The 288,358-nt window shown below is 44.5% G+C and overlaps 2 protein-coding genes and 3 long non-coding RNA genes across 5 annotated transcripts; 1 reads left to right on the forward strand and 4 right to left on the reverse strand.

Annotated features, from left to right (window-relative positions):
• Positions 1 to 60,099: 60,099 nt before the first annotated feature.
• LOC309816151 (protein FAM170A-like) lies at positions 60,100 to 227,338 on the forward strand (the record flags this gene model as incomplete). Its single annotated transcript, XM_082646808.1, has 5 exons — positions 60,100 to 60,169; positions 61,284 to 61,424; positions 62,237 to 62,754; positions 219,975 to 220,149; positions 227,313 to 227,338. The coding sequence occupies 5 exons, from the start codon at positions 60,100 to 60,102 to the stop codon at positions 227,336 to 227,338; spliced, it is 930 nt and encodes a 309-aa protein (XP_082502934.1).
• LOC309816147 lies at positions 114,160 to 116,949 on the reverse strand. Its single transcript, XR_014295974.1, has 3 exons — positions 116,807 to 116,949; positions 116,282 to 116,332; positions 114,160 to 114,196 (listed from the first exon to the last, which is right to left on the reverse strand). It is a non-coding gene; the product is annotated as an uncharacterized lncRNA (long non-coding RNA).
• On the reverse strand, positions 133,190 to 135,989 carry LOC309816143. Its single transcript, XR_014295972.1, has 3 exons — positions 135,847 to 135,989; positions 135,322 to 135,372; positions 133,190 to 133,236 (listed from the first exon to the last, which is right to left on the reverse strand). It is a non-coding gene; the product is annotated as an uncharacterized lncRNA (long non-coding RNA).
• LOC309816145 (zinc finger protein-like) lies at positions 168,821 to 173,691 on the reverse strand (the record flags this gene model as incomplete). The annotated part of the gene is made up of 4 exons (XM_082646805.1): positions 173,521 to 173,691; positions 172,996 to 173,046; positions 170,865 to 170,910; positions 168,821 to 168,982 (listed from the first exon to the last, which is right to left on the reverse strand). The coding sequence occupies exons 1-4, from the start codon at positions 173,553 to 173,555 to the stop codon at positions 168,821 to 168,823; spliced, it is 294 nt and encodes a 97-aa protein (XP_082502931.1). The 5' UTR covers positions 173,556 to 173,691.
• On the reverse strand, positions 187,737 to 192,518 carry LOC309816146. The gene is made up of 4 exons (XR_014295973.1): positions 192,348 to 192,518; positions 191,823 to 191,873; positions 189,692 to 189,737; positions 187,737 to 187,809 (listed from the first exon to the last, which is right to left on the reverse strand). It is a non-coding gene; the product is annotated as an uncharacterized lncRNA (long non-coding RNA).
• Positions 227,339 to 288,358: the final 61,020 nt, after the last annotated feature.

The raw sequence follows: 288,358 nt of genomic DNA on the forward strand, positions 1-288,358 counted from the left end.
GTTACTCATCTTTAAGTACAGAAATAGCCGTGACAAAATTACACGTATTGAGGGAAAATTGAAGTGCAGAGATTAAAATGTCAATAATCCACAGGGAAACTGGAGACCATTTAAAATATTCATATTAAAACTCTCTAGAAAAGGCATTAAAAGATCTCCAATCATAATGTTCATTTTATAATAGATATGGTATGATACAACTTATAATAGATATGGTATGAACCTTTCCCTTTCACGGGAAAGCTTCGGCTGGGAAACAGGAATTGTTCTTGAAAATGGGGCCTGTGCTATTGCAGACACTGTGCTGAACTTAGGTCCACAGAATGTTCCGATGTCATCATTGAGGTCACAGAATCCTGCTGTGCGCCTGGCAACCTTGTAAACTGAACAGCCCTGGTGAGCACTAGGCAGTACTGCTGGTTCACTAAGTGGTACAAGTTTTTCAGCCATTTAGGAGACTTGACTATTTTTGTTTGTATTGAATCACTTGAACAGATTGCCCAAGAGGCAACAAGGGCCAACCTGTAGGGAAGAGGAGGAGTTGGACATCTCTTGAGGCATCTTCTAAGGGAGACTTCTAGTAGGTACCATGAAACGGCGACAAAAGAGGAAACATCTGGAAAATGAAGAGTCCCAGGAAACTTCCGAGAACGGAGGAGGTATGTGGGGGGCAACTTGCTGGGGCACATGGGTTTCTGCCAAACTAAACCTTCTCTAGGATGGGGGGGGGACTGAGAACGTGTCACCTGTGAAGCAGGGAGCGAGAGACCTCGTCTCACTGATGCTGCCGTATCCATCCGGAGGGTCCCTGTGGTGTGAGATGGCACAGAACGGCCAGATGCCCCCTGGGAGATGGGAGGTCAGCTCCGCTGGTCTGGGGACTCTCTCCTGGGGCTGCCGGGCCTGGAGCTTTGTCGGACTCACAGCAGGCTGCATCCTGCTTGCACAGACCTAGAGGTGCAGCTTTTCTCTGTCCCCGATTTCTCTCTTATGCTCTTGGATCTTTCCCTGGGGTCATGAGGTGGGGGATGTGAAGGATGCAAGGATGCTGAGAGAGACCCATGAGTTGCTTGGCCTCTTTTACCAAAGTGGAAAGAGTAGCCCCATGAGTTGAAGGCCCTGTTGAAAAGTATCTTGACAAGTGGAATGCAGTTCGAAAGAAGATTGTTTGTCTAGGGATGGTGTCATATTGAAAGCAAGGAGGTTTTATTCCTTCAACAGGAAGAATTTCCCAAAGGAGATCAAGGGAAGGGAAGGGTTTTCCAGAGACTGAGACCACGTGGGCGGGGGTGAGAAATGTCCTCAGGGTCCTACAGGGAGCTCTGAGAGCCACGGGCCACGGGGTGCCTGCGTGCATTAAATGTAGGCGAGTAGCTTGCCCTGGGCGGGGGTGGACACCCCAGAGTTCCAGCTAGACGTCTCTGCCCCAGATTAGAGCCCAGTAGCTCCTACCAGGCCCAGGACACTGGAGACTGTAGGGTGGGCCCTGGCAATGGAGGTCTAGACAGCAGGTAGATTTTCAGGCAGTGGCTGGGACAGGCTGGGGAAGGCAATGACTGCCCCTGACAATTCAGAATATTTTTCTCTATTTTCCTGTGTGTGTGTGTGTGACTGTGTCTGTGTGTGTGTGTGTGTTGTAGTGCAGAGATGAGCAGGATGAATGGGGATAGAGTGCTTATCAGATATAAAGTCTGCGTGGTAAAGTTCCTGTCACCCTGCCTGGACCTGGCTGACACTCGCTGTATGTAAGAGTGTATACAGAACTCTTGTTAGGGGTGTTTTATGAGACAGTAACTCATACACCCATGTGCACTCTGATACAGCAAAAATATCACACACCCCACATATAACTTCCTTAGTAAACCACACACAGCACATGGAGGTATATACACGCATACCTCCTGTACTACGTTCTCATACAACCCATCTGTACCACAATCCTGTCCTCCAACACCAAACGCTGGAGATGAGATATGTATATAGACACTCACACTATATATATAGGACACACAGACACACACACACTATATATATATATATATATATATATATATATATATATATATATATATATATATATATATATATATATATATATATATGTATCTCCACAACTCTCACACAAACACAGCTAACTTCAGCCATCGCTAAATACCTCTGTAAGAACCAGTCACGTGTCATACACACCACACTTGTAACACATTCTTGAGTAATGCCAGACCCGCTTTGTACAAACCACAGTAAACCACAGTCTCAGTAACCCATGTCAGGATTGCCAGAGAAAATATGGGCTATCCAGTTCAATTTGAATTCCAGATAAACAACAAGTAATTTTTCAGTATCAGTATGTCCCAAATATTGTATGGGCCATACTTACACTAAAACTAAGTAAGAACAAATACTGCATGGGAATACTTACACTAAAATATTATTCTGGGTTTATCTGAAACTGAAATTTAACTGGGTGCCTTGTATTCTTGTTCGCTAAGTCTGGCAACCCTTATATACTTACCACCAGCTGATGTATTATATATTTATTGTAGTTTTGTTTAGTGTGTGTCTTCCCCTACTAGAATGTGCAGCGTTACCAAAGACTACAACAATGGAAGAGTGCCGGATACACAGGAGTAGCTGCTTACTGAATCTTGGTGAATGAATGAATGAACACGCACCATAAATACAAGCCACACCATGTAATGAGGAAACGTTACATGTCCCAGAATTCCTGACTTGTGAACAGAAACCATGCACACAAAGGCCACAGACACAGATAGACACATCTGCACTGTGCTCCCCATGCCAACCCCACACATACCACAGACTTAACTGATACACATCACTCACTCTTCCCACACACTCACAGTCACCACCGAGGCCTACATTACCAACTAGACAGTGAGAGAATAAGTATTGATTGGAATTAAATCCTGGAGGATCCACTGGGAACCACACTCTCAACTGTGTGTATTCACTGCACCTGACACGTGTCACACACTCAGTAAATATTTGTGGACAGAGGACTGATGAACCCACCCTGAGCCTTTCATTACTCCCTCAGGAATCTCGAAGTCACAAGAGGATCCCCCTCGGCTTGGATCCACTGTGGTGGCCCAAGGCTGCAGCCCAGGGGCAGTGGAGGTCTCCTCTGCCCCTAAATACTTCTTCTGTACTTCTACTCCGCGCAAGCTCAGCTACGCTGGTAAGGGCGCGGGGCTCCTAAGGTGAGGGGGTGCTTGGCTGTGAGGCAGGAGGCACACAGATCCCAGGGAGGCTGAGAGGAAATCCAGGGTCATCAGAGGTGATGAGGGCTCTGTGGAGGAGCCTGTGCAGGATGGCTGAGCTGTTCCGAGGGCGTGGATGCCAGCTGAGTCTGGGGGGGCGGTGTGAATACTGCTACTACCATGGTGGGGAAGTCAAGGAGCAGGGGCCGGAAAGGTCTGGGCTTGAGGTGGAGGGAAGAGGGACCAGATTAAGCATCTTCAGAGGAAAATGTAGGCTTTGTCTTTGCCTTTGCTTCCAGAGAAGGACAGAGTTCTGCATCATACACCTCCAGACTGAGAGCAGGACCATCCAGCTCAGGTCCACACAGCTCACACATACACGCGCCCTCCAGGCACAGCCCTTCTCAGAGCACACATAAACCCCAAGCACCACAGCCCCATTCCACATGTAATGCACCACCGATATTACCAAAATCACACTCCTTGTCATACACGCATCCAGCCGCATCCCTCACATACCACAGCCCTCACCACCATACTCCACACCCCTGTATACAGACACCGCTCCATTATCCCCCCCACACACATGAAAAGCCCACAGATGACACCAGATACACCGCTCCATCCTACGGCCAACAGACACCAAGCTCACGACATAGCTACGTCATGCAAATGTCCCTCTCTCGTCTACCACACCTGCTCCCTCAGCTTCCGGCACGGCCCATGCATGTTATTATGGTTTTAATTTCCTTTTTCAGCAATGCGGAGATTTCGAGACACTGCCTGGCCTACAGCACCACTAGCCCAGGTTCAGGAAGAAGGGGAGACCGCTCCCCCATCACACTGTGTCTCCTCCTCACTCTCTTCACCCTGTAAGGACTATCTGCACACAGACAAAGAGGAAAGGGGCATGAAAATATACTACATGCAGGTACAAGTGAACAAGGGTGTCGCTGTCTCCTGGAAGACAAAGAAACCCTTGGAGTTGCCTGAAAAGCAGCTGACGATAGAAGAAGTGACCCTTCCTGAGGATGCGTGCACAGTAGGCACTTGCCCCTCTTATGTGTTCACCGAAAGCCTCCTGTCTGACAGTGAGCCCACTGGGGAGGAGAAAGAGTATGAGGAAAGGGCAGAGCCAGGCAGCCCATCAGGGTCACCTGCCGTCGAGGAGAGACCCAGGGCCAAGACACCGGACTGGATGGTGACCATGGAGACCGGCTTCAGGTGCATGGCCTGCTGCCGGGTCTTCCCCACCTTGGAGATCCTCCAGCAGCACGTGAAGGGCGGCGTCCTGCAGGGCTTCAGCTGCCGTGTCTTTCATCTCAACATGGCCCAGTGGATGGGCAATGTGGAATCCGAGAGCACACCTGAGGAGGAGGAGGAGGAGGAGGAAGAGAAGCAAGAAGAAAAGGAGAATGAGGGAGAGCAGCCCACGGGGGAAGGCCCCAGCCCAAAGAGACCCCGCAGGCAGGGTCTTTTCTCTCCTTTGAGTTCCAAACAGCAACTGAGATTCATGGGACAGAAGATCCTGGAGGACGGTGTGGCCGTCCCTTGGAAGAGGTAAGGCTTGAGGCTGGCAGTCTTCTGAGCCTATGTCACGAGGGCCCAGAGGAGTCTAAGGGAAGGGGCCGCACACATGTGCTGGTTTACCTAATGGCTCTGCAGTTGCATCAAATGGGACACACCCAGCACTAACAAAGGCATTGACCTCTGTTGACGTAAACAAGAAGGTGGAGCCTTTTCCTAGGAGTTTTCTCAGGGTCTGCACGATGGACCTCAACTCTTAGAGGACGTACTGCCAGCAGCTCCTTCTTGGCAGAGAGAGCCAGGAGTGGTCTCAAGAGAGGACAGGGGCCCTTGCAGGACCAGAACTTTGAGGTCTGAGAGCCTTGGGCCTGAGCCGAGATCTCACCGTGACCACTGGACCGAGCCTTCTGTGACAAAGGGGAATATGAAAGAGAGTCACGTGGAAATGAGGTCCCCCGAGATATGGAAATGTTCCAGAACCTTCGTTGCGTGGTAGTTGATCTGGAGCCAAGCTCACTGTGGTGTGTGTGGCTCTGAGCATTAAGGCAATGCTGGAGGGTAACCCTGACCAGCAGAGCTTGGAGTGCTTCTTGTCTCTTCCTGTCCTACCTCATTTGTTTTATCCCTTCCAGGGAGAAGAAAGGACCCTCGGGAGAGTAGCAGACAGAATGCCGTGGTCTGAAGGAGGATGAAGGGACCGGCACTCAGTCTAACATCATATGACAATAGAAGCGTCCTATGCAATAAAGGGCATTTTCCAAACCTTTCCTGGAGCTTTTATTTAAGGACATTTTTCTATCTATGCATCTATCTGTCATCTACATCTGTATCTTTCAAGGTTTGTGAACAAGCTTTCACATAAGCACTAGAGACGTCCGCCAGCATTTTCCAGAAGAGGCCTGCAAATTGCTGGGGACTCCTCACAAATAGGGAACGGCCACAACCCCTGCCACACAGACTATGCGCGTGGCCCTCCTGACGTACTCCCACTCTCTCTCTGAATTTCCCAACGTCTGAGATGAGGGTGCTGGCTGGAGGCAATGATCACGTGCAGGCTGAATCTTCTCCAGATTCTGATTCTCTTCCTGGGCATATCGTCCTCAAGCACAGTCTCCATGTCCCTGGCCACACTGATCTCTCTCCTTCAGTCCTTCCCTCCCTCCCTCTCCTGCCTCCCAGTGCAGAGAATACTTTTTTGCATTTGAGACGACATTTATTTTTGGTTCACAGAATTCTCACCTGTTCTACTGTGGCCTCCGTTGTGAACATTCCAAAGCTGAGACTTTTCTGTTTTTCTCCCTCATTTCTGCTGAGTCTTTACCTTCCTAATGCAGTGAACTCAGAGTGCCTAGCTGACTGGATGGGGAAAAAGATCCAGGGAGCAAAGAGAAATAATAAAAGAATATATCAGTTAATTTTTCATAGTGTTATCCAACTACATATTTTTAAAATTTTGGAATAATATTAGGAATCTTCTCTTTATAAAAAACTGAATTATCGGGCTTCCCTGGTGGAGCAGTTGTTAAGAATATGCCTGCGAATGCAGGGGACATGGGTTCGAGCCCTGGTCTGGGAAGATCCCACGTGCCACGGAATAACTAAGCCCGTGCGCCACAACTACTGAGCCTGCGCTCTAGAGCCCGTGTGCCATATCAACCGAGCCCACGTGCCACAACTACGGAAGCCTGCGTGCCTAGAGACCATGCTCCACAACAAGAGAAGCCACTGCAATGAGAAGCCCGTGCACCAGAGCCAAGAGGAGCCCCCGCTCACTGCAACTAGAGAACACCCGCTAGCAGCAACAAAGACACAATGCAGCCCAAAATAAATTAATTAATTTTAAAAAATTGAATTAGTTTCAAGGGTACAATGTATAAAAGTACAATAAAAGCCCCCCTTCATAACCCCCCAACCCCACTCTCAAGATGGAATCGATATGCTGTGATACAATTTATAGTCGTAGTACTACTCCTCCTCCCACCACATCCGAAATCCTCTGAGCCAGGTGCAGCAGCTTCCTTTCACAATGCTAGGACCCGCCACAAGACACATGATAATCCCTTTGGACATTTCAAGGAGCGGCACCAAGGGAACAGTACCGGGGAAATGCCACTGACAGCTCAGAATATCCATGGCATTTCTAGAGCCTCGGCACTGCTCTTGCTCTGGGAATGAAGGTCCAAAAAGCACATCGGAGAATGTTCATAGTTGTAAACAAGCTCCACCTTTGAAACACGATCTACATAGAACCACATATACAAGCCTGCACGATGGATGAAGCCAAGGTCTCCTCCATGATTTCCCTTCTGACCACCTTATTGTCTCCTCAACCATAAAAGGTGAACTTGAAACTCAGGACCTTGCCTTGTCACCAGAAACATCCAAGCTTGGATCAGTCTTTCTAAGACCAGATACCTGCTCTCTGAACTATTAGAGACTTGTCACAAACACACAGGTAGAACAGGATTATTTCTATCTACCTGGGGACATGGAGTCTTTCACATTGCTCCTGATAAAACTCTCACAACAGCAAAACTTTACCTACAAATGGTTCAAGCTATGACACTCCCAATTTCCACAAACCTCCTCAGCTCTTGTGAGTCACATGCAGCCAATTCCAGGAATTGGAAACATGGTTGTGAGGATGAAACTGACTTTGGGGCTCCCCTTGGATATGGTCTTCCAGACTTACCAAAAGGCCATTAAGAGGAAGGTTTACCCCACCTCAGGGAAACCCGAGGCAGTACTTGCAGTCAAGGGCTGGCCATGGCTTCTGAGCTACATCCAAAAAGAATTTCATACTGTACCTGGATCTGCTGAAGCCATTTCTGACTGTCCGAGAGCCAGCATGTACCGCTCCTCAACTGCCTCCATTGTGGATCATCAGTAGGGCTGTCAGATTTAGGACATAAAAATACAGGATACCCAGTTAACCTTGAACTTCACATGAATAATAAGTCATTATTTTTCGTATAAGTAGATCCTATGAACTATTTGGGGCATACTTATCTTCAAAATGTACTCGTTGTTTTTCAAACATTCATATTTAACTAAAAAGCCTATATTTTATCTGTCAACCCTACTCAGCAGAAATGATGGAGGCTCATAGAGATCCAGGGGACGCCTCAGCGCCTCCTCAGCTTTTATTTCTACGTCCTGGACAGCGAGCACGAACCTTCCACTCCCAGTCAGTGGCTAGAATGGAGGATATTCTCTGTTTTAGAGATTTTTCTACTTGTCATTGTTATTATCTTCCTTATTTTAAAGAGATGTTTATTTTTCCCCAAACTTAATAGCTCATCCAAAAGTATTTCAAAGTTCATTAGACAAGGGAAAAACAACATGGTTCTGAAAAGTGAAGGAAACCGCCTGGTGTTTAGTAAAGAAGTAGTAGGGAGACTGAAAAAGCCAAACTTAATAAGCAGATCTCTCCAAGGGTATTTTCAGAGCTTGATACCCTCCCACACCCTGAAAATATTATTACATCAAGAATGTAGAACTGCTAACCAAATGTAAGGCTCCCATATGATTCTATCAAACTGAGGATGCTTCTTTACTAAGCAGTGAGCACACTTGCTGCCCCAGGGACCTTGGCAGTTGCAACGTAGGGCTCTTCCCTTTGGGATGGAAACAGCAAGTTTTCCTGTGGTCTACACGCTGGCCCCAAAAATACTACACTCCCAATACTTGTCAACTTTAAGTATTTTCCTACATATCTCCATTTTTCTGTTACTATTTGGGCTACATCCTAGACTTGACACTACATAAATTGCATTCAAGAAGCTATTTTTAAAAGTTGGTAGGAAACCTTAAATCTATGGCTTGCAGTCCCTGGCTTACTTTCATCCAGGTGCATAAGGGTTTTCAAAAGTAGTCAGGTTAGTTACCCCGTATCTCAGCCCCACGCTTGTGTCACAGATATAAAAATGGAACATGATATTTAAGGTTTTAGTTGCCAAATCATCAAGCCTCCCAGACAGAGGCAATAGAGCAAAATGATTACAGAGGCATGGATTTTGATTTGCTCCAGCGTCTTGGGCAAGTCACTTGGCCTCTGTATTTATTTGTACTTATCTGCACTTATCTGTCACTTGGGGGTCATAATTGTACCTGGTCCATGGGTACGCTGTACAAATGATCTGTAAAGTAGTTACAAGAAACCGACACAGAGTAAGCACTCCACAGACATTGGCTATTAGCTATTGGAAATAGTTCTCCGTGAAACAGATGACTTTATCAGTGGATGACTCGGTGGGAGACAGTGAATCACAGAATCACAGCATGTTGAAAGTGACCTAGTTCACACTCTTATGTGAAAAAAAGAAAAGTGTGCATGGTTAGAAAATGTCTGAATCTTTACCTAACAAATAGTTCATCATGTTAGCATTGAGGATTAGAATCAATCAGGAAAGGAGGAAAGAAAAACTTGAGTGTAATTCAATTTCTCTATCATTTGTGTTTCTACACTGAGACTCTGAATACACTGGAAGTGCAATTTTTTTTAATGTGGCGGGATAAAGGTTTTCAAGTTTTCCTGATCCATCCATATTATTATCTCAGAATTGCTGGCAGTTCTTGCCATCTTCGGATCTACACCCATGTGAGTTCAGTGGGCCATTCTGGACGGAGGAGATAATAGAGCAGAAGTGAAGTGAGAGAAAAGGAGAGACAAGATTTTCTCTTTTCTCTTCAAAGAGGAAAGGTCTTTGGAATGGGAACAACTCACAACCAAACTTTGGGGAAAGGATGTGATGGAAAATGAGACAAACATCCTACCCCTGTGATGAGAAGGATTCCCTGGGCTCGATGGAGGGAGGTCACAGGTGGCTGGACAAGGAAACCAACTAGGGAGAAACACACACAAGTGCAGGGCAAACACCCTGAGGCCACTCAGCCTGACTCCATGCAAACATGTGTCCAGCAGCCAGCCCTTCACCTCTGGCTCCCCAGCAAGACAGGTACCTCGGGCGTGCCAACTCATTCTGAGTCCATTATGCCTGGCCATTCATAAACCGCTGTCTAACGTGTGAGGAATAAACTCTCAATGTTTATGAGGAAACTGGGGAAGGAGATTGAAAGGTTACTTAAACGGAAAAAAAAGAAGTTCAGCAAGGCAGGATGGTAGAGAGACAAGAAAAAGACCTTAAAAGATAGAAAGGATTTGCCAAAGAAGAGACAGAAAAAGAAATGATTCCAAATGGGTTAACCTGCAGCTAGGAAGTTAAGGAAGATTATTGATGGGTGAAGACTATGGAATAAAGCGAATAAAATTTATCCGAAATTGCTGAGAATATGGTAAGCAGCATGATTATCAAATTATGAATTGGCTGCAATGGCATTCTAGGGGGACACTAGGAGGGGGAAGCAAATGTTCCTGAGATGACAGTAGCAGGGGGAAAGTTGTTTCAGGGGAAGATCAGTCTTGCAGAGTGTGTATCAGAGGAGGGCAAGCGTGAGCAAGCAAGTAAATACTAAGTGTATACGGTTCCTTCACTGAGTGCACCCAGCCCCGCGGTCAGCCTTGAGAACAAGCAGGACTTCAGGTACTGGAGCTACATTTCAGTCATCAAGACTTGAGAAGACACCCTTAACTCAGGTCTTCTCTTCAAACTCCATCTTTCCTTCTTAACCTTCATTTGGCCTCTTCCCTTACCCTCCAGCTGTGGACTGAGGCCACAGAGCAAGATGGGTCACTAGTGTCCTCCATCCCCTGGCGACTGTGGTTCACATCAGTGGAGTACCAATGGCAATAACCAAGTAACAGACACAAGAGTGTATGAAGAAGAAGAGATTCTGATAAGGCTTTCTGTGACAGTGTGGGCCAAGTCGGCTCTATATGGCCGGTATCACGTGAATTATGAGCAGCCTTAGGGGAGAAGTTCTCAGAAGGCAGAGCCTGGCTCTCTAGAGGCTCTGCGTGCTCACAGCCCACTCCAAGACCTCAGTTACAGCTTCGGCCCCCAATATCCCTCCCTCTGCCTGCTCACAGTTTTTGAAGTCTTCTTTCCTCCACATTTCTCTTGAGAGGTGGAGGAGGAAGATGAGCTTCAGGCCAGCTCAGACTCCCCTGGGATCCCAGCAGGATGCCTATCATTAACCTCCCACCTTCTAGGAAGCTCCTAAGATCTTCACATTTGGGGCAGTTCTCATTTCAGCTGTGCTTCAAATTGCTGGCTGGAGACGGCCTGTTGGAAGGTGGCTAAAAGCAAGTAGCAATCCTTCGGGCAGCCTGGCCCTTCTCGACTGTCAGACATCTTCAGGGATATTCTAGGAAATGTTGTTTGTTCTAGAGAAGGGAGAGAAACAATCCAATTGTCCAATAATGCTTGAATGGAAAATAAATGATGCTATATGCATGTGATCAAATAATATCAAACAGTCAAAAATCAAAGACCTAGATCTATATGGATTCACATGGATAAATCTTGAAAACATAATATTGATTGAAAGAAAATAAGATAAAGAACGTTAGATTGTGATAACAGGTATGTAAGTATTTAAATATTTAAATCAATTCAACATATTGCTTCTATATATATAGATGCAAGAAAATAAACTTTATCCAAAGAACACACTATTTACATTTAATATGCTCATTTATCTAGGAGACCCAAAAGAACCCACAGATAAACTAGCAGGAACTAATAAGACGGTTCAACAAGGCACACACATACAAGATCAATAAATTTTAAAAATCAATCAGGCTCCTCTACACTGGCGATAACAAATTAGAAACAGTAAAAGAAAATAAGAAAAAAAGAAGATCTAAAAAGAGTCACAAGAGCCATATAAATTATTTAGAGCTAAGCATACATAGAAGGCAATATAACTAACAAACTGAGTACGAACAGTTAAACTCCGCCCAACCCAAGGTTAGGAAAAGACTGTTGTTACTTTATGAGAACAGACCCTCTTCTTAAGGAGCAGATCAGTAAGTGAGAGTGAAGCAAAGAAACACAGCATTTGAAAAGTCAGCTAGTCCAAGCCTCTTGATTGCACATACAGAAGCTGAAGCCCAGATAGGTTGAATTACTTGCTAAAGGGCCCAATGTCCTGACTCAAGGACTAGCATTTTTCACTCAGTCGCAAGACACAATCAAATGCAGTACCTTGGAGAGAGATGGGGAAAAAATGAAGAAATCAATTATATAGTTCCTCATCTTTAAGTACATAAATAGCTGTGACAAAATTACACGTATTGAGGGAAAATTGAAGTGCAGAGTTTAAAATGTCAATAATCCACAGGGAAACTGGAGACCATTTAAAATATTCATATTAAATCTCTCTAGAAAAGACATTAAAAGATGTCCAATCAAAATGTGAATTTTATAATAGACATGGTATGATACAATTTATAATAGATATGGTAGGAACCTTTCCCTTTCACGGGAAAGCATCGGCTGGGAAAAAGGAATTGTTCTTGAAAATGGGGCCTGTTCTACTGCAGACACTGTGCTCACCCTAGGTCCATCGAATGCACTGATGTCAGCACTGAGGTCACAGAATTCCGCTGTGCGCCTGGCAACCTTGCAAACATAACAGCCCTGGTGAGCACTAGGCAGTACTGCTGGTTCACTAAGTGGTACAAGTTTTTCAGCCATTTAGGAGACTTGACTATTTTTGTTTGTATTGAATCATTTCAACGGATTGCCCAAGAGCCAAGAAGGGCCAACCTGTAGGGAAGAGGAGGAGTTGGACATCTCTTGAGGCATCTTCTAAGGGAGACTTCTAGTTGGTACGATGGAACGGCGACAAAAGAGGAAACATCTGGAAAATGAAGAGTCCCAGGAAACTGCCGAGAACGGAGGAGGTATGTGGGGGGCAACTTGTCTGGGGCACATGGGTTTCTGCCAAACTGAAGCTTCTCTAGGAAGCGGGGGACTGAGAACGTGTCACCTGTGAAGCAGGGAGCGACAGACCTTGTCTCACTGATGCTGCCGTATCTATCTGGAGGGCCCCTGTGGTGTGAGACGGCACAGAACGGCCAGATGACCCCTGGGAGTTGGGAGGTCAGCTCCGCTGGTCTGAGGACTCTCTCCTGGGGCAGCCGGGCCTGGAGCTTTGTCGGACTCACAGCAGGCTGCATCCTGCTTGCACAGACCTAGAGGTGCAGCTTTTCTCAGTCCCCGATTTCTCTCTTATTCTCTTGGATCTTTCCCTGGGGTCATGAGGTGGGGGATGTGAAGGATGCAAGGATGCTGAGAGAGACCCATGAGTTGCTTGGCCTCTTTTACCAAAGTGGAAAGAGAAGCCCCATGAGTTGAAGGCCCTGTTGAAAAATATCTTGACAAGTGGAATGCACTTTGAAAGAAGATTGTTTGTCTAGGGATGGTGTCATATTGAAAGCAAGGAGGATTTATTCCTTCAACAGGAAGAATTTCCCAAAGGAGATCAAGGGAAGGAAAGGGTTTTCCAGAGACTGAGACTGCGTGAGCGGGGGTGAGAAATGGCCTCAGGGTCCTGCGGGGAGCTCTGAGAGCCACGGGCCACGTGGTGCCTGCGTGCATTAAATGTAGGCGAGTAGCTTGCCCTGGGAGAGGGGTGGTCACCCCAGAGCTCCAGCTAGAGGCCTCTGCCCCAGATTAGAGCCCAGTAGCTCCTACCAGGCCCAGGGCCCTGGAGACTGTAGGATGGGCCCTGGGAATGGAGCTCTAGACAGCAGGCAGATTTCCAGGCAGTGGCTGGGACAGGCTGGGGAAGGCAATGACTGCCCCTGACCATTCAGAATATTTTGCTCTATGTTCCTGTGTGTATGTGGGTGTGTGAGTGTGTGTGTGTGTGTGTGTGTGTGTGTGTGTGTGTGGTAGTGCAGAGAAGAGCGAGATGAATGGGGGTAGAGTGCTTACCAGATATAAAGTCTGCGTGGTAAAGTTCTTGTCACCCTGCCTGGACCTGGCTGACACTCGGTGTACGTAAGAGTGTATACAGAATTCTTGTTAGGGGTGTTTTATGAGACAGTAACTCATACACCCATGTACACTCTGATGCAGCAAAAATATCACACACCCCACATTTAACTTCCTTAGTAAACCACACACAGCACATGGAGGTATATACACGGATCCCTCCTGTACTACATTCTCATACAACCCACCTGTATCACAATCCTCTCCTCCAACACCAAACGCTGGAGATGAGATATGTATATAGACACTCACACTATATATATAGGACACACACACACACTCACACTATATATATATATATATATATATGTATCTCCACAACTCTCGCACAAACACAGCTAACTTCAGCCATCGCTAAATACCTCTGTAAGAACCAGTCACGTGTCATACACACCACACTTGTAACACATTCTTGAGTAATGCCAGACCCGCTTTGTACAAACCACAGTAAACCACAGTCTCAGTAACCCATGTCAGGATTGCCAGAGAAAATATGGGCTATCCAGTTCAATTTGAATTCCAGATAAAGAACAAGTAATTTTTCAGTATCAGTATGTCCCAAATATTGTATGGGCCATACTTACACTAAAACTAAGTAAGAACAAATACTGCATGGGAATACTTACACTAAAAAATTATTCTGGGTTTATCTGAAACTGAAATTTAACTGGGTGCCTTGTATTCTTGTTCGCTAAGTCTGGCAACCCTTATATACTTACCACCAGCTGATGTATTATATATTTATTGTAGTTTTGTTTAGTGTGTGTCTTCCCCTACTAGAATGTGCAGCGTTACCAAAGACTACAACAATGGAAGAGTGCCGGATACACAGGAGTAGCTGCTTACTGAATCTTGGTGAATGAATGAATGAACACGCACCATAAATACAAGCCACACCATGTAATGAGGAAACGTTACATGTCCCAGAATTCCTGACTTGTGAACAGAAACCATGCACATAAAGGCCACAGACACAGATAGACACGTCTGCACTGTGCTCCCCATGCCAACCCCACACTTACCACAGACTTAACTGATACACATCACTCACTCTTCCCACACACTCACAGTCACCACCGAGGCCTACATTACCAACTAGACAGTGAGAGAATAAGTATTGATTGGAATTAAATCCTGGAGGATGCACTGGGAATCACACTCTCAACTGTGTGTATTCACTGCACCTGACACGTGTCACACACTCAGTAAATATTTGTGGACAGAGGACTGATGAACCCACCCTGAGCCTTTCATTCCTCCCTCAGGAATCTCGAAGTCACAAGAGGATCCCCCTCGGCTTGGATCCACTGTGGTGGCCCAAGGCTGCAGCCCAGGGGCAGTGGAGGTCTCCTCCGCCCCTAAATACTTCTTCTGTACTTCTACTCCGCGCAAGCTCAGCTACGCTGGTAAGGGCGCGGGGCTCCTCAGGTGAGGGGGTGCTTGGCTGTGAGGCAGGAGGCACACAGATCCCAGGGAGGCTGAGAGGAAATCCAGGGTCATCAGAGGTGATGAGGGCTCTGTGGAGGAGCCTGGGCAGGATGGCTGAGCTGTTCCGAGGGCGTGGATGCCAGCTGAGTCTGGGGGGGCGGTGTGAATACTGGTAGTACCATGGTGGGGAAGTCAAGGAGCAGGGGCTGGAAAGGTCTGGGCTTGAGGTGGAGGGAAGAGGGACCAGATTAAGCATCTTCAGAGGAAAATGTAGGCTTTGTCTTTGCCTTTGCTTCCAGAGAAGGACAGAGTTCTGCATCATACACCTCCAGCCTGAGAGCAGGACCATCCAGCTCAGGTCCACACAGCTCACACATACAACTGCCCTCCAGGCACAGCCCTTCTCACAGCACACATAAACCCCAAGCACCACAGCCCCATTCCACATGTAATGCACCACCAATATTACCAAAATCACACTCCTTGTCATACACGCATCCAACCGCATCCCTCACATACCACAGCCCTCACCACCATACTCCACACCCCTGTATACAGACACCGCTCCAGTATCCCCCCCACGCACATGAAAAGCCCACAGATGACACCAGATACACCGCTCCATCCTACGGCCAACAGACACCAAGCTCACGACATAGCTACGTCATGCAAATGTCCCTCTCTCGTCTACCACACCTGCTCCCTCAGCTTCCGGCACGGCCCATGCATGTTATTATGGTTTTAATTTCCTTTTTCAGCAATGCGGAGATTTCGAGACACTGCCTGGCCTACAGCACCACTAGCCCAGGTTCAGGAAGAAGGGGAGACCGCTCCCCCATCACACTGTGTCTCCTCCTCACTCTCTTCACCCTGTAAGGACTATCTGCACCCAGACAAAGAGGAAAGGGGCATGAAAATATACTACATGCAGGTACAAGTGAACAAGGGTGTCGCTGTCTCCTGGAAGACAAAGAAACCCTTGGAGTTGCCTGAAAAGCAGCTGACGATAGAAGAAGTGACCCTTCCTGAGGATGCGTGCACAGTAGGCACTTGCCCCTCTGATGTGTTCACCGAAAGCCTCCTGTCTGACAGTGAGCCCACTGGGGAGGAGAAAGAGTATGAGGAAAGGGCAGAGCCAGGCAGCCCATCAGGGTCACCTGCCGTCGAGGAGAGACACAGGGCCAAGACACCGGACTGGATGGTGACCATGGAGAACGGCTTCAGGTGCATGGCCTGCTGCCGGGTCTTCCCCACATTGGAGATACTCCAGCAGCACGTGAAGGGCGGCGTCCTGCAGGTCTTCAGCTGCCGTGTCTTTCATCTCAACATGGCCCAGTGGATGGGCAATGTGGAATCCGAGAGCACACCTGAGGAGGAGGAGGAGGAGGAGGAAGAGAAGCAAGAAGAAAAGGAGAATGAGGGAGAGCAGCCCACGGGGGAAGGCCCCAGCCCAAAGAGACCCCGCAGGCAGGGTCTTTTCTCTCCTTTGAGTTCCAAACAGCAACTGAGATTCATGGGACAGAAGATCCTGGAAGACGGTGTGGCCGTCCCTTGGAAGAGGTAAGGCTTGAGGCTGGAAGTCTTCTGAGCCTATGTCACGGGGGCCCACAGGAGTCTAAGGGAAGGGGCCGCACACATGTGCTGGTTTACCTAATGGCTCTGCAGTTGCATCAAATGGGACACACCCAGCACTAACAAAGGCATTGACCTCTGTTGACGTAAACAAGAAGGTGGAGCCTTTTCCTAGGAGTTTTCTCAGGGTCTGCACGATGGACCTCAACTCTTAGAGGACGTACTGCCAGCAGCTCCTTCTCGGCAGAGAGAGCCAGGAGTGGTCTCAAGAGAGGACAGGGGCCCTTGCAGGACCAGAACTTTGAGGTCTGAGAGCCTTGGGCCTGAGCCGAGATCTCACCCGGACCACTGGACCTAGCCTTCTGTGACAAAGGGGAATATGAAAGAGAGTCACGTGGAAATGAGGTCCCCCGAGATATGGAAATGTTCCAGAACCTTCGTTGCGTGGTAGTTGATCTGGAGCCAAGCTCACTGTGGTGTGTGTGGCTCTGAGCATTAAGGCAATGCTGGAGGGTAACCCTGACCAGCAGAGCTTGGAGTGCTTCTTGTCTCTTCCTGTCCTACCTCATTTGTTTTATCCCTTCCAGGGAGAAGAAAGGACCCTCGGGAGAGTAGCAGACAGAATGCCGTGGTCTGAAGGAGGATGAAGGGACCGGCACTCAGTCTAACATCATATGACAATAGAAGCGTCCTATGCAATAAAGGGCATTTTCCAAACCTTTCCTGGAGCTTTTATTTAAGGACATTTTTCTATCTATGCATCTATCTGTCATCTACATCTGTATCTTTCAAGGTTTGTGAACAAGCTTTCACATAAGCACTAGAGACGTCCGCCAGCATTTTCCAGAAGAGGCCTGCAAATTGCTGGGGACTCCTCACAAATAGGGAACGGCCACAACCCCTGCCACACAGACTATGCGCGTGGCCCTCCTGACGTACTCCCACTCTCTCTCTGAATTTCCCAACGTCTGAGATGAGGGTGCTGGCTGGAGGCAATGATCACGTGCAGGCTGAATCTTCTCCAGATTCTGATTCTCTTCCTGGGCATATCGTCCTCAAGCACTGTCTCCATGTCCCTGGCCACACTGATCTCTCTCCTTCAGTCCTTCCCTCCCTCCCTCTCCTGCCTCCCAGTGCAAAGAATACTTTTTTGCATTTGAGACGACATTTATTTTTGGTTCACAGAATTCTCACCTGTTCTACTGTTGCCTCCGTTGTGAACATTCCTAAGCTGAGACTTTTCTGTTTTTCTCCCTCATTTCTGCTGAGTCTTTACCTTCCTAATGCAGTGAACTCAGAGTGCCTAGCTGACTGGATGGGCAAAAAGATCCAGGGGGCAAAGAGAAATAATAAAAGAATATATCAGTTAATTTTTCATAGTGTTATCCAACTACATATTTTTAAAATTTTGGAATAATATTAGGAATCTTCTCTTTATAAAAAACTGAATTATCGGGCTTCCCTGGTGGAGCAGTGGTTAAGAATATGCCTGCGAATGCAGGGGACATGGGTTCGAGCCCTGTTCTGGGAAGATCCCACGTGCCACGGAGTAACTAAGCCCGCGCGCCACAACTACTGAGCCTGCGCTCTAGAGCCCGTGCCACATCTACCGAGCCCACGTGCCACAACTACGGAAGCCTGCGTGCCTACAGCCCATGCTCCGCAACAAGAGAAGCCACTGCAATGAGAAGCCCGTGCACCACAGCCAAGAGGAGCCCCCGCTCACTGCAACCAGAGAACGCCCGCTAGCAGCAACAAAGACCCAATGCAGCCCCAAATAAATTAATTAATTTTAAAAAATTGAATTAGTTTCAAGGGTACAATGTATAAAAGTACAATAAAAGCCCCCCTTCAAACCCCCCAACCCCACTCTCAAGATGGAATAGATATGCTGTGATACAATTTATAGTCGTAGTACTACTCCTCCTCCCACCACATCCGAAATCCTCTGAGCCAGGTGCAGCAGCTTCCTTTCACAATGCTAGGACCCGCCACAAGACACATGATAATCCTTTTGGACATTTCAAGGAGCGGCACCAAGGGAACAGTACCGGGGAAATGCCACTGACAGCTCAGAATATCCATGGCATTTCTAGAGCCTCGGCACTGCTCTTGCTCTGGGAATGAAGGTCCAAAAAGCACATCGGAGAATGTTCATAGTTGTAAACAAGCTCCACCTTTGAAACACGATCTACATAGAACCATATATACAAGCCTGCACGATGGATGAAGCCAAGGTCTCCTCCATGATTTCCCTTCTGACCACCTTATTGTCTCCTCAACCATAAAAGGTGAACTTGAAACTCAGGACCTTGCCTTGTCACCAGAAACATCCAAGCTTGGATCAGTCTTTCTAAGACCAGATACTTGCTCTCTGAACTATTAGAGACTTGTCACATACACACAGGTAGAACAGGATTATTTCTATCTAACTGGGGACATGGAGTCTTTCACATTGCTCCTGTTGAAACTCTCACAACAGCAAAACTTTACCTACAAAGGGTTCAAGCTATGACACTCCCAATTTCCACAAACCTCCTCAGCTCTTGTGAGTCACATGCAGCCAATTCCAGGAATTGGAAACATGGTTGTGAGGATGAAACTGACTTTGGGGCTCCCCTTGGATATGGTCTTCCAGACTTACCAAAAGGCCATTAAGAGGAAGGTTTACCCCACCTCAGGGAAACCCGAGGCAGTACTTGCAGTCAAGGGCTGGCCATGGCTTCTGAGCTACATCCAAAAAGAATTTCATACTGTACCTGGATCTGCTGAAGCCATTTCTGACTGTCCAAGAGCCAGCATGTACCGCTCCTCAACTGCCTCCATTGTGGATCATCAGTAGGGCTGTCAGATTTAGGACATAAAAATACAGGATACCCAGTTAACCTTGAACTTCACATGAATAATAAGTCATTATTTTTAGTATAAGTAGATCCTATGAACTATTTGGGGCATACTTATCTTCAAAATGTACTCGTTGTTTTTCAAACATTCATATTTAACTAAACAGCCTATATTTCATCTGTCAACCCTACTCAGCAGAAATGATGGAGGCTCATAGAGATCCAGGAGACGCCTCAGCGCCTCCTCAGCTTTTATTTCTACGTTCTGGACAGCGAGCACGAACCTTCCACTCCGTCATTGGCTAGAATGGAGGATATTCTCTGTTTTAGAGCTTTTTCTACTTGTCATTGTTATTATCTTCCTTATTTTAAAGAGATGTTTATTTTTCCCCAAACTTAATAGCTCATCCAAAAGTATTTCAAAGTTCATTAGACAAGGGAAAAACAACATGGTTCTGAAAAGTGAAGGAAACCGCCTGGTGTTTAGTAAAGAAGTAGTAGGGAGATTGAAAAAGCCAAACTTAATAAGCAGATCTCTCCAAGGGTATTTTCAGAGCTTGATACCCTCCCACACCCTGAAAATATTATTACATCAAGAATGTAGAACTGCTAACCAAATGTAAGGCTCCCATATGATTCTATCAAACTGAGGATGCTTCTTTACTAAGCAGTGAGCACACTTGCTGCCCCAGGGACCTTGGCAGTTGCAACGTAGGGCTCTTCCCTTTGGGATGGAAACAGCAAGTTTTCCTGTGGTCTACACGCTGGCCCCAAAAATACTACACTCCCAATACTTGTCAACTTTAAGTATTTTCCTACATATCTCCATTTTTCTGTTACTATTTGGGCTACATCCTAGACTTGACACTACATAAATTGCATTCAAGAAGCTATTTTTAAAAGTTGGTAGGAAACCTTAAATCTATGGCTTGCAGTCCCTGGCTTAATTTCATCCAGGTGCATAAGGGTTTTCAAAAGTAGTCAGGTTAGTTACCCCGTATCACAGCCCCACGCTTGTGTCACAGATATAAAAATGGAACATGATATTTAAGGTTTTAGTTGCCAAATCATCAAGCCTCCCAGACAGAGGCAATAGAGCAAAATGATTACAGAGGCATGGATTTTGATTTGCTCCAGTGTCTTGGGCAAGTCACTTGGCCTCTGTATTTATTTGTACTTATCTGCACTTATCTGTCACTTGGGGGTCATAATTGTACCTGGTCCATGGGTACGCTGTACAAATGATCTGTAAAGTAGTTACAAGAAACCGACACAGAGTAAGCACTCCACAGACATTGGCGTTTAGCTATTGGAAATAGTTCTCCGTGAAACAGATGACTTTATCAGTGGATGACTCGGTGGGAGACAGTGAATCACAGAGTCACAGCATGTTGAAAGTGACCTAGTTCACACTCTTATGTGAAAAAAAGAAAAGTGTGCATGGGTAGAAAATGTCTGAAACTTTACCTAACAAAGAGTTCATCATGTTAGCATTGAGGATTAGAATAAATCAGGAAAGGAGGAAAGAAAAACTTGAGTGTAATTCAATTTCTCTATCATTTGTGTTTCTACACTGAGACTCTGAATACACTGGAAGTGCAATTTTTTTTAATGTGGCGGGATAAAGGTTTTCAAGTTTTCCTGATCCATCCATATTATTATCTCAGAATTGCTCGCAGTTCTTGCCATCTTCGGATCTACACCCATGTGAGTCAGTGGGCCATTCTGGACGGAGGAGATAATAGAGCAGAAGTGAAGTGAGAGGAAAGGGGAGACAAGATTTTCTCTTTTCTCTTCAAAGAGGAAAGGTCTTTGGAATGGGAACAACTCACAGCCAAACTTTGGGGAAAGGATGTGATGGAAAATGAGACAAACATCCTACCCCTGTGATGAGAAGGATTCCCTGGGCTGGATGGAGGGAGGTCACAGGTGGCTGGACAAGGAAACCAACTAGGGAGAAACACACACATGTGCAGGGCAAACACCCTGAGGCCACTCAGCCTGACTCCATGCAAACATGTGTCCAGCAGCCAGCCCTTCACCTGTGGCTCCCCAGCAAGACAGGTACCTCGGGGGTGCCAACTCATTCTGAGTTCATTATGCCTGGCCATTCATAAACCGCTGTCTAACGTGTGAGGAATAAACTCTCAATGTTTATGAGGAAACTGGGGAAGGATATTGAAAAGTTACTTAAACGGAAAAAAAAGAAGTTCAGCAAGGCAGGATGGTAGAGAGACAAGAAAAAGACCTTAAAAGATAGAAAGGATTTGCCAAAGAAGAGAAAGAAAAAGAACTGATTCCGAATGGGTTAACCTGCAGCTAGGAAGTTAAGGAAGATTATTGATGGGTGAAGACTATGGAATAAAGCGAATAAAATTTATCCAAAATTGCTGAGAATATGGTAAGCAGCATGATTATCAAATTATGAATTGGCTGCAATGGCATTCTAGGGGGACACTAGGAAGGGGAAGCAGATGTTCCTGAGATGACAGTAGCAGGCGGAAAGTTGTTTCAGGGGAAGATCAGTCTTGCAGAGGGTGTATCAGAGGAGGGCAAGTGTGAGCAAGCAAGGAAATACTAAGTGTATACGGTTCCTTCACTGAGTGCACCCAGCCCCGCGGTCAGCCTTGAGAACAAGCAGGACTTCAGGTACTGGAGCTACATTTCAGTCATCAAGACTTGAGAAGACACCCTTAACTCAGGTCTTCTCTTCAAACTCCATCTTTCCTTCTTAACCTTCATTTGGCCTCTTCCCTTACCCTCCAGCTGTGGACTGAGGCCACAGAGCAAGATGGGTCACTAGTGTCCTCCATCCCCTGGCGACTGTGGTTCACATCACTGGAGTACCAAAGGCAATAACCAAGTAACAGACACAAGAGTGTATGAAGAAGAAGAGATTCTGATAAGGCTTTCTGTGACAGTGTGGGCCAAGTCGGCTCTATATGGCTGGTATCACGTGAATTATGAGCAGCCTTAGGGGAGAAGTTCTCAGAAGGCAGAGCCTGGCTCTCGAGAGGCTCTGTGTGCTCACAGCCCACTCCAAGACCTCAGTTACAGCTTCGGCCCCCAATATCTCTCCCTCTGCCTGCTCACAGTTTTTGAAGTCTTCTTTCCTCCACATTTCTCTTGAGAGGTGGAGGAGGAAGATGAGCTTCAGGCCAGCTCAGACTCCCCTGCTATCCCAGCAGGATGCCTATCATTAACCTCCCACCTTCTAGGAAACTCCTAAGATCTTCACATTTGGGGCAGTTCTCATTTCAGCTGTGCTTCAAATTGCTGGCTGGAGACGGCCTGTTGGAAGGTGGCTAAAAGCAAGTAGCAATCCTTCGGGCAGCCTGGCCCTTCTCGACTGTCAGACATCTTCAGGGATATTCTAGGAAATGTTGTTTGTTCTAGAGAAGGGAGGGAAACAATCCAATTGTCCAATAATGCTTGAATGGAAAATAAATGATGCTATATGCATGTGATCAAATAATATCAAACAGTCAAAAATCAAAGACCTAGATCTCTATGGATTCACGTGGATAAATCTTGAAAACATAATATTGATTGAAAGAAAATAAGATAAAGAACGTTAGATTGTGATAACAGGTATGTAAGTATTTAAATATTTAAATCAATTCAACATATTGCTTCTATATATAGAGATGTAAGAAAATAAACTTTATCCAAAGAACACATTATTTACATTTAATATGCTCATTTATCTAGGAGACCCAAAAGAACCCACAGATAAACTAGCAGGAACTAATAAGACGGTTCAACAAGGCACACACATACAAGATCAATAAATTTTAAAAATCAATCAGGCTCCTCTACACTGGCGATAACAAATTAGAAACTGTAAAAGAAAATAAGGAAAAAAGAAGATCTAAAAATTGTCACAAGAACCATATAAATTATTTAGAGCTAAGCATACGTAGAAGGCAATATAACTAACAAACTGAGTACGAACAGTTAAACTCCGCCCAACCCAAGGTTAGGAAAAGACTGTTGTTACTTTATGAGAACAGACCCTCTTCTTAAGGAGCAGATCAGTAAGTGAGAGTGAATCAAAGAAACACAGCATTTGAAAAGTCAGCTAGTCCAAGCCTCTTGATCGCACATACAGAAGCTGAAGCCCAGATAGGTTGAGTTACTTGCTAAAGGGCCCAATGTCCTGACTCAAGGACTAGCATTTTTCACTCAGTCGCAAGACACAATCAAATGCAGTACCTTGGAAAGAGATGGGGAAAAAATGAAGAAATCAATTATATAGTTCCTCATCTTTAAGTACAGAAATAGCTGTGACAAAATTACACGTATTGAGGGAAAATTGAAGTGCAGAGTTTAAAATGTCAATAATCCACAGGGAAACTGGAGACCATTTAAAATATTCATATTAAATCTCTCTAAAAAAGACATTAAAAGATGTCCAATCAAAATGTGAATTTTATAATAGACATGGTATGATACAATTTATAATAGATATGGTAGGAACCTTTCCCTTTCACGGGAAAGCATCGGCTGGGAAAAAGGAATTGTTCTTGAAAATGGGGCCTGTGCTACTGCAGACACTGTGCTCACCCTAGGTCCACCGAATGCACTGATGTCAGCACTGAGGTCACAGAATTCCGCTGTGCGCCTGGCAACCTGGCAAACATAACAGCCCGGGTGAGCACTAGGCAGTACTGCTGGTTCACTAAGTGGTACAAGTTTTTCAGTCATTTAGGAGACTTGACTATTTTTGTTTGTATTGAATCATTTCAACGGATTGCCCAAGAGCCAAGAAGGGCCAACCTGTAGGGAAGAGGAGGAGTTGGACATCTCTTGAGGCATCTTCTAAGGGAGACTTCTAGTTGGTACGATGGAACGGCGACAAAAGAGGAAACATCTGGAAAATGAAGAGTCCCAGGAAACTGCCGAGAACGGAGGAGGTATGTGGGGGGCAACTTGTCTGGGGCACATGGGTTTCTGCCAAACTGAAGCTTCTCTAGGAAGCGGGGGACTGAGAACGTGTCACCTGTGAAGCAGGGAGCGAGAGACCTTGTCTCACTGATGCTGCCGTATCTATCTGGAGGGCCCCTGTGGTGTGAGACGGCACAGAACGGCCAGATGCCCCCTGGGAGATGGGAGGTCAGCTCCGCTGGTCTGAGGACTCTCTCCTGGGGCAGCCGGGCCTGGAGCTTTGTCGGACTCACAGCAGGCTGCATCCTGCTTGCACAGACCTAGAGGTGCAGCTTTTCTCAGTCCCCGATTTCTCTCTTATGCTCTTGGATCTTTCCCTGGGGTCATGAGGTGGGGGATGTGAAGGATGCAAGGATGCTGAGAGAGACCCATGAGTTGCTTGGCCTCTTTTACCAAAGTGGAAAGAGAAGCCCCATGAGTTGAAGGCCCTGTTGAAAAATATCTTGACAAGTGGAATGCACTTTGAAAGAAGATTGTTTGTCTAGGGATGGTGTCATATTGAAAGCAAGGAGGATTTATTCCTTCAACAGGAAGAATTTCCCAAAGGAGATCAAGGGAAGGGAAGGGTTTTCCAGAGACTGAGACCACGTGAGCGGGGGTGAGAAATGGCCTCAGGGTCCTGCGGGGAGCTCTGAGAGCCACGGGCCACGTGGTGCCTGCGTGCATTAAATGTAGGCGAGTAGCTTGCCCTGGGAGAGGGGTGGTCACCCCAGAGCTCCAGCTAGAGGCCTCTGCCCCAGATTAGAGCCCAGTAGCTCCTACCAGGCCCAGGGCCCTGGAGACTGTAGGATGGGCCCTGGGAATGGAGCTCTAGACAGCAGGCAGATTTCCAGGCAGTGGCTGGGACAGGCTGGGGAAGGCAATGACTGCCCCTGACCATTCAGAATATTTTGCTCTATGTTCCTGTGTGTGTGTGTGTGTGTGAGTGTGTGTGAGTGTGTGTGTGTGTGTGTGTGTGTGTGTGTGGTAGTGCAGAGAAGAGCGAGATGAATGGGGGTAGAGTGCTTACCAGATATAAAGTCTGCGTGGTAAAGTTCTTGTCACCCTGCCTGGACCTGGCTGACACTCGGTGTACGTAAGAGTGTATACAGAATTCTTGTTAGGGGTGTTTTATGAGACAGTAACTCATACACCCATGTACACTCTGATGCAGCAAAAATATCACACACCCCACATTTAACTTCCTTAGTAAACCACACACAGCACATGGAGGTATATACACGGATCCCTCCTGTACTACGTTCTCATACAACCCACCTGTATCACAATCCTCTCCTCCAACACCAAACGCTGGAGATGAGATATGTATATAGACACTCACACTATATATATAGGACACACACACACACACACACTATATATATATATATATATATATATATATATATATATATATCTCCACAACTCTCGCACAAACACAGCTAACTTCAGCCATCGCTAAATACCTCTGTAAGAACCAGTCACGTGTCATACACACCACACTTGTAACACATTCTTGAGTAATGCCAGACCCGCTTTGTACAAACCACAGTAAACCACAGTCTCAGTAACCCATGTCAGGATTGCCAGAGAAAATATGGGCTATCCAGTTCAATTTGAATTCCAGATAAAGAACAAGTAATTTTTCAGTATCAGTATGTCCCAAATATTGTATGGGCCATACTTACACTAAAACTAAGTAAGAACAAATACTGCATGGGAATACTTACACTAAAAAATTATTCTGGGTTTATCTGAAACTGAAATTTAACTGGGTGCCTTGTATTCTTGTTCGCTAAGTCTGGCAACCCTTATATACTTACCACCAGCTGATGTATTATATATTTATTGTAGTTTTGTTTAGTGTGTGTCTTCCCCTACTAGAATGTGCAGCGTTACCAAAGACTACAACAATGGAAGAGTGCCGGATACACAGGAGTAGCTGCTTACTGAATCTTGGTGAATGAATGAATGAACACGCACCATAAATACAAGCCACACCATGTAATGAGGAAACGTTACATGTCCCAGAATTCCTGACTTGTGAACAGAAAAAATGCACACAAAGGCCACAGACACAGATAGACACATCTGCACTGTGCTCCCCATGCCAACCCCACACTTACCACAGACTTAACTGATACACATCACTCACTCTTCCCACACACTCACAGTCACCACCGAGGCCTACATTACCAACTAGACAGTGAGAGAATAAGTATTGATTGGAATTAAATCCTGGAGGATCCACTGGGAACCACACTCTCAACTGTGTGTATTCACTGCACCTGACACGTGTCACACACTCAGTAAATATTTGTGAACAGAGGACTGATGAACCCACCCTGAGCCTTTCATTCCTCCCTCAGGAATCTCGAAGTCACAAGAGGATCCCCCTCGGCTTGGATCCACTGTGGTGGCCCAAGGCTGCAGCCCAGGGGCAGTGGAGGTCTCCTCCGCCCCTAAATACTTCTTCTGTACTTCTACTCCGCGCAAGCTCAGCTACGCTGGTAAGGGCGCGGGGCTCCTCAGGTGAGGGGGTGCTTGGCTGTGAGGCAGGAGGCAAACAGATCCCAGGGAGGCTGAGAGGAAATCCAGGGTCATCAGAGGTGATGAGGGCTCTGTGGAGGAGCCTGGGCAGGATGGCTGAGCTGTTCCGAGGGCGTGGATGCCAGCTGAGTCTGGGGGGGCGGTGTGAATACTGGTAGTACCATGGTGGGGAAGTCAAGGAGCAGGGGCCGGAAAGGTCTGGGCTTGAGGTGGAGGGAAGAGGGACCAGATTAAGCATCTTCAGAGGAAAATGTAGGCTTTGTCTTTGCCTTTGCTTCCAGAGAAGGACAGAGTTCTGCATCATACACCTCCAGCCTGAGAGCAGGACCATCCAGCTCAGGTCCACACAGCTCACACATACATCTGCCCTCCAGGCACAGCCCTTCTCACAGCACACATAAACCCCAAGCACCACAGCCCCATTCCACAAGTAACGCACCACCGATATTACCAAAATCACACTCCTTGTCATACACGCATCCAGCCGCATCCCTCACATACCACAGCCCTCACCACCATACTCCACACCCCTGTATACAAACACCGCTCCAGTATCCCCCCCACGCACATGAAAAGCCCACAGATGACACCAGATACACCGCTCCATCCTACGGCCAACAGACACCAAGCTCACGACATAGCTACGTCATGCAAATGTCCCTCTCTCGTCTACCACACCTGCTCCCTCAGCTTCCGGCACGGCCCATGCATGTTATTATGGTTTTAATTTCCTTTTACAGCAATGCGGAGATTTCGAGACACTGCCTGGCCTACAGCACACCTAGCCCAGGTTCAGGAAGAAGGGGAGACCGCTCCCCCATCACACTGTGTCTCCTCCTCACTCTCTTCACCCTGTAAGGACTATCTGCACGCAGACAAAGAGGAAAGGGGCATGAAAATATACTACATGCAGGTACAAGTGAACAAGGGTGTCGCTGTCTCCTGGAAGACAAAGAAACCCTTGGAGTTGCCTGAAAAGCAGCTGACGATAGAAGAAGTGACCCTTCCTGAGGATGCGTGCACAGTAGGCACTTGCCCCTCTGATGTGTTCACCGAAAGCCTCCTGTCTGACAGTGAGCCCACTGGGGAGGAGAAAGAGTATGAGGAAAGGGCAGAGCCAGGCAGCCCATCAGGGTCACCTGCCGTCGAGGAGAGACCCAGGGCCAAGACACTGGACTGGATGGTGACCATGGAGACCGGCTTCAGGTGCATGGCCTGCTGCCCGGTCTTCCCCACCTTGGAGATCCTCCAGCAGCACGTGTAGGGCGGTGTCCTGCAGGGCTTCAGCTGCCGTGTCTTTCATCTCAACATGGCCCAGTGGATGGGCAATGTGGAATCCGAGAGCACCCCTGAGGAGGAGGAGGAGGAGGAGGAAGAGAAGCAAGAAGAAAAGGAGAATGAGGGAGAGCAGCCCACGGGGGAAGGCCCCAGCCCAAAGAGACCCCGCAGGCAGGGTCTTTTCTCTCCTTTGAGTTCCAAACAGCAACTGAGATTCATGGGACAGAAGATCCTGGAAGACGGTGTGGCCGTCCCTTGGAAGAGGTAAGGCTTGAGGCTGGCAGTCTTCTGAGCCTATGTCACGAGGGCCCAGAGGAGTCTAAGGGAAGGGGCCGCACACATGTGCTGGTTGACCTAATGGCTCTGCAGTTGCATCAAATGGGACACACCCAGCACTAACAAAGGCATTGACCTCTGTTGACGTAAACAAGAAGGTGGAGCCTTTTCCTAGGAGTTTTCTCAGGGTCTGCACGATGGACCTCAACTCTTAGAGGACGTACTGCCAGCAGCTCCTTCTCGGCAGAGAGAGCCAGGAGTGGTCTCAAGAGAGGACAGGGGCCCTTGCAGGACCAGAACTTTGAGGTCTGAGAGCCTTGGGCCTGAGCCGAGATCTCACCCTGACCACTGGACCGAGCCTTCTGTGACAAAGGGGAATATGAAAGAGAGTCATGTGGAAATGAGGTCCCCCGAGATATGGAAATGTTCCAGAACCTTCGTTGCGTGGTAGTTGATCTGGAGCCAAGCTCACTGTGGTGTGTGTGGCTCTGAGCATTAAGGCAATGCTGGAGGGTAACCCTGACCAGCAGAGCTTGGAGTGCTTCTTGTCTCTTCCTGTCCTACCTCATTTGTTTTATCCCTTCCAGGGAGAAGAAAGGACCCTCGGGAGAGTAGCAGACAGAATGCCGTGGTCTGAAGGAGGATGAAGGGACCGGCACTCAGTCTAACATCATATGACAATAGAAGCGTCCTATGCAATAAAGGGCATTTTCCAAACCTTTCCTGGAGCTTTTATTTAAGGACATTTTTCTATCTATGCATCTATCTGTCATCTACATCTGTATCTTTCAAGGTTTGTGAACAAGCTTTCACATAAGCACTAGAGACGTCCGCCAGCATTTTCCAGAAGAGGCCTGCAAATTGCTGGGGACTCCTCACAAATAGGGAACGGCCACAACCCCTGCCACACAGACTATGCGCGTGGCCCTCCTGACGTACTCCCACTCTCTCTCTGAATTTCCCAACGTCTGAGATGAGGGTGCTGGCTGGAGGCAATGATCACGTGCAGGCTGAATCTTCTCCAGATTCTGATTCTCTTCCTGGGCATATCGTCCTCAAGCACAGTCTCCATGTCCCTGGCCACACTGATCTCTCTCCTTCAGTCCTTCCCTCCCTCCCTCCCCTGCCTCCCAGTGCAGAGAATACATTTTTGCATTTGAGACGACATTTATTTTTGGTTCACAGAATTCTCACCTGTTCTACTGTGGCCTCCGTTGTGAACATTCCAAAGCTGAGACTTTTCTGTTTTTCTCCCTCATTTCTGCTGAGTCTTTACCTTCCTAATGCAGTGAACTCAGAGTGCCTAGCTGACTGGATGGGGAAAAAGATCCAGGGGGCAAAGAGAAATAATAAAAGAATATATCAGTTAATTTTTCATAGTGTTATCCAACTACATATTTTTAAAATTTTGGAATAATATTAGGAATCTTCTCTTTATAAAAAAACTGAATTATCGGGCTTCCCTGGTGGAGCAGTGGTTAAGAATATGCCTGCGAATGCAGGGGACATGGGTTCGAGCCCTGTTCTGGGAAGATCCCACGTGCCACGGAGTAACTAAGCCCGCGCGCCACAACTACTGAGCCTGCGCTCTAGAGCCCGTGCCACATCTACCGAGCCCACGTGCCACAACTACGGAAGCCTGCGTGCCTAGAACCCATGCTCCGCAACAAGAGAAGCCACTGCAATGAGAAGCCCATGCACCACAGCCAAGAGGAGCCCCCGCTCACTGCAACTAGAGAATGCCCGCTAGCAGCAACAAAGACCCAATGCAGCCCCAAATAAATTAATTAATTTTAAAAAATTGAATTAGTTTCAAGGGTACAATGTATAAAAGTACAATAAAAGCCCCCCTTCAAACCCCCCAACCCCACTCTCAAGATGGAATAGATATGCTGTGATACAATTTATAGTCATAGTACTACTCCTCCTCCCACCACATCCGAAATCCTCTGAGCCAGGTGCAGCAGCTTCCTTTCACAATGCTAGGACCCGCCACAAGACACATGATAATCCCTTTGGACATTTCAAGGAGCGGCACCAAGGGAACAGTACCGGGGAAATGCCACTGACAGCTCAGAATATCCATGGCATTTCTAGAGCCTCGGCACTGCTCTCGCTCTGGGAATGAAGGTCCAAAAAGCACATCGGAGAATGTTCATAGTTGTAAACAAGCTCCACCTTTGAAACACAATCTACATAGAACCACATATACAAGCCTGCACGATGGATGAAGCCAAGGTCTCCTCCATGATTTCCCTTCTGACCACCTTATTGTCTCCTCAACCATAAAAGGTGAACTTGAAACTCAGGACCTTGCCTTGTCACCAGAAACATCCAAGCTTGGATCAGTCTTTCTAAGACCAGATACTTGCTCTCTGAACTATTAGAGACTTGTCACATACACACAGGTAGAACAGGATTATTTCTATCTACCTGGGGACTTGGAGTCTTTCACATTGCTCCTGTTAAAACTCTCACAACAGCAAAACTTTACCTACAAAGGGTTCAAGCTATGACACTCCCAATTTCCACAAACCTCCTCAGCTCTTGTGAGTCACATGCAGCCAATTCCAGGAATTGGAAACATGGTTGTGAGGATGAAACTGACTTTGGGGCTCCCCTTGGATATGGTCTTCCAGACTTACCAAAAGGCCATTAAGAGGAAGGTTTACCCCACCTCAGGGAAACCCGAGGCAGTACTTGCAGTCCAGGGCTGGCCATGGCTTCTGAGCTACATCCAAAAAGAATTTCATACTGTACCTGGATCTGCTGAAGCCATTTCTGACTGTCCGAGAGCCAGCATGTACCGCTCCTCAACTGCCTCCATTGTGGCCGCTCCTCAACTGCCTCCATTGTGGATCATCAGTAGGGCTGTCAGATTTAGTACATAAAAATACAGGATACCCAGTTAACCTTGAACTTCACATGAATAATAAGTCATTATTTTTAGTATAAGTAGATCCTATGAACTATTTGGGGCATACTTATCTTCAAAATGTACTCGTTGTTTTTCAAACATTCATATTTAACTAAACAGCCTATATTTCATCTGTCAACCCTACTCAGCAGAAATGATGGAGGCTCATAGAGATCCAGGAGACGCCTCAGCGCCTCCTCAGCTTTTATTTCTACGTCCTGGACAGCGAGCACGAACCTTCCACTCCGTCATTGGCTAGAATGGAAGATATTCTCTGTTTTAGAGCTTTTTCTACTTGTCATTGTTATTATCTTCCTTATTTTAAAGAGATGTTTATTTTTCCCCAAACTTAATAGCTCATCCAAAAGTATTTCAAAGTTCATTAGACAAGGGAAAAACAACATGGTTCTGAAAAGTGAAGGAAACCGCCTGGTGTTTAGTAAAGAAGTAGTAGGGAGATTGAAAAAGCCAAACTTAATAAGCAGATCTCTCCAAGGGTATTTTCAGAGCTTGATACCCTCCCACACCCTGAAAATATTATTACATCAAGAATGTAGAACTGCTAACCAAATGTAAGGCTCCCATATGATTCTATCAAACTGAGGATGCTTCTTTACTAAGCAGTGAGCACACTTGCTGCCCCAGGGACCTTGGCAGTTGCAACGTAGGGCTCTTCCCTTTGGGATGGAAACAGCAAGTTTTCCTGTGGTCTACACGCTGGCCCCAAAAATACTACACTCCCAATACTTGTCAACTTTAAGTATTTTCCTACATATCTCCATTTTTCTGTTACTATTTGGACTACATCGTAGACTTGACACTACATAAATTGCATTCAAGAAGCTATTTTTAAAAGTTGGTAGGAAACCCTAAATCTATGGCTTGCAGTCCCTGGCTTACTTTCATCCAGGTGCATAAGGGTTTTCAAAAGTAGTCAGGTTAGTTACCCCGTATCACAGCCCCACGCTTGTGTCACAGATATAAAAATGGAACATGATATTTAAGGTTTTAGTTGCCAAATCATCAAGCCTCCCAGACAGAGGCAATAGAGCAAAATGATTACAGAGGCATGGATTTTGATTTGCTCCAGTGTCTTGGGCAAGTCACTTGGCCTCTGTATTTATTTGTACTTATCTGCACTTATCTGTCACTTGGGGGTCATAATTGTACCTGGTCCATGGGTACGCTGTACAAATGATCTGTAAAGTAGTTACAAGAAACCGACACTGAGTAAGCACTCCACAGACATTGGTTATTAGCTATTGGAAATATTTCTCCGTGAAACAGATGACTTTATCCGTGGATGACTCGGTGGGAGACAGTGAATCACAGAATCACAGCATGTTGAAAGTGACCTAGTTCACACTCTTATGTGAAAAAAAGAAAAGTGTGCATGGGTAGAAAATGTCTGAAACTTTACCTAACAAAGAGTTCATCATGTTAGCATTGAGGATTAGAATAAATCAGGAAAGGAGGAAAGAAAAACTTGAGTGTAATTCAACTTCTCTATCATTTGTGTTTCTACACAGAGACTCTGAATACACTGGAAGTGCAATTTTTTTTAATGTGGCGGGATAAAGGTTTTCAAGTTTTCCTGATCCATCCATATTATTATCTCAGAATTGCTGGCAGTTCTTGCCATCTTCGGATCTACACCCATGTGAGTCAGTGGGCCATTCTGGACGGAGGAGATAATAGAGCAGAAGTGAAGTGAGAGGAAAGGAGAGACAAGATTTTCTCTTTTCTCTTCAAAGAGGAAAGGTCTTTGGAATGGGAACAACTCGCAGCCAAACTTTGGGGAAAGGATGTGATGGAAAATGAGACAAACATCCTACCCCTGTGATGAGAAGGATTCCCTGGGCTGGATGGAGGGAGGTCACAGGTGGCTGGACAAGGAAACCAACTAGGGAGAAACACACACAAGTGCAGGGCAAACACCCTGAGGCCACTCAGCCTGACTCCATGCAGACATGTTTCCAGCAGCCAGCCCTTCACCTGTGGCTCCCCAGCAAGACAGGTACCTCGGGGGTGCCAACTCATTCTGAGTCCATTATGCCTGGCCATTCATAAACCGCTGTCTAACGTGTGAGGAATAAACTCTCAATGTTTATGAGCAAACTGGGGAAGGAGATTGAAAGGTTACTTAAACGGAAAAAAAAGAAGTTCAGCAAGGCAAGATGGTAGAGACACAAGAAAAAAGACCTTAAAAGATAGAAAGGATTTGCCAAAGAATAGAAAGAAAAAGAAATGATTCCGGTTGGGTTAACCTGCAGCTAGGAAGTTAAGAAAGATTATTGATGGGTGAAGACTATGGAATAAAGTGAATAAAATTTATCCGAAATTGCTGAGAATATGGTAAGCAGCATGATTATCAAATTATGAATTGGCTGCAATGGCATTCTAGGGGGACACTAGGAAGGGGAAGCAAATGTTCCTGAGATGACAGTAGCAGGGGGAAAGTTGTTTCAGTGGAAGATCAGTCTTGCAGAGGGTGTATCAGAGGAGGGCAAGTGTGAGCAAGCAAGGAAATACTAAGTGTATACGGTTCCTTCACTGAGTGCACCCAGCCCCGCGGTCAGCCTTGAGAACAAGCAGGACTTCAGGTACTGGAGCTACATTTCAGTCATCAAGACTTGAGAAGACACCCTTAACTCAGGTCTTCTCTTCAAACTCCATCTTTCCTTCTTAACCTTCATTTGGCCTCTTCCCTTACCCTCCAGCTGTGGACTGAGGCCACAGAGCAAGATGGGTCACTAGTGTCCTCCATCCCCTGGCGACTGTGGTTCACATCACTGGAGTACCAAAGGCAATAACCAAGTAACAGACACAAGAGTGTATGAAGAAGAAGAGATTCTGATAAGGCTTTCTGTGACAGTGTGGGCCAAGTCGGCTCTATATGGCTGGTATCACGTGAATTATGAGCAGCCTTACGGGAGAAGTTCTCAGAAGGCAGAGCCTGGCTCTCGAGAGGCTCTGCGTGCTCACAGCCCACTCCAAGACCTCAGTTACAGCTTCGGCCCCCAATATCTCTCCCTCTGCCTGCTCACAGTTTTTGAAGTCTTCTTTCCTCCACATTTCTCTTGAGAGGTGGAGGAGGAAGATGAGCTTCAGGCCAGCTCAGACTCCCCTGGGATCCCAGCAGGATGCCTATCATTAACCTCCCACCTTCTAGGAAACTCCTAAGATCTTCACATTTGGGGCAGTTCTCATTTCAGCTGTGCTTCAAATTGCTGGCTGGAGACGGCCTGTTGGAAGGTGGCTAAAAGCAAGTAGCAATCCTTCGGGCAGCCTGGCCCTTCTCGACTGTCAGACATCTTCAGGGATATTCCAGGAAATGTTGTTTGTTCTAGAGAAGGGAGGGAAACAATCCAATTGTCCAATAATGCTTGAATGGAAAATAAATGATGCTATATGCATGTGATCACATAATATCAAACAGTCAAAAATCAAAGACCTAGATCTCTATGGATTCACGTGGATAAATCTTGAAAACATAATATTGATTGAAAGAAAATAAGATAAAGAACGTTAGATTGTGATAACAGGTATGTAAGTATTTAAATATTTAAATCAATTCAACATATTGCTTCTATATATAGAGATGCAAGAAAATAAACTTTATCCAAAGAACACATTATTTACATTTAATATGCTCATTTATCTAGGAGACCCAAAAGAACCCACAGATAAACTAGCAGGAACTAATAAGACGGTTCAACAAGGCACACACATACAAGATCAATAAATTTTAAAAATCAATCAGGCTCCTCTACACTGGCGATAACAAATTAGAAACTGTAAAAGAAAATAAGGAAAAAAGAAGATCTAAAAATTGTCACAAGAGCCATATAAATTATTTAGAGCTAAGCATACGTAGAAGGCAATATAACTAACAAACTGAGTACGAACAGTTAAACTCCGCCCAACCCAAGGTTAGGAAAAGACTGTTGTTACTTTATGAGAACAGACCCTCTTCTTAAGGAGCAGATCAGTAAGTGAGAGTGAATCAAAGAAACACAGCATTTGAAAAGTCAGCTAGTCCAAGCCTCTTGATCGCACATACAGAAGCTGAAGCCCAGATAGGTTGAGTTACTTGCTAAAGGGCCCAATGTCCTGACTCAAGGACTAGCATTTTTCACTCAGTCGCAAGACACAATCAAATGCAGTACCTTGGAAAGAGATGGGGAAAAAATGAAGAAATCAATTATATAGTTCCTCATCTTTAAGTACAGAAATAGCCGTGACAAAAGTACACGTATTGAGGGAAAATTGAAGTGCAGAGTTTAAAATGTCAATAATCCACAGGGAAACTGGAGACCATTTAAAACATTCATATTAAATCTCTCTAGAAAAGACATTAAAAGATGTCCAATCAAAATGTGAATTTTATAATAGACATGGTATGATACAATTTATAATAGATATGGTAGGAACCTTTCCCTTTCACGGGAAAGCATCGGCTGGGAAAAAGGAATTGTTCTTGAAAATGGGGCCTGTGCTACTGCAGACACTGTGCTCACCCTAGGTCCACCGAATGCACTGATGTCAGCACTGAGGTCACAGAATTCCGCTGTGCGCCTGGCAACCTTGCAAACATAACAGCCCGGGTGAGCACTAGGCAGTACTGCTGGTTCACTAAGTGGTACAAGTTTTTCAGCCATTTAGGAGACTTGACTATTTTTGTTTGTATTGAATCATTTCAACGGATTGCCCAAGAGCCAAGAAGGGCCAACCTGTAGGGAAGAGGAGGAGTTGGACATCTCTTGAGGCATCTTCTAAGGGAGACTTCTAGTTGGTACGATGGAACGGCGACAAAAGAGGAAACATCTGGAAAATGAAGAGTCCCAGGAAACTGCCGAGAACGGAGGAGGTATGTGGGGGGCAACTTGTCTGGGGCACATGGGTTTCTGCCAAACTGAAGCTTCTCTAGGAAGCGGGGGACTGAGAACGTGTCACCTGTGAAGCAGGGAGCGAGAGACCTTGTCTCACTGATGCTGCCGTATCTATCTGGAGGGCCCCTGTGGTGTGAGACGGCACAGAACGGCCAGATGCCCCCTGGGAGATGGGAGGTCAGCTCCGCTGGTCTGAGGACTCTCTCCTGGGGCAGCCGGGCCTGGAGCTTTGTCGGACTCACAGCAGGCTGCATCCTGCTTGCACAGACCTAGAGGTGCAGCTTTTCTCAGTCCCCGATTTCTCTCTTATGCTCTTGGATCTTTCCCTGGGGTCATGAGGTGGGGGATGTGAAGGATGCAAGGATGCTGAGAGAGACCCATGAGTTGCTTGGCCTCTTTTACCAAAGTGGAAAGAGAAGCCCCATGAGTTGAAGGCCCTGTTGAAAAATATCTTGACAAGTGGAATGCACTTTGAAAGAAGATTGTTTGTCTAGGGATGGTGTCATATTGAAAGCAAGGAGGATTTATTCCTTCAACAGGAAGAATTTCCCAAAGGAGATCAAGGGAAGGGAAGGGTTTTCCAGAGACTGAGACCACGTGAGCGGGGGTGAGAAATGGCCTCAGGGTCCTGCGGGGAGCTCTGAGAGCCACGGGCCACGTGGTGCCTGCGTGCATTAAATGTAGGCGAGTAGCTTGCCCTGGGAGAGGGGTGGTCACCCCAGAGCTCCAGCTAGAGGCCTCTGCCCCAGATTAGAGCCCAGTAGCTCCTACCAGGCCCAGGGCCCTGGAGACTGTAGGATGGGCCCTGGGAATGGAGCTCTAGACAGCAGGCAGAATTCCAGGCAGTGGCTGGGACAGGCTGGGGAAGGCAATGACTGCCCCTGACCATTCAGAATATTTTGCTCTATGTTCCTGTGTGTGTGTGTGTGTGTGAGTGTGTGTGTGTGTGTGTGTGTGTGTGTGTGTGTGTGTGTGTGTGTGTGTGTGTGTGTGGTAGTGCAGAGAAGAGCGAGATGAATGGGGTTAGAGTGCTTACCAGATATAAAGTCTGCGTGGTAAAGTTCTTGTCACCCTGCCTGGACCTGGCTGACACTCGGTGTACGTAAGAGTGTATACAGAATTCTTGTTAGGGGTGTTTTATGAGACAGTAACTCATACACCCATGTACACTCTGATGCAGCAAAAATATCACACACCCCACATTTAACTTCCTTAGTAAACCACACACAGCACATGGAGGTATATACACGGATCCCTCCTGTACTACGTTCTCATACAACCCACCTGTATCACAATCCTCTCCTCCAACACCAAACGCTGGAGATGAGATATGTATATAGACACTCACACTATATATATAGGACACACACACACACACACACTATATATATATATATATATATATATATATATATATATATATCTCCACAACTCTCGCACAAACACAGCTAACTTCAGCCATCGCTAAATACCTCTGTAAGAACCAGTCACGTGTCATACACACCACACTTGTAACACATTCTTGAGTAATGCCAGACCCGCTTTGTACAAACCACAGTAAACCACAGTCTCAGTAACCCATGTCAGGATTGCCAGAGAAAATATGGGCTATCCAGTTCAATTTGAATTCCAGATAAAGAACAAGTAATTTTTCAGTATCAGTATGTCCCAAATATTGTATGGGCCATACTTACACTAAAACTAAGTAAGAACAAATACTGCATGGGAATACTTACACTAAAAAATTATTCTGGGTTTATCTGAAACTGAAATTTAACTGGGTGCCTTGTATTCTTGTTCGCTAAGTCTGGCAACCCTTATATACTTACCACCAGCTGATGTATTATATATTTATTGTAGTTTTGTTTAGTGTGTGTCTTCCCCTACTAGAATGTGCAGCGTTACCAAAGACTACAACAATGGAAGAGTGCCGGATACACAGGAGTAGCTGCTTACTGAATCTTGGTGAATGAATGAATGAACACGCACCATAAATACAAGCCACACCATGTAATGAGGAAACGTTACATGTCCCAGAATTCCTGACTTGTGAACAGAAAAAATGCACACAAAGGCCACAGACACAGATAGACACATCTGCACTGTGCTCCCCATGCCAACCCCACACTTACCACAGACTTAACTGATACACATCACTCACTCTTCCCACACACTCACAGTCACCACCGAGGCCTACATTACCAACTAGACAGTGAGAGAATAAGTATTGATTGGAATTAAATCCTGGAGGATCCACTGGGAACCACACTCTCAACTGTGTGTATTCACTGCACCTGACACGTGTCACACACTCAGTAAATATTTGTGAACAGAGGACTGATGAACCCACCCTGAGCCTTTCATTCCTCCCTCAGGAATCTCGAAGTCACAAGAGGATCCCCCTCGGCTTGGATCCACTGTGGTGGCCCAAGGCTGCAGCCCAGGGGCAGTGGAGGTCTCCTCCGCCCCTAAATACTTCTTCTGTACTTCTACTCCGCGCAAGCTCAGCTACGCTGGTAAGGGCGCGGGGCTCCTCAGGTGAGGGGGTGCTTGGCTGTGAGGCAGGAGGCACACAGATCCCAGGGAGGCTGAGAGGAAATCCAGGGTCATCAGAGGTGATGAGGGCTCTGTGGAGGAGCCTGGGCAGGATGGCTGAGCTGTTCCGAGGGCGTGGATGCCAGCTGAGTCTGGGGGGGCGGTGTGAATACTGGTAGTACCATGGTGGGGAAGTCAAGGAGCAGGGGCCGGAAAGGTCTGGGCTTGAGGTGGAGGGAAGAGGGACCAGATTAAGCATCTTCAGAGGAAAATGTAGGCTTTGTCTTTGCCTTTGCTTCCAGAGAAGGACAGAGTTCTGCATCATACACCTCCAGCCTGAGAGCAGGACCATCCAGCTCAGGTCCACACAGCTCACACATACATCTGCCCTCCAGGCACAGCCCTTCTCACAGCACACATAAACCCCAAGCACCACAGCCCCATTCCACAAGTAACGCACCACCGATATTACCAAAATCACACTCCTTGTCATACACGCATCCAGCCGCATCCCTCACATACCACAGCCCTCACCACCATACTCCACACCCCTGTATACAAACACCGCTCCAGTATCCCCCCCACGCACATGAAAAGCCCACAGATGACACCAGATACACCGCTCCATCCTACGGCCAACAGACACCAAGCTCACGACATAGCTACGTCATGCAAATGTCCCTCTCTCGTCTACCACACCTGCTCCCTCAGCTTCCGGCACGGCCCATGCATGTTATTATGGTTTTAATTTCCTTTTACAGCAATGCGGAGATTTCGAGACACTGCCTGGCCTACAGCACCCCTAGCCCAGGTTCAGGAAGAAGGGGAGACCGCTCCCCCATCACACTGTGTCTCCTCCTCACTCTCTTCACCCTGTAAGGACTATCTGCACCCAGACAAAGAGGAAAGGGGCATGAAAATATACTACATGCAGGTACAAGTGAACAAGGGTGTCGCTGTCTCCTGGAAGACAAAGAAACCCTTGGAGTTGCCTGAAAAGCAGCTGACGATAGAAGAAGTGACCCTTCCTGAGGATGCGTGCACAGTAGGCACTTGCCCCTCTGATGTGTTCACCGAAAGCCTCCTGTCTGACAGTGAGCCCACTGGGGAGGAGAAAGAGTATGAGGAAAGGGCAGAGCCAGGCAGCCCATCAGGGTCACCTGCCGTCGAGGAGAGACCCAGGGCCAAGACACTGGACTGGATGGTGACCATGGAGACCGGCTTCAGGTGCATGGCCTGCTGCCGGGTCTTCCCCACCTTGGAGATCCTCCAGCAGCACGTGTAGGGCGGTGTCCTGCAGGGCTTCAGCTGCCGTGTCTTTCATCTCAACATGGCCCAGTGGATGGGCAATGTGGAATCCGAGAGCACCCCTGAGGAGGAGGAGGAGGAGGAGGAAGAGAAGCAAGAAGAAAAGGAGAATGAGGGAGAGCAGCCCACGGGGGAAGGCCCCAGCCCAAAGAGACCCCGCAGGCAGGGTCTTTTCTCTCCTTTGAGTTCCAAACAGCAACTGAGATTCATGGGACAGAAGATCCTGGAAGACGGTGTGGCCGTCCCTTGGAAGAGGTAAGGCTTGAGGCTGGCAGTCTTCTGAGCCTATGTCACGAGGGCCCAGAGGAGTCTAAGGGAAGGGGCCGCACACATGTGCTGGTTGACCTAATGGCTCTGCAGTTGCATCAAATGGGACACACCCAGCACTAACAAAGGCATTGACCTCTGTTGACGTAAACAAGAAGGTGGAGCCTTTTCCTAGGAGTTTTCTCAGGGTCTGCACGATGGACCTCAACTCTGAGAGGACGTACTGCCAGCAGCTCCTTCTCGGCAGAGAGAGCCAGGAGTGGTCTCAAGAGAGGACAGGGGCCCTTGCAGGACCAGAACTTTGAGGTCTGAGAGCCTTGGGCCTGAGCCGAGATCTCACCCTGACCACTGGACCGAGCCTTCTGTGACAAAGGGGAATATGAAAGAGAGTCACGTGGAAATGAGGTCCCCCGAGATATGGAAATGTTCCAGAAACTTCGTTGCGTGGTAGTTGATCTGGAGCCAAGCTCACTGTGGTGTGTGTGGCTCTGAGCATTAAGGCAATGCTGGAGGGTAACCCTGACCAGCAGAGCTTGGAGTGCTTCTTGTCTCTTCCTGTCCTACCTCATTTGTTTTATCCCTTCCAGGGAGAAGAAAGGACCCTCGGGAGAGTAGCAGACAGAATGCCGTGGTCTGAAGGAGGATGAAGGGACCGGCACTCAGTCTAACATCATATGACAATAGAAGCGTCCTATGCAATAAAGGGCATTTTCCAAACCTTTCCTGGAGCTTTTATTTAAGGACATTTTTCTATCTATGCATCTATCTGTCATCTACATCTGTATCTTTCAAGGTTTGTGAACAAGCTTTCACATAAGCACTAGAGACGTCCGCCAGCATTTTCCAGAAGAGGCCTGCAAATTGCTGGGGACTCCTCACAAATAGGGAACGGCCACAACCCCTGCCACACAGACTATGCGCGTGGCCCTCCTGACGTACTCCCACTCTCTCTCTGAATTTCCCAACGTCTGAGATGAGGGTGCTGGCTGGAGGCAATGATCACGTGCAGGCTGAATCTTCTCCAGATCCTGATTCTCTTCCTGGGCATATCGTCCTCAAGCACAGTCTCCATGTCCCTGGCCACACTGATCTCTCTCCTTCAGTCCTTCCCTCCCTCCCTCCCCTGCCTCCCAGTGCAGAGAATACATTTTTGCATTTGAGACGACATTTATTTTTGGTTCACAGAATTCTCACCTGTTCTACTGTGGCCTCCGTTGTGAACATTCCAAAGCTGAGACTTTTCTGTTTTTCTCCCTCATTTCTGCTGAGTCTTTACCTTCCTAATGCAGTGAACTCAGAGTGCCTAGCTGACTGGATGGGGAAAAAGATCCAGGGGGCAAAGAGAAATAATAAAAGAATATATCAGTTAATTTTTCATAGTGTTATCCAACTACATATTTTTAAAATTTTGTAATAATATTAGGAATCTTCTCTTTATAAAAAAACTGAATTATCGGGCTTCCCTGGTGGAGCAGTGGTTAAGAATATGCCTGCGAATGCAGGTGACATGGGTTCGAGCCCTGTTCTGGGAAGATCCCACGTGCCACGGAGTAACTAAGCCCGCGCGCCACAACTACTGAGCCTGCGCTCTAGAGCCCGTGCCACATCTACCGAGCCCACGTGCCACAACTACGGAAGCCTGCGTGCCTAGAGCCCATGCTCCGCAACAAGAGAAGCCACTGCAATGAGAAGCCCATGCACCACAGCCAAGAGGAGCCCCCGCTCACTGCAACTAGAGAATGCCCGCTAGCAGCAACAAAGACCCAATGCAGCCCCAAATAAATTAATTAATTTTAAAAAATTGAATTAGTTTCAAGGGTACAATGTATAAAAGTACAATAAAAGCCCCCCTTCAAACCCCCCAACCCCACTCTCAAGATGGAATAGATATGCTGTGATACAATTTATAGTCGTAGTACTACTCCTCCTCCCACCACATCCGAAATCCTCTGAGCCAGGTGCAGCAGCTTCCTTTCACAATGCTAGGACCCGCCACAAGACACATGATAATCCCTTTGGACATTTCAAGGAGCGGCACCAAGGGAACAGTACCGGGGAAATGCCACTGACAGCTCAGAATATCCATGGCATTTCTAGAGCCTCGGCACTGCTCTCGCTCTGGGAATGAAGGTCCAAAAAGCACATCGGAGAATGTTCATAGTTGTAAACAAGCTCCACCTTTGAAACACAATCTACATAGAACCACATATACAAGCCTGCACGATGGATGAAGCCAAGGTCTCCTCCATGATTTCCCTTCTGACCACCTTATTGTCTCCTCAACCATAAAAGGTGAACTTGAAACTCAGGACCTTGCCTTGTCACCAGAAACATCCAAGCTTGGATCAGTCTTTCTAAGACCAGATACTTGCTCTCTGAACTATTAGAGACTTGTCACATACACACAGGTAGAACAGGATTATTTCTATCTACCTGGGGACATGGAGTCTTTCACATTGCTCCTGTTAAAACTCTCACAACAGCAAAACTTTACCTACAAAGGGTTCAAGCTATGACACTCCCAATTTCCACAAACCTCCTCAGCTCTTGTGAGTCACATGCAGCCAATTCCAGGAATTGGAAACATGGTTGTGAGGATGAAACTGACTTTGGGGCTCCCCTTGGATATGGTCTTCCAGACTTACCAAAAGGCCATTAAGAGGAAGGTTTACCCCACCTCAGGGAAACCCGAGGCAGTACTTGCAGTCAAGGGCTGGCCATGGCTTCTGAGCTACATCCAAAAAGAATTTCATACTGTACCTGGATCTGCTGAAGCCATTTCTGACTGTCCGAGAGCCAGCATGTACCGCTCCTCAACTGCCTACATTGTGGCCGCTCCTCAACTGCCTCCATTGTGGATCATCAGTAGGGCTGTCAGATTTAGTACATAAAAATACAGGATACCCAGTTAACCTTGAACTTCACATGAATAATAAGTCATTATTTTTAGTATAAGTAGATCCTATGAACTATTTGGGGCATACTTATCTTCAAAATGTACTCGTTGTTTTTCAAACATTCATATTTAACTAAACAGCCTATATTTCATCTGTCAACCCTACTCAGCAGAAATGATGGAGGCTCATAGAGATCCAGGAGACGCCTCAGCGCCTCCTCAGCTTTTATTTCTACGTCCTGGACAGCGAGCACGAACCTTCCACTCCGTCATTGGCTAGAATGGAGGATATTCTCTGTTTTAGAGCTTTTTCTACTTGTCATTGTTATTATCTTCCTTATTTTAAAGAGATGTTTATTTTTCCCCAAACTTAATAGCTCATCCAAAAGTATTTCAAAGTTCATTAGACAAGGGAAAAACAACATGGTTCTGAAAAGTGAAGGAAACCGCCTGGTGTTTAGTAAAGAAGTAGTAGGGAGATTGAAAAAGCCAAACTTAATAAGCAGATCTCTCCAAGGGTATTTTCAGAGCTTGATACCCTCCCACACCCTGAAAATATTATTACATCAAGAATGTAGAACTGCTAACCAAATGTAAGGCTCCCATATGATTCTATCAAACTGAGGATGCTTCTTTACTAAGCAGTGAGCACACTTGCTGCCCCAGGGACCTTGGCAGTTGCAACGTAGGGCTCTTCCCTTTGGGATGGAAACAGCAAGTTTTCCTGTGGTCTACACGCTGGCCCCAAAAATACTACACTCTCAATACTTGTCAACTTTAAGTATTTTCCTACATATCTCCATTTTTCTGTTACTATTTGGACTACATCCTAGACTTGACACTACATAAATTGCATTCAAGAAGCTATTTTTAAAAGTTGGTAGGAAACCTTAAATCTATGGCTTGCAGTCCCTGGCTTACTTTCATCCAGGTGCATAAGGGTTTTCAAAAGTAGTCAGGTTAGTTACCCCGTATCACAGCCCCACGCTTGTGTCACAGATATAAAAATGGAACATGATATTTAAGGTTTTAGTTGCCAAATCATCAAGCCTCCCAGACAGAGGCAATAGAGCAAAATGATTACAGAGGCATGGATTTTGATTTGCTCCAGTGTCTTGGGCAAGTCACTTGGCCTCTGTATTTATTTGTACTTATCTGCACTTATCTGTCACTTGGGGGTCATAATTGTACCTGGTCCATGGGTACGCTGTACAAATGATCTGTAAAGTAGTTACAAGAAACCGACACTGAGTAAGCACTCCACAGACATTGGTTATTAGCTATTGGAAATATTTCTCCGTGAAACAGATGACTTTATCCGTGGATGACTCGGTGGGAGACAGTGAATCACAGAATCACAGCATGTTGAAAGTGACCTAGTTCACACTCTTATGTGAAAAAAAGAAAAGTGTGCATGGGTAGAAAATGTCTGAAACTTTACCTAACAAATAGTTCATCATGTTAGCATTGAGGATTAGAATAAATCAGGAAAGGAGGAAAGAAAAACTTGAGTGTAATTCAACTCCTCTATCATTTGTGTTTCTACACAGAGACTCTGAATACACTGGAAGTGCAATTTTTTTTAATGTGGCGGGATAAAGGTTTTCAAGTTTTCCTGATCCATCCATATTATTATCTCAGAATTGCTGGCAGTTCTTGCCATCTTCGGATCTACACCCATGTGAGTCAGTGGGCCATTCTGGACGGAGGAGATAATAGAGCAGAAGTGAAGTGAGAGGAAAGGAGAGACAAGATTTTCTCTTTTCTCTTCAAAGAGGAAAGGTCTTTGGAATGGGAACAACTCGCAGCCAAACTTTGGGGAAAGGATGTGATGGAAAATGAGACAAACATCCTACCCCTGTGATGAGAAGGATTCCCTGGGCTGGATGGAGGGAGGTCACAGGTGGCTGGACAAGGAAACCAACTAGGGAGAAACACACACAAGTGCAGGGCAAACACCCTGAGGCCACTCAGCCTGACTCCATGCAAACATGTTTCCAGCAGCCAGCCCTTCACCTGTGGCTCCCCAGCAAGACAGGTACCTCGGGGGTGCCAACTCATTCTGAGTCCATTATGCCTGGCCATTCATAAACCGCTGTCTAACGTGTGAGGAATAAACTCTCAATGTTTATGAGCAAACTGGGGAAGGAGATTGAAAGGTTACTTAAACGGAAAAAAAAGAAGTTCAGCAAGGCAAGATGGTAGAGACACAAGAAAAAGACCTTAAAAGATAGAAAGGATTTGCCAAAGAAGAGAAAGAAAAAGAAATGATTCCGGTTGGGTTAACCTGCAGCTAGGAAGTTAAGAAAGATTATTGATGGGTGAAGACTATGGGATAAAGTGAATAAAATTTATCCGAAATTGCTGAGAATATGGTAAGCAGCATGATTATCAAATTATGAATTGGCTGCAATGGCATTCTAGGGGGACACTAGGAAGGGGAAGCAAATGTTCCTGAGATGACAGTAGCAGGGGGAAAGTTGTTTCAGGGGAAGATCAGTCTTGCAGAGGGTGTATCAGAGGAGGGCAAGTGTGAGCAAGCAAGGAAATACTAAGTGTATACGGTTCCTTCACTGAGTGCACCCAGCCCCGCGGTCAGCCTTGAGAACAAGCAGGACTTCAGGTACTGGAGCTACATTTCAGTCATCAAGACTTGAGAAGACACCCTTAACTCAGGTCTTCTCTTCAAACTCCATCTTTCCTTCTTAACCTTCATTTGGCCTCTTCCCTTACCCTCCAGCTGTGGACTGAGGCCACAGAGCAAGATGGGTCACTAGTGTCCTCCATCCCCTGGCGACTGTGGTTCACATCACTGGAGTACCAAAGGCAATAACCAAGTAACAGACACAAGAGTGTATGAAGAAGAAGAGATTCTGATAAGGCTTTCTGTGACAGTGTGGGCCAAGTCGGCTCTATATGGCTGGTATCACGTGAATTATGAGCAGCCTTAGGGGAGAAGTTCTCAGAAGGCAGAGCCTGGCTCTCGAGAGGCTCTGCGTGCTCACAGCCCACTCCAAGACCTCAGTTACAGCTTCGGCCCCCAATATCTCTCCCTCTGCCTGCTCACAGTTTTTGAAGTCTTCTTTCCTCCACATTTCTCTTGAGAGGTGGAGGAGGAAGATGAGCTTCAGGCCAGCTCAGACTCCCCTGGGATCCCAGCAGGATGCCTATCATTAACCACCCACCTTCTAGGAAACTCCTAAGATCTTCACATTTGGGGCAGTTCTCATTTCAGCTGTGCTTCAAATTGCTGGCTGGAGACGGCCTGTTGGAAGGTGGCTAAAAGCAAGTAGCAATCCTTCGGGCAGCCTGGCCCTTCTCGACTGTCAGACATCTTCAGGGATATTCCAGGAAATGTTGTTTGTTCTAGAGAAGGGAGGGAAACAATCCAATTGTCCAATAATGCTTGAATGGAAAATAAATGATGCTATATGCATGTGATCACATAATATCAAACAGTCAAAAATCAAAGACCTAGATCTCTATGGATTCACGTGGATAAATCTTGAAAACATAATATTGATTGAAAGAAAATAAGATAAAGAACGTTAGATTGTGATAACAGGTATGTAAGTATTTAAATATTTAAATCAATTCAACATATTGCTTCTATATATAGAGATGCAAGAAAATAAACTTTATCCAAAGAACACATTATTTACATTTAATATGCTCATTTATCTAGGAGACCCAAAAGAACCCACAGATAAACTAGCAGGAACTAATAAGACGGTTCAACAAGGCACACACATACAAGATCAATAAATTTTAAAAATCAATCAGGCTCCTCTACACTGGCGATAACAAATTAGAAACTGTAAAAGAAAATAAGAAAAAAAGAAGATCTAAAAATTGTCACAAGAGCCATATAAATTATTTAGAGCTAAGCATACGTAGAAGGCAATATAACTAACAAACTGAGTACGAAAGACTGTTGTTACTTTATGAGAAGAGACCCTCTTCTTAAGGAGCAGATCAGTAAGTGAGAGTGAATCAAAGAAACACAGCATTTGAAAAGTCAGCTAGTCCAAGCCTCTTGATCGCACATACAGAAGCTGAAGCCCAGATAGGTTGAGTTACTTGCTAAAGGGCCCAATGTCCTGACTCAAGGACTAGCATTTTTCACTCAGTCGCAAGACACAATCAAATGCAGTACCTTGGAAAGAGATGGGGAAAAAATGAAGAAATCAATTATATAGTTCCTCATCTTTAAGTACAGAAATAGCTGTGACAAAATAACACGTATTGAGGGAAAATTGAAGTGCAGAGTTTAAAATGTCAATAATCCACAGGGAAACTGGAGACCATTTAAAATATATTAAATCTCTCTAGAAAAGACATTAAAAGATGTCCAATCAAAATGTGAATTTTATAATAGACATGGTATGATACAATTTATAATAGATATGGTAGGAACCTTTCCCTTTCACGGGAAAGCATCGGCTGGGAAAAAGGAATTGTTCTTGAAAATGGGGCCTGTGCTACTGCAGACACTGTGCTCACCCTAGGTCCACCGAATGCACTGATGTCAGCACTGAGGTCACAGAATTCCGCTGTGCGCCTGGCAACCTTGCAAACATAACAGCCCTGGTGAGCACTAGGCAGTACTGCTGGTTCACTAAGTGGTACAAGTTTTTCAGCCATTTAGGAGACTTGACTATTTTTGTTTGTATTGAATCATTTCAACGGATTGCCCAAGAGCCAAGAAGGGCCAACCTGTAGGGAAGAGGAGGAGTTGGACATCTCTTGAGGCATCTTCTAAGGGAGACTTCTAGTTGGTACGATGGAACGGCGACAAAAGAGGAAACATCTGGAAAATGAAGAGTCCCAGGAAACTGCCGAGAACGGAGGAGGTATGTGGGGGGCAACTTGTCTGGGGCACATGGGTTTCTGCCAAACTGAAGCTTCTCTAGGAAGCGGGGGACTGAGAACGTGTGACCTGTGAAGAAGGGAGCGAGAGACCTTGTCTCACTGATGCTGCCGTGTCTATCTGGAGGGCCCCTGTGTTGTGAGATGGCACAGAACGGCCAGATACCCCCTGGGAGATGGCAGGTCAGCTCCGCTGGTCTGAGGACTCTCTCCTGGGGCAGCCGGGCCTGGAGGTTTGTCGGACTCACAGCAGGCTGCATCCTGCTTGCACAGACCTAGAGGTGCAGCTTTTCTCAGTCCCCGATTTCTCTCTTATTCTCTTGGATCTTTCCCTGTGGCCATGAGGTGGGGGATGTGAAGGATGCAAGGATGCTGAGAGAGACCCATGAGTTGCTTGGCCTCTTTTACCAAAGTGGAAAGAGAAGCCCCATGAGTTGAAGGCCCTGTTGAAAAATATCTTGACAAGTGGAATGCACTTTAAAAGAAGATTGTTTGTCTAGGGATGGTGTCATATTGAAAGCAAGGAGGATTTATTCCTTCAACAGGAAGAATTTCCCAAAGGAGATCAAGGGAAGGGAAGGGTTTTCCAGAGACTGAGACCACGTGAGCGGGGGTGAGAAATGGCCTCAGGGTCCTGCGGGGAGCTCTGAGAGCCATGGGCCACGTGGTGCCTGCGTGCATTAAATGTAGGCGAGTAGCTTGCCCTGGGAGAGGGGTGGTCACCCCAGAGCTCCAGCTAGAGGCCTCTGCCCCAGATTAGAGCCCAGTAGCTCCTAACAGGCCCAGGGCCCTGGAGACTGTAGGATGGGCCCTGGGAATGGAGCTCTAGACAGCAGGCAGATTTCCAGGCAGTGGCTGGGACAGGCTGGGGAAGGCAATGACTGCCCCTGACCATTCAGAATATTTTGCTCTATGTTCCTGTGTGTGTGTGGGTGTGTGAGTGTGTGTGTGTGTGTGTGTGTGGGGGGGGGGGTAGTGCAGAGAAGAGCGAGATGAATGGGGTTAGAGTGCTTACCAGATATAAAGTCTGCGTGGTAAAGTTCTTGTCACCCTGCCTGGACCTGGCTGACACTCGGTGTACGTAAGAGTGTATACAGAATTCTTGTTAGGGGTGTTTTATGAGACAGTAACTCATACACCCATGTACTCTCTGATGCAGCAAAAATATCACACACCCCACATTTAACTTCCTTAGTAAACCACACACAGCACATGGAGGTATATACACGGATCCCTCCTGTACTACGTTCTCATACAACCCACCTGTATCGCAATCCTCTCCTCCAACACCAAACGCTGGAGATGAGATATGTATATAGACACTCACACTATATATATAGGACACACACACACACACACACACTGTATATATATATATATATATATATATATATATATATATATATATATATATATATGTATCTCCACAACTCTCGCACAAACACAGCTAACTTCAGCCATCGCTAAATACCTCTGTAAGAACCAGTCACGTGTCATACACACCACACTTGTAACACATTCTTGAGTAATGCCAGACCCGCTTTGTACAAACCACAGTAAACCACAGTCTCAGTAACCCATGTCAGGATTGCCAGAGAAAATATGGGCTATCCAGTTCAATTTGAATTCCAGATAACAAGTAATTTTTCAGTATCAGTATGTCCCAAATATTGTATGGGCCATACTTACACTAAAACTAAGTGAGAACAAATACTGCATGGGAATACTTACACTAAAAAATTATTCTGGGTTTATCTGAAACTGAAATTTAACTGGGTGCCTTGTATTCTTGTTCGCTAAGTCTGGCAACCCTTATATACTTACCACCAGCTGATGTATTATATATTTATTGTAGTTTTGTTTAGTGTGTGTCTTCCCCTACTAGAATGTGCAGCGTTACCAAAGACTACAACAATGGAAGAGTGCCGGATACACAGGAGTAGCTGCTTACTGAATCTTGGTGAATGAATGAATGAACACGCACCATAAATACAAGCCACACCATGTAATGAGGAAACGTTACATGTCCCAGAATTCCTGACTTGTGAACAGAAACCATGCACACAAAGGCCACAGACACAGATAGACACGTCTGCACTGTGCTCCCCATGCCAACCCCACACTTACCACAGACTTAACTGATACACATCACTCACTCTTCCCACACACTCACAGTCACCACCGAGGCCTACATTACCAACTAGACAGTGAGAGAATAAGTATTGATTGGAATTAAATCCTGGAGGATCCACTGGGAACCACACTCTCAACTGTGTGTATTCACTGCACCTGACACGTGTCACACACTCAGTAAATATTTGTGGACAGAGGACTGATGAACCCACCCTGAGCCTTTCATTCCTCCCTCAGGAATCTCGAAGTCACAAGAGGATCCCCCTCGGCTTGGATCCATTGTGGTGGCCCAAGGCTGCAGCCCAGGGGCAGTGGAGGTCTCCTCTGCCTCTAAATACTTCTTCTGTACTTCTACTCTGCGCAAGCTCAGCTACGCTGGTAAGGGCGTGGGGCTCCTCAGGTGACGGGGTGCTTGGCTGTGAAGCAGGAGGCACACAGATCCCAGGGAGGCTGAGAGGAAATCCAGGGTCATCAGAGGTGATGAGGGCTCTGTGGAGGAGCCTGGGCAGGATGGCTGAGCTGTTCCGAGGGCGTGGATGCCAGCTGAGTCTGGGGGTGTGTGTGTGAATACTGCTACTACCATGGTGGGGAAGTCAAGGAGCAGGGGCCGGAAAGGTCTGGGCTTGAGGTGGAGGGAAGAGGGACCAGATTAAGCATCTTCAGAGGAAAATGTAGGCTTTGTCTTTGCCTTTGCTTCCAGAGAAGGACAGAGTTCTGCATCATACACCTCCAGCCTGAGAGCAGGACCATCCAGCTCAGGTGCACACAGCTCACACATACACGCGCCCTCCAGGCACAGCCCTTCTCAGTGCACATCAACCCCAAGCACGTGCTCCACAGTACTCTCCTGCACCACAGCCCCATTCCACAAGGAATGCACCACCGATATTCCCAAACTCACACTCCTCATCGTACACGCATCCAGCCGCATCCCTCACATACTACAGCCCTCACCACCATACTCCACACCCCTGTATACAGACACCGCTCCAGTATACCCCCCCACGCACATGAAAAGCCCACAGATGACACCACATACACCACTCCGTCCTACGGCCAATGGACACCAAGCTCACGACATTGCTATGTCGTGCCAATGTCCCTCTCTCGTCTACCACACCTGCTCCCTCAGCTTCCGGCATGGCCCATGCATGTTATTATGATTTTAATTTCCTTTTTCAGGAATCCGGAGATTTCATCGAGACACTGCCCAGCCTAGACCACCCCTAGCCCAGGATCAGGAAGAAGGAGAGACCGCTTCCCCATCACACTGTGTCTCCTCCTCACCCTCTTCACCCTGTAAGAACTATCTGCACCCAGACAAAGAGGAAAGGGGCATGAAAATATACTACATGCAGGTACAAGTGAACAAGGGTGTCGCTGTCTCCTGGAAGACAAAGAAACCCTTGGAGTTGCCTGAAAAGCAGCTGAGGATAGAAGAAGTGACCCTTCCTGAGGATGTGTGCGCAGTAGCCACTGACCCCTCTTCTGATGTGTGCACCGAAAGCCTCCTGTCTGACAGTGAGCCCACTGGGTAGGAGAAAGAGTATGAGGAAAGGGCAGAGCCAGGCAGCCCATCAGGGCCACCTGCCGTCGAGGAGAGACCCAGCGCCAAGACAGCGGACTGGATGCTGACCATGGAGACCGGCTTCAGGTGCATGGCCTGCTGCCGGGTCTTCCCCACCTTGGAGATCCTCCAGCAGCACGTGAAGGGCGGCATCCTGCAGGGCTTCAGCTGCCGTGCCTTTCATCTCACCATGGCCCAGCGGATGGGCAATGTGGAATCCGAGAGCACCCCAGAGGAAGAGGACGAGGAGGAGGAGGAGGAGAACGAGGAGGAGGAGGAGGAGGAGGAGGAGGAAGAGGAGGAGAAGGAGGTAGAGAAGCAAGAAGAAAAGGAGAATGAGGGAGAGCAGCCCACGGGGGAAGGCCCCAGCCCAAAGAGACCCCGCAGGCAGGGTCTTTTCTCTCCTTTGAGTTCCAAACAGCAACTGAGATTCATGGGACAGAAGATCCTGGAAGACGGTGTGGCCGTCCCTTGGAAGAGGTAAGCCTTGAGGCTGGCAGTCTTCTGAGCCTATGTCACGAGGGCCCAGAGGAGTCTAAGGGAAGGGGCCGCACACATGTGCTGGTTGACCTAATGGCTCTGCAGTTGCATCAAATGGGACACACCCAGCACTAACAAAGGCATTGACCTCTGTTGACGTAAACAAGAAGGTGGAGCCTTTTCCTAGGAGTTTTCTCAGGGTCTGCACGATGGACCTCAACTCTTAGAGGACGTACTGCCAGCAGCTCCTTCTCGGCAGAGAGAGCCAGGAGTGGTCTCAAGAGAGGACAGGGGCCCTTGCAGGACCAGAACTTTGAGGTCTGAGAGCCTTGGGCCTGAGCCGAGATCTCACCCGGACCACTGGACCTAGCCTTCTGTGACAAAGGGGAATATGAAAGAGAGTCACGTGGAAATGAGGTCCCCCGAGATATGGAAATGTTCCAGAACCTTCGTTGCGTGGTAGTTGATCTGGAGCCAAGCTCACTGTGGTGTGTGTGGCTCTGAGCATTAAGGCAATGCTGGAGGGTAACCCTGACCAGCAGAGCTTGGAGTGCTTCTTGTCTCTTCCTGTTCTACCTCATTTGTTTTATCCCTTCCAGGGAGAAGAAAGGACCCTCGGGAGAGTAGCAGACAGAATGCCGTGGTCTGAAGGAGGATGAAGGGACCGGCACTCAGTCTAACATCATATGACAATAGAAGCGTCCTATGCAATAAAGGGCATTTTCCAAACCTTTCCTGGAGCTTTTATTTAAGGACATTTTTCTATCTATGCATCTATCTGTCATCTACATCTGTATCTTTCAAGGTTTGTGAACAAGCTTTCACATAAGCACTAGAGACGTCCGCCAGCATTTTCCAGAAGAGGCCTGCAAATTGCTGGGGACTCCTCACAAATAGGGAACGGCCACAACCCCTGCCACACAGACTATGCGTGTGGCCCTCCTGACGTACTCCCACTCTCTCTCTGAATTTCCCAACGTCTGAGATGAGGGTGCTGGCTGGAGGCAATGATCACGTGCAGGCTGAATCTTCTCCAGATTCTGATTCTCTTCCTGGGCATATCGTCCTTAAGCACAGTCTCCATGTCCCTGGCCACACTGATCTCTCTCCTTCAGTCCTTCCCTCCCTCCCTCTCCTGCCTCCCAGTGCAGAGAATACTTTTTTGCATTTGAGACGACATTTATTTTTGGTTCACAGAATTCTCACCTGTTCTACTGTGGCCTCCGTTGTGAACATTCCAAAGCTGAGACTTTTCTGTTTTTCTCCCTCATTTCTGCTGAGTCTTTACCTTCCTAATGCAGTGAACTCACAGTGCCTAGCTGACTGGATGGGGAAAAAGATCCAGGGAGCAAAGAGAAATAATAAAAGAATATATCAGTTAATTTTTCATAGTGTTATCCAACTACATATTTTTTAAATTTTGGAATAATATTAGGAATCTTCTCTTTATAAAAAACTGAATTATCGGGCTTCCCTGGTGGAGCAGTGGTTAAGAATATGCCTGCGAATGCAGGGGTCATGGGTTCGAGCCCTGGTCTGGGAACATCCCACGTGCCACGGAGTAACTAAGCCCGCGCGCCACAACTACTGAGCCTGCGCTCTAGAGCCCGTGTGCCACATCAACGGAGCCCACGTGCCACAACTACGGAAGCCTGCGTGCCTAGAGACCATGCTCTGCAACAAGAGAAGCCACTGCAATGAGAAGCCCGTGCACCACAGCCAAGAGGAGCCCCCGCTCACTGCAACTAGAGAACGCCCGCTAGCAGCGACAAAGACCCAATGCAGCCCCAAATAAATTAATTAATTTTTAAAAATTGAATTAGTTTCAAGGGTACAATGTATAAAAGTACAATAAAAGCCCCCCTTCATAACCCCCCAACCCCACTCTCAAGATGGAATCGATATGCTGTGATACAATTTATAGTCGTAGTACTACTCCTCCTCCCACCACATCCGAAATCCTCTGAGCCCGGTGCAGCAGCTTCCTTTCACAATGCTAGGACCCTCCACAAGACACATGATAATCCCTTTGGACATTTCAAGGAGCGGCACCAAGGGAACAGTACCGGGGAAATGCCACTGACAGCTCAGAATATCCATGGCATTTCTAGAGCCTCGGCACTGCTCTCGCTCTGGGAATGAAGGTCCAAAAAGCACATCGGAGAATGTTCATAGTTGTAAACAAGCTCCACCTTTGAAACACAATCTGCATAGAACCACATATACAAGCCTGCACGATGGATGAAGCCAAGGTCTCCTCCATGATTTCCCTTCTGACCACCTTATTGTCTCCTCAACCATAAAAGGTGAACTTGAAACTCAGGACCTTGCCTTGTCACCAGAAACATCCAAGCTTGGATCAGTCTTTCTAAGACCAGATACTTGCTCTCTGAACTATTAGAGACTTGTCACATACACACAGGTAGAACAGGATTATTTCTATCTACCTGGGGACTTGGAGTCTTTCACATTGCTCCTGTTAAAACTCTCACAACAGCAAAACTTTACCTACAAAGGGTTCAAGCTATGACACTCCCAACTTCCACAAACCTCCTCAGCTCTTGTGAGTCACATGCAGCCAATTCCAGGAATTGGAAACATGGTTGTGAGGATGAAACTGACTTTGGGGCTCCCCTTGGATATGGTCTTCCAGACTTACCAAAAGGCCATTAAGAGGAAGGTTTACCCCACCTCAGGGAAACCCGAGGCAGTACTTGCAGTCAAGGGCTGGCCATGGCTTCTGAGCTACATCCAAAAAGAATTTCATACTGTACCTGGATCTGCTGAAGCCATTTCTGACTGTCCGAGAGCCAGCATGTACCGTTCCTCAACTGCCTCCATTGTGGATCATCAGTAGGGCTGTCAGATTTAGGACATAAAAATACAGGATACCCAGTTAAACTTGAACTTCACATGAATAATAAGTCATTATTTTTAGTATAAGTAGATCCTATGAACTATTTGGGGCATACTTATCTTCAAAATGTACTCGTTGTTTTTCAAACATTCATATTTAACTAAACAGTCTATATTTTATCTGTCAACCCTACTCAGCAGAAATGATGGAGGCTCATAGAGATCCAGGAGACGCCTCAGCGCCTCCTCAGCTTTTATTTCTACGTCCTGGACAGCGAGCACGAACCTTCCACTCCCAGTCAGTGGCTAGAATGGAGGATATTCTCTGTTTTAGAGCTTTTTCTACTTGTCATTGTTATTATCTTCCTTATTTTAAAGAGATGTTTATTTTTTCCCAATCTCAATAGCTCATCCAAAAGTATTTCAAAGTTCGTTAGAGAAGGGAAAAACAATATGGTTCTGAAAAGTGAAGGAAACCGCCTGGTGTTTAGTAAAGAAGTAGTAGGGAGACTGAAAAAGCCAAACTTAATAAGCAGATCTCTCCAAGGGTATTTTCAGAGCTTGATACCCTCCCACACCCTGAAAATATTATTACATCAAGAATGTAGAACTGCTAACCAAATGTAAGGCTCCCATATGATTCTATCAAACTGAGGATGCTTCTTTACTAAGCAGTGAGCACACTTGCTGTCCCAGGGACCTTGGCAGTTGCAACGTAGGGCTCTTCCCTTTGGGATGGAAACAGCAAGTTTTCCTGTGGTCTACACGCTGGCCCCAAAAATACTACACTCCCAATACTTGTCAACTTTAAGTATTTTTCTACATATCTCCATTTTTCTGTTACTATTTGGACTACATCCTAGACTTGACACTACATAAATTGCACTCAAGAAGCTATTTTTAAAAGTTGGTAGGAAACCTTAAATCTATGGCTTGCAGTCCCTGGCTTACTTTCATCCAGGTGCATAAGGGTTTTCAAAAGTAGTCAGGTTCCTTACCCCGTATCACAGCCCCACGCTTGTGTCACAGATATAAAAATGGAACATGATATTTAAGGTTTTAGTAGCCAAATCATCAAGCCTCCCAGACAGAGGCAATAGAGCAAAATGATTACAGAGGCATGGATTTTGATTTGCTCCAGTGTCTTGGGCAAGTCACTTGGCCTCTGTATTTATTTGTATTTATCTGCACTTATCTGTCACTTGGGGGTCATAATTGTACCTGGTCCATGGGTACGCTGTACAAATGATCTGTAAAGTAGTTACAAGAAACCGACACAGAGTAAGCACTCCACAGACATTGGCTATTAGCTATTGGAAATAGTTCTCCGTGAAACAGATGACTTTATCCGTGGATGACTCGGTGGGAGACAGTGAATCACAGAATCACAGCATGTTGAAAGTGACCTAGTTCACACTCTAATGTGAAAAGAAGAAAAGTGTGCATGGGTAGAAAATGTCTGAAACTTTACACAACAAAGAGTTCATCATGTTAACTTGGAGGATTAGAATAAATCAGGAAAGGAGGAAAGAAAAACTTGAGTGTAATTCAATTTCTCTATCATTTGTGTTTCTACACTGAGACTCTGAATACACTGGAAGTGCAATTTTTTTTAATGTGGCGGGATAAAGGTTTTCAAGTTTTCCTGATCCATCCGTATTATTATCTCAGAATTGCTGGCATTTCTTGCCATCTTTGGATCTACACCCATCTGAGTCAGTGGGCCATTCTGGACGGAGGAGATAATAGAGCAGAAGTGAAGTGAGAGAAAAGGAGAGACAAGATTTTCTCTTTTCTCTTCAAAGAGGAAAGGTCTTTGGAATGGGAACAACTCACAACCAAACTTTGCGGAAAGGATGTGATGGAAAATGAGACAAACATCCTACCCCTGTGATGAGAAGGATTCCCTGGGCTGGATGGAGGGAGGTCACAGGTGGCTGGACAAGGAAACCAACTAGGGAGAAACACACACAAGTGCAGAGCAAACACCCTGAGGCCACTCAGCCTGACTCCATGCAAACATGTGTCCAGCAGACAGCCCTTCACCTGTGGCTCCCCAGCAAGACAGGTACCTCGGGGGTGCCAACTCATTCTGAGTCCATTATGCCTGGCCATTCATAAACCGCTGTCTAACGTGTGAGGAATAAACTCTCAATGTGTATGAGGAAATTGGGGAAGGAGATTGAAAGGTTACTTAAACGGAAAAAAAAGAAGTTCAGGAAGGCAAGATGGTAGAGAGACAAGAAAAAGACCTTAAAAGATAGAAAGGATTTGCCAAAGAAGAGAAAGCAAAAGAAATGATTCCGAATGGGTTAACCTGCAGCTAGGAAGTTAAGGAAGATTATTGATGGGTGAAGACTATGGAATAAAGCGAATAAAATTTCTCAGAAGTTGCTGAGAATATGGTAAGCAGCATGATTATCAAATTATGAATTGGCTGCAATGGCATTCTAGGGGGACACTAGGAAGGGGAAGCAAACGTTCATGAGATGACAGTGGCAGGTGGAAATTTGTTTCAGGGGAAGATCAGTCTTGCAGAGGGTGTATCAGAGGAGGGCAAGTGTGAGAAAGCAAGCAAGGAAATACTAAGTGTATACGGTTCCTTCACTGAGTGCACCCAGCCCCGCGGTCAGCCTTGAGAACAAGCAGGACTTCAGGTACTGGAGCTACATTTCAGTCATCAAGACTTGAGAAGACACCCTTAACTCAGGTCTTCTCTTCAAACTCCATCTTTCCTTCTTAACCTTCATTTGGCCTCTTCTCTTACCCTCCAGCTGTGGACTGAGGCCACAGAGCAAGATGGGTCACTAGTGTCCTCCATCCCCTGGCGACTGTGGTTCACATCAGTGGAGTACCAATGGCAATAACCAAGTAACAGACACAAGAGTGTATGAAGAAGAGATCCTGATAAGGCTTTCTGTGACAGTGTGGGCCAAGTCGGCTCTATATGGCTGGTATCACGTGAATTATGAGCAGCCTTAGGGGAGAAGTTCTCAGAAGGCAGAGCCTGGCTCTCGAGAGGCTCTGTGTGCTCACAGCCCACTCCAAGACCTCAGTTACAGCTTCGGCCCCCAATATCTCTCCCTCTGCCTGCTCACAGTTTTTGAAGTCTTCTTTCCTCCACATTTCTCTTGAGAGGTGGAGGAGGAAGATGAGCTTCAGGCCAGCTCAGACTCCCCTGGGATCCCAGCAGGATGCCTATCATTAACCTCCCACCTTCTAGGAAGCTCCTAAGATCTTCACATTTGGGGCAGTTCTCATTTCAGCTGTGCTTCAAATTGCTGGCTGGAGACGGCCTGTTGGAAGGTGGCTAAAAGCAAGTAGCAATCCTTCGGGCAGCCTGGCCCTTCTCGACTGTCAGACATCTTCTGGGATATTCTAGGAAATGTTGTTTGTTCTAGAGAAGGGAGGGAAACAATCCAATTGTCCAATAATGCTTGAATGGAAAATAAATGATGCTATATGCATGTGATGAAATAATATCAAACAGTCAAAAATCAAAGACCTAGATCTATATGATTTCACGTGGATAAATCTTGAAAACATAATATTGATTGAAAGAAAATAAGATAAAGAATGTTAGAATGTGATAACAGGTATGTAAGTATTTAAATATTTAAATCAATTCAACATATTGCTTCTATATAGAGAGATGCAAGAAGATGAACTTTATCCAATGAACACATTATTTACATTTAATATGTTCATTTATCTAGGAAACCCAAAAGAACCCACAGATAAACTAGCAGGAACTAATAAGACGGTTCAACAAGGCACACACATACAAGATCAATAAATTTTAAAAGTCAATCAGGCTCCTCTACACTGGCGATAACAAATTAGAAACTATAAAAGAAAATAAGAAAAAAAGAAGATCTAAAAATTGTCACAAGAGCCGTATAAATTATTTAGAGCTAAGCATACGTAGAAGGCAATATAACTAACGAACTGAGTACGACCACTTAAACTCCGCCGAAACAAAGGATTAAAAAACGACTGTTCTTACTTTATGAGAACACGCCCTCTTTCTAAGTAGCAGATCAGTACGTGAGAGTGAATCAAAGAAACACAGCATTTGAAAAGTCAACTAGGCCAAGCCTCTCGATCGCACAGACAGAAGCTGAAGCCCAGATAGGTTGAGTTACTTGCTAAAGGGCCCAATGTCCTGACTCACGGACTTGCATTTTTCACTCATTCGTAAGACACAATCAAATTCAGTACCTTGGAAAGAGATGGGAAAAAAATGAAGAAATCAATTATATAGTTACTCATCTTTAAGTACAGAAATAGCTGTGACAAAATTACACGTATTGAGGGAAAATTGAAGTGCAGAGTTTAAAATGTCAATAATCCACAGGGAAACTGGAGACCATTTAAAATATTCATATTAAATCTCTCTAGAAAAGATATTAAAAGATCTCCAATCAAAATGTTCATTTTATAATAGATATGGTATGATACAACTTATAATAGATATGGTATGAACCTTTCCCTTTCATGGGAAAGCTTCGGCTGGGAAACAGGAATTGTTCTTGAAAACGGGGCCTGTGCTATTGCAGTGACTGTGCTGAACCTAGGTCCACAGAATGCTCTGATGTCATCATTGAGGTCACAGAATCCTGCTGTGCGCCTGGCAACCTTGGAAACTGAACAGCCCTGGTGAGCACTAGGCAGTACTCCTGGTTCACTAAGTGGTACAAGTTTTTCAGCAATTTACGAGACTTGACTATTTTTGTTTGTATTGAATCATTTCAACGGATTGCCCAAGAGCCAAGAAGGGCCAACCTGTAGGGAAGAGGAGGAGTTGGACATCTCTTGAGGCATCTTCTAAGGGAGACTTCTAGTTAGTACCATGAAACGGCGACAAAAGAGGAAACATCTGGAAAATGAAGAGTCCCAGGAAACTGCCGAGAACGGAGGAGGTATGTGGGGGGCAACTTGCTGGGGCACATGGGTTTCTGCCAAACTGAAGCTTCTCTAGGAAGCGGGGGACTGAGAACGTGTCACCTGTGAAGCAGGGAGCGAGAGACCTCGTCTCACTGATGCTGCCGTATCCATCCGGAGGGTCCCTGTGGTGTGAGATGGCACAGAACGGCCAGATGCCCCCTGGGAGATGGGAGGTCAGCTCCGCTGGTCTGGGGACTCTCTCCTGGGGCTGCCGGGCCTGGAGCTTTGTCGGACTCACAGCAGGCTGCATCCTGCTTGCACAGACCTAGAGGTGCAGCTTTTCTCAGTCCCCGATTTCTCTCTTATGCTCTTGGATCTTTCCCTGTGGACATGAGGTGGGGGATGTGAAGGATGCAAGGATGCTGAGAGAGACCCATGGGTTGCTTGGCCTCTTTTACCAAAGTGGAAAGAGAAGCCCCATGAGTTGAAGGCCCTGTTGAAAAGTATCTTGACAAGTGGAATGCAGTTCGAAAGAAGATTGTTTGTCTAGGGTTGGTGTCATATTGAAAGCAAGGAGGTTTTATTCCTTCAACAGGAAGAATTGCCCAAAGGAGATCAAGGGAAAGGAAGGGATTTCCAGAGACTGAGACCACGTGGGCGGGGGTGAGAAATGTCCTCAGGGTCCTGCGGGGAGCTCTGAGAGCCACGGGCCACGGGGTGCCGGCGTGCATTAAATGTAGGCGAGTAGCTTGCCCTGGGCGGGGGTGGTCACCCCAAAGTTCCAGCGAGACGTCTCTGCCCCAGATTAGAGCCCAGTAGCTCCTTCCAGGCCCAGGACACTGGAGACTGTAGGGTTGGCCCTGGCAATGGAGGTCTAGACAGCAGGCAGATTTTCAGGCAGTGGCTGGGACAGGCTGGGGAAGGCAAGGACTGCCCCTAACCATTCAGAATATTTTTCTCTATGTTCCTGTGTGTGTGTGTGTGTGACTGTGTCTGTGTGTGTGTGTGTGTGTCGTAGTGCAGAGATGAGCAGGATGAACCACACTCTCAACTGTGTGTATTCACTGCACCTGAGACGTGTCACTCTCAGTAAATATTTGTGGACAGAGGACTGATGAACCCACCCTGAGCCTTTCATTCCTCCCTCAGGAATCTCGAAGTCACAAGAGGATCCCCCTCGGCTTGGATCCACTGTGGTGGCCCAAGGCTGCAGCCCAGGGGCAGGGGAGGTCTCCTCTGCCCCTAAACACTTCTCCTGTGCTTCTTCTCCATGCAAGCTCATCTACGCCGGTAAGGGCGCGGGGCTCCTCAGGTGAGGGGGTGCTTGGCTGTGAGGCAGGAGGCACACAGATCCCAGGGAGGCTGAGAGGAAACCCAGGGTCATCAGAGGTGATGAGGGCTCTGTGGAGGAGCCTGGGCCGGATGGCTGAGCTGTTACGAGGGCGTGGATCCCAGCTGAGTCAGGGGTGGTGGTGCGGTGAGAATACTGGTAGTACCATGGTGGGGAAGTCAAGGAGCAGGGGCCGGAAAGGTCTGGGCTTGAGGTGGAGGGAAGAGGGACCAGATTAAGCATCTTCAGAGGAAAATGTAGGGTTTCTCTTTGCCTTTGCTTCCAGAGAAGGACATAGTTCTGCATCACAAACCTCCAGCCTGAGAGCAGCACCATCCAGCTCAGGTCCACACAGCTCACACACACATGCGCCCTCCAGGCACAGCCCTTCTCAGTGCACACAAGAACCCCAAGCACGTGATCCACAGTACTCTCCTCCTGCACCACCGCCCCATTCCACAAGGAATGCACCACCGGTATTCCCAAACTCACACTCCTCGTCATACACGCATCCATCCGCATCCCTGACATACCACAGTCCTCACCACTGTACTCCACACCCGTGTATACAGACACCGCTCCAGTATCCCCCAACACGCAGAAAAAAGCCCACAGATGACACCAGATACACCACTGCCTCCTACGGCCAACAGACACCAAGCTCACGACATAGCTACGTCATGCAAATGTCCCTCTCTCGTCTACCACACTTGCTCCCTCAGCTTCTGGCATGGCCCATGCATGTTATTATGTTTTTAATTTCCTTTTTCAGGAATCCGGCGATCACATCGAGACACTGCCCAGCCTACCGCACCCCTAGCCCAGGTTCAGGAAAAAGGGGAGACCGCTCCCCCATCACACTGTGTCTCCTCCTCACCCTCTTCACCCTGTAAGAACAATCTGCACACAGACAAAGAGGAAAGGGGCATGAAAATATACTACATGCAGGTACAAGTGAACAAGGGTGTCGCTGTCTCCTGGAAGACAAAGAAACCCTTGGAGTTGCCTGAAAAGCAGCTGAGGATAGAAGAAGTGACCCTTCCTGTGGATGCATGCACAGTAGACACTTACCCCTCTGATGTGTCCACCGAAAACCTCCTGTCTGACAGTGAGCCCACTGGGGAGGAGAAAGAGTATGAGGAAAGGGCAGAGCCAGGCAGCCCATCAGGGTCACCTGCCGTCGAGGAGACACCCAGGGCCAAGACACCGGACTGGATGGTGACCATGGAGACTGGCTTCAGGTGCATGGCCTGCTGCCGGGTCTTCCCCACCTTGGAGGTCCTCCAGCAGCACGTGAAGGGCGGCGTCCTGGAGGGCTTCAGCTGCCGTATCTTTCATCTCAACATGGCCCAGTGGATGGGCAATGTGGAATCCGAAATCACCCCGAGGAGGAGGACAAGGAGGACAAGGAGGACGACGAGGAGGAGGAAGAGAAGCAAGAAGGCCCCAGCCCAAAGAGACCCCGTAGGCAGGCTCTTTCCTCTCTTTTGATTTCCACACAGCAACTGAGATTCATGGGACAGAAGATCCTGGAGACGGTGTGGTCTTGGAAGAGGTAAGGCTTGAGGCTGGCAGTCTTCTGAGCCTATGTCATGAGGGCCCAGAGGAGTCTAAGGGAAGGAGCCGCACACATGTGCTGGTTGACCTAATGGCTCTGAAGTTGCATCAACTTGGGACACACCCAGCACTTCCAAAGGAATTGAGCTCTGTTGACTTCAATAAGAATGTGGAGCCTTTTCCTAGGAGTTTTCTCAGGGTCTGCACGATGGACCTCAACTCTTAGAGGACGTACTGCCAGCAGCTCCTTCTCGGCAGAGAGAGCCAGGAGTGGTCTCAAGAGAGGACAGGGGCCCTTGCAGGACCAGAACTTTGAGGTCTGAGAGCCTTGGGCCTGAGCTGAGATCTCACCCGGACCACTGGACCTAGCCTTCTGTAACAAAGGGGAATATGAAAGAGAGTCACGTGGAAATGAGGTCCCCCGAGATATGGAAATGTTCCAGAACCTTCGTTGCGTGGTAGTTGATCTGGAGCCAAGCTCACTGTGGTGTGTGTGGCTCTGAGCATTAAGGCAATGCTGGAGGGTAACCCTGACCAGCAGAGCTTGGAGTGCTTCTTGTCTCTTCCTGTTCTACCTCAGTTGTTTTATCCCTTCCAGGGAGAAGAAAGCACCCTCGGGATAGTTGGTAGTAAACCAGGGTATATCCTCCCTCAAGGGGACCTGGCCTGCCCTTCATTCAAGATGCTCTGGAAATGGGAACTGACTCATGTTATCGAATTGGCTGAGGGAGCACAACTCCCATGTTGATTCCGGTCAGACATGTTCATCAGACCTAGAGCTTTTCTCCTGATTCAAATCAAGTAAGGTATTAGTAGACTTCCCATTTCTTTCAGCCCTAGAGATAGCACATGAGCAAATATAAAAAATCTCTGTGTATCAAAGCATTCTAATGAGCCCTTTCATTTTGCTGTTCATTGTGAAAAACACGCTCACTTTATCTCTGCCAATGAAGTGTTTCCACTTGACCAATGATGCCACACGATCCCATTAGCCTCACTGAATTTAGGTAGCCCATTATGATGACATAATTTCCCTCTCATTCCTGGCCTGCAGAGAAGAGCAGCTATAGAGCATTCCAAGACTGCTAACGCTCCCCTCACCAATATGTTTCTTAAACCTCTGGCAAAGCAAGTGTCCTCTGAGCCCTCCCAGGGCACATACGGGGTTTGCGTGAGCAGATCTTATGTGATAAATCCACTCCAGTGGTCTGGCATTCCTATGCCTTTGTAAACCTTCTACAGTGGTGGTTCTCAGCTGGGGACACTTTTGGTCCCCCCTCCCAGGATATATGTGGCAGTGTCTTGAGAATTTTTTTTTTCTTTTGTGGTACGCGGGCCTCTCACTGTTGTGGCCTCTCCTGTTGTGGAGCACAAGCTCTGGACGCACAGGCTCAGTGGCCATGGCTCACGGGCCTAGCTGCTCCATGGCATGTGGGATCTTCCCAGGCCCTGGCATGGACCCATGTCCCCTGCATCGGCAGGCGGACTCTCAACCACTGTGCCACCAGGGATGCCCCTTGAGACTTTTTTCTTTAAGGAGCTGTGTTATGAATGAGCCCCACGTGGCTGGTGCACACGGATGTATCAAGGCACTTTTTTTTTTTTTTTTTGGTACGCGGGCCTCTCACTGTTGTGGTCTCTCCCGTTGCGGAGCACAGGCTCTGGACGCGCAGGCTCAGCGGCCATGGCTCACGGGCCCAGCTGCCCCGCGGCATGTGGGATCTTCCCGGACCGGGGCACAAACCCGTGTCCCCTGCATCGGCAGGCGGACTCTCCATCACTGCGCCACCAGGGAAGCCCTCAAGGCACTTTTGATTGTTACAACTAGGGTGGCAGGGAAGAGTATGTGCCACTGGCCCATCTTACATTGCACAGGACAGCTCCCAACAACAAAGAGCTATCCAGTTCAAAATGTCAGTCATGCCAACGCCAAGAAATTTTGCTACAACATACTTAGAAAGTCCTGGCATTTTGACTTTAGCATACGCTCACTTTGGGTACAGGTTTCAGTCATTTGAGCAAACTGTTGAAGGCATTCCCAGGTAGCCAAGCTAACACGCTGAGTCTGGAATGGGTGTTGAATGCACTCGTATCAACAAATCCAGCCTAACCCAATATTACATTACTCCCACCTGCTTCAATACCTACAAAATCCACACACATTATTTCTCAGGTTTCTATTGATATAAATTATAAAATTCCTTATTTTAGCAGATAGTGTCTCCTCATGGTCATCCTTTATACCCGGTGGGTACCCACCCCTTCCCTGCTCCCGTCCCCATTTCAAGGACTCTAGTCTGATTACTAGGTCTGGAAAAACGAGAGGTAGTGGAGGCAAGTCTTGAGGATCCACAGACCCCTGCAAGGAAACTATCTCAGAGTAGAGGCAGACTTCCTTCTAATAGCACAGCAGGCTCAACTAAGAGGTCACAGGTCAGAGGTCACAGGCCTCAGCTTTGTTGGAATCTGCCCATGTATTTCCACCTCAAATTTCCAGGATTCTACTCCTTCCCACTGATGCCCTAGGACATAAGAGAATCTACAAGGTTGTGAATCAATGTGTTGTCATTCAGCCACTGACTGAATTTGACTTTGGATCCACTTAAAAAAATAAATAAATAAAAAGGAAGGAAAGAAAGATAGAAATGCTGATTATAACAAGTCCCCCAAAGTGTTGCTTATGTAGCCAAGCTCAAAGCTAAGACAGAAAATCCCCAACGCTAAAAAGAGATTTCGAGCTCAAGCTATCAACTGGGAGTTGAAACTGAAGGCCCTACAAAGGCCAATGGAACCGGATACAAAGCTAAAGACTTAGTCTTTAGCATAGGTGGGAGTCAAGGTTAGAGGAAGCCATGCACTGGGAGTGAGTTGTGAACTACTCAACACTAAGAATGGAAGAGCAGCTCTTTCATTGAATGTGAAGAAAGAAACAGGTAGTCCCTAGTTGCTACCACTGTCTTTGAACCAAACTAAAGAACAAGGTCAACCAGAAGGGCAGATATGAGAATCAAAAAGGAAACCTCTCTGGAATCCTCACTGAACCAAGTCTAAGTTCTGCTCTACTTGTGGTCTTTCACTTACAGAGACAAACCTTTTGGGCTTACAACAGGGATCAACAGACTTTTTCTCTCAAGGGCCAGAAAGTAAATATTTTAGGTTTTGTGGGCCATCAGTGCTCGTCACAACCACTGAACACTGTCAGCACAATGGGAAACACTCAAAGATGGTAAATAAATGGATGGGCCAATAAAGAGCTTTTATGTTCCAATAAAGCTTTAAAGGCAATGAGCCAGGTTGGGCTCACAGGAGGTAGTTTTCCAGCCCTTGACTTAACTCACTAAACTACAAATTACCTTGAGAGTTGGTGGTTTGATAGCTACCAAACCAAACCAAACAAGAAAGCCCTAGGATTTCTGACATCTAATGCAATGCAATTTGAGGTAGCATGGACTTCACATACACATGTGAAGGTGTGGTCTAGGAAACCAATCTTGGAAACCTGCCTCTCACATTAAATACATCTTTTGCTGAGTAAAGCCCTTTAACCAAGTAAGTGTTAAACATCAGTGAAATGACTAAGAAGTAGGAAATGGTATGCAAACCTCCTCCTTAACAACTTGTTCCCATCAGTCGAGGTTTCTTCCCTATGCACATTTTTCCTTAGGGAACCGTTGATAAATTTTACCTCTAAAACTTACCTATTTCCACTCTCTATCTTCAGGATTTGCCCAATCACTGTTACTTTGTAAACAATTTAAAAAAGTTTTTTGGGGGGTAAATTCCTTTTTTCCCACAGCTAATGGTTCTCTGTGTCATAGTGTCTGGAACGACCCAGCTACTTCTCCAGTCAGACCAAGCACTTGAAAGGACAAGCCGGTACCCCGAGCTATCCATCCATTCACCCAGTAAGGAAGCCTGATGAGGAGAACTAGGATGTGTAAATTTCTACTATTGGAATTAAAACAGAATATTCTGGGCTGCATGGATTTATCCTAAACTTCAAATGCATTAATTATAAATATACCGTTACACTGACTACTATTCTGTATCTTTGAATAACCATATACATTTTTTCTTTTTATAACTGATTTCTAGAGGTCTATTCCTTAATTTTGGCCATATATATGTATACCTCATGATGATAGGATTTCTCACTGTGAGGGATTAATATGTTCTTAGTAATTTTTAATATTATATTTTACATTATTTTACTACCTATGTTACTATAAAAATAACAGTATTTTACTGGAAAATTGATGCTCAATGAAAAAGTTAAAATATGGAAGTTACGTGTGGAAAAAATCCCTGAAAATCTTGCCACTGTTTACATAAGGGTGAATATCCCTTTACAGATGATAGGATGCATTAACACATACACATACATGTTTGATTAAGGTATGTGATGTACCTACCTAAAATACATTAAACTGTTACATGCTTCTGTCATTAAGTTTAAGCCATCATTTTAACAGACCTGTTATTACATAACTATCTTAAAATATAAAGACATTCCTATTGAATATTTCACTTTTACAAAATTTAGTAACATTGACATGCTACTCACCTTTTCTATTTGAATTTCCTAATTATAAGGTCCTATTCTGTGATTTCTATATCAAAGGGACGCACGTTCTATGTTTTGATATGTACTCAGCAACTTCACTTTGAAAATCAATTTTTCAATCCACCGCTAGGAAAAAGTGTGCAAGTCAGTCGTTGAATAAATATGTTTGATGAAATTACCAAATTTCAACAAATAATTTTTTTCTTTTTATCTCAGGCCAGAGAGGAGTAAGGAGATAGAGAACTTGACAAAAGTAATCTACTTCAAACAGCCTCTTTTCTCTACTTAAGAAGTCTTGATGAAAGTAATGCTAAAACCCTTGGGAGACAATCACATCAAAACCTAGACGGAAATGTAGTGAATAAGAAACCAACGATCAGTTCATTTACTAAGAAATGTTTGTCCTCTGTCACTGTCATTAGTAACTCTTTCTGACACTTAAACCTCTGCCTTGACATTCTTGAAAAAAGGGTCAACAGTATGTTTTCTGTATTGCAAGATGAACAATCCATTTTCAGTAAGTCTATACTGTCACAAAAGATAACTACATTTGTACTGTATAAGATTCACAGAATATTAGATAGACAAAGTCCAAGATAAGATCCAACTTGAAGCGAGGCTGGGGGGAGACAAATGGAGCTCATCGTAACAGGACGATGCCACATTAATATTACAAATTGCAATACTGAGTGGTTTTCTAACACTTCAAATTTTTGTCTCCCTGAATTACTTTTAAGGCCAGATTTAGGTTAACTGCTCTGAATACAAATTTTTATGAAATTTTGGAGGGGATTGCAACATAATTTTCAAAAAGTTTTTCCTCATTCATTAACTGAACAAATATCGAGCACCTACAAAGTAGCTGACAATGTTCAGACTGTAGATTCAGAACAAACGTCGCTGCGTTCGTGGAATTTACGTTGTAATGGGCATACATTTTGGCATGTTCATCATACTTTTGTACAAGGCCTGCTAAAACTCACACTAAGGCTTCTCCCCTAATATTTAATAGAGGTCAAGGTTCAAACTTACTACACCATTTACCAGAGTTCTCTGCCGTGTGGCCTCCTGACTACTGGGACATGTTGAGCTATGGCTGAAACACTGACTTTAATGAAAGAAATGATTTTTTTTTCTTTTGAACTTGATGACTGGAAGAATTCACATGACACCTGAGTTGTTTTTGTTTTTGTTTTAATCATTTTATGGAACTTTCTTCGTGTGTGGGCTCTCTGATGGTCTTACCACTCCTATCACTTTTATAGGATTTATCAGCAGCATGGATTCTGTGATGAACTGTTAGACTGGAGCGCCAACTGAAGCTCTTACCACAGGTCTCACACTTGTAAGGCTTCTCCCCTGTGTGCACTCTTTGATGAGACTGTAGCTGTGAAGGCCGACTGAAGACCTTACTGCATCTGTCACATCTGTACGGCTTCTCTCCAGTGTGGACGCTTTGATGAAGCTGAAGACTTGAGGCCTGAATGAAGTGCTTCCCACACTCCCCACACTTATATGGTTTCTCTCCTGTGTGGACCCTCTGATGCATGTCGAGGTTCAGGCTCCACTTGAAGCCCTTCCCACACTCCTCACATTTGTATGGCTTTTCTCCAGTGTGGACTTTTTGATGGGCTTGAAGGTGTGAACTCCAACCAAAGCTCTTCCCACACTCTTCACATTTGAATGGTTTTTCTCTGCTGTGGACTCTCTCATGGGCCAGAAGATTTGAGGCCTGCCTGAAGACTTTCCCACACTCCTCACAATTATACGGTTTCTCTCCGGTGTGGATTCTGCAATGAATTTTAAGATCTGCTCTACGACTGAATCCCTTCCCACACTCTTCACATTTGTATGGTTTCTCACCGGTATGGATCAGCTGGTGGATCTGAAGTCGTGAACTCTGATTGAAGCCCTGCCCACACTCCTCACACTTGTAAGGTTTCTCTACACTGTGGGCCTTCTGATGGATTTGAAGATATGAACTCTGACGGAAGCCCTTCCCACATACCTCACATTTATAGGGCTTCTCCCCTGTGTGGACAACCAGATGAACTTGATAATGGGAGTTCCTCCTGAAGCTCTTCCCACACTCCTTACAGTTGTATGGTTTCTCTCCTGTATGGACTCTTTGATGTGCCTGAAGGTTTGAACTCAGAGTAAAGCCTTTACCACACACATTACGTATGTATGATTTCTCTCCAGTGTGGACTCCCTGATGGGCCTGAAGACTTGAAGGCCGACTAAAGCCTTTCCCACATTCCTCACATTTGTAGGGTTTTTCTCCTGTGTGGACCCTCTGATGAATGTATAGATTTGAGCTACAAATGAAGCCCTTCCCACACTCCTCACATTTGTACGGTTTCTCTCCCGTATGGACTCTCTGATGGGACTGAAGGTGTGAATTCCGACTGAAGCTCTTATCACATGTGTCACATTTGAATGCTTTCTCCCCAGTGTGGACTCTCTGATGGTCCTGAAGGTGAGAGGCCTGACTGAAGGCCCTCCCACACTCCTCACAATTATAAGGTTTCTCTCCCGTGTGGACTTTACAATGAATAGTTAAGTGCTGACCTACGACTGAAGCCTTTCCCACATTCCCCACATTTGAATGGTTTCTCTACAGTGTGGACTTTCTGAGGAGTCTGCAGCTGGGAGCTCTGACTGAACTCCTTGCCACACTCATCACACTCACTGTGTTCTCCTCCCACGTGAACTCTCTGATGAATATGAAGAACCGAGCTGTAACGGAAGCCTTTTCCACACTCACTGCACGTATGAGACTTCTCTTTTGAGTGTAATTGCTGGTGAAGATCAAAGGTGGAGAGATCGGTGAAGGTTTCTTTACATTCATTACACTGGTAAGGTTTTTGTCCCGTGTGAATCATAGTATTCTGATCCAGTGTTGAAACCCTCGTGCTATCTTTTCTATAATCACTGTAGCCGTAAGGTTTTTGACCCTTGTGTACTCCATGAGCATCAAGGTGATGTGAAATCCAACTGATGGTGTCAACATCCTCTTTACACTGACACAGTTTATTTTTCATGGAAATTTGCTGGTGTCTATTCTGATAATTCTGTGACTCAGCCAATGAAGTTTTCCTCCAAGAATCCTGGGCTCTCAAAGTTGCAAACCTTGGATTTCCAGGACTACTGGGATCACCTGCTTTATCATTTAATATACGGTTCTCATCTTCAGAAATTTGAATAGAGTCCTGCCCCAATCTGGCAGGGGGAATCACCTTGTTTGTGGAACTGACAACTATTTATCATGGAGTCTTGGCATCTGGTTAAGTCATTTGCAATTTGTTGCCAGATTTGCCAGCAGGAAAGCTCTTCACGTGATCCTCTGTCTTGAACGGCCCTCAACTCACTTTGATTGTTTTCTTCTAGAGGGACAGAGAATTCAGAGATGTGGACACGTGAAAGCTTTGTTCAAAGATTCAAGATTTTACACTTAAGACACAGTATGGGACTTTAATGAACCTCAGGATGGTTCAGCTTATCTTTCGCACGACAAATGAAGTTCTCTGGTTTATATACTAACAGAAACCAAGAGATGGTCTGTTAAACTCCCAAATACTTAGCATTAATGAAACCCATTTAAAACCAAATGACTACTCTGACATACTATTTCAATCATCCTTCAAAAATTACATGTCATTCCTACCATAACACAGTATCAATAAAGACAAGCATTTTGCTGTGCTCACAGCTTTAACAGTGCCTAGCAGTTAGTCAGGGCTCAAGAAATGCATGCACAGGTGAACTCAGTTTGATTTCTAGGATTCTCTACAATTCTGAATCCCAGGTTAAGTTTGAACCAAGTCAGAGAAGCGAAACAGCTTTTACAAGTCAGGTATCAGATACAGGAAAAGGACTGGAAAGTACAGTTTGGCTTAAGTTGAAAGGCTGCACCCGAGGCGGCAGCACACCAAGGGGGTTAGTGCTGAGGAGGATATGAAAGGGGCTAAAAACCGGGACTGCCCCGGTGGCACAGTGGTTAATAATCTGCCTGCCAGTGCAGGGGACACAGGTTCGAGCCCTGGTCCGGGAAGATCCCACATGCCGCAGAGCAACTAAGCCCGTGAGCCACAACTACTGAGCCCACGTGCCACAACTACTGAAGCCCGCGTTCCTAGAGACCGTGCTCTGAAACAAGAGAAGCCACTGCACTGAGAAGCCTGCGCACCACAACGAAGAGCTGCTCCCACTCACCACGACGAGAGAAAAGCCCATATGCAGCAACCAAGACCCAATGCAACCAACAATTAATTAATTTTAAAAAAGGGTCTAAGAATCAGTGGGGTTAAAAAAAAGCATGAAGACCTATGCACTGGATCCTTCTCAGGCATTTGTGCTGCCTAATATGTTCCTCCACTCCCCCTGCCAAGCAGGAGTCAAAATGTAGAGGCTAGGGAAGAATGCTGTCTCTTTAAAAACAGCATGGAAAATTTTTGGACACAGATACATTGGTCTTTAACAAGAATGAGTTCCAAAGTGAAGAATGGGCTTTATGAGTGAGCTGGGAATAAATTCCATAGCCTGTGATAAGTATTGAGAAGAAACAGACTAGAAACTATTAAAGAATGATCAAAGCACTCAAGGTGACATTATCTAAAATGCCTTCTACAAGATACATACAAATGCACACACACACACACACACAAAATGTTTGTACAGCTAACAAAGATCGATTTCTTATTAGTGAGGTGGGCTTTGGAGGAGGCAAATGGGACGCAGCGGGGCAAATCTTTTAAGGGAAAGGCTAACTCACCAGCTGGCTGTTTTCTGAGACCTGTTCTCCCCTGGTATAAGGGATAAGGAAGTAGAAATTTCTTTCCTTCTATGGGAGGGTTACCTAAGAAGTAGACATAAGAATCCTCATTCAAAACAGTATTTCCTCCCCAAATGAATTTGCTCTGCTACTGAGAGCTCAAGGAAAGTCACAGGGAAAGCATTTTACTCAGTTTGGTTATAATTACAGGTTCTGTACATATTTTTTGTGCAAGTTGATGAGGGCCAACTTGTACAGAAAGGCAAACACACACATACACACATCATGGGCACCTGAGAAGTTAGAATTAGGCTAGGAATTCATTTGAAGACAAAAAAACATTTAGCAATATCCCTTATTCACTCGGATTTGTTCACCGCCTACTAGCTATTTTCATGGAAGGCTAATTTCTCTATCCATTAACTCATTCGTTTATTCAAGAAATATTTAAGAGTTCCTGTCATGTACCAAGACTATGCTAAGCACTGAGGCTAGTGAGCAATAAACATATAACAGACCGAATTCCTCCTGCACTCCTGGATTACCCTCCAGTGGAAGAAAGAGAGGTGAGAAACAGGTGAACAAAATGTACATGAGTGAAACGCTTAGAGACAAAACAAGGCAGGGCAGAGAGAGTAAGAAAGAGAGGACTGTATTTTCCATAGGGTGGTCAGAGGACAGCCACCTCCTCATCTTTAAGGCGACTGACTGAAAGAAGTAGAGGCCTAAAAGATTACAGGTGAAAGAGTATTCCAGGCAGAGAGAAGGACCAGGAAAAGGCTCTGTGGCAGAAGCATCCTTTGCAGGTCTGGAAAAGATAGGGTAAGAGGGAGGAGAGGTGGTGTATTCAGGGAGGTGGTGGAGAACGAACAGCAGCCCACAGAAGGCTCTAGAAGCCACTTTAAGTGGTTTTTATTCTAAGTAAAAGAAGCCACAAGAGAATTCTGAAACAAGAACATAACCTGACTTAAAGTTACAAAAGATCACTTTGCCACCTAAAGAACAAACTGTGGGAGGAGAAGGGTGGCAACAGGTGACCAGTACAAAGACTATGCAATAATCCTGGAAAGAGATTTCCAACTGGGACCAGGTGATGGACAGCACAGGGCTGGTGAGAAGCAAAACAGATAGAGAGCTAACCACAGGAACTCACGGCTGCTTGGTTCTCACCTAAATTTCTATCTGGGTTGCTGAATTCATCAACCAAAGCCTCTCTTCTCTTTCTGTATGTTTTGTATCTCGTTTGAAGAATGAGAACATGCAAAGTCACAAGTTAACATGAACGGGCTAGAGCGAAAGTTTACTAGAAATTTGAGTTCCAACTGCATAGTCAAGGTATTGAAAGCTGTGTTTTTCAAACTTTGTATCACGACCCACTGAAGAAACAGCATTTATTTCACAACCTAGATACACAGGTAGAAAAGTATACATTACTAAAACGAAGCTTGAATGACCTATATCTAACCAATGTCTCTTTTCATGAAATCTGTTCCCACTGGCTCTCACACCACTCATGCCATCGCCCAGAGTTTCTGCTGCAATGTGTTGTACTCTTCCTAAGAAACTCTGATATTTTCTATACTATTTTATTTCATTAAAAAGTCACACGTAGGGCTCAATAAATTGGCTTTATGATCCACTAATGGCAGGGAGGGAAATCTGAAGAAGAATACACAAGGTACAGCAAGATACTGCCGATTTACAGTTCTTTTACAAAATAATTGAAAAGGACCTGAAACACACTGTTTGGAAAGACCAGAGACATCCTCTCGTGTCCCACAGGAATTGCAAAAGTCTGGTCCCCAAACTCAGGGAACCACCTCAAGAGGCCCAAAGCCTTGAAACACCAAGGTCACAAAGACACTCGCAGAGAAAGGCTGTCCTCACCCACTGAGACCAGGTTCCCGAAGTGTTCCACCATCACATCCTGGTACAGCTTCCTCTGGGCCGAGTCCAGCAGCCCCAGCTCCTCCTCTGTGAAGGCCACGGCCACGTCCTTGAAGGTCTCCGCCTCCTACGGCAAACAACACCACCTCAATCTTATACCCAGTGGTCAGTGGAAGAGGGGCAGCCCCGAGGAGACGAGGAGGATGGGAAGTTGCTCCGGCTCCTGTGAGGTGTGCAGACTTCCCAGCACCCCCTCCTTCCATCCTGCCAATGCCACACACTGACTTTCCTCAGCCTCACTGGACGTGCAGCTATGAAAGAGAAAGCTTTGTGTGTTTACCTGGGGCTCTCAGACAACTCATAAGTAAACTCCCTAGAATTCTAACCACTGGATCCTGAACTAAAAAGCTTTCACTGTTTAATTATTATTGCCAAGTGCCCCAGAAACAGTTACCAATTTAGTCCTGGCAGTATTTGATGGCACCTGCTTTCTCACTGAGGTGGGAACCAGCTGAGAAGGAGTGTTATATGTGGAAACTAACCAAAAGGCCATGCCAGGTCTCTGAATGAAAACTCTCTCTTTCCCCGTTTCTGTCTTTCGCTTGAATGCAATACTCTGACTCCAGACCCTTGGTTTTCTGGGTGAGTCTGAGTTGGTTCCTCCTTTTTTCACAACCCCGATTCTTTATATTTAAAACAAAGATGAAACCAAGCACCTCTTTATACAATTGTTCTGAGCTGTCTATGCAGTGACAAGTGCTTTAAGTACCACTGGACTTTTTAAACTAAGGTCATGCATTACTCTGATTAGAAAAAAATATAAGATGGAAAAAGAAACAAACCGGTAAATAAAATACACAAAGGGTCTGACTCAAGCATGGGGAAGACTGAATCTAACTCTGGTCGTGAGAAAACTTCTAACAATACCTGATTTTTTCTGCGTGAAGCAGCAGTTTGATCCTGCTGTGCTCTGCCGTATTTGGATATTCTACCAAAAAACATCCAAGGCACCACATGTAAAACATACCTCTTAAATTCTGAATACCTAGACCTACTATGTTAAGGGCAAAAAGGGGCAATATTCTTCAGAACAGATATTTTGAGAAAAAGGTTAAATCAGGAACACTGTCACTGTAGTGCTCCTAAAACAGGAGAAGTCTTTAAACTAAATGTCTGTGCATAAAGAATAGTTTAAAGAATAGGTGCAGGGCTCCCCTGGTGGCGCAGTGGTTGAGAGTCCGCCTGCCGATGCAGGGGACACGGGTTCGCGCCCCGGTCCGGGAAGATCCCACATGCCGCGGAGCAGCTGGGCCCGTGAGCCATGGCCGCTGAGCCTGCGCGTCCGGAGCCTGTGCCCCGCAATGGGAGAGGCCACAACAGTGAGAGGCCCGCATACCAGAAAAAAAAAAAAATAGGTGCATAAGTTTGCAGGAACATGATAAAGCAATTAAAAGTGAATGTTAGCTAGTATTAAATGAAAAAAACAATTTAAAACTGTATCTATGTTATAAATACAAATACACATCCATGAATACATATGATGAAGAGATTACAGAAATATAAAAGCAGCTAATTTGTAAGCAGGTAAGCAGTAGACTGGAAGATGTCCTTCATTTCCCTTAATTTTTCTTTTACTTGTAAAATAAAAAAAAAATGATGAAATAAAACAAAAATTAAAACCGAAACCAATTAAATTTAACAGGAATTTTAAAAAAAGCACACATGGCACACTCAGGTCCTCATATGCTTAGACTCTCCTTGAAGGAGAAAACCCATATGGAACTATACCCAATATTTCGTAATAACCTATAAGGGAAAAGAATCTGAAAATATATGTATATATATGTATAACTGAATCACTTTGCTGTACACCTGAAATTAATACATTGTAAATCAACTATACTCCAATCAAAAAAAAAAAAGAAAAAGAAAAAAAAGAGGAAAACCTGTGTCCAACCTGAGTACAAAAATGGCGTTTTTAACAGCAAGAAAGGCAAGCTCTACTCACCTGGAATGTGCTCATTTTCTCTCTCCTTCTGGGGCAGTGCAGAGTCCTAGCAAGACAGACAGGGAAAGAAGAAGTCAAACTGGAAACTGGTTTAAAGAAAAAGAAGTCACTAACCCACGTGGTGCTCATTGTGAATTACCAAGGCTCCCAGTCCTCGGGGTGGCTACAGCTGATTATGCTTGATGAGCAGAGCCCCACGCAGATACCAGATGCCCCCGTGAACCCCCTCAGTGGCTGTGTGAGGAATGACCTGCCCAGCCATACACAGTGGCCCCCTCACAGTGTGCCTGCAGCTTCCACAGGGGTCATTCTTATTCTGGGTATGGGGTAAACAGAGACCATGTAAGTCAGAGTAGGTTTTGGAGTCAATATGCATGGGCTCTGATCAGGCTACGCCATTCACTAGCAGTGTCACCCTGGGCAAATTATTCACATCTCTTCGCCTCAGTTCTGTCTTCTGCCAGTAGGGGAGAACACGGGCATCCACCTCGTGAGATCGTCATAAGGTAGGAAGCTCTGAGAACACCACTGTCAGGGTTTCTTATTTCTTAGCAACTGCGGTAAAGCAGATGATATTTTAGTTAGAAATTATCCTTAGAGATGTGATTTCTACCAACAGAAGACTGTCAGACATGTGGAGGTCGTACGTTGTTGCCCTGTTATGTGAGAGTCTTTATAGACTTCTGAAAATCTCTGCTTGTCTTCCTAAAGATTTTGTGACTGCAACAATAATATTTAAATTGACATGGACAACTTTTTACAAAAGGTATAAAAATACGTTAAGTTTCTTTTTAAACAGGAAGTACCCTTTTGACAATTATGCACAGAGGTAAAGAGAACTAATAAAAGCCAGGATTCTGCAACAACAATAAAAAATAGTTTGACAGTCCATACCTAATTCAAATGAAAAAAAGACAGGAATCTGAATTGTAATTATATCATTATAAATATAGGAAAGTTTAAGAAATAAATGGGAGACTTCCCTGGTGGTGCAGTGGATAAGACGCCACATTCCCAATGCAGGGGGCCCGGGTTCGATCTAGTACAAAAGATGGCAATGATTCCACTCCCCAAAGCTTGGGAGAGAGATATCTTCACAACTTCTAACGACCTCCATTTTGACTCTACGCTTGCTAGCTGTCTTCTGCTCAATTCAGGATTCTGAAAGGGGCCCTGACAGTTGACAATAATTAGTGGGGGAATAAAATCATTGGACTAAGTAGGCCTTTGGTGAAGCCAGCTCAGTTTTATCTGTGACATCCAGCAGGGTCAATTTCCTCGGCCTCAGTTTCCAGAAAAGACCCTCTCTTGAGCTTCTCGAATTTTCACGTGCATGTGAATTACTGCGGGATCTTGTTGGAATGCAGCCTCCTGGACCCCCTACGCAGAAATTATAAATCAGGAGGTCTCGAATGGGGCTCAAGGCTGGGCATTTCTATCCAAGTGATGCCAATGCCGCTGGTTTGTGGAACACAATTTGAGTAGCACTGCAGTGTAACATCAGTCCCACAAAAAACAGCCTCCACTACACAGAAACATACACAAAGAGTAACCAGACAAAAAGGCACTAAAACATTAACAACTGTTATCTTTACATCCTAAAGTTACAGATAATTAAAATTGTTCTTTATGTATATATCTGCATTTTTCCATAATGATTATGCTACTTCTATGATATACATATTATTTGAAATAAAATAAATGACCCAGTTGAGAAAACTATCTTAAACACTCATAAAATAGCCTAAACCTTGCTCTCAAGGTCCCCACAATTAAGTCCCAACCTCCTTTCATGATATGATTCTAGCCAGTACCCTATGCTCAAAGAGAATATACCAAAGGGATTAGCAAACTCAGCTGCTGGACTCAAACTGCCTGGGTCCCAACCCCAGCTCTGCCTCCTACCATCTGGGTGAGGATGGGCCAACAGGGTTGTGTTCCCTGCCTTAAAGTAGAGAAAACAGCAGTACCAATTCACAGAGCCACCGCCTGATGGAAATGTGTTCATTTGCATAAAGCTTTTAGAATGGAAATTAGCGACCAAGGCTCAGTTATCATCCTTACCCATGTCTCATACGTTCTACAATTTATAGGAATATCTTAAGTAGGAAGAATGCCAAGTCCTACTCACGTGGGGCTCTGCTGCCTCTTCCTCCGTGCAGTGCTTTTTGAGAAGCCAGGGCTGGGGAAGGAAAGGAGACTGTGAAATACCAGGGCTGTGTTTCCATCCCCACTAATTCATACCGCACCCCCTTCCGCCCCCGTACCAGCTAGAAGTCCTCTCCTTCCAGAACAGGCCAGGAGTCCAGGACAATTCAGCTTCCTGGGCTCACAGAATCCCGCTGCGAAATGGGTGCCTCCCGAATTAGCGTAGTATTAATACCAACAATGTATCAGGCAGTTGTAGACCTTTTACTTGTGCTATCTCGTTTCTCCTCACAACACTATATTAACAAGGCATTCCTTTTTCCCCCCTTTTACCGAACAGCAACGGAGGCACAGAGGAGTTAAGCAACTCACCCAGTGTGACGCCGTATGAAGCGGTAGGGCTAGCTCATAGGTGGGGGACGGGGTCAGGTTAGGGGTGAAGAAAACCGGGGAGACCCTCAAACCCCAGGAGGCACGACCTGAGCCCACCCCATCCCGGCTACGTTACCAAACGCAAAGAAGCTCCGCCCGCGGGACGTACATCACCACTCCAGGCCCTCAAACCTCCGCTTTTAGCCGCTCCTCCTCTTTCTCCCCAAATGAAAGGTCTGCAAAGGGGAAGCTTGAATGGGTCGTGAAGAGCGGACCTGAAACACCGTCACCAGGCAGAACATGGCTGCTACGTGTCCTCCTGGGGCGGAAGTGCCTGCGACTAACCCGGAACTCCTGGACCATATTTCCCAGAATTCCGCGGGTAAACCTTTACAGCGAGGCGTTACTGTAGCTGCAGTATATGGGACTACACGAGTTTACGAGCTCTGGACTACATGTCCCAGAATGCAAGGGTGGGTGCGGGGGTGTCTACCGGCACGAGCTCTGGACTACATGTTTTCACTCTGGTTTTCACTCTCCGGAATCCCTGAGAAGGTCTCAGGCCGTCTTGCCGTTCTACTGTGTAGGCCTCAGAAGAGTGTAGATTCTGTTCATTGAAAGGCGTACAAACTCAGTCGAATTTTGGACGTCTTCAAGAGGCTAAGCGACATAAAAGCATTAACAGCCACGAAGGCTTCCTGGTAAACCCCAAAGAGTTTCACCATTGGAATAAGGGGAGAAGGAAACTGGGCTTTCTTTGGCAGGGACTGAAGCCAAACGCCAAAACACCTCATTCCCTGAAATTGTGTAAAGGTGAACGTGTTTTGTTAGCATCTTACAACCCGTGCAGAAGCAAGGGAAAATCCTTTCTAGAGACAGACATCAACATCCTAGGTCTCAAGTTATTTCTGTAATTATAAAATCTGTGACATTGCTATTTGACCAAGTGAACTTTAAGGGGAAGGAAAAAGCATTACTTGACATACGGAGGGACACTTCACAGTCTTATATAAAAGTTTCAAATTCTCAGAAACTAATAACTTCAGCTGATACTTTATAAAGCAAACATTGACAGAACCATGAAGAGAAACATTCAAATTCATAATTGGATCTGGAGATTGGAACACATACATAGAGGGAAATGTTGAGCCTTAAAAGCATATATTAAAGTAGCAAGGGGGGCTTCCCTGGTGGCGCAGTGGTTGAGAGTCCGCCTGCCGATGCAGGGGACACGGGTTCGTGCCCTGGTCCGGGAAGATCCCACATACCACGGAGTGGCTGGGCCCGTGAGCCATGGCCGCTGAGCCTGGGCGTCCGGAGCCTGTGCTCCGCAACGGGAGAGGCCACAACAGTGAGAGGCCCGCGTACAGCAAGGAAAACAAAAACAAAACAAAACAAAACAAATAAAGTAGAAAGGAAGTTGAAAATTGATTCAGAAAACATCCATTTCAGGAAATTAATAAATGAATAATAAAACTGAAGAAGGCAGATGGAAAAATATAAGATCAGATGAATGAAATACAAAAATAAAGTAGATCCCACACACACCCACAAAACAGAAATTAAAGAAACAAACAAAACAAACAAAAAAAGATCATCCATAGTATAAACAAAGATTTTTTCAAAAATGTGTTCCAAATTCTTTCAGGAAAATATCCTCCAAGAACTATTCCTGACTTAAGCCAACATAGCACACAGGATTTCTTTCCACTACAAGGAAAGTGAAATCTTGGATATAGCATGATGAAATACGGTAACATGATTAAGTTTTATTTATTCACCTCCTGTTCCCTATGGCACCCTCCACTCCCTTCTCTACCCCGTAAGCTACCATTCTAATTTGTTTGATGTGTTTTCTTTTGGGTGTGTTCTTGTGCAAAATGTGCACTTGTGTATATTTTCAATTCATATAAATAATATTGTGTCATAAAATTCATTCTGGTGTTTATTTCCTTCATTCAGGAGTATATTTTTAAGATTCACCCATCCAGGCTTCCCTGGTGGCACAGTGGTTGAGAGTCTGCCTGCCGATGCAGGGGACGCGGGTTCATGCCCCAGTCTGGGAAAATCCCACATGCCGTGGAGCGGCTGGGCCCGTGAGCCATGGCTGCTGAGCCTGCACGTCCGGAGCCTGTGCTCCGCAGCGGGAGAGGCCACAACAGCGAGAGGCCCACGTACCGCAGAAAAACAAACAAAAAAAAACGTTCACCCCTCTATCTAATTTGTTTCATAGAGTTCCATTTTCTGCACCCACATTTTACCTGTACTCTTCCAACTGCCATGCCAATGATAATAAAATAAACATCTTCTTACATTTGTTTATAGACGTATCTGAGAATTTCTTTGGAACACATACCCGAGTGAAATTATTTCATAGCAAATATGTATACTTTAATAATATAGCCAGATTGACTTCCTGAACGGCTACACCAGTCCAGATTACCAAAGAGTTGCACGTCAGGTTTTTGTGCAACCACTTACCTTCATTTGGACGACTCATCACCGTTTTGCTAGTGTATTAAATGTATAGTAGTATCTTGTTTTAGTTAAATTTCTCTGATTTCTAATAAGTTTGATCTTTTTTTCAAATGCTTGGTAGCTTCATCTATAAGTGTCTACTTAAAACTTTTGCCCCATTTTCTAATGTGGATGCTATCTTTTTCTTCCTCATTTCTATTACATATTCTGATTATTAATACCTTTTCAGTTTTACCAATTACAAGTATCCTTTCCTAATTGGGCACGTGTTTCTAAAATTTTTCTATTGTGTTCTTCATGGAATAGAAATCTTTAATTATAAGATAATAAACCAATAATTTCTTAACATCTGTGCTTCTGAAACTCCTCAGGTGAAAAAATATATTTCTACCTTTTAAAAATTAACTTTCTAGACTTATCTTTCACATGTAGGTCCTTTAAATATTTTGGAGTCTATTTATGTACATTTTATTACATGGGATCCACTTTTATTTTTCTCCAAGAGAAATTCTTAAAAATAGTGATATTCATGGCTTGAAGATTCAATATTACAAAGATATCCGTAATCCTCAAAATGATCTATAGGCTCAATCAAACCCCAATAAAAACATCAGCATTTTTTCCCTTGGAAATTGATGAGATGTTTACAAATATTATGTGGGAAAGCAAAGAGCTACAAGAAGAGCTGGGGGCTTCCCTGGTGGCGCAGTGGTTGAGAATCTGCCTGCTAATGCAGGGGACACGGGTTTGAGCCCTGGTCTGGGAAGATCCCACATGCCACGGAGCAACTAGGCCCGTGAGCCACGTACTGAGCCTGCGCGTCTGGAGCCTGTGCTCCCCAACAAGAGGCCGTGATAGTGAGGCCCACGCACCACGATGAGGAGTGGCCCCCGCTTGCCACAACTAAAGAAAGCCCTCGCACAGAAACGAAGACCCAACACAGCAAAAATAAGTAAATAAACTCCTACCCCCAACATCTAAAAAAACATAAAAATAAAAAATAAAAGAAGAGCTGGGACAATCTGAAAGAAGAATGAAAAGAAAGATATTAGTCACATTAAACCTTACTATAAATCTACAATATAAGATAGTCTGGTGTTTGCTCAAGGATAGACAAGATAATAGACATCAAAATCCATGTTGAAACAGACATTATAACAACGTGTAAAAAGAAAACACTGCAGGGAGCTCCCTGGTGGTCTAGTGGTAAGGATTTGGCGCTTTCACTGTGGTGACCCTGGTTCAATCCCTGGTCAGGGAACTGAGATCCTGCAAGCCACGCAGCACGGCCAAAAGAAAAAAGAAAGAAAAGAAAACACTGCAGCAGAGAGGGGGAAGAACTCTTGTTAATACAGTTGATCCTTGAACTAGGGTTCAAGGGGGTTAGGGGTGCCAACCCTCTGCTAAGTTGAAAATCCAAGTATAACTTATAGCCAGTCCTCTGTACGTACATGGTTTCTCCATAATCGGCAATTCTGCATCTGAGGATTGAACCAACCTTGGATCGTGTAGTAGTGCAGTATTTACTATTCAAAAAAATCCTCGTATAAGTGCACTTGTGTAGTTTAAACCCATGTTGTCCAAGGGTCAACTATTGGTTCTCAGTCAGCTGGATATCCATATGGGAAAAATATTAATCATTACTGCATAGGATATAAAAATATAAATTCCAGAAGATCTGCAGACTTAAATTTGAAAAGTAAACAATGATGCTTTAGGAAAGAAACGTAAGATAACAGCCTTTTTGCCTTGGAGTAGGAAGAATTTCTTAAGACCAAAAAAATCACCAACTGTGAAAGAAAAAATTGAAAAATTGGACTATTTCAAAGTTAAGAAACACCGTAAACCCAAACGCAGCACTCTTGGGCCAAAAGTGAGAGAGATTTTAAAAACATCTATGGAATAAAAGACTCAGATGCATCCCTCATGCCCATGCATTCTTCAAGGGTCAACTGTATCTACCAAAGTTGAACATATACCCTATAACCCTTTGGTTCCACCCATAGAAATATCCCTCAAACAAGTGCACAAGGCACATTCTAGATTGCTCACATCACCACTAACTGTGATAGCCAAGAATGGGGAAGTACCCAATACCCACCAATAATGGGATTAATAAATAGATTTTGATATGTTTACACACTGCAATAATATCCACCAATGAAAATGAATCAACGGTATCCACTCCCATCAATATGGATAAATGTCATGGATATACTGTGGAGCAAATGAAGCCAACACAAAATAGCACCTATTACATGACTCCATTTATATCAAGTACAAAATAGGCTAAGTGAATCTACACCATTACAAATTAGTGGCTACCATATGGAAAGGAAGGTTACTAGAAAGAGCCAAAAAGGGATGCTTCTAGGGTTTGGGGTTTGTCCTGGTCCTCCAAGAACTAGACGGCAAAGTGCTGAGAAAGACTTTAATGAACAAATATTTCATTAGGGGAAACATCGGAGAGAAAATGGCAGGGAGCTCTGGAAGGCTGGCAGAACTATCAGCGCATAGTGCAAGTCTGACCCTGAGTGAAGATTTGGAAGAAAGATTTGGTAAATCATCCGAGACTGCCTTGTCATCTACGTAAAATCCTTCAAGGCTGTCAGAGTCCTTGAAAAAAGGTCACTGGACAGAGGAATCCTGGTCTCCAAGAAATGGCCTGCCTTAGGATCCCTGCTGTGCTGACTAGGAGCAATCAGGGGCAAGGCCGGCCTCCAGGCAAACGTGGTGATGGATTTAAGAGCAGCAGCTGGGACCTTTGGCCAGTTATGCTCCCTGTGGTCATAACTGTGAAACAGGAGACTCTCAACGTGGATGCTTCCTTGTGATAAGATCTGGCTGTTTATTTCTCTCAGAAATAATCCTGAAGCAACGTTGCGTCCTTCTCAGTATATCATACCCCAGAGATCTAAAACGTTCGTTTGTTCTGTTATTGATAATGTTCACCTCTTGGCTAAGGTAGTGTTCACCAAATTTATACCTACTGTATTTCTTGTTGTGATCAATACTTTGTGGAGAGATATTTGGGGTTTTGTAGCATCCTGCTCCTTGTAAACTTTCAACCAGTAGTTTTATAATTCATTGATTACTCTTGCCAGAACCTATCATTACTATGATGGTTGTAAATAATGATTTTTACATTACGTCATTCCTTCTATATGTTTATGGTTTGGCATTCTATTATGAGAGCCCTTCCTTCCCTCCCTTCCTCTTTTTTTATTCATATTCTGTATGATAATTATTTATTTTAGGGTCAAATTGCTCAGATTTACCCAGTGTGAGTCTCTTCAAGCTGGATCTTTTTACACGTCCCACCACTCTTTCCTACTTTCTGGCACAGTAAATTTTCTCCAGGATCATTCTACACTTTCCTTGCTCCAGCCCTGAAATAGAAACGTGGATATACATGCTTATATACATCACATAAACGTGTGTGTTTGTATATCCTCGCACTTCCATATCTACTTCTGTAAATACCTAGCACGTGCACTCACTCCCTCTCTCTCTCTACAGATGGGTGGACGGATGGATGGATGGGTAGACAGATCTGTATAAATAACTTATGGTCAGACTTCCATATCCGTGGTTCCTCTGTATCTGCAATTCTGCAACCATGGGTTCAACCAACCACAGATCATGTAGTACTGTAGTAATTACTATTAAAAAAAAAAAACCCTGCATATAAGTGGACCTGCCCAGTTCAAACCCATATTGTTCAAGGGTCAACTGTAACTTGCTAAATAAAGCCCTTTAACCAACTATATTAAAAATACCACCATTGGTCTGCGTATGGCATGCCATCCAAACCTGCTTTGTCCTTACTGGTGCCACATCCAGACGGTCCTCTGCTATTATGCTCAGTTCTCTCCTCATGTGCATCTTTTCAACAAGAGAAACTTTTTTTTTTAAACCTCCACAATGTAGGTATATCCACTTTTGTTTCTAGCTCCAGGATTTTCCCTCTCCCTATAATGGATCTGTAGTTAAAGCACAGCATAAATAATAAAGCTTCAACTGTTGAAACTCATGAATTTTTCTGTGTATGCAAAATAATCTGAGAACTGTTTTGTTTTTGAAATTGGCTTCCAGAGTTCATACCATAATTTTGATCTTATATGCCTTATGACAATATAGAACAATCATATGAGGTCTTAACTGCAAGGGATAATTATTTAATACTTTTTCAAATTCTATTAAAATAATTTCCTGCTTTGGCAATACCCACTATTCAATGAAAAAAATATAACATGAAGTTATAAAATGGAAAAATATCACAAAGTGCTCCTTGCCTAGGAAAACCACTCTGGAAGAGTATCCCTTTACACATGATCTTATGCATGTACACATACATGTGTGCACATGCACACATACACAAACACTAACAAAGATTTATGGTTGATTATACTATGAAGGCTACAATCTGTGACCTCTCAAAGCCCATATTGTGTATCTCCTGCGATTATGATATGTCATAAATTTTAAAATAAACTTTTTATTTAATTTATTTATTTTGGGCTGCATTGGGTCTTCGTTGCTGTGTGCGGGCTTTCTCTAGTTGCAGTGAGTGTGGGCTACTCTTCGTTGCGGCGCGCGGGCTTCTCATTGCAGTGGCTTCTCTTGTTGCGGAGCACAGGCTCTAAGCACGTAGGCTTCAGTTGTTGTGGCACACAGCCTCAGTAGTTGTGGCACACGGGCTTAGTTGCTCCACAGCATGTGGGATCTTCCTGGACCAGGGCTCGAACCCGTGTCCCCTGCATTGGCAGGCGAATTCTTAGCCACTGTACCACCAGGGAAGTCCCTGTCATCATTTCACCGGCTTCAGATTAATATAGGAATCTATCAAAACTCAAATTCTTACAGCTGTACACTAATTTCCATTAAAAAATTTAGTGACATCATTGATGTGGTGTTCATCTTTTTGGTATTTTAATCTCACAATCAATAACTTCCAATTATATGATTTCTAAATCAAAGAGATCTAATATATTCTGATATATATACTCCTTTCCTGGAACCATGCTTTACTGCAACCAATAGGGAAAAGCACATAAATGTCACTCTTGTCTCAATAATACACTGGATAATTTTATCAGATTCCTACAAGTTTTCTGGGTATTTGCCTCATGGATGTGGGGGAAGAATATGGCATAGCCCCTACCTGAGAACTTTAGAAGAAATGCTACAATAATTAGAAGGCAAACATTCCAAAGTCTGGATGAAAATGCAGAGAATTAGAAATCAGTAAGTTCAAGGTCAACTAAAAATTTTTTTTTCTAGGGACAAACAATTTTTGTGACACTTTCAAAGTGTTACAGTAAACCCTGCCTTAATATTGACAGACAAAAAATCAATTGTATACTATGCAGTTACTGTTGTTGCAAAGTTAATCATGTTTTTTCACTCTGTACCAGCAGAAAAAAAAAATCACAAGGTAGTTCAATTTCTACTGAACACAGTCCTTGGAAAACTAGACGGGGTCTCAAATAACCACCCAACTTGAGAACAGAGGCTGCGGGAGGCAAGGAGCCAGTTGCGATAGGCTAATAGCATATTAATATTGAAGATTGGGGGGCTTCCCTTCCCTGGTGGCGTAGTGGTTAAGAATCTGCCTGCCAATGCAGGGGACACGGGTTTGAGCCCTGGTCCAGGAAGATCCCACATGCTGCACAGCAGCTCAGCCGCGTGCCACAACTACTGAAGCCTGCACACCTAGAGCCCGTGCTCCACAAAGAGAAGCCACTGCAATGAGAAGCCCACACACTGCAATGAAAAGTAGCCCCCACTCACTGCAACTAGAGAAAGCCTGCGTGCAGCAATAAAGACCCAAGGCAGCCAAAAATAAATTAAAAAAATATATATTGCAGATTGGTTTTCTGCAGTGGTTTTCAGTATTTCAACAAAAGTTCATGTCCTGAATTAATTTTATTTTGCAGGTTTCCCCATCTGGATACAACTTTCATATATTATACATTTCCCCCTTTTGGTTTATTTAAAACACAAGTACTGAGCACACCTAAAAGCACTAGTCAATGATAAGGTTGTGTACATTCAGCAGCCAAGTCCCTGCCCTCATGGAGCGCACATTCTCATGGACATCAATTTTGACTAGCTCATCCTTACACTTTTGTTAAAGCCCAGACCAAACTCTTTTCCTTTCTAAGTGCTATCTCCTAAGTGACATCTGATAAATGTCAAAGTTCTGAATGCAGCCCTTACTGCACCACTCAGAAGGGATCTCTGCTGTGTGCTCTGCTGAACACTAGGATCTGTTTAGCTACTGCTTCAACACCAACTAAGTTAAAATACTTTCTCTCCTATGAGACCTGACGCTTGCAAGAATTCACGTTGCACGTGAGTTTTTTGAAAACAACATTTTGTAGAACTTCTATCCTCTGACAGTTCCTTGATGTTCTTACCACTCTCGCTGCTTTCATAAAATGTGTCCCCAGTATGCATTTTGTGATGACTTATAAGATTGGAGCGCCAACTGAAGCTCTTACCACAGGTCTCACACTTGTAAGCCTTCTCCCCTGTGTGCACTCTTTGATGAGACTGTAGCTGTGAAGGCCGACTGAAGACCTTACTGCATCTGTCACATCTGTACGGCTTCTCTCCAGTGTGGACGCTTTGATGAAGCTGAAGACTTGAGGCCTGAATGAAGTGCTTCCCACACTCCCCACACTTATATGGTTTCTCTCCTGTGTGGACCCTCTGATGCATGTCGAGGTTCAGGCTCCACTTGAAGCCCTTCCCACACTCCTCACATTTGTATGGCTTTTCTCCAGTGTGGACTTTTTGATGGGCTTGAAGGTGTGAACTCCGACCAAAGCTCTTCCCACACTCTTCACATTTGAATGGTTTTTCTCTGCTGTGGACTCTCTCATGGGCCAGAAGATTTGAGGCCTGCCTGAAGACTTTCCCACACTCCTCACAATTATACGGTTTCTCTCCGGTGTGGATTCTGCAATGAATTTTAAGATCTGCTCTACGACTGAATCCCTTCCCACACTCTTCACATTTGTATGGTTTCTCACCGGTATGGATCAGCTGGTGGATCTGAAGTCGTGAACTCTGATTGAAGCCCTGCCCACACTCCTCACACTTGTAAGGTTTCTCTACACTGTGGGCCTTCTGATGGATTTGAAGATATGAACTCTGACGGAAGCCCTTCCCACATACCTCACATTTATAGGGCTTCTCCCCTGTGTGGACAACCAGATGAACTTGATAATGGGAGTTCCTCCTGAAGCTCTTCCCACACTCCTTACAGTTGTATGGTTTCTCTCCTGTATGGACTCTTTGATGTGCCTGAAGGTTTGAACTCAGAGTAAAGCCTTTACCACACACATTACGTATGTATGATTTCTCTCCAGTGTGGACTCCCTGATGGGCCTGAAGACTTGAAGGCCGACTAAAGCCTTTCCCACATTCCTCACATTTGTAGGGTTTTTCTCCTGTGTGGACCCTCTGATGAATGTATAGATTTGAGCTACAAATGAAGCCCTTCCCACACTCCTCACATTTGTACGGTTTCTCTCCCGTATGGACTCTCTGATGGGACTGAAGGTGTGAATTCCGACTGAAGCTCTTATCACATGTGTCACATTTGAATGCTTTCTCCCCAGTGTGGACTCTCTGATGGTCCTGAAGGTGAGAGGCCTGACTGAAGGCCCTCCCACACTCCTCACAATTATAAGGTTTCTCTCCCGTGTGGACTTTACAATGAATAGTTAAGTGCTGACCTACGACTGAAGCCTTTCCCACATTCCCCACATTTGAATGGTTTCTCTACAGTGTGGACTTTCTGAGGAGTCTGCAGCTGGGAGCTCTGACTGAACTCCTTGCCACACTCATCACACTCACTGTGTTCTCCTCCCACGTGAACTCTCTGATGAATATGAAGAACCGAGCTGTAACGGAAGCCTTTTCCACACTCACTGCACGTATGAGACTTCTCTTTTGAGTGTAATTGCTGGTGAAGATCAAAGGTGGAGAGATCGGTGAAGGTTTCTTTACATTCATTACACTGGTAAGGTTTTTGTCCCGTGTGAATCATAGTATTCTGATCCAGTGTTGAAACCCTCGTGCTATCTTTTCTATAATCACTGTAGCCGTAAGGTTTTTGACCCTTGTGTACTCCATGAGCATCAAGGTGATGTGAAATCCAACTGATGGTGTCAACATCCTCTTTACACTGACACAGTTTATTTTTCATGGAAATTTGCTGGTGTCTATTCTGATAATTCTGTGACTCAGCCAATGAAGTTTTCCTCCAAGAATCCTGGGCTCTCAAAGTTGCAAACCTTGGATTTCCAGGACTACTGGGATCACCTGCTTTATCATTTAATATACGGTTCTCATCTTCAGAAATTTGAATAGAGTCCTGCCCCAATCTGGCAGGGGGAATCACCTTGTTTGTGGAACTGACAACTATTTATCATGGAGTCTTGGCATCTGGTTAAGTCATTTGCAATTTGTTGCCAGATTTGCCAGCAGGAAAGCTCTTCACGTGATCCTCTGTCTTGAACGGCCCTCAACTCACTTTGATTGTTTTCTTCTAGAGGGACAGAGAATTCAGAGATGTGGACACGTGAAAGCTTTGTTCAAAGATTCAAGATTTTACACTTAAGACACAGTATGGGACTTTAATGAACCTCAGGATGGTTCAGCTTATCTTTCGCACGACAAATGAAGTTCTCTGGTTTATATACTAACAGAAACCAAGAGATGGTCTGTTAAACTCCCAAATACTTAGCATTAATGAAACCCATTTAAAACCAAATGACTACTCTGACATACTATTTCAATCATCCTTCAAAAATTACATGTCATTCCTACCATAACACAGTATCAATAAAGACAAGCATTTTGCTGTGCTCACAGCTTTAACAGTGCCTAGCAGTTAGTCAGGGCTCAAGAAATGCATGCACAGGTGAACTCAGTTTGATTTCTAGGATTCTCTACAATTCTGAATCCCAGGTTAAGTTTGAACCAAGTCAGAGAAGCGAAACAGCTTTTACAAGTCAGGTATCAGATACAGGAAAAGGACTGGAAAGTACAGTTTGGCTTAAGTTGAAAGGCTGCACCCGAGGCGGCAGCACACCAAGGGGGTTAGTGCTGAGGAGGATATGAAAGGGGCTAAAAACCGGGACTGCCCCGGTGGCACAGTGGTTAATAATCTGCCTGCCAGTGCAGGGGACACAGGTTCGAGCCCTGGTCCGGGAAGATCCCACATGCCGCAGAGCAACTAAGCCCGTGAGCCACAACTACTGAGCCCACGTGCCACAACTACTGAAGCCCGCGTTCCTAGAGACCGTGCTCTGAAACAAGAGAAGCCACTGCACTGAGAAGCCTGCGCACCACAACGAAGAGCTGCTCCCACTCACCACGACGAGAGAAAAGCCCATATGCAGCAACCAAGACCCAATGCAACCAACAATTAATTAATTTTAAAAAAGGGTCTAAGAATCAGTGGGGTTAAAAAAAAGCATGAAGACCTATGCACTGGATCCTTCTCAGGCATTTGTGCTGCCTAATATGTTCCTCCACTCCCCCTGCCAAGCAGGAGTCAAAATGTAGAGGCTAGGGAAGAATGCTGTCTCTTTAAAAACAGCATGGAAAATTTTTGGACACAGATACATTGGTCTTTAACAAGAATGAGTTCCAAAGTGAAGAATGGGCTTTATGAGTGAGCTGGGAATAAATTCCATAGCCTGTGATAAGTATTGAGAAGAAACAGACTAGAAACTATTAAAGAATGATCAAAGCACTCAAGGTGACATTATCTAAAATGCCTTCTACAAGATACATACAAATGCACACACACACACACACACAAAATGTTTGTACAGCTAACAAAGATCGATTTCTTATTAGTGAGGTGGGCTTTGGAGGAGGCAAATGGGACGCAGCGGGGCAAATCTTTTAAGGGAAAGGCTAACTCACCAGCTGGCTGTTTTCTGAGACCTGTTCTCCCCTGGTATAAGGGATAAGGAAGTAGAAATTTCTTTCCTTCTATGGGAGGGTTACCTAAGAAGTAGACATAAGAATCCTCATTCAAAACAGTATTTCCTCCCCAAATGAATTTGCTCTGCTACTGAGAGCTCAAGGAAAGTCACAGGGAAAGCATTTTACTCAGTTTGGTTATAATTACAGGTTCTGTACATATTTTTTGTGCAAGTTGATGAGGGCCAACTTGTACAGAAAGGCAAACACACACATACACACATCATGGGCACCTGAGAAGTTAGAATTAGGCTAGGAATTCATTTGAAGACAAAAAAACATTTAGCAATATCCCTTATTCACTCGGATTTGTTCACCGCCTACTAGCTATTTTCATGGAAGGCTAATTTCTCTATCCATTAACTCATTCGTTTATTCAAGAAATATTTAAGAGTTCCTGTCATGTACCAAGACTATGCTAAGCACTGAGGCTAGTGAGCAATAAACATATAACAGACCGAATTCCTCCTGCACTCCTGGATTACCCTCCAGTGGAAGAAAGAGAGGTGAGAAACAGGTGAACAAAATGTACATGAGTGAAACGCTTAGAGACAAAACAAGGCAGGGCAGAGAGAGTAAGAAAGAGAGGACTGTATTTTCCATAGGGTGGTCAGAGGACAGCCACCTCCTCATCTTTAAGGCGACTGACTGAAAGAAGTAGAGGCCTAAAAGATTACAGGTGAAAGAGTATTCCAGGCAGAGAGAAGGACCAGGAAAAGGCTCTGTGGCAGAAGCATCCTTTGCAGGTCTGGAAAAGATAGGGTAAGAGGGAGGAGAGGTGGTGTATTCAGGGAGGTGGTGGAGAACGAACAGCAGCCCACAGAAGGCTCTAGAAGCCACTTTAAGTGGTTTTTATTCTAAGTAAAAGAAGCCACAAGAGAATTCTGAAACAAGAACATAACCTGACTTAAAGTTACAAAAGATCACTTTGCCACCTAAAGAACAAACTGTGGGAGGAGAAGGGTGGCAACAGGTGACCAGTACAAAGACTATGCAATAATCCTGGAAAGAGATTTCCAACTGGGACCAGGTGATGGACAGCACAGGGCTGGTGAGAAGCAAAACAGATAGAGAGCTAACCACAGGAACTCACGGCTGCTTGGTTCTCACCTAAATTTCTATCTGGGTTGCTGAATTCATCAACCAAAGCCTCTCTTCTCTTTCTGTATGTTTTGTATCTCGTTTGAAGAATGAGAACATGCAAAGTCACAAGTTAACATGAACGGGCTAGAGCGAAAGTTTACTAGAAATTTGAGTTCCAACTGCATAGTCAAGGTATTGAAAGCTGTGTTTTTCAAACTTTGTATCACGACCCACTGAAGAAACAGCATTTATTTCACAACCTAGATACACAGGTAGAAAAGTATACATTACTAAAACGAAGCTTGAATGACCTATATCTAACCAATGTCTCTTTTCATGAAATCTGTTCCCACTGGCTCTCACACCACTCATGCCATCGCCCAGAGTTTCTGCTGCAATGTGTTGTACTCTTCCTAAGAAACTCTGATATTTTCTATACTATTTTATTTCATTAAAAAGTCACACGTAGGGCTCAATAAATTGGCTTTATGATCCACTAATGGCAGGGAGGGAAATCTGAAGAAGAATACACAAGGTACAGCAAGATACTGCCGATTTACAGTTCTTTTACAAAATAATTGAAAAGGACCTGAAACACACTGTTTGGAAAGACCAGAGACATCCTCTCGTGTCCCACAGGAATTGCAAAAGTCTGGTCCCCAAACTCAGGGAACCACCTCAAGAGGCCCAAAGCCTTGAAACACCAAGGTCACAAAGACACTCGCAGAGAAAGGCTGTCCTCACCCACTGAGACCAGGTTCCCGAAGTGTTCCACCATCACATCCTGGTACAGCTTCCTCTGGGCCGAGTCCAGCAGCCCCAGCTCCTCCTCTGTGAAGGCCACGGCCACGTCCTTGAAGGTCTCCGCCTCCTACGGCAAACAACACCACCTCAATCTTATACCCAGTGGTCAGTGGAAGAGGGGCAGCCCCGAGGAGACGAGGAGGATGGGAAGTTGCTCCGGCTCCTGTGAGGTGTGCAGACTTCCCAGCACCCCCTCCTTCCATCCTGCCAATGCCACACACTGACTTTCCTCAGCCTCACTGGACGTGCAGCTATGAAAGAGAAAGCTTTGTGTGTTTACCTGGGGCTCTCAGACAACTCATAAGTAAACTCCCTAGAATTCTAACCACTGGATCCTGAACTAAAAAGCTTTCACTGTTTAATTATTATTGCCAAGTGCCCCAGAAACAGTTACCAATTTAGTCCTGGCAGTATTTGATGGCACCTGCTTTCTCACTGAGGTGGGAACCAGCTGAGAAGGAGTGTTATATGTGGAAACTAACCAAAAGGCCATGCCAGGTCTCTGAATGAAAACTCTCTCTTTCCCCGTTTCTGTCTTTCGCTTGAATGCAATACTCTGACTCCAGACCCTTGGTTTTCTGGGTGAGTCTGAGTTGGTTCCTCCTTTTTTCACAACCCCGATTCTTTATATTTAAAACAAAGATGAAACCAAGCACCTCTTTATACAATTGTTCTGAGCTGTCTATGCAGTGACAAGTGCTTTAAGTACCACTGGACTTTTTAAACTAAGGTCATGCATTACTCTGATTAGAAAAAAATATAAGATGGAAAAAGAAACAAACCGGTAAATAAAATACACAAAGGGTCTGACTCAAGCATGGGGAAGACTGAATCTAACTCTGGTCGTGAGAAAACTTCTAACAATACCTGATTTTTTCTGCGTGAAGCAGCAGTTTGATCCTGCTGTGCTCTGCCGTATTTGGATATTCTACCAAAAAACATCCAAGGCACCACATGTAAAACATACCTCTTAAATTCTGAATACCTAGACCTACTATGTTAAGGGCAAAAAGGGGCAATATTCTTCAGAACAGATATTTTGAGAAAAAGGTTAAATCAGGAACACTGTCACTGTAGTGCTCCTAAAACAGGAGAAGTCTTTAAACTAAATGTCTGTGCATAAAGAATAGTTTAAAGAATAGGTGCAGGGCTCCCCTGGTGGCGCAGTGGTTGAGAGTCCGCCTGCCGATGCAGGGGACACGGGTTCGCGCCCCGGTCCGGGAAGATCCCACATGCCGCGGAGCAGCTGGGCCCGTGAGCCATGGCCGCTGAGCCTGCGCGTCCGGAGCCTGTGCCCCGCAATGGGAGAGGCCACAACAGTGAGAGGCCCGCATACCAGAAAAAAAAAAAAATAGGTGCATAAGTTTGCAGGAACATGATAAAGCAATTAAAAGTGAATGTTAGCTAGTATTAAATGAAAAAAACAATTTAAAACTGTATCTATGTTATAAATACAAATACACATCCATGAATACATATGATGAAGAGATTACAGAAATATAAAAGCAGCTAATTTGTAAGCAGGTAAGCAGTAGACTGGAAGATGTCCTTCATTTCCCTTAATTTTTCTTTTACTTGTAAAATAAAAAAAAAATGATGAAATAAAACAAAAATTAAAACCGAAACCAATTAAATTTAACAGGAATTTTAAAAAAAGCACACATGGCACACTCAGGTCCTCATATGCTTAGACTCTCCTTGAAGGAGAAAACCCATATGGAACTATACCCAATATTTCGTAATAACCTATAAGGGAAAAGAATCTGAAAATATATGTATATATATGTATAACTGAATCACTTTGCTGTACACCTGAAATTAATACATTGTAAATCAACTATACTCCAATCAAAAAAAAAAAAGAAAAAGAAAAAAAAGAGGAAAACCTGTGTCCAACCTGAGTACAAAAATGGCGTTTTTAACAGCAAGAAAGGCAAGCTCTACTCACCTGGAATGTGCTCATTTTCTCTCTCCTTCTGGGGCAGTGCAGAGTCCTAGCAAGACAGACAGGGAAAGAAGAAGTCAAACTGGAAACTGGTTTAAAGAAAAAGAAGTCACTAACCCACGTGGTGCTCATTGTGAATTACCAAGGCTCCCAGTCCTCGGGGTGGCTACAGCTGATTATGCTTGATGAGCAGAGCCCCACGCAGATACCAGATGCCCCCGTGAACCCCCTCAGTGGCTGTGTGAGGAATGACCTGCCCAGCCATACACAGTGGCCCCCTCACAGTGTGCCTGCAGCTTCCACAGGGGTCATTCTTATTCTGGGTATGGGGTAAACAGAGACCATGTAAGTCAGAGTAGGTTTTGGAGTCAATATGCATGGGCTCTGATCAGGCTACGCCATTCACTAGCAGTGTCACCCTGGGCAAATTATTCACATCTCTTCGCCTCAGTTCTGTCTTCTGCCAGTAGGGGAGAACACGGGCATCCACCTCGTGAGATCGTCATAAGGTAGGAAGCTCTGAGAACACCACTGTCAGGGTTTCTTATTTCTTAGCAACTGCGGTAAAGCAGATGATATTTTAGTTAGAAATTATCCTTAGAGATGTGATTTCTACCAACAGAAGACTGTCAGACATGTGGAGGTCGTACGTTGTTGCCCTGTTATGTGAGAGTCTTTATAGACTTCTGAAAATCTCTGCTTGTCTTCCTAAAGATTTTGTGACTGCAACAATAATATTTAAATTGACATGGACAACTTTTTACAAAAGGTATAAAAATACGTTAAGTTTCTTTTTAAACAGGAAGTACCCTTTTGACAATTATGCACAGAGGTAAAGAGAACTAATAAAAGCCAGGATTCTGCAACAACAATAAAAAATAGTTTGACAGTCCATACCTAATTCAAATGAAAAAAAGACAGGAATCTGAATTGTAATTATATCATTATAAATATAGGAAAGTTTAAGAAATAAATGGGAGACTTCCCTGGTGGTGCAGTGGATAAGACGCCACATTCCCAATGCAGGGGGCCCGGGTTCGATCTAGTACAAAAGATGGCAATGATTCCACTCCCCAAAGCTTGGGAGAGAGATATCTTCACAACTTCTAACGACCTCCATTTTGACTCTACGCTTGCTAGCTGTCTTCTGCTCAATTCAGGATTCTGAAAGGGGCCCTGACAGTTGACAATAATTAGTGGGGGAATAAAATCATTGGACTAAGTAGGCCTTTGGTGAAGCCAGCTCAGTTTTATCTGTGACATCCAGCAGGGTCAATTTCCTCGGCCTCAGTTTCCAGAAAAGACCCTCTCTTGAGCTTCTCGAATTTTCACGTGCATGTGAATTACTGCGGGATCTTGTTGGAATGCAGCCTCCTGGACCCCCTACGCAGAAATTATAAATCAGGAGGTCTCGAATGGGGCTCAAGGCTGGGCATTTCTATCCAAGTGATGCCAATGCCGCTGGTTTGTGGAACACAATTTGAGTAGCACTGCAGTGTAACATCAGTCCCACAAAAAACAGCCTCCACTACACAGAAACATACACAAAGAGTAACCAGACAAAAAGGCACTAAAACATTAACAACTGTTATCTTTACATCCTAAAGTTACAGATAATTAAAATTGTTCTTTATGTATATATCTGCATTTTTCCATAATGATTATGCTACTTCTATGATATACATATTATTTGAAATAAAATAAATGACCCAGTTGAGAAAACTATCTTAAACACTCATAAAATAGCCTAAACCTTGCTCTCAAGGTCCCCACAATTAAGTCCCAACCTCCTTTCATGATATGATTCTAGCCAGTACCCTATGCTCAAAGAGAATATACCAAAGGGATTAGCAAACTCAGCTGCTGGACTCAAACTGCCTGGGTCCCAACCCCAGCTCTGCCTCCTACCATCTGGGTGAGGATGGGCCAACAGGGTTGTGTTCCCTGCCTTAAAGTAGAGAAAACAGCAGTACCAATTCACAGAGCCACCGCCTGATGGAAATGTGTTCATTTGCATAAAGCTTTTAGAATGGAAATTAGCGACCAAGGCTCAGTTATCATCCTTACCCATGTCTCATACGTTCTACAATTTATAGGAATATCTTAAGTAGGAAGAATGCCAAGTCCTACTCACGTGGGGCTCTGCTGCCTCTTCCTCCGTGCAGTGCTTTTTGAGAAGCCAGGGCTGGGGAAGGAAAGGAGACTGTGAAATACCAGGGCTGTGTTTCCATCCCCACTAATTCATACCGCACCCCCTTCCGCCCCCGTACCAGCTAGAAGTCCTCTCCTTCCAGAACAGGCCAGGAGTCCAGGACAATTCAGCTTCCTGGGCTCACAGAATCCCGCTGCGAAATGGGTGCCTCCCGAATTAGCGTAGTATTAATACCAACAATGTATCAGGCAGTTGTAGACCTTTTACTTGTGCTATCTCGTTTCTCCTCACAACACTATATTAACAAGGCATTCCTTTTTCCCCCCTTTTACCGAACAGCAACGGAGGCACAGAGGAGTTAAGCAACTCACCCAGTGTGACGCCGTATGAAGCGGTAGGGCTAGCTCATAGGTGGGGGACGGGGTCAGGTTAGGGGTGAAGAAAACCGGGGAGACCCTCAAACCCCAGGAGGCACGACCTGAGCCCACCCCATCCCGGCTACGTTACCAAACGCAAAGAAGCTCCGCCCGCGGGACGTACATCACCACTCCAGGCCCTCAAACCTCCGCTTTTAGCCGCTCCTCCTCTTTCTCCCCAAATGAAAGGTCTGCAAAGGGGAAGCTTGAATGGGTCGTGAAGAGCGGACCTGAAACACCGTCACCAGGCAGAACATGGCTGCTACGTGTCCTCCTGGGGCGGAAGTGCCTGCGACTAACCCGGAACTCCTGGACCATATTTCCCAGAATTCCGCGGGTAAACCTTTACAGCGAGGCGTTACTGTAGCTGCAGTATATGGGGCTACACGAGTTTACGAGCTCTGGACTACATGTCCCAGAATGCAAGGGTGGGTGCGGGGGTGTCTACCGGCACGAGCTCTGGACTACATGTTTTCACTCTGGTTTTCACTCTCCGGAATCCCTGAGAAGGTCTCAGGCCGTCTTGCCGTTCTACTGTGTAGGCCTCAGAAGAGTGTAGATTCTGTTCATTGAAAGGCGTACAAACTCAGTCGAATTTTGGACGTCTTCAAGAGGCTAAGCGACATAAAAGCATTAACAGCCACGAAGGCTTCCTGGTAAACCCCAAAGAGTTTCACCATTGGAATAAGGGGAGAAGGAAACTGGGCTTTCTTTGGCAGGGACTGAAGCCAAACGCCAAAACACCTCATTCCCTGAAATTGTGTAAAGGTGAACGTGTTTTGTTAGCATCTTACAACCCGTGCAGAAGCAAGGGAAAATCCTTTCTAGAGACAGACATCAACATCCTAGGTCTCAAGTTATTTCTGTAATTATAAAATCTGTGACATTGCTATTTGACCAAGTGAACTTTAAGGGGAAGGAAAAAGCATTACTTGACATACGGAGGGACACTTCACAGTCTTATATAAAAGTTTCAAATTCTCAGAAACTAATAACTTCAGCTGATACTTTATAAAGCAAACATTGACAGAACCATGAAGAGAAACATTCAAATTCATAATTGGATCTGGAGATTGGAACACATACATAGAGGGAAATGTTGAGCCTTAAAAGCATATATTAAAGTAGCAAGGGGGGCTTCCCTGGTGGCGCAGTGGTTGAGAGTCCGCCTGCCGATGCAGGGGACACGGGTTCGTGCCCTGGTCCGGGAAGATCCCACATACCACGGAGTGGCTGGGCCCGTGAGCCATGGCCGCTGAGCCTGGGCGTCCGGAGCCTGTGCTCCGCAACGGGAGAGGCCACAACAGTGAGAGGCCCGCGTACAGCAAGGAAAACAAAAACAAAACAAAACAAAACAAATAAAGTAGAAAGGAAGTTGAAAATTGATTCAGAAAACATCCATTTCAGGAAATTAATAAATGAATAATAAAACTGAAGAAGGCAGATGGAAAAATATAAGATCAGATGAATGAAATACAAAAATAAAGTAGATCCCACACACACCCACAAAACAGAAATTAAAGAAACAAACAAAACAAACAAAAAAAGATCATCCATAGTATAAACAAAGATTTTTTCAAAAATGTGTTCCAAATTCTTTCAGGAAAATATCCTCCAAGAACTATTCCTGACTTAAGCCAACATAGCACACAGGATTTCTTTCCACTACAAGGAAAGTGAAATCTTGGATATAGCATGATGAAATACGGTAACATGATTAAGTTTTATTTATTCACCTCCTGTTCCCTATGGCACCCTCCACTCCCTTCTCTACCCCGTAAGCTACCATTCTAATTTGTTTGATGTGTTTTCTTTTGGGTGTGTTCTTGTGCAAAATGTGCACTTGTGTATATTTTCAATTCATATAAATAATATTGTGTCATAAAATTCATTCTGGTGTTTATTTCCTTCATTCAGGAGTATATTTTTAAGATTCACCCATCCAGGCTTCCCTGGTGGCACAGTGGTTGAGAGTCTGCCTGCCGATGCAGGGGACGCGGGTTCATGCCCCAGTCTGGGAAAATCCCACATGCCGTGGAGCGGCTGGGCCCGTGAGCCATGGCTGCTGAGCCTGCACGTCCGGAGCCTGTGCTCCGCAGCGGGAGAGGCCACAACAGCGAGAGGCCCACGTACCGCAGAAAAACAAACAAAAAAAAACGTTCACCCCTCTATCTAATTTGTTTCATAGAGTTCCATTTTCTGCACCCACATTTTACCTGTACTCTTCCAACTGCCATGCCAATGATAATAAAATAAACATCTTCTTACATTTGTTTATAGACGTATCTGAGAATTTCTTTGGAACACATACCCGAGTGAAATTATTTCATAGCAAATATGTATACTTTAATAATATAGCCAGATTGACTTCCTGAACGGCTACACCAGTCCAGATTACCAAAGAGTTGCACGTCAGGTTTTTGTGCAACCACTTACCTTCATTTGGACGACTCATCACCGTTTTGCTAGTGTATTAAATGTATAGTAGTATCTTGTTTTAGTTAAATTTCTCTGATTTCTAATAAGTTTGATCTTTTTTTCAAATGCTTGGTAGCTTCATCTATAAGTGTCTACTTAAAACTTTTGCCCCATTTTCTAATGTGGATGCTATCTTTTTCTTCCTCATTTCTATTACATATTCTGATTATTAATACCTTTTCAGTTTTACCAATTACAAGTATCCTTTCCTAATTGGGCACGTGTTTCTAAAATTTTTCTATTGTGTTCTTCATGGAATAGAAATCTTTAATTATAAGATAATAAACCAATAATTTCTTAACATCTGTGCTTCTGAAACTCCTCAGGTGAAAAAATATATTTCTACCTTTTAAAAATTAACTTTCTAGACTTATCTTTCACATGTAGGTCCTTTAAATATTTTGGAGTCTATTTATGTACATTTTATTACATGGGATCCACTTTTATTTTTCTCCAAGAGAAATTCTTAAAAATAGTGATATTCATGGCTTGAAGATTCAATATTACAAAGATATCCGTAATCCTCAAAATGATCTATAGGCTCAATCAAACCCCAATAAAAACATCAGCATTTTTTCCCTTGGAAATTGATGAGATGTTTACAAATATTATGTGGGAAAGCAAAGAGCTACAAGAAGAGCTGGGGGCTTCCCTGGTGGCGCAGTGGTTGAGAATCTGCCTGCTAATGCAGGGGACACGGGTTTGAGCCCTGGTCTGGGAAGATCCCACATGCCACGGAGCAACTAGGCCCGTGAGCCACGTACTGAGCCTGCGCGTCTGGAGCCTGTGCTCCCCAACAAGAGGCCGTGATAGTGAGGCCCACGCACCACGATGAGGAGTGGCCCCCGCTTGCCACAACTAAAGAAAGCCCTCGCACAGAAACGAAGACCCAACACAGCAAAAATAAGTAAATAAACTCCTACCCCCAACATCTAAAAAAACATAAAAATAAAAAATAAAAGAAGAGCTGGGACAATCTGAAAGAAGAATGAAAAGAAAGATATTAGTCACATTAAACCTTACTATAAATCTACAATATAAGATAGTCTGGTGTTTGCTCAAGGATAGACAAGATAATAGACATCAAAATCCATGTTGAAACAGACATTATAACAACGTGTAAAAAGAAAACACTGCAGGGAGCTCCCTGGTGGTCTAGTGGTAAGGATTTGGCGCTTTCACTGTGGTGACCCTGGTTCAATCCCTGGTCAGGGAACTGAGATCCTGCAAGCCACGCAGCACGGCCAAAAGAAAAAAGAAAGAAAAGAAAACACTGCAGCAGAGAGGGGAAAGAACTCTTGTTAATACAGTTGATCCTTGAACTAGGGTTCAAGGGGGTTAGGGGTGCCAACCCTCTGCTAAGTTGAAAATCCAAGTATAACTTATAGCCAGTCCTCTGTACGTACATGGTTTCTCCATAATCGGCAATTCTGCATCTGAGGATTGAACCAACCTTGGATCGTGTAGTAGTGCAGTATTTACTATTCAAAAAAATCCTCGTATAAGTGCACTTGTGTAGTTTAAACCCATGTTGTCCAAGGGTCAACTATTGGTTCTCAGTCAGCTGGATATCCATATGGGAAAAATATTAATCATTACTGCATAGGATATAAAAATATAAATTCCAGAAGATCTGCAGACGTAAATTTGAAAAGTAAACAATGATGCTTTAGGAAAGAAACGTAAGATAACAGCCTTTTTGCCTTGGAGTAGGAAGAATTTCTTAAGACCAAAAAAATCACCAACTGTGAAAGAAAAAATTGAAAAATTGGACTATTTCAAAGTTAAGAAACACCGTAAACCCAAACGCAGCACTCCTGGGCCAAAAGTGAGAGAGATTTTAAAAACATCTATGGAATAAAAGACTCAGATGCATCCCTCATGCCCATGCATTCTTCAAGGGTCAACTGTATCTACCAAAGTTGAACATATACCCTATAACCCTTTGGTTCCACCCATAGAAATATCCCTCAAACAAGTGCACAAGGCACATTCTAGATTGCTCACATCACCACTAACTGTGATAGCCAAGAATGGGGAAGTACCCAATACCCACCAATAATGGGATTAATAAATAGATTTTGATATGTTTACACACTGCAATAATATCCACCAATGAAAATGAATCAACGGTATCCACTCCCATCAATATGGATAAATGTCATGGATATACTGTGGAGCAAATGAAGCCAACACAAAATAGCACCTATTACATGACTCCATTTATATCAAGTACAAAATAGGCTAAGTGAATCTACACCATTACAAATTAGTGGCTACCATATGGAAAGGAAGGTTACTAGAAAGAGCCAAAAAGGGATGCTTCTAGGGTTTGGGGTTTGTCCTGGTCCTCCAAGAACTAGACGGCAAAGTGCTGAGAAAGACTTTAATGAACAAATATTTCATTAGGGGAAACATCGGAGAGAAAATGGCAGGGAGCTCTGGAAGGCTGGCAGAACTATCAGCGCATAGTGCAAGTCTGACCCTGAGTGAAGATTTGGAAGAAAGATTTGGTAAATCATCCGAGACTGCCTTGTCATCTACGTAAAATCCTTCAAGGCTGTCAGAGTCCTTGAAAAAAGGTCACTGGACAGAGGAATCCTGGTCTCCAAGAAATGGCCTGCCTTAGGATCCCTGCTGTGCTGACTAGGAGCAATCAGGGGCAAGGCCGGCCTCCAGGCAAACGTGGTGATGGATTTAAGAGCAGCAGCTGGGACCTTTGGCCAGTTATGCTCCCTGTGGTCATAACTGTGAAACAGGAGACTCTCAACGTGGATGCTTCCTTGTGATAAGATCTGGCTGTTTATTTCTGTCAGAAATAATCCTGAAGCAACGTTGCGTCCTTCTCAGTATATCATACCCCAGAGATCTAAAACGTTCGTTTGTTCTGTTATTGATAATGTTCACCTCTTGGCTAAGGTAGTGTTCACCAAATTTATACCTACTGTATTTCTTGTTGTGATCAATACTTTGTGGAGAGATATTTGGGGTTTTGTAGCATCCTGCTCCTTGTAAACTTTCAACCAGTAGTTTTATAATTCATTGATTACTCTTGCCAGAACCTATCATTACTATGATGGTTGTAAATAATGATTTTTACATTACGTCATTCCTTCTATATGTTTATGGTTTGGCATTCTATTATGAGAGCCCTTCCTTCCCTCCCTTCCTCTTTTTTTTATTCATATTCTGTATGATAATTATTTATTTTAGGGTCAAATTGCTCAGATTTACCCAGTGTGAGTCTCTTCAAGCTGGATCTTTTTACACGTCCCACCACTCTTTCCTACTTTCTGGCACAGTAAATTTTCTCCAGGATCATTCTACACTTTCCTTGCTCCAGCCCTGAAATAGAAACGTGGATATACATGCTTATATACATCACATACACGTGTGTGTTTGTATATCCTCTCACTTCCATATCTACTTCTGTAAATACCTAGCACGTGCACTCACTCCCTCTCTCTCTCTACAGATGGGTGGACGGATGGATGGATGGGTAGACAGATCTGTATAAATAACTTATGGTCAGACTTCCATATCCGTGGTTCCTCTGTATCTGCAATTCTGCAACCATGGGTTCAACCAACCACAGATCATGTAGTACTGTAGTAATTACTATTAAAAAAAAAAAACCCTGCATATAAGTGGACCTGCCCAGTTCAAACCCATATTGTTCAAGGGTCAACTGTAACTTGCTAAATAAAGCCCTTTAACCAACTATATTAAAAATACCACCATTGGTCTGCGTATGGAATGCCATCCAAACCTGCTTTGTCCTTACTGGTGCCACATCCAGAGGGTCCTCTGCTATTATGCTCAGTTCTCTCCTCATGTGCATCTTTTCAACAAGAGAAACTTTTTTTTTTAAACCTCCACAATGTAGGTATATCCACTTTTGTTTCTAGCTCCAGGATTTTCCCTCTCCCTATAATGGATCTGTAGTTAAAGCACAGCATAAATAATAAAGCTTCAACTGTTGAAACTCATGAATTTTTCTGTGTATGCAAAATAATCTGAGAACTGTTTTGTTTTTGAAATTGGCTTCCAGAGTTCATACCATAATTTTGATCTTATATGCCTTATGACAATATAGAACAATCATATGAGGTCTTAACTGCAAGGGATAATTATTTAATACTTTTTCAAATTCTATTAAAATAATTTCCTGCTTTGGCAATACCCACTATTCAATGAAAAAAATATAACATGAAGTTATAAAATGGAAAAATATCACAAAGTGCTCCTTGCCTAGGAAAACCACTCTGGAAGAGTATCCCTTTACACATGATCTTATGCATGTACACATACATGTGTGCACATGCACACATACACAAACACTAACAAAGATTTATGGTTGATTATACTATGAAGGCTACAATCTGTGACCTCTCAAAGCCCATATTGTGTATCTCCTGCGATTATGATATGTCATATATTTTTAAAATAAACTTTTTATTTAATTTATTTATTTTGGGCTGCATTGGGTCTTCGTTGCTGCGTGCGGGCTTTCTCTAGTTGCAGTGAGTGTGGGCTACTCTTCGTTGCGGCGCGCGGGCTTCTCATTGCAGTGGCTTCTCTTGTTGCGGAGCACAGGCTCTAAGCACGTAGGCTTCAGTTGTTGTGGCACACAGCCTCAGTAGTTGTGGCACACGGGCTTAGTTGCTCCACAGCATGTGGGATCTTCCTGGACCAGGGCTCGAACCCGTGTCCCCTGCATTGGCAGGCGAATTCTTAGCCACTGTACCACCAGGGAAGTCCCTGTCATCATTTCACCGGCTTCAGATTAATATAGGAATCTATCAAAACTCAAATTCTTACAGCTGTACACTAATTTCCATTAAAAAATTTAGTGACATCATTGATGTGGTGTTCATCTTTTTGGTATTTTAATCTCACAATCAATAACTTCCAATTATATGATTTCTAAATCAAAGAGATCTAATATATTCTGATATATATACTCCTTTCCTGAAACCATGCTTTACTGCAACCAATAGGGAAAAGCACATAAATGTCAGTCTTGTCTCAATAATACACTGGATAATTTTATCAGATTCCTACAAGTTTTCTGGGTATTTGCCTCATGGATGTGGGGGAAGAATATGGCATAGCCCCTACCTGAGAACTTTAGAAGAAATGCTACAATAATTAGAAGGCAAACATTCCAAAGTCTGGATGAAAATGCAGAGAATTAGAAATCAGTAAGTTCAAGGTCAACTAAAAATTTTTTTTTCTAGGGACAAACAATTTTTGTGACACTTTCAAAGTGTTACAGTAAACCCTGCCTTAATATTGACAGACAAAAAATCAATTGTATACTATGCAGTTACTGTTGTTGCAAAGTTAATCATGTTTTTTCACTCTGTACCAGCAGAAAAAAAAAATCACAAGGTAGTTCAATTTCTACTGAACACAGTCCTTGGAAAACTAGACGGGGTCTCAAATAACCACCCAACTTGAGAACAGAGGCTGCGGGAGGCAAGGAGCCAGTTGCGATAGGCTAATAGCATATTAATATTGAAGATTGGGGGGCTTCCCTTCCCTGGTGGCGTAGTGGTTAAGAATCTGCCTGCCAATGCAGGGGACACGGGTTTGAGCCCTGGTCCAGGAAGATCCCACATGCTGCACAGCAGCTCAGCCGCGTGCCACAACTACTGAAGCCTGCACACCTAGAGCCCGTGCTCCACAAAGAGAAGCCACTGCAATGAGAAGCCCACACACTGCAATGAAAAGTAGCCCCCACTCACTGCAACTAGAGAAAGCCTGCGTGCAGCAATAAAGACCCAAGGCAGCCAAAAATAAATTAAAAAAATATATATTGCAGATTGGTTTTCTGCAGTGGTTTTCAGTATTTCAACAAAAGTTCATGTCCTGAATTAATTTTATTTTGCAGGTTTCCCCATCTGGATACAACTTTCATATATTATACATTTCCCCCTTTTGGTTTATTTAAAACACAAGTACTGAGCACACCTAAAAGCACTAGTCAATGATAAGGTTGTGTACATTCAGCAGCCAAGTCCCTGCCCTCATGGAGCGCACATTCTCATGGACATCAATTTTGACTAGCTCATCCTTACACTTTTGTTAAAGCCCAGACCAAACTCTTTTCCTTTCTAAGTGCTATCTCCTAAGTGACATCTGATAAATGTCAAAGTTCTGAATGCAGCCCTTACTGCACCACTCAGAAGGGATCTCTGCTGTGTGCTCTGCTGAACACTAGGATCTGTTTAGCTACTGCTTCAACACCAACTAAGTTAAAATACTTTCTCTCCTATGAGACCTGACGCTTGCAAGAATTCACGTTGCACGTGAGTTTTTTGAAAACAACATTTTGTAGAACTTCTATCCTCTGACAGTTCCTTGATGTTCTTACCACTCTCGCTGCTTTCATAAAATGTGTCCCCAGTATGCATTTTGTGATGACTTATAAGATTGGAGCGCCAACTGAAGCTCTTACCACAGGTCTCACACTTGTAAGCCTTCTCCCCTGTGTGCACTCTTTGATGAGACTGTAGCTGTGAAGGCCGACTGAAGACCTTACTGCATCTGTCACATCTGTACGGCTTCTCTCCAGTGTGGACGCTTTGATGAAGCTGAAGACTTGAGGCCTGAATGAAGTGCTTCCCACACTCCCCACACTTATATGGTTTCTCTCCTGTGTGGACCCTCTGATGCATGTCGAGGTTCAGGCTCCACTTGAAGCCCTTCCCACACTCCTCACATTTGTATGGCTTTTCTCCAGTGTGGACTTTTTGATGGGCTTGAAGGTGTGAACTCCGACCAAAGCTCTTCCCACACTCTTCACATTTGAATGGTTTTTCTCTGCTGTGGACTCTCTCATGGGCCAGAAGATTTGAGGCCTGCCTGAAGACTTTCCCACACTCCTCACAATTATACGGTTTCTCTCCGGTGTGGATTCTGCAATGAATTTTAAGATCTGCTCTACGACTGAATCCCTTCCCACACTCTTCACATTTGTATGGTTTCTCACCGGTATGGATCAGCTGGTGGATCTGAAGTCGTGAACTCTGATTGAAGCCCTGCCCACACTCCTCACACTTGTAAGGTTTCTCTACACTGTGGGCCTTCTGATGGATTTGAAGATATGAACTCTGACGGAAGCCCTTCCCACATACCTCACATTTATAGGGCTTCTCCCCTGTGTGGACAACCAGATGAACTTGATAATGGGAGTTCCTCCTGAAGCTCTTCCCACACTCCTTACAGTTGTATGGTTTCTCTCCTGTATGGACTCTTTGATGTGCCTGAAGGTTTGAACTCAGAGTAAAGCCTTTACCACACACATTACGTATGTATGATTTCTCTCCAGTGTGGACTCCCTGATGGGCCTGAAGACTTGAAGGCCGACTAAAGCCTTTCCCACATTCCTCACATTTGTAGGGTTTTTCTCCTGTGTGGACCCTCTGATGAATGTATAGATTTGAGCTACAAATGAAGCCCTTCCCACACTCCTCACATTTGTACGGTTTCTCTCCCGTATGGACTCTCTGATGGGACTGAAGGTGTGAATTCCGACTGAAGCTCTTATCACATGTGTCACATTTGAATGCTTTCTCCCCAGTGTGGACTCTCTGATGGTCCTGAAGGTGAGAGGCCTGACTGAAGGCCCTCCCACACTCCTCACAATTATAAGGTTTCTCTCCCGTGTGGACTTTACAATGAATAGTTAAGTGCTGACCTACGACTGAAGCCTTTCCCACATTCCCCACATTTGAATGGTTTCTCTACAGTGTGGACTTTCTGAGGAGTCTGCAGCTGGGAGCTCTGACTGAACTCCTTGCCACACTCATCACACTCACTGTGTTCTCCTCCCACGTGAACTCTCTGATGAATATGAAGAACCGAGCTGTAACGGAAGCCTTTTCCACACTCACTGCACGTATGAGACTTCTCTTTTGAGTGTAATTGCTGGTGAAGATCAAAGGTGGAGAGATCGGTGAAGGTTTCTTTACATTCATTACACTGGTAAGGTTTTTGTCCCGTGTGAATCATAGTATTCTGATCCAGTGTTGAAACCCTCGTGCTATCTTTTCTATAATCACTGTAGCCGTAAGGTTTTTGACCCTTGTGTACTCCATGAGCATCAAGGTGATGTGAAATCCAACTGATGGTGTCAACATCCTCTTTACACTGACACAGTTTATTTTTCATGGAAATTTGCTGGTGTCTATTCTGATAATTCTGTGACTCAGCCAATGAAGTTTTCCTCCAAGAATCCTGGGCTCTCAAAGTTGCAAACCTTGGATTTCCAGGACTACTGGGATCACCTGCTTTATCATTTAATATACGGTTCTCATCTTCAGAAATTTGAATAGAGTCCTGCCCCAATCTGGCAGGGGGAATCACCTTGTTTGTGGAACTGACAACTATTTATCATGGAGTCTTGGCATCTGGTTAAGTCATTTGCAATTTGTTGCCAGATTTGCCAGCAGGAAAGCTCTTCACGTGATCCTCTGTCTTGAACGGCCCTCAACTCACTTTGATTGTTTTCTTCTAGAGGGACAGAGAATTCAGAGATGTGGACACGTGAAAGCTTTGTTCAAAGATTCAAGATTTTACACTTAAGACACAGTATGGGACTTTAATGAACCTCAGGATGGTTCAGCTTATCTTTCGCACGACAAATGAAGTTCTCTGGTTTATATACTAACAGAAACCAAGAGATGGTCTGTTAAACTCCCAAATACTTAGCATTAATGAAACCCATTTAAAACCAAATGACTACTCTGACATACTATTTCAATCATCCTTCAAAAATTACATGTCATTCCTACCATAACACAGTATCAATAAAGACAAGCATTTTGCTGTGCTCACAGCTTTAACAGTGCCTAGCAGTTAGTCAGGGCTCAAGAAATGCATGCACAGGTGAACTCAGTTTGATTTCTAGGATTCTCTACAATTCTGAATCCCAGGTTAAGTTTGAACCAAGTCAGAGAAGCGAAACAGCTTTTACAAGTCAGGTATCAGATACAGGAAAAGGACTGGAAAGTACAGTTTGGCTTAAGTTGAAAGGCTGCACCCGAGGCGGCAGCACACCAAGGGGGTTATTGCTGAGGAGGATATGAAAGGGGCTAAAAACCGGGACTGCCCCGGTGGCACAGTGGTTAATAATCTGCCTGCCAGTGCAGGGGACACAGGTTCGAGCCCTGGTCCGGGAAGATCCCACATGCCGCAGAGCAACTAAGCCCGTGAGCCACAACTACTGAGCCCACGTGCCACAACTACTGAAGCCCGCGTTCCTAGAGACCGTGCTCTGAAACAAGAGAAGCCACTGCACTGAGAAGCCTGCGCACCACAACGAAGAGCTGCTCCCACTCACCACAACGAGAGAAAAGCCCATATGCAGCAACCAAGACCCAATGCAACCAACAATTAATTAATTTTAAAAAAGGGTCGGCCTCCCTGGTGGCGCAGTGTTTGAGAGTCCGCCTGCCGATGCAGGGGATGCGTGTTCGTGCCCCGGTCTGGGAGGATCCCATATGCCGCGGAGCGGCTGGGCCCGTGAGCCATGGCCGCTGAGCCTGCGCGTCCGGAGCCTGTGCTCCGCAACGGGAGAGGCCACAACAGTGAGAGGCCCGCGTACGGGGAAAAAAAAAAAAAAGGGTCTAAGAATCAGTGGGGTTAAAAAAAAGCATGAAGACCTATGCACTGGATCCTTCTCAGGCATTTGTGCTGCCTAATATGTTCCTCCACTCCCCCTGCCAAGCAGGAGTCAAAATGTAGAGGCTAGGGAAGAATGCTGTCTCTTTAAAAACAGCATGGAAAATTTTTGGACACAGATACATTGGTCTTTAACAAGAATGAGTTCCAAAGTGAAGAATGGTCTTTATGAGTGAGCTGGGAATAAATTCCATAGCCTGTGATAAGTATTGAGAAGAAACAGACTAGAAGCTATTAAAGAATGATCAAAGCACTCAAGGTGACATTATCTAAAATGCCTTCTACAAGATACATACAAATGCACACACACACACACACAAAATGTTTGTACAGCTAACAAAGATCAATTTCTTATTAGTGAGGTGGGCTTTGGAGGAGGCAAATGGGACGCAGCGGGGCAAATCTTTTAAGGGAAAGGCTAACTCACCAGCTGGCTGTTTTCTGAGACCTGTTCTCCCCTGGTATAAGGGATAAGGAAATAGAAATTTCTTTCCTTCTATGGGAGGGTTACCTAAGAAGTAGACATAAGAATCCTCATTCAAAACAGTATTTCCTCCCCAAATGAATTTGCTCTGCTACTGAGAGCTCAAGGAAAGTCACAGGGAAAGCATTTTACTCAGTTTGGTTATAATTACAGGTTCTGTACATATTTTTTGTGCAAGTTGATGAGGGCCAACTTGTACAGAAAGGCAAACACACACATACACACATCATGGGCACCTGAGAAGTTAGAATTAGGCTAGGAATTCATTTGAAGACAAAAAAACATTTAGCAATATCCCTTATTCACTCGGATTTGTTCACCGCCTACTAGCTATTTTCATGGAAGGCTAATTTCTCTATCCATTAACTCATTCGTTTATTCAAGAAATATTTAAGAGTTCCTGTCATGTACCAAGACTATGCTAAGCACTGAGGCTAGTGAGCAATAAACATATAACAGACCGAATTCCTCCTGCACTCCTGGATTACCCTCCAGTGGAAGAAAGAGAGGTGAGAAACAGGTGAACAAAATGTACATGAGTGAAACGCTTAGAGACAAAACAAGGCAGGGCAGAGAGAGTAAGAAAGAGAGGACTGTATTTTCCATAGGGTGGTCAGAGGACAGCCACCTCCTCATCTTTAAGGCGACTGACTGAAAGAAGTAGAGGCCTAAAAGATTACAGGTGAAAGAGTATTCCAGGCAGAGAGAAGGACCAGGAAAAGGCTCTGTGGCAGAAGCATCCTTTGCAGGTCTGGAAAAGATAGGGTAAGAGGGAGGAGAGGTGGTGTATTCAGGGAGGTGGTGGAGAACGAACAGCAGCCCACAGAAGGCTCTAGAAGCCACTTTAAGTGGTTTTTATTCTAAGTAAAAGAAGCCACAAGAGAATTCTGAAACAAGAACATAACCTGACTTAAAGTTACAAAAGATCACTTTGCCACCTAAAGAACAAACTGTGGGAGGAGAAGGGTGGCAACAGGTGACCAGTACAAAGACTATGCAATAATCCTGGAAAGAGATTTCCAACTGGGACCAGGTGATGGACAGCACAGGGCTGGTGAGAAGCAAAACAGATAGAGAGCTAACCACAGGAACTCACGGCTGCTTGGTTCTCACCTAAATTTCTATCTGGGTTGCTGAATTCATCAACCAAAGCCTCTCTTCTCTTTCTGTATGTTTTGTATCTCGTTTGAAGAATGAGAACATGCAAAGTCACAAGTTAACATGAACGGGCTAGAGCGAAAGTTTACTAGAAATTTGAGTTCCAACTGCATAGTCAAGGTATTGAAAGCTGTGTTTTTCAAACTTTGTATCACGACCCACTGAAGAAACAGCATTTATTTCACAACCTAGATACACAGGTAGAAAAGTATACATTACTAAAACGAAGCTTGAATGACCTATATCTAACCAATGTCTCTTTTCATGAAATCTGTTCCCACTGGCTCTCACACCACTCATGCCATCGCCCAGAGTTTCTGCTGCAATGTGTTGTACTCTTCCTAAGAAACTCTGATATTTTCTATACTATTTTATTTCATTAAAAAGTCACACGTAGGGCTCAATAAATTGGCTTTATGATCCACTAATGGCAGGGAGGGAAATCTGAAGAAGAATACACAAGGTACAGCAAGATACTGCCGATTTACAGTTCTTTTACAAAATAATTGAAAAGGACCTGAAACACACTGTTTGGAAAGACCAGAGACATCCTCTCGTGTCCCACAGGAATTGCAAAAGTCTGGTCCCCAAACTCAGGGAACCACCTCAAGAGGCCCAAAGCCTTGAAACACCAAGGTCACAAAGACACTCGCAGAGAAAGGCTGTCCTCACCCACTGAGACCAGGTTCCCGAAGTGTTCCACCATCACATCCTGGTACAGCTTCCTCTGGGCCGAGTCCAGCAGCCCCAGCTCCTCCTCTGTGAAGGCCACGGCCACGTCCTTGAAGGTCACCGCCTCCTACGGCAAACAACACCACCTCAATCTTATACCCAGTGGCCAGTGGAAGAGGGGCAGCCCCGAGGAGACGAGGAGGATGGGAAGTTGCTCCGGCTCCTGTGAGGTGTGCAGACTTCCCAGCACCCCCTCCTTCCATCCTGCCAATGCCACACACTGACTTTCCTCAGCCTCACTGGACGTGCAGCTATGAAAGAGAAAGCTTTGTGTGTTTACCTGGGGCTCTCAGACAACTCATAAGTAAACTCCCTAGAATTCTAACCACTGGATCCTGAACTAAAAAGCTTTCACTGTTTAATTATTATTGCCAAGTGCCCCAGAAACAGTTACCAATTTAGTCCTGGCAGTATTTGATGGCACCTGCTTTCTCACTGAGGTGGGAACCAGCTGAGAAGGAGTGTTATATGTGGAAACTAACCAAAAGGCCATGCCAGGTCTCTGAATGAAAACTCTCTCTTTCCCCGTTTCTGTCTTTCGCTTGAATGCAATACTCTGACTCCAGACCCTTGGTTTTCTGGGTGAGTCTGAGTTGGTTCCTCCTTTTTTCACAACCCCGATTCTTTATATTTAAAACAAAGATGAAACCAAGCACCTCTTTATACAATTGTTCTGAGCTGTCTATGCAGTGACAAGTGCTTTAAGTACCACTGGACTTTTTAAACTAAGGTCATGCATTACTCTGATTAGAAAAAAATATAAGATGGAAAAAGAAACAAATCGGTAAATAAAATACACAAAGGGTCTGACTCAAGCATGGGGAAGACTGAATCTAACTCTGGTCGTGAGAAAACTTCTAACAATACCTGATTTTTTCTGCGTGAAGCAGCAGTTTGATCCTGCTGTGCTCTGCCGTATTTGGATATTCTACCAAAAAACATCCAAGGCACCACATGTAAAACATACCTCTTAAATTCTGAATACCTAAACCTACTATGTTAAGGGCAAAAAGGGGCAATATTCTTCAGAACAGATATTTTGAGAAAAAGGTTAAATCAGGAACACTGTCACTGTAGTGCTCCTAAAACAGGAGAAGTCTTTAAACTAAATGTCTGTGCATAAAGAATAGTTTAAAGAATAGGTGCAGGGCTCCCCTGGTGGCGCAGTGGTTGAGAGTCCGCCTGCCGATGCAGGGGACACGGGTTCGTGCCCCGGTCCGGGAAGATCCCACATGCCGCGGAGCAGCTGGGCCCGTGAGCCATGGCCGCTGAGCCTGCGCGTCCGGAGCCTGTGCCCCGCAACGGGAGAGGCCACAACAGTGAGAGGCCCGCATACCAGAAAAAAAAAAAAATAGGTGCATAAGTTTGCAGGAACATGATAAAGCAATTAAAAGTGAATGTTAGCTAGTATTAAATGAAAAAAACAATTTAAAACTGTATCTATGTTATAAATACGAATACACATCCATGAATACATATGATGAAGAGATTACAGAAATATAAAAGCAGCTAATTTGTAAGCAGGTAAGCAGTAGACTGGAAGATGTCCTTCATTTCCCTTAATTTTTCTTTTACTTGTAAAATAAAAAAAATGATGAAATAAAACAAAAATTAAAACCGAAACCAATTAAATTTAACAGGAATTTTAAAAAAAGCACACATGGCACACTCAGGTCCTCATATGCTTAGACTCTCCTTGAAAGAGAAAACCCATATGGAACTATACCCAATATTTTGTAATAACCTATAAGGGAAAAGAATCTGAAAATATATGTATATATATGTATAACTGAATCACTTTGCTGTACACCTGAAATTAATACATTGTAAATCAACTATACTCCAATCAAAAAAAAAAAAGAAAAAGAAAAAAAGAGGAAAACCTGTGTCCAACCTGAGTACAAAAATGGCGTTTTTAACAGCAAGAAAGGCAAGCTCTACTCACCTGGAATGTGCTCATTTTCTCTCTCCTTCTGGGGCAGTGCAGAGTCCTAGCAAGACAGACAGGGAAAGAAGTCGTCAAACTGGAAACTGGTTTAAAGAAAAAGAAGTCACTAACCCACGTGGTGCTCATTGTGAATTACCAAGGCTCCCAGTCCTCGGGGTGGCTACAGCTGATTATGCTTGATGAGCAGAGCCCCACGCAGATACCAGATGCCCCCGTGAACCCCCTCAGTGGCTGTGTGAGGAATGACCTGCCCAGCCATACACAGTGGCCCCCTCACAGTGTGCCTGCAGCTTCCACAGGGGTCATTCTTATTCTGGGTATGGGGTAAACAGAGACCATGTAAGTCAGAGTAGGTTTTGGAGTCAATATGCATGGGCTCTGATCAGGCTACGCCATTCACTAGCAGTGTCACCCTGGGCAAATTATTCACATCTCTTTGCCTCAGTTCAGTCTTCTGCCAGTAGGGGAGAACACGGGCATCCACCTCGTGAGATCGTCATAAGGTAGGAAGCTCTGAGAACACCACTGTCAGGGTTTCTTATTTCTTAGCAACTGCGGTAAAGCAGATGATATTTTAGTTAGAAATTATCCTTAGAGATGTGATTTCTACCAACAGAAGACTGTCAGACATGTGGAGGTCGTACGTTGTTGCCCTGTTATGTGAGAGTCTTTATAGACTTCTGAAAATCTCTGCTTGTCTTCCTAAAGATTTTGTGACTGCAACAATAATATTTAAATTGACATGGACAACTTTTTACAAAAGGTATAAAAATACGTTAAGTTTCTTCTTAAACAGGAAGTACCCTTTTGACAATTATGCACAGAGGTAAAGAGAACTAATAAAAGCCAGGATTCTGCAACAACAATAAAAAATAGTTTGACAGCCCATACCTAATTCAAATGAAAAAAAGACAGGAATCTGAATTGTAATTATATCATTATAAATATAGGAAAGTTTAAGAAATAAATGGGAGACTTCCCTGGTGGTGCAGTGGATAAGACGCCACATTCCCAATGCAGGGGGCCCGGGTTCGATCTAGTACAAAAGATGGCAATGATTCCACTCCCCAAAGCTTGGGAGAGAGATATCTTCACAACTTCTAACGACCTCCATTTTGACTCTACACTTGCTAGCTGTCTTCTGCTCAATTCAGGATTCTGAAAGGGGCCCTGACAGTTGACAATAATTAGTGGGGGAATAAAATCATTGGACTAAGTAGGCCTTTGGTGAAGCCAGCTCAGTTTTATCTGTGACATCCAGCAGGGTCAATTTCCTCGGCCTCAGTTTCCAGAAAAGACCCTCTCTTGAGCTTCTCGAATTTTCACGTGCATGTGAATTACTGCGGGATCTTGTTGGAATGCAGCCTCCTGGACCCCCTACGCAGAAATTATAAATCAGAACGTCTCGAATGGGGCTCAAGGCTGGGCATTTCTATCCAAGTGATGCCAATGCCGCTGGTTTGTGGAACACAATTTGAGTAGCACTGCAGTGTAACATCAGTCCCACAAAAAAACAGCCTCCACTACACAGAAACATACACAAAGAGTAACCAGACAAAAAGGCACTAAAACATTAACAACTGTTATCTTTACATCCTAAAGTTACAGATAATTAAAATTTTTCTTTATGTATATATCTGCATTTTTCCGTAATGATTATGCTACTTCTATGATATACATATTATTTGAAATAAAATAAATGACCCAGTTGAGAAAACTATCTTAAACACTCATAAAATAGCCTAAACCTTGCTCTCAAGGTCCCCACAATTAAGTCCCAACCTCCTTTCATGATATGATCCTAGCCAGTACCCTATGCTCAAAGAGAATATACCAAAGGGATTAGCAAACTCAGCTGCTGGACTCAAACTGCCTGGGTCCCAACCCCAGCTCTGCCTCCTACCATCTGGGTGAGGATGGGCCAACAGGGTTGTGTTCCCTGCCTTAAAGTAGAGAAAACAGCAGTACCAATTCACAGAGCCACCGCCTGATGGAAATGTGTTCATTTGCATAAAGCTTTTAGAATGGAAATTAGTGACCAAGGCTCAGTTATCATCCTTACCCATGTCTCATACGTTCTACAATTTATAGGAATATCTTAAGTAGAAGAATGCCAAGTCCTACTCACGTGGGGCTCTGCTGCCTCTTCCTCCGTGCAGTGCTTTTTGAGAAGCCAGGGCTGGGGAAGGAAAGGAGACTGTGAAATACCAGGGCTGTGTTTCCATCCCCACTAATTCATACCGCACCCCCTTCCGCCCCCGTACCAGCTAGAAGTCCTCTCCTTCCAAAACAGGCCAGGAGTCCAGGACAATTCAGCTTCCTGGGCTCACAGAATCCCGCTGCGAAATGGGTGCCTCCCGAATTAGCGTAGTATTAATACCAACAATGTATCAGGCAGTTGTAGACCTTTTACTTGTGCTATCTCGTTTCTCCTCACAACACTATATTAACAAGGCATTCCTTTTTCCCCCCTTTTACCGAACAGCAACGGAGGCACAGAGGAGTTAAGCAACTCACCCAGTGTGACGCCGTATGAAGCGGTAGGGCTAGCTCATAGGTGGGGGACGGGGTCAGGTTAGGGGTGAAGAAAACCGGGGAGACCCTCAAACCCCAGGAGGCACGACCTGAGCCCACCCCATCCCGGCTACGTTACCAAACGCAAAGAAGCTCCGCCCGCGGGACGTACATCACCACTCCAGGCCCTCAAACCTCCGCTTTTAGCCGCTCCTCCTCTTTCTCCCCAAATGAAAGGTCTGCAAAGGGGAAGCTTGAATGGGTCGTGAAGAGCGGACCTGAAACACCGTCACCAGGCAGAACATGGCTGCTACGTGTCCTCCTGGGGCGGAAGTGCCTGCGACTAACCCGGAACTCCTGGACCATATTTCCCAGAATTCCGCGGGTAAACCTTTACAGCGAGGTGTTACTGTAGCTGCAGTATATGGGACTACACGAGTTTACGAGCTCTGGACTACATGTCCCAGAATGCAAGGGTGGGTGCGGGGGTGTCTACCGGCACGAGCTCTGGACTACATGTTTTCACTTTCCGGAATCCCTGAGAAGGTCTCAGGCCGTCTTGCCGTTCTACTGTGTAGGCCTCAGAAGAGTGTAGATTCTGTTCATTGAAAGGCGTACAAACTCAGTCGAATTTTGGACGTCTTCAAGAGGCTAAGCGACGTAAAAGCATTAACAGCCACGAAGGCTTCCTGGTAAACCCCAAAGAGTTTCACCATTGGAATAAGGGGAGAAGGAAACTGGGCTTTCTTTGGCAGGGACTGAAGCCAAACGCCAAAACACCTCATTCCCTGAAATTGTGTAAAGGTGAACGTGTTTTGTTAGCATCTTACAACCCGTGCAGAAGCAAGGGAAAATCCTTTCTAGAGACAGACATCAACATCCTAGGTCTCAAGTTATTTCTGTAATTATAAAATCTGTGACATTGCTATTTGACCAAGTGAACTTTAAGGGGAAGGAAAAAGCATTACTTGACATACGGAGGGACACTTCACAGTCATAAAAGTTTCAAATTCTCAGAAACTAATAACTTCAGCTGATACTTTATAAAGCAAACATTGACAGAACCATGAAGAGAAACATTCAAATTCATAATTGGATCTGGAGATTGGAACACATACATAGAGGGAAATGTTGAGCCTTAAAAGCATATATTAAAGTAGCAAGGGGGGCTTCCCTGGTGGCGCAGTGGTTGAGAGTCCGCCTGCCGATGCAGGGGACATGGGTTCGTGCCCTGGTCCGGGAAGATCCCACATACCACGGAGCGGCTGGGCCCGTGAGCCATGGCCGCTGAGCCTGGGCGTCCGGAGCCTGTGCTCCGCAACGGGAGAGGCCACAACAGTGAGAGGCCCGCGTACAGCAAGGAAAACAAAAACAAAACAAAACAAAACAAATAAAGTAGAAAGGAAGTTGAAAATTGATTCAGAAAACATCCATTTCAGGAAATTAATAAATGAATAATAAAACTGAAGAAGGCAGATGGAAAAATATAAGATCAGATGAATGAAATACAAAAATAAAGTAGATCCCACACACACCCACAAAACAGAAATTAAAGAAACAAACAAAACAAACAAAAAAAGATCATCCATAGTATAAACAAAGATTTTTTCAAAAATGTGTTCCAAATTCTTTCAGGAAAATATCCTCCAAGAACTATTCCTGACTTAAGCCAACATAGCACACAGGATTTCTTTCCACTACAAGGAAAGTGAAATCTTGGATATAGCATGATGAAATACGGTAACATGATTAAGTTTTATTTATTCACCTCCTGTTCCCTATGGCACCCTCCACTCCCTTCTCTACCCCGTAAGCTACCATTCTAATTTGTTTGATGTGTTTTCTTTTGGGTGTGTTCTTGTGCAAAATGTGCACTTGTGTATATTTTCAATTCATATAAATAATATTGTGTCATAAAATTCATTCTGGTGTTTATTTCCTTCATTCAGGAGTATATTTTTAAGATTCACCCATCCAGGCTTCCCTGGTGGCACAGTGGTTGAGAGTCTGCCTGCCGATGCAGGGGACGCGGGTTCATGCCCCAGTCTGGGAAAATCCCACATGCCGTGGAGCGGCTGGGCCCGTGAGCCATGGCTGCTGAGCCTGCACGTCCGGAGCCTGTGCTCCGCAGCGGGAGAGGCCACAACAGCGAGAGGCCCACGTACCGCAGAAAAACAAACAAACAAAAAAAACATTCACCCCTCTATCTAATTTGTTTCTTAGAGTTCCATTTTCTGCACCCATATTTTACCTGTACTCTTCCAACTGCCATGCCAATGATAATAAAATAAACATCTTCTTACATTTGTTTATAGACGTATCTGAGAATTTCTTTGGAACACATACCCGAGTGAAATTATTTCATAGCAAATATGTATACTTTAATAATATAGCCAGATTGACTTCCTGAACGGCTACACCAGTCCAGATTACCAAAGAGTTGCACGTCAGGTTTTTATGCAACCACTTACCTTCATTTGGACGACTCATCACCGTTTTGCTAGTGTATTAAATGTATAGTAGTATCTTGTTTTAGTTAAATTTCTCTGATTTCTAATAAGTTTGATCTTTTTTTCAAATGCTTGGTAGCTTCATCTATAAGTGTCTACTTACAACTTTTGCCCCATTTTCTAATGTGGATGCTATCTTTTTCTTCCTCATTTCTATTACATATTCTGATTATTAATACCTTTTCAGTTTTACCAATTACAAGTATCCTTTCCTAATTGGGCACGTGTTTCTAAAATTTTTCTATTGTGTTCTTCATGGAATAGAAATCTTTAATTATAAGATAATAAACCAATAATTTCTTAATATCTGTGCTTCTGAAACTCCTCAGGTGAAAAAATATATTTCTACCTTTTAAAAATTAACTTTCTAGACTTATCTTTCACATGTAGGTCCTTTAAATATTTTGGAGTCTATTTATGTACATTTTATTACAGGGGATCCACTTTTATTTTTCTCCAAGAGAAGTTCTTAAAAATAGTGATATTCATGGCTTGAAGATTCAATATTACAAAGATATCAGTAATCCTCAAAATGATCTATAGGCTCAATCAAACCCCAATAAAAACATCAGCATTTTTTCCCTTGGAAATTGATGAGATGTTTACAAATATTATGTGGGAAAGCAAAGAGCTACAAGAAGAGCTGGGGGCTTCCCTGGTGGCGCAGTGGTTGAGAATCTGCCTGCTAATGCAGGGGACACGGGTTTGAGCCCTGGTCTGGGAAGATCCCACATGCCACGGAGCAACTAGGCCCGTGAGCCACGTACTGAGCCTGCGCGTCTGGAGCCTGTGCTCCCCAACAAGAGGCCGTGATAGTGAGGCCCACGCACCACGATGAGGAGTGGCCCCCGCTTGCCACAACTAAAGAAAGCCCTCGCACAGAAACGAAGACCCAACACAGCAAAAATAAGTAAATAAACTCCTACCCCCAACATCTAAAAAAACATAAAAATAAAAAATAAAAGAAGAGCTGGGACAATCTGAAAGAAGAATGAAAAGAAAGATATTAGTCACATTAAACCTTACTATAAATCTACAATATAAGATAGTCTGGTGTTTGCTCAAGGATAGACAAGATAATAGACATCAAAATCCATGTTGAAACAGACATTATAACAACGTGTAAAAAGAAAACACTGCAGGGAGTTCCCTGGTGGTCTAGTGGTAAGGATTTGGCGCTTTCACTGTGGTGACCCTGGTTCAATCCCTGGTCAGGGAACTGAGATCCTGCAAGCCACGCAGCACGGCCAAAAGAAAAAAGAAAGAAAAGAAAACACTGCAGCAGAGAGGGGAAAGAACTCTTGTTAATACAGTTGATCCTTGAACTAGGGTTCAAGGGGGTTAGGGGTGCCAACCCTCTGCTAAGTTGAAAATCCAAGTATAACTTATAGCCAGTCCTCTGTACGTACATGGTTTCTCCATAATCGGCAATTCTGCATCTGAGGATTGAACCAACCTTGGATCGTGTAGTAGTGCAGTATTTACTATTCAAAAAAATCCTCGTATAAGTGCACTTGTGTAGTTTAAACCCATGTTGTCCAAGGGTCAACTATTGGTTCTCAGTCAGCTGGATATCCATATGGGAAAAATATTAATCATTACTGCATAGGATATAAAAATATAAATTCCAGAAGATCTGCAGACGTAAATTTGAAAAGTAAACAATGATGCTTTAGGAAAGAAACGTAAGATAACAGCCTTTTTGCCTTGGAGTAGGAAGAATTTCTTAAGACCAAAAAAATCACCAACTGTGAAAGAAAAAATTGAAAAATTGGACTATTTCAAAGTTAAGAAACACCGTAAACCCAAACGCAGCACTCCTGGGCCAAAAGTGAGAGAGATTTTAAAAACATCTATGGAATAAAAGACTCAGATGCATCCCTCATGCCCATGCATTCTTCAAGGGTCAACTGTATCTACCAAAGTTGAACATATACCCTATAACCCTTTGGTTCCACCCATAGAAATATCCCTCAAACAAGTGCACAAGGCACATTCTAGATTGCTCACATCACCACTAACTGTGATAGCCAAGAATGGGGAAGTACCCAATACCCACCAATAATGGGATTAATAAATAGATTTTGATATGTTTACACACTGCAATAATATCCACCAATGAAAATGAATCAACGGTATCCACTCCCATCAATATGGATAAATGTCATGGATATACTGTGGAGCAAATGAAGCCAACACAAAATAGCACCTATTACATGACTCCATTTATATCAAGTACAAAATAGGCTAAGTGAATCTACACCATTACAAATTAGTGGCTACCATATGGAAAGGAAGGTTACTAGAAAGAGCCAAAAAGGGATGCTTCTAGGGTTTGGGGTTTGTCCTGGTCCTCCAAGAACTAGACGGCAAAGTGCTGAGAAAGACTTTAATGAACAAATATTTCATTAGGGGAAACATCGGAGAGAAAATGGCAGGGAGCTCTGGAAGGCTGGCAGAACTATCAGCGCATAGTGCAAGTCTGACCCTGAGTGAAGATTTGGAAGAAAGATTTGGTAAATCATCCGAGACTGCCTTGTCATCTACGTAAAATCCTTCAAGGCTGTCAGAGTCCTTGAAAAAAGGTCACTGGACAGAGGAATCCTGGTCTCCAAGAAATGGCCTGCCTTAGGATCCCTGCTGTGCTGACTAGGAGCAATCAGGGGCAAGGCCGGCCTCCAGGCAAACGTGGTGATGGATTTAAGAGCAGCAGCTGGGACCTTTGGCCAGTTATGCTCCCTGTGGTCATAACTGTGAAACAGGAGACTCTCAACGTGGATGCTTCCTTGTGATAAGATCTGGCTGTTTATTTCTGTCAGAAATAATCCTGAAGCAACGTTGCGTCCTTCTCAGTATATCATACCCCAGAGATCTAAAACGTTCGTTTGTTCTGTTATTGATAATGTTCACCTCTTGGCTAAGGTAGTGTTCACCAAATTTATACCTACTGTATTTCTTGTTGTGATCAATACTTTGTGGAGAGATATTTGGGGTTTTGTAGCATCCTGCTCCTTGTAAACTTTCAACCAGTAGTTTTATAATTCATTGATTACTCTTGCCAGAACCTATCATTACTATGATGGTTGTAAATAATGATTTTTACATTACGTCATTCCTTCTATATGTTTATGGTTTGGCATTCTATTATGAGAGCCCTTCCTTCCCTCCCTTCCTCTTTTTTTTATTCATATTCTGTATGATAATTATTTATTTTAGGGTCAAATTGCTCAGATTTACCCAGTGTGAGTCTCTTCAAGCTGGATCTTTTTACACGTCCCACCACTCTTTCCTACTTTCTGGCACAGTAAATTTTCTCCAGGATCATTCTACACTTTCCTTGCTCCAGCCCTGAAATAGAAACGTGGATATACATGCTTATATACATCACATACACGTGTGTGTTTGTATATCCTCTCACTTCCATATCTACTTCTGTAAATACCTAGCACGTGCACTCACTCCCTCTCTCTCTCTACAGATGGGTGGACGGATGGATGGATGGGTAGACAGATCTGTATAAATAACTTATGGTCAGACTTCCATATCCGTGGTTCCTCTGTATCTGCAATTCTGCAACCATGGGTTCAACCAACCACAGATCATGTAGTACTGTAGTAATTACTATTAAAAAAAAAAAACCCTGCATATAAGTGGACCTGCCCAGTTCAAACCCATATTGTTCAAGGGTCAACTGTAACTTGCTAAATAAAGCCCTTTAACCAACTATATTAAAAATACCACCATTGGTCTGCGTATGGAATGCCATCCAAACCTGCTTTGTCCTTACTGGTGCCACATCCAGAGGGTCCTCTGCTATTATGCTCAGTTCTCTCCTCATGTGCATCTTTTCAACAAGAGAAACTTTTTTTTTTAAACCTCCACAATGTAGGTATATCCACTTTTGTTTCTAGCTCCAGGATTTTCCCTCTCCCTATAATGGATCTGTAGTTAAAGCACAGCATAAATAATAAAGCTTCAACTGTTGAAACTCATGAATTTTTCTGTGTATGCAAAATAATCTGAGAACTGTTTTGTTTTTGAAATTGGCTTCCAGAGTTCATACCATAATTTTGATCTTATATGCCTTATGACAATATAGAACAATCATATGAGGTCTTAACTGCAAGGGATAATTATTTAATACTTTTTCAAATTCTATTAAAATAATTTCCTGCTTTGGCAATACCCACTATTCAATGAAAAAAATATAACATGAAGTTATAAAATGGAAAAATATCACAAAGTGCTCCTTGCCTAGGAAAACCACTCTGGAAGAGTATCCCTTTACACATGATCTTATGCATGTACACATACATGTGTGCACATGCACACATACACAAACACTAACAAAGATTTATGGTTGATTATACTATGAAGGCTACAATCTGTGACCTCTCAAAGCCCATATTGTGTATCTCCTGCGATTATGATATGTCATATATTTTTAAAATAAACTTTTTATTTAATTTATTTATTTTGGGCTGCATTGGGTCTTCGTTGCTGCGTGCGGGCTTTCTCTAGTTGCAGTGAGTGTGGGCTACTCTTCGTTGCGGCGCGCGGGCTTCTCATTGCAGTGGCTTCTCTTGTTGCGGAGCACAGGCTCTAAGCACGTAGGCTTCAGTTGTTGTGGCACACAGCCTCAGTAGTTGTGGCACACGGGCTTAGTTGCTCCACAGCATGTGGGATCTTCCTGGACCAGGGCTCGAACCCGTGTCCCCTGCATTGGCAGGCGAATTCTTAGCCACTGTACCACCAGGGAAGTCCCTGTCATCATTTCACCGGCTTCAGATTAATATAGGAATCTATCAAAACTCAAATTCTTACAGCTGTACACTAATTTCCATTAAAAAATTTAGTGACATCATTGATGTGGTGTTCATCTTTTTGGTATTTTAATCTCACAATCAATAACTTCCAATTATATGATTTCTAAATCAAAGAGATCTAATATATTCTGATATATATACTCCTTTCCTGAAACCATGCTTTACTGCAACCAATAGGGAAAAGCACATAAATGTCAGTCTTGTCTCAATAATACACTGGATAATTTTATCAGATTCCTACAAGTTTTCTGGGTATTTGCCTCATGGATGTGGGGGAAGAATATGGCATAGCCCCTACCTGAGAACTTTAGAAGAAATGCTACAATAATTAGAAGGCAAACATTTCAAAGTCTGGATGAAAATGCAGAGAATTAGAAATCAGTAAGTTCAAGGTCAACTAAAAATTTTTTTTTCTAGGGACAAACAATTTTTGTGACACTTTCAAAGTGTTACAGTAAACCCTGCCTTAATATTGACAGACAAAAAATCAATTGTATACTATGCAGTTACTGTTGTTGCAAAGTTAATCATGTTTTTTCACTCTGTACCATCAGAAAAAAAAAATCACAAGGTAGTTCAATTTCTACTGAACACAGTCCTTGGAAAACTAGACGGGGTCTCAAATAACCACCCAACTTGAGAACAGAGGCTGCGGGAGGCAAGGAGCCAGTTGCGATAGGCTAATAGCATATTAATATTGAAGATTGGGGGGCTTCCCTTCCCTGGTGGCGTAGTGGTTAAGAATCTGCCTGCCAATGCAGGGGACACGGGTTTGAGCCCTGGTCCAGGAAGATCCCACATGCTGCACAGCAGCTCAGCCGCGTGCCACAACTACTGAAGCCTGCACACCTAGAGCCCGTGCTCCACAAAGAGAAGCCACTGCAATGAGAAGCCCACACACTGCAATGAAAAGTAGCCCCCACTCACTGCAACTAGAGAAAGCCTGCGTGCAGCAATAAAGACCCAAGGCAGCCAAAAATAAATTAAAAAAATATATATTGCAGATTGGTTTTCTGCAGTGGTTTTCAGTATTTCAACAAAAGTTCATGTCCTGAATTAATTTTATTTTGCAGGTTTCCCCATCTGGATACAACTTTCATATATTATACATTTCCCCCTTTTGGTTTATTTAAAACACAAGTACTGAGCACACCTAAAAGCACTAGTCAATGATAAGGTTGTGTACATTCAGCAGCCAAGTCCCTGCCCTCATGGAGCGCACATTCTCATGGACATCAATTTTGACTAGCTCATCCTTACACTTTTGTTAAAGCCCAGACCAAACTCTTTTCCTTTCTAAGTGCTATCTCCTAAGTGACATCTGATAAATGTCAAAGTTCTGAATGCAGCCCTTACTGCACCACTCAGAAGGGATCTCTGCTGTGTGCTCTGCTGAACACTAGGATCTGTTTAGCTACTGCTTCAACACCAACTAAGTTAAAATACTTTCTCTCCTATGAGACCTGACGCTTGCAAGAATTCACGTTGCACGTGAGTTTTTTGAAAACAACATTTTGTAGAACTTCTATCCTCTGACAGTTCCTTGATGTTCTTACCACTCTCGCTGCTTTCATAAAATGTGTCCCCAGTATGCATTTTGTGATGACTTATAAGATTGGAGCGCCAACTGAAGCTCTTACCACAGGTCTCACACTTGTAAGCCTTCTCCCCTGTGTGCACTCTTTGATGAGACTGTAGCTGTGAAGGCCGACTGAAGACCTTACTGCATCTGTCACATCTGTACGGCTTCTCTCCAGTGTGGACGCTTTGATGAAGCTGAAGACTTGAGGCCTGAATGAAGTGCTTCCCACACTCCCCACACTTATATGGTTTCTCTCCTGTGTGGACCCTCTGATGCATGTCGAGGTTCAGGCTCCACTTGAAGCCCTTCCCACACTCCTCACATTTGTATGGCTTTTCTCCAGTGTGGACTTTTTGATGGGCTTGAAGGTGTGAACTCCGACCAAAGCTCTTCCCACACTCTTCACATTTGAATGGTTTTTCTCTGCTGTGGACTCTCTCATGGGCCAGAAGATTTGAGGCCTGCCTGAAGACTTTCCCACACTCCTCACAATTATACGGTTTCTCTCCGGTGTGGATTCTGCAATGAATTTTAAGATCTGCTCTACGACTGAATCCCTTCCCACACTCTTCACATTTGTATGGTTTCTCACCGGTATGGATCAGCTGGTGGATCTGAAGTCGTGAACTCTGATTGAAGCCCTGCCCACACTCCTCACACTTGTAAGGTTTCTCTACACTGTGGGCCTTCTGATGGATTTGAAGATATGAACTCTGACGGAAGCCCTTCCCACATACCTCACATTTATAGGGCTTCTCCCCTGTGTGGACAACCAGATGAACTTGATAATGGGAGTTCCTCCTGAAGCTCTTCCCACACTCCTTACAGTTGTATGGTTTCTCTCCTGTATGGACTCTTTGATGTGCCTGAAGGTTTGAACTCAGAGTAAAGCCTTTACCACACACATTACGTATGTATGATTTCTCTCCAGTGTGGACTCCCTGATGGGCCTGAAGACTTGAAGGCCGACTAAAGCCTTTCCCACATTCCTCACATTTGTAGGGTTTTTCTCCTGTGTGGACCCTCTGATGAATGTATAGATTTGAGCTACAAATGAAGCCCTTCCCACACTCCTCACATTTGTACGGTTTCTCTCCCGTATGGACTCTCTGATGGGACTGAAGGTGTGAATTCCGACTGAAGCTCTTATCACATGTGTCACATTTGAATGCTTTCTCCCCAGTGTGGACTCTCTGATGGTCCTGAAGGTGAGAGGCCTGACTGAAGGCCCTCCCACACTCCTCACAATTATAAGGTTTCTTTCCCGTGTGGACTTTACAATGAATAGTTAAGTGCTGACCTACGACTGAAGCCTTTCCCACATTCCCCACATTTGAATGGTTTCTCTACAGTGTGGACTTTCTGAGGAGTCTGCAGCTGGGAGCTCTGACTGAACTCCTTGCCACACTCATCACACTCACTGTGTTCTCCTCCCACGTGAACTCTCTGATGAATATGAAGAACCGAGCTGTAATGGAAGCCTTTTCCACACTCACTGCACGTATGAGACTTCTCTTTTGAGTGTAATTGCTGGTGAAGATCAAAGGTGGAGAGATCGGTGAAGGTTTCTTTACATTCATTACACTGGTAAGGTTTTTGTCCCGTGTGAATCATAGTATTCTGATCCAGTGTTGAAACCCTCGTGCTATCTTTTCTATAATCACTGTAGCCGTAAGGTTTTTGACCCTTGTGTACTCCATGAGCATCAAGGTGATGTGAAATCCAACTGATGGTGTCAACATCCTCTTTACACTGACACAGTTTATTTTTCATGGAAATTTGCTGGTGTCTATTCTGATAATTCTGTGACTCAGCCAATGAAGTTTTCCTCCAAGAATCCTGGGCTCTCAAAGTTGCAAACCTTGGATTTCCAGGACTACTGGGATCACCTGCTTTATCATTTAATATACGGTTCTCATCTTCAGAAATTTGAATAGAGTCCTGCCCCAATCTGGCAGGGGGAATCACCTTGTTTGTGGAACTGACAACTATTTATCATGGAGTCTTGGCATCTGGTTAAGTCATTTGCAATTTGTTGCCAGATTTGCCAGCAGGAAAGCTCTTCACGTGATCCTCTGTCTTGAACGGCCCTCAACTCACTTTGATTGTTTTCTTCTAGAGGGACAGAGAATTCAGAGATGTGGACACGTGAAAGCTTTGTTCAAAGATTCAAGATTTTACACTTAAGACACAGTATGGGACTTTAATGAACCTCAGGATGGTTCAGCTTATCTTTCGCACGACAAATGAAGTTCTCTGGTTTATATACTAACAGAAACCAAGAGATGGTCTGTTAAACTCCCAAATACTTAGCATTAATGAAACCCATTTAAAACCAAATGACTACTCTGACATACTATTTCAATCATCCTTCAAAAATTACATGTCATTCCTACCATAACACAGTATCAATAAAGACAAGCATTTTGCTGTGCTCACAGCTTTAACAGTGCCTAGCAGTTAGTCAGGGCTCAAGAAATGCATGCACAGGTGAACTCAGTTTGATTTCTAGGATTCTCTACAATTCTGAATCCCAGGTTAAGTTTGAACCAAGTCAGAGAAGCGAAACAGCTTTTACAAGTCAGGTATCAGATACAGGAAAAGGACTGGAAAGTACAGTTTGGCTTAAGTTGAAAGGCTGCACCCGAGGCGGCAGCACACCAAGGGGGTTATTGCTGAGGAGGATATGAAAGGGGCTAAAAACCGGGACTGCCCCGGTGGCACAGTGGTTAATAATCTGCCTGCCAGTGCAGGGGACACAGGTTCGAGCCCTGGTCCGGGAAGATCCCACATGCCGCAGAGCAACTAAGCCCGTGAGCCACAACTACTGAGCCCACGTGCCACAACTACTGAAGCCCGCGTTCCTAGAGACCGTGCTCTGAAACAAGAGAAGCCACTGCACTGAGAAGCCTGCGCACCACAACGAAGAGCTGCTCCCACTCACCACAACGAGAGAAAAGCCCATATGCAGCAACCAAGACCCAATGCAACCAACAATTAATTAATTTTAAAAAAGGGTCGGCCTCCCTGATGGCGCAGTGTTTGAGAGTCCGCCTGCCGATGCAGGGGATGCGGGTTCGTGCCCCGGTCTGGGAGGATCCCATATGCCGCGGAGCGGCTGGGCCCGTGAGCCATGGCCGCTGAGCCTGCGCGTCCGGAGCCTGTGCTCCGCAACGGGAGAGGCCACAACAGTGAGAGGCCCGCGTACGGGGAAAAAAAAAAAAAAGGGTCTAAGAATCAGTGGGGTTAAAAAAAAGCATGAAGACCTATGCACTGGATCCTTCTCAGGCATTTGTGCTGCCTAATATGTTCCTCCACTCCCCCTGCCAAGCAGGAGTCAAAATGTAGAGGCTAGGGAAGAATGCTGTCTCTTTAAAAACAGCATGGAAAATTTTTGGACACAGATACATTGGTCTTTAACAAGAATGAGTTCCAAAGTGAAGAATGGTCTTTATGAGTGAGCTGGGAATAAATTCCATAGCCTGTGATAAGTATTGAGAAGAAACAGACTAGAAGCTATTAAAGAATGATCAAAGCACTCAAGGTGACATTATCTAAAATGCCTTCTACAAGATACATACAAATGCACACACACACACACACAAAATGTTTGTACAGCTAACAAAGATCAATTTCTTATTAGTGAGGTGGGCTTTGGAGGAGGCAAATGGGACGCAGCGGGGCAAATCTTTTAAGGGAAAGGCTAACTCACCAGCTGGCTGTTTTCTGAGACCTGTTCTCCCCTGGTATAAGGGATAAGGAAATAGAAATTTCTTTCCTTCTATGGGAGGGTTACCTAAGAAGTAGACATAAGAATCCTCATTCAAAACAGTATTTCCTCCCCAAATGAATTTGCTCTGCTACTGAGAGCTCAAGGAAAGTCACAGGGAAAGCATTTTACTCAGTTTGGTTATAATTACAGGTTCTGTACATATTTTTTGTGCAAGTTGATGAGGGCCAACTTGTACAGAAAGGCAAACACACACATACACACATCATGGGCACCTGAGAAGTTAGAATTAGGCTAGGAATTCATTTGAAGACAAAAAAACATTTAGCAATATCCCTTATTCACTCGGATTTGTTCACCGCCTACTAGCTATTTTCATGGAAGGCTAATTTCTCTATCCATTAACTCATTCGTTTATTCAAGAAATATTTAAGAGTTCCTGTCATGTACCAAGACTATGCTAAGCACTGAGGCTAGTGAGCAATAAACATATAACAGACCGAATTCCTCCTGCACTCCTGGATTACCCTCCAGTGGAAGAAAGAGAGGTGAGAAACAGGTGAACAAAATGTACATGAGTGAAACGCTTAGAGACAAAACAAGGCAGGGCAGAGAGAGTAAGAAAGAGAGGACTGTATTTTCCATAGGGTGGTCAGAGGACAGCCACCTCCTCATCTTTAAGGCGACTGACTGAAAGAAGTAGAGGCCTAAAAGATTACAGGTGAAAGAGTATTCCAGGCAGAGAGAAGGACCAGGAAAAGGCTCTGTGGCAGAAGCATCCTTTGCAGGTCTGGAAAAGATAGGGTAAGAGGGAGGAGAGGTGGTGTATTCAGGGAGGTGGTGGAGAACGAACAGCAGCCCACAGAAGGCTCTAGAAGCCACTTTAAGTGGTTTTTATTCTAAGTAAAAGAAGCCACAAGAGAATTCTGAAACAAGAACATAACCTGACTTAAAGTTACAAAAGATCACTTTGCCACCTAAAGAACAAACTGTGGGAGGAGAAGGGTGGCAACAGGTGACCAGTACAAAGACTATGCAATAATCCTGGAAAGAGATTTCCAACTGGGACCAGGTGATGGACAGCACAGGGCTGGTGAGAAGCAAAACAGATAGAGAGCTAACCACAGGAACTCACGGCTGCTTGGTTCTCACCTAAATTTCTATCTGGGTTGCTGAATTCATCAACCAAAGCCTCTCTTCTCTTTCTGTATGTTTTGTATCTCGTTTGAAGAATGAGAACATGCAAAGTCACAAGTTAACATGAACGGGCTAGAGCGAAAGTTTACTAGAAATTTGAGTTCCAACTGCATAGTCAAGGTATTGAAAGCTGTGTTTTTCAAACTTTGTATCACGACCCACTGAAGAAACAGCATTTATTTCACAACCTAGATACACAGGTAGAAAAGTATACATTACTAAAACGAAGCTTGAATGACCTATATCTAACCAATGTCTCTTTTCATGAAATCTGTTCCCACTGGCTCTCACACCACTCATGCCATCGCCCAGAGTTTCTGCTGCAATGTGTTGTACTCTTCCTAAGAAACTCTGATATTTTCTATACTATTTTATTTCATTAAAAAGTCACACGTAGGGCTCAATAAATTGGCTTTATGATCCACTAATGGCAGGGAGGGAAATCTGAAGAAGAATACACAAGGTACAGCAAGATACTGCCGATTTACAGTTCTTTTACAAAATAATTGAAAAGGACCTGAAACACACTGTTTGGAAAGACCAGAGACATCCTCTCGTGTCCCACAGGAATTGCAAAAGTCTGGTCCCCAAACTCAGGGAACCACCTCAAGAGGCCCAAAGCCTTGAAACACCAAGGTCACAAAGACACTCGCAGAGAAAGGCTGTCCTCACCCACTGAGACCAGGTTCCCGAAGTGTTCCACCATCACATCCTGGTACAGCTTCCTCTGGGCCGAGTCCAGCAGCCCCAGCTCCTCCTCTGTGAAGGCCACGGCCACGTCCTTGAAGGTCACCGCCTCCTACGGCAAACAACACCACCTCAATCTTATACCCAGTGGCCAGTGGAAGAGGGGCAGCCCCGAGGAGACGAGGAGGATGGGAAGTTGCTCCGGCTCCTGTGAGGTGTGCAGACTTCCCAGCACCCCCTCCTTCCATCCTGCCAATGCCACACACTGACTTTCCTCAGCCTCACTGGACGTGCAGCTATGAAAGAGAAAGCTTTGTGTGTTTACCTGGGGCTCTCAGACAACTCATAAGTAAACTCCCTAGAATTCTAACCACTGGATCCTGAACTAAAAAGCTTTCACTGTTTAATTATTATTGCCAAGTGCCCCAGAAACAGTTACCAATTTAGTCCTGGCAGTATTTGATGGCACCTGCTTTCTCACTGAGGTCGGAACCAGCTGAGAAGGAGTGTTATATGTGGAAACTAACCAAAAGGCCATGCCAGGTCTCTGAATGAAAACTCTCTCTTTCCCCGTTTCTGTCTTTCGCTTGAATGCAATACTCTGACTCCAGACCCTTGGTTTTCTGGGTGAGTCTGAGTTGGTTCCTCCTTTTTTCACAACCCCGATTCTTTATATTTAAAACAAAGATGAAACCAAGCACCTCTTTATACAATTGTTCTGAGCTGTCTATGCAGTGACAAGTGCTTTAAGTACCACTGGACTTTTTAAACTAAGGTCATGCATTACTCTGATTAGAAAAAAATATAAGATGGAAAAAGAAACAAATCGGTAAATAAAATACACAAAGGGTCTGACTCAAGCATGGGGAAGACTGAATCTAACTCTGGTCGTGAGAAAACTTCTAACAATACCTGATTTTTTCTGCGTGAAGCAGCAGTTTGATCCTGCTGTGCTCTGCCGTATTTGGATATTCTACCAAAAAACATCCAAGGCACCACATGTAAAACATACCTCTTAAATTCTGAATACCTAGACCTACTATGTTAAGGGCAAAAAGGGGCAATATTCTTCAGAACAGATATTTTGAGAAAAAGGTTAAATCAGGAACACTGTCACTGTAGTGCTCCTAAAACAGGAGAAGTCTTTAAACTAAATGTCTGTGCATAAAGAATAGTTTAAAGAATAGGTGCAGGGCTCCCCTGGTGGCGCAGTGGTTGAGAGTCCGCCTGCCGATGCAGGGGACACGGGTTCGTGCCCCGGTCCGGGAAGATCCCACATGCCGCGGAGCAGCTGGGCCCGTGAGCCATGGCCGCTGAGCCTGCGCGTCCGGAGCCTGTGCCCCGCAACGGGAGAGGCCACAACAGTGAGAGGCCCGCATACCAGAAAAAAAAAAAAAATAGGTGCATAAGTTTGCAGGAACATGATAAAGCAATTAAAAGTGAATGTTAGCTAGTATTAAATGAAAAAAACAATTTAAAACTGTATCTATGTTATAAATACAAATACACATCCATGAATACATATGATGAAGAGATTACAGAAATATAAAAGCAGCTAATTTGTAAGCAGGTAAGCAGTAGACTGGAAGATGTCCTTCATTTCCCTTAATTTTTCTTTTACTTGTAAAATAAAAAAAATGATGAAATAAAACAAAAATTAAAACCGAAACCAATTAAATTTAACAGGAATTTTAAAAAAAGCACACATGGCACACTCAGGTCCTCATATGCTTAGACTCTCCTTGAAAGAGAAAACCCATATGGAACTATACCCAATATTTTGTAATAACCTATAAGGGAAAAGAATCTGAAAATATATGTATATATATGTATAACTGAATCACTTTGCTGTACACCTGAAATTAATACATTGTAAATCAACTATACTCCAATCAAAAAAAAAAAAGAAAAAGAAAAAAAGAGGAAAACCTGTGTCCAACCTGAGTACAAAAATGGCGTTTTTAACAGCAAGAAAGGCAAGCTCTACTCACCTGGAATGTGCTCATTTTCTCTCTCCTTCTGGGGCAGTGCAGAGTCCTAGCAAGACAGACAGGGAAAGAAGAAGTCAAACTGGAAACTGGTTTAAAGAAAAAGAAGTCACTAACCCACGTGGTGCTCATTGTGAATTACCAAGGCTCCCAGTCCTCGGGGTGGCTACAGCTGATTATGCTTGATGAGCAGAGCCCCACGCAGATACCAGATGCCCCCGTGAACCCCCTCAGTGGCTGTGTGAGGAATGACCTGCCCAGCCATACACAGTGGCCCCCTCACAGTGTGCCTGCAGCTTCCACAGGGGTCATTCTTATTCTGGGTATGGGGTAAACAGAGACCATGTAAGTCAGAGTAGGTTTTGGAGTCAATATGCATGGGCTCTGATCAGGCTACGCCATTCACTAGCAGTGTCACCCTGGGCAAATTATTCACATCTCTTTGCCTCAGTTCAGTCTTCTGCCAGTAGGGGAGAACACGGGCATCCACCTCGTGAGATCGTCATAAGGTAGGAAGCTCTGAGAACACCACTGTCAGGGTTTCTTATTTCTTAGCAACTGCGGTAAAGCAGATGATATTTTAGTTAGAAATTATCGTTAGAGATGTGATTTCTACCAACAGAAGACTGTCAGACATGTGGAGGTCGTACGTTGTTGCCCTGTTATGTGAGAGTCTTTATAGACTTCTGAAAATCTCTGCTTGTCTTCCTAAAGATTTTGTGACTGCAACAATAATATTTAAATTGACATGGACAACTTTTTACAAAAGGTATAAAAATACGTTAAGTTTCTTCTTAAACAGGAAGTACCCTTTTGACAATTATGCACAGAGGTAAAGAGAACTAATAAAAGCCAGGATTCTGCAACAACAATAAAAAATAGTTTGACAGCCCATACCTAATTCAAATGAAAAAAAGACAGGAATCTGAATTGTAATTATATCATTATAAATATAGGAAAGTTTAAGAAATAAATGGGAGACTTCCCTGGTGGTGCAGTGGATAAGACGCCACATTCCCAATGCAGGGGGCCCGGGTTCGATCTAGTACAAAAGATGGCAATGATTCCACTCCCCAAAGCTTGGGAGAGAGATATCTTCACAACTTCTAACGACCTCCATTTTGACTCTACAGTTGCTAGCTGTCTTCTGCTCAATTCAGGATTCTGAAAGGGGCCCTGACAGTTGACAATAATTAGTGGGGGAATAAAATCATTGGACTAAGTAGGCCTTTGGTGAAGCCAGCTCAGTTTTATCTGTGACATCCAGCAGGGTCAATTTCCTCGGCCTCAGTTTCCAGAAAAGACCCTCTCTTGAGCTTCTCGAATTTTCACGTGCATGTGAATTACTGCGGGATCTTGTTGGAATGCAGCCTCCTGGACCCCCTACGCAGAAATTATAAATCAGAACGTCTCGAATGGGGCTCAAGGCTGGGCATTTCTATCCAAGTGATGCCAATGCCGCTGGTTTGTGGAACACAATTTGAGTAGCACTGCAGTGTAACATCAGTCCCACAAAAAAACAGCCTCCACTACACAGAAACATACACAAAGAGTAACCAGACAAAAAGGCACTAAAACATTAACAACTGTTATCTTTACATCCTAAAGTTACAGATAATTAAAATTTTTCTTTATGTATATATCTGCATTTTTCCGTAATGATTATGCTACTTCTATGATATACATATTATTTGAAATAAAATAAATGACCCAGTTGAGAAAACTATCTTAAACACTCATAAAATAGCCTAAACCTTGCTCTCAAGGTCCCCACAATTAAGTCCCAACCTCCTTTCATGATATGATCCTAGCCAGTACCCTATGCTCAAAGAGAATATACCAAAGGGATTAGCAAACTCAGCTGCTGGACTCAAACTGCCTGGGTCCCAACCCCAGCTCTGCCTCCTACCATCTGGGTGAGGATGGGCCAACAGGGTTGTGTTCCCTGCCTTAAAGTAGAGAAAACAGCAGTACCAATTCACAGAGCCACCGCCTGATGGAAATGTGTTCATTTGCATAAAGCTTTTAGAATGGAAATTAGTGACCAAGGCTCAGTTATCATCCTTACCCATGTCTCATACGTTCTACAATTTATAGGAATATCTTAAGTAGAAGAATGCCAAGTCCTACTCACGTGGGGCTCTGCTGCCTCTTCCTCCGTGCAGTGCTTTTTGAGAAGCCAGGGCTGGGGAAGGAAAGGAGACTGTGAAATACCAGGGCTGTGTTTCCATCCCCACTAATTCATACCGCACCCCCTTCCGCCCCCGTACCAGCTAGAAGTCCTCTCCTTCCAAAACAGGCCAGGAGTCCAGGACAATTCAGCTTCCTGGGCTCACAGAATCCCGCTGCGAAATGGGTGCCTCCCGAATTAGCGTAGTATTAATACCAACAATGTATCAGGCAGTTGTAGACCTTTTACTTGTGCTATCTCGTTTCTCCTCACAACACTATATTAACAAGGCATTCCTTTTTCCCCCCTTTTACCGAACAGCAACGGAGGCACAGAGGAGTTAAGCAACTCACCCAGTGTGACGCCGTATGAAGCGGTAGGGCTAGCTCATAGGTGGGGGACGGGGTCAGGTTAGGGGTGAAGAAAACCGGGGAGACCCTCAAACCCCAGGAGGCACGACCTGAGCCCACCCCATCCCGGCTACGTTACCAAACGCAAAGAAGCTCCGCCCGCGGGACGTACATCACCACTCCAGGCCCTCAAACCTCCGCTTTTAGCCGCTCCTCCTCTTTCTCCCCAAATGAAAGGTCTGCAAAGGGGAAGCTTGAATGGGTCGTGAAGAGCGGACCTGAAACACCGTCACCAGGCAGAACATGGCTGCTACGTGTCCTCCTGGGGCGGAAGTGCCTGCGACTAACCCGGAACTCCTGGACCATATTTCCCAGAATTCCGCGGGTAAACCTTTACAGCGAGGTGTTACTGTAGCTGCAGTATATGGGACTACACGAGTTTACGAGCTCTGGACTACATGTCCCAGAATGCAAGGGTGGGTGCGGGGGTGTCTACCGGCACGAGCTCTGGACTACATGTTTTCACTTTCCGGAATCCCTGAGAAGGTCTCAGGCCGTCTTGCCGTTCTACTGTGTAGGCCTCAGAAGAGTGTAGATTCTGTTCATTGAAAGGCGTACAAACTCAGTCGAATTTTGGACGTCTTCAAGAGGCTAAGCGACGTAAAAGCATTAACAGCCACGAAGGCTTCCTGGTAAACCCCAAAGAGTTTCACCATTGGAATAAGGGGAGAAGGAAACTGGGCTTTCTTTGGCAGGGACTGAAGCCAAACGCCAAAACACCTCATTCCCTGAAATTGTGTAAAGGTGAACGTGTTTTGTTAGCATCTTACAACCCGTGCAGAAGCAAGGGAAAATCCTTTCTAGAGACAGACATCAACATCCTAGGTCTCAAGTTATTTCTGTAATTATAAAATCTGTGACATTGCTATTTGACCAAGTGAACTTTAAGGGGAAGGAAAAAGCATTACTTGACATACGGAGGGACACTTCACAGTCATAAAAGTTTCAAATTCTCAGAAACTAATAACTTCAGCTGATACTTTATAAAGCAAACATTGACAGAACCATGAAGAGAAACATTCAAATTCATAATTGGATCTGGAGATTGGAACACATACATAGAGGGAAATGTTGAGCCTTAAAAGCATATATTAAAGTAGCAAGGGGGGCTTCCCTGGTGGCGCAGTGGTTGAGAGTCCGCCTGCCGATGCAGGGGACATGGGTTCGTGCCCTGGTCCGGGAAGATCCCACATACCACGGAGCGGCTGGGCCCGTGAGCCATGGCCGCTGAGCCTGGGCGTCCGGAGCCTGTGCTCCGCAACGGGAGAGGCCACAACAGTGAGAGGCCCGCGTACAGCAAGGAAAACAAAAACAAAACAAAACAAAACAAATAAAGTAGAAAGGAAGTTGAAAATTGATTCAGAAAACATCCATTTCAGGAAATTAATAAATGAATAATAAAACTGAAGAAGGCAGATGGAAAAATATAAGATCAGATGAATGAAATACAAAAATAAAGTAGATCCCACACACACCCACAAAACAGAAATTAAAGAAACAAACAAAACAAACAAAAAAAGATCATCCATAGTATAAACAAAGATTTTTTCAAAAATGTGTTCCAAATTCTTTCAGGAAAATATCCTCCAAGAACTATTCCTGACTTAAGCCAACATAGCACACAGGATTTCTTTCCACTACAAGGAAAGTGAAATCTTGGATATAGCATGATGAAATACGGTAACATGATTAAGTTTTATTTATTCACCTCCTGTTCCCTATGGCACCCTCCACTCCCTTCTCTACCCCGTAAGCTACCATTCTAATTTGTTTGATGTGTTTTCTTTTGGGTGTGTTCTTGTGCAAAATGTGCACTTGTGTATATTTTCAATTCATATAAATAATATTGTGTCATAAAATTCATTCTGGTGTTTATTTCCTTCATTCAGGAGTATATTTTTAAGATTCACCCATCCAGGCTTCCCTGGTGGCACAGTGGTTGAGAGTCTGCCTGCCGATGCAGGGGACGCGGGTTCATGCCCCAGTCTGGGAAAATCCCACATGCCGTGGAGCGGCTGGGCCCGTGAGCCATGGCTGCTGAGCCTGCACGTCCGGAGCCTGTGCTCCGCAGCGGGAGAGGCCACAACAGCGAGAGGCCCACGTACCGCAGAAAAACAAACAAACAAAAAAAACATTCACCCCTCTATCTAATTTGTTTCTTAGAGTTCCATTTTCTGCACCCATATTTTACCTGTACTCTTCCAACTGCCATGCCAATGATAATAAAATAAACATCTTCTTACATTTGTTTATAGACGTATCTGAGAATTTCTTTGGAACACATACCCGAGTGAAATTATTTCATAGCAAATATGTATACTTTAATAATATAGCCAGATTGACTTCCTGAACGGCTACACCAGTCCAGATTACCAAAGAGTTGCACGTCAGGTTTTTATGCAACCACTTACCTTCATTTGGACGACTCATCACCGTTTTGCTAGTGTATTAAATGTATAGTAGTATCTTGTTTTAGTTAAATTTCTCTGATTTCTAATAAGTTTGATCTTTTTTTCAAATGCTTGGTAGCTTCATCTATAAGTGTCTACTTACAACTTTTGCCCCATTTTCTAATGTGGATGCTATCTTTTTCTTCCTCATTTCTATTACATATTCTGATTATTAATACCTTTTCAGTTTTACCAATTACAAGTATCCTTTCCTAATTGGGCACGTGTTTCTAAAATTTTTCTATTGTGTTCTTCATGGAATAGAAATCTTTAATTATAAGATAATAAACCAATAATTTCTTAATATCTGTGCTTCTGAAACTCCTCAGGTGAAAAAATATATTTCTACCTTTTAAAAATTAACTTTCTAGACTTATCTTTCACATGTAGGTCCTTTAAATATTTTGGAGTCTATTTATGTACATTTTATTACAGGGGATCCACTTTTATTTTTCTCCAAGAGAAGTTCTTAAAAATAGTGATATTCATGGCTTGAAGATTCAATATTACAAAGATATCAGTAATCCTCAAAATGATCTATAGGCTCAATCAAACCCCAATAAAAACATCAGCATTTTTTCCCTTGGAAATTGATGAGATGTTTACAAATATTATGTGGGAAAGCAAAGAGCTACAAGAAGAGCTGGGGGCTTCCCTGGTGGCGCAGTGGTTGAGAATCTGCCTGCTAATGCAGGGGACACGGGTTTGAGCCCTGGTCTGGGAAGATCCCACATGCCACGGAGCAACTAGGCCCGTGAGCCACGTACTGAGCCTGCGCGTCTGGAGCCTGTGCTCCCCAACAAGAGGCCGTGATAGTGAGGCCCACGCACCACGATGAGGAGTGGCCCCCGCTTGCCACAACTAAAGAAAGCCCTCGCACAGAAACGAAGACCCAACACAGCAAAAATAAGTAAATAAACTCCTACCCCCAACATCTAAAAAAACATAAAAATAAAAAATAAAAGAAGAGCTGGGACAATCTGAAAGAAGAATGAAAAGAAAGATATTAGTCACATTAAACCTTACTATAAATCTACAATATAAGATAGTCTGGTGTTTGCTCAAGGATAGACAAGATAATAGACATCAAAATCCATGTTGAAACAGACATTATAACAACGTGTAAAAAGAAAACACTGCAGGGAGTTCCCTGGTGGTCTAGTGGTAAGGATTTGGCGCTTTCACTGTGGTGACCCTGGTTCAATCCCTGGTCAGGGAACTGAGATCCTGCAAGCCACGCAGCACGGCCAAAAGAAAAAAGAAAGAAAAGAAAACACTGCAGCAGAGAGGGGAAAGAACTCTTGTTAATACAGTTGATCCTTGAACTAGGGTTCAAGGGGGTTAGGGGTGCCAACCCTCTGCTAAGTTGAAAATCCAAGTATAACTTATAGCCAGTCCTCTGTACGTACATGGTTTCTCCATAATCGGCAATTCTGCATCTGAGGATTGAACCAACCTTGGATCGTGTAGTAGTGCAGTATTTACTATTCAAAAAAATCCTCGTATAAGTGCACTTGTGTAGTTTAAACCCATGTTGTCCAAGGGTCAACTATTGGTTCTCAGTCAGCTGGATATCCATATGGGAAAAATATTAATCATTACTGCATAGGATATAAAAATATAAATTCCAGAAGATCTGCAGACGTAAATTTGAAAAGTAAACAATGATGCTTTAGGAAAGAAACGTAAGATAACAGCCTTTTTGCCTTGGAGTAGGAAGAATTTCTTAAGACCAAAAAAATCACCAACTGTGAAAGAAAAAATTGAAAAATTGGACTATTTCAAAGTTAAGAAACACCGTAAACCCAAACGCAGCACTCCTGGGCCAAAAGTGAGAGAGATTTTAAAAACATCTATGGAATAAAAGACTCAGATGCATCCCTCATGCCCATGCATTCTTCAAGGGTCAACTGTATCTACCAAAGTTGAACATATACCCTATAACCCTTTGGTTCCACCCATAGAAATATCCCTCAAACAAGTGCACAAGGCACATTCTAGATTGCTCACATCACCACTAACTGTGATAGCCAAGAATGGGGAAGTACCCAATACCCACCAATAATGGGATTAATAAATAGATTTTGATATGTTTACACACTGCAATAATATCCACCAATGAAAATGAATCAACGGTATCCACTCCCATCAATATGGATAAATGTCATGGATATACTGTGGAGCAAATGAAGCCAACACAAAATAGCACCTATTACATGACTCCATTTATATCAAGTACAAAATAGGCTAAGTGAATCTACACCATTACAAATTAGTGGCTACCATATGGAAAGGAAGGTTACTAGAAAGAGCCAAAAAGGGATGCTTCTAGGGTTTGGGGTTTGTCCTGGTCCTCCAAGAACTAGACGGCAAAGTGCTGAGAAAGACTTTAATGAACAAATATTTCATTAGGGGAAACATCGGAGAGAAAATGGCAGGGAGCTCTGGAAGGCTGGCAGAACTATCAGCGCATAGTGCAAGTCTGACCCTGAGTGAAGATTTGGAAGAAAGATTTGGTAAATCATCCGAGACTGCCTTGTCATCTACGTAAAATCCTTCAAGGCTGTCAGAGTCCTTGAAAAAAGGTCACTGGACAGAGGAATCCTGGTCTCCAAGAAATGGCCTGCCTTAGGATCCCTGCTGTGCTGACTAGGAGCAATCAGGGGCAAGGCCGGCCTCCAGGCAAACGTGGTGATGGATTTAAGAGCAGCAGCTGGGACCTTTGGCCAGTTATGCTCCCTGTGGTCATAACTGTGAAACAGGAGACTCTCAACGTGGATGCTTCCTTGTGATAAGATCTGGCTGTTTATTTCTGTCAGAAATAATCCTGAAGCAACGTTGCGTCCTTCTCAGTATATCATACCCCAGAGATCTAAAACGTTCGTTTGTTCTGTTATTGATAATGTTCACCTCTTGGCTAAGGTAGTGTTCACCAAATTTATACCTACTGTATTTCTTGTTGTGATCAATACTTTGTGGAGAGATATTTGGGGTTTTGTAGCATCCTGCTCCTTGTAAACTTTCAACCAGTAGTTTTATAATTCATTGATTACTCTTGCCAGAACCTATCATTACTATGATGGTTGTAAATAATGATTTTTACATTACGTCATTCCTTCTATATGTTTATGGTTTGGCATTCTATTATGAGAGCCCTTCCTTCCCTCCCTTCCTCTTTTTTTTATTCATATTCTGTATGATAATTATTTATTTTAGGGTCAAATTGCTCAGATTTACCCAGTGTGAGTCTCTTCAAGCTGGATCTTTTTACACGTCCCACCACTCTTTCCTACTTTCTGGCACAGTAAATTTTCTCCAGGATCATTCTACACTTTCCTTGCTCCAGCCCTGAAATAGAAACGTGGATATACATGCTTATATACATCACATACACGTGTGTGTTTGTATATCCTCTCACTTCCATATCTACTTCTGTAAATACCTAGCACGTGCACTCACTCCCTCTCTCTCTCTACAGATGGGTGGACGGATGGATGGATGGGTAGACAGATCTGTATAAATAACTTATGGTCAGACTTCCATATCCGTGGTTCCTCTGTATCTGCAATTCTGCAACCATGGGTTCAACCAACCACAGATCATGTAGTACTGTAGTAATTACTATTAAAAAAAAAAAACCCTGCATATAAGTGGACCTGCCCAGTTCAAACCCATATTGTTCAAGGGTCAACTGTAACTTGCTAAATAAAGCCCTTTAACCAACTATATTAAAAATACCACCATTGGTCTGCGTATGGAATGCCATCCAAACCTGCTTTGTCCTTACTGGTGCCACATCCAGAGGGTCCTCTGCTATTATGCTCAGTTCTCTCCTCATGTGCATCTTTTCAACAAGAGAAACTTTTTTTTTTAAACCTCCACAATGTAGGTATATCCACTTTTGTTTCTAGCTCCAGGATTTTCCCTCTCCCTATAATGGATCTGTAGTTAAAGCACAGCATAAATAATAAAGCTTCAACTGTTGAAACTCATGAATTTTTCTGTGTATGCAAAATAATCTGAGAACTGTTTTGTTTTTGAAATTGGCTTCCAGAGTTCATACCATAATTTTGATCTTATATGCCTTATGACAATATAGAACAATCATATGAGGTCTTAACTGCAAGGGATAATTATTTAATACTTTTTCAAATTCTATTAAAATAATTTCCTGCTTTGGCAATACCCACTATTCAATGAAAAAAATATAACATGAAGTTATAAAATGGAAAAATATCACAAAGTGCTCCTTGCCTAGGAAAACCACTCTGGAAGAGTATCCCTTTACACATGATCTTATGCATGTACACATACATGTGTGCACATGCACACATACACAAACACTAACAAAGATTTATGGTTGATTATACTATGAAGGCTACAATCTGTGACCTCTCAAAGCCCATATTGTGTATCTCCTGCGATTATGATATGTCATATATTTTTAAAATAAACTTTTTATTTAATTTATTTATTTTGGGCTGCATTGGGTCTTCGTTGCTGCGTGCGGGCTTTCTCTAGTTGCAGTGAGTGTGGGCTACTCTTCGTTGCGGCGCGCGGGCTTCTCATTGCAGTGGCTTCTCTTGTTGCGGAGCACAGGCTCTAAGCACGTAGGCTTCAGTTGTTGTGGCACACAGCCTCAGTAGTTGTGGCACACGGGCTTAGTTGCTCCACAGCATGTGGGATCTTCCTGGACCAGGGCTCGAACCCGTGTCCCCTGCATTGGCAGGCGAATTCTTAGCCACTGTACCACCAGGGAAGTCCCTGTCATCATTTCACCGGCTTCAGATTAATATAGGAATCTATCAAAACTCAAATTCTTACAGCTGTACACTAATTTCCATTAAAAAATTTAGTGACATCATTGATGTGGTGTTCATCTTTTTGGTATTTTAATCTCACAATCAATAACTTCCAATTATATGATTTCTAAATCAAAGAGATCTAATATATTCTGATATATATACTCCTTTCCTGAAACCATGCTTTACTGCAACCAATAGGGAAAAGCACATAAATGTCAGTCTTGTCTCAATAATACACTGGATAATTTTATCAGATTCCTACAAGTTTTCTGGGTATTTGCCTCATGGATGTGGGGGAAGAATATGGCATAGCCCCTACCTGAGAACTTTAGAAGAAATGCTACAATAATTAGAAGGCAAACATTTCAAAGTCTGGATGAAAATGCAGAGAATTAGAAATCAGTAAGTTCAAGGTCAACTAAAAATTTTTTTTTCTAGGGACAAACAATTTTTGTGACACTTTCAAAGTGTTACAGTAAACCCTGCCTTAATATTGACAGACAAAAAATCAATTGTATACTATGCAGTTACTGTTGTTGCAAAGTTAATCATGTTTTTTCACTCTGTACCATCAGAAAAAAAAAATCACAAGGTAGTTCAATTTCTACTGAACACAGTCCTTGGAAAACTAGACGGGGTCTCAAATAACCACCCAACTTGAGAACAGAGGCTGCGGGAGGCAAGGAGCCAGTTGCGATAGGCTAATAGCATATTAATATTGAAGATTGGGGGGCTTCCCTTCCCTGGTGGCGTAGTGGTTAAGAATCTGCCTGCCAATGCAGGGGACACGGGTTTGAGCCCTGGTCCAGGAAGATCCCACATGCTGCACAGCAGCTCAGCCGCGTGCCACAACTACTGAAGCCTGCACACCTAGAGCCCGTGCTCCACAAAGAGAAGCCACTGCAATGAGAAGCCCACACACTGCAATGAAAAGTAGCCCCCACTCACTGCAACTAGAGAAAGCCTGCGTGCAGCAATAAAGACCCAAGGCAGCCAAAAATAAATTAAAAAAATATATATTGCAGATTGGTTTTCTGCAGTGGTTTTCAGTATTTCAACAAAAGTTCATGTCCTGAATTAATTTTATTTTGCAGGTTTCCCCATCTGGATACAACTTTCATATATTATACATTTCCCCCTTTTGGTTTATTTAAAACACAAGTACTGAGCACACCTAAAAGCACTAGTCAATGATAAGGTTGTGTACATTCAGCAGCCAAGTCCCTGCCCTCATGGAGCGCACATTCTCATGGACATCAATTTTGACTAGCTCATCCTTACACTTTTGTTAAAGCCCAGACCAAACTCTTTTCCTTTCTAAGTGCTATCTCCTAAGTGACATCTGATAAATGTCAAAGTTCTGAATGCAGCCCTTACTGCACCACTCAGAAGGGATCTCTGCTGTGTGCTCTGCTGAACACTAGGATCTGTTTAGCTACTGCTTCAACACCAACTAAGTTAAAATACTTTCTCTCCTATGAGACCTGACGCTTGCAAGAATTCACGTTGCACGTGAGTTTTTTGAAAACAACATTTTGTAGAACTTCTATCCTCTGACAGTTCCTTGATGTTCTTACCACTCTCGCTGCTTTCATAAAATGTGTCCCCAGTATGCATTTTGTGATGACTTATAAGATTGGAGCGCCAACTGAAGCTCTTACCACAGGTCTCACACTTGTAAGCCTTCTCCCCTGTGTGCACTCTTTGATGAGACTGTAGCTGTGAAGGCCGACTGAAGACCTTACTGCATCTGTCACATCTGTACGGCTTCTCTCCAGTGTGGACGCTTTGATGAAGCTGAAGACTTGAGGCCTGAATGAAGTGCTTCCCACACTCCCCACACTTATATGGTTTCTCTCCTGTGTGGACCCTCTGATGCATGTCGAGGTTCAGGCTCCACTTGAAGCCCTTCCCACACTCCTCACATTTGTATGGCTTTTCTCCAGTGTGGACTTTTTGATGGGCTTGAAGGTGTGAACTCCGACCAAAGCTCTTCCCACACTCTTCACATTTGAATGGTTTTTCTCTGCTGTGGACTCTCTCATGGGCCAGAAGATTTGAGGCCTGCCTGAAGACTTTCCCACACTCCTCACAATTATACGGTTTCTCTCCGGTGTGGATTCTGCAATGAATTTTAAGATCTGCTCTACGACTGAATCCCTTCCCACACTCTTCACATTTGTATGGTTTCTCACCGGTATGGATCAGCTGGTGGATCTGAAGTCGTGAACTCTGATTGAAGCCCTGCCCACACTCCTCACACTTGTAAGGTTTCTCTACACTGTGGGCCTTCTGATGGATTTGAAGATATGAACTCTGACGGAAGCCCTTCCCACATACCTCACATTTATAGGGCTTCTCCCCTGTGTGGACAACCAGATGAACTTGATAATGGGAGTTCCTCCTGAAGCTCTTCCCACACTCCTTACAGTTGTATGGTTTCTCTCCTGTATGGACTCTTTGATGTGCCTGAAGGTTTGAACTCAGAGTAAAGCCTTTACCACACACATTACGTATGTATGATTTCTCTCCAGTGTGGACTCCCTGATGGGCCTGAAGACTTGAAGGCCGACTAAAGCCTTTCCCACATTCCTCACATTTGTAGGGTTTTTCTCCTGTGTGGACCCTCTGATGAATGTATAGATTTGAGCTACAAATGAAGCCCTTCCCACACTCCTCACATTTGTACGGTTTCTCTCCCGTATGGACTCTCTGATGGGACTGAAGGTGTGAATTCCGACTGAAGCTCTTATCACATGTGTCACATTTGAATGCTTTCTCCCCAGTGTGGACTCTCTGATGGTCCTGAAGGTGAGAGGCCTGACTGAAGGCCCTCCCACACTCCTCACAATTATAAGGTTTCTCTCCCGTGTGGACTTTACAATGAATAGTTAAGTGCTGACCTACGACTGAAGCCTTTCCCACATTCCCCACATTTGAATGGTTTCTCTACAGTGTGGACTTTCTGAGGAGTCTGCAGCTGGGAGCTCTGACTGAACTCCTTGCCACACTCATCACACTCACTGTGTTCTCCTCCCACGTGAACTCTCTGATGAATATGAAGAACCGAGCTGTAACGGAAGCCTTTTCCACACTCACTGCACGTATGAGACTTCTCTTTTGAGTGTAATTGCTGGTGAAGATCAAAGGTGGAGAGATCGGTGAAGGTTTCTTTACATTCATTACACTGGTAAGGTTTTTGTCCCGTGTGAATCATAGTATTCTGATCCAGTGTTGAAACCCTCGTGCTATCTTTTCTATAATCACTGTAGCCGTAAGGTTTTTGACCCTTGTGTACTCCATGAGCATCAAGGTGATGTGAAATCCAACTGATGGTGTCAACATCCTCTTTACACTGACACAGTTTATTTTTCATGGAAATTTGCTGGTGTCTATTCTGATAATTCTGTGACTCAGCCAATGAAGTTTTCCTCCAAGAATCCTGGGCTCTCAAAGTTGCAAACCTTGGATTTCCAGGACTACTGGGATCACCTGCTTTATCATTTAATATACGGTTCTCATCTTCAGAAATTTGAATAGAGTCCTGCCCCAATCTGGCAGGGGGAATCACCTTGTTTGTGGAACTGACAACTATTTATCATGGAGTCTTGGCATCTGGTTAAGTCATTTGCAATTTGTTGCCAGATTTGCCAGCAGGAAAGCTCTTCACGTGATCCTCTGTCTTGAACGGCCCTCAACTCACTTTGATTGTTTTCTTCTAGAGGGACAGAGAATTCAGAGATGTGGACACGTGAAAGCTTTGTTCAAAGATTCAAGATTTTACACTTAAGACACAGTATGGGACTTTAATGAACCTCAGGATGGTTCAGCTTATCTTTCGCACGACAAATGAAGTTCTCTGGTTTATATACTAACAGAAACCAAGAGATGGTCTGTTAAACTCCCAAATACTTAGCATTAATGAAACCCATTTAAAACCAAATGACTACTCTGACATACTATTTCAATCATCTTTCAAAAATTACATGTCATTCCTACCATAACACAGTATCAATAAAGACAAGCATTTTGCTGTGCTCACAGCTTTAACAGTGCCTAGCAGTTAGTCAGGGCTCAAGAAATGCATGCACAGGTGAACTCAGTTTGATTTCTAGGATTCTCTACAATTCTGAATCCCAGGTTAAGTTTGAACCAAGTCAGAGAAGCGAAACAGCTTTTACAAGTCAGGTATCAGATACAGGAAAAGGACTGGAAAGTACAGTTTGGCTTAAGTTGAAAGGCTGTACCCGAGGCGGCAGCACACCAAGGGGGTTAGTGCTGAGGAGGATATGAAAGGGGCTAAAACCCGGGACTGCCCCGGTGGCACAGTGGTTAATAATCTGCCTGCCAGTGCAGGGGACACAGGTTCGAGCCCTGGTCCGGGAAGATCCCACATGCCGCAGAGCAACTAAGCCCGTGAGCCACAACTACTGAGCCCACGTGCCACAACTACTGAAGCCCGCGTTCCTAGAGACCGTGCTCTGAAACAAGAGAAGCCACTGCACTGAGAAGCCTGCGCACCACAACGAAGAGCTGCTCCCACTCACCACAACGAGAGAAAAGCCCATATGCAGCAACCAAGACCCAATGCAACCAACAATTAATTAATTTTAAAAAAGGGTCTAAGAATCAGTGGGGTTAAAAAAAAGCATGAAGACCTATGCACTGGATCCTTCTCAGGCATTTGTGCTGCCTAATATGTTCCTCCACTCCCCCTGCCAAGCAGGAGTCAAAATGTAGAGGCTAGGGAAGAATGCTGTCTCTTTAAAAACAGCATGGAAAATTTTTGGACACAGATACATTGGTCTTTAACAAGAATGAGTTCCAAAGTGAAGAATGGGCTTTATGAGTGAGCTGGGAATAAATTCCATAGCCTGTGATAAGTATTGAGAAGAAACAGACTAGAAACTATTAAAGAATGATCAAAGCACTCAAGGTGACATTATCTAAAATGCCTTCTACAAGATACATACAAATGCACACACACACACACACACAAAATGTTTGTACAGCTAACAAAGATCGATTTCTTATTAGTGAGGTGGGCTTTGGAGGAGGCAAATGGGATGCAGCGGGGCAAATCTTTTAAGGGAAAGGCTAACTCACCAGCTGGCTGTTTTCTGAGACCTGTTCTCCCCTGGTATAAGGGATAAGGAAGTAGAAATTTCTTTCCTTCTATAGGAGGGTTACCTAAGAAGTAGACATAAGAATCCTCATTCAAAACAGTATTTCCTCCCCAAATGAATTTGCTCTGCTACTGAGAGCTCAAGGAAAGTCACAGGGAAAGCATTTTACTCAGTTTGGTTATAATTACAGGTTCTGTACATATTTTTTGTGCAAGTTGATGAGGGCCAACTTGTACAGAAAGGCAAACACACACATACACACATCATGGGCACCTGAGAAGTTAGAATTAGGCTAGGAATTCATTTGAAGACAAAAAAACATTTAGCAATATCCCTTATTCACTCGGATTTGTTCACCGCCTACTAGCTATTTTCATGGAAGGCTAATTTCTCTATCCATTAACTCATTCGTTTATTCAAGAAATATTTAAGAGTTCCTGTCATGTACCAAGACTATGCTAAGCACTGAGGCTAGTGAGCAATAAACATATAACAGACCGAATTCCTCCTGCACTCCTGGATTACCCTCCAGTGGAAGAAAGAGAGGTGAGAAACAGGTGAACAAAATGTACATGAGTGAAACGCTTAGAGACAAAACAAGGCAGGGCAGAGAGAGTAAGAAAGAGAGGACTGTATTTTCCATAGGGTGGTCAGAGGACAGCCACCTCCTCATCTTTAAGGCGACTGACTGAAAGAAGTAGAGGCCTAAAAGATTACAGGTGAAAGAGTATTCCAGGCAGAGAGAAGGACCAGGAAAAGGCTCTGTGGCAGAAGCATCCTTTGCAGGTCTGGAAAAGATAGGGTAAGAGGGAGGAGAGGTGGTGTATTCAGGGAGGTGGTGGAGAACGAACAGCAGCCCACAGAAGGCTCTAGAAGCCACTTTAAGTGGTTTTTATTCTAAGTAAAAGAAGCCACAAGAGAATTCTGAAACAAGAACATAACCTGACTTAAAGTTACAAAAGATCACTTTGCCACCTAAAGAACAAACTGTGGGAGGAGAAGGGTGGCAACAGGTGACCAGTACAAAGACTATGCAATAATCCTGGAAAGAGATTTCCAACTGGGACCAGGTGATGGACAGCACAGGGCTGGTGAGAAGCAAAACAGATAGAGAGCTAACCACAGGAACTCACGGCTGCTTGGTTCTCACCTAAATTTCTATCTGGGTTGCTGAATTCATCAACCAAAGCCTCTCTTCTCTTTCTGTATGTTTTGTATCTCGTTTGAAGAATGAGAACATGCAAAGTCACAAGTTAACATGAACGGGCTAGAGCGAAAGTTTACTAGAAATTTGAGTTCCAACTGCATAGTCAAGGTATTGAAAGCTGTGTTTTTCAAACTTTGTATCACGACCCACTGAAGAAACAGCATTTATTTCACAACCTAGATACACAGGTAGAAAAGTATACATTACTAAAACGAAGCTTGAATGACCTATATCTAACCAATGTCTCTTTTCATGAAATCTGTTCCCACTGGCTCTCACACCACTCATGCCATCGCCCAGAGTTTCTGCTGCAATGTGTTGTACTCTTCCTAAGAAACTCTGATATTTTCTATACTATTTTATTTCATTAAAAAGTCACACGTAGGGCTCAATAAATTGGCTTTATGATCCACTAATGGCAGGGAGGGAAATCTGAAGAAGAATACACAAGGTACAGCAAGATACTGCCGATTTACAGTTCTTTTACAAAATAATTGAAAAGGACCTGAAACACACTGTTTGGAAAGACCAGAGACATCCTCTCGTGTCCCACAGGAATTGCAAAAGTCTGGTCCCCAAACTCAGGGAACCACCTCAAGAGGCCCAAAGCCTTGAAACACCAAGGTCACAAAGACACTCGCAGAGAAAGGCTGTCCTCACCCACTGAGACCAGGTTCCCGAAGTGTTCCACCATCACATCCTGGTACAGCTTCCTCTGGGCCGAGTCCAGCAGCCCCAGCTCCTCCTCTGTGAAGGCCACGGCCACGTCCTTGAAGGTCACCGCCTCCTACGACAAACAACACCACCTCAATCTTATACCCAGTGGCCAGTGGAAGAGGGGCAGCCCCGAGGAGACGAGGAGGATGGGAAGTTGCTCCGGCTCCTGTGAGGTGTGCAGACTTCCCAGCACCCCCTCCTTCCATCCTGCCAATGCCACACACTGACTTTCCTCAGCCTCACTGGACGTGCAGCTATGAAAGAGAAAGCTTTGTGTGTTTACCTGGGGCTCTCAGACAACTCATAAGTAAACTCCCTAGAATTCTAACCACTGGATCCTGAACTAAAAAGCTTTCACTGTTTAATTATTATTGCCAAGTGCCCCAGAAACAGTTACCAATTTAGTCCTGGCAGTATTTGATGGCACCTGCTTTCTCACTGAGGTCGGAACCAGCTGAGAAGGAGTGTTATATGTGGAAACTAACCAAAAGGCCATGCCAGGTCTCTGAATGAAAACTCTCTCTTTCCCCGTTTCTGTCTTTCGCTTGAATGCAATACTCTGACTCCAGACCCTTGGTTTTCTGGGTGAGTCTGAGTTGGTTCCTCCTTTTTTCACAACCCCGATTCTTTATATTTAAAACAAAGATGAAACCAAGCACCTCTTTATACAATTGTTCTGAGCTGTCTATGCAGTGACAAGTGCTTTAAGTACCACTGGACTTTTTAAACTAAGGTCATGCATTACTCTGATTAGAAAAAAATATAAGATGGAAAAAGAAACAAATCGGTAAATAAAATACACAAAGGGTCTGACTCAAGCATGGGGAAGACTGAATCTAACTCTGGTCGTGAGAAAACTTCCAACAATACCTGATTTTTTCTGCATGAAGCAGCAGTTTGATCCTGCTGTGCTCTGCCGTATTTGGATATTCTACCAAAAAACATCCAAGGCACCACATGTAAAACATACCTCTTAAATTCTGAATACCTAAACCTACTATGTTAAGGGCAAAAAGGGGCAATATTCTTCAGAACAGATATTTTGAGAAAAAGGTTAAATCAGGAACACTGTCACTGTAGTGCTCCTAAAACAGGAGAAGTCTTTAAACTAAATGTCTGTGCATAAAGAATAGTTTAAAGAATAGGTGCAGGGCTCCCCTGGTGGCGCAGTGGTTGAGAGTCCGCCTGCCGATGCAGGGGACACGGGTTCGTGCCCCAGTCTGGGAAAATCCCACATGCCGCGGAGCAGCTGGGCCCGTGAGCCATGGCCACTGAGCCTGCGCGTCCGGAGCCTGTGCCCCGCAACGGGAGAGGCCACAACAGTGAGAGGCCCGCATACCAGAAAAAAAAAAAATAGGTGCATAAGTTTGCAGGAACATGATAAAGCAATTAAAAGTGAATGTTAGCTAGTATTAAATGAAAAAAACAATTTAAAACTGTATCTATGTTATAAATACGAATACACATCCATGAATACATATGATGAAGAGATTACAGAAATATAAAAGCAGCTAATTTGTAAGCAGGTAAGCAGTAGACTGGAAGATGTCCTTCATTTCCCTTAATTTTTCTTTTACTTGTAAAATAAAAAAAATGATGAAATAAAACAAAAATTAAAACCGAAACCAATTAAATTTAACAGGAATTTTAAAAAAAGCACACATGGCACACTCAGGTCCTCATATGCTTAGACTCTCCTTGAAAGAGAAAACCCATATGGAACTATACCCAATATTTTGTAATAACCTATAAGGGAAAAGAATCTGAAAATATATGTATATATATGTATAACTGAATCACTTTGCTGTACACCTGAAATTAATACATTGTAAATCAACTATACTCCAATCAAAAAAAAAAAAAGAAAAAGAAAAAAAGAGGAAAACCTGTGTCCAACCTGAGTACAAAAATGGCGTTTTTAACAGCAAGAAAGGCAAGCTCTACTCACCTGGAATGTGCTCATTTTCTCTCTCCTTCTGGGGCAGTGCAGAGTCCTAGCAAGACAGACAGGGAAAGAAGAAGTCAAACTGGAAACTGGTTTAAAGAAAAAGAAGTCACTAACCCACGTGGTGCTCATTGTGAATTACCAAGGCTCCCAGTCCTCGGGGTGGCTACAGCTGATTATGCTTGATGAGCAGAGCCCCACGCAGATACCAGATGCCCCCGTGAACCCCCTCAGTGGCTGTGTGAGGAATGACCTGCCCAGCCATACACAGTGGCCCCCTCACAGTGTGCCTGCAGCTTCCACAGGGGTCATTCTTATTCTGGGTATGGGGTAAACAGAGACCATGTAAGTCAGAGTAGGTTTTGGAGTCAATATGCATGGGCTCTGATCAGGCTACGCCATTCACTAGCAGTGTCACCCTGGGCAAATTATTCACATCTCTTCGCCTCAGTTCTGTCTTCTGCCAGTAGGGGAGAACACGGGCATCCACCTCGTGAGATCGTCATAAGGTAGGAAGTTCTGAGAACACCACTGTCAGGGTTTCTTATTTCTTAGCAACTGCGGTAAAGCAGATGATATTTTAGTTAGAAATTATCCTTAGAGATGTGATTTCTACCAACAGAAGACTGTCAGACATGTGGAGGTCGTACGTTGTTGCCCTGTTATGTGAGAGTCTTTATAGACTTCTGAAAATCTCTGCTTGTCTTCCTAAAGATTTTGTGACTGCAACAATAATATTTAAATTGACATGGACAACTTTTTACAAAAGGTATAAAAATACGTTAAGTTTCTTCTTAAACAGGAAGTACCCTTTTGACAATTATGCACAGAGGTAAAGAGAACTAATAAAAGCCAGGATTCTGCAACAACAATAAAAAATAGTTTGACAGCCCATACCTAATTCAAATGAAAAAAAGACAGGAATCTGAATTGTAATTATATCATTATAAATATAGGAACGTTTAAGAAATAAATGGGAGACTTCCCTGGTGGTGCAGTGGATAAGACGCCACATTCCCAATGCAGGGGGCCCGGGTTCGATCTAGTACAAAAGATGGCAATGATTCCACTCCCCAAAGCTTGGGAGAGAGATATCTTCACAACTTCTAACGACCTCCATTTTGACTCTACACTTGCTAGCTGTCTTCTGCTCAATTCAGGATTCTGAAAGGGGCCCTGACAGTTGACAATAATTAGTGGGGGAATAAAATCATTGGACTAAGTAGGCCTTTGGTGAAGCCAGCTCAGTTTTATCTGTGACATCCAGCAGGGTCAATTTCCTCGGCCTCAGTTTCCAGAAAAGACCCTCTCTTGAGCTTCTCGAATTTTCACGTGCATGTGAATTACTGCGGGATCTTGTTGGAATGCAGCCTCCTGGACCCCCTACGCAGAAATTATAAATCAGAAGGTCTCGAATGGGGCTCAAGGCTGGGCATTTCTATCCAAGTGATGCCAATGCCGCTGGTTTGTGGAACACAATTTGAGTAGCACTGCAGTGTAACATCAGTCCCACAAAAAAACAGCCTCCACTACACAGAAACATACACAAAGAGTAACCAGACAAAAAGGCACTAAAACATTAACAACTGTTATCTTTACATCCTAAAGTTACAGATAATTAAAATTTTTCTTTATGTATATATCTGCATTTTTCCGTAATGATTATGCTACTTCTATGATATACATATTATTTGAAATAAAATAAATGACCCAGTTGAGAAAACTATCTTAAACACTCATAAAATAGCCTAAACCTTGCTCTCAAGGTCCCCACAATTAAGTCCCAACCTCCTTTCATGATATGATCCTAGCCAGTACCCTATGCTCAAAGAGAATATACCAAAGGGATTAGCAAACTCAGCTGCTGGACTCAAACTGCCTGGGTCCCAACCCCAGCTCTGCCTCCTACCATCTGGGTGAGGATGGGCCAACAGGGTTGTGTTCCCTGCCTTAAAGTAGAGAAAACAGCAGTACCAATTCACAGAGCCACCGCCTGATGGAAATGTGTTCATTTGCATAAAGCTTTTAGAATGGAAATTAGTGACCAAGGCTCAGTTATCATCCTTACCCATGTCTCATACGTTCTACAATTTATAGGAATATCTTAAGTAGGAAGAATGCCAAGTCCTACTCACGTGGGGCTCTGCTGCCTCTTCCTCCGCGCAGTGCTTTTTGAGAAGCCAGGGCTGGGGAAGGAAAGGAGACTGTGAAATACCAGGGCTGTGTTTCCATCCCCACTAATTCATACCGCACCCCCTTCCGCCCCCGTACCAGCTAGAAGTCCTCTCCTTCCAAAACAGGCCAGGAGTCCAGGACAATTCAGCTTCCTGGGCTCACAGAATCCCGCTGCGAAATGGGTGCCTCCCGAATTAGCGTAGTATTAATACCAACAATGTATCAGGCAGTTGTAGACCTTTTACTTGTGCTATCTCGTTTCTCCTCACAACACTATATTAACAAGGCATTCCTTTTTCCCCCCTTTTACCGAACAGCAACGGAGGCACAGAGGAGTTAAGCAACCCACCCAGTGTGACGCCGTATGAAGCGGTAGGGCTAGCTCATAGGTGGGGGACGGGGTCAGGTTAGGGGTGAAGAAAACCGGGGAGACCCTCAAACCCCAGGAGGCACGACCTGAGCCCACCCCATCCCGGCTACGTTACCAAACGCAAAGAAGCTCCGCCCGCGGGACGTACATCACCACTCCAGGCCCTCAAACCTCCGCTTTTAGCCGCTCCTCCTCTTTCTCCCCAAATGAAAGGTCTGCAAAGGGGAAGCTTGAATGGGTCGTGAAGAGCGGACCTGAAACACCGTCACCAGGCAGAACATGGCTGCTACGTGTCCTCCTGGGGCGGAAGTGCCTGCGACTAACCCGGAACTCCTGGACCATATTTCCCAGAATTCCGCGGGTAAACCTTTACAGCGAGGCGTTACTGTAGCTGCAGTATATGGGGCTACACGAGTTTACGAGCTCTGGACTACATGTCCCAGAATGCAAGGGTGGGTGCGGGGGTGTCTACCGGCACGAGCTCTGGACTACATGTTTTCACTCTGGTTTTCACTCTCCGGAATCCCTGAGAAGGTCTCAGGCCGTCTTGCCGTTCTACTGTGTAGGCCTCAGAAGAGTGTAGATTCTGTTCATTGAAAGGCGTACAAACTCAGTCGAATTTTGGACGTCTTCAAGAGGCTAAGTGACATAAAAGCATTAACAGCCACGAAGGCTACCTGGTAAACCCCAAAGAGTTTCACCATTGGAATAAGGGGAGAAGGAAACTGGGCTTTCTTTGGCAGGGACTGAAGCCAAACGCCAAAACACCTCATTCCCTGAAATTGTGTAAAGGTGAACGTGTTTTGTTAGCATCTTACAACCCGTGCAGAAGCAAGGGAAAATCCTTTCTAGAGACAGACATCAACATCCTAGGTCTCAAGTTATTTCTGTAATTATAAAATCTGTGACATTGCTATTTGACCAAGTGAACTTTAAGGGGAAGGAAAAAGCATTACTTGACATACGGAGGGACACTTCACAGTCATAAAAGTTTCAAATTCTCAGAAACTAATAACTTCAGCTGATACTTTATAAAGCAAACATTGACAGAACCATGAAGAGAAACATTCAAATTCATAATTGGATCTGGAGATTGGAACACATACATAGAGGGAAATGTTGAGCCTTAAAAGCATATATTAAAGTAGCAAGGGGGGCTTCCCTGGTGGCGCAGTGGTTGAGAGTCCGCCTGCCGATGCAGGGGACATGGGTTCGTGCCCTGGTCCGGGAAGATCCCACATACCACGGAGCGGCTGGGCCCCTGAGCCATGGACGCTGAGCCTGGGCGTCCGGAGCCTGTGCTCCGCAACGGGAGAGGCCACAACAGTGAGAGGCCCGCGTACAGCAAGGAAAACAAAAACAAAACAAAACAAAACAAATAAAGTAGAAAGGAAGTTGAAAATTGATTCAGAAAACATCCATTTCAGGAAATTAATAAATGAATAATAAAACTGAAGAAGGCAGATGGAAAAATATAAGATCAGATGAATGAAATACAAAAATAAAGTAGATCCCACACACACCCACAAAACAGAAATTAAAGAAACAAACAAAACAAACAAAAAAAGATCATCCATAGTATAAACAAAGATTTTTTCAAAAATGTGTTCCAAATTCTTTCAGGAAAATATCCTCCAAGAACTATTCCTGACTTAAGCCAACATAGCACACAGGATTTCTTTCCACTACAAGGAAAGTGAAATCTTGGATATAGCATGATGAAATACGGTAACATGATTAAGTTTTATTTATTCACCTCCTGTTCCCTATGGCACCCTCCACTCCCTTCTCTACCCCGTAAGCTACCATTCTAATTTGTTTGATGTGTTTTCTTTTGGGTGTGTTCTTGTGCAAAATGTGCACTTGTGTATATTTTCAATTCATATAAATAATATTGTGTCATAAAATTCATTCTGGTGTTTATTTCCTTCATTCAGGAGTATATTTTTAAGATTCACCCATCCAGGCTTCCCTGGTGGCACAGTGGTTGAGAGTCTGCCTGCCGATGCAGGGGACGCGGGTTCATGCCCCAGTCTGGGAAAATCCCACATGCCGTGGAGCGGCTGGGCCCGTGAGCCATGGCTGCTGAGCCTGCACGTCCGGAGCCTGTGCTCCGCAGCGGGAGAGGCCACAACAGCGAGAGGCCCACGTACCGCAGAAAAACAAACAAACAAAAACATTCACCCTTCTATCTAATTTGTTTCATAGAGTTCCATTTTCTGCACCCACATTTTACCTGTACTCTTCCAACTGCCATGCCAATGATAATAAAATAAACATCTTCTTACATTTGTTTATAGACGTATCTGAGAATTTCTTTGGAATACATACCCGAGTGAAATTATTTCATAGCAAATATGTATACTTTAATAATATAACCAGATTGACTTCCTGAACGGCTACACCAGTCCAGATTACCAAAGAGTTGCACGTCAGGTTTTTGTGCAACCACTTACCTTCATTTGGACGACTCATCACCGTTTTGCTAGTGTATTAAATGTATAGTAGTATCTTGTTTTAGTTAAATTTCTCTGATTTCTAATAAGTTTGATCTTTTTTTCAAATGCTTGGTAGCTTCATCTATAAGTGTCTACTTAAAACTTTTGCCCCATTTTCTAATGTGGATGCTATCTTTTTCTTCCTCATTTCTATTACATATTCTGATTATTAATACCTTTTCAGTTTTACCAATTACAAGTATCCTTTCCTAATTGGGCACGTGTTTCTAAAATTTTTCTATTGTGTTCTTCATGGAATAGAAATCTTTAATTATAAGATAATAAACCAATAATTTCTTAATATCTGTGCTTCTGAAACTCCTCAGGTGAAAAAATATATTTCTACCTTTTAAAAATTAACTTTCTAGACTTATCTTTCACATGTAGGTCCTTTAAATATTTTGGAGTCTATTTATGTACATTTTATTTCAGGGGATCCACTTTTATTTTTCTCCAAGAGAAATTCTTAAAAATAGTGATATTCATGGCTTGAAGATTCAATATTACAAAGATATCAGTAATCCTCAAAATGATCTATAGGCTCAATCAAACCCCAATAAAAACATCAGCATTTTTTCCCTTGGAAATTGATGAGATGTTTACAAATATTATGTGGGAAAGCAAAGAGCTACAAGAAGAGCTGGGGGCTTCCCTGGTGGCGCAGTGGTTGAGAATCTGCCTGCTAATGCAGGGGACACGGGTTTGAGCCCTGGTCTGGGAAGATCCCACATGCCACGGAGCAACTAGGCCCGTGAGCCACGTACTGAGCCTGCGCGTCTGGAGCCTGTGCTCCCCAACAAGAGGCCGTGATAGTGAGGCCCACGCACCACGATGAGGAGTGGCCCCCGCTTGCCACAACTAAAGAAAGCCCTCGCACAGAAACGAAGACCCAACACAGCAAAAATAAGTAAATAAACTCCTACCCCCAACATCTAAAAAAACATAAAAATAAAAAATAAAAGAAGAGCTGGGACAATCTGAAAGAAGAATGAAAAGAAAGATATTAGTCACATTAAACCTTACTATAAATCTACAATATAAGATAGTCTGGTGTTTGCTCAAGGATAGACAAGATAATAGACATCAAAATCCATGTTGAAACAGACATTATAACAACGTGTAAAAAGAAAACACTGCAGGGAGTTCCCTGGTGGTCTAGTGGTAAGGATTTGGCGCTTTCACTGTGGTGACCCTGGTTCAATCCCTGGTCAGGGAACTGAGATCCTGCAAGCCACGCAGCACGGCCAAAAGAAAAAAGAAAGAAAAGAAAACACTGCAGCAGAGAGGGGAAAGAACTCTTGTTAATACAGTTGATCCTTGAACTAGGGTTCAAGGGGGTTAGGGGTGCCAACCCTCTGCTAAGTTGAAAATCCAAGTATAACTTATAGCCAGTCCTCTGTACGTACATGGTTTCTCCATAATCGGCAATTCTGCATCTGAGGATTGAACCAACCTTGGATCGTGTAGTAGTGCAGTATTTACTATTCAAAAAAATCCTCGTATAAGTGCACTTGTGTAGTTTAAACCCATGTTGTCCAAGGGTCAACTATTGGTTCTCAGTCAGCTGGATATCCATATGGGAAAAATATTAATCATTACTGCATAGGATATAAAAATATAAATTCCAGAAGATCTGCAGACGTAAATTTGAAAAGTAAACAATGATGCTTTAGGAAAGAAACGTAAGATAACAGCCTTTTTGCCTTGGAGTAGGAAGAATTTCTTAAGACCAAAAAAATCACCAACTGTGAAAGAAAAAATTGAAAAATTGGACTATTTCAAAGTTAAGAAACACCGTAAACCCAAACGCAGCACTCTTGGGCCAAAAGTGAGAGAGATTTTAAAAACATCTATGGAATAAAAGACTCAGATGCATCCCTCATGCCCATGCATTCTTCAAGGGTCAACTGTATCTACCAAAGTTGAACATATACCCTATAACCCTTTGGTTCCACCCATAGAAATATCCCTCAAACAAGTGCACAAGGCACATTCTAGATTGCTCACATCACCACTAACTGTGATAGCCAAGAATGGGGAAGTACCCAATACCCACCAATAATGGGATTAATAAATAGATTTTGATATGTTTACACACTGCAATAATATCCACCAATGAAAATGAATCAACGGTATCCACTCCCATCAATATGGATAAATGTCATGGATATACTGTGGAGCAAATGAAGCCAACACAAAATAGCACCTATTACATGACTCCATTTATATCAAGTACAAAATAGGCTAAGTGAATCTACACCATTACAAATTAGTGGCTACCATATGGAAAGGAAGGTTACTAGAAAGAGCCAAAAAGGGATGCTTCTAGGGTTTGGGGTTTGTCCTGGTCCTCCAAGAACTAGACGGCAAAGTGCTGAGAAAGACTTTAATGAACAAATATTTCATTAGGGGAAACATCGGAGAGAAAATGGCAGGGAGCTCTGGAAGGCTGGCAGAACTATCAGCGCATAGTGCAAGTCTGACCCTGAGTGAAGATTTGGAAGAAAGATTTGGTAAATCATCCGAGACTGCCTTGTCATCTACGTAAAATCCTTCAAGGCTGTCAGAGTCCTTGAAAAAAGGTCACTGGACAGAGGAATCCTGGTCTCCAAGAAATGGCCTGCCTTAGGATCCCTGCTGTGCTGACTAGGAGCAATCAGGGGCAAGGCCGGCCTCCAGGCAAACGTGGTGATGGATTTAAGAGCAGCAGCTGGGACCTTTGGCCAGTTATGCTCCCTGTGGTCATAACTGTGAAACAGGAGACTCTCAACGTGGATGCTTCCTTGTGATAAGATCTGGTTGTTTATTTCTGTCAGAAATAATCCTGAAGCAACGTTGCGTCCTTCTCAGTATATCATACCCCAGAGATCTAAAACGTTCGTTTGTTCTGTTATTGATAATGTTCACCTCTTGGCTAAGGTAGTGTTCACCAAATTTATACCTACTGTATTTCTTGTTGTGATCAATACTTTGTGGAGAGATATTTGGGGTTTTGTAGCATCCTGCTCCTTGTAAACTTTCAACCAGTAGTTTTATAATTCATTGATTACTCTTGCCAGAACCTATCATTACTATGATGGTTGTAAATAATGATTTTTACATTACGTCATTCCTTCTATATGTTTATGGTTTGGCATTCTATTATGAGAGCCCTTCCTTCCCTCCCTTCCTCTTTTTTTATTCATATTCTGTATGATAATTATTTATTTTAGGGTCAAATTGCTCAGATTTACCCAGTGTGAGTCTCTTCAAGCTGGATCTTTTTACACGTCCCACCACTCTTTCCTACTTTCTGGCACAGTAAATTTTCTCCAGGATCATTCTACACTTTCCTTGCTCCAGCCCTGAAATAGAAACGTGGATATACATGCTTATATACATCACATAAACGTGTGTGTTTGTATATCCTCTCACTTCCATATCTACTTCTGTAAATACCTAGCACGTGCACTCACTCCCTCTCTCTCTCTACAGATGGGTGGACGGATGGATGGATGGGTAGACAGATCTGTATAAATAACTTATGGTCAGACTTCCATATCCGTGGTTCCTCTGTATCTGCAATTCTGCAACCATGGGTTCAACCAACCACAGATCATGTAGTACTGTAGTAATTACTATTAAAAAAAAAAAAACCCTGCATATAAGTGGACCTGCCCAGTTCAAACCCATATTGTTCAAGGGTCAACTGTAACTTGCTAAATAAAGCCCTTTAACCAACTATATTAAAAATACCACCATTGGTCTGCGTATGGCATGCCATCCAAACCTGCTTTGTCCTTACTGGTGCCACATCCAGAGGGTCCTCTGCTATTATGCTCAGTTCTCTCCTCATGTGCATCTTTTCAACAAGAGAAACTTTTTTTTTTAAACCTCCACAATGTAGGTATATCCACTTTTGTTTCTAGCTCCAGGATTTTCCCTCTCCCTATAATGGATCTGTAGTTAAAGCACAGCATAAATAATAAAGCTTCAACTGTTGAAACTCATGAATTTTTCTGTGTATGCAAAATAATCTGAGAACTGTTTTGTTTTTGAAATTGGCTTCCAGAGTTCATACCATAATTTTGATCTTATATGCCTTATGACAATATAGAACAATCATATGAGGTCTTAACTGCAAGGGATAATTATTTAATACTTTTTCAAATTCTATTAAAATAATTTCCTGCTTTGGCAATACCCACTATTCAATGAAAAAAATATAACATGAAGTTATAAAATGGAAAAATATCACAAAGTGCTCCTTGCCTAGGAAAACCACTCTGGAAGAGTATCCCTTTACACATGATCTTATGCATGTACACATACATGTGTGCACATGCACACATACACAAACACTAACAAAGATTTATGGTTGATTATACTATGAAGGCTACAATCTGTGACCTCTCAAAGCCCATATTGTGTATCTCCTGCGATTATGATATGTCATAAATTTTTAAAATAAACTTTTTATTTAATTTATTTATTTTGGGCTGCATTGGGTCTTCGTTGCTGCGTGCGGGCTTTCTCTAGTTGCAGTGAGTGTGGGCTACTCTTCGTTGCGGCGCGCGGGCTTCTCATTGCAGTGGCTTCTCTTGTTGCGGAGCACAGGCTCTAAGCACGTAGGCTTCAGTTGTTGTGGCACACAGCCTCAGTAGTTGTGGCACACGGGCTTAGTTGCTCCACAGCATGTGGGATCTTCCTGGACCAGGGCTCGAACCCGTGTCCCCTGCATTGGCAGGCGAATTCTTAGCCACTGTACCACCAGGGAAGTCCCTGTCATCATTTCACCGGCTTCAGATTAATATAGGAATCTATCAAAACTCAAATTCTTACAGCTGTACACTAATTTCCATTAAAAAATTTAGTGACATCATTGATGTGGTGTTCATCTTTTTGGTATTTTAATCTCACAATCAATAACTTCCAATTATATGATTTCTAAATCAAAGAGATCTAATATATTCTGATATATATACTCCTTTCCTGAAACCATGCTTTACTGCAACCAATAGGGAAAAGCACATAAATGTCAGTCTTGTCTCAATAATACACTGGATAATTTTATCAGATTCCTACAAGTTTTCTGGGTATTTGCCTCATGGATGTGGGGGAAGAATATGGCATAGCCCCTACCTGAGAACTTTAGAAGAAATGCTACAATAATTAGAAGGCAAACATTCCAAAGTCTGGATGAAAATGCAGAGAATTAGAAATCAGTAAGTTCAAGGTCAACTAAAAATTTTTTTTTCTAGGGACAAACAATTTTTGTGACACTTTCAAAGTGTTACAGTAAACCCTGCCTTAATATTGACAGACAAAAAATCAATTGTATACTATGCAGTTACTGTTGTTGCAAAGTTAATCATGTTTTTTCACTCTGTACCATCAGAAAAAAAAAATCACAAGGTAGTTCAATTTCTACTGAACACAGTCCTTGGAAAACTAGACGGGGTCTCAAATAACCACCCAACTTGAGAACAGAGGCTGCGGGAGGCAAGGAGCCAGTTGCGATAGGCTAATAGCATATTAATATTGAAGATTGGGGGGCTTCCCTTCCCTGGTGGCGTAGTGGTTAAGAATCTGCCTGCCAATGCAGGGGACACGGGTTTGAGCCCTGGTCCAGGAAGATCCCACATGCTGCACAGCAGCTCAGCCGCGTGCCACAACTACTGAAGCCTGCACACCTAGAGCCCGTGCTCCACAAAGAGAAGCCACTGCAATGAGAAGCCCACACACTGCAATGAAAAGTAGCCCCCACTCACTGCAACTAGAGAAAGCCTGCGTGCAGCAATAAAGACCCAAGGCAGCCAAAAATAAATTAAAAAAATATATATTGCAGATTGGTTTTCTGCAGTGGTTTTCAGTATTTCAACAAAAGTTCATGTCCTGAATTAATTTTATTTTGCAGGTTTCCCCATCTGGATACAACTTTCATATATTATACATTTCCCCCTTTTGGTTTATTTAAAACACAAGTACTGAGCACACCTAAAAGCACTAGTCAATGATAAGGTTGTGTACATTCAGCAGCCAAGTCCCTGCCCTCATGGAGCGCACATTCTCATGGACATCAATTTTGACTAGCTCATCCTTACACTTTTGTTAAAGCCCAGACCAAACTCTTTTCCTTTCTAAGTGCTATCTCCTAAGTGACATCTGATAAATGTCAAAGTTCTGAATGCAGCCCTTACTGCACCACTCAGAAGGGATCTCTGCTGTGTGCTCTGCTGAACACTAGGATCTGTTTAGCTACTGCTTCAACACCAACTAAGTTAAAATACTTTCTCTCCTATGAGACCTGACGCTTGCAAGAATTCACGTTGCACGTGAGTTTTTTGAAAACAACATTTTGTAGAACTTCTATCCTCTGACAGTTCCTTGATGTTCTTACCACTCTCGCTGCTTTCATAAAATGTGTCCCCAGTATGCATTTTGTGATGACTTATAAGATTGGAGCGCCAACTGAAGCTCTTACCACAGGTCTCACACTTGTAAGGCTTCTCCCCTGTGTGCACTCTTTGATGAGACTGTAGCTGTGAAGGCCGACTGAAGACCTTACTGCATCTGTCACATCTGTACGGCTTCTCTCCAGTGTGGACGCTTTGATGAAGCTGAAGACTTGAGGCCTGAATGAAGTGCTTCCCACACTCCCCACACTTATATGGTTTCTCTCCTGTGTGGACCCTCTGATGCATGTCGAGGTTCAGGCTCCACTTGAAGCCCTTCCCACACTCCTCACATTTGTATGGCTTTTCTCCAGTGTGGACTTTTTGATGGGCTTGAAGGTGTGAACTCCGACCAAAGCTCTTCCCACACTCTTCACATTTGAATGGTTTTTCTCTGCTGTGGACTCTCTCATGGGCCAGAAGATTTGAGGCCTGCCTGAAGACTTTCCCACACTCCTCACAATTATACGGTTTCTCTCCGGTGTGGATTCTGCAATGAATTTTAAGATCTGCTCTACGACTGAATCCCTTCCCACACTCTTCACATTTGTATGGTTTCTCACCGGTATGGATCAGCTGGTGGATCTGAAGTCGTGAACTCTGATTGAAGCCCTGCCCACACTCCTCACACTTGTAAGGTTTCTCTACACTGTGGGCCTTCTGATGGATTTGAAGATATGAACTCTGACGGAAGCCCTTCCCACATACCTCACATTTATAGGGCTTCTCCCCTGTGTGGACAACCAGATGAACTTGATAATGGGAGTTCCTCCTGAAGCTCTTCCCACACTCCTTACAGTTGTACGGTTTCTCTCCTGTATGGACTCTTTGATGTGCCTGAAGGTTTGAACTCAGAGTAAAGCCTTTACCACACACATTACGTATGTATGATTTCTCTCCAGTGTGGACTCCCTGATGGGCCTGAAGACTTGAAGGCCGACTAAAGCCTTTCCCACATTCCTCACATTTGTAGGGTTTTTCTCCTGTGTGGACCCTCTGATGAATGTATAGATTTGAGCTACAAATGAAGCCCTTCCCACACTCCTCACATTTGTACGGTTTCTCTCCCGTATGGACTCTCTGATGGGACTGAAGGTGTGAATTCCGACTGAAGCTCTTATCACATGTGTCACATTTGAATGCTTTCTCCCCAGTGTGGACTCTCTGATGGTCCTGAAGGTGAGAGGCCTGACTGAAGGCCCTCCCACACTCCTCACAATTATAAGGTTTCTCTCCCGTGTGGACTTTACAATGAATAGTTAAGTGCTGACCTACGACTGAAGCCTTTCCCACATTCCCCACATTTGAATGGTTTCTCTACAGTGTGGACTTTCTGAGGAGTCTGCAGCTGGGAGCTCTGACTGAACTCCTTGCCACACTCATCACACTCACTGTGTTCTCCTCCCACGTGAACTCTCTGATGAATATGAAGAACCGAGCTGTAACGGAAGCCTTTTCCACACTCACTGCACGTATGAGACTTCTCTTTTGAGTGTAATTGCTGGTGAAGATCAAAGGTGGAGAGATCGGTGAAGGTTTCTTTACATTCATTACACTGGTAAGGTTTTTGTCCCGTGTGAATCATAGTATTCTGATCCAGTGTTGAAACCCTCGTGCTATCTTTTCTATAATCACTGTAGCCGTAAGGTTTTTGACCCTTGTGTACTCCATGAGCATCAAGGTGATGTGAAATCCAACTGATGGTGTCAACATCCTCTTTACACTGACACAGTTTATTTTTCATGGAAATTTGCTGGTGTCTATTCTGATAATTCTGTGACTCAGCCAATGAAGTTTTCCTCCAAGAATCCTGGGCTCTCAAAGTTGCAAACCTTGGATTTCCAGGACTACTGGGATCACCTGCTTTATCATTTAATATACGGTTCTCATCTTCAGAAATTTGAATAGAGTCCTGCCCCAATCTGGCAGGGGGAATCACCTTGTTTGTGGAACTGACAACTATTTATCATGGAGTCTTGGCATCTGGTTAAGTCATTTGCAATTTGTTGCCAGATTTGCCAGCAGGAAAGCTCTTCACGTGATCCTCTGTCTTGAACGGCCCTCAACTCACTTTGATTGTTTTCTTCTAGAGGGACAGAGAATTCAGAGATGTGGACACGTGAAAGCTTTGTTCAAAGATTCAAGATTTTACACTTAAGACACAGTATGGGACTTTAATGAACCTCAGGATGGTTCAGCTTATCTTTCGCACGACAAATGAAGTTCTCTGGTTTATATACTAACAGAAACCAAGAGATGGTCTGTTAAACTCCCAAATACTTAGCATTAATGAAACCCATTTAAAACCAAATGACTACTCTGACATACTATTTCAATCATCTTTCAAAAATTACATGTCATTCCTACCATAACACAGTATCAATAAAGACAAGCATTTTGCTGTGCTCACAGCTTTAACAGTGCCTAGCAGTTAGTCAGGGCTCAAGAAATGCATGCACAGGTGAACTCAGTTTGATTTCTAGGATTCTCTACAATTCTGAATCCCAGGTTAAGTTTGAACCAAGTCAGAGAAGCGAAACAGCTTTTACAAGTCAGGTATCAGATACAGGAAAAGGACTGGAAAGTACAGTTTGGCTTAAGTTGAAAGGCTGCACCCGAGGCGGCAGCACACCAAGGGGGTTAGTGCTGAGGAGGATATGAAAGGGGCTAAAAACCGGGACTGCCCCGGTGGCACAGTGGTTAATAATCTGCCTGCCAGTGCAGGGGACACAGGTTCGAGCCCTGGTCCGGGAAGATCCCACATGCCGCAGAGCAACTAAGCCCGTGAGCCACAACTACTGAGCCCACGTGCCACAACTACTGAAGCCCGCGTTCCTAGAGACCGTGCTCTGAAACAAGAGAAGCCACTGCACTGAGAAGCCTGCGCACCACAACGAAGAGCTGCTCCCACTCACCACGACGAGAGAAAAGCCCATATGCAGCAACCAAGACCCAATGCAACCAACAATTAATTAATTTTAAAAAAGGGTCTAAGAATCAGTGGGGTTAAAAAAAAGCATGAAGACCTATGCACTGGATCCTTCTCAGGCATTTGTGCTGCCTAATATGTTCCTCCACTCCCCCTGCCAAGCAGGAGTCAAAATGTAGAGGCTAGGGAAGAATGCTGTCTCTTTAAAAACAGCATGGAAAATTTTTGGACACAGATACATTGGTCTTTAACAAGAATGAGTTCCAAAGTGAAGAATGGGCTTTATGAGTGAGCTGGGAATAAATTCCATAGCCTGTGATAAGTATTGAGAAGAAACAGACTAGAAACTATTAAAGAATGATCAAAGCACTCAAGGTGACATTATCTAAAATGCCTTCTACAAGATACATACAAATGCACACACACACACACACACAAAATGTTTGTACAGCTAACAAAGATCGATTTCTTATTAGTGAGGTGGGCTTTGGAGGAGGCAAATGGGACGCAGCGGGGCAAATCTTTTAAGGGAAAGGCTAACTCACCAGCTGGCTGTTTTCTGAGACCTGTTCTCCCCTGGTATAAGGGATAAGGAAGTAGAAATTTCTTTCCTTCTATGGGAGGGTTACCTAAGAAGTAGACATAAGAATCCTCATTCACAACAGTATTTCCTCCCCAAATGAATTTGCTCTGCTACTGAGAGCTCAAGGAAAGTCACAGGGAAAGCATTTTACTCAGTTTGGTTATAATTACAGGTTCTGTACATATTTTTTGTGCAAGTTGATGAGGGCCAACTTGTACAGAAAGGCAAACACACACATACACACATCATGGGCACCTGAGAAGTTAGAATTAGGCTAGGAATTCATTTGAAGACAAAAAAACATTTAGCAATATCCCTTATTCACTCGGATTTGTTCACCGCCTACTAGCTATTTTCATGGAAGGCTAATTTCTCTATCCATTAACTCATTCGTTTATTCAAGAAATATTTAAGAGTTCCTGTCATGTACCAAGACTATGCTAAGCACTGAGGCTAGTGAGCAATAAACATATAACAGACCGAATTCCTCCTGCACTCCTGGATTACCCTCCAGTGGAAGAAAGAGAGGTGAGAAACAGGTGAACAAAATGTACATGAGTGAAACACTTAGAGACAAAACAAGGCAGGGCAGAGAGAGTAAGAAAGAGAGGACTGTATTTTCCATAGGGTGGTCAGAGGACAGCCACCTCCTCATCTTTAAGGCGACTGACTGAAAGAAGTAGAGGCCTAAAAGATTACAGGTGAAAGAGTATTCCAGGCAGAGAGAAGGACCAGGAAAAGGCTCTGTGGCAGAAGCATCCTTTGCAGGTCTGGAAAAGATAGGGTAAGAGGGAGGAGAGGTGGTGTATTCAGGGAGGTGGTGGAGAACGAACAGCAGCCCACAGAAGGCTCTAGAAGCCACTTTAAGTGGTTTTTATTCTAAGTAAAAGAAGCCACAAGAGAATTTTGAAACAAGAACATAACCTGACTTAAAGTTACAAAAGATCACTTTGCCACCTAAAGAACAAACTGTGGGAGGAGAAGGGTGGCAACAGGTGACCAGTACAAAGACTATGCAATAATCCTGGAAAGAGATTTCCAACTGGGACCAGGTGATGGACAGCACAGGGCTGGTGAGAAGCAAAACAGATAGAGAGCTAACCACAGGAACTCACGGCTGCTTGGTTCTCACCTAAATTTCTATCTGGGTTGCTGAATTCATCAACCAAAGCCTCTCTTCTCTTTCTGTATGTTTTGTATCTCGTTTGAAGAATGAGAACATGCAAAGTCACAAGTTAACATGAACGGGCTAGAGCGAAAGTTTACTAGAAATTTGAGTTCCAACTGCATAGTCAAGGTATTGAAAGCTGTGTTTTTCAAACTTTGTATCACGACCCACTGAAGAAACAGCATTTATTTCACAACCTAGATACACAGGTAGAAAAGTATACATTACTAAAACGAAGCTTGAATGACCTATATCTAACCAATGTCTCTTTTCATGAAATCTGTTCCCACTGGCTCTCACACCACTCATGCCATCGCCCAGAGTTTCTGCTGCAATGTGTTGTACTCTTCCTAAGAAACTCTGATATTTTCTATACTATTTTATTTCATTAAAAAGTCACACGTAGGGCTCAATAAATTGGCTTTATGATCCACTAATGGCAGGGAGGGAAATCTGAAGAAGAATACACAAGGTACAGCAAGATACTGCCGATTTACAGTTCTTTTACAAAATAATTGAAAAGGACCTGAAACACACTGTTTGGAAAGACCAGAGACATCCTCTCGTGTCCCACAGGAATTGCAAAAGTCTGGTCCCCAAACTCAGGGAACCACCTCAAGAGGCCCAAAGCCTTGAAACACCAAGGTCACAAAGACACTCGCAGAGAAAGGCTGTCCTCACCCACTGAGACCAGGTTCCCGAAGTGTTCCACCATCACATCCTGGTACAGCTTCCTCTGGGCCGAGTCCAGCAGCCCCAGCTCCTCCTCTGTGAAGGCCACGGCCACGTCCTTGAAGGTCACCGCCTCCTACGACAAACAACACCACCTCAATCTTATACCCAGTGGCCAGTGGAAGAGGGGCAGCCCCGAGGAGACGAGGAGGATGGGAAGTTGCTCCGGCTCCTGTGAGGTGTGCAGACTTCCCAGCACCCCCTCCTTCCATCCTGCCAATGCCACACACTGACTTTCCTCAGCCTCACTGGACGTGCAGCTATGAAAGAGAAAGCTTTGTGTGTTTACCTGGGGCTCTCAGACAACTCATAAGTAAACTCCCTAGAATTCTAACCACTGGATCCTGAACTAAAAAGCTTTCACTGTTTAATTATTATTGCCAAGTGCCCCAGAAACAGTTACCAATTTAGTCCTGGCAGTATTTGATGGCACCTGCTTTCTCACTGAGGTGGGAACCAGCTGAGAAGGAGTGTTATATGTGGAAACTAACCAAAAGGCCATGCCAGGTCTCTGAATGAAAACTCTCTCTTTCCCCGTTTCTGTCTTTCGCTTGAATGCAATACTCTGACTCCAGACCCTTGGTTTTCTGGGTGAGTCTGAGTTGGTTCCTCCTTTTTTCACAACCCCGATTCTTTATATTTAAAACAAAGATGAAACCAAGCACCTCTTTATACAATTGTTCTGAGCTGTCTATGCAGTGACAAGTGCTTTAAGTACCACTGGACTTTTTAAACTAAGGTCATGCATTACTCTGATTAGAAAAAAATATAAGATGGAAAAAGAAACAAACCAGTAAATAAAATACACAAAGGGTCTGACTCAAGCATGGGGAAGACTGAATCTAACTCTGGTCGTGAGAAAACTTCCAACAATACCTGATTTTTTCTGCGTGAAGCAGCAGTTTGATCCTGCTGTGCTCTGCCGTATTTGGATATTCTACCAAAAAACATCCAAGGCACCACATGTAAAACATACCTCTTAAATTCTGAATACCTAAACCTACTATGTTAAGGGCAAAAAGGGGCAATATTCTTCAGAACAGATATTTTGAGAAAAAGGTTAAATCAGGAACACTGTCACTGTAGTGCTCCTAAAACAGGAGAAGTCTTTAAACTAAATGTCTGTGCATAAAGAATAGTTTAAAGAATAGGTGCAGGGCTCCCCTGGTGGCGCAGTGGTTGAGAGTCCGCCTGCCGATGCAGGGGACACGGGTTCGTGCCCCGGTCCGGGAAGATCCCACATGCCGCGGAGCAGCTGGGCCCGTGAGCCATGGCCGCTGAGCCTGCGCGTCCGGAGCCTGTGCCCCGCAACGGGAGAGGCCACAACAGTGAGAGGCCCGCATACCAGAAAAAAAAAAAAAAAGGTGCATAAGTTTGCAGGAACATGATAAAGCAATTAAAAGTGAATGTTAGCTAGTATTAAATGAAAAAAACAATTTAAAACTGTATCTATGTTATAAATACGAATACACATCCATGAATACATATGATGAAGAGATTACAGAAATATAAAAGCAGCTAATTTGTAAGCAGGTAAGCAGTAGACTGGAAGATGTCCTTCATTTCCCTTAATTTTTCTTTTACTTGTAAAATAAAAAAAAATGATGAAATAAAACAAAAATTAAAACCGAAACCAATTAAATTTAACAGGAATTTTAAAAAAAGCACACATGGCACACTCAGGTCCTCATATGCTTAGACTCTCCTTGAAAGAGAAAACCCATATGGAACTATACCCAATATTTTGTAATAACCTATAAGGGAAAAGAATCTGAAAATATATGTATATATATGTATAACTGAATCACTTTGCTGTACACCTGAAATTAATACATTGTAAATCAACTATACTCCAATCAAAAAAAAAAAAAAAGAAAAAGAAAAAAAGAGGAAAACCTGTGTCCAACCTGAGTACAAAAATGGCGTTTTTAACAGCAAGAAAGGCAAGCTCTACTCACCTGGAATGTGCTCATTTTCTCTCTCCTTCTGGGGCAGTGCAGAGTCCTAGCAAGACAGACAGGGAAAGAAGAAGTCAAACTGGAAACTGGTTTAAAGAAAAAGAAGTCACTAACCCACGTGGTGCTCATTGTGAATTACCAAGGCTCCCAGTCCTCGGGGTGGCTACAGCTGATTATGCTTGATGAGCAGAGCCCCACGCAGATACCAGATGCCCCCGTGAACCCCCTCAGTGGCTGTGTGAGGAATGACCTGCCCAGCCATACACAGTGGCCCCCTCACAGTGTGCCTGCAGCTTCCACAGGGGTCATTCTTATTCTGGGTATGGGGTAAACAGAGACCATGTAAGTCAGAGTAGGTTTTGGAGTCAATATGCATGGGCTCTGATCAGGCTACGCCATTCACTAGCAGTGTCACCCTGGGCAAATTATTCACATCTCTTCGCCTCAGTTCTGTCTTCTGCCAGTAGGGGAGAACACGGGCATCCACCTCGTGAGATCGTCATAAGGTAGGAAGCTCTGAGAACACCACTGTCAGGGTTTCTTATTTCTTAGCAACTGCGGTAAAGCAGATGATATTTTAGTTAGAAATTATCCTTAGAGATGTGATTTCTACCAACAGAAGACTGTCAGACATGTGGAGGTCGTACGTTGTTGCCCTGTTATGTGAGAGTCTTTATAGACTTCTGAAAATCTCTGCTTGTCTTCCTAAAGATTTTGTGACTGCAACAATAATATTTAAATTGACATGGACAACTTTTTACAAAAGGTATAAAAATACGTTAAGTTTCTTTTTAAACAGGAAGTACCCTTTTGACAATTATGCACAGAGGTAAAGAGAACTAATAAAAGCCAGGATTCTGCAACAACAATAAAAAATACTTTGACAGTCCATACCTAATTCAAATGAAAAAAAGACAGGAATCTGAATTGTAATTATATCATTATAAATATAGGAACGTTTAAGAAATAAATGGGAGACTTCCCTGGTGGTGCAGTGGATAAGACGCCACATTCCCAATGCAGGGGGCCCGGGTTCGATCTAGTACAAAAGATGGCAATGATTCCACTCCCCAAAGCTTGGGAGAGAGATATCTTCACAACTTCTAACGACCTCCATTTTGACTCTACACTTGCTAGCTGTCTTCTGCTCAATTCAGGATTCTGAAAGGGGCCCTGACAGTTGACAATAATTAGTGGGGGAATAAAATCATTGGACTAAGTAGGCCTTTGGTGAAGCCAGCTCAGTTTTATCTGTGACATCCAGCAGGGTCAATTTCCTTGGCCTCAGTTTCCAGAAAAGACCCTCTCTTGAGCTTCTCGAATTTTCACGTGCATGTGAATTACTGCGGGATCTTGTTGGAATGCAGCCTCCTGGACCCCCTACGCAGAAATTATAAATCAGAAGGTCTCGAATGGGGCTCAAGGCTGGGCATTTCTATCCAAGTGATGCCAATGCCGCTGGTTTGTGGAACACAATTTGAGTAGCACTGCAGTGTAACATCAGTCCCACAAAAAACAGCCTCCACTACACAGAAACATACACAAAGAGTAACCAGACAAAAAGGCACTAAAACATTAACAACTGTTATCTTTACATCCTAAAGTTACAGATAATTAAAATTTTTCTTTATGTATATATCTGCATTTTTCCATAATGATTATGCTACTTCTATGATATACATATTATTTGAAATAAAATAAATGACCCAGTTGAGAAAACTATCTTAAACACTCATAAAATAGCCTAAACCTTGCTCTCAAGGTCCCCACAATTAAGTCCCAACCTCCTTTCATGATATGATCCTAGCCAGTACCCTATGCTCAAAGAGAATATACCAAAGGGATTAGCAAACTCAGCTGCTGGACTCAAACTGCCTGGGTCCCAACCCCAGCTCTGCCTCCTACCATCTGGGTGAGGATGGGCCAACAGGGTTGTGTTCCCTGCCTTAAAGTAGAGAAAACAGCAGTACCAATTCACAGAGCCACCGCCTGATGGAAATGTGTTCATTTGCATAAAGCTTTTAGAATGGAAATTAGTGACCAAGGCTCAGTTATCATCCTTACCCATGTCTCATACGTTCTACAATTTATAGGAATATCTTAAGTAGGAAGAATGCCAAGTCCTACTCACGTGGGGCTCTGCTGCCTCTTCCTCCGCGCAGTGCTTTTGGAGAAGCCAGGGCTGGGGAAGGAAAGGAGACTGTGAAATACCAGGGCTGTGTTTCCATCCCCACTAATTCATACCGCACCCCCTTCCGCCCCCGTACCAGCTAGAAGTCCTCTCCTTCCAAAACAGGCCAGGAGTCCAGGACAATTCAGCTTCCTGGGCTCACAGAATCCCGCTGCGAAATGGGTGCCTCCCGAATTAGCGTAGTATTAATACCAACAATGTATCAGGCAGTTGTAGACCTTTTACTTGTGCTATCTCGTTTCTCCTCACAACACTATATTAACAAGGCATTCCTTTTTCCCCCCTTTTACCGAACAGCAACGGAGGCACAGAGGAGTTAAGCAACTCACCCAGTGTGACGCCGTATGAAGCGGTAGGGCTAGCTCATAGGTGGGGGACGGGGTCAGGTTAGGGGTGAAGAAAACCGGGGAGACCCTCAAACCCCAGGAGGCACGACCTGAGCCCACCCCATCCCGGCTACGTTACCAAACGCAAAGAAGCTCCGCCCGCGGGACGTACATCACCACTCCAGGCCCTCAAACCTCCGCTTTTAGCCGCTCCTCCTCTTTCTCCCCAAATGAAAGGTCTGCAAAGGGGAAGCTTGAATGGGTCGTGAAGAGCGGACCTGAAACACCGTCACCAGGCAGAACATGGCTGCTACGTGTCCTCCTGGGGCGGAAGTGCCTGCGACTAACCCGGAACTCCTGGACCATATTTCCCAGAATTCCGCGGGTAAACCTTTACAGCGAGGCGTTACTGTAGCTGCAGTATATGGGGCTACACGAGTTTACGAGCTCTGGACTACATGTCCCAGAATGCAAGGGTGGGTGCGGGGGTGTCTACCGGCACGAGCTCTGGACTACATATTTTCACTCTGGTTTTCACTTTCCGGAATCCCTGAGAAGGTCTCAGGCCGTCTTGCCGTTCTACTGTGTAGGCCTCAGAAGAGTGTAGATTCTGTTCATTGAAAGGCGTACAAACTCAGTCGAATTTTGGACGTCTTCAAGAGGCTAAGCGACATAAAAGCATTAACAGCCACGAAGGCTACCTGGTAAACCCCAAAGAGTTTCACCATTGGAATAAGGGGAGAAGGAAACTGGGCTTTCTTTGGCAGGGACTGAAGCCAAACGCCAAAACACCTCATTCCCTGACATTGTGTAAAGGTGAACGTGTTTTGTTAGCATCTTACAACCCGTGCAGAAGCAAGGGAAAATCCTTTCTAGAGACAGACATCAACATCCTAGGTCTCAAGTTATTTCTGTAATTATAAAATCTGTGACATTGCTATTTGACCAAGTGAACTTTAAGGGGAAGGAAAAAGCATTACTTGACATACGGAGGGACACTTCACAGTCATAAAAGTTTCAAATTCTCAGAAACTAATAACTTCAGCTGATACTTTATAAAGCAAACATTGACAGAACCATGAAGAGAAACATTCAAATTCATAATTGGATCTGGAGATTGGAACACATACATAGAGGGAAATGTTGAGCCTTAAAAGCATATATTAAAGTAGCAAGGGGGGCTTCCCTGGTGGCGCAGTGGTTGAGAGTCCGCCTGCCGATGCAGGGGACATGGGTTCGTGCCCTGGTCCGGGAAGATCCCACATACCACGGAGCGGCTGGGCCCCTGAGCCATGGCCGCTGAGCCTGGGCGTCCGGAGCCTGTGCTCCGCAACGGGAGAGGCCACAACAGTGAGAGGCCCGCGTACAGCAAGGAAAACAAAAACAAAACAAAACAAAACAAATAAAGTAGAAAGGAAGTTGAAAATTGATTCAGAAAACATCCATTTCAGGAAATTAATAAATGAATAATAAAACTGAAGAAGGCAGATGGAAAAATATAAGATCAGATGAATGAAATACAAAAATAAAGTAGATCCCACACACACCCACAAAACAGAAATTAAAGAAAAAAACAAAACAAACAAAAAAAGATCATCCATAGTATAAACAAAGATTTTTTCAAAAATGTGTTCCAAATTCTTTCAGGAAAATATCCTCCAAGAACTATTCCTGACTTAAGCCAACATAGCACACAGGATTTCTTTCCACTACAAGGAAAGTGAAATCTTGGATATAGCATGATGAAATACGGTAACATGATTAAGTTTTATTTATTCACCTCCTGTTCCCTATGGCACCCTCCACTCCCTTCTCTACCCCGTAAGCTACCATTCTAATTTGTTTGATGTGTTTTCTTTTGGGTGTGTTCTTGTGCAAAATGTGCACTTGTGTATATTTTCAATTCATATAAATAATATTGTGTCATAAAATTCATTCTGGTGTTTATTTCCTTCATTCAGGAGTATATTTTTAAGATTCACCCATCCAGGCTTCCCTGGTGGCACAGTGGTTGAGAGTCTGCCTGCCGATGCAGGGGACGTGGGTTCATGCCCCAGTCTGGGAAAATCCCACATGCCGTGGAGCGGCTGGGCCCGTGAGCCATGGCTGCTGAGCCTGCACGTCCGGAGCCTGTGCTCCGCAGCGGGAGAGGCCACAACAGCGAGAGGCCCACGTACCGCAGAAAAACAAACAAACAAAAAAACATTCACCCCTCTATCTAATTTGTTTCATAGAGTTCCATTTTCTGCACCCATATTTTACCTGTACTCTTCCAACTGCCATGCCAATGATAATAAAATAAACATCTTCTTACATTTGTTTATAGACGTATCTGAGAATTTCTTTGGAACACATACCCGAGTGAAATTATTTCATAGCAAATATGTATACTTTAATAATATAGCCAGATTGACTTCCTGAACGGCTACACCAGTCCAGATTACCAAAGAGTTGCACGTCAGGTTTTTGTGCAACCACTTACCTTCATTTGGACGACTCATCACCGTTTTGCTAGTGTATTAAATGTATAGTAGTATCTTGTTTTAGTTAAATTTCTCTGATTTCTAATAAGTTTGATCTTTTTTTCAAATGCTTGGTAGCTTCATCTATAAGTGTCTACTTAAAACTTTTGCCCCATTTTCTAATGTGGATGCTATCTTTTTCTTCCTCATTTCTATTACATATTCTGATTATTAATACCTTTTCAGTTTTACCAATTACAAGTATCCTTTCCTAATTGGGCACGTGTTTCTAAAATTTTTCTATTGTGTTCTTCATGGAATAGAAATCTTTAATTATAAGATAATAAACCAATAATTTCTTAACATCTGTGCTTCTGAAACTCCTCAGGTGAAAAAATATATTTCTACCTTTTAAAAATTAACTTTCTAGACTTATCTTTCACATGTAGGTCCTTTAAATATTTTGGAGTCTATTTATGTACATTTTATTACAGGGGATCCACTTTTATTTTTCTCCAAGAGAAATTCTTAAAAATAGTGATATTCATGGCTTGAAGATTCAATATTACAAAGATATCAGTAATCCTCAAAATGATCTATAGGCTCAATCAAACCCCAATAAAAACATCAGCATTTTTTCCCTTGGAAATTGATGAGATGTTTACAAATATTATGTGGGAAAGCAAAGAGCTACAAGAAGAGCTGGGGGCTTCCCTGGTGGCGCAGTGGTTGAGAATCTGCCTGCTAATGCAGGGGACACGGGTTTGAGCCCTGGTCTGGGAAGATCCCACATGCCACGGAGCAACTAGGCCCGTGAGCCACGTACTGAGCCTGCGCGTCTGGAGCCTGTGCTCCCCAACAAGAGGCCGTGATAGTGAGGCCCACGCACCACGATGAGGAGTGGCCCCCGCTTGCCACAACTAAAGAAAGCCCTCGCACAGAAACGAAGACCCAACACAGCCAAAATAAGTAAATGAACTCCTACCCCCAACATCTAAAAAAACATAAAAATAAAAAATAAAAGAAGAGCTGGGACAATCTGAAAGAAGAATGAAAAGAAAGATATTAGTCACATTAAACCTTACTATAAATCTACAATATAAGATAGTCTGGTGTTTGCTCAAGGATAGACAAGATAATAGACATCAAAATCCATGTTGAAACAGACATTATAACAACGTGTAAAAAGAAAACACTGCAGGGAGCTCCCTGGTGGTCTAGTGGTAAGGATTTGGCGCTTTCACTGTGGTGACCCTGGTTCAATCCCTGGTCAGGGAACTGAGATCCTGCAAGCCACGCAGCACGGCCAAAAGAAAAAAGAAAGAAAAGAAAACACTGCAGCAGAGAGGGGGAAGAACTCTTGTTAATACAGTTGATCCTTGAACTAGGGTTCAAGGGGGTTAGGGGTGCCAACCCTCTGCTAAGTTGAAAATCCAAGTATAACTTATAGCCAGTCCTCTGTACGTACACGGTTTCTCCATAATCGGCAATTCTGCATCTGAGGATTGAACCAACCTTGGATCGTGTAGTAGTGCAGTATTTACTATTAAAAAAAAATCCTCGTATAAGTGCACTTGTGTAGTTTAAACCCATGTTGTCCAAGGGTCAACTATTGGTTCTCAGTCAGCTGGATATCCATATGGGAAAAATATTAATCATTACTGCATAGGATATAAAAATATAAATTCCAGAAGATCTGCAGACTTAAATTTGAAAAGTAAACAATGATGCTTTAGGAAAGAAACGTAAGATAACAGCCTTTTTGCCTTGGAGTAGGAAGAATTTCTTAAGACCAAAAAAATCACCAACTGTGAAAGAAAAAATTGAAAAATTGGACTATTTCAAAGTTAAGAAACACCGTAAACCCAAACGCAGCACTCTTGGGCCAAAAGTGAGAGAGATTTTAAAAACATCTATGGAATAAAAGACTCAGATGCATCCCTCATGCCCATGCATTCTTCAAGGGTCAACTGTATCTACCAAAGTTGAACATATACCCTATAACCCTTTGGTTCCACCCATAGAAATATCCCTCAAACAAGTGCACAAGGCACATTCTAGATTGCTCACATCACCACTAACTGTGATAGCCAAGAATGGGGAAGTACCCAATACCCACCAATAATGGGATTAATAAATAGATTTTGATATGTTTACACACTGCAATAATATCCACCAATGAAAATGAATCAACGGTATCCACTCCCATCAATATGGATAAATGTCATGGATATACTGTGGAGCAAATGAAGCCAACACAAAATAGCACCTATTACATGACTCCATTTATATCAAGTACAAAATAGGCTAAGTGAATCTACACCATTACAAATTAGTGGCTACCATATGGAAAGGAAGGTTACTAGAAAGAGCCAAAAAGGGATGCTTCTAGGGTTTGGGGCTTGTCCTGGTCCTCCAAGAACTAGACGGCAAAGTGCTGAGAAAGACTTTAATGAACAAATATTTCATTAGGGGAAACATCGGAGAGAAAATGGCAGGGAGCTCTGGAAGGCTGGCAGAACTATCAGCGCATAGTGCAAGTCTGACCCTGAGTGAAGATTTGGAAGAAAGATTTGGTAAATCATCCGAGACTGCCTTGTCATCTACGTAAAATCCTTCAAGGCTGTCAGAGTCCTTGAAAAAAGGTCACTGGACAGAGGAATCCTGGTCTCCAAGAAATGGCCTGCCTTAGGATCCCTGCTGTGCTGACTAGGAGCAATCAGGGGCAAGGCCGGCCTCCAGGCAAACGTGGTGATGGATTTAAGAGCAGCAGCTGGGACCTTTGGCCAGTTATGCTCCCTGTGGTCATAACTGTGAAACAGGAGACTCTCAACGTGGATGCTTCCTTGTGATAAGATCTGGCTGTTTATTTCTGTCAGAAATAATCCTGAAGCAACGTTGCGTCCTTCTCAGTATATCATACCCCAGAGATCTAAAACGTTCGTTTGTTCTGTTATTGATAATGTTCACCTCTTGGCTAAGGTAGTGTTCACCAAATTTATACCTACTGTATTTCTTGTTGTGATCAATACTTCGTGGAGAGATATTTGGGGTTTTGTAGCATCCTGCTCCTTGTAAACTTTCAACCAGTAGTTTTATAATTCATTGATTACTCTTGCCAGAACCTATCATTACTATGATGGTTGTAAATAATGATTTTTACATTACGTCATTCCTTCTATATGTTTATGGTTTGGCATTCTATTATGAGAGCCCTTCCTTCCCTCCCTTCCTCTTTTTTTATTCATATTCTGTATGATAATTATTTATTTTAGGGTCAAATTGCTCAGATTTACCCAGTGTGAGTCTCTTCAAGCTGGATCTTTTTACACGTCCCACCACTCTTTCCTACTTTCTGGCACAGTAAATTTTCTCCAGGATCATTCTACACTTTCCTTGCTCCAGCCCTGAAATAGAAACGTGGATATACATGCTTATATACATCACATACACGTGTGTGTTTGTATATCCTCGCACTTCCATATCTACTTCTGTAAATACCTAGCACGTGCACTCACTCCCTCTCTCTCTCTACAGATGGGTGGACGGATGGATGGATGGGTAGACAGATCTATATAAATAACTTATGGTCAGACTTCCATATCCGTGGTTCCTCTGTATCTGCAATTCTGCAACCATGGGTTCAACCAACCACAGATCATGTAGTACTGTAGTAATTACTATTAAAAAAAAAACCCCTGCATATAATTGGACCTGCCCAGTTCAAACCCATATTGTTCAAGGGTCAACTGTAACTTGCTAAATAAAGCCCTTTAACCAACTATATTAAAAATACCACCATTGGTCTGCGTATGGAATGCCATCCAAACCTGCTTTGTCCTTACTGGTTCCACATCCAGAGGGTCCTCTGCTATTATGCTCAGTTCTCTCCTCATGTGCATCTTTTCAACAAGAGAAACTTTTTTTTTTAAACCTCCACACTGTAGGTATATCCACTTTTGTTTCTAGCTCCAGGATTTTCCCTCTCCCTATTATGGATCTGTAGTTAAAGCACAGCATAAATAATAAAGCTTCAACTGTTGAAACTCATGAATTTTTCTGTGTATGCAAAATAATCTGAGAACTGTTTTGTTTTTGAAATTGGCTTCCAGAGTTCATACCATAATTTTGATCTTATATGCCTTATGACAATATAGAACAATCATATGAGGTCTTAACTGCAAGGGATAATTATTTAATACTTTTTCAAATTCTATTAAAATAATTTCCTGCTTTGGCAATACCCACTATTCAATGAAAAAAATATAACATGAAGTTATAAAATGGAAAAATATCACAAAATGCTCCTTGCCTAGGAAAACCACTCTGGAAGAGTATCCCTTTACACATGATCTTATGCATGTACACATACATGTGTGCACATGCACACATACACAAACACTAACAAAGATTTATGGTTGATTATACTATGAAGGCTACAATCTGTGACCTCTCAAAGCCCATATTGTGTATCTCCTGCGATTATGATATGTCATAAATTTTTAAAATAAACTTTTTATTTAATTTATTTATTTTGGGCTGCATTGGGTCTTCGTTGCTGTGTGCGGGCTTTCTCTAGTTGCAGTGAGTGTGGGCTACTCTTCGTTGCGGCGCGCGGGCTTCTCATTGCAGTGGCTTCTCTTGTTGCGGAGCACAGGCTCTAAGCACGTAGGCTTCAGTTGTTGTGGCACACAGCCTCAGTAGTTGTGGCACACGGGCTTAGTTGCTCCACAGCATGTGGGATCTTCCTGGACCAGGGCTCGAACCCGTGTCCCCTGCATTGGCAGGCGAATTCTTAGCCACTGTACCACCAGGGAAGTCCCTGTCATCATTTCACCGGCTTCAGATTAATATAGGAATCTATCAAAACTCAAATTCTTACAGCTGTACACTAATATCCATTAAAAATTTAGTGACATCATTGATGTGGTGTTCATCTTTTTGGTATTTTAATCTCACAATCAATAACTTCCAATTATATGATTTCTAAATCAAAGAGATCTAATATATTCTGATATATATACTCCTTTCCTGAAACCATGCTTTACTGCAACCAATAGGGAAAAGCACATAAATGTCAGTCTTGTCTCAATAATACACTGGATAATTTTATCAGATTCCTACAAGTTTTCTGGGTATTTGCCTCATGGATGTGGGGGAAGAATATGGCATAGCCCCTACCTGAGAACTTTAGAAGAAATGCTACAATAATTAGAAGGCAAACATTCCAAAGTCTGGATGAAAATGCAGAGAATTAGAAATCAGTAAGTTCAAGGTCAACTAAAAATTTTTTTTTCTAGGGACAAACAATTTTTGTGACACTTTCAAAGTGTTACAGTAAACCCTGCCTTAATATTGACAGACAAAAAATCAATTGTATACTATGCAGTTACTGTTGTTGCAAAGTTAATCATGTTTTTTCACTCTGTACCATCAGAAAAAAAAAATCACAAGGTAGTTCAATTTCTACTGAACACAGTCCTTGGAAAACTAGACGGGGTCTCAAATAACCACCCAACTTGAGAACAGAGGCTGCGGGAGGCAAGGAGCCAGTTGCGATAGGCTAATAGCATATTAATATTGAAGATTGGGGGGCTTCCCTTCCCTGGTGGCGTAGTGGTTAAGAATCTGCCTGCCAATGCAGGGGACACGGGTTTGAGCCCTGGTCCAGGAAGATCCCACATGCTGCACAGCAGCTCAGCCGCGTGCCACAACTACTGAAGCCTGCACACCTAGAGCCCGTGCTCCACAAAGAGAAGCCACTGCAATGAGAAGCCCACACACTGCAATGAAAAGTAGCCCCCACTCACTGCAACTAGAGAAAGCCTGCGTGCAGCAATAAAGACCCAAGGCAGCCAAAAATAAATTAAAAAAATATATATTGCAGATTGGTTTTCTGCAGTGGTTTTCAGTATTTCAACAAAAGTTCATGTCCTGAATTAATTTTATTTTGCAGGTTTCCCCATCTGGATACAACTTTCATATATTATACATTTCCCCCTTTTGGTTTATTTAAAACACAAGTACTGAGCACACCTAAAAGCACTAGTCAATGATAAGGTTGTGTACATTCAGCAGCCAAGTCCCTGCCCTCATGGAGCGCACATTCTCATGGACATCAATTTTGACTAGCTCATCCTTACACTTTTGTTAAAGCCCAGACCAAACTCTTTTCCTTTCTAAGTGCTATCTCCTAAGTGACATCTGATAAATGTCAAAGTTCTGAATGCAGCCCTTACTGCACCACTCAGAAGGGATCTCTGCTGTGTGCTCTGCTGAACACTAGGATCTGTTTAGCTACTGCTTCAACACCAACTAAGTTAAAATACTTTCTCTCCTATGAGACCTGACGCTTGCAAGAATTCACGTTGCACGTGAGTTTTTTGAAAACAACATTTTGTAGAACTTCTATCCTCTGACAGTTCCTTGATGTTCTTACCACTCTCGCTGCTTTCATAAAATGTGTCCCCAGTATGCATTTTGTGATGACTTATAAGATTGGAGCGCCAACTGAAGCTCTTACCACAGGTCTCACACTTGTAAGGCTTCTCCCCTGTGTGCACTCTTTGATGAGACTGTAGCTGTGAAGGCCGACTGAAGACCTTACTGCATCTGTCACATCTGTACGGCTTCTCTCCAGTGTGGACGCTTTGATGAAGCTGAAGACTTGAGGCCTGAATGAAGTGCTTCCCACACTCCCCACACTTATATGGTTTCTCTCCTGTGTGGACCCTCTGATGCATGTCGAGGTTCAGGCTCCACTTGAAGCCCTTCCCACACTCCTCACATTTGTATGGCTTTTCTCCAGTGTGGACTTTTTGATGGGCTTGAAGGTGTGAACTCCGACCAAAGCTCTTCCCACACTCTTCACATTTGAATGGTTTTTCTCTGCTGTGGACTCTCTCATGGGCCAGAAGATTTGAGGCCTGCCTGAAGACTTTCCCACACTCCTCACAATTATACGGTTTCTCTCCGGTGTGGATTCTGCAATGAATTTTAAGATCTGCTCTACGACTGAATCCCTTCCCACACTCTTCACATTTGTATGGTTTCTCACCGGTATGGATCAGCTGGTGGATCTGAAGTCGTGAACTCTGATTGAAGCCCTGCCCACACTCCTCACACTTGTAAGGTTTCTCTACACTGTGGGCCTTCTGATGGATTTGAAGATATGAACTCTGACGGAAGCCCTTCCCACATACCTCACATTTATAGGGCTTCTCCCCTGTGTGGACAACCAGATGAACTTGATAATGGGAGTTCCTCCTGAAGCTCTTCCCACACTCCTTACAGTTGTATGGTTTCTCTCCTGTATGGACTCTTTGATGTGCCTGAAGGTTTGAACTCAGAGTAAAGCCTTTACCACACACATTACGTATGTATGATTTCTCTCCAGTGTGGACTCCCTGATGGGCCTGAAGACTTGAAGGCCGACTAAAGCCTTTCCCACATTCCTCACATTTGTAGGGTTTTTCTCCTGTGTGGACCCTCTGATGAATGTATAGATTTGAGCTACAAATGAAGCCCTTCCCACACTCCTCACATTTGTACGGTTTCTCTCCCGTATGGACTCTCTGATGGGACTGAAGGTGTGAATTCCGACTGAAGCTCTTATCACATGTGTCACATTTGAATGCTTTCTCCCCAGTGTGGACTCTCTGATGGTCCTGAAGGTGAGAGGCCTGACTGAAGGCCCTCCCACACTCCTCACAATTATAAGGTTTCTCTCCCGTGTGGACTTTACAATGAATAGTTAAGTGCTGACCTACGACTGAAGCCTTTCCCACATTCCCCACATTTGAATGGTTTCTCTACAGTGTGGACTTTCTGAGGAGTCTGCAGCTGGGAGCTCTGACTGAACTCCTTGCCACACTCATCACACTCACTGTGTTCTCCTCCCACGTGAACTCTCTGATGAATATGAAGAACCGAGCTGTAACGGAAGCCTTTTCCACACTCACTGCACGTATGAGACTTCTCTTTTGAGTGTAATTGCTGGTGAAGATCAAAGGTGGAGAGATCGGTGAAGGTTTCTTTACATTCATTACACTGATAAGGTTTTTGTCCCGTGTGAATCATAGTATTCTGATCCAGTGTTGAAATCCTCGTGCTATCTTTTCTATAATCACTGTAGCCGTAAGGTTTTTGACCCTTGTGTACTCCATGAGCATCAAGGTGATGTGAAATCCAACTGATGGTGTCAACATCCTCTTTACACTGACACAGTTTATTTTTCATGGAAATTTGCTGGTGTCTATTCTGATAATTCTGTGACTCAGCCAATGAAGTTTTCCTCCAAGAATCCTGGGCTCTCAAAGTTGCAAACCTTGGATTTCCAGGACTACTGGGATCACCTGCTTTATCATTTAATATACGGTTCTCATCTTCAGAAATTTGAATAGAGTCCTGCCCCAATCTGGCAGGGGGAATCACCTTGTTTGTGGAACTGACAACTATTTATCATGGAGTCTTGGCATCTGGTTAAGTCATTTGCAATTTGTTGCCAGATTTGCCAGCAGGAAAGCTCTTCACGTGATCCTCTGTCTTGAACGGCCCTCAACTCACTTTGATTGTTTTCTTCTAGAGGGACAGAGAATTCAGAGATGTGGACACGTGAAAGCTTTGTTCAAAGATTCAAGATTTTACACTTAAGACACAGTATGGGACTTTAATGAACCTCAGGATGGTTCAGCTTATCTTTCGCACGACAAATGAAGTTCTCTGGTTTATATACTAACAGAAACCAAGAGATGGTCTGTTAAACTCCCAAATACTTAGCATTAATGAAACCCATTTAAAACCAAATGACTACTCTGACATACTATTTCAATCATCCTTCAAAAATTACATGTCATTCCTACCATAACACAGTATCAATAAAGACAAGCATTTTGCTGTGCTCACAGCTTTAACAGTGCCTAGCAGTTAGTCAGGGCTCAAGAAATGCATGCACAGGTGAACTCAGTTTGATTTCTAGGATTCTCTACAATTCTGAATCCCAGGTTAAGTTTGAACCAAGTCAGAGAAGCGAAACAGCTTTTACAAGTCAGGTATCAGATACAGGAAAAGGACTGGAAAGTACAGTTTGGCTTAAGTTGAAAGGCTGCACCCGAGGCGGCAGCACACCAAGGGGGTTAGTGCTGAGGAGGATATGAAAGGGGCTAAAAACCGGGACTGCCCCGGTGGCACAGTGGTTAATAATCTGCCTGCCAGTGCAGGGGACACAGGTTCGAGCCCTGGTCCGGGAAGATCCCACATGCCGCAGAGCAACTAAGCCCGTGAGCCACAACTACTGAGCCCACGTGCCACAACTACTGAAGCCCGCGTTCCTAGAGACCGTGCTCTGAAACAAGAGAAGCCACTGCACTGAGAAGCCTGCGCACCACAACGAAGAGCTGCTCCCACTCACCACGACGAGAGAAAAGCCCATATGCAGCAACCAAGACCCAATGCAACCAACAATTAATTAATTTTAAAAAAGGGTCTAAGAATCAGTGGGGTTAAAAAAAAGCATGAAGACCTATGCACTGGATCCTTCTCAGGCATTTGTGCTGCCTAATATGTTCCTCCACTCCCCCTGCCAAGCAGGAGTCAAAATGTAGAGGCTAGGGAAGAATGCTGTCTCTTTAAAAACAGCATGGAAAATTTTTGGACACAGATACATTGGTCTTTAACAAGAATGAGTTCCAAAGTGAAGAATGGGCTTTATGAGTGAGCTGGGAATAAATTCCATAGCCTGTGATAAGTATTGAGAAGAAACAGACTAGAAACTATTAAAGAATGATCAAAGCACTCAAGGTGACATTATCTAAAATGCCTTCTACAAGATACATACAAATGCACACACACACACACACACAAAATGTTTGTACAGCTAACAAAGATCGATTTCTTATTAGTGAGGTGGGCTTTGGAGGAGGCAAATGGGACGCAGCGGGGCAAATCTTTTAAGGGAAAGGCTAACTCACCAGCTGGCTGTTTTCTGAGACCTGTTCTCCCCTGGTATAAGGGATAAGGAAGTAGAAATTTCTTTCCTTCTATGGGAGGGTTACCTAAGAAGTAGACATAAGAATCCTCATTCAAAACAGTATTTCCTCCCCAAATGAATTTGCTCTGCTACTGAGAGCTCAAGGAAAGTCACAGGGAAAGCATTTTACTCAGTTTGGTTATAATTACAGGTTCTGTACATATTTTTTGTGCAAGTTGATGAGGGCCAACTTGTACAGAAAGGCAAACACACACATACACACATCATGGGCACCTGAGAATTTAGAATTAGGCTAGGAATTCATTTGAAGACAAAAAAACATTTAGCAATATCCCTTATTCACTCGGATTTGTTCACCGCCTACTAGCTATTTTCATGGAAGGCTAATTTCTCTATCCATTAACTCATTCGTTTATTCAAGAAATATTTAAGAGTTCCTGTCATGTACCAAGACTATGCTAAGCACTGAGGCTAGTGAGCAATAAACATATAACAGACCGAATTCCTCCTGCACTCCTGGATTACCCTCCAGTGGAAGAAAGAGAGGTGAGAAACAGGTGAACAAAATGTACATGAGTGAAACGCTTAGAGACAAAACAAGGCAGGGCAGAGAGAGTAAGAAAGAGAGGACTGTATTTTCCATAGGGTGGTCAGAGGACAGCCACCTCCTCATCTTTAAGGCGACTGACTGAAAGAAGTAGAGGCCTAAAAGATTACAGGTGAAAGAGTATTCCAGGCAGAGAGAAGGACCAGGAAAAGGCTCTGTGGCAGAAGCATCCTTTGCAGGTCTGGAAAAGATAGGGTAAGAGGGAGGAGAGGTGGTGTATTCAGGGAGGTGGTGGAGAACGAACAGCAGCCCACAGAAGGCTCTAGAAGCCACTTTAAGTGGTTTTTATTCTAAGTAAAAGAAGCCACAAGAGAATTTTGAAACAAGAACATAACCTGACTTAAAGTTACAAAAGATCACTTTGCCACCTAAAGAACAAACTGTGGGAGGAGAAGGGTGGCAACAGGTGACCAGTACAAAGACTATGCAATAATCCTGGAAAGAGATTTCCAACTGGGACCAGGTGATGGACAGCACAGGGCTGGTGAGAAGCAAAACAGATAGAGAGCTAACCACAGGAACTCACGGCTGCTTGGTTCTCACCTAAATTTCTATCTGGGTTGCTGAATTCATCAACCAAAGCCTCTCTTCTCTTTCTGTATGTTTTGTATCTCGTTTGAAGAATGAGAACATGAAAGTCACAAGTTAACATGAACGGGCTAGAGCGAAAGTTTACTAGAAATTTGAGTTCCAACTGCATAGTCAAGGTATTGAAAGCTGTGTTTTTCAAACTTTGTATCACGACCCACTGAAGAAACAGCATTTATTTCACAACCTAGATACACAGGTAGAAAAGTATACATTACTAAAACGAAGCTTGAATGACCTATATCTAACCAATGTCTCTTTTCATGAAATCTGTTCCCACTGGCTCTCACACCACTCATGCCATCGCCCAGAGTTTCTGCTGCAATGTGTTGTACTCTTCCTAAGAAACTCTGATATTTTCTATACTATTTTATTTCATTAAAAAGTCACACGTAGGGCTCAATAAATTGGCTTTATGATCCACTAATGGCAGGGAGGGAAATCTGAAGAAGAATACACAAGGTACAGCAAGATACTGCCGATTTACAGTTCTTTTACAAAATAATTGAAAAGGACCTGAAACACACTGTTTGGAAAGACCAGAGACATCCTCTCGTGTCCCACAGGAATTGCAAAAGTCTGGTCCCCAAACTCAGGGAACCACCTCAAGAGGCCCAAAGCCTTGAAACACCAAGGTCACAAAGACACTCGCAGAGAAAGGCTGTCCTCACCCACTGAGACCAGGTTCCCGAAGTGTTCCACCATCACATCCTGGGCCGAGTCCAGCAGCCCCAGCTCCTCCTCTGTGAAGGCCACGGCCACGTCCTTGAAGGTCACCGCCTCCTACGACAAACAACACCACCTCAATCTTATACCCAGTGGCCAGTGGAAGAGGGGCAGCCCCGAGGAGACGAGGAGGATGGGAAGTTGCTCCGGCTCCTGTGAGGTGTGCAGACTTCCCAGCACCCCCTCCTTCCATCCTGCCAATGCCACACACTGACTTTCCTCAGCCTCACTGGACGTGCAGCTATGAAAGAGAAAGCTTTGTGTGTTTACCTGGGGCTCTCAGACAACTCATAAGTAAACTCCCTAGAATTCTAACCACTGGATCCTGAACTAAAAAGCTTTCACTGTTTAATTATTATTGCCAAGTGCCCCAGAAACAGTTACCAATTTAGTCCTGGCAGTATTTGATGGCACCTGCTTTCTCACTGAGGTGGGAACCAGCTGAGAAGGAGTGTTATATGTGGAAACTAACCAAAAGGCCATGCCAGGTCTCTGAATGAAAACTCTCTCTTTCCCCGTTTCTGTCTTTCGCTTGAATGCAATACTCTGACTCCAGACCCTTGGTTTTCTGGGTGAGTCTGAGTTGGTTCCTCCTTTTTTCACAACCCCGATTCTTTATATTTAAAACAAAGATGAAACCAAGCACCTCTTTATACAATTGTTCTGAGCTGTCTATGCAGTGACAAGTGCTTTAAGTACCACTGGACTTTTTAAACTAAGGTCATGCATTACTCTGATTAGAAAAAAATATAAGATGGAAAAAGAAACAAACCAGTAAATAAAATACACAAAGGGTCTGACTCAAGCATGGGGAAGACTGAATCTAACTCTGGTCGTGAGAAAACTTCCAACAATACCTGATTTTTTCTGCGTGAAGCAGCAGTTTGATCCTGCTGTGCTCTGCCGTATTTGGATATTCTACCAAAAAACATCCAAGGCACCACATGTAAAACATACCTCTTAAATTCTGAATACCTAAACCTACTATGTTAAGGGCAAAAAGGGGCAATATTCTTCAGAACAGATATTTTGAGAAAAAGGTTAAATCAGGAACACTGTCACTGTAGTGCTCCTAAAACAGGAGAAGTCTTTAAACTAAATGTCTGTGCATAAAGAATAGTTTAAAGAATAGGTGCAGGGCTCCCCTGGTGGCGCAGTGGTTGAGAGTCCGCCTGCCGATGCAGGGGACACGGGTTCGTGCCCCGGTCCGGGAAGATCCCACATGCCGCGGAGCAGCTGGGCCCGTGAGCCATGGCCGCTGAGCCTGCGCGTCCGGAGCCTGTGCCCCGCAACGGGAGAGGCCACAACAGTGAGAGGCCCGCATACCAGAAAAAAAAAAAAAAAGGTGCATAAGTTTGCAGGAACATGATAAAGCAATTAAAAGTGAATGTTAGCTAGTATTAAATGAAAAAAACAATTTAAAACTGTATCTATGTTATAAATACGAATACACATCCATGAATACATATGATGAAGAGATTACAGAAATATAAAAGCAGCTAATTTGTAAGCAGGTAAGCAGTAGACTGGAAGATGTCCTTCATTTCCCTTAATTTTTCTTTTACTTGTAAAATAAAAAAAAATGATGAAATAAAACAAAAATTAAAACCGAAACCAATTAAATTTAACAGGAATTTTAAAAAAAGCACACATGGCACACTCAGGTCCTCATATGCTTAGACTCTCCTTGAAAGAGAAAACCCATATGGAACTATACCCAATATTTTGTAATAACCTATAAGGGAAAAGAATCTGAAAATATATGTATATATATGTATAACTGAATCACTTTGCTGTACACCTGAAATTAATACATTGTAAATCAACTATACTCCAATCAAAAAAAAAAAAAAAGAAAAAGAAAAAAAGAGGAAAACCTGTGTCCAACCTGAGTACAAAAATGGCGTTTTTAACAGCAAGAAAGGCAAGCTCTACTCACCTGGAATGTGCTCATTTTCTCTCTCCTTCTGGGGCAGTGCAGAGTCCTAGCAAGACAGACAGGGAAAGAAGAAGTCAAACTGGAAACTGGTTTAAAGAAAAAGAAGTCACTAACCCACGTGGTGCTCATTGTGAATTACCAAGGCTCCCAGTCCTCGGGGTGGCTACAGCTGATTATGCTTGATGAGCAGAGCCCCACGCAGATACCAGATGCCCCCGTGAACCCCCTCAGTGGCTGTGTGAGGAATGACCTGCCCAGCCATACACAGTGGCCCCCTCACAGTGTGCCTGCAGCTTCCACAGGGGTCATTCTTATTCTGGGTATGGGGTAAACAGAGACCATGTAAGTCAGAGTAGGTTTTGGAGTCAATATGCATGGGCTCTGATCAGGCTACGCCATTCACTAGCAGTGTCACCCTGGGCAAATTATTCACATCTCTTCGCCTCAGTTCTGTCTTCTGCCAGTAGGGGAGAACACGGGCATCCACCTCGTGAGATCGTCATAAGGTAGGAAGCTCTGAGAACACCACTGTCAGGGTTTCTTATTTCTTAGCAACTGCGGTAAAGCAGATGATATTTTAGTTAGAAATTATCCTTAGAGATGTGATTTCTACCAACAGAAGACTGTCAGACATGTGGAGGTCGTACGTTGTTGCCCTGTTATGTGAGAGTCTTTATAGACTTCTGAAAATCTCTGCTTGTCTTCCTAAAGATTTTGTGACTGCAACAATAATATTTAAATTGACATGGACAACTTTTTACAAAAGGTATAAAAATACGTTAAGTTTCTTTTTAAACAGGAAGTACCCTTTTGACAATTATGCACAGAGGTAAAGAGAACTAATAAAAGCCAGGATTCTGCAACAACAATAAAAAATACTTTGACAGTCCATACCTAATTCAAATGAAAAAAAGACAGGAATCTGAATTGTAATTATATCATTATAAATATAGGAACGTTTAAGAAATAAATGGGAGACTTCCCTGGTGGTGCAGTGGATAAGACGCCACATTCCCAATGCAGGGGGCCCGGGTTCGATCTAGTACAAAAGATGGCAATGATTCCACTCCCCAAAGCTTGGGAGAGAGATATCTTCACAACTTCTAACGACCTCCATTTTGACTCTACACTTGCTAGCTGTCTTCTGCTCAATTCAGGATTCTGAAAGGGGCCCTGACAGTTGACAATAATTAGTGGGGGAATAAAATCATTGGACTAAGTAGGCCTTTGGTGAAGCCAGCTCAGTTTTATCTGTGACATCCAGCAGGGTCAATTTCCTTGGCCTCAGTTTCCAGAAAAGACCCTCTCTTGAGCTTCTCGAATTTTCACGTGCATGTGAATTACTGCGGGATCTTGTTGGAATGCAGCCTCCTGGACCCCCTACGCAGAAATTATAAATCAGAAGGTCTCGAATGGGGCTCAAGGCTGGGCATTTCTATCCAAGTGATGCCAATGCCGCTGGTTTGTGGAACACAATTTGAGTAGCACTGCAGTGTAACATCAGTCCCACAAAAAACAGCCTCCACTACACAGAAACATACACAAAGAGTAACCAGACAAAAAGGCACTAAAACATTAACAACTGTTATCTTTACATCCTAAAGTTACAGATAATTAAAATTTTTCTTTATGTATATATCTGCATTTTTCCATAATGATTATGCTACTTCTATGATATACATATTATTTGAAATAAAATAAATGACCCAGTTGAGAAAACTATCTTAAACACTCATAAAATAGCCTAAACCTTGCTCTCAAGGTCCCCACAATTAAGTCCCAACCTCCTTTCATGATATGATCCTAGCCAGTACCCTATGCTCAAAGAGAATATACCAAAGGGATTAGCAAACTCAGCTGCTGGACTCAAACTGCCTGGGTCCCAACCCCAGCTCTGCCTCCTACCATCTGGGTGAGGATGGGCCAACAGGGTTGTGTTCCCTGCCTTAAAGTAGAGAAAACAGCAGTACCAATTCACAGAGCCACCGCCTGATGGAAATGTGTTCATTTGCATAAAGCTTTTAGAATGGAAATTAGTGACCAAGGCTCAGTTATCATCCTTACCCATGTCTCATACGTTCTACAATTTATAGGAATATCTTAAGTAGGAAGAATGCCAAGTCCTACTCACGTGGGGCTCTGCTGCCTCTTCCTCCGCGCAGTGCTTTTGGAGAAGCCAGGGCTGGGGAAGGAAAGGAGACTGTGAAATACCAGGGCTGTGTTTCCATCCCCACTAATTCATACCGCACCCCCTTCCGCCCCCGTACCAGCTAGAAGTCCTCTCCTTCCAAAACAGGCCAGGAGTCCAGGACAATTCAGCTTCCTGGGCTCACAGAATCCCGCTGCGAAATGGGTGCCTCCCGAATTAGCGTAGTATTAATACCAACAATGTATCAGGCAGTTGTAGACCTTTTACTTGTGCTATCTCGTTTCTCCTCACAACACTATATTAACAAGGCATTCCTTTTCCCCCCCTTTTACCGAACAGCAACGGAGGCACAGAGGAGTTAAGCAACTCACCCAGTGTGACGCCGTATGAAGCGGTAGGGCTAGCTCATAGGTGGGGGACGGGGTCAGGTTAGGGGTGAAGAAAACCGGGGAGACCCTCAAACCCCAGGAGGCACGACCTGAGCCCACCCCATCCCGGCTACGTTACCAAACGCAAAGAAGCTCCGCCCGCGGGACGTACATCACCACTCCAGGCCCTCAAACCTCCGCTTTTAGCCGCTCCTCCTCTTTCTCCCCAAATGAAAGGTCTGCAAAGGGGAAGCTTGAATGGGTCGTGAAGAGCGGACCTGAAACACCGTCACCAGGCAGAACATGGCTGCTACGTGTCCTCCTGGGGCGGAAGTGCCTGCGACTAACCCGGAACTCCTGGACCATATTTCCCAGAATTCCGCGGGTAAACCTTTACAGCGAGGCGTTACTGTAGCTGCAGTATATGGGGCTACACGAGTTTACGAGCTCTGGACTACATGTCCCAGAATGCAAGGGTGGGTGCGGGGGTGTCTACCGGCACGAGCTCTGGACTACATGTTTTCACTCTGGTTTTCACTTTCCGGAATCCCTGAGAAGGTCTCAGGCCGTCTTGCCGTTCTACTGTGTAGGCCTCAGAAGAGTGTAGATTCTGTTCATTGAAAGGCGTACAAACTCAGTCGAATTTTGGACGTCTTCAAGAGGCTAAGCGACATAAAAGCATTAACAGCCACGAAGGCTTCCTGGTAAACCCCAAAGAGTTTCACCATTGGAATAAGGGGAGAAGGAAACTGGGCTTTCTTTGGCAGGGACTGAAGCCAAACGCCAAAACACCTCATTCCCTGAAATTGTGTAAAGGTGAACGTGTTTTGTTAGCATCTTACAACCCGTGCAGAAGCAAGGGAAAATCCTTTCTAGAGACAGACATCAACATCCTAGGTCTCAAGTTATTTCTGTAATTATAAAATCTGTGACATTGCTATTTGACCAAGTGAACTTTAAGGGGAAGGAAAAAGCATTACTTGACATACGGAGGGACACTTCACAGTCATAAAAGTTTCAAATTCTCAGAAACTAATAACTTCAGCTGATACTTTATAAAGCAAACATTGACAGAACCATGAAGAGAAACATTCAAATTCATAATTGGATCTGGAGATTGGAACACATACATAGAGGGAAATGTTGAGCCTTAAAAGCATATATTAAAGTAGCAAGGGGGGCTTCCCTGGTGGCGCAGTGGTTGAGAGTCCGCCTGCCGATGCAGGACACATGGGTTCGTGCCCTGGTCCGGGAAGATCCCACACACCACGGAGCGGCTGGGCCCGTGAGCCATGGCCGCTGAGCCTGGGCGTCTGGAGCCTGTGCTCCGCAACGGGAGAGGCCACAACAGTGAGAGGCCCGCGTACAGCAAGGAAAACAAAAACAAAACAAAACAAAACAAATAAAGTAGAAAGGAAGTTGAAAATTGATTCAGAAAACATCCATTTCAGGAAATTAATAAATGAATAATAAAACTGAAGAAGGCAGATGGAAAAATATAAGATCAGATGAATGAAATACAAAAATAAAGTAGATCCCACACACACCCACAAAACAGAAATTAAAGAAACAAACAAAACAAACAAAAAAAGATCATCCATAGTATAAACAAAGATTTTTTCAAAAATGTGTTCCAAATTCTTTCAGGAAAATATCCTCCAAGAACTATTCCTGACTTAAGCCAACATAGCACACAGGATTTCTTTCCACTACAAGGAAAGTGAAATCTTGGATATAGCATGATGAAATACGGTAACATGATTAAGTTTTATTTATTCACCTCCTGTTCCCTATGGCACCCTCCACTCCCTTCTCTACCCCGTAAGCTACCATTCTAATTTGTTTGATGTGTTTTCTTTTGGGTGTGTTCTTGTGCAAAATGTGCACTTGTGTATATTTTCAATTCATATAAATAATATTGTGTCATAAAATTCATTCTGGTGTTTATTTCCTTCATTCAGGAGTATATTTTTAAGATTCACCCATCCAGGCTTCCCTGGTGGCACAGTGGTTGAGAGTCTGCCTGCCGATGCAGGGGACGCGGGTTCATGCCCCAGTCTGGGAAAATCCCACATGCCGTGGAGCGGCTGGGCCCGTGAGCCATGGCTGCTGAGCCTGCACGTCCGGAGCCTGTGCTCCGCAGCGGGAGAGGCCACAGCAGCGAGAGGCCCACGTACTGCAGAAAAACAAACAAACAAACAAAAACATTCACCCTTCTATCTAATTTGTTTCATAGAGTTCCATTTTCTGCACCCACATTTTACCTGTACTCTTCCAACTGCCATGCCAATGATAATAAAATAAACATCTTCTTACATTTGTTTATAGACGTATCTGAGAATTTCTTTGGAATACATACCCGAGTGAAATTATTTCATAGCAAATATGTATACTTTAATAATATAGCCAGATTGACTTCCTGAACGGCTACACCAGTCCAGATTACCAAAGAGTTGCACGTCAGGTTTTTGTGCAACCACTTACCTTCATTTGGACGACTCATCACCGTTTTGCTAGTGTATTAAATGTATAGTAGTATCTTGTTTTAGTTAAATTTCTCTGATTTCTAATAAGTTTGATCTTTTTTTCAAATGCTTGGTAGCTTCATCTATAAGTGTCTACTTAAAACTTTTGCCCCATTTTCTAATGTGGATGCTATCTTTTTCTTCCTCATTTCTATTACATATTCTGATTATTAATACCTTTTCAGTTTTACCAATTACAAGTATCCTTTCCTAATTGGGCACGTGTTTCTAAAATTTTTCTATTGTGTTCTTCATGGAATAGAAATCTTTAATTATAAGATAATAAACCAATAATTTCTTAACATCTGTGCTTCTGAAACTCCTCAGGTGAAAAAATATATTTCTACCTTTTAAAAATTAACTTTCTAGACTTATCTTTCACATGTAGGTCCTTTAAATATTTTGGAGTCTATTTATGTACATTTTATTACAGGGGATCCACTTTTATTTTTCTCCAAGAGAAATTCTTAAAAATAGTGATATTCATGGCTTGAAGATTCAATATTACAAAGATATCAGTAATCCTCAAAATGATCTATAGGCTCAATCAAACCCCAATAAAAACATCAGCATTTTTTCCCTTGGAAATTGATGAGATGTTTACAAATATTATGTGGGAAAGCAAAGAGCTACAAGAAGAGCTGGGGGCTTCCCTGGTGGCGCAGTGGTTGAGAATCTGCCTGCTAATGCAGGGGACACGGGTTTGAGCCCTGGTCTGGGAAGATCCCACATGCCACGGAGCAACTAGGCCCGTGAGCCACGTACTGAGCCTGCGCGTCTGGAGCCTGTGCTCCCCAACAAGAGGCCGTGATAGTGAGGCCCACGCACCACGATGAGGAGTGGCCCCCGCTTGCCACAACTAAAGAAAGCCCTCGCACAGAAACGAAGACCCAACACAGCAAAAATAAGTAAATAAACTCCTACCCCCAACATCTAAAAAAACATAAAAATAAAAAATAAAAGAAGAGCTGGGACAATCTGAAAGAAGAATGAAAAGAAAGATATTAGTCACATTAAACCTTACTATAAATCTACAATATAAGATAGTCTGGTGTTTGCTCAAGGATAGACAAGATAATAGACATCAAAATCCATGTTGAAACAGACATTATAACAACGTGTAAGAAGAAAACACTGCAGGGAGCTCCCTGGTGGTCTAGTGGTAAGGATTTGGCGCTTTCACTGTGGTGACCCTGGTTCAATCCCTGGTCAGGGAACTGAGATCCTGCAAGCCACGCAGCACGGCCAAAAGAAAAAAGAAAGAAAAGAAAACACTGCAGCAGAGAGGGGGAAGAACTCTTGTTAATACAGTTGATCCTTGAACTAGGGTTCAAGGGGGTTAGGGGTGCCAACCCTCTGCTAAGTTGAAAATCCAAGTATAACTTATAGCCAGTCCTCTGTACGTACATGGTTTCTCCATAATCGGCAATTCTGCATCTGAGGATTGAACCAACCTTGGATCGTGTAGTAGTGCAGTATTTACTATTCAAAAAAATCCTCGTATAAGTGCACTTGTGTAGTTTAAACCCATGTTGTCCAAGGGTCAACTATTGGTTCTCAGTCAGCTGGATATCCATATGGGAAAAATATTAATCATTACTGCATAGGATATAAAAATATAAATTCCAGAAGATCTGCAGACTTAAATTTGAAAAGTAAACAATGATGCCTTAGGAAAGAAACATAAGATAACAGCCTTTTTGCCTTGGAGTAGGAAGAATTTCTTAAGACCAAAAAAATCACCAACTGTGAAAGAAAAAATTGAAAAATTGGACTATTTCAAAGTTAAGAAACACCGTAAACCCAAACGCAGCACTCTTGGGCCAAAAGTGAGAGAGATTTTAAAAACATCTATGGAATAAAAGACTCAGATGCATCCCTCATGCCCATGCATTCTTCAAGGGTCAACTGTATCTACCAAAGTTGAACATATACCCTATAACCCTTTGGTTCCACCCATAGAAATATCCCTCAAACAAGTGCACAAGGCACATTCTAGATTGCTCACATCACCACTAACTGTGATAGCCAAGAATGGGGAAGTACCCAATACCCACCAATAATGGGATTAATAAATAGATTTTGATATGTTTACACACTGCAATAATATCCACCAATGAAAATGAATCAACGGTATCCACTCCCATCAATATGGATAAATGTCATGGATATACTGTGGAGCAAATGAAGCCAACACAAAATAGCACCTATTACATGACTCCATTTATATCAAGTACAAAATAGGCTAAGTGAATCTACACCATTACAAATTAGTGGCTACCATATGGAAAGGAAGGTTACTAGAAAGAGCCAAAAAGGGATGCTTCTAGGGTTTGGGGTTTGTCCTGGTCCTCCAAGAACTAGACGGCAAAGTGCTGAGAAAGACTTTAATGAACAAATATTTCATTGGGGGAAACATCGGAGAGAAAATGGCAGGGAGCTCTGGAAGGCTGGCAGAACTATCAGCGCATAGTGCAAGTCTGACCCTGAGTGAAGATTTGGAAGAAAGATTTGGTAAATCATCCGAGACTGCCTTGTCATCTACGTAAAATCCTTCAAGGCTGTCAGAGTCCTTGAAAAAAGGTCACTGGACAGAGGAATCCTGGTCTCCAAGAAATGGCCTGCCTTAGGATCCCTGCTGTGCTGACCAGGAGCAATCAGGGGCAAGGCCGGCCTCCAGGCAAACGTGGTGATGGATTTAAGAGCAGCAGCTGGGACCTTTGGCCAGTTATGCTCCCTGTGGTCATAACTGTGAAACAGGAGACTCTCAACGTGGATGCTTCCTTGTGATAAGATCTCGTTGTTTATTTCTGTCAGAAATAATCCTGAAGCAACGTTGCGTCCTTCTCAGTATATCATACCCCAGAGATCTAAAACGTTCGTTTGTTCTGTTATTGATAATGTTCACCTCTTGGCTAAGGTAGTGTTCACCAAATTTATACCTACTGTACTTCTTGTTGTGATCAATACTTTGTGGAGAGATATTTGGGGTTTTGTAGCATCCTGCTCCTTGTAAACTTTCAACCAGTAGTTTTATAATTCATTGATTACTCTTGCCAGAACCTATCATTACTATGATGGTTGTAAATAATGATTTTTACATTACGTCATTCCTTCTATATGTTTATGGTTTGGCATTCTATTATGAGAGCCCTTCCTTCCCTCCCTTCCTCTTTTTTTATTCATATTCTGTATGATAATTATTTATTTTAGGGTCAAATTGCTCAGATTTACCCAGTGTGAGTCTCTTCAAGCTGGATCTTTTTACACGTCCCACCACTCTTTCCTACTTTCTGGCACAGTAAATTTTCTCCAGGATCATTCTACACTTTCCTTGCTCCAGCCCTGAAATAGAAACGTGGATATACATGGTATATACATCACATACACGTGTGTGTTTGTATATCCTCGCACTTCCATATCTACTTCTGTAAATACCTAGCACGTGCACTCACTCCCTCTCTCTCTCTACAGATGGGTGGACGGATGGATGGATGGGTAGACAGATCTGTATAAATAACTTATGGTCAGACTTCCATATCCGTGGTTCCTCTGTATCTGCAATTCTGCAACCATGGGTTCAACCAACCACAGATCATGTAGTACTGTAGTAATTACTATTAAAAAAAAAACCCTGCATATAAGTGGACCTGCCCAGTTCAAACCCATATTGTTCAAGGGTCAACTGTAACTTGCTAAATAAAGCCCTTTAACCAACTATATTGAAAATACCACCATTGGTCTGCATATGGAATGCCATCCAAACCTGCTTTGTCCTTACTGGTGCCACATCCAGAGGGTCCTCTGCTATTATGCTCAGTTCTCTCCTCATGTGCATCTTTTCAACAAGAGAAACTTTTTTTTTTAAACCTCCACAATGTAGGTATATCCACTTTTGTTTCTAGCTCCAGGATTTTCCCTCTCCCTATTATGGATCTGTAGTTAAAGCACAGCATAAATAATAAAGCTTCAACTGTTGAAACTCATGAATTTTTCTGTGTATGCAAAATAATCTGAGAACTGTTTTGTTTTTGAAATTGGCTTCCAGAGTTCATACCATAATTTTGATCTTATATGCCTTATGACAATATAGAACAATCATATGAGGTCTTAACTGCAAGGGATAATTATTTAATACTTTTTCAAATTCTATTAAAATAATTTCCTGCTTTGGCAATACCCACTATTCAATGAAAAAAATATAACATGAAGTTATAAAATGGAAAAATATCACAAAATGCTCCTTGCCTAGGAAAACCACTCTGGAAGAGTATCCCTTTACACATGATCTTATGCATGTACACATACATGTGTGCACATGCACACATACACAAACACTAACAAAGATTTATGGTTGATTATACTATGAAGGCTACAATCTGTGACCTCTCAAAGCCCATATTGTGTATCTCCTGCGATTATGATATGTCATATATTTTTAAAATAAACTTTTTATTTAATTTATTTATTTTGGGCTGCATTGGGTCTTCGTTGCTGCGTGCGGGCTTTCTCTAGTTGCAGTGAGTGTGGGCTACTCTTCGTTGCGGCGCGCGGGCTTCTCATTGCAGTGGCTTCTCTTGTTGCGGAGCACAGGCTCTAAGCACGTAGGCTTCAGTTGTTGTGGCACACAGCCTCAGTAGTTGTGGCACACGGGCTTAGTTGCTCCACAGCATGTGGGATCTTCCTGGACCAGGGCTCGAACCCGTGTCCCCTGCATTGGCAGGCGAATTCTTAGCCACTGTACCACCAGGGAAGTCCCTGTCATCATTTCACCGGCTTCAGATTAATATAGGAATCTATCAAAACTCAAATTCTTACAGCTGTACACTAATTTCCATTAAAAAATTTAGTGACATCATTGATGTGGTGTTCATCTTTTTGGTATTTTAATCTCACAATCAATAACTTCCAATTATATGATTTCTAAATCAAAGAGATCTAATATATTCTGATATATATACTCCTTTCCTGAAACCATGCTTTACTGCAACCAATAGGGAAAAGCACATAAATGTCAGTCTTGTCTCAATAATACACTGGATAATTTTATCAGATTCCTACAAGTTTTCTGGGTATTTGCCTCATGGATGTGGGGGAAGAATATGGCATAGCCCCTACCTGAGAACTTTAGAAGAAATGCTACAATAATTAGAAGGCAAACATTCCAAAGTCTGGATGAAAATGCAGAGAATTAGAAATCAGTAAGTTCAAGGTCAACTAAAATTTTTTTTTCTAGGGACAAACAATTTTTGTGACACTTTCAAAGTGTTACAGTAAACCCTGCCTTAATATTGACAGACAAAAAATCAATTGTATACTACGCAGTTACTGTTGTTGCAAAGTTAATCATGTTTTTTCACTCTGTACCATCAGAAAAAAAAATCACAAGGTAGTTCAATTTCTACTGAACACAGTCCTTGGAAAACTAGACGGGGTCTCAAATAACCACCCAACTTGAGAACAGAGGCTGCGGGAGGCAAGGAGCCAGTTGCGATAGGCTAATAGCATATTAATATTGAAGATTGGGGGGCTTCCCTTCCCTGGTGGCGTAGTGGTTAAGAATCTGCCTGCCAATGCAGGGGACACGGGTTTGAGCCCTGGTCCAGGAAGATCCCACATGCTGCACAGCAGCTCAGCCGCGTGCCACAACTACTGAAGCCTGCACACCTAGAGCCCGTGCTCCACAAAGAGAAGCCACTGCAATGAGAAGCCCACACACTGCAATGAAAAGTAGCCCCCACTCACTGCAACTAGAGAAAGCCTGCGTGCAGCAATAAAGACCCAAGGCAGCCAAAAATAAATTAAAAAAATATATATTGCAGATTGGTTTTCTGCAGTGGTTTTCAGTATTTCAACAAAAGTTCATGTCCTGAATTAATTTTATTTTGCAGGTTTCCCCATCTGGATACAACTTTCATATATTATACATTTCCCCCTTTTGGTTTATTTAAAACACAAGTACTGAGCACACCTAAAAGCACTAGTCAATGATAAGGTTGTGTACATTCAGCAGCCAAGTCCCTGCCCTCATGGAGCGCACATTCTCATGGACATCAATTTTGACTAGCTCATCCTTACACTTTTGTTAAAGCCCAGACCAAACTCTTTTCCTTTCTAAGTGCTATCTCCTAAGTGACATCTGATAAATGTCAAAGTTCTGAATGCAGCCCTTACTGCACCACTCAGAAGGGATCTCTGCTGTGTGCTCTGCTGAACACTAGGATCTGTTTAGCTACTGCTTCAACACCAACTAAGTTAAAATACTTTCTCTCCTATGAGACCTGACGCTTGCAAGAATTCACGTTGCACGTGAGTTTTTTGAAAACAACATTTTGTAGAACTTCTATCCTCTGACAGTTCCTTGATGTTCTTACCACTCTCGCTGCTTTCATAAAATGTGTCCCCAGTATGCATTTTGTGATGACTTATAAGATTGGAGCACCAACTGAAGCTTTTACCACAGGTCTCACACTGGTAAGGTGTCTCCCCTGTATGAACTCGCCTGTGATACTGAAGCTGTGAAGACCGACTAAAGACTTTACCACACACATCACATCTGTACGGCTTCTCTCCAGTGTGGATGCTCTGATGAAGCTGAAGACTTGAGGCCTGACTGAAGTGCTTACCACGCTCCCCACACTTATATGGTTTCTCTCCTGTGGGGACCTTCTGATGCATGTCGAGGTTCAGGCTCCACATGAAGCCCTTCCCAGTGTCTTGGGAAAGTCACTTGGCCACTGTATTTATTTGTACTTATCTACACTTATCTGTCACTTGGGGGTTATAATTGTACCTGGTCCATGGGTACGTTGTACAAAAGATCTGAAAAGTAGTTACAAGAAACTGACACAGAGTAAGCACTCCACAGACATTGGCTATTAGCTATTGGAAATCTTTCTCCATGAAACAGATGACTTTATCAGTGGATGACTCGGTGGGAGACAGTGAATCACAGAATCACAGCATGTTGAAAGTGACCTAGTTCACACTCTTATGTGAAAAAAAGAAAAGTGTGCATGGGTAGAAAATGTCTGAAACTTTACCTAACAAATAGTTCATCATGTTAGCATTGAGGATTAGAATAAATCAGGAAAGGAGGAAAGAAAAACTTGAGTGTAATTCAATTTCTCTATCATTTGTGTTTCTACACTGAGACTCTGAATACACTGGAAGTGCAATTTTTTTTAATGTGGCGGGATAAAGGTTTTCAAGTGTTCCTGATCCATCCGAATCAGGAAGAAATAGAAAATATGAACAGACCAATCACAAGTACTGAAATTGAAACTGTGATAAAAAATCTTCCAACAAACAAAAGCCCAGGACCAGATGGCTTCACAGGCGAATTCTGTCAAGCATTTAGAGAAGAGCTAACACCTATCCTTCTGAAACTCTTCCAAAATATAGCAGAGGGAGGAACACTCCCAAACTCATTCTACGAGGCCACCATCACCTTGATACCAAAACCAGACAAGGATGTCACAAAGAAAGAAAACTACAGGCTAATATCACTGATGAACATAGATGCAAAAATCCTCAACAAAATACTAGCAAACAGAATCCAACAGCACATTAAAAGGATCATACACCATGATTAAGTCGGGTTTATTCCAGGAATGCAAGGATTCTTCAATATACGCAAATCAATCAACGTGATACACCATATTAACAAATTGAAGGAGAAAAACCATATGATCATCTCAATAGATGCAGAGAAAGCTTTCGACAAAATTCAACACCCATTTATGATAAAAACCCTGCAGAAAGTAGGCATAGAGGGAACTTTCCTCAACATAATAAAGGCCATATATGACAAACCCACAGCCAGCATCGTCCTCAATGGTGAAAAACTGAAACCATTTCCACTAAGATCAGGAACAAGACAAGGCTGCCCACTCTCACCACTCTTATTCAACCTAGTTTTGGAAGTTTTAGCCACAGCAATCAGAGAAGAAAAGGAAATAAAAGGAATCCAAATCGGAAAAGAAGAAGTAAAGCTGTCACTGTTTGCAGATGACATGATACTATACATAGAGAATCCTAAAGATGCTACCAGAAAACTACTAGAGCTGATCAATGAATTTGGTCAAGTTGCAGGATACAAAATTAATGCACAGAAATCTCTGGCATTCCTATATACTAATGATGAAAAATCTGAAAGTGAAATCAAGGAAACACTCCCATTTACCATTGCAACAAAAAGAATAAAATATCTAGGAATAAACCTACCTAAGGAGACAAAAGACCTGTATGCAGAAAATTATAAGACACTGATGAAAGAAATTAAAGATGATACAAATAGATGGAGAGATGTACCATGTTCTTGGATTGGAAGAATCAACATTGTGAAAATGACTCTACTACCCAAAGCAATCTACAGATTCAATGCAATCCCTATCAAACTACCACTGGCATTTTTCACAGAACTAGAACAAAAAATTTCACAATTTGTATGGAAACACAGAAGACCCCGAATAGCCAAAGCAATCTTGAGAACGAAAAATGGAGCTGGAGGAATCAGGCTCCCTGACTTCAGACTATACTACAAAGCTACAGTAATCAAGACAGTATGGTACTGGCACAAAAACAGAAAGATAGATCAATGGAACAGGATAGAAAGCCCAGAGTTAAACCCACGGACATATGGTCACCTTATCTTTGATAAAGGAGGCAGGAATGTACAGTGGAGAAAGGACAGTCTCTTCAATAAGTGGTGCTGGGAAAACTGGATAGGGACATGTAAAAGTATGAGATTAGATCACTCCCTAACACCATACACAAAAATAAGCTCAAAATGGATTAAAGACCTAAATGTAAGGCCAGACACTATCAAACTCTTAGAGGAACACATAGGCAGAACACTCTATGACATAAATCACAGCAAGATCCTTTTTGATCCACCTCCTAGAGAAATGGAAATAAAGACAAAAATAAACACATGGGACCTAATGAAGTGCAGAGTTTAAAATGTCAATAATCGACAGGGAAACTGGAGACCATTTAAAACATTCATATTAAATCTCTCTAGAAAAGACATTAAAAGATCTCCAATCAAAATGTGAATTTTATAATAGACATGGTATGATACAATTTATAATAGATTGGTAGGAACCTTTCCATTTCACGGGAAAGCTTCAGCTGGGAAAAAGGAATTGTTCTTGAAAATGGGGCCTGTGCTATTGCAGACACTGTGCTCAACCTAGGTCCACCGAATGCTCTGATGTCATCACTGAGGTCACAGAATTCCACTGTGAGCCTGGCAACCTTGCAAACATAACAGCCCTGGTGAGCACTAGGCACTACTGCTGGTTCACCAAGTGGTACAAGTTTTTCAGCCATTTAGGAGACTTGACTATTTTTGTTTGTACTGAATCATTTCAACGGATTGCCCAAGAGCCAAGAAGGGCCAACCTGTAGGGAAGAGGAGGAGTTGGACATCTCTTGAGGCATCTTCTAAGGGAGACTTCTAGTTGGTACGATGGAACGGCGACAAAAGAGGAAACATCTGGAAAATGAAGAGTCCCAGGAAACTGCCGAGAACGGAGGAGGTATGTGGGGGGCAACTTGTCTGGGGCACATGGGTTTCTGCCAAACTGAAGCTTCTCTAGGAAGCGGGGGACTGAGAACGTGTCACCTGTGAAGCAGGGAGCGAGAGACCTTGTCTCACTGATGCTGCCGTATCTATCCGGAGGGTCCCTGTGGTGTGAGACGGCACAGAACGGCCAGATGCCCCCTGGGAGATGGGAGGTAAGCTCCGCTGGTCTGAGGACTCTCTCCTGGGGCAGCCGGGCCTGGAGCTTTGTCGGACTCACAGCAGGCTGCATCCTGCTTGCACAGACCTAGAGGTGCAGCTTTTCTCAGTCCCCGATTTCTCTCTTATGCTCTTGGATCTTTCCTAGGGGTCATGAGGTGGGGGATGTGAAGGATGCAAGGATGCTGAGAGAGACCCATGAGTTGCTTGGCCTCTTTTACCAAAGTGGAAAGAGAAGCCCCATGAGTTGAAGGCCCTGTTGAAAAATATCTTGACAAGTGGAATGCACTTTGAAAGAAGATTGTTTGTCTAGGGATGGTGTCATATTGAAAGCAAGGAGATTTTATTCCTTCAACAGGAAGAATTTCCCAAAGGAGATCAAGGGAAGGGAGGGGTTTTCCAGAGACTGAGACCGCGTGAGCGGGGGTGAGAAATGGCCTCAGGGTCCTGCGGGGAGCTCTGAGAGCCACGGGCCACGTGGTGCCTGCGTGCATTAAATGTAGGCGAGTAGCTTGCCCTGGGAGAGGGGTGGTCACCCCAGAGCTCCAGCTAGAGGCCTCTGCCCCAGATTAGAGCCCAGTAGCTCCTACCAGGCTCAGGGCCCTGGAGACTGTAGGATGGGCCCTGGGAATGGAGCTCTAGACAGCAGGCAGATTTCCAGGCAGTGGCTGGGACAGGCTGGGGAAGGCAATGACTGCCCCTGACCATTCAGAATATTTTGCCCTATGTTCCTGTGAGTGTGTGTGTGTGAGAGTGTGTGTGTGTGTGTGTGTGTGTGTGTGTGTGGTAGTGCAGAGAAGAGCGAGATGAATGGGGGTAGAGTGCTTACCAGATATAAAGTCTGCGTGGTAAAGTTCTTGTCACCCTGCCTGGACCTGGCTGACACTCGGTGTACGTAAGAGTGTATACAGAATTCTTGTTAGGGGTGTTTTATGAGACAGTAACTCATACACCCATGTACACTCTGATACAGCAAAAATATCACACACCCTACATATAACTTATTTAGTAAACCACACAGAGCACATGGAGGTATATACACGCATCCCTCCTGTACTACATTCTCATACAACCCACCTGTATCACAATCCTCTCCTCCAACACCAAACGCTGGAGATGAGATATGTATATAGACACACACACTATATATATAGGACACACACACACACACACACACACTATATACATGAATCTCCTCAACTCTTGCACAAACACAACTAACTTCAGCCATCTCTAAATACCTCTATAAGAACCAGTCACGTGTCATACACACCACACTTATAACACATTCTTGCGTAATGCCAGACCCGCTTTGTACAAACCACAGTAAACCACAGTCTCAGTAACCCATGTCAGGATTGCCAGAGAAAATATGGGCTATCCAGTTCAATTTGAATTCCAGATAAACAACAAGTAATTTTTCAGTATCCGTATGTCCCACATATTGTATGGGCTATACTTACACTAAAACTAAGTCAGGCCAAATACTGCATGGGAATACTTACACTAAAAGATTATTCTGGGTTTATCTGAAACTGAAATTTAACTGGGTGCCTTGTATTCTTGTTCGCTAAGTCTGGCAACCCTTATATACTTACCACCAGCTGATGTATTATATATTTATTGTAGTTTTGTTTAGTGTGTGTCTTCCCCTACTAGAATGTGCAGCGTTACGAAAGACTACAACAATGGAAGAGTGCCGGATACACAGGAGTAGCTGCTTACTGAATCTTGGTGAATGAATGAATGAACACACACCATAAATACAAGCCACACCATGTAATGAGGAAACGTTACATGTCCCAGAATTCCTGACTTGTGAACAGAAACCATGCACACAAAGGCCACAGACACAGATAGACACGTCTGCACTGTGCTCCCCATGCCAACCCCACACTTACCACAGACTTAACTGATACACATCACTCACTCTTCCCACACACTCACAGTCACCACCGAGGCCTACATTACCAACTAGACAGTGAGAGAATAAGTATTGATTGGAATTAAATCCTGGAGGATCCACTGGGAACCACACTCTCAACTGTGTGTATTCACTGCACCTGACACGTGTCACACACTCAGTAAATATTTGTGGACAGAGGACTGATGAACCCACCCTGAGCCTTTCATTCCTCCCTCAGGAATCTCGAAGTCACAAGAGGATCCCCCTCGGCTTGGATCCACTGTGGTGGCCCAAGGCTGCAGCCCAGGGGCAGTGGAGGTCTCCTCTGCCTCTAAATACTTCTTCTGTACTTCTACTCTGCGCAAGCTCAGCTACGCTGGTAAGGGCGTGGGGCTCCTCAGGTGACGGGGTGCTTGGCTGTGAAGCAGGAGGCACACAGATCCCAGGGAGGCTGAGAGGAAATCCAGGGTCATCAGAGGTGATGAGGGCTCTGTGGAGGAGCCTGGGCAGGATGGCTGAGCTGTTCCGAGGGCGTGGATGCCAGCTGAGTCTGGGTGTGTGTGTGTGAATACTGCTACTACCATGGTGGGGAAGTCAAGGAGCAGGGGCCGGAAAGGTCTGGGCTTGAGGTGGAGGGAAGAGGGACCAGATTAAGCATCTTCAGAGGAAAATGTAGGCTTTGTCTTTGCCTTTGCTTCCAGAGAAGGACAGAGTTCTGCATCATACACCTCCAGCCTGAGAGCAGGACCATCCAGCTCAGGTGCACACAGCTCACACATACACGCGCCCTCCAGGCACAGCCCTTCTCAGTGCACATCAACCCCAAGCACGTGCTCCACAGTACTCTCCTGCACCACAGCCCCATTCCACAAGGAATGCACCACCGATATTCCCAAACTCACACTCCTCATCGTACACGCATCCAGCCGCATCCCTCACATACTACAGCCCTCACCACCATACTCCACACCCCTGTATACAGACACCGCTCCAGTATACCCCCCCACGCACATGAAAAGCCCACAGATGACACCACATACACCACTCCGTCCTACGGCCAACGGACACCAAGCTCACGACATTGCTATGTCGTGCCAATGTCCCTCTCTCGTCTACCACACCTGCTCCCTCAGCTGCCGGCATGGCCCATGCATGTTATTATGATTTTAATTTCCTTTTTCAGGAATCCGGAGATTTCATCGAGACACTGCCCAGCCTAGACCACCCCTAGCCCAGGATCAGGAAGAAGGAGAGACCGCTTCCCCATCACACTGTGTCTCCTCCTCACCCTCTTCACCCTGTAAGAACTATCTGCACCCAGACAAAGAGGAAAGGGGCATGAAAATATACTACATGCAGGTACAAGTGAACAAGGGTGTCGCTGTCTCCTGGAAGACAAAGAAACCCTTGGAGTTGTCTGAAAAGCAGCTGAGGATAGAAGAAGTGACCCTTCCTGAGGATGTGTGCGCAGTAGCCACTGACCCCTCTTCTGATGTGTCCACCGAAAGCCTCCTGTCTGACAGTGAGCCCACTGGGGAGGAGAAAGAGTATGAGGAAAGGGCAGAGCCAGGCAGCCCATCAGGGCCACCTGCCGTCGAGGAGAGACCCAGCGCCAAGACAGCGGACTGGATGCTGACCATGGAGACCGGCTTCAGGTGCATGGCCTGCTGCCGTGTCTTCCCCACCTTGGGGATCCTCCAGCAGCACGTGAAGGGCGGCGTCCTGCAGGGCTTCAGCTGCCGTGCCTTTCATCTCACCATGGCCCAGAGGATGGGCAATGTGGAATCCGAGAGCACCCCTGAGGAAGAGGACGAGGAGGAGGAGGAGGAGGAGGAGGAGAAGGAGGTAGAGAAGCAAGAAGAAAAGGAGAATGAGGGAGAGCAGCCCACGGGGGAAGGCCCCAGCCCAAAGAGACCTCGCAGGCAGGGTCTTTTCTCTCCTTTGAGTTCCAAACAGCAACTGAGATTCATGGGACAGAAGATCCTGGAAGACGGTGTGGCCGTCCCTTGGAAGAGGTAAGGCTTCAGGCTGGCAGTCTTCTGAGCCTATGTCACGAGGGCCCAGAGGAGTCTAAGGGAAGGGGCCGCACACATGTGCTGGTTTACCTAATGGCTCTGCAGTTGCATCAAATGGGACACACCCAGCACTAACAAAGGCATTGACCTCTGTTGACGTAAACAAGAAGGTGGAGCCTTTTCCTAGGAGTTTTCTCAGGGTCTGCACGATGGACCTCAACTCTTAGAGGACGTACTGCCAGCAGCTCCTTCTCAGCAGAGAGAGCCAGGAGTGGTCTCAAGAGAGGACAGGGGCCCTTGCAGGACCAGAACTTTGAGGTCTGAGAGCCTTGGGCCTGAGCCGAGATCTCACCCTGACCACTGGACCGAGCCTTCTGTGACAAAGGGGAATATGAAAGAGAGTCACGTGGAAATGAGGTCCCCCGAGATATGGAAATGTTCCAGAAACTTCGTTGCGTGGTAGTTGATCTGGAGCCAAGCTCACTGTGGTGTGTGTGGCTCTGAGCATTAAGGCAATGCTGGAGGGTAACCCTGACCAGCAGAGCTTGGAGTGCTTCTTGTCTCTTCCTGTTCTACCTCATTTGTTTTATCCCTTCCAGGGAGAAGAAAGGACCCTCGGGAGAGTAGCAGACAGAATGCCGTGGTCTGAAGGAGGATGAAGGGACCGGCACTCAGTCTAACATCATATGACAATAGAAGCGTCCTATGCAATAAAGGGCATTTTCCAAACCTTTCCTGGAGCTTTTATTTAAGGACATTTTTCTATCTATGCATCTATCTGTCATCTACATCTGTATCTTTCAAGGTTTGTGAACAAGCTTTCACATAAGCACTAGAGACGTCCGCCAGCATTTTCCAGAAGAGGCCTGCAAATTGCTGGGGACTCCTCACAAATAGGGAACGGCCACAACCCCTGCCACACAGACTATGCGCGTGGCCCTCCTGACGTACTCCCACTCTCTCTCTGAATTTCCCAACGTCTGAGATGAGGGTGCTGGCTGGAGGCAATGATCACGTGCAGGCTGAATCTTCTCCAGATTCTGATTCTCTTCCTGGGCATATCGTCCTCAAGCACAGTCTCCATGTCCCTGGCCACACTGATCTCTCTCCTTCAGTCCTTCCCTCCCTCCCTCTCCTGCCTCCCAGTGCAGAGAATACTTTTTTGCATTTGAGACGACATTTATTTTTGGTTCACAGAATTCTCACCTGTTCTACTGTGGCCTCCGTTGTGAACATTCCAAAGCTGAGACTATTCTGTTTTTCTCCCTCATTTCTGCTGAGTCTTTACCTTCCTAATGCAGTGAACTCAGAGTGCCTAGCTGACTGGATGGGGAAAAAGATCCAGGGAGCAAAGAGAAATAATAAAAGAATATATCACTTAATTTTTCATAGTGTTATCCAACTACATATTTTTAAAATTTTGGAATAATATTAGGAATCTTCTCTTCGTAAAAAACTGAATTATCGGGCTTCCCTGGTGGAGCAGTGGTTAAGAATATGCCTGCGAATGCAGGGGTCATGGGTTCGAGCCCTGTTCAGGGAAGATCCCACGTGCCACGGAGTAACTAAGCCCGCGTGCCACAACTACTGAGCCTGCACTCTAGAGCCCGTGCCACATCTACCAAGCCCACGTGCCACAACTACGGAAGCCTGCGTGCCTAGAGCCCATGCTCCGCAACAAGAGAAGCCACTGCAATGAGAAGCCCGTGCACCAGAGCCAAGAGGAGCCCCCGCTCACTGCAACTAGAGAACGCCCGCTAGCAGCAACAAAGACCCAATGCAGCCCCAAATAAATTAATTAATTTTTAAAAATTGAATTAGTTTCAAGGGTACAATGTATAAAAGTACAATAAAAGCCCCCCTTCATAACCCCCCAACCCCACTCTCAAGATGGAATCGATATGCTGTGATACAATTTATAGTCGTAGTACTACTCCTCCTCCCACCACATCCGAAATCCTCTGAGCCCGGTGCAGCAGCTTCCTTTCACAATGCTAGGACCCTCCACAAGACACATGATAATCCCTTTGGACATTTCAAGGAGCGGCACCAAGGGAACAGTACCGGGGAAATGCCACTGACAGCTCAGAATATCCATGGCATTTCTAGAGCCTCGGCACTGCTCTCGCTCTGGGAATGAAGGTCCAAAAAGCACATCGGAGAATGTTCATAGTTGTAAACAAGCTCCACCTTTGAAACACAATCTACATAGAACCACATATACAAGCCTGCACGATGGATGAAGCCAAGGTCTCCTCCATGATTTCCCTTCTGACCACCTTATTGTCTCCTCAACCATAAAAGGTGAACTTGAAACTCAGGACCTTGCCTTGTCACCAGAAACATCCAAGCTTGGATCAGTCTTTCTAAGACCAGATACTTGCCCTCTGAACTATTAGAGACTTGTCACATACACACAGGTAGAACAGGATTATTTCTATCTACCTGGGGACCTGGAATCTTTCACATTGCTCCTGTTAAAACTCTCACAACAGCAAAACTTTACCTACAAAGGGTTCAAGCTATGACACTCCCAACTTCCACAAACCTCCTCAGCTCTTGTGAGTCACATGCAGCCAATTCCAGGAATTGGAAACATGGTTGTGAGGATGAAACTGACTTTGGGGCTCCCCTTGGATATGGTCTTCCAGACTTACCAAAAGGCCATTAAGAGGAAGGTTTACCCCACCTCAGGGAAACCCGAGGCAGTACTTGCAGTCAAGGGCTGGCCATGGCTTCTGAGCTACATCCAAAAAGAACTTAATACTGTACCTGGATCTGCTGAAGCCATTTCTGACTGTCCGAGAGCCAGCATGTACCCCTCCTCAAATGCCTCCATTGTGGATCATCAGTAGGGCTGTCAGATTTAGTACATAAATATACAGGATACCCAGTTAAACTTGAACTTCACATGAATAATAAGTCATTATTTTTAGTATAAGTATAATCTATGAACTATTTGGGGCATACTTATCTTCAAAATGTACTCGTTGTTTTTCAAACATTCATATTTAACTAAACAGCCTATAATTTATCTGTCAACCCTACTCAGCAGAAATGATGGAGGCTCATAGAGATCCAGGAGACGCCTCAGCGCCTCCTCAGCTTTTATTTCTACGTCCTGGACAGCGAGCACGAACCTTCCACTCCGTCATTGGCTAGAATGGAGGCTATACTCTGTTTTAGAGCTTTTTTTACTTGTCATTGTTATTATCTTCCTTATTTTAAAGAGATGTTTATTTTTTCCCAAACTTAATAGCTCATCCAAAAGTATTTCAAAGTTCATTAGACAAGGGAAAAACAACATGGTTCTGAAAAGTGAAGGAAACCGCCTGGTGTTTAGTAAAGAAGTAGTAGGGAGATTGAAAAAGCCAAACTTAATAAGCAGATCTCTCCAAGGGTATTTTCAGAGCTTGATACCCTCCCACACCCTGAAAATATCATTACATCAAGAATGTAGAACTGCTAACCAAATGTAAGGCTCCCATATGATTCTATCAAACTGAGGATGCTTCTTTACTAAGCAGTGAGCACACTTGCTGCCCCAGGGACCTTGGCAGTTGCAACGTAGGGCTCTTCCCTTTGGGATGGAAACAGCAAGTTTTCCTGTGGTCTACACGCTGGCCCCCAAAATACTACACTCCCAATACTTGTCAACTTTAAGTATTTTCCTACATATCTCCATTTTTCTGTTACTATTTGGACTACATCCTAGACTTGACACTACATAAATTGCATTCAAGAAGCTATTTTTAAAAGTTGGTAGGAAACCTTAAATCTATGGCTTGCAGTCCCTGGCTTACTTTCATCCAGGTGCGTAAGGGTTTTCAAAAGTAGTCAGGTTAGTTACCCCGTATCACAGCCCCACGCTTGTGTCACAGATATAAAAATGGAACATGATATTTAAGGTTTTAGTTGCCAAATCATCAAGCCTCCCAGACAGAGGCAATAGAGCAAAATGATTACAGAGGCATGGATTTTGATTTGCTCCAGCGTCTTGGGCAAGTCACTTGGCCTCTGTATTTATTTGTACTTATCTGCACTTATCTGTCACTTGGGGGTCATAATTGTACCTGGTCCATGGGTACGCTGTACAAATGATCTGTAAAGTAGTTACAAGAAACCGACACAGAGTAAGCACTCCACAGACATTGGCTATTAGCTATTGGAAATAGTTCTCCGTGAAACAGATGACTTTATCAGTGGATGACTCGGTGGGAGACAGTGAATCACAGAATCGCAGCATGTTGAAAGTGACCTAGTTCACACTCTTATGTGAAAAAAAGAAAAGTGTGCATGGGTAGAAAATGTCTGAAACTTTACCTAACAAATAGTTCATCCTGATAGCACTGAGGATTAGAATAAATCAGGAAAGGAGGAAAGAAAAACTTGAGTGTAATTCAATTTCTCTATCATTTGTGTTTCTACACTGAGACACTGAATACACTGGAAGTGCAATTTTTTTTTAATGTGGAGGGATAAAGGTTTTCAAGTTTTCCTGATCCATCCGTATTATTATCTCAGAATTGCTGGCAGTTCTTGCCATCTTCGGATCTACACCCATGTGAGTCAGTGGGCCATTCTGGACGGAGGAGATAATAGAGCAGAAGTGAAGTGAGAGAAAAGGAGAGACAAGATTTTCTCTTTTCTCTTCAAAGAGGAAAGGTCTTTGGAATGGGAACAACTCACAACCAAACTTTGGGGAAAGGATGTGATGGAAAATGAGACAAACATCCTACCCCTGTGATGAGAAGGATTCCCTGGGCTCGATGGAGGGAGGTCACAGGTGGCTGGACAAGGAAACCAACTAGGGAGAAACACACACAAGTGCAGGGCAAACACCCTGAGGCCACTCAGCCTGACTCCATGCAAACATGTGTCCAGCAGACAGCCCTTCACCTGTGGCTCCCCAGCAAGACAGGTAACTCGGGGGTGCCAACTCATTCTGAGTCCATTATGCCTGGCCATTCATAAACCGCTGTCTAACGTGTGAGGAATAAACTCTCAATGTTTATGAGGAAACTGGGGAAGGAGATTGAAAGGTTACTTAAACGGAAAAAAAAGAAGTTCAGGAAGGCAGGATGGTAGAGAGACAAGAAAAAGACCTTAAAAGATAGAAAGGATTTGCCAAAGAAGAGAAAGAAAAAGAAATGATTCCAAATGGGTTAACCTGCAGCTAGGAAGTTAAGGAAGATTATTGATGGGTGAAGACTATGGAATAAAGTGAATAAAATTTCTCAGAAGTTGCTGAGACTATGGTAAGTATCATGATTATCAAATTATGAATTGGCTGCAATGGCATTCTAGGGGGACACTAGGAAGGGGAAGCAAATGTTCCTGAGATGACAGTAGCAGGTGGAAAGTTGTTTCAGGGGAAGATCAGTCTTGCAGAGGGTGTATCAGAGGAGGGCAAGTGTGAGCAAGCAAGGAAATACTAAGTGTATATGGTTCCTTCACTGAGTGCACCCAGCCCCGCGGTCAGCCTTGAGAACAAGCAGGACTTCAGGTACTGGAGCTACATTTCAGTCATCAAGACTTGAGAAGACACCCTTAACTCAGGTCTTCTCTTCAAACTCCATCTTTCCTTCTTGACCTTCATTTGGCCTCTTCCCTTACCCTCCAGCTGTGGACTGAGGCCACAGAGCAAGATGGGCCACTAGTGTCCTCCATCCCCTGGCGACTGTGGTTCACATCAGTGGAGTACCAAAGGCAATAACCAAGTAACAGACACAAGAGTGTATGAAGAAGAAGAGATTCTGATAAGGCTTTCTGTGACAGTGTGGGCCAAGTCGGCTCTATATGGCTGGTATCACGTGAATTATGAGCAGCCTTAGGGGAGAAGTTCTCAGAAGGCAGAGCCTGGCTCTCTAGAGGCTCTGCGTGCTCACAGCCCACTCCAAGACCTCAGTTACAGCTTCGGCCCCCAATATCTCTCCCTCTGCCTCCTCACAGTTTTTGAAGTCTTCTTTCCTCCACATTTCTCTTGAGAGGTGGAGGAGGAAGATGAGCTTCAGGCCAGCTCAGACTCCCCTGGGATCCCAGCAGGATGCCTATCATTAACCTCCCACCTTCTAGGAAGCTCCTAAGATCTTCACATTTGGGGCAGTTCTCATTTCAGCTGTGCTTCAAATTGCTGGCTGGAGACGGCCTGTTGGAAGGTGGCTAAAAGCAAGTAGCAATCCTTCGGGCAGCCTGGCCCTTCTCGACTGTCAGACATCTTCAGGGATATTCTAGGAAATATTGTTTGTTCTAGAGAAGGGAGGGAAACAATCCAATTGTCCAATAATGCTTGAATGGAAAATAAATGATGCTATATGCATGTGATCACATAATATCAAACAGTCAAAAATCAAAGACCTAGATCTATATGGATTCACGTGGATAAATCTTGAAAACATAATATTGATTGAAAGAAAATAAGATAAAGAACGTTAGATTGTGATAACAGGTGTGTAAGTATTTAAATATTTAAATCAATTCAACATATTGCTTCTATATATATAGATGTAAGAAAATAAACTTTATCCAAAGAACACATTATTTACATTTAATATGCTCATTTATCTAGGAGACCCAAAAGAACCCACAGATAAACTAGCAGGAACTAATAACACGGTTCAACAAGGCACACACATACAAGATCAATAAATTTAAAAAAATAAAAAATAAAAAAATAAATTTTAAAAATCAATCAGGCTCCTCTACAGTGGCGATAACAAATTAGAAACTGTAAAAGAAAATAAGAAAAAAAGAAGATCTAAAAATTGTCACAAGAGCCATATAAATTATTTAGAGCTAAGCATAAGTAGAAGGCAATATAACTAACAAACTGAGTACGAAAGACTGTTGTTACTTAATGAGAACAGACCCTCTTCTTAAGGAGCAGATCAGTAAGTGAGAGTGAATCAAAGAAACACAGCATTTGAAAAGTCAGCTAGTCCAAGCCTCTTGATCGCACATACAGAAGCTGAAGCCCAGATAGGTTGAGTTACTTGCTAAAGGGCCCAATGTCCTGACTCAAGGACTAGCATTTTTCACTCAGTCGCAAGACACAATCAACTGCAGTAACTTGGAAAGAGATGGGGAAAAAATGAAGAAATCAATTATATAGTTCCTCATCTTTAAGTACAGAAATAGCTGTGACAAAATTACACGTATTGAGGGAAAATTGAAGTGCAGAGTTTAAAATGTCAATAATCCACAGGGAAACTGGAGACCATTTAAAACATTCATATTAAATCTCTCTAGAAAAGACATTAAAAGATGTCCAATCAAAATGTGAATTTTATAATAGACATGGTATGATACAATTTATAATAGATATGGTAGGAACCTTTCCCTTTCACGGGAAAGCTTCGGCTGGGAAAAAGGAATTGTTCTTAAAAATGGGGCCTGTGCTACTGCAGACACTGTGCTCAACCTAGGTCCACCGAATGCTCTGATGTCATCACTGAGGTCACAGAATTCCGCTGTGCGCCTGGCAACCTTGCAAACATAACAGCCCTGGTGAGCACTAGGCAGTACTGCTGGTTCACTAAGTGGTACAAGTTGTTCAGCCATTTAGGAGACTTGACTATTTTTGTTTGTATTGAATCATTTCAACGGATTGCCCAAGAGCCAAGAAGGGCCAACCTGTAGGGAAGAGGAGGAGTTGGACATCTCTTGAGGCATCTTCTAAGGGAGACTTCTAGTTGGTACGATGGAATGGCGACAAAAGAGGAAACATCTGGAAAATGAAGAGTCCCAGGAAACTGCCGAGAACGGAGGAGGTATGTGGGGTCAACTTGGCTGGGCACATGGGTTTCTGCCAAACTGAAGCTTCTCTAGGAAGCGGGGGACTGAGAACGTGTCACCTGTGAAGCAGGGAGCGAGAGACCTTGTCTCACTGATGCTGCCGTATCTATCTGGAGGGCCCCTGTGTTGTGAGACGGCACAGAACGGCCAGATGCCCCCTGGGAGATGGGAGGTCAGCTCCGCTGTTCTGAGGACTCTCTCCTGGGGCAGCCGGGCCTGGAGCTTTGTCGGACTCACAGCAGGCTGCATCCTGCTTGCACAGACCTAGAGGTGCAGCTTTTCTCAGTCCCCGATTTCTCTCTTATTCTCTTGGATCTTTCCCTGGGGTCATGAGGTGGGGGATGTGAAGGATGCAAGGATGCTGAGAGAGACCCATGAGTTATTTGGCCTCTTTTACCAAAGTGGAAAGGGAAGCCCCATGAGTTGAAGGCCCTGTTGAAAAATATCTTGACAAGTGGAATGCACTTTGAAAGAAGATTTTGTCTAGGGATGGTGTCATATTGAAAGCAAGGAGGATTTATTCCTTCAACAGGAAGAATTTCCCAAAGGAGATCAAGGGAAGGGAAGGGTTTTCCAGAGATTGAGACCACGTGAGCGGGGGTGAGAAATGGCCTCAGGGTCCTGCGGGGAGCTCTGAGAGCCACGGGCCACGTGGTGCCTGCGTGCATTAAATGTAGGCGAGTAGCTTGCCCTGGGAGAGGGGTGGTCACCCCAAAGCTCCAGCTAGAGGCCTCTGCCCCAGATTGGAGCCCAGTAGCTCCTACCAGGCCCAGGGCCCTGGAGACTGTAAGATGGGCCCTGGGAATGGAGCTCTAGACAGCAGGCAGATTTCCAGGCAGTGGCTGGGACAGGCTGGGGAAGGCAATGACTGCCCCTGACCATTCAGAATATTTTGCTCTATGTTCCTGTGTGTGTGTGGGTGTGTGAGAGTGTGTGTGTGTGTGTCTGTGTGTGTGTGTGGTAGTGCAGAGAAGAGCGAGATGAATGGGGTTAGAGTGCTTACCAGATATAACGTCTGCGTGGTAATGTTCTTGTCACCCTGCCTGGACCTGGCTGACACTCGGTGTACGTAAGAGTGTATACAGAATTCTTGTTAGGGGTGTTTTATGAGACAGTAACTCATACACCCATGTACACTCTGATGCAGCAAAAATATCACACACCCCACATATAACTTCCTTAGTAAACCACACACAGCACATGGAGGTATATACACAGATCCCTCCTGTACTACGTTCTCATACAACCCACCTGTATCACAATCCTCTCCTCCAACACCAAACGCTGGAGATGAGATATGTATATAGACACACACACTATATATATAGGACACACACACACACACACACACACTATATATATATATATATATATATATATATGTATGTATCTCCACAACTCTCGCACAAACACAGCTAACTTCAGCCATCGCTAAATACCTCTGTAAGAACCATTCACGTGTCATACACACCACACTTGTAACACATTTTTGAGTAATGCCAGACCCGCTTTGTACAAACCACAGTAAACCACAGTCTCAGTAACCCATGTCAGGATTGCCAGAGAAAATATGGGCTATCCAGTTCAATTTGAATTCCAGATAAAGAACAAGTAATTTTGCAGTATCAGTATGTCCCAAATATTGTATGGGCCATACTTACACTAAAACTAAGTCAGGCCAAATACCGCAGGGGAATACTTACACTAAAAAATTATTCTGGGTTTATCTGAAACTGAAATTTAACTGGGTGCCTTGTATTCTTGTTCGCTAAGTCTGGCAACCCTTATATACTTACCACCAGGTGATGTATTATATATTTATTGTAGTTTTGTTTAGTGTGTGTCTTCCCCTACTAGAATGTGCAGCGTTACCAAAGACTACAACAATGGAAGAGTGCCGGATACACAGGAGTAGCTGCTTACGGAATCTTGGTGAATGAATGAATGAACACGCACCATAAATACAAGCCACACCATGTAATGAGGAAAAGTTACATTTCCCAGAATTTCTGAATTGTGAACAGAAAAAATGCACACAAAGGCCACAGACACAGATAGACACGTCTGCACTGTGCTCCCCATGCCAACCCCACACTTACCACAGACTTAACTGATACACATCACTCACTCTTCCCACACACTCACAGTCACCACCGATGCCTACATTACCAACTAGACAGTGAGAGAATAAGTATTGATTGGAATTAAATCCTGGAGGATCCACTGGGAACCACACTCTCAACTGTGTGTATTCACTGCACCTGACACGTGTCACACACTCAGTAAATATTTGTGGACAGAGGACTGATGAACCCACCCTGAGCCTTTCATTCCTCCCTCAGGAATCTCGAAGTCACAAGAGGATCCCCCTCGGCTTGGATCCACTGTGGTGGCCCAAGGCTGCAGCCCAGGGGCAGTGGAGGTCTCCTCTGCCCCTAAATACTTCTTCTGTACTTCTACTCCGTGCAAGCTCAGCTACGCTGGTAAGGGTGCGGGGCTCCTCAGGTGAGGGGGTGCTTGGCTGTGAGGCAGGAGGCACACAGATCCCAGGGAGGCTGAGAGGAAATCCAGGGTCATCAGAGGTGATGAGGGCTCTGTGGAGGAGCCTGGGCAGGATGGCTGAGCTGTTCCGAGGGCGTGGATGCCAGCTGAGACTGGGGGTGCGGTGAGAATACTGGTAGTACCATGGTGGGGAAGTCAAGGAGCAGGGGCCGGAAAGGTCTGGGCTTGAGGTGGAGGGAAGAGGGACCAGATTAAGCATCTTCAGAGGAAAATGTAGGCTTTGTCTTTGCCTTTGCTTCCAGAGAAGGACAGAGTTCTGCATCATACACCTCCAGCCTGAGAGCAGGACCATCCAGCTCAGGTCCACACAGCTCACACATACATCTGCCCTCCAGGCACAGCCCTTCTCACAGCACACATAAACCCCAAGCACCACAGCCCCATTCCACAAGAAATGCACCACCGATATTACCAAAATCACACTCCTTGTCATACACGCATCCAGCCGCATCCCTCACATACCACAGCCCTCACCACCATACTCCACACCCCTGTATACACACACCGCTCCAGTATCCCCCCCATGCACATGAAAAGCCTACAGATGACACCAGATACACCGCTCCATCCTACGGCCAACAGACACCAAGCTCTCAACATAGCTACGTCATGCAAATGTCCCTCTCTCGTCTACCACACCTGCTCCCTCAGCTTCCGGCACGGCCCATGCATGCTATTATGGTTTTAATTTCCTTTTTCAGCAATGCGGAGATTTCGAGACACTGCCTGGCCTACAGCACCCCTAGCCCAGGTTCAGGAAGAAGGGGAGACCGCTCCCCCATCACACTGTGTCTCCTCCTCACTCTCTTCACCCTGTAAGGACTATCTGCACCCAGACAAAGAGGAAAGGGGCATGAAAATATACTACATGCAGGTACAAGTGAACAAGGGTGTCGCTGTCTCCTGGAAGACAAAGAAACCCTTGGAGTTGCCTGAAAAGCAGCTGACGATAGAAGAAATGACCCTTCCTGAGGATGCGTGCACAGTAGGCACTTGCCCCTCTGATGTGTTCACCGAAAGCCTCCTGTCTGACAGTGAGCCCACTGGGGAGGAGAAAGGGTATGAGGAAATGGCAGAGCCAGGCAGCCCATCAGGGTCACCTGCCGTCGAGGAGACACCCAGGGCCAAGACACCGGACTGGATAGTGACCATGGAGACCGGCTACAAGTGCATGGCCTGCTGCCGGGTCTTCCCCACCTTGGAGATCCTCCAGCAGCACGTGAAGGGCGGCGTCCTGCAGGGCTTCAGCTGCCGTGTCTTTCATCTCAACATGGCCCAGTGGATGGGCAATGTGGAATCCGAGAGCACCCCTGAGGAGGAGGACGAGGAGGAGGAGGAGGAAGAGAAGCAAGAAGAAAAGGAGAATGAGGGAGAGCAGCCCACGGGGGAAGGCCCCAGCCCAAAGAGACCCCGCAGGCAGGGTCTTTTCTCTCCTTTGAGTTCCAAACAGCAACTGAGATTCATGGGACAGAAGATCCTGGAAGACGGTGTGGCCGTCCCTTGGAAGAGGTAAGGCTTGAGGCTGGCAGTCTTCTGAGCCTATGTCACGAGGGCCCAGAGGAGTCTAAGGGAAGGGGCCGCACACATGTGCTGGTTTACCTAATGGCTCTGCAGTTGCATCAAATGGGACACACCCAGCACTAACAAAGGCATTGACCTCTGTTGACGTAAACAAGAAGGTGGAGCCTTTTCCTAGGAGTTTTCTCAGGGTCTGCACGATGGACCTCAACTCTTAGAGGACGTACTGCCAGCAGCTCCTTCTCGGCAGAGAGAGCCAGGAGTGGTCTCAAGAGAGGACAGGGGCCCTTGCAGGACCAGAACTTTGAGGTCTGAGAGCCTTGGGCCTGAGCCGAGATCTCACCCTGACCACTGGACCGAGCCTTCTGTGACAAAGGGGAATATGAAAGAGAGTCACGTGGAAATGAGGTCCCCCGAGATATGGAAATGTTCCAGAAACTTCGTTGCGTGGTAGTTGATCTGGAGCCAAGCTCACTGTGGTGTGTGTGGCTCTGAGCATTAAGGCAATGCTGGAGGGTAACCCTGACCAGCAGAGCTTGGAGTGCTTCTTGTCTCTTCCTGTCCTACCTCATTTGTTTTATCCCTTCCAGGGAGAAGAAAGGACCCTCGGGAGAGTAGCAGACAGAATGCCGTGGTCTGAAGGAGGATGAAGGGACCGGCACTCAGTCTAACATCATATGACAATAGAAGCGTCCTATGCAATAAAGGGCATTTTCCAAACCTTTCCTGGAGCTTTTATTTAAGGACATTTTTCTATCTATGCATCTATCTGTCATCTACATCTGTATCTTTCAAGGTTTGTGAACAAGCTTTCACATAAGCACTAGAGACGTCCGCCAGCATTTTCCAGAAGAGGCCTGCAAATTGCTGGGGACTCCTCACAAATAGGGAACGGCCACAACCCCTGCCACACAGACTATGCGCGTGGCCCTCCTGACGTACTCCCACTCTCTCTCTGAATTTCCCAACGTCTGAGATGAGGGTGCTGGCTGGAGGCAATGATCACGTGCAGGCTGAATCTTCTCCAGATTCTGATTCTCTTCCTGGGCATATCGTCCTCAAGCACAGTCTCCATGTCCCTGGCCACACTGATCTCTCTCCTTCAGTCCTTCCCTCCCTCCCTCTCCTGCCTCCCAGTGCAGAGAATACTTTTTTGCATTTGAGACGACATTTATTTTTGGTTCACAGAATTCTCACCTGTTCTACTGTGGCCTCCGTTGTGAACATTCCAAAGCTGAGACTTTTCTGTTTTTCTCCCTCATTTCTGCTGAGTCTTTACCTTCCTAATGCAATGAACTCAGAGTGCCTAGCTGACTGGATGGGGAAAAAGATCCAGGGAGCAAAGAGAAATAATAAAAGAATATATCAGTTAATTTTTCATAGTGTTATCCAACTACATATTTTTAAAATTTTGGAATAATATTAGGAATCTTCTCTTCATAAAAAACTGAATTATCGGGCTTCCCTGGTGGAGCAGTGGTTAAGAATATGCCTGCGAATGCAGGGGTCATGGGTTTGAGCCCTGTTCTGGGAAGATCCCACGTGCCACGGAGTAACTAAGCCCGCGCGCCACAACTACTGAGCCTGCGCTCTAGAGCCCGTGCCACATCTACCGAGCCCACGTGCCACAACTACGGAAGCCTGCGTGCCTAGAGCCCTTGCTCCGCAACAAGAGAAGCCACTGCAATGAGAAGCCCGTGCACCAGAGCCAAGAGGAGCCCCCGCTCACTGCAACTAGAGAACGCCCGCTAGCAGCAACAAAGACCCAATGCAGCCCCAAATAAATTAATTAATTTTAAAAAATTGAATTAGTTTCAAGGGTACAATGTATAAAAGTACAATAAAAGCCCCCCTTCATAACCCCCCAACCCCACTCTCAAGATGGAATCGATATGCTGTGATACAATTTATAGTCGTAGTACTACTCCTCCTCCCACCACATCCGAAATCCTCTGAGCCCGGTGCAGCAGCTTCCTTTCACAATGCTAGGACCCTCCACAAGACACATGATAATCCCTTTGGACATTTCAAGGAGCGGCACCAAGGGAACAGTACCGGGGAAATGCCACTGACAGCTCAGAATATCCATGGCATTTCTAGAGCCTCGGCACTGCTCTCGCTCTGGGAATGAAGGTCCAAAATGCACATCGGAGAATGTTCATAGTTGTAAACAAGCTCCACCTTTGAAACACAATCTACATAGAACCACATATACAAGCCTGCACGATGGATGAAGCCAAGGTCTCCTCCATGATTTCCCTTCTGACCACCTTATTGTCTCCTCAACCATAAAAGGTGAACTTGAAACTCAGGACCTTGCCTTGTCACCAGAAACATCCAAGCTTGGATCAGTCTTTCTAAGACCAGATACTTGCCCTCTGAACTATTAGAGACTTGTCACATACACACAGGTAGAACAGGATTATTTCTATCTACCTGGGGACCTGGAGTCTTTCACATTGCTCCTGTTAAAACTCTCACAACAGCAAAACTTTACCTACAAAGGGTTCAAGCTATGACACTCCCAACTTCCACAAACCTCCTCAGCTCTTGTGAGTCACATGCAGCCAATTCCAGGAATTGGAAACATGGTTGTGAGGATGAAACTGACTTTGGGGCTCCCCTTGGATATGGTCTTCCAGACTTACCAAAAGGCCATTAAGAGGAAGGTTTACCCCACCTCAGGGAAACCCGAGGCAGTACTTGCAGTCAAGGGCTGGCCATGGCTTCTGAGCTACATCCAAAAAGAACTTCATACTGTACCTGGATCTGCTGAAGCCATTTCTGACTGTCCGAGAGCCAGCATGTACCCCTCCTCAACTGCCTCCATTGTGGATCATCAGTAGGGCTGTCAGATTTAGTACATAAATATACAGGATACCCAGTTAAACTTGAACTTCACATGAATAATAAGTCATTATTTTTAGTATAAGTATAATCTATGAACTATTTGGGGCATACTTATCTTCAAAATGTACTCGTTGTTTTTCAAACATTCATATTTAACTAAACAGCCTATAATTTATCAGTCAACCCTACTCAGCAGAAATGATGGAGGCTCATAGAGATCCAGGAGACGCCTCAGCGCCTCCTCAGCTTTTATTTCTACGTCCTGGACAGCGAGCACGAACCTTCCACTCCGTCATTGGCTAGAATGGATGATATTCTCTGTTTTAGAGCTTTTTTTTACTTGTCATTGTTATTATCTTCCTTATTTTAAAGAGATGTTTATTTTTTCCCAAACTTAATAGCTCATCCAAAAGTATTTCAAAGTTCATTAGACAAGGGAAAAACAACATGGTTCTGAAAAGTGAAGGAAACCGCCTGGTGTTTAGTAAAGAAGTAGTAGGGAGATTGAAAAAGCCAAACTTAATAAGCAGATCTCTCCAAGGGTATTTTCAGAGCTTGATACCCTCCCACACCCTGAAAATATCATTACATCAAGAATGTAGAACTGCTAACCAAATGTAAGGCTCCCATATGATTCTATCAAACTGAGGATGCTTCTTTACTAAGCAGTGAGCACACTTGCTGCCCCAGGGACCTTGGCAGTTGCAACGTAGGGCTCTTCCCTTTGGGATGGAAACAGCAAGTTTTCCTGTGGTCTACACGCTGGCCCCCAAAATACTACACTCCCAATACTTGTCAACTTTAAGTATTTTCCTACATATCTCCATTTTTCTGTTACTATTTGGACTACATCCTAGACTTGACACTACATAAATTGCATTCAAGAAGCTATTTTTAAAAGTTGGTAGGAAACCTTAAATCTATGGCTTGCAGTCCCTGGCTTACATTCATCCAGGTGCGTAAGGGTTTTCAAAAGTAGTCAGGTTAGTTACCCCATATCACAGCCCCACGCTTGTGTCACAGATATAAAAATGGAACATGATATTTAAGGTTTTAGTTGCCAAATCATCAAGCCTCCCAGACAGAGGCAATAGAGCAAAATGATTACAGAGGCATGGATTTTGATTTGCTCCAGCGTATTGGGCAAGTCACTTGGCCTCTGTATTTATTTGTACTTATCTGCACTTATCTGTCACTTGGGGGTCATAATTGTACCTGGTCCATGGGTACGCTGTACAAATGATCTGTAAAGTAGTTACAAGAAACCGACACAGAGTAAGCACTCCACAGACATTGGCTATTAGCTATTGGAAATAGTTCTCCGTGAAACAGATGACTTTATCAGTGGATGACTCGGTGGGAGACAGTGAATCACAGAATCGCAGCATGTTGAAAGTGACCTAGTTCACACTCTTATGTGAAAAAAAGAAAAGTGTGCATGGGTAGAAAATGTCTGAAACTTTACCTAACAAATAGTTCATCCTGATAGCACTGAGGATTAGAATAAATCAGGAAAGGAGGAAAGAAAAACTTGAGTGTAATTCAATTTCTCTATCATTTGTGTTTCTACACTGAGACACTGAATACACTGGAAGTGCAATTTTTTTTTAATGTGGAGGGATAAAGGTTTTCAAGTTTTCCTGATCCATCCGTATTATTATCTCAGAATTGCTGGCAGTTCTTGCCATCTTCGGATCTACACCCATGTGAGTCAGTGGGCCATTCTGGACGGAGGAGATAATAGAGCAGAAGTGAAGTGAGAGGAAAGGAGAGAAAAGATTTTCTCTTTTCTCTTCAAAGAGGAAAGGTCTTTGGAATGGGAACAACTCACAACCAAACTTTGGGGAAAGGATGTGATGGAAAATGAGACAAACATCCTACCCCTGTGATGAGAAGGATTCCCTGGGCTCGATGGAGGGAGGTCACAGGTGGCTGGACAAGGAAACCAACTAGGGAGAAACACACACAAGTGCAGGGCAAACACCCTGAGGCCACTCAGCCTGACTCCATGCAAACATGTGTCCAGCAGACAGCCCTTCACCTGTGGCTCCCCAGCAAGACAGGTAACTCGGGGGTGCCAACTCATTCTGAGTCCATTATGCCTGGCCATTCATAAACCGCTGTCTAACGTGTGAGGAATAAACTCTCAATGTTTATGAGGAAACTGGGGAAGGAGATTGAAAGGTTACTTAAACGGAAAAAAAAGAAGTTCAGGATGGCAGGATGGTAGAGAGACAAGAAAAAGACCTTAAAAGATAGAAAGGATTTGCCAAAGAAGAGAAAGAAAAAGAAATGATTCCAAATGGGTTAACCTGCAGCTAGGAAGTTAAGGAAGATTATTGATGGGTGAAGACTACGGAATAAAGCGAATAAAATTTCTCAGAAGTTGCTGAGAATATGGTAAGAATCATGATTATCAAATTATGAATTGGCTGCAATGGCATTCTAGGGGGACACTAGGAAGGGGAAGCAAATGTTCCTGAGATGACAGTAGCAGGTGGAAAGTTGTTTCAGGGGAAGATCAGTCTTGCAGAGGGTGTATCAGAGGAGGGCAAGTGTGAGCAAGCAAGGAAATACTAAGTGTATATGGTTCCTTCACTGAGTGCACCCAGCCCCGCGGTCAGCCTTGAGAACAAGCAGGACTTCAGGTACTGGAGCTACATTTCAGTCATCAAGACTTGAGAAGACACCCTTAACTCAGGTCTTCTCTTCAAACTCCATCTTTCCTTCTTGACCTTCATTTGGCCTCTTCCCTTACCCTCCAGCTGTGGACTGAGGCCACAGAGCAAGATGGGTCACTAGTGTCCTCCATCCCCTGGCGACTGTGGTTCACATCAGTGGAGTACCAAAGGCAATAACCAAGTAACAGACACAAGAGTGTATGAAGAAGAAGAGATTCTGATAAGGCTTTCTGTGACAGTGTGGGCCAAGTCGGCTCTATATGGCTGGTATCACGTGAATTATGAGCAGCCTTAGGGGAGAAGTTCTCAGAAGGCAGAGCCTGGCTCTCGAGAGGCTCTGCGTGCTCACAGCCCACTCCAAGACCTCAGTTACAGCTTCGGCCCCCAATATCTCTCCCTCTGCCTGCTCACAGTTTTTGAAGTCTTCTTTCCTCCACATTTCTCTTGAGAGGTGGAGGAGGAAGATGAGCTTCAGGCCAGCTCAGACTCCCCTGGGATCCCAGCAGGATGCCTATCATTAACCTCCCACCTTCTAGGAAGCTCCTAAGATCTTCACATTTGGGGCAGTTCTCATTTCAGCTGTGCTTCAAATTGCTGGCTGGAGACGGCCTGTTGGAAGGTGGCTAAAAGCAAGTAGCAATCCTTCGGGCAGCCTGGCCCTTCTCGACTGTCAGACATCTTCAGGGATATTCTAGGAAATATTGTTTGTTCTAGAGAAGGGAGGGAAACAATCCAATTGTCCAATAATGCTTGAATGGAAAATAAATGATGCTATATGCATGTGATCACATAATATCAAACAGTCAAAAATCAAAGACCTAGATCTCTATGGATTCACGTGGATAAATCTTGAAAACATAATATTGATTGAAAGAAAATAAGATAAAGAACGTTAGATTGTGATAACAGGTGTGTAAGTATTTAAATATTTAAATCAATTCAACATATTGCTTCTATATATATAGATGTAAGAAAATAAACTTTATCCAAAGAACACATTATTTACATTTAATATGCTCATTTATCTAGGAGACCCAAAAGAACCCACAGATAAACTAGCAGGAACTAATAACACGGTTCAACAAGGCACACACATACAAGATCAATAAATTTAAAAAAATAAAAAATAAAAAAAAATAAATTTTAAAAATCAATCAGGCTCCTCTACAGTGGCGATAACAAATTAGAAACTGTAAAAGAAAATAAGAAAAAAAGAAGATCTAAAAATTGTCACAAGAGCCATATAAATTATTTAGAGCTAAGCATACGTAGAAGGCAATATAACTAACAAACTGAGTACGAAAGACTGTTGTTACTTAATGAGAACAGACCCTCTTCTTAAGGAGCAGATCAGTAAGTGAGAGTGAATCAAAGAAACACAGCATTTGAAAAGTCAGCTAGTCCAAGCCTCTTGATCGCACATACAGAAGCTGAAGCCCAGATAGGTTGAGTTACTTGCTAAAGGGCCCAATGTCCTGACTCAAGGACTAGCATTTTTCACTCAGTCGCCAGACACAATCAACTGCAGTAACTTGGAAAGAGATGGGGAAAAAATGAAGAAATCAATTATATAGTTCCTCATCTTTAAGTACAGAAATAGCTGTGACAAAATTACACGTATTGAGGGAAAATTGAAGTGCAGAGTTTAAAATGTCAATAATCCACAGGGAAACTGGAGACCATTTAAAATATTCATATTAAATCTCTCTAGAAAAGACATTAAAAGATCTCCAATCAAAATGTGAATTTTATAATAGACATGGTATGATACAATTTATAATAGATATGGTAGGAACCTTTCCCTTTCACGGGAAAGCTTCGGCTGGGAAAAAGGAATTGTTCTTGAAAATGGGGCCTGTGCTACTGCAGACACTGTGCTCAACCTAGGTCCACCGAATGCTCTGATGTCATCACTGAGGTCACAGAATTCCGCTGTGCGCCTGGCAACCTTGCAAACATAACAGCCCTGGTGAGCACTAGGCACTACTGCTGGTTCACCAAGTGGTACAAGTTTTTCAGCCATTTAGGAGACTTGACTATTTTTGTTTGTATTGAATCATTTCAACGGATTGCCCAAGAGCCAAGAAGGGCCAACCTGTAGGGAAGAGGAGGAGTTGGACATCTCTTGAGGCATCTTCTAAGGGAGACTTCTAGTTGGTACGATGGAATGGCGACAAAAGAGGAAACATCTGGAAAATGAAGAGTCCCAGGAAACTGCCGAGAACGGAGGAGGTATGTGGGGTCAACTTGGCTGGGCACATGGGTTTCTGCCAAACTGAAGCTTCTCTAGGAAGCGGGGGACTGAGAACGTGTCACCTGTGAAGCAGGGAGCGAGAGACCTTGTCTCACTGATGCTGCCGTATCTATCTGGAGGGCCCCTGTGTTGTGAGACGGCACAGAATGGCAAGATGCCCCCTGGGAGATGGGAGGTCAGCTCCGCTGGTCTGAGGACTCTCTCCTGGGGCAGCCGGGCCTGGAGCTTTGTCGGACTCACAGCAGGCTGCATCCTGCTTGCACAGACCTAGAGGTGCAGCTTTTCTCAGTCCCCGATTTCTCTCTTATTCTCTTGGATCTTTCCCTGGGGTCATGAGGTGGGGGATGTGAAGGATGCAAGGATGCTGAGAGAGACCCATGAGTTATTTGGCCTCTTTTACCAAAGTGGAAAGGGAAGCCCCATGAGTTGAAGGCCCTGTTGAAAAATATCTTGACAAGTGGAATGCACTTTGAAAGAAGATTTTGTCTAGGGATGGTGTCATATTGAAAGCAAGGAGGATTTATTCCTTCAACAGGAAGAATTTCCCAAAGGAGATCAAGGGAAGGGAAGGGTTTTCCAGAGATTGAGACCACGTGAGCGGGGGTGAGAAATGGCCTCAGGGTCCTGCGGGGAGCTCTGAGAGCCACGGGCCACGTGGTGCCTGCGTGCATTAAATGTAGGCGAGTAGCTTGCCCTGGGAGAGGGGTGGTCACCCCAAAGCTCCAGCTAGAGGCCTCTGCCCCAGATTGGAGCCCAGTAGCTCCTACCAGGCCCAGGGCCCTGGAGACTGTAAGATGGGCCCTGGGAATGGAGCTCTAGACAGCAGGCAGATTTCCAGGCAGTGGCTGGGACAGGCTGGGGAAGGCAATGACTGCCCCTGACCATTCAGAATATTTTGCTCTATGTTCCTGTGTGTGTGTGGGTGTGTGAGAGTGTGTGTGTGTGTGTCTGTGTGTGTGTGTGGTAGTGCAGAGAAGAGCGAGATGAATGGGGTTAGAGTGCTTACCAGATATAACGTCTGCGTGGTAAAGTTCTTGTCACCCTGCCGGGACCTGGCTGACACTCGGTGTACGTAAGAGTGTATACAGAATTCTTGTTAGGGGTGTTTTATGAGACAGTAACTCATACACCCATGTACACTCTGATGCAGCAAAAATATCACACACCCCACATATAACTTCCTTAGTAAACCACACACAGCACATGGAGGTATATACACAGATCCCTCCTGTACTACGTTCTCATACAACCCACCTGTATCACAATCCTCTCCTCCAACACCAAACGCTGGAGATGAGATATGAATATAGACACACACACTATATATATAGGACACACACACACACACACACTATATATATATATATATATATATATATATATATATATATATATATATATATATATATATATGTATCTCCACAACTCTCGCACAAACACAGCTAACTTCAGCCATCGCTAAATACCTCTGTAAGAACCATTCACGTGTCATACACACCACACTTGTAACACATTCTTGAGTAATGCCAGACCCGCTTTGTACAAACCACAGTAAACCACAGTCTCAGTAACCCATGTCAGGATTGCCAGAGAAAATATGGGCTATCCAGTTCAATTTGAATTCCAGATAAAGAACAAGTAATTTTGCAGTATCAGTATGTCCCAAATATTGTATGGGCCATACTTACACTAAAACTAAGTCAGGCCAAATACCGCATGGGAATACTTACACTAAAAAATTATTCTGGGTTTATCTGAAACTGAAATTTAACTGGGTGCCTTGTATTCTTGTTCGCTAAGTCTGGCAACCCTTATATACTTACCACCAGGTGATGTATTATATATTTATTGTAGTTTTGTTTAGTGTGTGTCTTCCCCTACTAGAATGTGCAGCGTTACCAAAGACTACAACAATGGAAGAGTGCCGGATACACAGGAGTAGCTGCTTACTGAATCTTGGTGAATGAATGAATGAACACGCACCATAAATACAAGCCACACCATGTAATGAGGAAAAGTTACATTTCCCAGAATTCCTGAATTGTGAACAGCAAAAATGCACACAAAGGCCACAGACACAGATAGACACGTCTGCACTGTGCTCCCCATGCCAACCCCACACTTACCACAGACTTAACTGATACACATCACTCACTCTTCCCACACACTCACAGTCACCACCGACGCCTACATTACCAACTAGACAGTGAGAGAATAAGTATTGATTGGAATTAAATCCTGGAGGATCCACTGGGAACCACACTCTCAACTGTGTGTATTCACTGCACCTGACACGTGTCACACACTCAGTAAATATTTGTGGACAGAGGACTGATGAACCCACCCTGAGCCTTTCATTCCTCCCTCAGGAATCTCGAAGTCACAAGAGGATCCCCCTCGGCTTGGATCCACTGTGGTGGCCCAAGGCTGCAGCCCAGGGGCAGTGGAGGTCTCCTCTGCCCCTAAATACTTCTTCTGTACTTCTACTCCATGCAAGCTCAGCTACGCTGGTAAGGGTGCGGGGCTCCTCAGGTGAGGGGGTGCTTGGCTGTGAGGCAGGAGGCACACAGATCCCAGGGAGGCTGAGAGGAAATCCAGGGTCATCAGAGGTGATGAGGGCTCTGTGGAGGAGCCTGGGCAGGATGGCTGAGCTGTTCCGAGGGCGTGGATGCCAGCTGAGACTGGGGGTGCGGTGAGAATACTGGTAGTACCATGGTGGGGAAGTCAAGGAGCAGGGGCCGGACAGGTCTGGGCTTGAGGTGGAGGGAAGAGGGACCAGATTAAGCATCTTCAGAGGAAAATGTAGGCTTTGTCTTTGCCTTTGCTTCCAGAGAAGGACAGAGTTCTGCATCATACACCTCCAGCCTGAGAGCAGGACCATCCAGCTCAGGTCCACACAGCTCACACATACATCTGCCCTCCAGGCACAGCCCTTCTCACAGCACACATAAACCCCAAGCACCACAGCCCCATTCCACAAGAAATGCACCACCGATATTACCAAAATCACACTCCTTGTCATACACGCATCCAGCCGCATCCCTCACATACCACAGCCCTCACCACCATACTCCACACCCCTGTATACACACACCACTCCAGTATCCCCCCCACGCACATGAAAAGCCCACAGATGACACCAGATACACCGCTCCATCCTACGGCCAACAGACACCAAGCTCTCGACATAGCTACGTCATGCAAATGTCCCTCTCTCGTCTACCACACCTGCTCCCTCAGCTTCCGGCACGGCCCATGCATGTTATTATGGTTTTAATTTCCTTTTTCAGCAATGCGGAGATTTCGAGACACTGCCTGGCCTACAGCACCCCTAGCCCAGGTTCAGGAAGAAGGGGAGACCGCTCCCCCATCACACTGTGTCTCCTCCTCACTCTCTTCATCCTGTAAGGACTATCTGCACCCAGACAAAGAGGAAAGGGGCATGAAAATATACTACATGCAGGTACAAGTGAACAAGGGTGTCGCTGTCTCCTGGAAGACAAAGAAACCCTTGGAGTTGCCTGAAAAGCAGCTGACGATAGAAGAAATGACCCTTCCTGAGGATGCGTGCACAGTAGGCACTTGCCCCTCTGATGTGTTCACCGAAAGCCTCCTGTCTGACAGTGAGCCCACTGGGGAGGAGAAAGGGTATGAAGAAATGGCAGAGCCAGGCAGCCCATCAGGGTCACCTGCCGTCGAGGAGACACCCAGGGCCAAGACACCGGACTGGATGGTGACCATGGAGATCGGCTACAAGTGCATGGCCTGCTGCCGGGTCTTCCCCACCTTGGAGATCCTCCAGCAGCACGTGAAGGGCGGCGTCCTGCAGGGCTTCAGCTGCCGTGTCTTTCATCTCAACATGGCCCAGTGGATGGGCAATGTGGAATCCGAGAGCACCCCTGAGGAGGAGGACGAGGAGGAGGAGGAGGAAGAGAAGCAAGAAGAAAAGGAGAATGAGGGAGAGCAGCCCACGGGGGAAGGCCCCAGCCCAAAGAGACCCCGCAGGCAGGGTCTTTTCTCTCCTTTGAGTTCCAAACAGCAACTGAGATTCATGGGACAGAAGATCCTGGAAGATTGTGTGGCCGTCCCTTGGAAGAGGTAAGGCTTGAGGCTGGCAGTCTTCTGAGCCTATGTCACGAGGGCCCAGAGGAGTCTAAGGGAAGGGGCCGCACACATGTGCTGGTTTACCTAATGGCTCTGCAGTTGCATCAAATGGGACACACCCAGCACTAACAAAGGCATTGACCTCTGTTGACGTAAACAAGAAGGTGGAGCCTTTTCCTAGGAGTTTTCTCAGGGTCTGCACGATGGACCTCAACTCTTAGAGGATGTACTGCCAGCAGCTCCTTCTCGGCAGAGAGAGCCAGGAGTGGTCTCAAGAGAGGACAGGGGCCCTTGCAGGACCAGAACTTTGAGGTCTGAGAGCCTTGGGCCTGAGCTGAGATCTCACCCTGACCACTGTACCTAGCCTTCTGTGACAAAGGGGAATATGAAAGAGAGTCACGTGGAAATGAGGTCCCCCGAGATATGGAAATGTTCCAGAACCTTCGTTGTGTGGTAGTTGATCTGGAGCCAAGCTCACTGTGGTGTGTGTGGCTCTGAGCATTAAGGCAATGCTGGAGGGTAACCCTGACCAGCAGAGCTTGGAGTGCTTCTTGTCTCTTCCTGTTCTACCTCAGTTGTTTTATCCCTTCCAGGGAGAAGAAAGGACCCTCGGGAGAGTAGCAGACAGAATGCCGTGGTCTGAAGGAGGATGAAGGGACCGGCACTCAGTCTAACATCATATGACAATAGAAGCGTCCTATGCAATAAAGGGCATTTTCCAAACCTTTCCTGGAGCTTTTATTTAAGGACATTTTTCTATCTATGCATCTATCTGTCATCTACATCTGTATCTTTCAAGGTTTGTGAACAAGCTTTCACATAAGCACTAGAGACGTCCGCCAGCATTTTCCAGAAGAGGCCTGCAAATTGCTGGGGACTCCTCACAAATAGGGAACGGCCACAACCCCTGCCACACAGACTATGCGCGTGGCCCTCCTGACGTACTCCCACTCTCTCTCTGAATTTCCCAACGTCTGAGATGAGGGTGCTGGCTGGAGGCAATGATCACGTGCAGGCTGAATCTTCTCCAGATTCTGATTCTCTTCCTGGGCATATCGTCCTCAAGCACAGTCTCCATGTCCCTGGCCACACTGATCTCTCTCCTTCAGTCCTTCCCTCCCTCCCTCTCCTGCCTCCCAGTGCAGAGAATACTTTTTTGCATTTGAGACGACATTTATTTTTGGTTCACAGAATTCTCACCTGTTCTACTGTGGCCTCCGTTGTGAACATTCCAAAGCTGAGACTTTTCTGTTTTTCTCCCTCATTTCTGCTGAGTCTTTACCTTCCTAATGCAATGAACTCAGAGTGCCTAGCTGACTGGATGGGGAAAAAGATCCAGGGAGCAAAGAGAAATAATAAAAGAATATATCAGTTAATTTTTCATAGTGTTATCCAACTACATATTTTTAAAATTTTGGAATAATATTAGGAATCTTCTCTTCATAAAAAACTGAATTATCGGGCTTCCCTGGTGGAGCAGTGGTTAAGAATATGCCTGCGAATGCAGGGGTCATGGGTTTGAGCCCTGTTCTGGGAAGATCCCACGTGCCACGGAGTAACTAAGCCCGCGCACCACAACTACTGAGCCTGCGCTCTAGAGCCCGTGCCACATCTACCGAGCCCACGTGCCACAACTACGGAAGCCTGCGTGCCTAGAGCCCATGCTCCGCAACAAGAGAAGACACTGCAATGAGAAGCCCGTGCACCAGAGCCAAGAGGAGCCCCCGCTCACTGCAACTAGAGAACGCCCGCTAGCAGCAACAAAGACCCAATGCAGCCCCAAATAAATTAATTAATTTTTAAAAATTGAATTAGTTTCAAGGGTACAATGTATAAAAGTACAATAAAAGCCCCCCTTCATAACCCCCCAACCCCACTCTCAAGATGGAATCGATATGCTGTGATACAATTTATAGTCGTAGTACTACTCCTCCTCCCACCACATCCGAAATCCTCTGAGCCAGGTGCAGCAGCTTCCTTTCACAATGCTAGGACCCTCCACAAGACACATGATAATCCCTTTGGACATTTCAAGGAGCGGCACCAAGGGAACAGTACCGGGGAAATGCCACTGACAGCTCAGAATATCCATGGCATTTCTAGAGCCTCGGCACTGCTCTCGCTCTGGGAATGAAGGTCCAAAAAGCACATCGGAGAATGTTCATAGTTGTAAACAAGCTCCACCTTTGAAACACAATCTACATAGAACCACATATACAAGCCTGCACGATGGATGAAGCCAAGGTCTCCTCCATGATTTCCCTTCTGACCACCTTATTGTCTCCTCAACCATAAAAGGTGAACTTGAAACTCAGGACCTTGCCTTGTCACCAGAAACATCCAAGCTTGGATCAGTCTTTCTAAGACCAGATACTTGCTCTCTGAACTATTAGAGACTTGTCACATACACACAGGTAGAACAGGATTATTTCTATCTACCTGGGGACCTGGAGTCTTTCACATTGCTCCTGTTAAAACTCTCACAACAGCAAAACTTTACCTACAAAGGGTTCAAGCTATGACACTCCCAACTTCCACAAACCTCCTCAGCTCTTGTGAGTCACATGCAGCCAATTCCAGGAATTGGAAACATGGTTGTGAGGATGAAACTGACTTTGGGGCTCCCCTTGGATATGGTCTTCCAGACTTACCAAAAGGCCATTAAGAGGAAGGTTTACCCCACCTCAGGGAAACCCGAGGCAGTACTTGCAGTCAAGGGCTGGCCATGGCTTCTGAGCTACATCCAAAAAGAACTTCATACTGTACCTGGATCTGCTGAAGCCATTTCTGACTGTCCGAGAGCCAGCATGTATCCCTCCTCAACTGCCTCCATTGTGGATCATCAGTAGGGCTGTCAGATTTAGTACATAAATATACAGGATACCCAGTTAAACTTGAACTTCACATGAATAATAAGTCATTATTTTTAGTATAAGTATAATCTATGAACTATTTGGGGCATACTTATCTTCAAAATGTACTCGTTGTTTTTCAAACATTCATATTTAACTAAACAGCCTATAATTTATCTGTCAACCCTACTCAGCAGAAATGATGGAGGCTCATAGAGATCCAGGAGACGCCTCAGCGCCTCCTCAGCTTTTCTTTCTACGTCCTGGACAGCGAGCACGAACCTTCCACTCCGTCATTGGCTAGAATGGAGGATATTCTCTGTTTTAGAGCTTTTTTTACTTGTCATTGTTATTATCTTCCTTATTTTATTTTTTTTATTTATTTATTTTTTTTTTTTTTTGCGGTATGTGGGCCTCTCACTGTTGTGGCCTCTCCCGTTGTGGAGCATAGGCTCCGGACGCACAGGCCCAGCGGCCATGGCTCACAGGCCCAGCCGATCCACGGCATGTGGGATCTTCCCAGACCGGGGCACGAACCCATTTCCCCTGCATCGGCAGGCGGACTCTCAACCACTGCGCCACCAAGGAAGCCCTATCTTCCTTATTTTAAAGAGATGTTTATTTTTTCCCAAACTTAATAGCTCATCCAAAAGTATTTCAAAGTTCATTAGACAAGGGAAAAACAACATGGTTCTGAAAAGTGAAGGAAACCGCCTGGTGTTTAGTAAAGAAGTAGTAGGGAGATTGAAAAAGCCAAACTTAATAAGCAGATCTCTCCAAGGGTATTTTCAGAGCTTGATACCCTCCCACACCCTGAAAATATTATTACATCAAGAATGTAGAACTGCTAACCAAATGTAAGGCTCCCATATGATTCTATCAAACTGAGGATGCTTCTTTACTAAGCAGTGAGCACACTTGCTGCCCCAGCGACCTTGGCAGTTGCAAAGTAGGGCTCTTCCCTTTGGGATGGAAACAGCAAGTTTTCCTGTGGTCTACACGCTGGCCCCAAAAATACTACACTCCCAATACTTGTCAACTTTAAGTATTTTCCTACATATCTCCATTTTTCTGTTACTATTTGGGCTACATCCTAGACTTGACACTACATAAATTGCATTCAAGAAGCTATTTTTAAAAGTTGGTAGGAAACCTTAAATCTATGGCTTGCAGTCCCTGGCTTACTTTCATCCAGGTGCATAAGGGTTTTCAAAAGTAGTCAGGTTAGTTACCCAGTATCACAGCCCCACGCTTGTGTCACAGATATAAAAATGGAACATGATATTTAAGGTTTTAGTTGCCAAATCATCAAGCCTCCCAGACAGAGGCAATAGAGCAAAATGATTACAGAGGCATGGATTTTGATTTGCTCCAGCGTCTTGGGCAAGTCACTTGGCCTCTATTTATTTGTACTTATCTGCATTTATCTGTCACTTGGGGGTCATAATTGTATCTGGTCCATGGGTACGCTGTACAAATGATCTGTAAAGTAGTTACAAGAAACCGACACAGAGTAAGCACTCCACAGACATTGGCTATTAGCTATTGGAAATAGTTCTCCGTGAAACAGATGACTTTATCAGTGGATGACTCGGTGGGAGACAGTGAATCACAGAATCACAGCATGTTGAAAGTGACCTAGTTCACACTCTTATGTGAAAAAAAGAAAAGTGTGCATGGGTAGAAAATGTCTGAAACTTTACACAACAAAGAGTTCATCATGTTAACTTGGAGGATTAGAATAAATAAGGAAAGGAGGAAAGAAAAACTTGAGTGTAATTCAATTCCTCTATCATTTTTGTTTCTACACTGAGACTCTGAATACACTGGAAGTGCAATTTTTTTTAATGTGGCGGGATAAAGGTTTTCAAGTTTTCCTGATCCATCCGTATTATTATCTCAGAATTGCTGGCAGTTCTTGCCATCTTCGGATCTACACCCATGTGAGTCAGTGGGCCATTCTGGACGGAGGAGATAATAGAGCAGAAGTGAAGTGAGAGGAAAGGAGAGAAAAGATTTTCTCTTTTCTCTTCAAAGAGGAAAGGTCTTTGGAATGGGAACAACTCACAACCAAACTTTGGGGAAAGGATGTGATGGAAATTGAGACAAACATCCTACACCTGTGATGAGAAGGATTCCCTGGGCTGGATGGAGGGAGGTCACAGGTGGCTGGACAAGGAAACCAACTAGGGAGAAACACACACAAGTGCAGGGCATACACCCTGAGGCCACTCAGCCTGACTCCATGCAAACATGTGTCCAGCAGCCAGCCCTTCACCTGTGACTCCCCAGCAAGACAGGTAACTCGGGGGTGTCAACTCATTCTGAGTCCATTATGCCTGGCCATTCATAAACCGCTGTCTAACGTGTGAGGAATAAACTCTCAATATTTATGAGGAAACTGGGGAAGGAGATTGAAAGGTTACTTAAACGGAAAAAAAAGAAGTTCAGGAAGGCAGGATGGTAGAGAGACAAGAAAAAGACCTTAAAAGATAGAAAGGATTTGCCAAAGAAGAGAAAGAAAAAGAAATGATTCCAAATGGGTTAACCTGCAGCTAGGAAGTTAAGGAAGATTATTGATGGGTGAAGACTATGGAATAAAGCAAATAATATTTCTCAGAAGTTGCTGAGACTATGGTAAGAAGCATGATTATCAAATTATGAATTGGCTGCAATGGCATTCTAGGGGGACACTAGGAAGGGGAAGCAAATGTTCCTGAGATGACAGTAGCAGGTGGAAAGTTGTTTCAGGGGAAGATCAGTCTTGCAGAGGGTGTATCAGAGGAGGGCAAGTGTGAGCAAGCAAGGAAATACTAAGTGTATACGGTTCCTTCACTGAGTGCACCCAGCCCCGTGGTCAGCCTTGAGAACAAGCAGGACTTCAGGTACTGGAGCTACATTTCAGTCATCAAGACTTGAGAAGACACCCTTAACTCAGGTCTTCTCTTCAAACTCCATCTTTCCTTCTTGACCTTCATTTGGCCTCTTCCCTTACCCTCCAGCTGTGGACTGAGGCCACAGAGCAAGATGGGTCACTAGTGTCCTCCATCCCCTGGCGACTGTGGTTCACATCAGTGGAGTACCAAAGGCAATAACCAAGTAACAGACACAAGAGTGTATGAAGAAGAAGAGATCCTGATAAGGCTTTCTGTGACAGTGTGGGCCAAGTCGGCTCTATATGGCTGGTATCACGTGAATTATGAGCAGCCTTACGGGAGAAGTTCTCAGAAGGCAGAGCCTGGCTCTCGAGAGGCTCTGCGTGCTCACAGCCCACTCCAAGACCTCAGTTACAGCTTCGGCCCCCAATATCCCTCCCTCTGCCTGCTCACATTTTTTGAAGTCTTCTTTCCTCCACATTTCTCTTGAGAGGTGGAGGAGGAAGATGAGCTTCAGGCCAGCTCAGACTCCCCTGGGATCCCAGCAGGATGCCTATCATTAACCTCCCACCTTCTAGGAAGCTCCTAAGATCTTCACATTTGGGGCAGTTCTCATTTCAGCTGTGCTTCAAATTGCTGGCTGGAGACGGCCGGTTGGAAGGTGGCTAAAAGCAAGTAGCAATCCTTCGGGCAGCCTGGCCCTTCTCGACTGTCAGACATCTTCAGGGATATTCTAGGAAATGTTGTTTGTTCTAGAGAAGGGAGGGAAACAATCCAATTGTCCAATAATGCTTGAATGGAAAATAAATGATGCTATATGCATGTGATCAAATAATATCAAACAGTCAAAAATCAAAGACCTAGATCTCTATGGATTCACGTGGATAAATCTTGAAAACATAATATTGATTGAAAGAAAATAAGATAAAGAACGTTAGATTGTGATAACAGGTATGTAAGTATTTAAATATTTAAATCAATTCAACATATTGCTTCTATATATATAGATGCAAGAAAATAAACTTTATCCAAAGAACACATTATTTAAATTTAATATGCTCATTTATCTAGGAGACCCAAAAGAACCCACAGATAAACTAGCAGGAACTAATAAGACGGTTCAACAAGGCACACACATACAAGATCAATAAATTTTAAAAATCAATCAGGCTCCTCTACACTGGCGATAACAAATTAGAAACTGTAAAAGAAAATAAGAAAAAAAGAAGATCTAAAAATTGTCACAAGAGCCATATATGTTTTTTAGAGCTAAGCATACGTAGAAGGCAATATAACTAACAAACTGAGTACGAACAGTTAAACTCCGCCCAACCCAAGGTTAGGAAAAGACTGTTGTTACTTTATGAGAACAGACCCTCTTCTTAAGGAGCAGATCAGTAAGTGAGAGTGAATCAAAGAAACACAGCATTTGAAAAGTCAGCTAGTCCAAGCCTCTTGATCGCACATACAGAAGCTGAAGCCCAGATAGGTTGAGTTACTTGCTAAAGGGCCCAATGTCCTGACTCAAGGACTAGCATTTTTCACTCAGTCGCAAGACACAATCAAATGCAGTACCTTGGAAAGAGATGGGGAAAAAATGAAGAAATCAATTATATAGTTCCTCATCTTTAAGTACAGAAATAGCCGTGACAAAATTACACGTATTGAGGGAAAATTGAAGTGCAGAGTTTAAAATGTCAATAATCCACAGGGAAACTGGAGACCATTTAAAATATTCACATTAAATCTCTCTAGAAAAGACATTAAAAGATCTCCAATCAAAATGTGAATTGTATAATAGACATGGTATGATACAATTTATAATAGATATGGTAGGAACCTTTCCCTTTCACGGGAAAGCTTCGGCTGGGAAAAAGGAATTGTTCTTGAAAATGGGGCCTGTGCTATTGCAGACACTGTGCTCAACCTAGGTCCACCGAATGCTCTGATGTCATCACTGAGGTCACAGAATTCCACTGTGAGCCTGGCAACCTTGCAAACATAACAGCCCTGGTGAGCACTAGGCACTACTGCTGGTTCACCAAGTGGTACAAGTTTTTCAGCCATTTAGGAGACTTGACTATTTTTGTTTGTATTGAATCATTTCAACGGATTGCCCAAGAGCCAAGAAGGGCCAACCTGTAGGGAAGAGGAGGAGTTGGACATCTCTTGAGGCATCTTCTAAGGGAGACTTCTAGTTGGTACGATGGAACGGCGACAAAAGAGGAAACATCTGGAAAATGAAGAGTCCCAGGAAACTGCCGAGAACGGAGGAGGTATGTGGGGGGCAACTTGTCTGGGGCACATGGGTTTCTGCCAAACTGAAGCTTCTCTAGGAAGCGGGGGACTGAGAACGTGTCACCTGTGAAGCAGGGAGCGAGAGACCTTGTCTCACTGATGCTGCCGTATCTATCCGGAGGGTCCCTGTGGTGTGAGACGGCACAGAACGGCCAGATGCCCCCTGGGAGATGGGAGGTCAGCTCCGCTGGTCTGAGGACTCTCTCCTGGGGCAGCCGGGCCTGGAGCTTTGTCGGACTCACAGCAGGCTGCATCCTGCTTGCACAGACCTAGAGGTGCAGCTTTTCTCAGTCCCCGATTTCTCTCTTATGCTCTTGGATCTTTCCTAGGGGTCATGAGGTGGGGGATGTGAAGGATGCAAGGATGCTGAGAGAGACCCATGAGTTGCTTGGCCTCTTTTACCAAAGTGGAAAGAGAAGCCCCATGAGTTGAAGGCCCTGTTGAAAAATATCTTGACAAGTGGAATGCACTTTGAAAGAAGATTGTTTGTCTAGGGATGGTGTCATATTGAAAGCAAGGAGGTTTTATTCCTTCAACAGGAAGAATTTCCCAAAGGAGATCAAGGGAAGGGAAGGGTTTTCCAGAGACTGAGACCGTGTGAGCGGGGGTGAGAAATGGCCTCAGGGTCCTGCGGGGAGCTCTGAGAGCCACGGGCCACGTGGTGCCTGCGTGCATTAAATGTAGGCGAGTAGCTTGCCCTGGGAGAGGGGTGGTCACCCCAGAGCTCCAGCTAGAGGCCTCTGCCCCAGATTAGAGCCCAGTAGCTCCTACCAGGCCCAGGGCCCTGGAGACTGTAGGATGGGCCCTGGGAATGGAGCTCTAGACAGCAGGCAGATTTCCAGGCAGTGGCTGGGACAGGCTGGGGAAGGCAATGACTGCCCCTGACCATTCAGAATATTTTGCCCTATGTTCCTGTGTGTGTGTGTGTGTGAGTGTGTGTGTGTGTGTGTGTGTGTGTGTGTGTGTGTGTGTGTGGTAGTGCAGAGAAGAGCGAGATGAACGGGGGTAGAGTGCTTACCAGACATAAAGTCTGCGTGGTAAAGTTCTTGTCACCCTGCCTGGACCTGGCTGACACTCGGTGTACGTAAGAGTGTATACAGAATTCTTGTTAGGGGTGTTTTATGAGACAGTAACTCATACACCCATGTACACTCTGATGCAGCAAAAATATCACACACCCCACATATAACTTCCTTAATAAACCACACACAGCACATGGAGGTATATACACGGATCCCTCCTGTACTACATTCTCATACAACCCACCTGTATCACAATCCTCTCCTCCAACACCAAACGCTGGAGATGAGATATGTATATAGACACACACACTATATATATAGGACACACACACACACACACACTATATACATGTATCTCCTCAACTCTTGCACAGACACAGCTAACTTCAGCCATCTCTAAATACCTCTATAAGAACCAGTCACGTGTCATACACACCACACTTATAACACATTCTTGAGTAATGCCAGACCCGCTTTGTACAAACCACAGTAAACCACAGTCTCAGTAACCCATGTCAGGATTGCCAGAGAAAATATGGGCTATCCAGTTCAATTTGAATTCCAGATAAACAACAAGTAATTTTTCAGTATCCGTATGTCCCACATATTGTATGGGCTATACTTACACTAAAACTAAGTCAGGCCAAATACTGCATGGGAATACTTACACTAAAAGATTATTCTGGGTTTATCTGAAACTGAAATTTAACTGGGTGCCTTGTATTCTTGTTCGCTAAGTCTGGCAACCCTTATATACTTACCACCAGCTGATGTATAATATATTTATTGTAGTTTTGTTTAGTGTGTGTCTTCCCCTACTAGAATGTGCAGCGTTACCAAAGACTACAACAATGGAAGAGTGCCGGATACACAGGAGTAGCTGCTTACTGAATCTTGGTGAATGAATGAATGAACACGCACCATAAATACAAGCCACACCATGTAATGAGGAAACGTTACATGTCCCAGAATTCCTGACTTGTGAACAGAAACCATGCACACAAAGGCCACAGACACAGATAGACACGTCTGCACTGTGCTCCCCATGCCAACCCCACACTTACCACAGACTTAACTGATACACATCACTCACTCTTCCCACACACTCACAGTCACCACCGAGGCCTACATTACCAACTAGACAGTGAGAGAATAAGTATTGATTGGAATTAAATCCTGGAGGATCCACTGGGAACCACACTCTCAACTGTGTGTATTCACTGCACCTGACACGTGTCACACACTCAGTAAATATTTGTGGACAGAGGACTGATGAACCCACCCTGAGCCTTTCATTCCTCCCTCAGGAATCTCGAAGTCACAAGAGGATCCCCCTCGGCTTGGATCCACTGTGGTGGCCCAAGGCTGCAGCCCAGGGGCAGTGGAGGTCTCCTCTGCCTCTAAATACTTCTTCTGTACTTCTACTCTGCGCAAGCTCAGCTACGCTGGTAAGGGCGTGGGGCTCCTCAGGTGACGGGGTGCTTGGCTGTGAAGCAGGAGGCACACAGATCCCAGGGAGGCTGAGAGGAAATCCAGGGTCATCAGAGGTGATGAGGGCTCTGTGGAGGAGCCTGGGCAGGATGGCTGAGCTGTTCCGAGGGCGTGGATGCCAGCTGAGTCTGGGGGTGTGTGTGTGAATACTGCTACTACCATGGTGGGGAAGTCAAGGAGCAGGGGCCGGAAAGGTCTGGGCTTGAGGTAGAGGGAAGAGGGACCAGATTAAGCATCTTTAGAGGAAAATGTAGGCTTTGACTTTGCCTTTGCTTCCAGAGAAGGACAGAGTTCTGCATCATACACCTCCAGCCTGAGAGCAGGACCATACAGCTCAGGTGCACACAGCTCACACATACACGCGCCCTCCAGGCACAGCCCTTCTCAGTGCACATCAACCCCAAGCACGTGCTCCACAGTACTCTCCTGCACCACAGCCCCATTCCACAAGGAATGCACCACCGATATTCCCAAACTCACACTCCTCATCGTACACGCATCCAGCCGCATCCCTCACATACGACAGCCCTCACCACCATACTCCACACCCCTGTATACAGACACCGCTCCAGTATACACCCCCAGGCACATGAAAAGCCCACAGATGACACCAGATACACCACTCCGTCCTACGGCCAACGGACACCAAGCTCACGACATTGCTATGTCGTGCCAATGTCCCTCTCTCGTCTACCACACCTGCTCCCTCAGTTTCCGGCATGGCCCATGCATGTTATTATGATTTTAATTTCCTTTTTCAGGAATCCGGAGATTTCATCGAGACACTGCCCAGCCTAGACCACACCTAGCCCAGGATCAGGAAGAAAGAGAGACCGCTTCCCCATCACACTGTGTCTCCTCCTCACCCTCTTCACCCTGTAAGAACTATCTGCACCCAGACAAAGAGGAAAGGGGCGTGAAAATATACTACATGCAGGTACAAGTGAACAAGGGTGTCGCTGTCTCCTGGAAGACAAAGAAACCCTTGGAGTTGGCTGAAAAGCAGCTGACGATAGAAGAAGTGACCCTTCCTGAGGATGTGTGCACAGTATCCAATGACCCCTCTTCTGATGTGTCCACCGAAAGCCTCCTGTCTGACAGTGAGCCCACTGGGGAGGAGAAAGAGTATGAGGAAAGGGCAGAGCCAGGCAGCCCATCAGGGCCACCTGCCGTCGAGGAGAGACCCAGCGCCAAGACAGCAGACTGGATGCTGACCATGGAGACCGTCTTCAGGTGCATGGCCTGCTGCCGGGACTTCCCCAACATGGAGATCCTCCAGCAGCACGTGAAGGGCGGCGTCCTGCAGGGCTTCAGCTGCCGTGCCTTTCATCTCACCATGGCCCAGCGGATGGGCAATGTGGAATCCGAGAGCACCCCTGAGGAAGAGGACGAGGAGGAGGAGGAGGAGAACGAGGAGGAGGAGGAGGAGGAGGAGGTAGAGAAGCAAGAAGAAAAGGATAATGAGGGAGAGCAGCCCATGGGGGAAGGCCCCAGCCCAAAGAGACCCTGCAGGCAGGGTCTTTTCTCTCCTTTGAGTTCCAAACAGCAACTGAGATTCATGGGACAGAAGATCCTGGAAGACGGTGTGGCCGTCCCTTGGAAGAGGTAAGGCTTGAGGCTGGCAGTCTTCTGAGCCTATGTCACGAGGGCCCAGAGAAGTCTAAGGGAAGGGGCCGCACACATGTGCTGGTTTACCTAATGGCTCTGCAGTTGCATCAAATGGGACACACCCAGCACTAACAAAGGCATTGACCTCTGTTGACGTAAACAAGAAGGTGGAGCCTTTTCCTAGGTGTTTTCTCAGGGTCTGCACGATGGACCTCAACTCTTAGAGGACGTACTGCCAGCAGCTCCTTCTCGGCAGAGAGAGCCAGGAGTGGTCTCAAGAGAGGACAGGGGCCCTTGCAGGACCAGAACTTTGAGGTCTGAGATCCTTGGGCCTGAGCCGAGATCTCACCCGGACCACTGGACCTAGCCTTCTGTGACAAAGGGGAATATGAAAGAGAGTCACGTGGAAATGAGGTCCCCCGAGATATGGAAATGTTCCAGAACCTTCGTTGCGTGGTAGTTGATCTGGAGCCAAGCTCACTGTGGTGTGTGTGGCTCTGAGCATTAAGGCAATGCTGGAGGGTAACCCTGACCAGCAGAGCTTGGAGTGCTTCTTGTCTCTTCCTGTTCTACCTCATTTGTTTTATCCCTTCCAGGGAGAAGAAAGGACCCTCGGGAGAGTAGCAGACAGAATGCCGTGGTCTGAAGGAGGATGAAGGGACCGGCACTCAGTCTAACATCATATGACAATAGAAGCGTCCTATGCAATAAAGGGCATTTTCCAAACCTTTCCTGGAGCTTTTATTTAAGGACATTTTTCTATCTATGCATCTATCTGTCATCTACATCTGTATCTTTCAAGGTTTGTGAACAAGCTTTCACATAAGCACTAGAGACGTCCGCCAGCATTTTCCAGAAGAGGCCTGCAAATTGCTGGGGACTCCTCACAAATAGGGAACGGCCACAACCCCTGTCACACAGACTATGCGCGTGGCCCTCCTGACGTACTCCCACTCTCTCTCTGAATTTCCCAACGTCTGAGATGAGGGTGCTGGCTGGAGGCAATGATCACGTGCAGGCTGAATCTTCTCCAGATTCTGATTCTCTTCCTGGGCATATCGTCCTTAAGCACAGTCTCCATGTCCCTGGCCACACTGATCTCTCTCCTTCAGTCCTTCCCTCCCTCCCTCTCCTGCCTCCCAGTGCAGAGAATACTTTTTTGCATTTGAGACGACATTTATTTTTGGTTCACAGAATTCTCAACTGTTCTACTGTGGCCTCCGTTGTGAACATTCCGAAGCTGAGACTTTTCTGTTTTTCTCCCTCATTTCTGCTGAGTCTTTACCTTCCTAATGCAGTGAACTCACAGTGCCTAGCTGACTGGATGGGGAAAAAAATCCAGGGAGCAAAGAGAAATAATAAAAGAATATATCAGTTAATTTTTCATAGTGTTATCCAACTACATATTTTTAAAATTTTGGAATAATATTAGGAATCTTCTCTTTATAAAAAACTGAATTATCGGGCTTCCCTGGTGGAGCAGTGGTTAAGAATATGCCTGCGAATGCAGGGGTCATGGGTTCGAGCCCTGTTCTGGGAAGATCCCACGTGCCACGGAGTAACTAAGCCCGTGCGCCACCACTACTGAGCCTGCGCTCTAGAGCCCGTGTGCCACATCAACCGAGCCCACGTGCCACAACTACGGAAGCCTGCGTGCCTAGAGACCATGCTCCACAACAAGAGAAGCCACTGCAATGAGAAGCCCGTGCACCACAGCCAAGAGGAGCCCCCGCTCACTGCAACTAGAGAACGCCCGCTAGCAGCGACAAAGACCCAATGCAGCCCCAAATAAATTAATTAATTTTAAAAAATTGAATTAATTTCAAGGGTACAATGTATAAAAGTACAATAAAAGCCCCCCTTCATAACCCCCCAACCCCACTCTCAAGATGGAATCGATATGCTGTGATACAATTTATAGTCGTAGTACTACTCCTCCTCCCACCACATCCGAAATCCTCTGAGCCAGGTGCAGCAGCTTCCTTTCACAATGCTAGGACCCGCCACAAGACACATGATAATCCCTTTGGACATTTCAAGGAGCGGCACCAAGGGAACAGTACCGGGGAAATGCCACTGACAACTCAGAATATCCATGGCATTTCTAGAGCCTCGGCACTGCTCTCGCTCTGGGAATGAAGGTCCAAAAAGCACATCGGAGAATGTTCATAGTTGTAAACAAGCTCCACCTTTGAAACACAATCTACATAGAACCACATATACAAGCCTGCACGATGGATGAAGCCAAGGTCTCCTCCATGATTTCCCTTCTGACCACCTTATTGTCTCCTCAACCATAAAAGGTGAACTTGAAACTCAGGACCTTGCCTTGTCACCAGAAACATTCAAGCTTGGATCAGTCTTTCTAAGACCAGATACTTGCTCTCTGAACCATTAGAGACTTGTCACATACACACAGGTAGAACAGGATTATTTCTATCTACCTGGGGACATGGAGTCTTTCACATTGCTCCTGTTAAAACTCTCACAACAGCAAAACTTTACCTACAAAGGGTTCAAGCTATGACACTCCCAACTTCCATAAACCTCCTCAGCTCTTGTGAGTCACATGCAGCCAATTCCAGGAATTGGAAACATGGTTGTGATGATGAAACTTACTTTGGGGCTCCCCTTGGATATGGTCTTCCAGACTTACCAAAAGGCCATTAAGAGGAAGGTTTACCCCACCTCAGGGAAATCCGAGGCAGTACTTGCAGTCAAGGGCTGGCCATGGCTTCTGAGCTACATCCAAAAAGAATTTCATACTGTACCTGGATCTGCTGAAGCCATTTCTGACTGTCAGAGAGCCAGCATGTACCGTTCCTCAACTGCCTCCATTGTGGATCATCAGTAGGGCTGTCAGATTTAGGACATAAAAATACAGGATACCCAGTTAAACTTGAACTTCACATGAATAATAAGTCATTATTTTTAGTATAAGTAGATCCTATGAACTATTTGGGGCATACTTATCTTCAAAATGTACTCGTTGTTTTTCAAACATTCATATTTAACTAAACAGTCTATATTTTATCTGTCAACCCTACTCAGCAGAAATGATGGAGGCTCATAGAGATCCAGGAGACGCCTCAGCGCCTCCTCAGCTTTTATTTCTACGTCCTGGACAGCGAGCACGAACCTTCCACTCCCAGTCAGTGGCTAGAATGGAGGATATTCTCTGTTTTAGAGCTTTTTCTACTTGTCATTGTTATTATCTTCCTTATTTTAAAGAGATGTTTATTTTTTCCCAATCTCAATAGCTCATCCAAAAGTATTTCAAAGTTCATTAGAGAAGGGAAAAACAATATGGTTCTGAAAAGTGAAGGAAACCGCCTGGTGTTTAGTAAAGAAGTAGTAGGGAGACTGAAAAAGCCAAACTTAATAAGCAGATCTCTCCAAGGGTATTTTCAGAGCTTGATACCCTCCCACACCCTGAAAATATTATTACATCAAGAATGTAGAACTGCTAACCAAATGTAAGGCTCCCATATGATTCTATCAAACTGAGGATGCTTCTTTACTAAGCAGTGAGCACACTTGCTGTCCCAGGCACCTTGGCAGTTGCAACGTAGGGCTCTTCCCTTTGGGATGGAAACAGCAAGTTTTCCTGTGGTCTACACGCTGGCCCCAAAAATACTACACTCCCAATACTTGTCAACTTTAAGTATTTTTCTACATATCTCCATTTTTCTGTTACTATTTGGACTACATCCTAGACTTGACACTACATAAATTGCATTCAAGAAGCTATTTTTAAAAGTTGGTAGGAAACCTTAAATCTATAGCTTGCAGTCCCTGGCTTACTTTCATCCAGGTGCATAAGGGTTTTCAAAAGTAGTCAGGTTAGTTACCCCGTATCACAGCCCCACGCTTGTGTCACAGATATAAAAATGGAACATGATATTTAAGGTTTTAGTTGCCAAATCATCAAGCCTCCCAGACAGAGGCAATAGAGCAAAATGATTACAGAGGAATGGATTTTGATTTGCTCCAGTGTCTTGGGCAAGTCACTTGGCCTCTGTATTTATTTGTACTTATCTGCACTTATCTGTCACTTGGGGGTCATAATTGTACCTGGTCCATGGGTACGCTGTACAAATGATCTGTAAAGTACTTACAAGAAACCGACACAGAGTAAGCACTCCACAGACATTGGCTATTAGCTATTGGAAATAGTCCTCCGTGAAACAGATGACTTTATCCGTGGATGACTCGGTGGGAGACAGTGAATCACAGAATCACAGCATGTTGAAAGTGACCTAGTTCACACTCTAATGTGAAAAGAAGAAAAGTGTGCATGGGTAGAAAATGTCTGAAACTTTACACAACAAAGAGTTCATCATGTTAACTTGGAGGATTAGAATAAATCAGGAAAGGAGGAAAGAAAAACTTGAGTGTAATTCAATTTCTCTATCATTTGTGTTTCTACACTGAGACTCTGAATACACTGGAAGTGCAATTTTTTTTAATGTGACGGGATAAAGGTTTTCAAGTTTTCCTGATCCATCCGTATTATTATCTCAGAATTGCTGGCATTTCTTGCCATCTTTGGATCTACACCCATCTGAGTCAGTGGGCCATTCTGGACGGAGGAGATAATAGAGCAGAAGTGAAGTGAGCATTAAGGCAAAGCTGGAGGGTAACCCTGACCAGCAGAGCTTGGAGTGCTTCTTGTCTCTTCCTGTCCTACCTCATTTGTTTTATCCCTTCCAGGGAGAAGAAAGGACCCTCGGGAGAGTAGCAGACAGAATGCCGTGGTCTGAAGGAGGATGAAGGGACCGGCACTCAGTCTAACATCATATGACAATAGAAGCGTCCTATGCAATAAAGGGCATTTTCCAAACCTTTCCTGGAGCTTTTATTTAATGACATTTTTCTATCTATGCATCTATCTGTCATCTACATCTGTATCTTTCAAGGTTTGTGAACAAGCTTTCACATAAGCACTAGAGACGTCCGCCAGCATTTTCCAGAAGAGGCCTGCAAATTGCTGGGGACTCCTCACAAATAGGGAACGGCCACAACCCCTGCCACACAGACTATGCGCGTGGCCCTCCTGACATACTCCCACTCTCTCTCTGAATTTCCCAACGTCTGAGATGAGGGTGCTGGCTGGAGGCAATGATCACGTGCAGGCTGAATCTTCTCCAGATTCTGATTCTCTTCCAGGGCATATCGTCCTCAAGCACAATCTCCATGTCCCTGGCCACACTGATCTCTCTCCTTCAGTCCTTCCCTCCCTCCCTCTCCTGCCTCCCAGTGCAGAGAATACTTTTTTGCATTTGAGACGACATTTATTTTTGGTTCACAGAATTCTCAACTGTTCTACTATGGCTTCCGTTGTGAACATTCCAAAGCTGAGACTTTTCTGTTTTTCTCCCTCATTTCTGCTGAGTCTTTACCTTCCTAATGCAGTGAACTCACAGTGCCTAGCTGACTGGATGGGGAAAAAAATCCAGGGAGCAAAGAGAAATAATAAAAGAATATATCAGTTAATTTTTCATAGTGTTATCCAACTACATATTTTTAAAATTTTGGAATAATATTAGGAATCTTCTCTTTATAAAAAACTGAATTATCGGGCTTCCCTGGTGGAGCAGTGGTTAAGAATATGCCTGCGAATGCAGGGGTCATGGGTTCAAGCCCTGTTCTGGGAAGATCCCACGTGCCACGGAGTAACTAAGCCCGCGCACCACAACTACAGAGCCTGCGCTCTAGAGCCCGTGTGCCACATCAACCGAGCCCACGTGCCACAACTACGGAAGCCTGCGTGCCTAGAGACCATGCTCCGCAACAAGAGAAGCCACTGCAATGAGAAGCCCGTGCACCACAGCCAAGAGGAGCCCCCGCTCACTGCAACTAGAGAACGCCCGCTAGCAGCAACAAAGACCCAATGCAGCCCCAAATAAATTAATTAATTTTAAAAAATTGAATTAGTGTCAAGGGTACAATGTATAAAAGTACAATAAAAGCCCCCCTTCATAACCCCCCAACCCCACTCTCAAGATGGAATCGATATGCTGTGATACAATTTATAGTCGTAGTACTACTCCTCCTCCCACCACATCCGAAATCCTCTGAGCCAGGTGCAGCAGCTTCCTTTCACAATGCTAGGACCCGCCACAAGACACATGATAATCCCTTTGGACATTTCAAGGAGCGGCACCAAGGGAACAGTACCGGGGAAATGCCACTGACAGCTCAGAATATCCATGGCATTTCTAGAGCCTCGGCACTGCTCTCGCTCTGGAAATGAAGGTCCAAAAAGCACATCGGAGAATGTTCATAGTTGTAAACAAGCTCCACCTTTGAAACACAATCTACATAGAACCACATATACAAGCCTGCACGATGGATGAAGCCAAGGTCTCCTCCATGATTTCCCTTCTGACCACCTTATTGTCTCCTCAACCATAAAAGGTGAACTTGAAACTCAGGACCTTGCCTTGTCACCAGAAACATCCAAGCTTGGATCAGTCTTTCTAAGACCAGATACTTGCTCTCTGAACTATTAGAGACTTGTCACATACACACAGGTAGAACAGGATTATTTCTATCTACCTGGGGACTTGGAGTCTTTCACATTGCTCCTGTTAAAACTCTCACAACAGCAAAACTTTACCTACAAAGGGTTCAAGCTATGACACTCCCAACTTCCACAAACCTCCTCAGCTCTTGTGAGTCACATGCAGCCAATTCCAGGAATTGGAAACATGGTTGTGAGGATGAAACTGACTTTGGGGCTCCCCTTGTATATGGTCTTCCAGACTTACCAAAAGGCCATTAAGAGGAAGGTTTACCCCACCTCAGGGAAACCCGAGGCAGTACTTGCAGTCAAGGGCTGGCCATGGCTTCTGAGCTACATCCAAAAAGAATTTCATACTGTACCTGGATCTGCTGAAGCCATTTCTGACTGTCCGAGAGCCAGCATGTACCGTTCCTCAACTGCCTCCATTGTGGATCATCAGTAGGGCTGTCAGATTTAGGACATAAAAATACAGGATACCCAGTTAACCTTGAACTTCACATGAATAATAAGTCATTATTTTTAGTATAAGTAGATCCTATGAACTATTTGGGGCATACTTATCTTCAAAATGTACTCGTTGTTTTTCAAACATTCATATTTAACTAAACAGTCTATATTTTATCTGTCAACCCTACTCAGCAGAAATGATGGAGGCTCATAGAGATCCAGGAGACGCCTCAGCGCCTCCTCAGCTTTTATTTCTACGTCCTGGACAGCGAGCACGAACCTTCCACTCCCAGTCAGTGGCTAGAATGGAGGATATTCTCTGTTTTAGAGCTTTTTCTACTTGTCATTGTTATTATCTTCCTTATTTTAAAGAGATGTTTATTTTTTCCCAATCTTAATAGCTCATCCAAAAGTATTTCAAAGTTCATTAGAGAAGGGAAAAACAATATGGTTCTGAAAAGTGAAGGAAACCGCCTGCTGTTTAGTAAAGAAGTAGTAGGGAGACTGAAAAAGCCAAACTTAATAAGCAGATTTCTCCAAGGGTATTTTCAGAGCTTGATACCCTCCCACACCCTGAAAATATTATTACATCAAGAATGTAGAACTGCTAACCAAATGTAAGGCTCCCATATGATTCTATCAAACTGAGGATGCTTCTTTACTAAGCAGTGAGCACACTTGCTGTCCCAGGCACCTTGGCAGTTGCAACGTAGGGCTCTTCCCTTTGGGATGGAAACAGCAAGTTTTCCTGTGGTCTACACGCTGGCCCCAAAAATACTACACTCCCAATACTTGTCAACTTTAAGTATTTTTCTACATATCTCCATTTTTCTGTTACTATTTGGACTACATCCTAGACTTGACACTACATAAATTGCATTCAAGAAGCTATTTTTAAAAGTTGGTAGGAAACCTTAAAACTATGGTTTGCAGTCCCTGGCTTACTTTCATCCAGGTGCATAAGGGTTTTCAAAAGTAGTCAGGTTAGTTACCCCGTATCACAGCCCCACGCTTGTGTCACAGATATAAAAATGGAACATGATATTTAAGGTTTTAGTTGCCAAATCATCAAGCCTCCCAGACAGAGGCAATAGAGCAAAATGATTACAGAGGCATGGATTTTGATTTGCTCCAGTGTCTTGGGCAAGTCACTTGGCCTCTGTATTTATTTGTACTTATCTGCACTTATCTGTCACTTGGGGGTCATAATTGTACCTGGTCCATGGGTACGCTGTACAAATGATCTGTAAAGTAGTTACAAGAAACCGACACAAAGTAAGCACTCCACAGACCTTGGCTATTAGCTATTGGAAATAGTTCTCCGTGAAACAGATGACTTTATCCGTGGATGACTCGGTGGGAGACAGTGAATCACAGAATCACAGCATGCTGAAAGTGACCTAGTTCACACTCTAATGTGAAAAGAAGAAAAGTGTGCATGGGTAGAATATGTCTGCAACTTTACACAACAAAGAGTTCATCATGTTAACTTGGAGGATTAGAATAAATCAGGAAAGGAGGAAAGAAAAACTTGAGTGTAATTCAATTTCTCTATCATTTGTGTTTCTACACTGAGACTCTGAATACACTGGAAGTGCAATTTTTTTTAATGTGGCGGGATAAAGGTTTTCAAGTTTTCCTGATCCATCCGTATTATTATCTCAGAATTGCTGGCATTTCTTGCCATCTTTGGATCTACACCCATCTGAGTCAGTGGGCCATTCTGGACGGAGGAGATAATAGAGCAGAAGTGAAGTGAGAGAAAAGGAGAGACAAGATTTTCTCTTTTCTCTTCAAAGAGGAAAGGTCTTTGGAATGGGAACAACTCACAACCAAACTTTGGGGAAAGGATGTGATGGAAAATGAGACAAACATCCTACCCCAGTGATGAGAAGGATTCCCTGGGCTGGATGGAGGGAGGTCACAGGTGGCTGGACAAGGAAACCAACTAGGGAGAAACACACACAAGTGCAGAGCAAACACCCTGAGGCCACTCAGCCTGACTCCATGCAAACATGTGTCCAGCGGCCAGCCCTTCACCTGTGGCTCCCCAGCAAGACAGGTACCTCGGGGGTGCCAACTCATTCTGAGTCCATTATGCCTGGCCATTCATAAACCGCTGTCTAACGTGTGAGGAATAAACTCTCAATGTTTATGAGGAAATTGGGGAAGGAGATTGAAAGGTTACTTAAACGAAAAAAAAAGAAGTTCAGGAAGGCAGGATGGTAGAGAGACAAGAAAAAGACCTTAAAAGATAGAAAGGATTTGCCAAAGAAGAGAAAGCAAAAGAAATGATTCCGAATGGGTTAACCTGCAGCTAGGAAGTTAAGGAAGATTATTGATGGGTGAAGACTATGGAATAAAGTGAATAAAATTTCTCAGAAGTTGCTGAGAATATGGTAAGCAGCATGATTATCAAATTATGAATTGGCTGCAATGGCATTCTAGGGGGACTTTAGGAAGGGGAAGCAAATGTTCCTGAGATGACAGTAGCAGGGGGAAAGTTGTTTCAGGGGAAGATCAGTCTTGCAGAGGGTGTATCAGAGGAGGGCAAGTGTGAGCAAGCAAGGAAATACTAAGTGTATACGGTTCCTTCACTGAGTGCACCCAGCCCCGCGGTCAGCCTTGAGAACAAGCAGGACTTCAGGTACTGGAGCTACATTTCAGTCATCAAGACTTGAGAAGACACCCTTAACTCAGGTCTTCTCTTCAAACTCCATCTTTCCTTCTTGACCTTCATTTGGCCTCTTCCCTTACCCTCCAGCTGTGGACTGAGGCCACAGAGCAAGATGGGTCACTAGTGTCCTCCATCCCCTGGCGACTGTGGTTCACATCAGTGGAGTACCAAAGGCAATAACCAAGTAACAGACACAAGAGTGTATGAAGAAGAAGAGATTCTGATAAGGCTTTCTGTGACAGTGTGGGCCAAGTCGGCTCTATATGGCTGGTATCACGTGAATTATGAGCAGCCTTAGGGGAGAAGTTCTCAGAAGGCAGAGCCTGGCTCTCGAGAGGCTCTGCGTGCTCACAGCCCACTCCAAGACCTCAGTTACAGCTTCGGCCCCCAATATCTCTCCCTCTGCCTGCTCACAGTTTTTGAAGTCTTCTTTCCTCCACATTTCTCTTGAGAGGTGGAGGAGGAAGATGAGCTTCAGGCCAGCTCAGACTCCCCTGGGATCCCAGCAGGATGCCTATCATTAACCTCCCACCTTCTAGGAAGCTCCTAAGATCTTCACATTTGGGGCAGTTCTCATTTCAGCTGTGCTTCAAATTGCTGGCTGGAGACGGCCTGTTGGAAGGTGGCTAAAAGCAAGTAGCAATCCTTCGGGCAGCCTGGCCCTTCTCGACTGTCAGACATCTTCAGGGATATTCTAGGAAATGTTGTTTGTTCTAGAGAAGGGAGGGAAACAATCCAATTGTCCAATAATGCTTGAATGGAAAATAAATGATGCTATATGCATGTGATCACATAATATCAAACAGTCAAAAATCAAAGACCTAGATCTCTATGGATTCACGTGGATAAATCTTGAAAACATAATATTGATTGAAAGAAAATAAGATAAACAATGTTAGATTGTGATAACAGGTATGTAAGTATTTAAATATTTAAATCAATTCAACATATTGCTTCTATATATAGAGATGCAAGAAAATAAACTTTATCCAAAGAACACATTATTTACATTTAATATGCTCATTTATCTAGGAGACCCAAAAGAACCCACAGATAAACTAGCAGGAACTAATAAGACGGTTCAACAAGGCACACACATACAAGATCAATAAATTTTAAAAGTCAATCAGGCTCCTCTACACTGGCGATAACAAATTAGAAACTATAAAAGTAAATAAGAAAAAAAAGAAGATCTAAAAATTGTCACAAGAGCCGTATAAATTATTTAGAGCTAAGCATACGTAGAAGGCAATATAACTAACAAACTGAGTACGAAAGACTGTTGTTACTTTATGAGAACAGACCCTCTTCTTAAGGAGCAGATCAGTAAGTGAGAGTGAATCAAAGAAACACAGCATTTGAAAAGTCAGCTAGTCCAAGCCTCTTGATCACACATACAGAAGCTGAAGCCCAGATAGGTTGAGTTACTTGCTAAAGGGCCCAATGTCCTGACTCAAGGACTAGCATTTTTCACTCAGTCGCAAGACACAATCAAATGCAGTACCTTGGAAAGAGATGGGGAAAAATGAAGAAATCAATTATATAGTTCCTCATCTTTAAGTACAGAAATAGCCGTGACAAAATTACACGTATTGAGGGAAAATTGAAGTGCAGAGTTTAAAATGTCAATAATCCACAGGGAAACTGGAGACCATTTAAAACATTCATATTAAATCTCTCTAGAAAAGACATTAAAAGATCTCCAATCAAAATGTGAATTTTATAATAGACATGGTATGATACAATTTATAATAGATATGGTAGGAACCTTTCCCTTTCACGGGAAAGCTTCGGCTGGGAAAAAGGAATTGTTCTTGAAAATGGGGCCTGTGCTATTGCAGACACTGTGCTCAACCTAGGTCCACCGAATGCTCTGATGTCATCACTGAGGTCACAGAATTCCACTGTGAGCCTGGCAACCTTGCAAACATAACAGCCCTGGTGAGCACTAGGCACTACTGCTGGTTCACCAAGTGGTACAAGTTTTTCAGCCATTTAGGAGACTTGACTATTTTTGTTTGTACTGAATCATTTCAACGGATTGCCCAAGAGCCAAGAAGGGCCAACCTGTAGGGAAGAGGAGGAGTTGGACATCTCTTGAGGCATCTTCTAAGGGAGACTTCTATTTGGTACGATGGAATGGCGACAAAAGAGGAAACATCTGGAAAATGAGGAGTCCCAGGAAACTGCGAGAACGGAGGAGGTTTGTGGGGGGCAACTTGTCTGGGGCACATGGGTTTCTGCCAAACTGAAGCTTCTCTAGGAAGCGGGGGACTGAGAACGTGTCACCTGTGAAGCAGGGAGCGAGAGACCTTGTCTCAGTGATGCTGCCGTATCTATCCGGAGGGTCCCTGTGGTGTGAGACGGCACAGAACGGCCAGATGCCCCCTGGGAGATGGGAGGTCAGCTCCGCTGGTCTGAGGACTCTCTCCTGGGGCAGCCGGGCCTGGAGCTTTGTCGGACACATAGCAGGCTGCATCCTGCTTGCACAGACCTAGAGGTGCAGCTTTTCTCAGTCCCCGATTTCTCCCTTATGCTCTTGGATCTTTCCCTGGGGTCATGAGGTGGGGGATGTGAAGGATGCAAGGATGCTGAGAGAGACCCATGAGTTGCTTGGCCTCTTTTACCAAAGTGGAAAGAGAAGCCCCATGAGTTGAAGGCCCTGTTGAAAAATATCTTGACAATTGGAATGTACTTTGAAAGAAGATTGTTTGTCTAGGGATGGTGTCATATTGAAAGCAAGGAGGTTTTATTCTTTCAACAGGAAGAATTTCCCAAAGGAGATCAAGGGAAGGGAAGGGTTTTCCAGAGACTGAGACCGCGTGAGCGGGGGTGAGAAATGGCCTCAGGGTCCTGCGGGGAGCTCTGAGAGCCACGGGCCACGTGGTGCCTGCGTGCATTAAATGTAGGCGAGTAGCTTGCCCTGGGAGAGGGGTGGTCACCCCAGAGCTCCAGCTAGAGGCCTCTGCCCCAGATTAGAGCCCAGTAGCTCCTACCAGGCCCAGGGCCCTGGAGACTGTAGGATGGGCCCTGGGAATGGAGCTCTAGACAGCAGGCAGATTTCCAGGCAGTGGCTGGGACAGGCTGGGGAAGGCAGTGACTGCCCCTGACCATTCAGAATATTTTGCTCTATGTTCGTGTGTGTGTGTGTGTTTGAGTGTGTGTGTGTGTGTGTGTGTGTGTGTGGTAGTGCAGAGAAGAGCGAGATGAATGGGGGTAGAGTGCTTACCAGATATAAAGTCTGCGTGGTAAAGTTCTTGTCACCCTGCCTGGACCTGGCTGACACTCGGTGTACGTAAGAGTGTATACAGAATTCTTGTTAGGGGTGTTTTATGAGACAGTAACTCATACACCCATGTACACTCTGATACAGCAAAAATATCACCCACCCCACATATAACTTCCTTAGTAAACCACACACAGCACATGGAGGTATATACACGCATCCCTCCTATACTACGTTCCCTTACAACCCACCTGTATCACAATCCTCTCCTCCAACACCAAACGCTGGAGATGAGATATGTATATAGACACACACACTATATATATAGGACACACACACACACACACTATATACATGTATCTCCTCAACTCTTGCACAAACACAACTAACTTCAGCCATCTCTAAATACCTCTATAAGAACCAGTCACGTGTCATACACACCACACTTATAACACATTCTTGCGTAATGCCAGACCCGCTTTGTACAAACCACAGTAAACCACAGTCTCAGTAACCCATGTCAGGATTGCCAGAGAAAATATGGGCTATCCAGTTCAATTTGAATTCTAGATAAAGAACAAGTAATTTTTCAGTATCCGTATGTCCCACATATTGTATGGGCTATACTTACACTAAAACTAAGTCAGGCCAAATACTGCATGGGAATACTTACACTAAAAGATTATTCTGGGTTTATCTGAAACTGAAATTTAACTGGGTGCCTTGTATTCTTGTTCGCTAAGTCTGGCAACCCTTATATACTTACCACCTGCTGATGTATTATATATTTATTGTAGTTTTGTTTAGTGTGTGTCTTCCCCTACTAGAATGTGCAGCGTTACCAAAGACTACAACAATGGAAGAGTGCCGGATACACAGGAGTAGCTGCTTACTGAATCTTGGTGAATGAATGAATGAACACACACCATAAATACAAGCCACACCATGTAATGAGGAAACGTTACATGTCCCAGAATTCCTGACTTGTGAACAGAAACCATGCACACAAAGGCCACAGACACAGATAGACACGTCTGCACTGTGCTCCCCATGCCAACCCCACACTTACCACAGACTTAACTGATACACATCACTCACTCTTCCCACACACTCACAGTCACCACCGAGGCCTACATTACCAACTAGACAGTGAGAGAATAAGTATTGATTGGAATTAAATCCTGGAGGATCCACTGGGAACCACACTCTCAACTGTGTGTATTCACTGCACCTGACACGTGTCACACACTCAGTAAATATTTGTGGACAGAGGACTGATGAACCCACCCTGAGCCTTTCATTCCTCCCTCAGGAATCTCGAAGTCACAAGAGGATCCCCCTCGGCTTGGATCCACTGTGGTGGCCCAAGGCTGCAGCCCAGGGGCAGTGGAGGTCTCCTCTGCCCCTAAATACTTCTTCTGTACTTCTACTCCGCGCAAGCTCAGCTACGCTGGTAAGGGCGTGGGGCTCCTCAGGTGACGGGGTGCTTGGCTGTGAAGCAGGAGGCACACAGATCCCAGGGAGGCTGAGAGGAAATCCAGGGTCATCAGAGGTGATGAGGGCTCTGTGGAGGAGCCTGGGCAGGATGGCTGAGCTGTTCCGAGGGCGTGGATGCCAGCTGAGTCTGGGTGTGTGTGTGTGAATACTGCTACTACCATGGTGGGGAAGTCAAGGAGCAGGGGCCGGAAAGGTCTGGGCTTGAGGTGGAGGGAAGAGGGACCAGATTAAGCATCTTCAGAGGAAAATGTAGGCTTTGTCTTTGCCTTTGCTTCCAGAGAAGGACAGAGTTCTGCATCATACACCTCCAGCCTGAGAGCAGGACCATCCAGCTCAGGTGCACACAGCTCACACATACACGCGCCCTCCAGGCACAGCCCTTCTCAGTGCACATCAACCCCAAGCACGTGCTCCACAGTACTCTCCTGCACCACAGCCCCATTCCACAAGGAATGCACCACCGATATTCCCAAACTCACACTCCTCATCGTACACGCATCCAGCCGCATCCCTCACATACTACAGCCCTCACCACCATACTCCACACCCCTGTATACAGACACCGCTCCAGTATACCCCCCCACGCACATGAAAAGCCCACAGATGACACCAGATACACCACTCCGTCCTACGGCCAACGGACACCAAGCTCACGACATTGCTATGTCGTGCCAATGTCCCTCTCTCGTCTACCACACCTGCTCCCTCAGCTTCCGGCATGGCCCATGCATGTTATTATGATTTTAATTTCCTTTTTCAGGAATCCGGAGATTTCATCGAGACACTGCCCAGCCTAGACCACCCCTAGCCCAGGATCAGGAAGAAGGAGAGACCGCTTCCCCATCACACTGTGTCTCCTCCTCACCCTCTTCACCCTGTAAGAACTATCTGCACCCAGACAAAGAGGAAAGGGGCATGAAAATATACTACATGCAGGTACAAGTGAACAAGGGTGTCGCTGTCTCCTGGAAGACAAAGAAACCCTTGGAGTTGCCTGAAAAGCAGCTGAGGATAGAAGAAGTGACCCTTCCTGAGGATGTGTGCGCAGTAGCCACTGACCCCTCTTCTGATGTGTCCACCGAAAGCCTCCTGTCTGACAGTGAGCCCACTGGGGAGGAGAAAGAGTATGAGGAAAGGGCAGAGCCAGGCAGCCCATCAGGGCCACCTGCCGTCGAGGAGAGACCCAGCGCCAAGACAGCGGACTGGATGCTGACCATGGAGACCGGCTTCAGGTGCATGGCCTGCTGCCGGGTCTTCCCCACCTTGGAGATCCTCCAGCAGCACGTGAAGGGCGGCATCCTGCAGGGCTTCAGCTGCCGTGCCTTTCATCTCACCATGGCCCAGCGGATGGGCAATGTGGAATCCGAGAGCACCCCTGAGGAAGAGGACGAGGAGGAGGAGGAGGAGAACGAGGAGGAGGAGGAGGAGGAGGAGGAGGAGAAGGAGGTAGAGAAGCAAGAAGAAAAGGAGAATGAGGGAGAGCAGCCCACGGGGGAAGGCCCCAGCCCAAAGAGACCCCGCAGGCAGGGTCTTTTCTCTCCTTTGAGTTCCAAACAGCAACTGAGATTCATGGGACAGAAGATCCTGGAAGACGGTGTGGCCGTCCCTTGGAAGAGGTAAGGCTTGAGGCTGGCAGTCTTCTGAGCCTATGTCACGAGGGCCCAGAGGAGTCTAAGGGAAGGGGCCGCACACATGTGCTGGTTGACCTAATGGCTCTGCAGTTGCATCAAATGGGACACACCCAGCACTAACAAAGGCATTGACCTCTGTTGACGTAAACAAGAAGGTGGAGCCTTTTCCTAGGAGTTTTCTCAGGGTCTGCACGATGGACCTCAACTCTTAGAGGACGTACTGCCAGCAGCTCCTTCTCGGCAGAGAGAGCCAGGAGTGGTCTCAAGAGAGGACAGGGGCCCTTGCAGGACCAGAATTTTGAGGTCTGAGAGCCTTGGGCCTGAGCCGAGATCTCACCCGGACCACTGGACCTAGCCTTCTGTGACAAAGGGGAATATGAAAGAGAGTCACGTGGAAATGAGGTCCCCCGAGATATGGAAATGTTCCAGAACCTTCGTTGCGTGGTAGTTGATCTGGAGCCAAGCTCACTGTGGTGTGTGTGGCTCTGAGCATTAAGGCAATGCTGGAGGGTAACCCTGACCAGCAGAGCTTGGAGTGCTTCTTGTCTCTTCCTGTTCTACCTCATTTGTTTTATCCCTTCCAGGGAGAAGAAAGGACCCTCGGGAGAGTAGCAGACAGAATGCCGTGGTCTGAAGGAGGATGAAGGGACCGGCACTCAGTCTAACATCATATGACAATAGAAGCGTCCTATGCAATAAAGGGCATTTTCCAAACCTTTCCTGGAGCTTTTATTTAATGACATTTTTCTATCTATGCATCTATCTGTCATCTACATCTGTATCTTTCAAGGTTTGTGAACAAGCTTTCACATAAGCACTAGAGACGTCCGCCAGCATTTTCCAGAAGAGGCCTGCAAATTGCTGGGGACTCCTCACAAATAGGGAACGGCCACAACCCCTGCCACACAGACTATGCGCGTGGCCCTCCTGACGTACTCCCACTCTCTCTCTGAATTTCCCAACGTCTGAGATGAGGGTGCTGGCTGGAGGCAATGATCACGTGCAGGCTGAATCTTCTCCAGATTCTGATTCTCTTCCTGGGCATATCGTCCTTAAGCACAGTCTCCATGTCCCTGGCCACACTGATCTCTCTCCTTCAGTCCTTCCCTCCCTCCCTCTCCTGCCTCCCAGTGCAGAGAATACTTTTTTGCATTTGAGACGACATTTATTTTTGGTTCACAGAATTCTCACCTGTTCTACTGTGGCCTCCGTTGTGAACATTCCAAAGCTGAGACTTTTCTGTTTTTCTCCCTCATTTCTGCTGAGTCTTTACCTTCCTAATGCAGTGAACTCACAGTGCCTAGCTGACTGGATGGGGAAAAAGATCCAGGGAGCAAAGAGAAATAATAAAAGAATATATCAGTTAATTTTTCATAGTGTTATCCAACTACATATTTTTAAAATTTTGGAATAATATTAGGAATCTTCTCTTTATAAAAAACTGAATTATCGGGCTTCCCTGGTGGAGCAGTGGTTAAGAATATGCCTGCGAATGCAGGGGTCATGGGTTCGAGCCCTGTTCTGGGAAGATCCCACGTGCCACGGAGTAACTAAGCCCGCGCACCACAACTACAGAGCCTGCGCTCTAGAGCCCGTGTGCCACATCAACCGAGCCCACGTGCCACAACTACGGAAGCCTGCGTGCCTAGAGACCATGCTCCGCAACAAGAGAAGCCACTGCAATGAGAAGCCCGTGCACCACAGCCAAGAGGAGCCCCCGCTCACTGCAACTAGAGAACGCCCGCTAGCAGCAACAAAGACCCAATGCAGCCCCAAATAAATTAATTAATTTTAAAAAATTGAATTAGTGTCAAGGGTACAATGTATAAAAGTACAATAAAAGCCCCCCTTCATAACCCCCCAACCCCACTCTCAAGATGGAATCGATATGCTGTGATACAATTTATAGTCGTAGTACTACTCCTCCTCCCACCACATCCGAAATCCTCTGAGCCAGGTGCAGCAGCTTCCTTTCACAATGCTAGGACCCGCCACAAGACACATGATAATCCCTTTGGACATTTCAAGGAGCGGCACCAAGGGAACAGTACCGGGGAAATGCCACTGACAGCTCAGAATATCCATGGCATTTCTAGAGCCTCGGCACTGCTCTCGCTCTGGGAATGAAGGTCCAAAAAGCACATCGGAGAATGTTCATAGTTGTAAACAAGCTCCACCTTTGAAACACAATCTACATAGAACCACATATACAAGCCTGCACGATGGATGAAGCCAAGGTCTCCTCCATGATTTCCCTTCTGACCACCTTATTGTCTCCTCAACCATAAAAGGTGAACTTGAAACTCAGGACCTTGCCTTGTCACCAGAAACATTCAAGCTTGGATCAGTCTTTCTAAGACCAGATACTTGCTCTCTGAACCATTAGAGACTTGTCACATACACACAGGTAGAACAGGATTATTTCTATCTACCTGGGGACATGGAGTCTTTCACATTGCTCCTGTTAAAACTCTCACAACAGCAAAACTTTACCTACAAAGGGTTCAAGCTATGACACTCCCAACTTCCATAAACCTCCTCAGCTCTTGTGAGTCACATGCAGCCAATTCCAGGAATTGGAAACATGGTTGTGATGATGAAACTTACTTTGGGGCTCCCCTTGGATATGGTCTTCCAGACTTACCAAAAGGCCATTAAGAGGAAGGTTTACCCCACCTCAGGGAAATCCGAGGCAGTACTTGCAGTCAAGGGCTGGCCATGGCTTCTGAGCTACATCCAAAAAGAATTTCATACTGTACCTGGATCTGCTGAAGCCATTTCTGACTGTCCGAGAGCCAGCATGTACCGTTCCTCAACTGCCTCCATTGTGGATCATCAGTAGGGCTGTCAGATTTAGGACATAAAAATACAGGATACCCAGTTAAACTTGAACTTCACATGAATAATAAGTCATTATTTTTAGTATAAGTAGATCCTATGAACTATTTGGGGCATACTTATCTTCAAAATGTACTCGTTGTTTTTCAAACATTCATATTTAACTAAACAGTCTATATTTTATCTGTCAACCCTACTCAGCAGAAATGATGGAGGCTCATAGAGATCCAGGAGACGCCTCAGCGCCTCCTCAGCTTTTATTTCTACGTCCTGGACAGCGAGCACGAACCTTCCACTCCCAGTCAGTGGCTAGAATGTAGGATATTCTCTGTTTTAGAGCTTTTTCTACTTGTCATTGTTATTATCTTCCTTATTTTAAAGAGATGTTTATTTTTTCCCAATCTCAATAGCTCATCCAAAAGTATTTCAAAGTTCATTAGAGAAGGGAAAAACAATATGGTTCTGAAAAGTGAAGGAAACCGCCTGGTGTTTAGTAAAGAAGTAGTAGGGAGACTGAAAAAGCCAAACTTAATAAGCAGATCTCTCCAAGGGTATTTTCAGAGCTTGATACCCTCCCACACCCTGAAAATATTATTACATCAAGAATGTAGAACTGCTAACCAAATGTAAGGCTCCCATATGATTCTATCAAACTGAGGATGCTTCTTTACTAAGCAGTGAGCACACTTGCTGTCCCAGGGACCTTGGCAGTTGCAACGTAGGGCTCTTCCCTTTGGGATGGAAACAGCAAGTTTTCCTGTGGTCTACACGCTGGCCCCAAAAATACTACACTCCCAATACTTGTCAACTTTAAGTATTTTTCTACATATCTCCATTTTTCTGTTACTATTTGGACTACATCCTAGACTTGACACTACATAAATTGCATTCAAGAAGCTATTTTTAAAAGTTGGTAGGAAACCTTAAATCTATGGCTTGCAGTCCCTGGCTTACTTTCATCCAGGTGCATAAGGGTTTTCAAAAGTAGTCAGGTTAGTTACCCCGTATCACAGCCCCACGCTTGTGTCACAGATATAAAAATGGAACATGATATTTAAGGTTTTAGTTGCCAAATCATCAAGCCTCCCAGACAGAGGCAATAGAGCAAAATGATTACAGAGGAATGGATTTTGATTTGCTCCAGTGTCTTGGGCAAGTCACTTGGCCTCTGTATTTATTTGTACTTATCTGCACTTATCTGTCACTTGGGGGTCATAATTGTACCTGGTCCATGGGTACGCTGTACAAATGATCTGTAAAGTACTTACAAGAAACCGACACAGAGTAAGCACTCCACAGACATTGGCTATTAGCTATTGGAAATAGTCCTCCGTGAAACAGATGACTTTATCCGTGGATGACTCGGTGGGAGACAGTGAATCACAGAATCACAGCATGTTGAAAGTGACCTAGTTCACACTCTAATGTGAAAAGAAGAAAAGTGTGCATGGGTAGAAAATGTCTGAAACTTTACACAACAAAGAGTTCATCATGTTAACTTGGAGGATTAGAATAAATCAGGAAAGGAGGAAAGAAAAACTTGAGTGTAATTCAATTTCTCTATCATTTGTGTTTCTACACTGAGACTCTGAATACACTGGAAGTGCAATTTTTTTTAATGTGACGGGATAAAGGTTTTCAAGTTTTCCTGATCCATCCGTATTATTATCTCAGAATTGCTGGCATTTCTTGCCATCTTTGGATCTACACCCATCTGAGTCAGTGGGCCATTCTGGACGGAGGAGATAATAGAGCAGAAGTGAAGTGAGCATTAAGGCAAAGCTGGAGGGTAACCCTGACCAGCAGAGCTTGGAGTGCTTCTTGTCTCTTCCTGTCCTACCTCATTTGTTTTATCCCTTCCAGGGAGAAGAAAGGACCCTCGGGAGAGTAGCAGACAGAATGCCGTGGTCTGAAGGAGGATGAAGGGACCGGCACTCAGTCTAACATCATATGACAATAGAAGCGTCCTATGCAATAAAGGGCATTTTCCAAACCTTTCCTGGAGCTTTTATTTAATGACATTTTTCTATCTATGCATCTATCTGTCATCTACATCTGTATCTTTCAAGGTTTGTGAACAAGCTTTCACATAAGCACTAGAGACGTCCGCCAGCATTTTCCAGAAGAGGCCTGCAAATTGCTGGGGACTCCTCACAAATAGGGAACGGCCACAACCCCTGCCACACAGACTATGCGCGTGGCCCTCCTGACATACTCCCACTCTCTCTCTGAATTTCCCAACGTCTGAGATGAGGGTGCTGGCTGGAGGCAATGATCACGTGCAGGCTGAATCTTCTCCAGATTCTGATTCTCTTCCTGGGCATATCGTCCTCAAGCACAATCTCCATGTCCCTGGCCACACTGATCTCTCTCCTTCAGTCCTTCCCTCCCTCCCTCTCCTGCCTCCCAGTGCAGAGAATACTTTTTTGCATTTGAGACGACATTTATTTTTGGTTCACAGAATTCTCAACTGTTCTACTATGGCTTCCGTTGTGAACATTCCAAAGCTGAGACTTTTCTGTTTTTCTCCCTCATTTCTGCTGAGTCTTTACCTTCCTAATGCAGTGAACTCACAGTGCCTAGCTGACTGGATGGGGAAAAATATCCAGGGAGCAAAGAGAAATAATAAAAGAATATATCAGTTAATTTTTCATAGTGTTATCCAACTACATATTTTTAAAATTTTGGAATAATATTAGGAATCTTCTCTTTATAAAAAACTGAATTATCGGGCTTCCCTGGTGGAGCAGTGGTTAAGAATATGCCTGCGAATGCAGGGGTCATGGGTTCGAGCCCTGTTCTGGGAAGATCCCACGTGCCACGGAGTAACTAAGCCCGCGCACCACAACTACAGAGCCTGCGCTCTAGAGCCCGTGTGCCACATCAACCGAGCCCACGTGCCACAACTACGGAAGCCTGCGTGCCTAGAGACCATGCTCCGCAACAAGAGAAGCCACTGCAATGAGAAGCCCGTGCACCACAGCCAAGAGGAGCCCCCGCTCACTGCAACTAGAGAACGCCCGCTAGCAGCAACAAAGACCCAATGCAGCCCCAAATAAATTAATTAATTTTAAAAAATTGAATTAGTGTCAAGGGTACAATGTATAAAAGTACAATAAAAGCCCCCCTTCATAACCCCCCAACCCCACTCTCAAGATGGAATCGATATGCTGTGATACAATTTATAGTCGTAGTACTACTCCTCCTCCCACCACATCCGAAATCCTCTGAGCCAGGTGCAGCAGCTTCCTTTCACAATGCTAGGACCCGCCACAAGACACATGATAATCCCTTTGGACATTTCAAGGAGCGGCACCAAGGGAACAGTACCGGGGAAATGCCACTGACAGCTCAGAATATCCATGGCATTTCTAGAGCCTCGGCACTGCTCTCGCTCTGGAAATGAAGGTCCAAAAAGCACATCGGAGAATGTTCATAGTTGTAAACAAGCTCCACCTTTGAAACACAATCTACATAGAACCACATATACAAGCCTGCACGATGGATGAAGCCAAGGTCTCCTCCATGATTTCCCTTCTGACCACCTTATTGTCTCCTCAACCATAAAAGGTGAACTTGAAACTCAGGACCTTGCCTTGTCACCAGAAACATCCAAGCTTGGATCAGTCTTTCTAAGACCAGATACTTGCTCTCTGAACTATTAGAGACTTGTCACATACACACAGGTAGAACAGGATTATTTCTATCTACCTGGGGACTTGGAGTCTTTCACATTGCTCCTGTTAAAACTCTCACAACAGCAAAACTTTACCTACAAAGGGTTCAAGCTATGACACTCCCAACTTCCACAAACCTCCTCAGCTCTTGTGAGTCACATGCAGCCAATTCCAGGAATTGGAAACATGGTTGTGAGGATGAAACTGACTTTGGGGCTCCCCTTGTATATGGTCTTCCAGACTTACCAAAAGGCCATTAAGAGGAAGGTTTACCCCACCTCAGGGAAACCCGAGGCAGTACTTGCAGTCAAGGGCTGGCCATGGCTTCTGAGCTACATCCAAAAAGAATTTCATACTGTACCTGGATCTGCTGAAGCCATTTCTGACTGTCCGAGAGCCAGCATGTACCGTTCCTCAACTGCCTCCATTGTGGATCATCAGTAGGGCTGTCAGATTTAGGACATAAAAATACAGGATACCCAGTTAACCTTGAACTTCACATGAATAATAAGTCATTATTTTTAGTATAAGTAGATCCTATGAACTATTTGGGGCATACTTATCTTCAAAATGTACTCGTTGTTTTTCAAACATTCATATTTAACTAAACAGTCTATATTTTATCTGTCAACCCTACTCAGCAGAAATGATGGAGGCTCATAGAGATCCAGGAGACGCCTCAGCGCCTCCTCAGCTTTTATTTCTACGTCCTGGACAGCGAGCACGAACCTTCCACTCCCAGTCAGTGGCTAGAATGGAGGATATTCTCTGTTTTAGAGCTTTTTCTACTTGTCATTGTTATTATCTTCCTTATTTTAAAGAGATGTTTATTTTTTCCCAATCTTAATAGCTCATCCAAAAGTATTTCAAAGTTCATTAGAGAAGGGAAAAACAATATGGTTCTGAAAAGTGAAGGAAACCGCCTGCTGTTTAGTAAAGAAGTAGTAGGGAGACTGAAAAAGCCAAACTTAATAAGCAGATCTCTCCAAGGGTATTTTCAGAGCTTGATACCCTCCCACACCCTGAAAATATTATTACATCAAGAATGTAGAACTGCTAACCAAATGTAAGGCTCCCATATGATTCTATCAAACTGAGGATGCTTCTTTACTAAGCAGTGAGCACACTTGCTGTCCCAGGCACCTTGGCAGTTGCAACGTAGGGCTCTTCCCTTTGGGATGGAAACAGCAAGTTTTCCTGTGGTCTACACGCTGGCCCCAAAAATACTACACTCCCAATACTTGTCAACTTTAAGTATTTTTCTACATATCTCCATTTTTCTGTTACTATTTGGACTACATCCTAGACTTGACACTACATAAATTGCATTCAAGAAGCTATTTTTAAAAGTTGGTAGGAAACCTTAAATCTATAGCTTGCAGTCCCTGGCTTACTTTCATCCAGGTGCATAAGGGTTTTCAAAAGTAGTCAGGTTAGTTACCCCGTATCACAGCCCCACGCTTGTGTCACAGATATAAAAATGGAACATGATATTTAAGGTTTTAGTTGCCAAATCATCAAGCCTCCCAGACAGAGGCAATAGAGCAAAATGATTACAGAGGCATGGATTTTGATTTGCTCCAGTGTCTTGGGCAAGTCACTTGGCCTCTGTATTTATTTGTACTTATCTGCACTTATCTGTCACTTGGGGGTCATAATTGTACCTGGTCCATGGGTACGCTGTACAAATGATCTGTAAAGTAGTTACAAGAAACCGACACAAAGTAAGCACTCCACAGACCTTGGCTATTAGCTATTGGAAATAGTTCTCCGTGAAACAGATGACTTTATCCGTGGATGACTCGGTGGGAGACAGTGAATCACAGAATCACAGCATGCTGAAAGTGACCTAGTTCACACTCTAATGTGAAAAGAAGAAAAGTGTGCATGGGTAGAATATGTCTGCAACTTTACACAACAAAGAGTTCATCATGTTAACTTGGAGGATTAGAATAAATAAGGAAAGGAGGAAAGAAAAACTTGAGTGTAATTCAATTTCTCTATCATTTGTGTTTCTACACTGAGACTCTGAATACACTGGAAGTGCAATTTTTTTTAATGTGGCGGGATAAAGGTTTTCAAGTTTTCCTGATCCATCCGTATTATTATCTCAGAATTGCTGGCATTTCTTGCCATCTTTGGATCTACACCCATCTGAGTCAGTGGGCCATTCTGGACGGAGGAGATAATAGAGCAGAAGTGAAGTGAGAGAAAAGGAGAGACAAGATTTTCTCTTTTCTCTTCAAAGAGGAAAGGTCTTTGGAATGGGAACAACTCACAACCAAACTTTGGGGAAAGGATGTGATGGAAAATGAGACAAACATCCTACCCCAGTGATGAGAAGGATTCCCTGGGCTGGATGGAGGGAGGTCACAGGTGGCTGGACAAGGAAACCAACTAGGGAGAAACACACACAAGTGCAGAGCAAACACCCTGAGGCCACTCAGCCTGACTCCATGCAAACATGTGTCCAGCGGCCAGCCCTTCACCTGTGGCTCCCCAGCAAGACAGGTACCTCGGGGGTGCCAACTCATTCTGAGTCCATTATGCCTGGCCATTCATAAACCGCTGTCTAACGTGTGAGGAATAAACTCTCAATGTTTATGAGGAAATTGGGGAAGGAGATTGAAAGGTTACTTAAACGAAAAAAAAAGAAGTTCAGGAAGGCAGGATGGTAGAGAGACAAGAAAAAGACCTTAAAAGATAGAAAGGATTTGCCAAAGAAGAGAAAGCAAAAGAAATGATTCCGAATGGGTTAACCTGCAGCTAGGAAGTTAAGGAAGATTATTGATGGGTGAAGACTATGGAATAAAGTGAATAAAATTTCTCAGAAGTTGCTGAGAATATGGTAAGCAGCATGATTATCAAATTATGAATTGGCTGCAATGGCATTCTAGGGGGACTTTAGGAAGGGGAAGCAAATGTTCCTGAGATGACAGTAGCAGGTGGAAAGTTGTTTCAGGGGAAGATCAGTCTTGCAGAGGGTGTATCAGAGGAGGGCAAGTGTGAGCAAGCAAGGAAATACTAAGTGTATACGGTTCCTTCACTGAGTGCACCCAGCCCCGCGGTCAGCCTTGAGAACAAGCAGGACTTCAGGTACTGGAGCTACATTTCAGTCATCAAGACTTGAGAAGACACCCTTAACTCAGGTCTTCTCTTCAAACTCCATCTTTCCTTCTTGACCTTCATTTGGCCTCTTCCCTTACCCTCCAGCTGTGGACTGAGGCCACAGAGCAAGATGGGTCACTAGTGTCCTCCATCCCCTGGCGACTGTGGTTCACATCACTGGAGTACCAAAGGCAATAACCAAGTAACAGACACAAGAGTGTATGAAGAAGAAGAGATTCTGATAAGGCTTTCTGTGACAGTGTGGGCCAAGTCGGCTCTATATGGCTGGTATCACGTGAATTATGAGCAGCCTTAGGGGAGAAGTTCTCAGAAGGCAGAGCCTGGCTCTCGAGAGGCTCTGCGTGCTCACAGCCCACTCCAAGACCTCAGTTACAGCTTCGGCCCCCAATATCTCTCCCTCTGCCTGCTCACAGTTTTTGAAGTCTTCTTTCCTCCACATTTCTCTTGAGAGGTGGAGGAGGAAGATGAGCTTCAGGCCAGCTCAGACTCCCCTGGGATCCCAGCAGGATGCCTATCATTAACCTCCCACCTTCTAGGAAGCTCCTAAGATCTTCACATTTGGGGCAGTTCTCATTTCAGCTGTGCTTCAAATTGCTGGCTGGAGACGGCCTGTTGGAAGGTGGCTAAAAGCAAGTAGCAATCCTTCGGGCAGCCTGGCCCTTCTCGACTGTCAGACATCTTCAGGGATATTCTAGGAAATGTTGTTTGTTCTAGAGAAGGGAGGGAAACAATCCAATTGTCCAATAATGCTTGAATGGAAAATAAATGATGCTATATGCATGTGATCACATAATATCAAACAGTCAAAAATCAAAGACCTAGATCTCTATGGATTCACGTGGATAAATCTTGAAAACATAATATTGATTGAAAGAAAATAAGATAAACAATGTTAGATTGTGATAACAGGTATGTAAGTATTTAAATATTTAAATCAATTCAACATATTGCTTCTATATATAGAGATGCAAGAAAATAAACTTTATCCAAAGAACACATTATTTACATTTAATATGCTCATTTATCTAGGAGACCCAAAAGAACCCACAGATAAACTAGCAGGAACTAATAAGACGGTTCAACAAGGCACACACATACAAGATCAATAAATTTTAAAAGTCAATCAGGCTCCTCTACACTGGCGATAACAAATTAGAAACTATAAAAGTAAATAAGAAAAAAAAGAAGATCTAAAAATTGTCACAAGAGCCGTATAAATTATTTAGAGCTAAGCATACGTAGAAGGCAATATAACTAACAAACTGAGTACGAAAGACTGTTGTTACTTTATGAGAACAGACCCTCTTCTTAAGGAGCAGATCAGTAAGTGAGAGTGAATCAAAGAAACACAGCATTTGAAAAGTCAGCTAGTCCAAGCCTCTTGATCACACATACAGAAGCTGAAGCCCAGATAGGTTGAGTTACTTGCTAAAGGGCCCAATGTCCTGACTCAAGGACTAGCATTTTTCACTCAGTCGCAAGACACAATCAAATGCAGTACCTTGGAAAGAGATGGGGAAAAATGAAGAAATCAATTATATAGTTCCTCATCTTTAAGTACAGAAATAGCCGTGACAAAATTACACGTATTGAGGGAAAATTGAAGTGCAGAGTTTAAAATGTCAATAATCCACAGGGAAACTGGAGACCATTTAAAACATTCATATTAAATCTCTCTAGAAAAGACATTAAAAGATCTCCAATCAAAATGTGAATTTTATAATAGACATGGTATGATACAATTTATAATAGATATGGTAGGAACCTTTCCCTTTCACGGGAAAGCTTCGGCTGGGAAAAAGGAATTGTTCTTGAAAATGGGGCCTGTGCTATTGCAGACACTGTGCTCAACCTAGGTCCACCGAATGCTCTGATGTCATCACTGAGGTCACAGAATTCCACTGTGAGCCTGGCAACCTTGCAAACATAACAGCCCTGGTGAGCACTAGGCACTACTGCTGGTTCACCAAGTGGTACAAGTTTTTCAGCCATTTAGGAGACTTGACTATTTTTGTTTGTACTGAATCATTTCAACGGATTGCCCAAGAGCCAAGAAGGGCCAACCTGTAGGGAAGAGGAGGAGTTGGACATCTCTTGAGGCATCTTCTAAGGGAGACTTCTATTTGGTACGATGGAATGGCGACAAAAGAGGAAACATCTGGAAAATGAGGAGTCCCAGGAAACTGCGAGAACGGAGGAGGTTTGTGGGGGGCAACTTGTCTGGGGCACATGGGTTTCTGCCAAACTGAAGCTTCTCTAGGAAGCGGGGGACTGAGAACGTGTCACCTGTGAAGCAGGGAGCGAGAGACCTTGTCTCAGTGATGCTGCCGTATCTATCCGGAGGGTCCCTGTGGTGTGAGACGGCACAGAACGGCCAGATGCCCCCTGGGAGATGGGAGGTCAGCTCCGCTGGTCTGAGGACTCTCTCCTGGGGCAGCCGGGCCTGGAGCTTTGTCGGACACATAGCAGGCTGCATCCTGCTTGCACAGACCTAGAGGTGCAGCTTTTCTCAGTCCCCGATTTCTCCCTTATGCTCTTGGATCTTTCCCTGGGGTCATGAGGTGGGGGATGTGAAGGATGCAAGGATGCTGAGAGAGACCCATGAGTTGCTTGGCCTCTTTTACCAAAGTGGAAAGAGAAGCCCCATGAGTTGAAGGCCCTGTTGAAAAATATCTTGACAATTGGAATGTACTTTGAAAGAAGATTGTTTGTCTAGGGATGGTGTCATATTGAAAGCAAGGAGGTTTTATTCTTTCAACAGGAAGAATTTCCCAAAGGAGATCAAGGGAAGGGAAGGGTTTTCCAGAGACTGAGACCGCGTGAGCGGGGGTGAGAAATGGCCTCAGTGTCCTGCGGGGAGCTCTGAGAGCCACGGGCCACGTGGTGCCTGCGTGCATTAAATGTAGGCGAGTAGCTTGCCCTGGGAGAGGGGTGGTCACCCCAGAGCTCCAGCTAGAGGCCTCTGCCCCAGATTAGAGCCCAGTAGCTCCTACCAGGCCCAGGGCCCTGGAGACTGTAGGATGGGCCCTGGGAATGGAGCTCTAGACAGCAGGCAGATTTCCAGGCAGTGGCTGGGACAGGCTGGGGAAGGCAGTGACTGCCCCTGACCATTCAGAATATTTTGCTCTATGTTCGTGTGTGTGTGTGTGTTTGAGTGTGTGTGTGTGTGTGTGTGTGTGTGTGTGGTAGTGCAGAGAAGAGCGAGATGAATGGGGGTAGAGTGCTTACCAGATATAAAGTCTGCGTGGTAAAGTTCTTGTCACCCTGCCTGGACCTGGCTGACACTCGGTGTACGTAAGAGTGTATACAGAATTCTTGTTAGGGGTGTTTTATGAGACAGTAACTCATACACCCATGTACACTCTGATACAGCAAAAATATCACACACCCCACATATAACTTCCTTAGTAAACCACACACAGCACATGGAGGTATATACACGCATCCCTCCTATACTACGTTCCCTTACAACCCACCTGTATCACAATCCTCTCCTCCAACACCAAACGCTGGAGATGAGATATGTATATAGACACACACACTATATATATAGGACACACACACACACACACACTATATACATGTATCTCCTCAACTCTTGCACAAACACAACTAACTTCAGCCATCTCTAAATACCTCTATAAGAACCAGTCACGTGTCATACACACCACACTTATAACACATTCTTGCGTAATGCCAGACCCGCTTTGTACAAACCAGAGTAAACCACAGTCTCAGTAACCCATGTCAGGATTGCCAGAGAAAATATGGGCTATCCAGTTCAATTTGAATTCTAGATAAAGAACAAGTAATTTTTCAGTATCCGTATGTCCCACATATTGTATGGGCTATACTTACACTAAAACTAAGTCAGGCCAAATACTGCATGGGAATACTTACACTAAAAGATTATTCTGGGTTTATCTGAAACTGAAATTTAACTGGGTGCCTTGTATTCTTGTTCGCTAAGTCTGGCAACCCTTATATACTTACCACCTGCTGATGTATTATATATTTATTGTAGTTTTGTTTAGTGTGTGTCTTCCCCTACTAGAATGTGCAGCGTTACCAAAGACTACAACAATGGAAGAGTGCCGGATACACAGGAGTAGCTGCTTACTGAATCTTGGTGAATGAATGAATGAACACACACCATAAATACAAGCCACACCATGTAATGAGGAAACGTTACATGTCCCAGAATTCCTGACTTGTGAACAGAAACCATGCACACAAAGGCCACAGACACAGATAGACACGTCTGCACTGTGCTCCCCATGCCAACCCCACACTTACCACAGACTTAACTGATACACATCACTCACTCTTCCCACACACTCACAGTCACCACCGAGGCCTACATTACCAACTAGACAGTGAGAGAATAAGTATTGATTGGAATTAAATCCTGGAGGATCCACTGGGAACCACACTCTCAACTGTGTGTATTCACTGCACCTGACACGTGTCACACACTCAGTAAATATTTGTGGACAGAGGACTGATGAACCCACCCTGAGCCTTTCATTCCTCCCTCAGGAATCTCGAAGTCACAAGAGGATCCCCCTCGGCTTGGATCCACTGTGGTGGCCCAAGGCTGCAGCCCAGGGGCAGTGGAGGTCTCCTCTGCCCCTAAATACTTCTTCTGTACTTCTACTCCGCGCAAGCTCAGCTACGCTGGTAAGGGCGTGGGGCTCCTCAGGTGACGGGGTGCTTGGCTGTGAAGCAGGAGGCACACAGATCCCAGGGAGGCTGAGAGGAAATCCAGGGTCATCAGAGGTGATGAGGGCTCTGTGGAGGAGCCTGGGCAGGATGGCTGAGCTGTTCCGAGGGCGTGGATGCCAGCTGAGTCTGGGTGTGTGTGTGTGAATACTGCTACTACCATGGTGGGGAAGTCAAGGAGCAGGGGCCGGAAAGGTCTGGGCTTGAGGTGGAGGGAAGAGGGACCAGATTAAGCATCTTCAGAGGAAAATGTAGGCTTTGTCTTTGCCTTTGCTTCCAGAGAAGGACAGAGTTCTGCATCATACACCTCCAGCCTGAGAGCAGGACCATCCAGCTCAGGTGCACACAGCTCACACATACACGCGCCCTCCAGGCACAGCCCTTCTCAGTGCACATCAACCCCAAGCACGTGCTCCACAGTACTCTCCTGCACCACAGCCCCATTCCACAAGGAATGCACCACCGATATTCCCAAACTCACACTCCTCATCGTACACGCATCCAGCCGCATCCCTCACATACTACAGCCCTCACCACCATACTCCACACCCCTGTATACAGACACCGCTCCAGTATACCCCCCCACGCACATGAAAAGCCCACAGATGACACCAGATACACCACTCCGTCCTACGGCCAACGGACACCAAGCTCACGACATTGCTATGTCGTGCCAATGTCCCTCTCTCGTCTACCACACCTGCTCCCTCAGCTTCCGGCATGGCCCATGCATGTTATTATGATTTTAATTTCCTTTTTCAGGAATCCGGAGATTTCATCGAGACACTGCCCAGCCTAGACCACCCCTAGCCCAGGATCAGGAAGAAGGAGAGACCGCTTCCCCATCACACTGTGTCTCCTCCTCACCCTCTTCACCCTGTAAGAACTATCTGCACCCAGACAAAGAGGAAAGGGGCATGAAAATATACTACATGCAGGTACAAGTGAACAAGGGTGTCGCTGTCTCCTGGAAGACAAAGAAACCCTTGGAGTTGCCTGAAAAGCAGCTGAGGATAGAAGAAGTGACCCTTCCTGAGGATGTGTGCGCAGTAGCCACTGACCCCTCTTCTGATGTGTCCACCGAAAGCCTCCTGTCTGACAGTGAGCCCACTGGGGAGGAGAAAGAGTATGAGGAAAGGGCAGAGCCAGGCAGCCCATCAGGGCCACCTGCCGTCGAGGAGAGACCCAGCGCCAAGACAGCGGACTGGATGCTGACCATGGAGACCGGCTTCAGGTGCATGGCCTGCTGCCGGGTCTTCCCCACCTTGGAGATCCTCCAGCAGCACGTGAAGGGCGGCATCCTGCAGGGCTTCAGCTGCCGTGCCTTTCATCTCACCATGGCCCAGCAGATGGGCAATGTGGAATCCGAGAGCACCCCTGAGGAAGAGGACGAGGAGGAGGAGGAGGAGAACGAGGAGGAGGAGGAGGAGGAGGAGGAGGAGAAGGAGGTAGAGAAGCAAGAAGAAAAGGAGAATGAGGGAGAGCAGCCCACGGGGGAAGGCCCCAGCCCAAAGAGACCCCGCAGGCAGGGTCTTTTCTCTCCTTTGAGTTCCAAACAGCAACTGAGATTCATGGGACAGAAGATCCTGGAAGACGGTGTGGCCGTCCCTTGGAAGAGGTAAGGCTTGAGGCTGGCAGTCTTCTGAGCCTATGTCACGAGGGCCCAGAGGAGTCTAAGGGAAGGGGCCGCACACATGTGCTGGTTGACCTAATGGCTCTGCAGTTGCATCAAATGGGACACACCCAGCACTAACAAAGGCATTGACCTCTGTTGACGTAAACAAGAAGGTGGAGCCTTTTCCTAGGAGTTTTCTCAGGGTCTGCACGATGGACCTCAACTCTTAGAGGACGTACTGCCAGCAGCTCCTTCTCGGCAGAGAGAGCCAGGAGTGGTCTCAAGAGAGGACAGGGGCCCTTGCAGGACCAGAATTTTGAGGTCTGAGAGCCTTGGGCCTGAGCCGAGATCTCACCCGGACCACTGGACCTAGCCTTCTGTGACAAAGGGGAATATGAAAGAGAGTCACGTGGAAATGAGGTCCCCCGAGATATGGAAATGTTCCAGAACCTTCGTTGCGTGGTAGTTGATCTGGAGCCAAGCTCACTGTGGTGTGTGTGGCTCTGAGCATTAAGGCAATGCTGGAGGGTAACCCTGACCAGCAGAGCTTGGAGTGCTTCTTGTCTCTTCCTGTTCTACCTCATTTGTTTTATCCCTTCCAGGGAGAAGAAAGGACCCTCGGGAGAGTAGCAGACAGAATGCCGTGGTCTGAAGGAGGATGAAGGGACCGGCACTCAGTCTAACATCATATGACAATAGAAGCGTCCTATGCAATAAAGGGCATTTTCCAAACCTTTCCTGGAGCTTTTATTTAAGGACATTTTTCTATCTATGCATCTATCTGTCATCTACATCTGTATCTTTCAAGGTTTGTGAACAAGCTTTCACATAAGCACTAGAGACGTCCGCCAGCATTTTCCAGAAGAGGCCTGCAAATTGCTGGGGACTCCTCACAAATAGGGAACGGCCACAACCCCTGCCACACAGACTATGCGCGTGGCCCTCCTGACGTACTCCCACTCTCTCTCTGAATTTCCCAACGTCTGAGATGAGGGTGCTGGCTGGAGGCAATGATCACGTGCAGGCTGAATCTTCTCCAGATTCTGATTCTCTTCCTGGGCATATCGTCCTTAAGCACAGTCTCCATGTCCCTGGCCACACTGATCTCTCTCCTTCAGTCCTTCCCTCCCTCCCTCTCCTGCCTCCCAGTGCAGAGAATACTTTTTTGCATTTGAGACGACATTTATTTTTGGTTCACAGAATTCTCACCTGTTCTACTGTGGCCTCCGTTGTGAACATTCCAAAGCTGAGACTTTTCTGTTTTTCTCCCTCATTTCTGCTGAGTCTTTACCTTCCTAATGCAGTGAACTCACAGTGCCTAGCTGACTGGATGGGGAAAAAGATCCAGGGAGCAAAGAGAAATAATAAAAGAATATATCAGTTAATTTTTCATAGTGTTATCCAACTACATATTTTTAAAATTTTGGAATAATATTAGGAATCTTCTCTTTATAAAAAACTGAATTATCGGGCTTCCCTGGTGGAGCAGTGGTTAAGAATATGCCTGCGAATGCAGGGGTCATGGGTTCGAGCCCTGTTCTGGGAAGATCCCACGTGCCACGGAGTAACTAAGCCCGCGCACCACAACTACAGAGCCTGCGCTCTAGAGCCCGTGTGCCACATCAACCGAGCCCACGTGCCACAACTACGGAAGCCTGCGTGCCTAGAGACCATGCTCCGCAACAAGAGAAGCCACTGCAATGAGAAGCCCGTGCACCACAGCCAAGAGGAGCCCCCGCTCACTGCAACTAGAGAACGCCCACTAGCAGCAACAAAGACACAATGCAGCCCCAAATAAATTAATTAATTTTAAAAAATTGAATTAGTGTCAAGGGTACAATGTATAAAAGTACAATAAAAGCCCCCCTTCATAACCCCCCAACCCCACTCTCAAGATGGAATCGATATGCTGTGATACAATTTATAGTCGTAGTACTACTCCTCCTCCCACCACATCCGAAATCCTCTGAGCCAGGTGCAGCAGCTTCCTTTCACAATGCTAGGACCCGCCACAAGACACATGATAATCCCTTTGGACATTTCAAGGAGCGGCACCAAGGGAAGAGTACTGGGGAAATGCCACTGACAGCTCAGAATATCCATGGCATTTCTAGAGCCTCGGCACTGCTCTCGCTCTGGAAATGAAGGTCCAAAAAGCACATCGGAGAATGTTCATAGTTGTAAACAAGCTCCACCTTTGAAACACAATCTACATAGAACCACATATACAAGCCTGCACGATGGATGAAGCCAAGGTCTCCTCCATGATTTCCCTTCTGACCACCTTATTGTCTCCTCAACCATAAAAGGTGAACTTGAAACTCAGGACCTTGCCTTGTCACCAGAAACATCCAAGCTTGGATCAGTCTTTCTAAGACCAGATACTTGCTCTCTGAACTATTAGAGACTTGTCACATACACACAGGTAGAACAGGATTATTTCTATCTACCTGGGGACTTGGAGTCTTTCACATTGCTCCTGTTAAAACTCTCACAACAGCAAAACTTTACCTACAAAGGGTTCAAGCTATGACACTCCCAACTTCCACAAACCTCCTCAGCTCTTGTGAGTCACATGCAGCCAATTCCAGGAATTGGAAACATGGTTGTGAGGATGAAACTGACTTTGGGGCTCCCCTTGTATATGGTCTTCCAGACTTACCAAAAGGCCATTAAGAGGAAGGTTTACCCCACCTCAGGGAAACCCGAGGCAGTACTTGCAGTCAAGGGCTGGCCATGGCTTCTGAGCTACATCCAAAAAGAATTTCATACTGTACCTGGATCTGCTGAAGCCATTTCTGACTGTCCGAGAGCCAGCATGTACCGTTCCTCAACTGCCTCCATTGTGGATCATCAGTAGGGCTGTCAGATTTAGGACATAAAAATACAGGATACCCAGTTAACCTTGAACTTCACATGAATAATAAGTCATTATTTTTAGTATAAGTAGATCCTATGAACTATTTGGGGCATACTTATCTTCAAAATGTACTCGTTGTTTTTCAAACATTCATATTTAACTAAACAGTCTATATTTTATCTGTCAACCCTACTCAGCAGAAATGATGGAGGCTCATAGAGATCCAGGAGACGCCTCAGCGCCTCCTCAGCTTTTATTTCTACGTCCTGGACAGCGAGCACGAACCTTCCACTCCCAGTCAGTGGCTAGAATGGAGGATATTCTCTGTTTTAGAGCTTTTTCTACTTGTCATTGTTATTATCTTCCTTATTTTAAAGAGATGTTTATTTTTTCCCAATCTTAATAGCTCATCCAAAAGTATTTCAAAGTTCATTAGAGAAGGGAAAAACAATATGGTTCTGAAAAGTGAAGGAAACCGCCTGCTGTTTAGTAAAGAAGTAGTAGGGAGACTGAAAAAGCCAAACTTAATAAGCAGATTTCTCCAAGGGTATTTTCAGAGCTTGATACCCTCCCACACCCTGAAAATATTATTACATCAAGAATGTAGAACTGCTAACCAAATGTAAGGCTCCCATATGATTCTATCAAACTGAGGATGCTTCTTTACTAAGCAGTGAGCACACTTGCTGTCCCAGGCACCTTGGCAGTTGCAACGTAGGGCTCTTCCCTTTGGGATGGAAACAGCAAGTTTTCCTGTGGTCTACACGCTGGCCCCAAAAATACTACACTCCCAATACTTGTCAACTTTAAGTATTTTTCTACATATCTCCATTTTTCTGTTACTATTTGGACTACATCCTAGACTTGACACTACATAAATTGCATTCAAGAAGCTATTTTTAAAAGTTGGTAGGAAACCTTAAAACTATGGTTTGCAGTCCCTGGCTTACTTTCATCCAGGTGCATAAGGGTTTTCAAAAGTAGTCAGGTTAGTTACCCCGTATCACAGCCCCACGCTTGTGTCACAGATATAAAAATGGAACATGATATTTAAGGTTTTAGTTGCCAAATCATCAAGCCTCCCAGACAGAGGCAATAGAGCAAAATGATTACAGAGGCATGGATTTTGATTTGCTCCAGTGTCTTGGGCAAGTCACTTGGCCTCTGTATTTATTTGTACTTATCTGCACTTATCTGTCACTTGGGGGTCATAATTGTACCTGGTCCATGGGTACGCTGTACAAATGATCTGTAAAGTAGTTACAAGAAACCGACACAAAGTAAGCACTCCACAGACCTTGGCTATTAGCTATTGGAAATAGTTCTCCGTGAAACAGATGACTTTATCCGTGGATGACTCGGTGGGAGACAGTGAATCACAGAATCACAGCATGCTGAAAGTGACCTAGTTCACACTCTAATGTGAAAAGAAGAAAAGTGTGCATGGGTAGAATATGTCTGCAACTTTACACAACAAAGAGTTCATCATGTTAACTTGGAGGATTAGAATAAATCAGGAAAGGAGGAAAGAAAAACTTGAGTGTAATGCAATTTCTCTATCATTTGTGTTTCTACACTGAGACTCTGAATACACTGGAAGTGCAATTTTTTTTAATGTGGCGGGATAAAGGTTTTCAAGTTTTCCTGATCCATCCGTATTATTATCTCAGAATTGCTGGCATTTCTTGCCATCTTTGGATCTACACCCATCTGAGTCAGTGGGCCATTCTGGACGGAGGAGATAATAGAGCAGAAGTGAAGTGAGAGAAAAGGAGAGACAAGATTTTCTCTTTTCTCTTCAAAGAGGAAAGGTCTTTGGAATGGGAACAACTCACAACCAAACTTTGGGGAAAGGATGTGATGGAAAATGAGACAAACATCCTACCCCAGTGATGAGAAGGATTCCCTGGGCTGGATGGAGGGAGGTCACAGGTGGCTGGACAAGGAAACCAACTAGGGAGAAACACACACAAGTGCAGGGCAAACACCCTGAGGCCACTCAGCCTGACTCCATGCAAACATGTGTCCAGCGGCCAGCCCTTCACCTGTGGCTCCCCAGCAAGACAGGTACCTCGGGGGTGCCAACTCATTCTGAGTCCATTATGCCTGGCCATTCATAAACCGCTGTCTAACGTGTGAGGAATAAACTCTCAATGTTTATGAGGAAATTGGGGAAGGAGATTGAAAGGTTACTTAAACGAAAAAAAAAGAAGTTCAGGAAGGCAGGATGGTAGAGAGACAAGAAAAAGACCTTAAAAGATAGAAAGGATTTGCCAAAGAAGAGAAAGCAAAAGAAATGATTCCGAATGGGTTAACCTGCAGCTAGGAAGTTAAGGAAGATTATTGATGGGTGAAGACTATGGAATAAAGTGAATACAATTTCTCAGAAGTTGCTGAGAATATGGTAAGCAGCATGATTATCAAATTATGAATTGGCTGCAATGGCATTCTAGGGGGACTTTAGGAAGGGGAAGCAAATGTTCCTGAGATGACAGTAGCAGGTGGAAAGTTGTTTCAGGGGAAGATCAGTCTTGCAGAGGGTGTATCAGAGGAGGGCAAGTGTGAGCAAGCAAGGAAATACTAAGTGTATACGGTTCCTTCACTGAGTGCACCCAGCCCCGCGGTCAGCCTTGAGAACAAGCAGGACTTCAGGTACTGGAGCTACATTTCAGTCATCAAGACTTGAGAAGACACCCTTAACTCAGGTCTTCTCTTCAAACTCCATCTTTCCTTCTTGACCTTCATTTGGCCTCTTCCCTTACCCTCCAGCTGTGGACTGAGGCCACAGAGCAAGATGGGTCACTAGTGTCCTCCATCCCCTGGCGACTGTGGTTCACATCACTGGAGTACCAAAGGCAATAACCAAGTAACAGACACAAGAGTGTATGAAGAAGAAGAGATTCTGATAAGGCTTTCTGTGACAGTGTGGGCCAAGTCGGCTCTATATGGCTGGTATCACGTGAATTATGAGCAGCCTTAGGGGAGAAGTTCTCAGAAGGCAGAGCCTGGCTCTCGAGAGGCTCTGCGTGCTCACAGCCCACTCCAAGACCTCAGTTACAGCTTCGGCCCCCAATATCTCTCCCTCTGCCTGCTCACAGTTTTTGAAGTCTTCTTTCCTCCACATTTCTCTTGAGAGGTGGAGAAGGAAGATGAGCTTCAGGCCAGCTCAGACTCCCCTGGGATCCCAGCAGGATGCCTATCATTAACCTCCCACCTTCTAGGAAGCTCCTAAGATCTTCACATTTGGGGCAGTTCTCATTTCAGATGTGCTTCAAATTGCTGGCTGGAGACGGCCTGTTGGAAGGTGGCTAAAAGCAAGTAGCAATCCTTCGGGCAGCCTGGCCCTTCTCGACTGTCAGACATCTTCAGGGATATTCTAGGAAATGTTGTTTGTTCTAGAGAAGGGAGGGAAACAATCCAATTGTCCAATAATGCTTTAATGGAAAATAAATGATGCTATATGCATGTGATCACATAATATCAAACAGTCAAAAATCAAAGACCTAGATCTCTATGGATTCACGTGGATAAATCTTGAAAACATAATATTGATTGAAAGAAAATAAGATAAACAATGTTAGATTGTGATAACAGGTATGTAAGTGTTTAAATATTTAAATCAATTCAACATATTGCTTCTATATATACAGATGCAAGAAAATAAACTTTATCCAAAGAACACATTATTTACATTTAATATGCTCATTTATCTAGGAGACCCAAAAGAACCCACAGATAAACTAGCAGGAACTAATAAGACGGTTCAACAAGGCACACACATACAAGATCAATAAATTTTAAAAGTCAATCAGGCTCCTCTACACTGGCGATAACAAATTAGAAACTATAAAAGTAAATAAGAAAAAAAAGAAGATCTAAAAATTGTCACAAGAGCCGTATAAATTATTTAGAGCTAAGCATACGTAGAAGGCAATATAACTAACAAACTGAGTACGAAAGACTGTTGTTACTTTATGAGAACAGACCCTCTTCTTAAGGAGCAGATCAGTAAGTGAGAGTGAATCAAAGAAACACAGCATTTGAAAAGTCAGCTAGTCCAAGCCTCTTGATCACACATACAGAAGCTGAAGCCCAGATAGGTTGAGTTACTTGCTAAAGGGCCCAATGTCCTGACTCAAGGACTAGCATTTTTCACTCAGTCGCAAGACACAATCAAATGCAGTACCTTGGAAAGAGATGGGGAAAAATGAAGAAATCAATTATATAGTTCCTCATCTTTAAGTACAGAAATAGCCGTGACAAAATTACACGTATTGAGGGAAAATTGAAGTGCAGAGTTTAAAATGTCAATAATCCACAGGGAAACTGGAGACCATTTAAAACATTCATATTAAATCTCTCTAGAAAAGACATTAAAAGATCTCCAATCAAAATGTGAATTTTATAATAGACATGGTATGATACAATTTATAATAGATATGGTAGGAACCTTTCCCTTTCACGGGAAAGCTTCGGCTGGGAAAAAGGAATTGTTCTTGAAAATGGGGCCTGTGCTATTGCAGACACTGTGCTCAACCTAGGTCCACCGAATGCTCTGATGTCATCACTGAGGTCACAGAATTCCACTGTGAGCCTGGCAACCTTGCAAACATAACAGCCCTGGTGAGCACTAGGCACTACTGCTGGTTCACCAAGTGGTACAAGTTTTTCAGCCATTTAGGAGACTTGACTATTTTTGTTTGTACTGAATCATTTCAACGGATTGCCCAAGAGCCAAGAAGGGCCAACCTGTAGGGAAGAGGAGGAGTTGGACATCTCTTGAGGCATCTTCTAAGGGAGACTTCTATTTGGTACGATGGAATGGCGACAAAAGAGGAAACATCTGGAAAATGAAGAGTCCCAGGAAACTGCGAGAACGGAGGAGGTTTGTGGGGGGCAACTTGTCTGGGGCACATGGGTTTCTGCCAAACTGAAGCTTCTCTAGGAAGCGGGGGACTGAGAACGTGTCACCTGTGAAGCAGGGAGCGAGAGACCTTGTCTCACTGATGCTGCCGTATCTATCCGGAGGGTCCCTGTGGTGTGAGACGGCACAGAACGGCCAGATGCCCCCTGGGAGATGGGAGGTCAGCTCCGCTGGTCTGAGGACTCTCTCCTGGGGCAGCCGGGCCTGGAGCTTTGTCGGACACATAGCAGGCTGCATCCTGCTTGCACAGACCTAGAGGTGCAGCTTTTCTCAGTCCCCGATTTCTCCCTTATGCTCTTGGATCTTTCCCTGGGGTCATGAGGTGGGGGATGTGAAGGATGCAAGGATGCTGAGAGAGACCCATGAGTTGCTTGGCCTCTTTTACCAAAGTGGAAAGAGAAGCCCCATGAGTTGAAGGCCCTGTTGAAAAATATCTTGACAATTGGAATGTACTTTGAAAGAAGATTGTTTGTCTAGGGATGGTGTCATATTGAAAGCAAGGAGGTTTTATTCTTTCAACAGGAAGAATTTCCCAAAGGAGATCAAGGGAAGGGAAGGGTTTTCCAGAGACTGAGACCGCGTGAGCGGGGGTGAGAAATGGCCTCAGTGTCCTGCGGGGAGCTCTGAGAGCCACGGGCCACGTGGTGCCTGCGTGCATTAAATGTAGGCGAGTAGCTTGCCCTGGGAGAGGGGTGGTCACCCCAGAGCTCCAGCTAGAGGCCTCTGCCCCAGATTAGAGCCCAGTAGCTCCTACCAGGCCCAGGGCCCTGGAGACTGTAGGATGGGCCCTGGGAATGGAGCTCTAGACAGCAGGCAGATTTCCAGGCAGTGGCTGGGACAGGCTGGGGAAGGCAGTGACTGCCCCTGACCATTCAGAATATTTTGCTCTATGTTCGTGTGTGTGTGTGTGTTTGAGTGTGTGTGTGTGTGTGTGTGTGTGTGTGTGGTAGTGCAGAGAAGAGCGAGATGAATGGGGGTAGAGTGCTTACCAGATATAAAGTCTGCGTGGTAAAGTTCTTGTCACCCTGCCTGGACCTGGCTGACACTCGGTGTACGTAAGAGTGTATACAGAATTCTTGTTAGGGGTGTTTTATGAGACAGTAACTCATACACCCATGTACACTCTGATACAGCAAAAATATCACACACCCCACATATAACTTCCTTAGTAAACCACACACAGCACATGGAGGTATATACACGCATCCCTCCTATACTACGTTCCCTTACAACCCACCTGTATCACAATCCTCTCCTCCAACACCAAACGCTGGAGATGAGATATGTATATAGACACACACACTATATATATAGGACACACACACACACACACACTATATACATGTATCTCCTCAACTCTTGCACAAACACAACTAACTTCAGCCATCTCTAAATACCTCTATAAGAACCAGTCACGTGTCATACACACCACACTTATAACACATTCTTGCGTAATGCCAGACCCGCTTTGTACAAACCAGAGTAAACCACAGTCTCAGTAACCCATGTCAGGATTGCCAGAGAAAATATGGGCTATCCAGTTCAATTTGAATTCTAGATAAAGAACAAGTAATTTTTCAGTATCCGTATGTCCCACATATTGTATGGGCTATACTTACACTAAAACTAAGTCAGGCCAAATACTGCATGGGAATACTTACACTAAAAGATTATTCTGGGTTTATCTGAAACTGAAATTTAACTGGGTGCCTTGTATTCTTGTTCGCTAAGTCTGGCAACCCTTATATACTTACCACCTGCTGATGTATTATATATTTATTGTAGTTTTGTTTAGTGTGTGTCTTCCCCTACTAGAATGTGCAGCGTTACCAAAGACTACAACAATGGAAGAGTGCCGGATACACAGGAGTAGCTGCTTACTGAATCTTGGTGAATGAATGAATGAACACACACCATAAATACAAGCCACACCATGTAATGAGGAAACGTTACATGTCCCAGAATTCCTGACTTGTGAACAGAAACCATGCACACAAAGGCCACAGACACAGATAGACACGTCTGCACTGTGCTCCCCATGCCAACCCCACACTTACCACAGACTTAACTGATACACATCACTCACTCTTCCCACACACTCACAGTCACCACCGAGGCCTACATTACCAACTAGACAGTGAGAGAATAAGTATTGATTGGAATTAAATCCTGGAGGATCCACTGGGAACCACACTCTCAACTGTGTGTATTCACTGCACCTGACACGTGTCACACACTCAGTAAATATTTGTGGACAGAGGACTGATGAACCCACCCTGAGCCTTTCATTCCTCCCTCAGGAATCTCGAAGTCACAAGAGGATCCCCCTCGGCTTGGATCCACTGTGGTGGCCCAAGGCTGCAGCCCAGGGGCAGTGGAGGTCTCCTCTGCCTCTAAATACTTCTTCTGTACTTCTACTCTGCGCAAGCTCAGCTACGCTGGTAAGGGCGTGGGGCTCCTCCGGTGACGGGGTGCTTGGCTGTGAAGCAGGAGGCACACAGATCCCAGGGAGGCTGAGAGGAAATCCAGGGTCATCAGAGGTGATGAGGGCTCTGTGGAGGAGCCTGGGCAGGATGGCTGAGCTGTTCCGAGGGCGTGGATGCCAGCTGAGTCTGGGTGTGTGTGTGTGAATACTGCTACTACCGTGGTGGGGAAGTCAAGGAGCAGGGGCCGGAAAGGTCTGGGCTTGAGGTGGAGGGAAGAGGGACCAGATTAAGCATCTTCAGAGGAAAATGTAGGCTTTGTCTTTGCCTTTGCTTCCAGAGAAGGACAGAGTTCTGCATCATACACCTCCAGCCTGAGAGCAGGACCATCCAGCTCAGGTGCACACAGCTCACACATACACGCGCCCTCCAGGCACAGCCCTTCTCAGTGCACATCAACCCCAAGCACGTGCTCCACAGTACTCTCCTGCACCACAGCCCCATTCCACAAGGAATGCACCACCGATATTCCCAAACTCACACTCCTCATCGTACACGCATCCAGCCGCATCCCTCACATACTACAGCCCTCACCACCATACTCCACACCCCTGTATACACACACCGCTCCAGTATACCCCCCCACGCACATGAAAAGCCCACAGATGACACCAGATACACCACTCCGTCCTACGGCCAACGGACACCAAGCTCACGACATTGCTATGTCGTGCCAATGTCCCTCTCTCGTCTACCACACCTGCTCCCTCAGCTTCCGGCATGGCCCATGCATGTTATTATGATTTTAATTTCCTTTTTCAGGAATCCGGAGATTTCATCGAGACACTGCCCAGCCTAGACCACCCCTAGCCCAGGATCAGGAAGAAGGAGAGACCGCTTCCCCATCACACTGTGTCTCCTCCTCACCCTCTTCACCCTGTAAGAACTATCTGCACCCAGACAAAGAGGAAAGGGGCATGAAAATATACTACATGCAGGTACAAGTGAACAAGGGTGTCGCTGTCTCCTGGAAGACAAAGAAACCCTTGGAGTTGCCTGAAAAGCAGCTGAGGATAGAAGAAGTGACCCTTCCTGAGGATGTGTGCGCAGTAGCCACTGACCCCTCTTCTGATGTGTGCACCGAAAGCCTCCTGTCTGACAGTGAGCCCACTGGGGAGGAGAAAGAGTATGAGGAAAGGGCAGAGCCAGGCAGCCCATCAGGGCCACCTGCCGTCGAGGAGAGACCCAGCGCCAAGACAGCGGACTGGATGCTGACCATGGAGACCGGCTTCAGGTGCATGGCCTGCTGCCGGGTCTTCCCCACCTTGGAGATCCTCCAGCAGCACGTGAAGGGCGGCATCCTGCAGGGCTTCAGCTGCCGTGCCTTTCATCTCACCATGGCCCAGCGGATGGGCAATGTGGAATCCGAGAGCACCCCTGAGGAAGAGGACGAGGAGGAGGAGGAGGAGAACGAGGAGGAGGAGGAGGAGGAGGAGGAGGAGAAGGAGGTAGAGAAGCAAGAAGAAAAGGAGAATGAGGGAGAGCAGCCCACGGGGGAAGGCCCCAGCCCAAAGAGACCCCGCAGGCAGGGTCTTTTCTCTCCTTTGAGTTCCAAACAGCAACTGAGATTCATGGGACAGAAGATCCTGGAAGACGGTGTGGCCGTCCCTTGGAAGAGGTAAGGCTTGAGGCTGGCAGTCTTCTGAGCCTATGTCACGAGGGCCCAGAGGAGTCTAAGGGAAGGGGCCGCACACATGTGCTGGTTGACCTAATGGCTCTGCAGTTGCATCAAATGGGACACACCCAGCACTAACAAAGGCATTGACCTCTGTTGACGTAAACAAGAAGGTG

This window comes from Mesoplodon mirus, assembly GCF_964341445.2.
Source record: "Mesoplodon mirus genome assembly, contig: SUPER_14_unloc_3, whole genome shotgun sequence".
Classification (NCBI taxonomy): Eukaryota; Metazoa; Chordata; class Mammalia; order Artiodactyla; family Ziphiidae; genus Mesoplodon; species Mesoplodon mirus.